General features: G+C 35.2%; 5 protein-coding genes across 17 annotated transcripts; 2 read left to right on the forward strand and 3 right to left on the reverse strand.

Moving 5' to 3' along the window:
* Window positions 1–31,662: 31,662 nt before the first annotated feature.
* On the reverse strand, window positions 31,663–104,176 carry fndc1 (fibronectin type III domain containing 1). 2 transcript variants are annotated; one of them, XM_056445656.1, is made up of 22 exons: window positions 104,046–104,176; window positions 95,891–96,085; window positions 95,710–95,796; window positions 90,603–90,662; window positions 79,103–79,312; window positions 78,837–78,935; window positions 78,625–78,745; window positions 78,062–78,249; window positions 76,349–76,456; window positions 75,072–75,260; window positions 72,771–74,738; window positions 72,550–72,665; window positions 71,892–72,003; window positions 71,438–71,812; window positions 66,098–66,247; window positions 52,102–52,338; window positions 46,097–46,205; window positions 39,998–40,077; window positions 39,873–39,902; window positions 35,625–35,786; window positions 35,286–35,408; window positions 31,663–32,417 (listed from the first exon to the last, which is right to left on the reverse strand). In XM_056445656.1, the coding sequence occupies exons 1-22, from the start codon at window positions 104,116–104,118 to the stop codon at window positions 32,302–32,304; spliced, it is 4,908 nt and encodes a 1,635-aa protein (XP_056301631.1). In that variant the 5' UTR covers window positions 104,119–104,176; the 3' UTR covers window positions 31,663–32,301. The 2 variants fall into 2 exon arrangements, with proteins under 2 accessions (XP_056301631.1, XP_056301632.1); XM_056445657.1 differs by lacking the exon at window positions 95,710–95,796.
* A 5,714-nt stretch (window positions 104,177–109,890) lies between these two features.
* On the reverse strand, window positions 109,891–112,496 carry cimip2c (ciliary microtubule inner protein 2C). Its single transcript, XM_056445577.1, has 3 exons — window positions 112,298–112,496; window positions 110,271–110,505; window positions 109,891–110,169 (listed from the first exon to the last, which is right to left on the reverse strand). Exons 1-3 carry the CDS (start codon window positions 112,387–112,389, stop codon window positions 110,056–110,058), a joined length of 441 nt encoding a protein of 146 aa, XP_056301552.1. The 5' UTR covers window positions 112,390–112,496; the 3' UTR covers window positions 109,891–110,055.
* A 252-nt stretch (window positions 112,497–112,748) lies between these two features.
* On the forward strand, window positions 112,749–243,010 carry otofa (otoferlin a). 12 transcript variants are annotated; one of them, XM_056481188.1, is made up of 48 exons: window positions 112,749–113,085; window positions 117,045–117,103; window positions 143,192–143,280; window positions 153,690–153,789; window positions 173,433–173,629; window positions 189,138–189,211; window positions 193,073–193,199; window positions 194,335–194,389; window positions 195,948–196,079; window positions 198,223–198,285; window positions 198,406–198,490; window positions 198,570–198,729; window positions 199,929–200,115; window positions 201,989–202,175; window positions 202,284–202,507; window positions 208,410–208,518; window positions 208,662–208,851; window positions 209,054–209,174; window positions 210,358–210,458; window positions 210,562–210,652; window positions 210,739–210,855; window positions 210,935–211,087; window positions 212,065–212,254; window positions 212,349–212,473; window positions 213,877–214,011; window positions 214,750–214,911; window positions 215,135–215,206; window positions 215,427–215,546; window positions 217,396–217,557; window positions 217,648–217,810; window positions 219,963–220,117; window positions 220,612–220,641; window positions 220,754–220,888; window positions 222,687–222,762; window positions 223,147–223,286; window positions 223,909–224,046; window positions 224,134–224,271; window positions 224,527–224,654; window positions 224,774–224,944; window positions 226,870–227,030; window positions 227,119–227,261; window positions 229,469–229,557; window positions 232,247–232,345; window positions 234,989–235,230; window positions 236,755–236,933; window positions 237,049–237,149; window positions 238,651–238,852; window positions 242,012–242,100. In XM_056481188.1, the coding sequence occupies exons 1-47, from the start codon at window positions 113,007–113,009 to the stop codon at window positions 238,829–238,831; spliced, it is 6,135 nt and encodes a 2,044-aa protein (XP_056337163.1). In that variant the 5' UTR covers window positions 112,749–113,006; the 3' UTR covers window positions 238,832–238,852; window positions 242,012–242,100. The 12 variants fall into 12 exon arrangements, with proteins under 12 accessions (XP_056337163.1, XP_056337164.1, XP_056337161.1 ...); XM_056481189.1 differs by lacking the exon at window positions 232,247–232,345 and adding an exon at window positions 232,502–232,600; XM_056481186.1 differs by lacking the exon at window positions 238,651–238,852 and having other exon boundaries at window positions 242,012–243,010.
* Window positions 243,011–245,176: 2,166 nt separating this feature from the next.
* pdia6 (protein disulfide isomerase family A, member 6) lies at window positions 245,177–256,690 on the forward strand. Its single transcript, XM_056481261.1, has 13 exons — window positions 245,177–245,284; window positions 245,816–245,960; window positions 246,886–246,943; window positions 247,059–247,185; window positions 247,304–247,410; window positions 248,459–248,589; window positions 248,783–248,897; window positions 249,093–249,233; window positions 251,056–251,140; window positions 253,090–253,162; window positions 253,508–253,666; window positions 253,807–253,903; window positions 256,486–256,690. Exons 1-13 carry the CDS (start codon window positions 245,269–245,271, stop codon window positions 256,552–256,554), a joined length of 1,323 nt encoding a protein of 440 aa, XP_056337236.1. The 5' UTR covers window positions 245,177–245,268; the 3' UTR covers window positions 256,555–256,690.
* A 2,988-nt stretch (window positions 256,691–259,678) lies between these two features.
* Window positions 259,679–275,755, reverse strand: hpcal1 (hippocalcin-like 1). The gene is made up of 4 exons (XM_056445299.1): window positions 275,423–275,755; window positions 263,849–264,269; window positions 263,256–263,361; window positions 259,679–260,530 (listed from the first exon to the last, which is right to left on the reverse strand). The coding sequence occupies exons 2-4, from the start codon at window positions 264,224–264,226 to the stop codon at window positions 260,433–260,435; spliced, it is 582 nt and encodes a 193-aa protein (XP_056301274.1). The 5' UTR covers window positions 264,227–264,269; window positions 275,423–275,755; the 3' UTR covers window positions 259,679–260,432.
* Window positions 275,756–284,567: the final 8,812 nt, after the last annotated feature.

Here is a 284,567-nt window from a genome sequence, read left to right on the forward strand (position 1 = left end):
AAGGTGATTTTATGTGTAACATCTGGCTCTTGTTGATTTGGTGATTTAACATGAAAATGCTTTGGCTCTTGAAAATGTTTATATAATTAAGGAAAACACCAGTATCTTCCGATTTTTCAGTTACTGACAACCATGAAACTGTTATCGTGTTTTAAATTGACCCAGGAGTTTAAAGAGCAACTGAGCGTTTGTTTCCTAGATGTTGTTATGGAACAGTTGGGTAAAACATGAAACCTGCTAGACTTTGTGATAACATGGCCTTCATCTATTTTGGCAGTAGTTTCCGACCGAGGGCCAGCTTTATAATGCAGTTTTTGAATATACACAGCTAACAAGAACAATGGTTGAGAAACCTCGTCAGAGTACCCAGTGCCAGCTGAAATCAACACAAACTGTAGTGCCAAGTCATGAGGTAACACATTTCAGACTGATAGATCAGTTGGCCCTTGCATAAAGGAACCAACAGGTACAAAGAACGATCATCATTATTCATAATTGCCATCCGAAAGGTCTTTGAGTTTGAGAAACATCATTTGAGGATATGCAAACTGCAAATGTAAGAAAGACTTCCAGTTTAAAACAGGTTTAGTTGAAATCAGCAGCACTAAGGGCACTTTTTGGATTGTACCAGTAAAAAATATTTAGACATTTGTCAAAAACTGAGCTGTGTTATTGTAGCTGCTTTTACATTTTTAGTTTCCTACTGAGGGCCAGCTTTATTATACAGTTTTTTAATATATAAAACGTTTCCATCCCATGCAAACAAATGTTTACCTGTGAATGCACCACAAATCATAGTACACAACCTGCTTTTTAACCTTAAAGGGTCACAAAACACCAAAACACATTTTCTTTGAGATGTTGACAGTCATATTAGTGTCCCACAAACACTATTAGGACACATATATTTCACAAAAAAGTAGAAGTTAATTGTTTTTGTATTATTTTGAGCAAATTCGTTCTTCCGGTCTGAAAAGAAATTTTGAAGCTATGTTACGGCCATGAGATCCTCGTGTGAATTCCAGCGTGGAGACTGGATGCCTGTACCGGCTCTGTACAACGTAACGTCTTTGAGTTTTCAGCATTTATTCATGAGAAAGACTTGGTTTGAACCAATCAGCGTGCTCTACTGTGAATGAGGTGCAACTTCATTAATATGCATGATAGCTTCAAAGTTTTTACCTGTTACAGTGTTCAGACGGCAGAGAGACGCCATGTTAGTCTGCGATCCGCCGTAAAACAAGAAGAAGAAGAGACGTTACATTGTGTTGCCAACCGTAATTAAAACAAGTGGAAGAAGAAGAATTGTTTTGAGACATGGGTCATCAGTGTTGCATTTATAAATGTGCCGCATGGAAGGTTTCGTTTTAATTTCCCCACTATGAGAGCACAGCTGGACTCACATGTGTAGATTACAGTGGTCTGCTAACACGCGACATAAATACACTTGTAAGGGACATTTTGGGACAGTTCATAAAACTATTTTAATTGCCTCATCATTTACTTTCCCTCATCATTTACTCTCACTTTATGAGTTTCTTTCTTCTGTTGAACAGAAAAGAAGAAATTTTAATAAATGCTTCCATAATAGCAAAAACAAATACTATATTCAGTGAGTCCCAGCAACAAGCAGTTTCCAAAATGTCTTCTTTCATGTCCAACAGAGAAAAAAACTCAAATAGCCTAGGTTTGAAGGGTGAGTAAATGATGACTTAGAATTTTTTAACTCCCTTTAAATATTTACTTCTTATAAAATTGTACATTATCATGTAAAGACTTGTATAGTCTGTCTTAAGTTAAGTTTATAGTCAATTATTTATAATATATGCTCAGTTAGATTTAACTTAACTTGATTATGAACTGAAATATCGTCACCTTGGAATTATAAAGTTCTATCTGACATTTTTGTCAAAATTGAGTTATTCACATTCTTATTAAATGACAACTTATTTGTATTATGTGATGTTTTTCCTATGTTGTTTACATTTTAACACTTTTTATTTAAAAAAAACAAAAAAGTTTTTATCTACAAAGTCGAACTCTAGCTTGGCTCTATAAGGTTCTTTCTGTGAGCCAATCAACATTTCGAATGCATGCACGAGGGCCAATCAGGGTAAGCTTTCTTTGTCATTCCACCAGACTGCTCTGTTGACAGTGGGAAAGACCAGAAAGACAGAAATAATGCCGACTAAATAATGCTGCAGCACATAAAATTGAGCAGAAACCTGAAACTGAAAAAGCGTGTAAATGTTATGATAGTTGAAAAAGAAACATTTACTAAAAAATGTAATATATTAAATGTAAAATACTTTTATTTGTTTATATATTATATAGTCAGTTAAACATTTTTTCACTGTTTACTAAATTCATTTGCTCATAGTCTGTTTTCTTTTAAAGTCTTTAAATTTGATCTTAAATCTTAAAGGACAAATACTTAATTTAATTCATGGTTCATATAATTCAATAAATATAATGCAATAATTCACATATTGTAATAATTCATAATTATAATAATTCAAGTATATAATTCATATTAATTACATAAAATTAACAGCTGCACTGGATAAAATATTTAGCACAGCCTTGTATGATTCATTTAAACAGAAAAAAAGTTCATTCTAAAACATAAATTAAATGTTCATTCATTCATTTATTTTCTTTTCGGCTCAGTCCCTTCATTAATCTGGGGTCGCCGCAGCAGAATGAACCGCTAACTGATTCAGCATATGTTTTACGCAGCAGATGTCCTTCCAGATGTCCTTTCCAAGTGATGCAACCCATCACTTGGAAACATCCATACACACTTAAATTAAATGTTGTAAAAAGCAAAAAAATAAATTTTCTCAAACATTAACATCTTGTTACAACTCCAATTTTTATTTTTAAATTAATTCAATAAGCAGACTGATTGTATTTCTTGAAAAGTAATGCTTTAATGAATGATCTGCCAGATAGAATCTTATCATTTTAAGCAGAAAATTCCTTTTTAAATTTAGAAGGTTCTATCTGCATTTGCCCTGTTTATTTAATTAAGATAATTTTGATAATTTACATTTAGAGTACATTTAGGGTCTCTGTCATGTTAATGTATGAAAGACAACTGTTACACACATATTGTTTGCTATATGGAATGCAAAAACTTTGAAGCTCAATATCTCAAAATCATTTATAACGCAGATAGTACCTTAGAATTCCAAGACGATGATATGCCTAAAGGAAACTCATTCACTTTGAAAAACTTCTATAGGGTTGCTTGCTTTTTGATAATGTTACCTTTTACTGTAACTGCTTATGAAGTCCACCTGTGCCTTGTTTGGTTGTTAGTTTGCCCATGTGTATGTTTTGTCATTTGTTTGTCAGTTGTGGTCGGTGTTTTGGTGGGCTTTCTACTGAATTGCAAGGCAGATACATTATTTTAAAAATATTAAACCCATTGCCTAGTTCTTATGTTTGTTATTAAAAGATAGCTGCAGATACTTAATCCAAGCCTCTACTCTCTCCATGCTTGCTGTAACACATACACAATAAATGATTATCTGTTTCTACACGTAGCTACATCTATCTGAAATGATTTAATTTTTCTTTAAGGTAAATGTGAAATCTGGCTCAGTTTTTCACAGATGCACTGATTCATTTTCTCTTTATGGAAAAAAAACGGTCACATCATGGAGTGCAAAGTCACTGGAGATTAAAAAAATGCCAATTGTCAGAAACACGAGGCTCTGGGATATATCTGAGGAGAGTCTGCTTGTCTGACAGAAAGCTCCACTCAGGACATGATGTACTGCACTCAAGAGAAGCACACTTGCTAATTCTTGTCATCGGATGGTTCTAAATATCCCTCTGTTTGCACAAGGAGCTTGAAAGAGCCAATGGAAAGACAACAGAGACAACAAATGGCAAGAATTCAGCATCTAGGTCAGAATGAACACATTGTCACTTAATCAAAGCTCGTCTTTTTTCCACAGAAAGGTCAGTATCAATCCATCACTCCACATGTGTTGGTAAAGATGTTTGGGTTCATCAGTGTTAAAAAACAACTCTCCTCCACCCTCCTATTTTCATCATTTGTTAATGGCCATAAGCGCATTACTTTATCTTTAGATAACAAAAGTACAAGTCTTCCATTAAAGTCGGATATGCCTTAAGATTGTAGCTTAAATGTAAACACAGTACTTCTGTGTCAGTCACACTCATAAAAATTATTTATTGAATCAACATGATTTAATCATAACACCCATTGTGCATCTAAACAAATTAAGTAAACTTGAACTGCTTTGAATGTGTTATATGAACGCAATATACACATGTAATTTTAACATGGTTTTAATAGGTTTGTGTAACTTCTTCGCAGCTAATTGAATTAAAAGGGTGGTCCACTACGATATTATATTTTAAACTTTAGTTGATGTATAATGTAGCTGTGTGAAAATAAACAACATCTCTGAATGTAATATGCTCAAAGTTTAATGCAAAGGGAGACATTGGCTTTTACAGAGTTAGCTTAGCAAAGCCTACAGCTTTGCTAAGCTAAGCTTTTGTAGTTGGGGACTACAAAAAAATACATCTTGGCTAGTGAGATCATAAGGGCTTCCAGTTACATGCATTCACCTTGCGCACACACCCTGTGCAGTGAAGGATCGTGGCCAGAGGCCCTGTAATGTTATAGCAGAGAAAGTTAAAATGCCATCCAAACGCTGCTCTTTCCACAGAGCTTGTACTGTTTCTGTATTTGGGCTTCCAAAGGACACGATACAAAGAGAGAAGAGCATACAATTTAATGTTAATTATATTCCAGAGAATTATAAAAAAAAAAGATTTAGCGCTATCATTTGACAAAGCAGAACTTCCAGAATCTCTCTCAGTTCAGTGCTGGATTCAGCTAAAAATTTCTCCAACCGACGAAGCTGTGGATTGTGAGCCACAACCTGTAAGTATTTTTATTTTTTGAAATTGATCTATGACATGCACAGTGTCTAGCGTTCACAGTATGTTGTAGCAAGGATGTAAACAATGGGAAATGCTGTTTGGCACCGCTAACAATTTAGCTACAAATTCATATTTATCAGTCAAATCGCTGTGAACAGCAACAATCTTCAGCAGCGCGTGCACTGTCTCTCTATGCGTGTCTCTCTATGTCGCTGCTTTCCGTGCGTTCTACATCTCAAATAACAAATTTGCAAAAGATATGAGAACGGTTCATATTAGTTAAATGTAAAAAAACCGAACATTTATACATTAACACAAATAAACAGAAATGTATAAAAAAAGCATTTGTAAATAACTTTTTAAAGCTGAAAAATAGTAACACAGAAGAAAACAATGCTATTTAAGAAAATACCAATTACAAAAAAAAAACACATCAGTCTTGTTTAAGCTCATGCACCAGTGTTAATGCCCCAGTAGCTTGTTTGAAGGGAACAGTGCTAAAATTAAACCATCAACACGCAAAAGGAACTGCAAGTGCATTATTGTTTTTGTCTGTAAGTTACTTGTGCCAAGAATAAGTTGTACATATGTATGTGGAACACCACAACTGCAGAAATCCAAAAGTTCAGTCTGTTAAACTAAGCATGCACATTGCGCAGTGACTTCTCATGCGGTTTTATTGTTGGGTATGTGAACCAGCTTCCGCCACGTACTGTGATGGAGGCGCACAGTAACTCACCAGCGAGAGTCGTTCATATGAAGTGCTTAAATCTCATTAAATCAACAAGTTCTCATCTATTTCACTTGATTATTTCTTCATTTAGTTTCAAACTACTAGAATGAATCATTTAACAGAACTAAACTTGTTCCATTATTTTCCATAAGAGATCTTTTTATTTTGCAATTCGAGAAAGTAGCTTATTGACTTTTTTGAGTGCACGACACTGTTAATAATGACACCATTTCTTTTTGTACAGCTGCTTAAACATGAAACTTGTTTCATAATTAACAAACTTTGCAACATTAACAGTTATTGGAATAAATTGAATCAAATAATGATACTGCTGTCCACCTTGCAGCTGACTTTTTTCAAAATTGATAAGCTTTTCAACAGCAACACATTAATATGTTGCAATTATGTTGCATAATTTAACCCTTTATTAATCAGGGTTCTCCACAGTGGAATGAACCACCAACTTATCCAGCATATGTTTTACCCAAACGGATGCCCTACCAGCTGCAACCCAGTACTGGGAAACATCCATACACTCTCATTCACACACATACAATTTAGTTTATTCAATTCACCCATACCACATGTCTTTTGGACTGTAGGGGAAACTGGAGCACCCGGAGGAAACCCACACGAACACGTGAGAACATGCACACTCCCCACAGAAATGGTAACTGACACAGCCTGGACTCGAACCAGTGACCTTTTTGCTGTGAGGCGACAGTGCTAACCACTGAGCAACCGTGTTGCCCTATGTTAGGTTGTGTCATCCCAAATTTGGGTAAAATATGGACAAACCCATCCATTGGGTGCATATGTTTAAAACTGTAATGAAAACAGGACCCGTGCTTGTCCATATTTTACTAAATTTTCCACACAGAATTTATTTTTATTATATGTTTCTGTATTTAATAAGTGCTATTTAAATAAAGGTGACCTATACTTGACAGTCAAGGCTCAATTTAGAGTACTAAAATATTTAATTGTGGACAAGGTGGAAATGAATGGGAACGAATATTAATTCTGCAAAGCCAATGCTGGGTTGTTTCAATCCAAATTTGAGTAAAATGTGGGCAAACCCAACCAATGGTTTAAGTTTTGGGTGTATAGACATCCAGAGGTTAAAGAGTAGGTTTGATTTATGAGCTCAAAGGGCAGACTACAATTGCCTTAACCTCTTAACACCACCTGGGTTCCCTTTAGGCAAGTTCTGACAAAAATCTACACAAGTATTATGCAAAGGGCTGCACAATTTGGATATCAAACTCTATTTCAGAGTTCAACATTAAAGCTTTTGTTTCTTTTCTATATTAACAGTGGGTGTTTGTGTACATTTGACAGAATATGTTTGCACATTCATTTTTGTGTTTGGTTGTTTGTAAAAGATTCTTCTTTCTTTCTGCCAGGGGTTTTTCCATCAGCGGATCTTTAGACAGAAACAGATGCTCCAAACCTCCACAGCCGGAGACTCCAGGAGAAAATACACAACTATAAGGTTTCAGAGAAATATTTATGTCTCTTTTTAGTTTCATTGTTTGTTTATTTGTTTCTCCTTTCACTCAGCCCACTCTTCATTGACCCAAAATGATGAACAATACACAGAGATGGCAAATAAATATACATTTTAATATTAAATAAAGTCCACAGATTAGCAATTTGTAGTATGCGGTTTGAAGGCTGTCAGACTGAAACAAAATGGGTCAAAGAGTTCTTTGGGCACCATATAAAAACAGCAAAATGATGAAAGAAGTCAAAGGGAACGTTTATAAGAATGCTGAATGAATGCCATGTATGAAAACCTCAAAAATGACTGAAGAACTGACTAAACCCTCTCACTCTTGACAAAAACTCCATCATGATCTTTGAAAAGCTAGAATTTATGGCAGGTCTGGAAAGTGCTTGAACTTATAATGTCAAGGGGGGAAAAAAGCCTTGAGCTATGGAAACAGAGCAGTAAGCAATGGAGCCGTGAGCAGTAATAGAAGTAATATGTTTTGAGGAGTCATCTTCACCCCATTTCCTGCTTCTGATGGCTCATGATTGGATAAGGCTAAATAAGCCTTAAACCTACAATTACCTGTTAACGATGGTATGCAACTGTGCTGCCATATAGTAACCATAAAGCTACGGTGTAAAGCCTGGCTCACACTATGCGATTTTAAATAATCCTAAACAACTGAAGCATGTCACACTGAAAGGTCTCACTTGTCATGATGTCAGACTGAATGATAATCAAAATGTGCAAAAAAAATGGATATACGCAGAAAACTTACCCTGGTGTTTGACATCTTCCATCTGTGACACATTCGGTAACCTGCATTCTGAAATGATACCTCACAGCAAACATAAACAATCAGTAGCATTACTTTTGCTCACAACATGCCTTAATAATAAAACCGGGAAAAGAGCTGTTTTAACATTTCCCCAAAGAGGTTTGAAGTTGTCATGCTGATCATATTAGCTGTTCATGTCTTGTTTTGAGTTTTTGAGTCATCTGCAGAAAAGTGTCAGAAATCTGACACTGCCAGAACTTCATTAAGGGGAAGATTTGTTTGCCACGGCCGTTAAGCAGGGGGGTATTCCAGAAAGCAGGTTATGTGACATACCCGGGTAAGTAAGTGGATAACCTCAGCTTTGGTTCCAAAATTGGAGGTAACTACTGGGGTATGTTAAGTAGCACAGCAAATTACTCTCTAAAGCAGGTTATCCTCAGAGAGTAAGTTGCTATGTTCCAGAGTTTGTCTGTTTCAGAGAGTTTACTAATCATTGTGAGCTCTTTTGATGAGCATTTTGATGGATATAGAAGCACAGATATACAAGTTTTATCATCGTGAGAGGGTAATAAGTGCATAGTTCTTTTCATAACCAAATGTAAATTTGAATGCACGTTGTCATTTTTCAAAAGAATCGTTAATGTTTTAAACAAACCTTTTGAAATCAAACGTGACAAACCGCGGGTCTGCGCTTACCATAGAAAACCTTCAGTGCAGCTCTTTGTTTTTGTGTCAGGGCGTTTTAGGCACCTGTACAATGTGGCAAAAGCATGTGACCATGTCTGTACAGTATACCTGGCACTGAACTGTTTTATACACTTTTGTACAGTTCCTTGGTCATAAACCACTGTTTATGACAGCGGAGCGAGTTCGAATCTCACATCAAGATCTCGTGTTTTTCTCTTTCTGTACCCCTCTCATTTTTCTATAGCTTGTAATATTATAAGAAGTAGCAGCTTTGTCTTTTGTAGGAAAATATATTTAAATAATATATTTGGTGTTTGACAAGGTGTGCGCGGCGTGTCTGAAGAGCGAGGAGGGATGCGGTGGGGAGAGGTGAGAAGGATACGCTACATATTTGAGGACCGGAAGGGAGATGCGTGATTTCCAGGAGATTATCACTCGTTCGCGGGCATCCAGGAGTATCTGTGCATTTACGGGAGACTCCCGGAACTTCCGGGAGACCTGGGTTGTCTGTTGGGATGACCTCCTGCCCTACTCCTAATTCTCTCTTCATATAGCCATACGCCTATTACATATCCATAAAACACTGTGATATAGCCGGGGTCTGATCGTATCGCTTTCTCACTACAATCGATCTGCTCCAGAGTTCGTTTCAATCGAGGCGAGACCACCTCATTCAGGCTGTCTCGGACCAATTGATTTGCTGGTTTCACATATGCCAAACGAACCGCGCTAACTGGGCAAACGAGACAGGTTCCGAAACAAAAGTCTAGGTGTGAAAGCACCCTAAACTAACTCTTATCAGCTGTTTTGGAACCGACACGCGGTAAGCCGGTTTTGGCTTAATCAACCGAGAGTTCAGGGTTTAGCAGATGGTAAGTTAACCCAGCTTTCTGGAATACCCCCAGCTGTGAACACGTTGCACGATCAAAGAATACAGATTCTAGCCTAGGAATCTTTTAAGATTTCCTCAATTATTCTATGATGACCAAATCATGGCTGAAATAATAAAATGTGTGCAGGAATTGCTAAAGTTTTTTTAAACATAAAGAGCATACTGAATCACAGACACTTTGCAAACTAAATCTAGACTTATTTTAGATTGGACAACAATATGATGATATGATATGACAGTTTCCCCCACATGTGGTATTTGTGAACTGGGTAAGCTAAATTTTCCGTAGTGTATGTGTGTGAATGAGAGTGTATGGGTGTTTTCCAGTGATGGGTTGCATCCAATGCATAAAATATATGCTGGATAAGTTGATGGTTCATTCCGCTGTGGTGACCCCTTATTAATAAAGGGACTAAGCCGAAAAGAAAATGAATGAATGAATAATACACAGACTTGTCGATAATCCAAGAAGCACTGAAGCTATTTGGAGGGTGGCCTCGCGAAGTGTCTTACTTATGCTGTCCAGTCCCTCTAAATACGTCAGTGCTGAGATGAGGCGATGCTTTGATCATAGCAAAATAGCCTTCTGTCGATCCCGCATCCAGTCATCTTCCATACTTTGTAGGGATTGTTGGAATCTGTCCCAGCATATCTCAGCCAGGGAAACACCCTGGACAGGTGGTCAATCCATCACAGGTCCAGCAGTGATCGGATGTTCTGATATATGAGGAACATCTTGCTTATTGTCCAGGGAGAACAGCCTGTTGTACAGATCCATTTGAGCTTACACAATAAACAAAGTTAGCAAATAACTTTCCTTTTGCAGCTGATTGGTCTTGGATGATGTCATTTTCACAACTCCCAGCTTTAAAAACTGTTTTATGAAGTTCTTTCCTACTGAACGTATTTCCAGGAAGGTGTTTCATCAGCTGAACAATTAGTAGCGTGTGTTGTTAAACAATACTGTACTTTCATCCCTCACAGCCTTGCAGAAGGCATTGTGTAACTTTTGACCTTAAAATAATGTCTCTAAAGTTTTATGAGAGGTTGAATAACTACATTTAACTAGATGCTGTGGCTACTAGATTTGCCTCAAAAATCAAAAAGTCACCTGAATACATGCTTGCAACGTTTGGTGAGCGACTTAGTGCACACAGCCCTGTTCATTTTTGCCAGCAGAACCATGGCCATAGACAACCCAATGAACCAAACAGTGTGATTTGCTTTAAGGCAGTGTTTCTCAACCACGTTCCTGGAGGACCACCAGCTCTGCACATTTTCCATGTCTCCATAAACAAACACACCTCATTAGCAGAGACTGAAAGACCTGTAATGAGTGTGACAGACAAAGGAGACTTCTAAAACATGCAGTGTTGGTGGTCCTCTAGGAACATGGTTGAGAAACACTGCTTTAAGGCACACATCACATGTTATTTTCATAGGAAACATTTAGTCGTAAGCCAACTGTGAGAAGAGACTATTGAATCAACACCAACATTCTTTTTCTCAAAAAGTGCACTTTTTTGCAGTTATACGCCTCAGTTTCTATTTAACTATGAGATTTAAATACTGCATTTTAGTGACATTTTTTTGCTGGTTTAGCTAGTCGGATTTCATCATAACCACACTTTTTGATGTAATAAAATATTTCCTAAAAATTTGCAATAAAGAAAAATTAAAACAAGACAAATTTTTAATATACAAATTTATTACATCATATATCATTAGGAAAAAATAGGAATCTGTTATTCAACTGTCCTCAGTCACAATTTGGCCATTTCAATAAAAAATAATAATTAAAACATAATAATAATAATAATAATAATAATAATAATAATAATAATAATAATAATAATAATAATAATAATAATAATAATAATAATAATAACAACAACAACAACAATAATAATCATAATAATAATAATAATAATAATAATAATAATAATAATAATAATTAATTATTCAGAATTTTTCTAGCCTTTTTGGTAAAAAAAGAGTACATTTGAACATTCCTGGATATCAACAATAGCCAAAACATATTAAAATTTATTTAATATGGTCTGCTTCTGGTCCTTGACACCTTTTTATTGCTAGTTTTTATTTCAGAAATATTATAGGATTCCGTTTGGTGTTAAAGCCTTTTTCGATGGATTATTTTTACTATTTATGATGGCATAGCAGTCAAAATAGGACAAATGAGCTCATGTGTGGGACAAATTCTGGACCTTTGTCAGTGAGGGGTGGGTCTTCTGAAGCCGACCCCCCCCCTCCCCCCAGCTACAGGCCTAACCACATGTTTTATGCTTAATAGAATTTTGGCTGTAAAAGCGCACCTACAGGTCTTTCAGGCGCAGGTCAGATTTTCTCCAGGTCATCATTTATTTTATTTATATTAATTTTGTCTAAAAAATTATTAGACCTTTCCAGTTTCATCTGGAATGCATCACAGACCACCTTCTGAAGTGGTTTGAGCGATCGGATTTATATCCGATCAGAATAAAAAGAATGAAGTGACCAAACAGCCTCAAAAACACAGATGTGACAGGATAAGTGCCTTTTGCTGTGAAGTGACATCTGACGGCTGAGGACACCGCTTGCCATTAAAGCCTTCGTTGGACAGTTATTTTTTAAAAAAATGGCAAAAATAGGGAACGGGAGGTCATGTACTGGGCAAGTCAATAAATATACAGGATGTCCCGGCTAATGCAGCCAGTTAGCCAGTTAGAACCTCATGGATAAGGGCAGATTTTGAACATATGTTCAATATTTTGCAATAATGACACTGCTGCCTGTCTTTTCTGCCTTCTTGGTCTTTTCGACCCATAGCTTTACTCAGTATGGATGTCGCATCAAAGATTCAAATGTTACCACTCGGTGGGTAGTTTATGTCACGTGACTCGCGTCACATTATTGTGGCTTTGAGGCTCCATGGGATTTCAATTACTGACCATAGTTATTTAAAGTTACACTTTATTACAATATATATTAAATATAAATTTATTATATTAATTATATAATAAATCTATCATATAATATTACATTACATAAAATAATTAAAAGGACAAATTCTGGACCTTTTGGCCGTGGGCGGTGGTTCATTTGAACCACCTGAACCCCCACCTGGCCTGGCTACAGATGTCTGAACGGTCTTTTCCAGAAAAAATCCAGAAATTTTCTGGATAACTACTTGTATCACTGTGTGAAAGGGTCTTTTGCGATCTATATGTTAAACATAACTATAACTAGTTCTTAAATTTGTCATATTTTGCAGAAATTATCAAATAATATCTTTAGAGTCCACTGTAAAAACTTTGTCATTGAATGTCACATCTGTTGCGTAAAACATATGCTGGAATAGTTGGTGGTTCATTCCGCTGTGGCGACTTCTGAAATATAGACTAAACCGAAGGAAAATGAATGAATGAATAAACATAGTGTTGTGAAATGATCTTCGTATTTTTCAGTTATCTGTGGAGAATTTGTCTCACACTGGGAGTAGCCCAAGGGGAATATATTTGCATTTAAACATTCTTGATGAAGTTACTGTAATGTGCATGAAATGATAAAGTGCTAAAACCCATGCTGCAATCATTATGTAATGAAAAGAAGGCGGCGGGGGGGATTATATTTCCAAAGACTTCTGGAACATGTTTAGTTTGTGCCACAATGGGCTTGAATTGTCAAACTTTAATTTCTAACAGCTGTTCAAATCTCCAGAGGTGACTGGGATGTTTACAATTACTGTGATTACTCTTTAATTAAAAGTAATTATTAGCGTGGATTAACACAATGACAAACAGCAATGAACAGTTATAAAGAGCAGCTAGTGGACTGAACAGGTGGAGAAGATCTGGTGAAAATCAAGAGAAGCAGACTGAACTCTTGTGGCCTTCTCTTCTTTTTTTGATTTATATTTCAGGAGGTGTTGGCATGTTCAAAGAGACCTGTTCAGTCACACTGCGTTCTGAAGATTCAGCTCAGGATATTATTTAATGCAGGGTTATTAATAAGCCATTATGCTGTATATTACTTTGGAAGTTCTGTTGCCGTGGGGCTAAGTGAATGAGAACTTTTATATTTTTCCATGTAGCTTATGACTTGACTGACACTTAATGAGCTTTCAAGATGTTATTTCTGTATGGAATTTTTGCAAATTTAATGACACTGCACCACAGCCAGGAGACAGGGAAAAAAACCAAACATATTCGTCCGTATATGCATTTGGTTATTGTATTGTACAATAAATTGTGCATGAGTTCTTTGCCATATGCTATTATCATTCATCCATATCTAGATGCATATGGCGGATGTTTTTTTCAAACCTTTTCTACAGATGTAAGGTAGTAGGCTAGCATTGTGCTAATCTCAGTTTTGTTTCAGTTCTTCTGTCTCTCCATCATTCCTCTCCTTCTCCCATCGCAGCTCTATCTTGTTGGCCACAATGTTTGTCTCCTTGTGTTGAAGCACACATGATGATAATTCTGGCACGGGGACGCATCCCAATGGAAAGCATTAAAATATAATTCAAGTCTGACGACCGTGCAAGGATGCGGATAAGATGAATGTCTCTGCTACGCAACTGTCTGTCTGTCCAGATGTTTTCTCTGCCTTTTTTCGCTGTGTCTGTTTTTCTCTGCTGTCCATCTGAGCAGTATTAGAGGTATTGCTGAACTGCAGGATCTCCAGAGGAGAGTGGTTTTATCATTAGGTGATGCAAGAGGGAGGGAGACAATGGACAATGCTATCTGGTTTGATTCTCTCTCAGTTCTTTTAGAATGATTCTTTTTAGAGTCGCTTCATTATGGATTCTTTATTATGTGAAGTTTCACAAACTAATTTCGAGAGGAGCACGTGATATAATTGATAGTGGCTGGTCTCTAATCTGTAATCATTAGTAAACCGATCGGATTAATCCAAACTCACTATAAATAGCCCGTCTAGTATTACTCCCTTATCTTAATTTTTTTAAAGAATCCCCCATCCACCCCATCTCCCCCTTTTCCTCCTTTACCAGGGGGAGCTCTCGAGAACTGATGATCCCGTACCCCCTTACATGCTCATCAACCAGGCCTGAACCCTGGGATAAATTATGTCTGAGCTCAGGGTTGAGACAGCATGCCAAACTAGCTAATATTATCAAGCAATATCTAAATGTGAACTCTTGAAACTTTTTTGTGTTCTACAAATCAAACTAAATCTGTTGATGTTACAAAAAGGTTGACTGATTGCCTTTTTAATCCTAAATGCATACATATTTGTTAAATAAAAAAGCTGAATCACAAAAAACTTTTGAAGATTGCTTTATTTACATTATATTACTTTATTATTACTATTATTATTGTTGTTGTCATTGTTGTTGTCAATGCATGTTACATTTTCATTACTACATTTTTAGTAGACCAAATTTTTTTCAATAAAAAACCAATAATAATTAAGCCTATCCATAAATGGTATGGTATAATAATAATAATAATAATAATAATAATAATAATAATAATAATAATAATAATAATAATAATAATAATAATAATAATAATAATAATAATAACAACAATAATAATGATAATAATAATAATAATAATAATAATAATAATAATAATAATAATAATATACTGCTCTTTCAACAGACATTTAACTGACTATAAGAAACTTTGCAGGTACATGTCAACTTACACTAACTTTAACCCTGACCCCAACCTAACAGTCTGCTTATAATCTAATGCAAATTAGTTGACATGTAGATGCAATGTAACTTAAATTCAATAAATGGACCATCAAAATAAACTGTGACACAAATTTGTTATTCTCTCTTCAACATTAAACAAAAATGTAGTCAGTTTTAAAAAGAGCATCTGCAATGCTTCACTGCTCAACAGAAGATAAAGAGAGAAGGTCAGACCTGATCAGTGTGAGTGTTATTAAAGTGCTTGCTCTGATGTCACAAACTCCAACAAACATGAAGACGGAAAGCTATTTGTCCTTCATCACAGCAAGATTCTTCTTTTATTCAGCAATCAGCAGCATGTGAATGAGCTCACAAGATCTGCAGTACAGATACTCCTGTTATTGTTACACTGTTCTTTGCACTCTAGGGATCACCACTGCAAACATCTATTCAGGAATGAAGAGCAACCTTGGAAAGCGGTGTGAATTCTTCCACAATAACACAGATATTCCACCTGTGGTGTGTTTGAGCCATGGCCAGGCCCACCGTCAGCCCCTCATGTGTTTCATTTCTCAGACAGAAGAGGAGGAGAGGACCTGTGGAGTTTTCCATAACGCCATCTGAGGAACCAGGAGGAGCTCTGTGTTCTACAACTGCTCTGTATGGTCATTTTACCATACAGAGACTTCATGCATTTTTAAACCACACTGAACTGAGCTAAACTGAACTAAACTTAAACACTAAAAACTGAACTGTTCCAATTTACTATGACCTTTTATGTGACGTTGCTTTGACACAGTCTACATTGTATAAGCACTATACATATAAAGGTGAATTGAATTGAAATGCATCAAAAGAGAAAAAGAGAAGAAAAGCTGACCTAGTAGATTAAAGCCAGAAGGGTGACCATCAACCAGTTCCAAACTATTAAGAGTTTCTTTTTTTTCTGTTGAACAAACAAGAAAATATTTTGTAGAATGTTACAAATCAGTAGCCAATACCTGTTCCATCCATCTATTTTTTATGAATCTTTGCACTGTTGCAAAAATTCGAAATGCTAACAAGAGCATAAAATACATGTGTGCATGACTGTTTAGTACACACTTTTATTCTGATAAGAAAAAATGTGCATATGATGGAAACACATTTATAGAATAATTTAATGAAAAAAGTGATGTGGTTTTGTTTTAACAGGCACACATAAAGCCAATTCATACTGAACAATGGCAATCTGATTTTCTGTCGGAACTGGGGTGTGATGGGACAGCATTAATGGACAAACCAGTGGGCCGACCACATTGCGCAACTGAAATGCAGAATCCATCATCAAAGTACTTTGGTCCTCCTAGAACTTTCTTTTTTGTCAAGTTATGACTGCGTTCATTGCGTTTTGTCTTCTGAGGCACAAGTTATTTATTATATTGGCCCACAGTGACTTTTCTTACCTCAACAAATTCCATTTTTGTTTTTTATATTTGGTGCCTGTTTATCAGGACATGGTGATCTTGTTCTCTTTGATTCAGTGGATGGAAACAGGGCTTAATTCGTTAATGTTTTATGTAATTTCCCAGCTTTGAAATTGTCTAATTCACATCTTTGGGTGGAAAAATAACTATTGAAGTGTATACAACAAAAATACAATGGAAGTCAATAGCTAACATTTTGTGTGGTTTATTTATAAACTAATTTCATGAGGAACACATGCTTATGGTTGACTACCGCTGGTCCCGCATTAGCTAACACATCATAATTCGCCAATCAGATGATTCCTAAGTCACTATAAAGAACCAGAGTTTTTTACCTCAGTTATCATCGTCTCGAAGAATCCCCACTTCCACCCCTACTTCTCTCTTTTCCTAGATAGGGCGGCATGGCGGCCCAGTGGTCAGCAAGCATATCACTGGTTCAACTCCTTACCGGGCCAGTCAATGTTTCTGTGCATAGTTTACATGTTCCCCCGTGCTCGTATGGGTTTCCCCTAGGTTCCCCGGTTTTCTCCCACCGTCCAAAGACATGCGACATAAGTGAATTGACCAAACCAAATTGGCACTATAGATAAGCTCTGCTTAGTCAGCAATATATCTCTCCATAGCAATCTCATCCTAACTCGTAATTAGCCATAAACAAGGGGGAGTTCTCAAGAACTAACTGAGCTCAAACTCCCCTCTTGCCCTTCAAACAGGGGGAGACCCAGGCTCGAGGATCTTCTGAGCTCAGGACTCTCTCCCAGGACAGCATTCCAAACTCTTGAACATACATTAAAAAAAAACTTTGTGGGCCAACACGGGGGCACAGTGGGTAGCACAATCGCCTCACAGCAAGAAGGTCGCTGGTTTGAGCCCCGGCTGGGTCAGGTGGCATGTCTGTGTGGAGTTTGCATGTTCTCCCCATGTTTGCATGGGTTTCCTCTGGGTGCTCCAGTTTCACCCACAGTCCAAAAACATGCGCAATAGGTGAATTGATTAAACTAAATTGGCCGTAGTGTATGTAAGTGTGGGTGTTTCCCAGTGTTGGGTTGCAGCTGGAAGGGCATCCGCTGCATAAAACGTGCTGATTAAGTTGGCGGTTCATTCCGCTGTGGCGTACTCTGATTGATAAAGGGACTAAGCTGAAAAGGAAATGAATCAATATCTTCTTTTGTGTTCAACAGAACAGAAAAACAGATTTTGATCATGTGAGGGTGAGTAACTGTAGACTGAATTTTCAATTTTTGGTTGACCTGTTCCTTTAAATCATCTGATTGATCGAGAAAGTTAAGTAAATATGTTTTCTTTTTATATAAACAGTTAAATGGTGTTAATCTGTTTTGGATTTCTAGTTCAAGAAAGAAAACAAGGAACAATAACACATTTCCTCAACTTGACTATAAAAAACAATCATTGGCGTGGGATTTTAAAATCTATCTCAGGTGTAAGCAATTTGCACAAAGACTGAATAGTTATTGTTATATGTCATGGTTAAGCAATGGGGATTTTGCCTGTCAATGGGAAATGCACTTTTAAACATCTCTATCTAGATCCATATGGCATCCAGTGGTTTCTAAGCCTGACATTAATTTTCCACACTGATCAGAATCAGAATAAAATACATATGGTAATGAAACACAATAGTACCTTATGATAGTCCAGGCTTGGGTCTAGTATCGTTCAATCTCTAATTTCATTTTTCTCCTAACTTTCCTGGATACATCAGAGGAGATTCTAGGATATTATTAACGGGCTGCAGCACAGGGGGCATCAAGAACCAATCAGGGTTGGGGGGATGGTGGGAGGGGGCACTGAAAAAGCTAAGTTTTTATATTTCATAGCCATATTGTCATTTAATAGCCATATTTTCAGTTGTTCATAGATATTACAATTAATAATAATAATTTAAAAAAAAATAATAATAATACCACACAAAAAGAGCAAAACTCATTCAGCACAAACAGGTCTTTATTTTTTTACATCTTAAAATTCCACCAGGACGCTAACATTATTGAATACTGCAGTAGACTTGTTTGGGAAAATGATTGTGCCTTCAGCATCAATCTTTGAAACAACAGAAAAAAAGAAACTATAATGATTATTTTAAGTGGTGCAGTTTATTCGCGACTGAATAGCTAAATGTTATTGTTAATGATGTTTTTAACATACATTAGAATTTTTGTATCTATATGACTATATAAACTATTTTTATATTTTGGGTAAGGCATAAAACTAAAAAATGTTCATCCAATTAAATATTGTCAGGTGGATAATTTCCATAATTCTGAGAAGTAGCCCAAACTGTCTGTCAGCAAATGTAGATTTGGACAACTGCGCACCCCTTCACACAGACCCGCCGATGCAAGTTCACGTGGGCCGTGGACACAAGTGACAGCGCTAAAAACATATGCTGAATCAAACCTTGTTAAAATCCTGAATCAATATTGGAGTTACCTTTGCACGCTGGAGGAAGGATGACACCATGGCTGAAGTATTTCTTTTAGACAGGTAATGTTATAATGTTATATAATGACAGGTAATGTTTTAGTCATGCAAAGCTTAAGTAGATTGTGCTGTTTTACGAATGGGCTATATGCACAGAAGTGTTGTTCAGCCACTAAAATCTTCCGGCGAAAGATTGAAGTGACTTTTTCAGTTTCATAAGGGACCTTTGACTGCATCGATGATGTAGATTTTTATTTATTTTAACAACAAAACATATTCGATATTCTGCCTATGGCCTGTTTTACTGAGGTGAAGTTGGTTTTATATTCACATTGGTTCATTTTTGAACAATGACAACCTGTGATGCGCTACCTATATTGTTTACCATGCTACTTTGCTTGCAAACTACATCACTGAAAACGTGCTAGATATAATACAGTTTTTCGTTTAGAATTGTAGTATTAAAGTACTATAAACTTTTCTAACTGGCGAATGACATAATCTAGTGGATCTCTGTTATCTTTAGTGCAGCGTTTGCGATTTCAGGAGGCGTGGCTTTTTAACGTCAGGGGAGGGATTGCGTTTGAAAGATACTATGCTAACCGGTTAGCATTTAGGCAGATCACCTACTACATCTTTAAGTTTTGCTTGTAATAAAGTTAATAATTGTAAGAAGACCATCATCTCCTCATTCTTGCCAGTAAAATAGCAAAGTTCAAAAACCTCCAGTAAATGTGTTTTTTAAGCCAGCAATATGTATCTATCCTGTATTTTTAAATAAATATTTAATACACTTCATTGAAAGAAATTTCCACATGCAAGTGTGAGAAAGTCACATTACTGTATTACTCACACTTCCTCTGAGACACAGAGGCCCAAATCAATTCATTATTTCAGCTGAATTGACAAGTTGTCGATTTCTGCTGCACAAAGACACTTTTGAGGATTTAAAAAAAATTTATTACTACATACATATCTTCCTTAATGAAGAACAGACACTGTGGGCATGTTTGTTATTATTTTCTTAAGCACTCTGAGTGTGTTCTGATGGTTCTTGAAATTAGAGGAGGCGTAGCCACTACACAGCTTTGACGTGGCTGTAAACCTGTGACTTCATCTTTGTCTAAGTGTTTACTCTTGATGATTCTACCATGGAAACGCCGCCATTTTGGTATGTGTATACAAAGGGAACTGAAGAATTAAAGACAGACTATGATCAAACTCACACTCTTGAGCAGACTTGTCAAGCAGACGTACATGTTAAAGCTTAATTTGTTACGGTCTGAGTGCAATATTAATATCAGTCTGTTGATTCGCTTTTTAGGGACCATCTGACTAATCACTTTTCATCCAAAAATAATAAACTTGACTTGATCTTAAAATGTCAGGCAGCTCACTAGACACGCAAACTCAGATGTAGAGGTAAGGACAACTGATTATTTTGGCAGAAGGTTGGGTTGATGTCATATGAAAGTGAACAATCCTGCATCAAAATCAAAAGATACTCAGACATTTTGTAATTGCTTGTGAGATCCTGTTATTTAATCCATCACTCCACTGCCTAATTCAAAGGGGAAAACATAAAAACACTTTCAAAATGTGGCATTTGGTGGAATAGAATATGAAAGAGCCAAAACAAAATAAAATAATGCTAACAGAATAGGCTACTTTAATTTAATTTACTTTAAATTATACTATGCATATCAATTTTATTTGGTCAAGCTCCTCTGCATTAGGAGACATTGAAACCATCAAATTCAATTCATCAAATTCAGTCGGTGACTTATTTTTTTGACGGGTAGCTGGAGTCTAGAGCACAGTCAAACTCAATGGGAAAGGAATGTGAAAGATTTCCTTTGTATGGCGGTGTCAGTCAACTGATTTATAACTGTAGTTAAGATGATGTAAAACTGAGCTTTAAGGTCTTGAGATCAAAGAAAAGAACAAGTGGAGCTGGAGGAGAAGGATCCCCCAGAGAGGACACACGAGCTGCCCGGAAAATAATTACGAGCCATTATAGTTTTGCTGGTGGTTGTTGCATTCATTTCTATAGATTGCTAGAAGATAAAATAATAATAATAAGAAAAAAATTATTGCCCTTAAATGTCAGCAATGAACATATAGCCTTGACCCTGCAAAGTACAATTTTTTTTTTTAATGTAAAATGTGCTGCCTTTAGCGCCAACCTGATTTCACCAAGTAGGACATTCCAACCAGCCAATCAGAATTAAGGGATACACATTACCGTTTCTGTTACCTTTAGGCTTATGATTAGGTTTATGCACTTTTATGATTGTTATCCAACTATTATTCCCCTCTGATTTTTGGAATATTTACAGTTATGGTTGGGTTTAGGGGTAGGGAATAGGTATGCATTACATTTTCTAACAAAAATTATGTTCCTGGATCAACATAGATGTTAATCCAGGATCACTTGGCAAAATCATGACATGCCTACCTTAGTTATGCAGCTCTCGATATTCCTGAAAAACCTGTTCATATAAAAAAAATAACTAAATGATAAAGATTTTTAAAAGTTAGGCAATTTAGGATAAATGTAGAGAAAGTCCATTTCAACTATTTTTTTTCAAAAAGTGAAACTTGTGTGTTATATTAGTTCACTGCACACAAAGTGAAATATTTCAAGCTTTCATTTGTTCCAATTTTAATGATTATGGATTAAAAATTAAAAGGCCCAAACCAAGTATTTAACAAAATTAGAATATTTCATGTGACCAATAAAAAAAGATCTTAAACAAATGTTGGCCTTCTGAAAAGTGTGTTAATGAACTGTATTATGTCCTCAGTGCTTTGTTGGGCCTCGTTTTGCACTAATTACAGCATCAAGGCGGCGTGGCATGGAGACGATCAGCCTTTGACACAGTTGAGGTGTTATGGTAGCCCAAGTTGCTTTGATATCAGCCTTCAGCTTTGACAATAGTCCATATATTTTCAATGGGGTCAGGGCCAGGTGAGTTTCCTGGCCAATTAAGAACAGGGACACCATGGTTCTTAAACCAGGTACTGGTAGCTTTGCTACTGTGTGCAGGTTCCAAGTCCTGCTGGAAAATAAAATCATAATCTCCAAAAAGCTTGTCTGCAGCAGGAAGCATGAAGTGCTCTAAAACGTCCGGGTATAGAGCTGCGTTGACTGTAGACTTGATAAAAGACAATAGACCCACACCAGCATATGACATGGCTCTCCAAACCATCACTGACTGTGGAAATTTCACACAGATTTTTTTAAAATCAATAGCAGACAATAAAATAATACAGATCAACACAATCAAACAGCAATTCGGAACTTTTTGATTTAGTGGCTAATTCGTATGAATTCGTACGATCTAATTTGTACAATTTAGTACGATTTGTTCATCCCCCAATGACGGTTTGGGGAATGAACATTGCCGTCACTGGGGGATGAGCAAATCGTACTAAAATCGTACTAACCGTTAAGTGAACTGAACTCGTACAAATTCGTATGAATTAGCCACTAAACTGACAAAACGTAAAAATACTTAAGTTTTCTCGTGAGATCAGGCTGGACAGATTCAATTCCACATGAGGTTATTAATTAGCAAATGATATAAATGTTACGGACTTAAACATTAGATGAGCAGCAGGGGCGTAGCAGACATTTTAAAAGTGTGTGTGTGTGTGTGTGGAGGGGGGGGGGGTGCTGCATGAGATCATACGTTCATATAATTATTAATCACCTGTTTCAAAATGGTCTGTCTCTAAAAGTGAGGGGGACGCATCCCCCCAAGTTTTCTGTTGTTCAGCTGTGAGAAATAGAAGTTGTTTCTAATATATCAGTTAGAGGTGTTGGTTGATTTAGAACTCGGTTTAAATCACTCGCTCCTGTCGTCAATCTGGCAACCCACGATTGCGTTTGTTTTGATCCAGGATTGCAATATCTAGTTAAACCACTGGGTGTCAAACTTACATACTTTACCTTTAACCATTTGTCCGGATGTCACTTCCACAACCTGAAGAGAAGAAGAAAAGGAGGAATCATATTATACGTGAGTGTAACCAAACACCCAGTATTTCTGAAAAAAAAAGTCGTTTTGCACAGACAGCAGTTTTGTCAGGTGGAGACGTCCGTGGTTACACTCAAACATAACAAACGCTGCTCTGTCAGACGGGTGGAGTCCTGCGTTTTATTTTATTTTGATTTTTTCGATGTCTAGCAGCCATAATATGTGCAGGCGGACAGATGATTATGTAACACTGCTTAATGTCTGTGTCCAGCTGCTGGAGTCATTTCTGAAACCTTCAGACACAGTTTGGTTATTGCACAAGACATGATCACGCAGAAGCACATATGAATATTATAGATGATATAAGTGTATATTGAAAAATTACTCTTTATGTGATTTCCAGAACGCAACACTAGCTGGCTGGGAGAAATTGGCTGGACGCAGGAGCTGTGGGGCCATGCTCTCTTTTGTTTACATCTGCTCTGGTGAGTTATGACAGGTTTTCCATGTGGAGGCTAGGTGAGTCTGCGTTTTGGCAGGTTTGTTCCTAGCTGGAATGAAAAAAATAACTGCAATGCAAGAGGGAGCAACCACTAAAAACTCCAGAAACGTATTACATCATGTCTCTGGTATTCTGGGTGATGAAAAACCGGTGAGTAATTTTCCTTTGATTGCTGGATTTTGTGATACAGGTAGCAAAAAATAAAGGTGTAAACAAAAGGAAACATTTAGTAAATCAGTGAAATGTTTGATAGTATCTGTTACAAGCTCTAATGAACAGATATTTCAACATTTGTAACCAGATATTGCGTTAATGCATTCCAGATCTACTGTATTTTTTTCCAGTTTAGTGACTATCCATTTTTCATCACAATAGGGCCTGTTCTAAGCTAATTTTTTTTTATGGCAAAAAATAAAATTTTTATAACTATAATTGCATTTGTAAAGTTTACTTTTGAATCAATGTTATTATTGTTAACTAAACCTGTAAATTTAATCTCAAACTTGGATTTAGAGATGCGCATGCTTGAATGTAGTATATTTAGTACCATGTAGTATATTTCTGTTTTTTAAAAACAAGAAAAAAAGCTATAATAATATAAAGGATTAAAAAAAGAAACATCATCAATGATTAAAACATATTTTAAATGGCAACTAACTGAAATATTTTATGCCAAAATTAAAATAAAAGCTAAAATAAAAAAGTAAACATTAGAAATATAATAAAAAAAAATAAAACAAAGATATAAAAATATTAATCGAAAAGCACATATGAATGGTTTATTCAAAATGATTGAAATTAATCATTTATTCCAAATAATATTACTAAACACAATAAAAACTATATAATTAAAAAGAAAATATCACTTTTGAACTGCTGAAAAAAATCTTACAGCTATCTAAAAAGACAATCATACAAAAGCCACATTGCAGAATCCTAACTGTCACGATCACCAACCTGTGCAGATCGCTGGTAAACACACAGATCACATAGAACTACAAGTTCGCCATTATATGGACTACAAGTTCCAGTCATGCACTGCACACACATCGGTTCCTAATCCTGGCTGATTGCTAACACACACAGCTGAAGCTGTTCAGAACTGATGAAATGGACTTTAAAAGCAGCACTGTCACACACACTAGTTGCTGAGTCTTGTTATACTGCTTTTGTGAACATTACGATGCCCTTGCCTTGCTTTGCTTTGTCCTGCCTCTGTCCCTCGTATTGTTTGTTTGTTTGTTTATGTTGTATGCTCCCTTCCTTTTGACCATTTGCCTGCTTATTGACCATGACTTTGGATTGCCCATATACATCTGTTTGTTCCTGTGTTGACTATTGCCTGCCTGACCATTCTCTGCATTACAAACCCTGCATTTGGATCCGCACCTCTGTTCTCAGTGTCCCGCCTAACATTACACTAACATTATGATACTGGGTTTTTCAACAATGAATCTCAGAAAATTACATATAATATAATAATGTAATAGAGTTCAAAGAGTAGTAATCAATACATAATGCATTGTGCACCATCTGCATGCATTTCAATATTAGATTTTGTATTAAATATATAAATGTGCCTCTGTCTGTGTTCTACATGTTGTAACACATCAGACATGTGATGTAATGGACTTTTCAAAGTTCATCTAGCCCATTCCAAACTATGTTGTCAACAATGCTTTATTTTACAATCTTACACTCTCTCAAGGGTGCACAAAACACACCAGCACAACCTTTGACTGTTTTTAAACGGTTTTACAGCAGTGGGCCTTTTGCCCTTAACCACAGAGAGGCCAATACCGCTCACAAAGCTCTGTGGTTTTACGCATGACTAACCTGGGTGCCAAACATGGCATTATAGAGATTCATTTTAAATGATCAATCACACATACAGGGACCGGTGGTAGTTTTAAAACATTAAACTCCGCCAGTTTGGCAGGCACTCCCAGTCTATGTAAATCTATGTTAAAAGTACACAGGGCACATATTAAACTTGCAGGCGCTAGATAAACAGCAGAGCTCAGATTTAAATAGATTATCTGTCCTAATGTGAGACTTACAGAAAGCCAGAATCCCTCTTTTAGTCAACGAGTTCATGATGAGGACACAATTCTAATAATGTGGTAGCAGTATTGATTGTCACTGTAAAGAAGTGCTAAAGTCATTCTGTCATGTTCTGGATGGTGTGGTGTGGATATAAAACTCAAACTGGCCCTCGGCACAGTCTGCTGTATTCTGGCTCTGGCTCTTGCACACATACTCTGAGAAAGACAGCAGAAATTTGGACACATGTATAGCATATCTGTATGTAAGGAAATTTCTAAAAGCAGAACTTTACCTCAACAAAATATATATTTTAAATGTATTTTCATGAAAACAACCTGATTTCAAAACAACATCACGTTAACATCAAGCGTGACTTCCAAAAACACGCCAAAAATATGTATTGATTTTTATGTTAAAATCTTGATGTCCATTTGACATCCACACGTTGATGCCTATTTGGCCACTAAAATAACAACAAAAGAAGTATTTTTAAATAAAAAAGTTTTATTTATCTGAACGCTTCAATTTCAAATTTACACTGGATTTTCATGTAAACTACCTGGATGTCAAATTGGCATAAAAAACATGTCATAACTTTTGGTGTGGTTTTTGATGCCAATGTTAGACGTCAAGGTAGTCAACTGATATGAAATCGATTTGCTTTTTTGATGTGTTTTTTGATGACGTTTTGACATTAAAGATTCCGGAAACGAGTACTTAAAAAATTATTGTTTTTACAGATTTGTGTTTGTTGAGCATCAGTTAAGATGACGTTAGCACCTGTCAGCTTAAATTGTGGAGAAAACTGGATAATTTTAAGCTTTTGTCAGCTAATTTCATCTTCCAGGTTTAAAATCATTTTTGGGGTGGGATCAAAATCGGTGACATTGCATGCAAATCTGCTAGTGGAGTGATGACACGTCTGTTTCTCATTATTATTCATTGCAGAGTTTTCTTATTCTATGAGAAGACCTTGCTTCTTAATTATTCATGAGAGCATGTGCTTTCCAAAGGCAAGCAGGCCTGTCAAGCTGTGAGACCCAATGATTGGGTGAGACAGCGTTTGTTCACAGTCGTATGTCGTTTGTTTCCATGATTCACAGGGTTTGTTGTATGTTTTCCCCACAATGATGTCAGGGCCAATACGGCAAAGCTGTTGGTTTGCAGCAAGGATTTTTGTTAAAAGAGCTGTACGAGAATTGGAGAATGGCGGCTTTGTCTTTTATCAGTTGAGTTTGTTACGATTCAGACACATCACTTATATCTGTGCTGCTGTGTTCCCCTATGTTTAAAATCTTCCAATTACCGGCAGGGTTAATGGTTGGAATAGACAGTTGTTCGCTCCCCTCTTTTTCCCCTGCTCTGCTGGCCATGCCCACTCCTCTTTCTGCCTGCAGAGCTCCACGGCCATATCAGAGCTTTTTTTGAAAAAATTGTGAGGTAGACTTGAAACGAAAGTGGGGAGTTTCATGGCCCTTTAAGGTCCCTGCTGAGTCGTGGCTTCATTTGATTTATTTTTTATAATCAGGTCTATTTTTAGTCCTTTTACAGTACATTAAGTAAAGAGAATTCATTAATAATGTAATGGTGTATCTCAGCTAAAATAGTGACTCAAACAAATCAATAAGTGATAAACATGGATGGATCATAAACATGATGGCATTTCTCCAGCAGGTTAATCTCTCTCTCTCTTTCATTGCTCTCTGTCCTGACTTTCTTTCGATGATTTAATCCTTTTAGTATGAGTGGTAACTTTTTCCAGCCCAAGTAGCTCATGACCTACTTTGTAAAGAGATGCACAAATAGCATGTGGAAAACAGTTTAGATCATGCTTTACTTTGAATAGTTACACTGCAGAATTTTAGGTAATTATGTACCATGTTCATATGAAAGTTGGGTTTGATTTTAGTGAATATATTATGGGCAAGAAATTACAATTATCTGCCAATCAAAAAGGGAAATAGAGGAAATCTGGATTAACAAACCTATTGTAAATCTTCAGGGTTGCTGAAATGTACCACATTACAAGGCAGCTGTAATTGCTTGGACAACTTTCTCTGTTTTGCCTACAGGCGTTAGGGTTTACAAAAGCATCTGGCCAAAACAAAAGAGAGAACACTGCATGTGTAGCCATTAATGAGATTGTTTAAAAGAGTTTGATGCCTCACATCTGTGGCTCTCCACAAAATTAAAGGCTAATTATTTTTTAATGCTTTAATTCCCAGTGAAGCTTAATTCAGCAGACCTTCATTACTGTCAAAGCTTTTTTAAGCGATACAAGATTAATGGCAAACTATTATGCAAAATTCATCTTTGATGAGCATGTGACCTTTTAGGAGTTTTACAGTACCACAGATACACAGGTCTAAATGAATACAAAAAGGCCAGGTCATTCAGTAAAACTGGCATTATGTTTTATTTTAGACTGTTGATGGCCTCTCTAAGTCCATTATTGGGTTTGAAAAAGTCTTTTTTTTAACTCGCACTCAAGTGAATTTCTTTATTCTGTTGAACACAAAACAAGATATTCTGATGAATGTTGAAAAAAGCAGCCACTGACTTCAAAAGTTGGAACAAAAAAACAAAACTATGGAAGTCAATGGCTGTTTTCCCCCCAACATTCTTCAGTATGTCTTGCTATACATAAACATATTTGGAGCAAGTGGAGGATGAGTAAATGATGGCAGAATTTTTCAAGATGTCCTAAACCTCCGTGAAGTTGGCACCCCATAAAAATAAATAATTCCCAAAACTATACCATTCCTTTGTGCTGATTTGAGCCGCAAAAACGAATGTTTGTGCTGGTTTGAGGTCTGAGATGTTAAGCATTATTTTTTGACCGTGTGACGTCACTTTCCACCCCAAGTTGCTCAAATTACTCCAAATCAGCACAGGTTGTTTGTGCTTGATTTGTGCCGTTAAAACAAACACTGTATCTGTATTTCTCCTTTAGATATAACTAAAATATTTTGGGAGCCGTGACTTCACTCTCCACCACATATCCTCTAAATCGCACAAAACTGGTGTCTTTTGTTTGTGCTCGATTTGTGCTGGTTTGTGCCGTTAAAACAAACACTTTATCTGTTTTTTTTTTGCTCGTTTGTGCAGCAAAAAAAAAAAGTTGTGCTGCTATTTTATTATTAGTAGACCTAATAAAATAATAGACTTGTTTGAGATGGGCAAAATCGGCGCAGAACCAATGCGTCCGCCTCGCTCTGATAGTCTGTAGCACGATGATGTATTGGATCAGGTCCAATACATAGTGGACACTGTAACGCCCATGCTACTGTTGGGGTAGGTGTAGACGTTAATAACTGTAAGGGTTGAGTTTAGGCTTGGGGTAGGTGTAGTTTTAATGTTGTAATTTAATCATTTATATAATTCTCATTTCTAGCAACAACCGCTCTCGCATGTATGTCCACTACGTATTGGACCTGATCTAGTATGTCATCGTGTTACAGGCTGGAACGAGGACACACTTGAATTTTCAGTTTTGGGTGAGCTAATCTTTATCTTTAGTGCTGTCCTTTCTGCTCATAGATAAAAGTTGTCACTGGAGGAAAGCACTAAAGTATGAAAAAATGAAAGCATGTGGCAATGTCGTGCGACAATCACATTGACGAGATCAGTGGCTTGGTCAAATTTCCCTCCTGTTCCCCAAACCCGCGACATCATCCGTGTTTGTAAATATGTTTGCCACAGGATATCGTTTCATTGCACGCCACTGCATGAAAGTTTAATAACTCTTTTGTAAAAACAATCTCTCTCTTTCTGCCGCTTCCTCTTTTAACATCTCTAGCAGATGTGTTTGTCTGCTCTCATTTTTGCTTTCTCTTTAGTAACCCACATCAAACTCATTATCTGTTGCTCATACAGAAGATGGATTGAAACATTCAGATTATCTTGTGAATAACTAAATTAATCCGTCCGATTCTTAATGTGTTTCTCATTGATATCATATATTTGCTGGTATTTGTTCACTGAAATACCAGATGGTCTCATATAGTTTTGTCTGCTCTAAAGAAATGACTGCTATAATACCAAATTTGGAAAAACACAGAAGAGATTAATTAGGTATGTGGATTGGGAACAGAAGCCAAATAAAACATCAATGGGTTTTAATTTACCGATAAGGAACTGCTGTACTTGCAGATAAGAAACTTGAGCTTTTTCTTTCTTGATTTGAATCCAGCTGATGCCAAAGTTAGACTGATTATAGTAGGCAAGCCAAATGGTGACAAACCTTTCTAAAAATGCCAGAATATGTGTCTAAATGCCAGTCCATGAGCAATTGTTTATTATTTTAATTTATGTGAGAGTATTCAGTCTTCATTTTGTACAAATGATGGGAATAATAAATAAGAATGTAAAAAAGGAAAAGAAATATAGAGTGCAATAAAGTTTATGAGGAAAATAGGAGGAAAAAGCTTTCTAGGTATTTGTAATTTTGGAAGTTATAGGCCTTTAAAAGTGTCAGAATAAAGGGTTATTGCTGAAACACCTCATCCGAAATAGATTTAGAAAAGGGGGATCGGTTATTAGCACCTATTATTATGTGGAAAGGCCACCACCGCTGCTTAACCACAAACATGAACATTTCAATCAGAAAGGATTCAACCAAACTTGATAAAATATTGGATACTTAAAACGTATATTAAATGGTGACTGTAATATTTCTCTACCTTTTAACTCATTTTTTTTACTTTGTTAATACATTGTGCACATAGTAAAATATTTTTTTACATTTTGTTTTTCAGAATTGTGGCAGTCTGAGGTCATGTTTAAACTTGTCAGGTCTCGATGCCCAATTCTGATTTGTTGCATATATCAGATTTTTTTTGTCTGTTTGTTTATACGTTCTTTTAATTGTGACCCATATCCGATTCATGTGTTTACACTTGCTATACAATTTACAACGTTGCACATGCGTAAAGGTGGGTTCTAGCATCTGCACCACACTAGCGACGATGGAAGGAATTGTCTTGCTTTTAGCTCTGCAAAATATGTGAAGTTCGCCCAACTTTAAAATCATTTTAAGGCAGAGGAGGAGGGAAAGGGCCGTCATCGCAGCTTGCGCCTAGGTTTATATATGGTGTCCTCCACCATTTAGAGGCATTTGTGGGTTTATATTGAACTGACTTATCTTCCCACAGGGTAAGAAGGCAGGTAACTTCTGCCGTCGACCACAGACCACTTTCCTTCTTCATGTTTCCTCTGTTGTTGTTTTCTGCGTCAGCGTCTTGACACATCCTTTTCTTCTACATCATTAAACCGCAGAGAAGTACCACATTGTCGCCAAGTTTAATGACGTACAAAATGGAATGCCTCAAAATCCAATCTGCCTGTTTACATGGTAGTCGCATCGTCACATATCCCATTTATATCTGATTTATTTCTACAAATAAAAGAGGCCTGAAACCGATCTCTGAATATCCGAATACATGCGTTTTTTTCGTGTTTATCTCTGTCATATATAAACAAAAAATCGGAATTGGGTCACATTAAACTGGCAGTGTAAACGGGGCCTAAGTCACCAAAGCATCTAATAGCATTATATTATATTACATTACATTACATTACATTACATTACATTATATTATATTATATTGTTCATCTTTCTTTGGTTTAGCCTCTATCTCAGAGGTTGCCACAGCAGAATGAACCGCCAACCATTCCAGCATATGTTTTTATGCAGCGCATGTCCTTCCTGCCGCAACCCAGTATTGGGAAAAACACCAGACAACTTAGTTTATTCAATCCACTTATACCGCATGTCTTTGGACTGTGGGAGAAACCAGAGCACCCGGAGGAAACCCATGCAAACATGGGGAGAACATGCAAACTCACCCAGCCGGGACTCGAATCAGCGATCTTCTTGCTGTGAGGTGAAAGTGCCAACCACTGATTCACTGTGTCACCTATATTATATTATATTATATTATATTATATTATATTATATTATATTATATTATATTATATTATATTATATTATATTATATTATATTATATTATTTCTCTTGTGTGTAATGTAAGATCAAAAGTTTGTTTTCTCCATAGCACCTTTATTAAAATTTTAACCGTTCCTGAGCAAATAAAAATATATATTTTTTTCAATCTGCCCTAATATGGGCAATACTTCCATGCCAACTTTTGTTCAAAAAGAGGGTAATACAAAAAATGTAAGAGTACAAAACCTCGGCAAGTTATATAAACAACAGCAAACATTACTCACAGGAAATTTGTTACATCATCTTTTTTTTGTTCCCAGAAAATTCTTATTCATTTGATTTTGTCCTTTTGATATTTAACTTGCTAACAAGGGCGTTTCTCTGAAGCTATTGTATGATAAATATTCCAGGCAGAATGGCAAATGTGAAATAATTACTATTACAGAACACATGAAAAAAAATAAGACACTGTTAATGAACTCAGATACTCATGCTGCAGTTTCCTCATATACAGACTGATATTTCTTTTTAAAAAGTGCTTGATACTGAATATGTAGAAATATTAGTGTTACTCAAAGTACTATATTCCTTCCATCAGAAGCAGTTGCTATATGATCTAAGTTTGTTCATCATGGTGACCAATAGTTCACCTCTGATTGGCTGATTGGTTTAGGGAGAGAACACATGGTTTGTGATGTCCTGTGGAAATGTCCTCTTGGAGTTTCCCCCTTGTTACCACTTTCCAGGGATTGGAACTCCACATTCATACCAGCCTACAAATGGATGAGGTGTGCGCCTGCCGATGGCCCCGAAATTCACTGGCTCTTGTCTGTATGACCGATAATATCCTGAAATCCAAATAGAAGATCATGTTAGGATAAACATTCAGAAACTTTAGTAAAAGCCAATAAAGTTTGGGATCAGTCATTTTTTAATGTTTTAAAACTATTCTACTCACCAAGGCTGCATTCATTTGATAAAAAATACAGTAAAATGTTAAAATATTATTCAAATGTAATGTAACAGTTTTCTTATTGAATATAGTTTAAAACTTAATTTATTAATGCAAGTTAAAGTTGAATTTTTCATAAAAAAATTAATTATTATTATTATCATCAGTTCCTTCATATTTTTCTGGAAACTGTGACAGTCAGTGTTGCACTGTAAAAAAAAAAATCCATAATTTTTTGCTGGGGTGCCAGAAAAAAACTTTAATAATGGGCGTTAAATTACAGAAATTTACCGTAAAATAACAGACGTTAAATTACAGGAATTTACTATGAAATAACGGACATTAAATTACAGGAATTTACCATAAAATAACAGACGTTAAATTACAGGAATTTACCATGAAATAGCGGACGTTAAATTGCAGGAATTTGCCATAAAATAACAGACGTTAAATTACAGGAATTTACTATGAAATAACGGACATTAAATTACAGGAATTTACCATAAAATAACAGACGTTAAATTACAGGAATTTACCATGAAATAGCGGACGTTAAATTGCAGGAATTTGCCATAAAATAACAGACATTAAATTACAGGAATTTACTATGAAATAACGGACATTAAATTACAGGAATTTACCATAAAATAACAGACGTTAAATTACAGGAATTTTCCTTGAAATAGCGGACGTTAAATTGCAGGAATTTGCCATAAAATAACAGACGTTAAATTACAGGAATTTACCATAAACTAACAGATGTTAAATTACAGGAATTTACCATGAAATAGCGGACGTTAAATTGCAGGAATTTACTGGAAATTTAAATGTAAGGAAATTTCTGTAATTTAACCTCAATTATTATATGGTAAATTTCTGTAATTTAACGGCCATTATTTTACAGTGTGGGTAAGATACTTCAAAATAAGTAATTAATTATGAATAATTATAGAGAAAATAGATTTTAATACTATAAATGTGACTTTTAGTTTTGTTAAAAAATGTTATACTTTAGAAAAGAAACTTCATATGTATCAAAACACACAACACGTTTCAAATTATCATAATTTTTTTGACTCAATTGACTGTTAATTATTCATGTGCAATCAACCACTGTTGAAAACTATAATTATTTTTCAAAATACATTTGTATCACAAAAGGTACAAATACTCTTCTTCTCTGAATTCATTTTTCCAGAACTGATCAATTTATTTAGTGTTTAAGTCTAGTATATATGTTATAAGTGACTAACGCCCGAATCACACGGGGCTTCAGCATCAAAGCTTTACGGAGGGCATGTCTAAAGTTAGGGCTGATGCGATTGTCATAGCAGCGTCAGCTAATAAAATTAGTCTGCAGTCGGCTACTGTCTGAGCTGGGGTATTTGCATAAAGCGATCTGATTGGCTGACGCTTCCGGTGGCGCTTGAAAAGTTGAGAAGTTCCCAACTTCTGCAGCTAGCAACTCCACTGAAGCAGCGCCAATGGATTCCACAATTTAGTTCGGCAATGCTTGACGTCACCCATACAAGGTGAATGGGAAGTGTTGATGCTGACACCCCATGTGAATGTGGTGTAATTGAATTACCTAAAAATGAAAATCCCTTTACTTGACTTTTTCAGTGGAAAAATAATTCATTACATTAACTATTTACTTTGTAACTAATTATACTCAACACTGGATACAGTCAAATTTTACAGTAACATAAAAATTTTCATATTTATTGATTTAGGCCACATTAAATAGTTCAAGAGTAAAAGACATTTATAAATGTAAAAAATACAAATTTTATTACAAATAAACATTTGAAATATTTCAGCATACAAGTAGGGGTTGCCAGATCAGATCACGTGATCGGAAATCGCGCCCGATCACACGGCTTCAGACTTGGAATCGGATGTTACCTCCCCATCAGGACTCTCATTATTTTTTAACACATCAATAGTTATACGGTGACACAGAGTTAGACCTCTTTCTTAACTTCACACAGAAACAGCAACACGCACGGCATGACATCACTTTGTTGCAGAGACTCTATTGGTTAAACACCAGTAAAGTAGAACACGGAAGCAGCTTGAAATGGAAAGCGCGAGTATGTCTCTGTATGCGTATGTATGCGCTCTGAAGGTATTATAAAGTTGATGAAGACAACATTGCTTTAGCAAACTGTGAGATATGTAAACTTGGGATTGCCTGCCTGGTATTTTAAGATGATGTGCTATTTGTTTTTATATTAGATTTTTTTTATATTTACAAGTCCAAAAGTGAAGAGTTTAGGTTATTTATTAGTTGATTGTTCAAGCTACCTCACAGAAGTGTGCTGTTTGTTAACAGAGTTGTTGAATGTTAAAATGAGGTGAATTAAATAAACAATAAGGAACATCCTGGATCTGTTTCTTCTCTCTTTTTTTTATTCTTTTTTTTATGTATTATAGAAGTATCAGATCAGGTTTATATGGTATAGGTATATACTCAAAATCAAATGATTTGCACTCGATGGCAAAAAAACCTGACCAGGATATCTCTAATTATAAGGATTTCTGAAGGATAATGTGAGACTGATGACTGGAGCAATGATGCTAAATAATCAGCTTTAAATCACAGGAATCAGCTACATTTAAAACTACATTTACAATAGGAACACAGTTATTTAAATAATAGTAATATTTTTTAATCTATGCAACAAAATGCAGCCTTGATAAACAGTCTTTTACAAACATTAGAAAATCTTACTGATTTCACACTTTTGACCAGTAGTCTTACCTTGAGCTGTAGGCAGGTTGAGAGAAAGATTGTGTGGTCCTGTTCTTCCATCTAGATGGGAGTCCACAAACTGGCAATGGTCCTCTCCATGGCCAAATGTATCAGCAAGACTGTAGAATGTTTCTGAAATGGAAAACAGTCGTTGCTTGAGTGTCCCTCAGGACCCAAACCTCAGACAGTGCGTTGTGTTTAGCTGAGGGGAAACTGTGGTTTGGAATAGATGCTTCCGAGGCTTTTAGGCCAAACACTCCAAAAAACAGACTGCTTCATATTTCAGGCACGCTAAGCATTAGATTCAAGTTTGAACGGCATCATGTTGTTTGAAAGGAAGGTCAGTACCTCTCAGTCCATCTGCCATGAAGATCTTGTAGCGCAGCGAGTTGCAGAGGACCACGCCAACAAACTTCCTGTACCAGGTGCGCTTGACAAACTGACTGCCTCTGCAAGAACTGTGGGCTTGGTTATACCTGAATGAGAATGGGATCCAGATGGGCTCCCCACCTAGAAAGGAAATGAATGTCAATTACCTTTGGAAAATATAAAAGATAAGGGGAACAGTGATTCAGTGATAATGCATGATCTGTTCTGGTGAGACTGGTTGATCAATTGCTAACTAAGGTACAATTAAAATAAGTCTTCAGCAGGAATACACAACAACAGTCATATATAGAACCATGTCATCCCGAAGGGCCCTTTTATGCTGAAATGTGTAACAACCAAGCAACTATGCAGACTTAGCATATAAATGATTTCCCAGCAAACGGTTTTGTGTTTAATAGACATCTAATAGACATCTAAACATAGTCGTCTTGGCTAAAACAAGGTCTTTATATGTGTAGTCATTCATTTCTGTTTATTTGATGACTAGTCTAGTTTTATTCTTAGATGTCTATTAGATTTTCACTGACAGCCCAAATTTAGCCTTATTTTAGCCAAGACGACTATGTTTAGAGGTCTATTAGACATCTTTTTAAAACAAAGAATGCTTGCTGGGTTCTTGAAATGTCTATAAATGACTGATAATCATTGATATTACAACTGGATTGCTAGCAGTATTGTGTTTTTACTCTTATTTTGTTTAAAAGAAAATGTTAGTGTGACAAGCTCTATTTATTTAAAAACACCTCAATGACACCTCTATTCATTTAAAAACAAGATTTTAATGAAATTAGTATAGGATTTTTAAAATTTACTTTATTAAAAACATAGCTAGTCACAAAATACACAAGTTCATTGTTTATATTAGTTTTCCCTTTTTAACACAATAATTTACCCAATAATTGTTCTTTTTTTAAGCTATTTACACGCACCCTAATTTGGTAACACTTTTTTTCTTAAAATCAGCGTGAAACATATTGATTATACTGTTTGTGTGTTTATTTACTTCCAACTTAAAATATACTTGCGGTGGTGGCCAGATCGAAACACACCTTTTACCCATATCACATAAGTTAACTATATGCGACAAACAAAACACAATTTGATTTTTAACTGTATTTTTGTTATTATCTGTTTTAAGTTAAAGTGAAAAGAAGCCTGTTCAAATAAAAAAACTAAATACATTCACCATTTCTCTTTTATGCTATTCAGGAGCCATGTGCACCCACTGACAGACCAAATCTGCTTCTCTCTATGTCTCATTGAAGTTCAGGTTGCTTTATTGGCATGACATTTTGTACAGTATTGCCAAAGCATTTTAGATGTATAAAATATGTAATATATTGACATCAACAAATTAATAAAATATACAGCAAATGAGAAATAAATGATAGACGAAAGGGATAAAAACAGTCAATATCTCAAAAAATTATAATAATTAAAAGAATAAAACGTGTAGATTATTTAAATAAGACAAATAAGCTGATTACCCATTTCTAATGGTAAACAAATATTCGAACAAATAATTTCATTCAGTATTTAGTAGTTTTTCTGAGTCATTTAAATTAAAGAATTAATTATTTAATGTCTCTCGCTCACACGGCTGTGCGTATAAAATTAACGACAGCTTAGAAAACGAAAGCAAAACCAACTCCCAGATATATTTGTACATTTAGAAACCCTGGCTAGACGCAAAAAAGGTGCAGGTCTCTGTGGGTCTGCAGAGCACATGAGTGTTGACAGATCTCGCACACACAGAGCGAGCAGTGTGAAACGGGTAAACAAGAGAAGATTTTCCACTAGTTAATCGTTCGCTGATATTTGTTTAAATTGGGCGGATACAAAAAAAAAGTGTAAAAGGATGATAATAATAGTAAAAAAAAAGTGTCACTAAACATACTTGGGGGGCCGTTAATATACCTAGGCGGTATGTGTGGGAAGCACTGATGATTCACTCTTAGCAAACTAATGTCAAGAATATTGTGGCTGAAGCCGTCAATATTGAAACTGCAAAGGTGAAAGCAAATGGTCAGACTTTGAAGATCACAAAAAAAACATTTTGTTTTAAGTAGATTAATTGTTCCCCTTAAAGAATAACAATGTGCGCTAGTAAAACAAACACTGTAAAATTTGATGTGATGGAGTTTAAAAGTTGACTTCAAAAATCTTTTTTGGGACACCAGCATTTAAATAAATCCTTTAATAAATAAAATAACCTTAAATGTAGTGCTTTTTCATTGCCCAAACAGCTTAAAACAAAATATAATAATCAAGACATTTGACTTTCCTGGTATTGTACTTAACCCTGTTGACTGATTTTTATTTGAAGGACATTTTTTGCCAGGAAAATGAAAAGAATGTGAAAATTATGTAGCTCCTTAGAACCTGTCTTCTGTTCTGCCTCATTCCATTCTTTGATACAGTTGTTGTTTTCATTCTGTTCATTTCATTACTCAGAGGAAAGCACACAGCACAATTTGACATAAATATCTACATCTCGCTCACAGCAGCATGGATCGACTTTTGTTGTTCATTATAAGGTATATCGTATATAAGTGTATATTGTGTCTGAATCATGTTCAGTGTTTGTTCGTTATGTGTGTGGGTGTAAGCAGTTAGTTGGTTGCAGTTTACTTAAAGAGCCCATATTATAGATGAAATAGGGTCATATTTAGGTTGTAAGGGTCTCCAACAACAGTCTAATATGCATGCAAGGTCAAACAACACTTTGATGGTCTTATAATATGCATTTATTTTTACCTAGTTATCCCAGCGACTCCCATATGAATCGTTCAGCGATTCATTTGTACCCAAACCCCTGCTCAGCGCGAAGCTAATCTGCGCTGATTGGACCAATGACAGGCTGCTGCGATTGGTCGACAACACTGACAGGCTTCAGGGCGAGACAGAGTGAAATGCCCAGCAGATTATCAACAATATAAAAGTAGTCACAGTGTACACACGCTTCATAGTGGATTTTGGCTGCCAGTGGGTGAATGTAAATATAGACGATGGACTAGAAAATACTGACGACTAACTATTTTATCAAGCAAAAAGTCCAAGAACTGGCGAGGATATGTCCTAGCGGTCTACTTGCTCTTTTTACACACACGCACACACAGGGCCGGCGCGTCCAGAATAGAGACGGCGCGGCGGCGACACCTCCCTCCCCCTCCGCGTCCTCAGTTACATCCGCGATTACAACCCTAAGATTTCAACCGCGACACCCCCTAAAGTCCTCACTTTACAAACGGGTCCCTTTGATCACCCTTTGCCTAGAGCTTTACCCTATTCAGAGACACGCACACACACACATCAACCTCCTAAGAGGAGACACTCACACAAACGACCGTCCTTAGAGGAGACACACACACACACACATTACACACACACACATAGCTGACTATCCATAAACAAAGCGGCACGCGTCGCGTTTTCAACGTAGCTTTACACGCGATATGAGAATATAAAGAGTTAACCTGATACAGTACACGCGGTTACAAGTAACAAAACACAACTAAATGCATAATTTGCAAGCTAGAGTAAACGAGGCAACAATTTTAATCGCACGTACTTACACTGGTGAAATGGGGGAAGAAACTGATTCATGATCCACTGATCCTTGTTCTGACAGTCTTTACTGATCCTTCCTTTAACAAACTGAAGAAGTCTTCTTTGTAAGCAGGTAGTTTCCAGAGGCTCTCGATCTGCTCAAGGCTAGGCTATATGCTAAGGTTTCATCTTTGGGTGAACTGTCAATAATCTCCATCTGCACAGCGTGACTTCATTCTACCGGTGTCTGTGTGTGTCTCTGTGTGTGTGTGTGAGTGACTTTTTTCTGTTAGTGGGCGGAGCCGCAGGTTTCAAATCTCCCGGGCTTGCGCGTGCAACTACTTGTGTTTCGTAGCTGCGTCATCGCGAAACACCTAATAACTCGTTATCAAGACGACTCGTTTGAAGCACTATGAGTCGACTCTTTTATAGATGAATCAATAGTTTTAAACACTGTACACTTACAGATTTAAGCCTTAGCTGGATATTTCACTTCACTTAGAGCTGTGTGACATACTACATGGAAGGGCATTTTCAAAAACCCATAATATGGGCTCTTTAATGGCCACCAGTGTCACTAAAAGTAAAGGTTTCTGATCTCCACATCGGGGACTTTTTGAATGACATAAATATTGTATGTAATGAGATATCGCTTACCTGGGGGTCTTGCTATGAGCAGAGGGTCATCTAGATGAATAAAAACAGAATATTAATTGTAATTTGATAAAGGGTTTTAAATACGACAACTGACTTTTTGTGCATTCAGATAAAGAAAGACTCACCTGACTCTGTGACGTATGTTAAAGTTTCACTGAATGGCCCCAGTCCAAAAATGTTCTTAGCTTGAACTCTGAAGTAATACCTAAAAACAAGAATGTTTCAAATTTGTTATTTAAAAGCGTGTTTTGGTGCAATGAAGGTTTTTTGTGACAGGAAATTGTCTACATATACACTCATCTAAACTTTAAAGGAGTAGTTCACTTAAAGATGAAAATGTACTCACCCTCAAGTTTATTTCTTCAACTAAACAAAAAAGATAATGTTTTGAAGAATATTTGCATTTGATTGTGTTTGCTGACTAGTATTTTTCTAAATGCAAATAACTATACCTGTTTCGTTTCTGAAATTCTTCAAAATATCTTCTTGCATGTTCAGTTGAAGACTGAAATGTGTGCACTTCGCAGGTTGGGAACAATTTAAGGGTGAGTAAAAGATGAGTTACTGTTCATTTTTTGGTGAACTACCCCCTTAATAATACAATGAGAGTGTGTAAAGAAAGAAAAAATAACACTTATAAAAGAAAAAAAAACATTAAAAAAGAAAATGAAAGTATTTTTTTTTATTGAAATTGTATAGGTAGAAAACAAAATAAAAATAACATGAAAATGGAAGGAAAATTGGTTACAAAAATGAAAATCAGGAAGAAAGGTGAAAGACAAAAATGAAAAAATTGGGGGGAAAGGCAAGGAAATAATAAAATGAAAGAAAAAATGAAGAAGGAAATCAAAAAAAGCGTAAAACAAATAATGAAAATGAAAAAGGACAGAAAGTAATGCAAAACGGGTAGAAAAATGAAAGGAAGCACAGTTAAATGTCCATTAATAAAACATGCATGAGGAAAAGTTTTAAGAGTGAGCCTCTGGCAAAAAGAAAAGGCTGACAAAATTTAATGACAAGAAGAGGCTGCATGTCAGGGAGAGTGAGCAAGAAAATAACACATCAACATGGAATTTCCAATCTGACAAAATCTCTTTGTGACAAATACCAGACCACAACCCCCCATTTTGCCCTCACTCTCTGGCACATCCTTTACCTCTGAGGATAAATTAGACAAGTAAAGAAATTAAAAGAGAGAACTGTGATAAAGTTGAAAGGGCAGAGCTAACACAAGGCACACAGCCTTCTGTTGTGCCAGCGAGAGACTGTTCGGTTAGCTCACGCTTCGCTTGCTTTAACTCAGGACCCGTTTAATGACATAAAATCAGCACTGCTGGATCAAATTAGCGCAGCCACGTGGAAACTCTGACCAAAATAAAGAAAAAAATGGACAATTACAGTCAAACCGCCAGAAGGAGAGTAAGGAGGGGGTCTGTTATATTTCAACCAGGATGTGTGGTTACTGTTTATGTGCCCATGTGCTGCTTTCTCCTTGTCCTTTTGACCAAATATTATTAAAAGTGTAGTACATCCAAAATAAAAATTCTGTCATTATTCAGTGTTCCAAAGCTATATAGCATTATTTCTTTTTTTTTGTGCTACAAAAGGAGACATTTTGAAAACTGTCTGGTTTAGAATGCAATGAAATAATAAAAAAAAAGTCACAGCATAGTCCCATGTTTCATATGCTGTTAGTGGCCAGGGGGTATAGGTTTGATGAAGAACAAAACATATTTTAGGTCTGCAGCTTAATCGTGGTCTTTTTCCCTTCAGATTTGTGAAATAGAAAGTTCTAAAATCTATTTTAGCCTATAGTCTACAAAGTCTATTTTAGAGTTGTAAAGACCATTTTCTTAGAACTGCAAGCTTTTTATCTCACAACTCCGAAGTCAGATTTGTGAGTGGAAATGTTAGAATTGAGGGTTTATATTTGATTTTCTATGATTTTCTCTTAATTCTGAACTATAGACTATCTGACAAAAGTCTTGTCATCAATCCCAGTTGTAAGAGCAACAAATAATAAATTGACTTCTAGTTGATCATTTGGAAAAGTGGCAGAAGGTAGATTTGTCAGATGAATCATCTGTTGAACTGCATCCCTATAATCACAAATACTGCAGAAAACCTATTGGAACACACATGGACCCAAGATTCTCACAGGAATCAGTCAAGTTTGGTGAAGGAAAAATCATGGTTTGGGGTTACATTTTTTTAGGGGCGTGTGAAAGATCTGCAGAGTGCATGGCAACATCAACAGCCTGAGGTATCAAGACATTTGTGCTGCCCATTACATTACATACCACAGGAGAGGGCAAAATCTTCAGCAGGATGGAGCTCCTTCTCATACTTCAGCCTCCACATCAAAGTTTTTGAAACCAATGAAGGTCATGATGCTCCAGGATTGGCCAGCCCAGTCATGAACATTATTGAGCATGTCTGGGGTAAGACGAAGGAGGAGGCATTGAAGATGAATCCAAAGAATCTTGATGAACTCTGGGAGTCCTGCAAGAACGCTTTCTTTGCCATTCCAGATGACTTTATTACTAAGTTATTTGAGTCATTGCAGTGAAGTATGGATGCAGTCCTCCAAGCTCATGGGAGTCATACACAATATTAATTCTTTTTTCACTGCACCATGGCTTCATATTCTATACTGTACATTATTTCTGTTAAGTGGCAAGACTTTTGTTTTAGCAAAGTCCTAATTAAATAATTAAAAATCAAGGCATGATCATATTTTATTTAGGTAAAATCAGCATAATCTAGAGTACTTTGCCCTTCATATAAGCCACTTCTGATACCAAATGATCAACTACAAGTCAAGTTGTTATTTGTTGTTCCTAAAACTTGGATAGACAACAAGACTTGTCAGGTAGTGTATTTAACTCTCAATAATAACCAGCAGTTGCGAGTTTGTATTATGCAATTACACGAAAAAGTCTTGTGAGATATGAATTTCCAGTTGCAAGAAAATGGCCTTTAAATTATTATTTTTTTAACTCAATGGTGTAAACGCAAACAAACATAAAGAGGCAAAACAATACCTGTCAGTAATATTGTAATATGCAAGATACTGAATGTTATTTATAAGCTTGTGCTCCAGACTGTCATAAACATGCTCAGGTTTGTTTGCAAACGCTGTGGATTCAAGGTAATGATCTAAATTAGGACTGGGCAGTATGACCAAAATTTTAATTTACGGTAAATGAGAACATTTATTTCATGCTAACGATATCTTTCACAATGTAGTTTTAGAAAAGTGGTTATTCCAGAGAATGTACAAAGGGGCTTTATATAATAAGTAAGCTTAAATATTTCAGAAAAGCAAAGGACTTGATCTTATTTGATTATTTAGGATTTTATTTTTAACCTTACAAGTATAGTAAACAAAAGATGAACAACAAATTTCACTGTATGTCATATTTCACAGTTATGTGGATAGACCTTATTATTATTATTATTATTATTATTATTATTATTATTATTATTATTATTATTAACATTTCTCAAGTAACATCATCTCACAGATATAAAATATATATCCCAAGTAATTAACAGGAAAAGAGCACTTAAATATGAAAATATATAAATCCACTTTGAGGAAATAAAAAACTATAAAATATTTTTTCTTTCAGAAATGCAAATATAAACAATTATTCTGTTTAAATATTGAAATTAAGTAATCACTTCTAGTTGAAAATATAAAGCAATTGGCAACACTGCCCGTCTCCTATGTTTCTCAGCTTTATTCACGCTTCATTCCACGGTAATGATAAATACCTGCGCTATTGTAAATAATGTTTAGTTTCTTACTTAGATCGATCACTTCATAAGGCATCAATGAATCATCAGGAGCCACAAGCATTCATTATGTTTTGCTTGTATATATTTTTGGATTCGCAAGTGCCGTAGCTGTTAATTGACATTTTATGAATCACTATATTTTCAGTTTAAAAATCCTGGAAGTCACCTACAGTACATCTTGGATGACCTGAGGGTGAGGAAAGTATCAACAAATTTTCATTTTTGGCTGAACTGTGCCTTTAATTTTCATTATTGGTTGAACTAACGTGCATTTGAACATGCGTATCTCATTTTTTCCTCTGCCCTTTTGACCACAATGTTTTGTGAAACCAATGAAAGCCTCGATATGGCATCCAAGTGGTTTGTCATCATTTCTTTGACTAATCTGTTATTGTCCAGTGTAGGCTATTTTCCTAGGTCTAAAAGCTATCGCAAATTATTCATAAAACTTATCAACACTTCATAGCTGAACTGTAAAGTTGTCAGTCAGTGAGCTCGGCTGAGAGGCTATAATAACAGAGGCTTCTAAATGAATCCCAGAGGACAATAAAAACAACTTTATCCTCACATTCCACGTTTATGAACCAAACATCTCTAATGAGTGCAAATGCACAGAACTTATTTTCTCAAGGTAATGATGGAGAGAGTGCATCTGCCTGTCTGGAAAAGTGTACAAAACAAATGTCAATCAAACCTGGGGCATTACACACAGCTGCGTGCGTTTATACATGCGTGAGGAAGCCATGTGCAGGTCCAGACGAAGTCTGTGAATGCTTTTTTGCACTAATTTTGAAGCAAAATCTGTTCTGAGAGTAGACCTAATAAGCCAAAAATATCTAAGAAATAAACATGCGTGAGGGATGCGCAGAACTGAATGAATGATTGTGTGGAAATCTGTGGGAAAGCTCATGGGTGCTGTAATGCCCCAATGAAGGCATGCTGCTTGGTGAAGAAAGCATTTAGATTGCTCTGGTAGGCAGAAATTGCTTCACATCTGTGGGAAATGTGCAGACAGGCCATAAACACCTCCCTTATCTACTGCTGCAAAAATGTGTTTGTAGAGTTTACAGTGTTACAGTGAGAGCAGAAATCCAGAAACGCGTGTAAACACAATACAGTTGTGAATGTTAATGTGGTCTTGGCTAAAGGCTGGTAGGTTCTGGTTATCTTATTTTAGTGCCTGGGAAGTTTTTTTTTACTTTATTTATTCATTGTGAATTTTCAAATTCCAAATTCATTGTGAATTTTCAGCAAACATTACCGCACTGTAAAACTATACTTCAGAAATCCTTCAAATATTCTAATGTTCAAGAAAAAAACCCCACTTTGTTATGATATTTTTTTTGCTCTTGATTTTATGCATCATTTTTGAAAAAAAATTAATAATAATAATTAGAAAAAAGTCATTTTAGGTCCTATAAAATGTCCTATAAATTTATATCCAATAAAGAAATAATTAGAAAAAAAAGTCATAAAACAGTCAAATTATTCTTCAGAAATAATTTAAATATACTTATATAAAAAAACACTTTGTAACAATAAATTTGCTCTTGATTTTATGCATCATTTTAGGAAAAGAAAATATAAAAAAGTGCTAAAAACATTCAAATTATACTTCAGAAATTATTCAATGTTCTGATGCTCAATAAAAGAAAAAAAAAAAACACATTGTAATAATACATTTGCTCTTGATTTTATGCATTATTAAAAAAAGGATTAGACAAAAAGTTCTTCAGATATAATTATGTTTCACCACTAAAACAATAATGAAAAAATGCAATACAATAAAATATGCAATAGAAAAAAAATCACTTTTGTAAAACATCCTTTATGGTTCTTATTTATCAGTTCCAATCTGCTCCAAAGATTGCAATCAGTTAGATATCACAGATAGAGCAGAATAAATCCCACATGAAGTCAAACTGATTACACGCATACATGAGCTAACTATGACAACCCTGCTAATTATAAAATAGTTCCCAGCTTTCATGACTTAATCTGTCACATATTTTAAACATGCAACCACATTTTAGATCGGTTATTATGTCAGAGGTAGTTTAAGGCGTCGCAAAACATGTTTGGGAAAAACTACAACTACTCCAGAACAAGAGGGAGATAAGTGTTGCAATTGTATAAATGTATGTCCAATTAAGAAAGTGGAAATGATTTGATAGCTTTTTATACCAGCAAGTCTCTCACATCTTCCCAGCATATTGTTGGAGTTCATAGATAAGGCATGATTTAGCAGCCCTCCCAAAAGATTTACACTGAGAACTATTCCCAATTGCCTTTTTGTATCTGAGCCTTTAGATCAGAACTGTTTTTCATTTCATTTCTCACTTGTAAGTTGCTTTGGATAAATATATATACTATATAGTAAATGGATTGATGTGGTGTGTTTGTGTCATGCTGAAGAGCACCTTGAGTTAGGTTTGAGGTTTTCAACAGGGAGGTGTGTTCCAGTTGAGGGTTGTTCTGACCATCTGTTATTCAGGACGTCGTCATAGGAGGCACTGTGTACCATGTAGCCTATGAAAGAGATTCAAACAGATTCAGATAAATGAGCTTGGATTATGTCATGTCTTTATAGGGATTCCTCAATATAATCCTAGTTGCTTATTACATCATGGAAGGGCTAAACGTCTGCCAAGGCTGCAGGATGTATATAAAGTAAGCATGTGCGTGTATTTTCCACCATTTAATATGAAAGAGAGAACAGTGAAGGAGTGAAGGTTTATGACAGAAGGGGAGAATGATAAAGTTTATATATATAAAAACATTTATATAGGCCGATACGGTGGTTCAGTGGTTAGCACTGTCGCCTCACAGCAAGAAGGTCGCTGGTTCAAGTCTCAAGTTGGCATTTCTGTGTGGAGTTTGCATGTTCTCCCCATGTTCACGTGGGTTTCCTCTGGGTGCTCCGGTTTCCCCCACAATCCAAAGACGTAGTATAAGTGAATTGAATAAAATAAATTGGCCGTAGTGTACTGTTGAAGTCAGAATGATTAGTCCCCCTGAATTATTAGCCCCCCTGTTTATTTTTTCCCCAATTTCTGTTTAACGGAGATTTTTAAATTTTAAAACACATTTCTAAACATAATAGTTTTAATAACTCATTTCTAATAATGAATTTTTTTTTATCTTTGCCATGATAACAGTGAATAATATTTTACTATATATTCTTCTATACAGCTTAAAGTGACATTTAAAGGCTTAACTAGGTTAATTAGGTTAACTAGGCAGGTTAGAGTAATTAGGCAAGTTATTGTACAATGATGGTTTGTTCTGTAGACCAGTGTTTCCCAACCCTGTTCCTGAAGGCACACCAACAGTCCACATTTTCAACCTCTCCCTAATCAAACACACCCGAATCAACTAATCAGAACATTAGAAGAGGCTCCAAAACCTGAAGTTAATGGGTCAGATAAGAGAAACACCGAAAATATGTACTGTTAGTGTGCCTCCAGGAACAGGGTTGGGAAACACTGCTGTAGACTATCGAAAAAAAAAATAGCTTAAAGGGGCTAATAATTTTGACCCTAAAAAGGCTTTTAAAAAATAAAAAAATTTATTCTAGCCGAAATAAAACAAATAAGACTTTCTGCAAAAGAAAAAATATTATCAGACATACTGTGAAAATTTCCTTGCTCTGTTAAACATCATTTGGGAAATATTTAAAAAAGGAAAAAAAAATTCAAAGGGGGGCTAATAATACTGACTTCAACTGTACTTATGTGTGTGAATGAGTGTTGAATGGATGTTTCCCAGTACTGGGTTGCAGCTGGAAGTGCATCTGCTGGGTAAAACATATGCTGGATAAGTTGGTGGTTCATTCCGCTGTGGCGACCTCTGATGTATAAAGGGACTAAGCTGAATGAAATTAAATGAATAAATTAACATTTAAATAAAAGTACAAAATCTTCCTAACAGGTCCTTAAAGTTACATATTAATACCTAAAACGTACAAAAGTGAACCTTAAAGGTACAAAACTGTGCCCTAAAGGTACTAATGTCCACCTGTACGGTACAAAAATGTTCATTTTGAATAGGTAACACCCCAGTGACAGATACTTTATTTCTGAGAATGTATAGATATATACAGCTATGGAAGAAAAAAATAAGAGACCTTGAAAATAGGTTTGGACAAAATATTGACTAATGTTTTATTTCATGAAAGTCTCATAACATATGTGACCCTGGACCACAAGACCATAAGTAAAATTATCAATAATCAGAGCAGAGTCAAGATGATCAATTTTCTTTTATGCCAAAAATCATTAAGGAAACAAATTAAGTAAAGATTGAATTTAATGAAGAATTATTTTTATGTCCTACAGTATAAATACATGAATAGTTATTATTTATTATTTATATTTATTATATTATTATTAGTTATTTTTTTGGCTAGGAATATGAATTTAATGCACTTAATTTGGACAACTTTAAAGGTGATTTTCTTGATACATTATTTTCTTTGAGTCCTCAGATTCCAGATTTTAAATATTTTTGTATGGCAAATAAAGCTTTAAGATTATGTATAACTCTCAAGTAAAAATATTGCCATTTATTCCAGAACAGGTAAATTGGTCAGAATAATAAATGTTTTCAATTGTTTTGAATGAATTAATTTAATTTCCATTGAAAATCAGGGTTATTCAACCGAATACTGATTTGTTAACCGTTTAAATATATTGCCTTGTCTAAACATTTCTAGAACTTCTGAAAGCATGACATGCTTTGTTATTTTATTACATTTTTTTGTTGGGAAGCCACAGTAGAATAAGTAGATTGTTCAAACTACTTATTTAAAATGAGCTGAAATAACACAATTCTTGAGATTTTTTTGAGAACAATTTAATTGTTTTATTTTCAATCTACTTAAATTTGTCAAACCAATTAACTTATCTTAATTGATTTGTGTAGGGACAACATGAATTAATTTTGTGGAACCCTGCATTTTTATAGAAATTATAGAATAATAGAATTTTCTAAATGTCTAAATGTTTTTTCTACATTGCTGTGTAAATATACAGCTAAGTAAAGTATATTAATTGGATCTGTAAAGTAATTATCATGTAATTTGTAATTTTGTAATGCAATTTGCAAATGTAATAATGTTAAAATGCTTTTAGGTTGAGTATTTAAAAAATCTTTTTAAAAATGGCAGCGATTTCTTAAAAACAAATCAGCTGTAACATGATATTGCCTTGTCAAATTTTATTCAAGAGCATGTGGACCTTATTTTTCATGTTTTGAAAAAGTTGCACCATTCATCTAAACTTTATCGGCGGTCTGTTGGCAGGGAATTCGCTGCATGTAAACCTCCTCACACATCACATCATGACACTAACAGTGGCTGTGGGAATTGCCTCCCTGTATGTGTGAATCAGAATGAAACTGTCAGGGTCAATATGTTACAGCAACGTTAAATATAGCTTCGTGCTTGAAAATGCACATTAAATGCAAACCGTGCAGGATGTAAGACAATTCAGCATACTGTGCTTTTACAGATGGGAGTATTTCAACATGTGGTATTTGAACAATCCTCCATCTTATTTACAAATCATACACATTTGATTTTTTAGTTCATTACCAAACAAGTTAAAACAGTGCACACTCTTTTCATGAAACTAGAATTTCTTTGCAAATGAGCTATATTTTTGTTTCCAATTCAAAAATATCAGCTGATTGCCTGCCACAAATAGACAGTCCAGCCAAAAAATAAACATTCTGTCTTCTTAACTCATCTTCGTGTTGTTTCAAATTATGCATTTCTTTATTTATTCATTCATTCATTCATTTTCTTTTCGGCTTAGTCCCTTTATTAATCAGGGGTCACCACAGCGGAATGAACCACCAACTTATCCAGCATATGTTTTACGCAGTCGCAACCCAACACTGGGAAACTCCCATACAGTCTTGCATACACACGGCCAATTTAGCTTATTCAATTTACCTGTAGCGCATGTCTTTGGACTGTGGATGAAACCGGAGCACCCGGAGGAAACCCACACAAACACGGGAAGAACATGCAAACTCCACACAGAAAAGCCAACTGACCCAGCCGGGGCTCAAACCAGCGACCTTCTTGCTGTGAGGCGATCATGCTGCCCATTGCGCCACCGTGTTGCCTCTTATTTACTTATTTATTTTTCTTTAATATTCCACAGAAGAAAATTTATACCGGCTTGGCACAACATGTGGATGATACAAAATATCCATTGCTAGACGAACTATCCTTGTAATGTTGCTCTGTTCCCATGCAGTTGTTTAGTTGATTGCATAGCTGTCATTCTTGGCTTTCCTGTCTGATGCATCTTTTTCCTCGTCAGTAAAAATAGGTTGTAAATCTTTTTCATTGTTGCTATCAAACAGGCCTATGCATGATTACCTTTATTTCTTTAGCTTTCTTTAATATTGCTTAAGCGTAGGAGCCCGAGGAATGGAATATTAGCAATAAATGCATAAACTGAATTGGGTGCATCTTCTTCTTGTTTTTTAACAAATATTTAATGCATTGTGAGCTTTTTGCAGTATTTTCAACATCAACAACAAGAAAAAAATGGGTTTTAAAACTGTTAACTTTTAAAAATCGATTTCATAGTGACACCACCCTGTTATATGATTGATTCCCATGTCAATGAAGGCAAAAGTTTAAAAATAGGGTTCAAAAGTATTGCACATTTTCAAAAATCATAAAATGTTTGACTTCATGTAAACAAAAATGCAATGCTTTGAAAACGCTTATGAGCAATTCCATGCAAATGTCAACTTTGCCATGAAAAAAAAAGTTTTTTGTGTAAGCAAGTATTTTACAGTACTTTAGAAATACTCAAAATGTATCTGTCAATGTTTTCAAACTTTTATATTTGATTTACCAAAGTCACACAAGTAGCAATTTCACATCCCTCACATCCATAACGGAAAGATGCAACATCCAATATGACACTTTTTCCTCGTAAATGCAAAAATATTAAATTAAATGAAATCAATCATTTTGTTCTATATAGAGCCAACTCTCATCCTTCTGATGATCATTGTTTCTTTTGGGTTGTGCAGTTTAATTCACAGAATTTCTACAATGTATGCTGTATACTGTAAACTTGCATACTTTTTTGGTCACATTTATTAACGTATGCTTATTTTCCTCATTTAAAGTACAAAACATGTTTACAGATTGATATTTTTCTGGTCCCTTAACTCTGTGTTCAGTTGTTCTGAAAAAAGTTTCAATATAACGTTAACGTATACTTTCTATATGAATTTATGTTTTGAGTTTTTACTTAGTTTTTACTATGTCCTGTGCATGCATATTACATGGTTATTCTATATGATCATGCAAGTACTTAACAAGCAATCAAAAAAATTATGCCAGACTATAGGGATGGTATATGCAAAACCATCTTTTTCATGGATTTCGGTCAATGGAGATAGTTTTGAAAATTGTTGTTTGTTGGGTAACACTTTATTTTGATGGTCCATTTGAGTATTAATAGACTGTCTGCCTTCAAAAGACATTTAACTGACTATAAGAAACTTTGCAAGTACATGTCAACTTACACTAACCCTAACCCCAACCTAACACTCTACTTATAATCTAATGAGAATTAGTTGGCATGTAGATGCAATGTTAAATTCAACAGACCATCAAAATAAAGTCTGACCATTTGTTGTAGTACATTGTGCTGACAAACTTTATTTGTACACAAAACATCCATAATGCAAAGGAAAAAGTTTCAATTTTTTGGCCAATTGTGTAAAGATACTTTATAAAATCACTATAGATATATGGTCTAATACAGTGTTTCCCAACCCTGTTCCTGGAGGCACACCAACAGTTCATGTTTTGGATGTCTCCCTCATCTGACCCATTAACTTCAGGTTTTGGAGTCTCTTCTAATGCAGAGTTTCCCAACCCTGTTCCTGAAGGCACGCCAACAGTACACATTTTCATCCTCTCCCTAATCAAACACACCTGAAACAACTCATTAGAACATTAGAACAGACTCCAAAACCTGAAGTTAATGGGTCAGATGAGGGAGACATCCAAAACATGAACTGTTAGTGTGCCTCTAGGAACAGGGTTGGGAAACACTGGTCTAATACATACCATCCATCGTCCATATCAAGTCAGGCCACAACTAACTTTAGTAAAATAATAAATAATAAAACAATTAAGTCACACATTTAACAAAGTGCTTTAATTGTGATTATAATTTCACTCCACTTTGTCATGAGCTAAACTCCAAACTTTAAATGATAAAATAAGCAGCAGAATGTTTACATTAGATATTTGTTGTTGTATATTATATTAAGCAAACTTTGTGTTGAAAAGAACAATATGATGTTTTCTCCACAGTTCTGCAACTGCAAGCATTTTCAGTTATTTAAAGGAGCTGCTTAATGTTATAAGATTTTCACTCACCAGACACCATGTCATCTTTTAGTGGACGTGCCCAGTCCAAAATCACAAAGGAGTGACAGCCCTCCATAGCAACAACAGTCACATTGTGGGGCTTGTTTTTGGGTGGCTGCTTCTGATTGGAAGACTGTTGGTCTTTCTCCATCAGGTCTGCTAAAACGTCCACTTGCAAATACTCCAGAGCCTCAGTCAGGGAGCAGGGAGCTCCAGGGTCTTTCTGAATGTAGTTTACATATGGAGCTGAGAACAGAAGGGAAAGATAAGAGGGAAAAAAGAGTTTCAGAATGTCTGAAAGGATCGTTTTGCCATTGATATTGCCACAGGCAATTGAACTTCAAGTTGTGTAAAACCTGATGATAATGTTTCCCAGCATGATTTAAGATGATTTAAAGTGCATCTTCAATGAAAAGAAAGAATTCCAGCAGAAAGAGTTACATGATGGATGGAAATAGTGCAGCATATAAGGCTAAAGTCCTTTAATGTAAAAACAATTGACAAAACATCAAAAAAAGGCTCACAGTTTTAACCATACTGTATGCATTATTCATTCATTCATTTTCTTTTCAGCTTAGTCCCTTTATTAATCTGGGGTCGCCACAGCGGAATGAACCGCCAAATTATCAAGCATATGTTTTACGCAGCGGATGCCCTTCCAGCTGCAACCCATCACTGGGAAACAACCATACACACTCATTCACACACATACGCTACACTACCTATTGCTCCCGTCACCCGTATATGCATATAACAAATTTAAGCTTAAGTGCAATTTATTTACTCCTGTTTTTAGTGTCATGTGGTCTATTTTTTTATTGTTAGTAATGTTTAACATTGATTGTGTGTAATGTTTTTTTGAAAATCTTTATACATTAATATTTAAATAATAAAACATAATAATATTTAAAATATTGCAATTCATTTCCCTGATAAAGAAGGAAACTAGCCCAATGAAAGTGAGTGAGAGTGAAAAAAATACTCCAAAATATGAACTTGCTGTACATAAATTGAATCTCGCTCTCAATCTGCAAATTTTATAAAGTACAACTGGCAACAAAAAACATTTTAAAATATTTGTGGTAACAAATAACTTAATGCAGGTAGTGGAATTCAATAAACATTACATTTCTGTTGTGTTTTCTTCATTATCTTGTTGTCCTAGTTCACAAATGTACCAAATTTGATACTTGGTTCTTGGTTGTGGACAATAAAAGCTACCATTATTGATATTTTGCGCTTTGACGTTTTCCTGTTGGCTCAATGAAATGTTGTTATTTCTGTTATCCCACACAGTGCCAGCTGGATCCACAGCTGTAAACACTTCCAGATCCCCCGTCTCATTGGGCCACAGGATTCACACCTGTAGCTAATCAAAAGCTCTATGTGATGGTGACCCCGATGCAGAACTAAAAACACACTTCTGTGCATGTGCCTTCACAGAGACTCGCACACACATACATGCAGCAATCGTTACAAGTGATAAACCAAAAGCCACAATACAGAGTGCTAGGGAATGAACCAAAAAACTGAACAATGCATGAAAATAAGAAAAAGTAGGACCCAAAATAGGCTTACTCTTAGGCGAGAAAATAAGTTTAAAATACACTTTTATCAGTAAACCTTTAGCAAGAATCTTGATGCCACCCACACTGCTGAGAATGCCATTTAGATGAATATGTAAACGTGTGCTGCACATTTTCCTCTCAATAACAGATATCAGACAAAAGAGAGCGGTGAGAAATCAGCAATTAAGAAAGATCGAATTAGTTTCTGTATCAAAGAAGTTAGAGCCATAAAGCCGCGCCCACCTCCATATCGCATAATTCATTTCTATGTAAAAGAAGGTGGAGCCCTAAACCACAGCTTTCTATTACATAATCAATTTTCACATCAAAGAAAGCAGCCCAAAAGCCACACCCATCTGCTACATTATCAATTTCCGGCTTAAGCTGCGGTCACACTTGACTTTTCCTCCCATAGACTTCCATTCATACGCACGCGAATGCGTCAGACCGGAAACGCAGGGTCATGCGTTAAGTTTCGCAATTTGCTGCGGTGCAAAGTTCAAGCTTGGTGAACTCAGACCTGCGAAATCGCATCACTTGACTGTGTGAGACCAATCGAGGATCAAAACAGGACCTCTCTGGGCAGAAATTTAAAACATGGAGCAATCGCTCGCTTTTATAATGTCTAATCATCTTGTTTAATCCCACCCCTTTTCGCAGCGCCGCACGACAGAATTTCACACACACAAAGCCCGGTGTGACCGTAGCTTTAAAGAAGGCAGAGTTTTAATCCACACCCACATTACATTAGAGATTTTCACATAATCAAAGAAGGTAGAGCCCCAAATTCACTTTACACTACATACTTGCAAACTCCAAAACTACCCTTACCGGCAACTTTATTAGGTACACCTGTCCAACTGCTTGTTAATGCAAATCAATCAGCCAACAGATTGACCTTGAGGCGGATGGGCTACAGCAGCAGAAGACCACACTGGGTGCCACTCCTGTCAGCTAAGAACAGGTAACTGAGGCTACAATTCGCACAGGCTCACCAAAATTGGGCAATAGAAGATTGAAAAAATGTTGCCTGGTCTGATGAGTCTCGATTTCTGCTGCACCATTCGGATGGTAGGGTCAGAAATTCTCAATCCAATAGAGCACCTTTGGGATGTGGTGGAACAGGAGATTCGCAAAATGCATGTGCAGCTGACAAATCTGCAGCAACATGCTATCATGTCAATATGAACCAAAATCTCTGAGGAATATTTCCAGTACTTTGTTAAATGTATGCCACGAAGGATTAAGGCAGTTCTGAAGGCAAAAATGGGTCCAACCCGATAATAGTAAGGTGTACCTAATAAAGTGGCCGGTTAGTATATACCCTCAAAGCCATTCCTCCATATTACATAATTCATTTTTGCATCAAAGAAGGTGGAGTCTCAAAACCATGCTCCTCTCTATTACATTTCATCAGTTGAAGAAGGATGAACTCCAAAGCCACACTTCAAGATTGTTATAATTGAGTACCACGTCAAGGAAGGCAGAGCCCAAAGTCTACACCTTCCTATTACATGATTGATTTCCAAGTTATACCTCCTCATCATAAAATCCAAATATAGAAGTAGCAAACTTTTTTAGAAAGTTCACTTTGTTTTTTTAAGCTTAGATTGGGCCTGATTATGTTGAAAATGATATCACATTAGTAAACAAAACACAACTCAGGTGTAAATACTGAGGAACACTACAACTACTGGATTCACACCTACTGGGAGTCATATGCCAAGGTAGGAGCAAACACAACAGAGACTGTGTGAAATATAGTGGATTTGCTGGTGTGTCTGGAGAGCAGAGAACAACCTAGCATATTAAACGCATAAATATTCAAGGAGACGTCTGAGATTTGGGCCAGAAGGAAGCCTCTCTCAGCTGATATCAGCACATTTAGCTCATGTCGTTTTATTTAAGGCTTCTTTCTTGACATGTTTCTCTGTTTAAATGGCTCGCATATGTGTATGTGCCTGTTGTGCAGCCCAAAGTCTGGAGTGTCAGGATTTATCTCTCCACGCATCGAGGATGAGACGTTTTACCAAAGAGTTGTGTTCTCGGTGTTCCTGGAACTGATTTTTATAGGTATGAAGCTTGTTTTGGTGAAACTGAAACCTGGTGATGTTGACTTCTTTTAAGGGCTTCTCCTCAATCTTAGCCGAGTATCACTGGCTCCATCATTTTAATGCACTACGGCTTCATAAAATCAATTTTACTATTACTTTTAAGGCTTGGTTTGCCCAAAAGGATCATTAAGTCATCATTTACTCACCGTGGTTTGTTTAAATGCTGTATACTCTTCTTTCTTTTTTATAATTCAAAAACAGAACAAAACATTAGGTTAGTGCTACATATAAACCTACACAAACAATTTAATTAAAAGCTTTAATTGAAGAGGGTGCTCATGGGACTGTAATAAGACCTTTATAATCATGACATGACACATCATGAATATAAGATTTTATACATGTGTCATTTGCTCAGTTATGTCATTTTAAATGCAAATGTGACATTGTTTGAAACAACCTTGTTATGACAACTTGACATAAACAAATACATTATAACCTGTCTTTGTCTTTGTCATGGCAGTTTTAAAATTACCAAGACTACATAAGTTCATAACAAATCTTTCGTAAGTGAAGTTTCACAAACTATTTTCGAGAGGAGCACGTGATATGATTGACAGCAGCTGGTCCCTATTGCTAATCATTAGCTAGCCAATAAGAGCATTCCAAATTTAACATAAATATCCAGCCTAACTTAATTCCCTATCTTCGTTTTGGAAGACCCCCCATCCATCCCTTCTCCCTCCTCCTCAATTATGGGATTGGGCGACACGGCGGCTCAGCGGCTAGCACTGCTGCCTTACAGCAAGATGGTCACTGGTTCAAGTCCTAGCTGAGCCAGTCGGCACGTTCTATGCGAACTTTATATCTTCTTCCCGTGTTCACGTGGGTTTTCCCCGGGTACTCCGGTTTCCTCCCAGAGTTTCAAGACATGTGGCACAAGTGGGGTCACATTTTGATTGTGCTAATCTACTGCATCTTTGCAAATGTAAACTTTATGGTGGCTTGAGAAAGCCTAGTCTGAAAGTTTGAAGTAGTTTTAAAGTTTAAATCATTGAAGTAGTTTAAAAAGATTAAAATAGTTGGGATAGATAAGTGCATACATGTTAGCATGTTTCTAGTATGGATTGGCATGTTTCTTCCTAAGGTGTTGCTAGGGTGTTCTGAGTGATTACTAATGCGTCGCTAGGCGGCTGCTAAGGTGTTCTGATTGGTTGCTAGACGGCTGCTAGAGTGTTCTAGGTGGTTACTAAGACGTTGCTAGGCGGTTGTTAGGGTGTTCTAGGTGGTTACTAAGGTGTTGTTAGGTTATTGCTAAGGTGTTCTGAATGGTTGCTAAGCGGTTGCTAAGGTGTTGCTAGGTGGTTGCTAGGGTATTACTAGGTGGTTGCTAGGCAGTTGCTAGGTGGTTGCTAAGATGTTGCTAGGTGTTTGCTGAGGCATTGCTAGGTGGTCGCTAAGGTGTTTCTAGTGTGTTCTAAGTGGTTGCTAAGTGGTTGTTAAGATGTTGCTAGGTGGTTGCTAAGGTGTTGCTAGGTAGTTTCTAGGGTGTTCTGAGTGGTTGCTAGGTGTTTGCCAAGGTGTTGCTTGGCCATTACTAGGGTTTTCTGAGTGGTTGCTAAGGCATTTCTAGGTGGTTGCTAATGTGTTGCTAGGCAGTTGCAACGGTGTTCTGAGTGGTTGCTTGGCAGTTGCTAACATATTTGCACATTTCTAGTTTGAATTATCATTATGCTCGCATGTTTTTAGCATAAATTAGCATGTTGCTAGCATATTTCTAGTGTAAACTAGCATGTTTTTAGCATGAATTTATTATGAATTAGCATGTTGCTAGTATGTTTATAGTATGAATTTGCATGTTCCTAGTATGTGAAGTAAATATAGTAACAGTCACAAGCACTAAATGCGTACACACTGGTTGGTTTGCAGTCTATTCCCATAGAGCCGTCTTATTAAACAATGTATAGGTTAAACGAATCGGGGGAGCTTTCAAGAACTACCTGATCTCATATCCCTCCTAATGCTGAAACATGATTGTCAAAAGGCCAATATAATTGTCATGAATTTTGTCATTTTTGACTTCAACAGTAGTGGTATTAAGATATCACAGTCATTAAAATGTCGTTAAATAATGACACTCTTAAATTATTTGATGTAGTAATGACAAATAGTTTGTTTCACTGAAAAAAGTGATTGGAAACATATGCATAATGCAATTATAACAGTCTCATAACAATCATGTTTATGACAGATTTATGACAGGTTTTGTTGTTTTGGTAATGTCAAGTTGTCATAACAAAGATATTTAAAATGACATAACTGAGCTAATGACATTCAGTGGGGGAAAAAAGCTTCTATAGAAGAGTCATTACTATCTGTCTAGATCAGAGATGCCCAAAGTAGGGCCCGCTGGCCAAAGTTGCACTTATATTAACCTTCGCCCCACTAGCCTCAATCAAGTTTGGTATTTTGGCCATTCATAAGAAAAAGTTTAGGCACCCCTGATCTAGATGGTGTGATGGCAGCCAAATCACAACAGTGCCAGTGTGCCCACCATACACCAGCTATAGGTGGAGATAAAAGACAGAGCCATGTGAAGGATAGGGATTGTTTGTAAGCCATGAGGAAAGATGTCAATAAAACATCATGTGAACACACTTTACATTTACCTCATGAAAGGCATTCAGTATCCAAAAAAAAAAAAAAACATTTGGGAAAGAGGAATTTAACTAGTTTCCTATTAAAACCTATTAAAATCTGGGGGTTAAATATTCTGGGGGTTTATGATAGTGTCAAATTAACTGTTGCACATCACCAAGGAGAGTAAATGATGACTGAATTTAGATTTTTGGGTGAAGTATCCCTATAAGCACCTCCTCTTGTACCCTTCAGTACAAACATCAATATTATGAGGCCAATGCTGTAGCCACAGCAGTATTTCTATACAGGCACAGCGTAACTCCTTCAACAGTCTTACTCAGTGGTGCTTCTGGCTCCAGTGGTCTAAATGGTGGTGATATCTGTATTTCTGTGCATAGTTCTATTAAGCATAATCATTTTCTAATACTCTGCAATATAAACGCGTTACATTCACCAGCCTAGAGACCAATGAGGGCCTCCCTCATAAAACAATGAAGAGTTGGCTTGTGCTATTTTTCTCATTCTTCTGCTGTTTTCCTATGTATCTAGCCAAAGCAGTTGATGTCACATCTCTGCCAAGACAAGCACATTAGAGGAGCCATGAAACAGTAGGAGCTCTTGGGCTGCTGGCTAATTATCAAAAAATAGAACCTAAGTAGCATGACCCCTATCTATCTGTTTATAACATATGCATTAAAGTTCTGTGTAATAATCAATGATATCAAACACTTGACACCTGTGTCCAAAGATTTTAAATGGCATTTAATTTACCTTTACATTGAATTACAGTTAATCATTTGGCAGATGCTTTTATTCAAAAGAAGTAATCAAAGCAATAGAACTGTTAGAAGGTCAGATTAAGTTTTTTTATTGTAAAAAAAAAACAAAGTAAAAAGTAAAAAAGGTTTTTATTTTTATTTTTTAGAATTAAAAAAATAATAATATAATTATGTATGGATTGATGTATGTATATGTTATAATTATTACCAGCGATCTAGCAGTTGCAGATCACTGGAGAACTACATATCTGCCACTACAAATCCTGAACTACAAATCCCATCATGCCCGGCACTCACACACCAGTTCTAGATCACCCCTTGATTTCACATACACAGCTGGAGATCATCCTCACTGATAACTATTTAAGCACCACAGAGACATCCATTCCTTGCTCAGTATTATTGTGTTCCATGTTTCTTGCTTCAATGTTTTGTTCTGTCTGGTTTTTGATTATTTGACTGTTTTTGAATTGTCATAGTTTTCTGCCAACCTCGATCTTTGCCTGTTTCTATGACTACTCTTGGATTGCCATTGCTATTCATGTTTTGTTCCTGTTTTGACCTTTGCCTGCCTGGCCATTCACTAAATGAAGTTGCATGTGGATCCCCATCTCTGTTGCCAAACCTGCATCGTTACACAATGATCTGCAGCTGTGTCTTTAAAATCAAAGGGTGATCTAGAACTGGTGTGTAAGTGCCAGGTGTGATGGGATTTGTAGTTTGGTAAAGTGGCAGATTTGTAGCTCTCCAGCGTTGTGCAATTGTTAGATCACTGGTGATCATAACAGTATGTGTGTTTGTACTGTATGTACAGGACTGCTAATTTTCTATACAGAGTTGGAAATAATAATAACTGTACATACTATATGACTAATAATTGCTCAGATGAATCATTTATATTTTAATTGGATAATTACATCTGGTTATCAATAAACATAAAGTGCTATAAAGTTTGATATGGAAATCAAAGTTAAAAAAAAAAGTCCCAAAATAAACTACTTTGTGTAAATAATGTAAATATGTTTATAAAAAAGTAACTTTGAAGACATCGCTGCAAAAATTATCATTTCCAATTTATTTTGTTCTGTGTACATAAACACAAATTTGTACATTGATTATTTCTTTAGTTACAAAAAATATTCATCATTAAATTATCAAGTTGAGAGCCACAAGACAGTATTGACAGCATATTGCTAGTGTCAAATCAGCCTGTCTGTAGATGTAGTTAAAGCTTATGTAACCAAACCTACTAAACGTAGAAAAGAAAAGTGGGAAAGAAAGACCAATGAAAGTAGAAAGGGTGGGTCTCCAAGTCCATTACAAATTTGTCACATGCCTCTATCTGACATCAGACCAGACTTGTGCTGAGTTGTGCAAGATGAGCTTAGCAGATACTTATAACAATAGCAAAGTGAACCTCTCTGCAGCAAGTTCAATACTGTAAAGAGTCAATGAGGGGAGAACTAAATTTGCCTGATCACAAGCCAAAGCTTCAGCTCAGCATAACCATTTCTGAGACTCATCTGGCTACTGGCACAGTCTCTGCATGCAAACTGGACCTAAAACAATGTTCCATAGCTAGGTGTATAGCTTGTGTGGATTTAAGTTTGGAAATATGGAGTCTGCTGAATGAGCTAATGAATGGCCGTATACAATCTCTGTAAATGATTTAACACTTTATTTTAAAGTCTGGTAGCATGGGGTCACATTTTGATTGTGCTAATCTACTGCATCTTTGCAAATGTAAACTTTATGGTGGCTTGAGAAAGCCTAGTCTGAAAGTTTGAAGTAGTTTTAAAGTTTAAATCATTGAAGTAGTTTAAAAAGATTAAAATAGTTGGGATGGATAAGTGCATACATGTTAGCATGTTTCTAGTATGGATTGGCATGTTTCTTGCTAAGGTGTTGCTAGGGTGTTCTGAGTGATTACTAATGCGTCGCTAGGCGGCTGCTAAGGTGTTCTGATTGGTTGCTAGACGGCTGCTAGAGTGTTCTAGGTGGTTACTAAGACGTTGCTAGGCGGTTGTTAGGGTGTTCTAGGTGGTTACTAAGGTGTTGTTAGGTTATTGCTAAGGTGTTCTGAATGGTTGCTAAGCGGTTGCTAAGGTGTTGCTAGGTGGTTGCTAGGGTATTACTAGGTGGTTGCTAAGGTGTTGCTAGGCAGTTGCTAGGTGGTTGCTAAGATGTTGCTAGGTGTTTGCTGAGGCATTGCTAGGTGGTCGCTAAGGTGTTGCTAGTGTGTTCTAAGTGGTTGCTAAGTGGTTGTTAAGATGTTGCTAGGTGGTTGCTAAGGTGTTGCTAGGTAGTTTCTAGGGTGTTCTGAGTGGTTGCTAGGTGTTTGCCAAGGTGTTGCTTGGCCATTACTAGGGTTTTCTGAGTGGTTGCTAAGGCATTTCTAGGTGGTTGCTAAAGTGTTGCTAGGCAGTTGCTACGGTGTTCTAAGTGGTTGCTTGGCAGTTGCTAACATATTTGCACATTTCTAGTTTGAATTATCATTATGCTCGCATGTTTTTAGCATAAATTAGCATGTTGCTAGCATATTTCTAGTGTAAACTAGCATGTTTTTAGCATGAATTTATTATGAATTAGCATGTTGCTAGTATGTTTATAGTATGAATTTGCATGTTCCTAGTATGATTAGTATGTTTGTTAGTATGTTTACTAATATTATTGTTAGTATGAATTGGTCTGTTGTTAGTATGTCCAATGTAAAGTCAATGGCAGTTTTTTACAATAGAAGTCTATGGGAAAGTTGCTAAGGTGCCGTAAGTGGGTGCTAGGGTGTAGCTAGTAAGTTGAACGGTCATCAGTGGTTGGCAGATTGGTAGTCTGAGATAAATGAACCCAAACTTAGGTCTGTATGACAGTCTGGCACAAAGTTATGAGGTCACAAAGTTTGTTCCAATGTTAAGTCACTAGGACTTCTCTAAATTTTCTCGGTCAGTTTTCGGAAAACCCTAAGTTGAATTAGTTGGAAAAGATATAGCTACCCGAGTCAGACCAGTTTGGAGGTTTGGTGGTTTTATTATAAACAGTCTTGGAGGAGATGCATAAAGTCTCAGAAGAAGAAGAAGAAGAATATAAAGTTTATGCAGTATAACAGTATGTTGGTTTTCTCAAGCCACCATAATTAGTTTGAACCTAATTACTGACCCAAATAAATCTTCGCTTCTTTCTCACTTTTTTTTTCTCTCCACCAGGCACACACCTTTATCTTAACACACGCACTGAGTCTTGGAGAATTTGGGAAGGAAGCCCAAAGCCACAGACATGCGAGCAAAATTTATAGAGCTGAGTCTAAATACTTTCACTCAGGCATTCTCAGATATTTCCTACAGAAGCTGCCCACATGAAAGAACCTGAGCCCTTAGAGGCCGTAAAGTCAATGGCCTCTACGGGAGCCTCCACCAACACATGGTAGATAGTATTGGTTGTGAACCTGAGAGTTGATAAGGTTAGTTAAAATCAGGCCATAGAAAAGTCAGAGGTGAACTAAGAGTAACATGATCCAAGTGGAATGGCTAATGGTAAAGCTTTATCGTTTTTATTGTTCCCTCTACCGTATTTTCTCCTTTGCTCTTTATTTACAAGTTTGGGGTCAGTGAGATTTTTAAAGTCCACCTAAAATTCAGGTAATACTTTTCAGCAAGACAAATGTGGCAGTAAAGAAATCTATATGTTATTATTAAAGAAAGTTATTAATAAGTTTAAAGATGTTATTATTAAAGAATATATATATAAAATATATATATATATATATATATATATATATATATATATATATATATATGTGTGTGTGTGTGTGTGTGTGTGTGTGTGTGTGTGTGTGTGTGCGTGTGTTTTTTTAAACATACACAGATTCAAAGAGAACCACAGGTCATCAAGGTGATTGCAAAAGACCAGCTTCTGCTTTAAACTGGACTGACTGTATATCTACTATTAAATATCTACTATTCAAAAATATACAGACAAATGTAAAATACAGTAAAACACCCTAAAACTGTTAAAACGCGTCAACCTGATGGCGGTTGAGTTTGCAGCTCGATATTATTAGGAGATCGCTGACACGAACAGTGAACAGCTCCGCCAGAGCGCGTCTAAAGACTTTCACCTCACGCAGTTTGTAAATGAACAGACTTAGCCTACGTGTAATAGTTGCAGACACGATCATGAGGCTGTATTTGCGCCGAGTATTCTATCTCTAATCAATCAGAGAACTTCAATCTGTAATCAATCAGAGAACAGGAGAAAGTGCATTACTTCAATGATTTTAATATAACATATTAATAATGAAATCCAAAGATTATAGTATACTATTGAGAGTTCATTTTAAGCTATCTCACGGCCCACCTGCAGGATCGCTGAGGTCCACTAGTGGGCCGTGGCCCACCGGTTGAGAATCCCTGCTTTGGGTGAATACATAATCCATGCAAAGTAATCCACAAAAGAGATTGTCTTCGTAATCTTCAAAGTCTTACCATTTGCTTAACGTTAGTTTGCTATGAGGGAACAATGTGCATAAAGCCCCGCCCCTTTCTCAATATTGCATTTCAGTTGGAAGTACATTAACATGCTAAAATAAAAGTCTCAGCAGCTTCCAGTTCACTCAGACTTTAAGATATTAACAGGGCTAGAGTGAAATCAACTTAATTGGTTGCATACAAATTGCATTAGTGCTTAGGGACTGTTGTCTTTAACACAAATTCTGTGAGAGTAGAATAATGAAAAGAGCTTGCAATACCAAGGTTTAATGACTGAATCTGTCAATGTGACGTTTATTTACAGCATAATCTCATTAATTACTCATGTAGCTGAATGCGAATAATTAAGGCATTTACATCTGTGGTAAAAACCTGTCCCAGGCACCTGAATGTATTTTCAGAGATTCAAAGATTATCCAATCACTCTGTGTTTTGGTTGTGTTTATATTTGACAATCCAAACCAGATCTGACTGAAAATGCATGTTGTTTACAAGCTGTTTTGACTTCTTTCCATGACTTGTTTCTTATTGACATTAACAAAACACAAAGATTTTTGCAGTTGTGTGCTGTATAAATGCCTAGTGACAATTAATTATTCTGTAATGCCACAGGACAATGGCGCCAGTGCGTTCACCACACACCAGCCAGTTTTGTTGGTGGAGATGATTGGATTTTTAATGAGCACAGAGAGTCAGGCCCTCGTTTTAACGTCTCATCCGAAAGACGGAGACGTATAGTGTCCCTATTCACTATACTGGGGCATTAGGACTCGCACAGACTGCATGTTCAGCGCCCCCTGCTGGCCTCACTTACACCATTTCTAACAGCAACCTAGTTTTCTCATGTGGTCTCCCAGCCAGGTACTAACTAGGCTCAGCCCCAACCAGTCTTGGGCTGCAGAGTGATTATGCATCAATTAAAACAGCATAGATAAAAAAAAATCAATGTTCGTATTAAAGAATTACTATTGATTCTTTAAAATGAAGATATGTAAAACTAGAAGTTTTCCACTGACATACATTAAATATTATAATAACACTAATTGTCTGGTATAGGGCTCGCAGACAAACATCTTAAATAATTATATGTCATCTCATATCCTGATAACAATATATTTCATAATATAGCATAATATTTTATCATAATATACCTAATTAAAATTCTAATAATTATATATATATATATTGATCACAGGGAAAGAATTATTTCTTTTATACATTTTAAGTTTTTGACCAAAAATGTAATCAATCATATGCGATTATTTTTCTCGCTGTATTTACAACCTCAGGGGAAAGGTTGGACTAAGAAATATTAAATATTAATCATTCATTCATTTTCTTTTTCGCTTAGTCCCTTTATAAATCTGGGGTCGCCACAGCGAAATGAACCGGCAAAATAAATATTAATTAAATATAAAGCACTTTTAAACGTATGATTACAGGTACAACATACAATATTGCTAAATAAAATACTAAATACGGCGTCACGGTGGCGCAGTGGGTAGCACGATCACCTCACAGCAAGAAGGTCGCTGATTCGAGCCTTGGCTGGGTCAGCTGGCATTTCTGCGTGGAGTTTGCATGTTCTCCACATGTTCGCATGGGTTTCCTCCGGTTTCCCCCACAGTCCAAAGACATGTGGTATAGGTGAATTGGGTAAGCTAAATTTTCTGTAATGTATGTGTGCGAATATGAGTGTATGGGTGTTTCCCAGTGATGGGTTGCCACTGGAAGGACATCCGCATTCCGCTGTGCCGACCCCAGATTAATAAAGGGACTAAGCAGAAAAGAAAATAAATGAATGAAGATACTAAATAAAAACAATGTATTTACATTATTGCCACATTTTCACTGTGCTGTTATTTACATTTCTACCTTTAGTGTAAGATTGATTTAATCCAAAATTTAAAAAAGTATTACAATAAACTCAGTTTTGCAACATTGTGAATTAAATAATAGAGCATAAACTGAAATTATAGATTTTTTAAATTTCATCCATATTATATATATCGTCAGCCCTAGTCGGCTATATACAGTTTTCATACTGAACCTAAAGGCAACACTGAAAAATCCCTTTAAAAACAGCTGTTTCTGAAAATTTTGGTGAACTCTGCTAATTGGGTGGAGTTTGGAAGATCATGGCACTACCAAGGGACACCAAGTATTTGCATATAAATCCTACTTAAGGTCAGCTGTATGCACTATTTTATTTGCTGCTTACAAGCAACACCAAGGGAATGAGCTACATTTGCAGGCCAGATAAATTTCCTTCACATTCACCATTCAACTCTCCAGTGCCTCACATCTACAGGAAATGCTGAGGTGATTGGAAAGAAATTAACTATGAACAGCCAGTTCAGTGTTTCCTGAGAGGTTCAATCTCAGCATGGTATTCGTGAGTTTGGAACCAAAAAGAATAAATAGTATAGCAATTTATACCAGAAATCTAACTATTGTAACTTGCATTAATGCAAATGTATTACCTGTGAACCGTTTTTTTCCAGTCACATCAAACTCAGAGGAAGGAGTGTTGTTAAACGGCCGTGTCTCAGGAGTGGGAGTCTGTGTTGTGGAAGCCAGTGTTGTGGTAGGAAGTGGGACTGGGATTGTGGTGCTCTCCTCAAAAAGCTCATCTGAAAGATATAGTAGCAATCAAAAACAGGAAGAATAAAAGTCTGCAGTGTGCTGTATTCAATCTTTCAGTGGTCCAAAATGATTTTGGACACTCATTCCATATGTACAAATATCGAGCCAAGTAGTGTTTATTTAAAAAAAAGGGGCTAAAAGTGTTACATTTAAGAGCCACTACATATTACAAAGTCTGAATAGTTAAAAAAAGCATTTGTTTTAAAATGTTAGCTAATGTTATTGCTCTGTTATAGTAGTGAGAATGTGACCACATTATTTCTTATGGTTTAAATAGACTTGCCCAGCGATTCTTGTCACAACTAGGAAATTACTTTCGGGACAAGCCAAGTAATTATTAAAACTGTAAGTAAACAGGCTTGTCCCCGATTGCAGTTTGGCTGTCTTGTGTTCAAACTAGCAGAATTACATAACAAATGATTATACAACATGTTCTAGTTGTGATTTTAGAAAGGTCATCCAAGTTTGTGCACAGATTTTCATTTTGCAACTTATGAAGCCACTTTAGCATGGAGAAAAGTGGGAAAGAATGTACCTCCTTAAACAATAGCAAACAAGTGGTATCTTTAAAATTGAAATTATCAGAGTAATGGGGTACAAATGGCCGTAGAAGAGGCAAAAGTAAAACAACCTGCTCGTAGCCTGGCAGCCACTAAACAAAACAATCAACCAAGATCATCTCCATCAGAAACGGCAACATCACATGCCAATACTGACCATAACCACAACTCATCTCTGAGCTGTTTTCTGAGGAAAGCCAGAGGAATACTCTTCTTGAGGTGTACAAATAAATCATCTCATCTGGCACGCTTTTAGTTACACTGGTAAACTCTGTAGCAATCAGCAAACTAAATGTCTAGCTCACATTCAGATGCATATTCATTCAAACACATATAGCATATAACAAAATGTAAATTTTAAATCAGCATACAGGAGATGGAAAATCACCCCAACTATATTAAGACTGCATAAAATAAATATATTTTATTTTGAATGATTTAACCCAACACAAACCAAAGTCATCTAAAAGAACTAAAAACATTACAGGATGCCACAATATACAGTGCATCCGGAAAGTATTCATAGTTCTTCACTTTTCCACATTTTTAATGTTAATGTCAATGTTAATGTTTTAATGTTAATGTTTTATTGCAAATGGATTAAATTCAGTTTTTCCTCAAAATTCTACACACAACACCACATAATGACAATGTGAAAAAAGTTTTTTTTTTATTTGTTGCAAATATATATATATATATATATATATATATATATATATATATATATATATATATATATATATATATATATATATATATATATATATATATATATATATATATATATAAAACCCCTGTAAAATCATATGTACATAAGTATTCACAGCCTTTGTCGTGAAGCTCTAAATTGAGCTCAGGTACATTCTGTTTCCACTGATCAATCTTGAGATGTTTCAGCAGCTTAATTGGAGTTCACCTGTGGTAAATTCAGTTGATTGGACATGATTTGAAAAGGCATACACCAGTCTATTGAAGGAACCAGGGTTGACAGTGCATGTCAAAGCAAAAAACAAGCATGAAGCCAAAAGAATTCTCTTTCGACCCCTGAGACAAGATTATCCACAAGGCTGGGGAAGGTTACAGAAAAATTTCTGCTGCTTTGAAAGTTCCAGTCAGCACAGTGGCCTCCATCATACTTAAGTGGAAAATGTTTAGAACCACCAGGACTCTTCCTAGAGCTGGCCGGACATCTTAGCTGAGTGATCGGGGGAGAAGGGCCTTAGTCAGGGAGGTGATCAATAACTCGATGGTCACTTTGTCTGAGCGCCAGCGTTCTTTTATGGAGAGAGGAGAACCTTACAGAAGGACAGCCATCAGTGCAGCAATCCACCAATCATGCCTGTATGGTAGAGTGGTCAGACAGAAGCCACTCCCCACCTGGAATTTACCAAAAGGCATCTGAAGGACTCTCAGACCATAAGAAACAAAATTTTCTGGTCTGATGAGACTAAAATTTAACTCTTTGGAGTAAATGCCAGGCGTTACGTTAGGAGAAAACCAGGCACCGCTCCTCAACACGTTAATACCATCCCTACAGTGAAGCATGGTGGTGGCAGCATCATGCTGTGGGGACGTTTTTCAGCAATGCAGCAATGTACAGAGACATCCTGAATGAAAACCTGCTTCAGAGTGCTCTTGACCTCAGACTGTGGTGACGATTCATCTTCCAGCAGACCAAAATATCAATGGAGTGGCTTTACAACAACTTGGTGAATGTCCTTGAGTAGCCCAGACCTAAATCCTATTGAACATCTCTAGAGAGATCTGAAAATGCCTGTATACCATTGGTTCCCATCCAACCTGTTTGAGAGGTACTGCAAAAAGGAATGGGCCAAACTTCCCAAACACAGGTGTGCCAAGCTTGTGGCATCATATTCAAAAAGACTTGAGGCTGTAATTGCTGCCGTATTGAGCAAAGGCTGTGAATACTTATGTACATGTGATTTTTTTTTTTTTTCAGGTTTTTTATATTTAAATAAATTTTCAACAATTTCAAAAAATCTGTTTTTACATTGTGATTATGGGGTATTGTGTGTAGAATTTTGAGGAAATCAAAGAATTTTATCCATTTTGTAATAAGGCTGTAACATAAAAAAATGTGGAAAATGTGAAGCGATATAAATTGAATACTTTCATGCATTGTAATTGTAAAGAGTGGCGGGTTTTCTTGAAGTAGAGATTTCTGTGCAGTACTTTCCAGATGCACTGTACTGTATGACCCTAAAAAAAGTTTTTTTTATGTCATAGTTGCTCATTTAAGTTAGTATTGATGTCAGCCACTTAGCGGTGAGTAAGTTTCTTGATGCTTTTACACATTTTAAGCTATTCCTGATTTCTCAATTGATAAAAATGCCATCACATGTATGCACATACAGTTAGCTTGTTTAACCCGGAATACTGCATTGTTTAGGACACACAATAAGTTATTTTGCAAGTTCTGTAAAAAAAAGAAGTTTATTTATCATTGTTTGGTCTTAAAAATAATAGTATGAATGCCTAATGACCAAATGACCTTAAACTACATGTGGGTACACATTCTTAGGGGGTCATTCACACAGAACACTTTTTTTACCCAATTCAATGCTTTTCTATTGTTTTTCTATGTAAACACATTCTTGATGAATCAAGTTAAATTTACAAAGTTACAAAGCAGTAGATCAATCAGAGACAAGCAACTGCTGCAAGCTTCTGTTTACTATAGCAAGTTATGACAATAACATGGTAGAGTAGGCCCTTTTTTACAATTTAGATGCAAAGATGCATTCAGTGTGAATGGCCTGTTTCCACTGAGTGTTATGGTACGGTACGGTACGCTTTTATGTCCATTTCCACTTTCAAAAAGGTGCAGAGAAACATCACTAGCGGCTGCACAAGCCAGGAGAATAAAAACACTGAAAACGCCATTTTTAAATACCAGCCGAGAAATTACATCATAATACTATATACATATAATAACAAACCATGGTCGACCTGAGCTTAAACAAACCTTGTCGACGTCTTAATGAATAGCCACAAATCCAAGTACAGAATCTACCATGTCCTGTTGTTTAGGAGGCTGTCTAAGCGCAAGTGGTTTCACTTTCTCCAGAGAGCTCACGTGCGCTCGTTGCGCATCTATATTTGTAATAACAAACTTCTTGAACTGATGATAATAACATGCGCGTGATTAATGAAGTGCTTCTGACATCTGATTCTTTCGGAAACGGACAAACGCAAGAGTGAAGTGCAAAAAAACAAAGGAGAAGCCTGAAAAACAAAAGAGCAAATGATTCTTTCAGCAGCCTAAAACATGAACTGCCGTTTAATTATTATCATCACCGTTTGGACTATTATGAACTCAGAATGAAGAAATTACTTTCTAACAAGAGGTTACATGTGCTGGTGAAGATTAAAGTTACAGATGAGAGGTTTGCACTGACTGGGCTATATGTTGTGTGTTGTTTTTGAAACCAAATATGGACTAAATGTATGCTCTATGTGGTTTTTCTGTAATTGGTAACATATCGGAGACTGTAAGGGGCTGTATGTGTTCATATATGTTACATTTATTTATTTATTTATTTATTTATTTATTTATTTATTTATTTATTTATTTATTTATTTATTTTGCATTGATCTACAGTCATAATAAAATCCTGTTCATAGAAAGGTTAGTAATGAACATTTATACACAAGTATTTATGTGTATAAAGCATCTGTTTTGTGAGAACTGTTTCTCGATATGTGAACGACCTGTATAGCTTTACTTTGACATTTTCTCGAGTGAGAATGACGTCAACTGCAACTTTCTGTCATACACCATGTCCTCCAAAAGGGTACTATTGGTACTCTTTGGCAGTGGAGACACAAACCTGAAAAAAAGTAACCCTGGACCGTACCATACCAGACCACTTGGTGGAAACAGGCCATTAGTCTGCTTAAACTCCTCTTCTGTAAGAGCTGCTACATCTTCAATTTTCTTAAGATATTAAAGGCTAATTTAATATACATTGACAGCTGTCAACTAAAAGCGGTAGACACTTTCAAGTGTCTTGTTGAATCCATGTGTCTACCCACTTTTAGAAAGAAACTAACCCATAAACTACAGTTTTCTCCACAAATTGAACTAGAATAGGAGAACATATTCTATAATATTGAAAGAGTGACACATATCACCTCTAGGCTGACCACTGAGGGCTTGTTTTGAATAATTAGTCTTTGATGTGGTTGCACATCTGTTATTTTGTGCTTTTGCTTGAAAAACCAGCTAGCAGTTGTTGTTGTTTTAGAGTGGGCAGCAGTAAGAGGGAAAAACTGTTTTCAAAAAAGTATGCTCATCACAAGCACAGTGAAAGCATAGCAGAGGTTATTCAGGCATAGCAGGAGGATATCCTTTGAGGTCTACTGTATACGTCCTAGCTGAAATTATCCTTGGAATACTTATTCTAAATTACAGAGGATCAAGTCTTGTGGGTACTAACTACATGCCTGTGACACAACTTGTTATACAAGAGCCAAATGTAGTTAGAAACTGAGCCAAATATTTTTCTGTCCGATCTTACCAAATCCCCATCATGCTACTTATTGCTCTTGTAAGAATAACACGAGGTTGGCATGGTTGCAAAGGGTTTATCTTACCTTCAGAGTAGCAGTTAAGTATTCCTTCTGCATCCAATATTGGTAAACCATTCTTATCCAATCGGGAATAAAGTCCAGGTGGGCATGTAGGATCAGCAGCTAATGTTGAAGGCTCCAGTGTTTCTGTTACTGTTTCTGTTGTTGTGGGTTCAGTTGTAGTTGTTGTTGTTGTAGTAGTTGTAGTTGTGGGTGTAGTGGTTGTAGAAGTTGTAGATGTAGTGGTTGTAGTCCTGAGTTTAGGGCGGTCCAAGCCCACAATGGGTTTTCCTCCCACAGTGAGGTACTTGTCACTTGGATTATTCACAGGCCGGCTGTCTCTTCCATGACCAAATAATGCTAATCCTTCCTGGTTTACAAGTGGGCTGCCTTGGTCATCTAACAAAACAAACAGAAATAAAATCAGTTAAAAAGTCAGTTCTATTGTTTAATTAAATTGAAAATGCAAGCTGCTCACCAAAAATTGTCTTGCCGTCCTCTCCAAGGATAACCTTTCTTGGTCTACCTTTTGAATCCTGAAGGACTCTTCCATTTTCATTCATTAGGACTCCCTTATCCAGGTCTAATATCTAAAAGAGTAAATGCAATTTTTAATAAAGGAGAATAATCTTTCTTTTAGAGCAAATTGAGACAGTCAAACAGTACTGCTTGAAAAAGTGTCCCTAGGGTCCCTGCCTGTGGAGTTTCCATGCCTAGCAAGACATGACTCCTCACTCTGCTTACTTTAAATATAATTTTGTTTGGACTGCAGTATTGTCTGACTTATTAGTGTATCTAGACAACAGACATAACAGAAGTCTTGGAAATGGGCAGTATGATCATTGTATTGAGCATATTAATGATTCCAAATTAAATTCTGTCCTTTTGTTTAATAAAATGAAATTAACTGATGAAACCAGAAGCTCACTGTTAGTGCTATAATATTGCTGTCGGTAAAAAGTTCACTTATTAGATTAATCTTTCCTAATTTATACATTGAATTTATTTAAATTAAGTGTCTAGATTAAGTTTGACTACTGTAAATAAATTATTATTATTTACTAAACAAAAGAGGTTAATGGATTTAGAGTCATACAGGGCTAATTCAGCAATAACAATGCTCCAAATAAACACACCCATTTCGTTCCATCAGGACCTGTGATATGTCGGACTCCATTTGGTTTAGGATTTTCATCAGATGTTGAAGATACTTTGCCGTTTGCAGCTGTCAGATTCGGTCGTCCATTTTTGCCTAAACATGGAAATTTGTTAAAATTAGTAAAATATTTTTTTATGCACACACCAAACATGTATTATAAGTACAGCATGCACATCCTAGCAGATAACAAAAATGTACCTTTCCCAAAACTAGGTTTGTAGCCGTTGCCTGGAGTGGAAGCTGACCGCAGCCTCGATCCCATTACTGGACTGCGAGACTCAGGTGATATATTCCCACTGGAGCTTTCACCAGCAGACAGGCCATGAGAAGGGCGAGAAACTGAACCTGAGGTGAGTCTAGCATTACTGCTGGCAGCTCTGTCTCGATCTGAGGAAAGTGGTAATTCTGCTGCTGGACTGTTTTGAGAGGAGGCAGACGACGTATCCTGTGTGGAAGCACCTAGTCTTTTGTGCTGTAGTGGATACAATCTACTAGGAAATCGTGAACCTTTTAAACGACTTACCACAGGTGAACGGACCCGACCATTAGAAGCTAAAGTAGGGACTTTATGGGGAACTGAAGGAACTGTCTTGGAACCTGTACCGATACTACTTTGCTCCCTATCTACACTTTCATTCTCAAAGTTCTGGACAGGTCTGTGAGGTTCGCTCACAGCTGTTGTCGTTGTTGTTTTTGGTGCTGCTGTTGAGACTGCATCTTTGGTTTGCCTATCCAAGGTCTCTTTGCTTCCCTCGTACAGATAATCACCTTCATGACCATTGCTACTTCTTACATTTAGTAGACTTGGTTTATTCGAGACAGGATCAACTTTATGCTTTGGGTATATTGTTGGTGAAACTTTGTTTTTATCACTAGTGTCTTGAGAGCTGACAGAAGTAGAACGTGAAGGAAATCCTTTGATAATTGGCCTTCCTGCACCTACAGATGAGGCAGACCTACTCCACGGTATCCTGCCATCTTGTCTGCGACTGCTTGTACTTATCCTAGAATTTCGGTTTGGTATTGAAAAGGATGAACTTCGTCCTGTTGTAGAAGGGCTAGTCCTTGAAGAAGAATGGGAAGTGGAATCTCCTGTCTCTTCTTCATTGTCATGATTTTCCTTTGGTACTGGGAGTTCCTCTGTCTCTAGCTTAGTGATTTTATGGTTTGTGTCATGCTCTTCTGTTATATCATGATTGTCTGTGCTGGTTCCTGTTGGCAATGTGGATTGTGAAGATGCAGATGATGATGAATCAGGTTTGTGCTTTCCTGTTTGAAGTCTTTGAGCTCTGGTTGAAATGCCAACTCTCCTTCCATTAGGATACTTGGCACCAGATGCTCCAGAGGAGAATCTTCTAGTGCCCGAAGATGATGGTAAGGATGATGAAGGGGAAGACACTGAAGAAGATGATGAGGATGCTGATGAGGAAGATGTTGGAGAAGAAGAAATAGATAAAGAAGATTCTGATTCTTTTACTGGTTCAGGCCTGTTTTCCTGAGGTGAAGCAACCGAAGGCATACTATCAGTGACTGTTATCTGGTTGTGTGAGTTCTGTCCCTCAGGATAGGAAAGCGCTGTTAAGTCCTTTCTTGTAGCTGCAGACTCTTGGTTTAGTGATGAACTTGAAGTATCTTCACTCCGCATTCTTGACCTAGAACCACTGCGAGAACTAGGCCTTCTTAATCTACTAATATCAACAATTGAGGATGTACGAGGGGTCCAAGGAGGACGTTTATCCTCGGATGTTTTAAGGACTAAGTCAGAATTGTTGGGTTTTGATTCCTTTGTGTCTGGTGAGTTGTTACTCCTCTCTGGATTTGTGTCCTCAGTAGCCTCATTTGCCCCAGTCTCCTCTTCTTTTGGACTGTCTGTTGTTAGCTTCTCCTCATCTTCTTTATCTTTAGTATGAGTGGAGGATGTATGTGAGTTTGATCTTGAGCCTCCGTTTCTGACAGAACCTCTTACAGAGGAGAAGATGCTGTGATAAGATCTGGTTTGTGAAAGAGGGCGACGTCTGTTTGTGTGTGGAGCTTGAGTTGTAGTCTGGTTATTGGGCTCTTCCATTTCATCTCTTTCCTGATTGTCTGATTCGTTGTTGGATGATGTTTTTGAGGTACTTTGACTCGTCCTTTGGCTGTCCATGTTTCTTGTGTGAGTACTGCCAGCTGAGGACAAAATTGAAGAGATAGTTCAACCAAAAATAAAAAATGTCATCATTTATTGGACTTGCTCCATATCTATTTGAGTTTCTTTGTTGTCTTGAACACCAGAGAAGATATTTTGAAGAATTTTGGTTACTGATAGCCATTGACTTCCATAGTAGTTTTCACCAGTAATCAAAATATCTTCTTTTGTGTTCCACAGAATATAATAAATTATGATTTTGAATGTCTTTAGGGTGAGTGCATGGTGAGTAATTCTTTTATGTGAACTATTCCTTTAACCCTATTTCTATAAAGACATTAGTATAGCAATTTTTATAATATGGGAATACTTACATGCTGGCATTGAAACAATTATGGCTTTAGTCTGAGGTCCTTGTCCTTTCCTATTGACTGCACGAATCTTGAATATATATCGGTCACCTGGTGTAAGTCCATCTATAGTAGCAGAAGTGGTGGTGCCTCGATATGTAACTGACTTTGCACCAAAAGGTTTCATAGCAGGAGCGTATGAAAGGATGTACTCTGGAAGTAGATGTCAAATCAATCAGTACGGTCAATTGCATTTGGAAACCATAGCTAAATATTTTCCAGTGAACACTGGGAATACGAAAGATTGGACCAATTAATTTAGGCCAAGGATAACACAGTAAAGAGTAAAGTTCCTTTGGTAGGAACAGGGAATAGTTTGTGTTTTCCACATGTACATTTGTATTGATTTAGCATTACATTGCACGCCTGCTGGAGAATTTGTAATGCTGAAGAGGCTTATCATTCCCATATATTTTGGCAATACCCAAAGTGGTTTTAGGGAAGACATATGGGCAACTATTAACAATGTTTCATTCTCCAAATGAAAGTCATTTTCTGTTCTTTATTTAGGGCATATTCCAAGTGTAATAGAAAGAGCTGACAGATATCTGTTTAAAATATTACCAATGTTAAAATACTTTATCCTGTCCTAGATAAATATGAAGAGACCACTATAAGTGTGAGTAAAGGTTGGTGTACTATATTAAACTAATACAAATGGTTATTATGGTCAATATACAGTTGAAGTCAGAATTATTAGCCCTCCTGAATTATTAGCCCCGTTTATTTTTTTTGCAATTTCTTTTTAATAAAGATAAGATTTTTTTCAACACATTTCTAAGCATAATAGTTTTAATAACTCATTTCTAATAACTGATTTATTTTATCCTTGTCGTGATGACAGTAAATAATATTTACTAGATATTTTTTAAAGACACTTCTATACAGCTTAAAGTGACACTTAAAGGCTTAACTAGGTTAATTAGGTTAACTAGGCAGGTTAGGGTAATTAGGCAAGTTATTGTATAATGATGGTTTGTTCTGTAGACTATCAAAAAACTAAATAAATAAAGGGGCTAATAACTTTGACCTTAAAATGGTTTTTAAAAAGTTAAAAACTGCTTTTATTATAGCCAAAATAAAAAAAATAAGACTTTCTCCAGAAGAAAAAAATATTATCAAATATACTGTGAAAATTTCCTTGCTCTGTTAAAAATAATTTGGGAAATATGTAAAAGATAAAAAATATTTGAAGGGGGGCTAATAATTCTGACGACAACTGTATATCTTAATGAATTTACCTCTTAGTCGGCCATTGGTTTGCTCGGGTGGATCCCAGGTTGCCGTGACAGCAGTACCTTTTCCTCTTAGTGGTTTGACTTCAAAATTTTCTGGAGGACCAGAGGGGGCTGCATAGAAAAAGGTGGAAGAACATGGCCAAAAAGTTTACAGTCACACTCTTAAAGTTCTAAAAGTTTCCAAAAAAAAATGTATATATACACACAAACAGTGCAGACTGTACTGAAGACATCCATTAGCCTACATACATAATGTTGTTTGTTAAGCCCAAAGATTTGTTTCAAAACTATTTCTAAATTCAGTTCTAATTTCCAGCAAATGAATGAATGAACAATAATAACGAAGTGTGGTAAAATAAAACACATATCCAAACACACGTATTATTCTTATGGCCCACATCGTGATGCATACGTCTCCAAAACCCAATAGGTGGACAAATCTGAGCTTGTTTTTAATAAAACAAATCTAAATATGCATATAATAAATAATACTGCTAATAATAATAACATTATACAATTGCAAATTGTCATGAATAAACTGAAAATAAGCCTCCTGACATGAAAAAGGCATGAAGGTAGTGTTTTTTATATTTATGTAGAAATTAATAATTTTTGTAACATTTTAATCCTTGAATTGTTTTCGTATGTAAAGATATTTGTTTATTGCTGTACATCCTGTGTGTATTAAACAATGTGTAAGCTTTTGGACTATTTCTTTTATTTCAGTTTCTCAAAATAGCAATGCACCAACAATGTGCCTTAACACATCTCCTTTCTATATCGGAACACCCATGAGTCCACAAAGTGGCTCCACAAATGGATTTGCTATTTAAACAACGTGGCCCAAAATGTGAAAATTAGGGTTGCACTGGTCTGAAAATAGCAGCAAATTGCGCCAAACACGTTTTGCGCCCTATTGCGCCGGGTGTATGATAGGGCCCATACTCTGCCTCCAAGATTGAAGTGTCCCAGCCCTGCCATAGAAGAGCCAGTTTGGGTTTCATAAAGAACCTTTCAGTGAGGGGTTCTTTAAAAATATTTTAGTAACCTAAAGGACATTTTTCCATCCTAAAGAACATTTTGTGGAATAGAAAGGTTCCAATGTTGTTAAAGGTTCTTTTATTGTTAAGAACTTTTATTTTTCAGGTGTAAGAGTGAAGGGTTTATATAATAAGCAGTGTGAATTCTGTTGAATTTTTTTTTTTCTGCCTGGAGATTATTCAGATGGAAACAAAAGACAGCTTTATGTTTTCCAGGGGAATGAGGTCATCCTGATCACTCCAAACAAAAATTCCGAACAGGGAGTAAACAATGACATTACACCGAACTAGGCGGTTACAACATGGCTTAAACTAAGACACAATTGTACTGATTGTATTTGTATGGTGCACTATATAATACATTGTATTGTACACATTGTTCATGCTTTGCTTTATGAGCTAGCATATTTTCAGATGTATAATATGAGACAATATTAAAATTTAGGTCATTCTAAATAATCAGTTTCTTGAATATTGCCACATCAAATAATATACATTAGTAGATTTACAGTTATTATATACTTTTTATACAGTACAGTTTTTTTCAGTCTGGACACTGGCCTTTTTAGTTTGCAGATTATTATGTCTATTATAATGAATGCTGTCAGAATTTTGCTGCTCAGCAATGCAAACTAAGCAAAACATCTGGGTTAAAGATTTGGGAGTGTAAACAAACCTGATTCAGGGGTTCTCTGGAACACAGATGCACTCCATTTCCCCATCTGATTTCCTTGTGAGATACAAATAGAGAACTCGTACATGCTGTCAGCAGAGAGTGTTTCAATCATAAGCCGTCTCTGAGTAGTGTCCTTGTATTCCCATCGAGCAGATTCTCCTTTCTCTCTGTATTTCACTCGGTAATACCTGCACACATTTGTAATTATCACGCTTTAAAAAGCCATCGTATTATATTTGTACTATATACAGTGTACAGATACACATTATTCAGATATTTAAGATCAGTTCTTGTCTTCTAATGGAATGGGTCAGTATTCACTCAGGATACATAAAATTGATCAAAAGTAGCAGTAAAAACAATGATAATTCTTTACAAACTATTTAGCATTATTGGTGTTCATTTGAAATCATAAATTGTATTTATATTTCACATTATTATTATTTTTTCATCAATACCTTTATTAAATACTACTACCGCACCTAAACATACAGTAAAATCTAGACTCTTCATATACAGCCCACAAGCAAACCACCATACTAAAAAAAAAAACAAAATTTTACCTTGATCCCCCTGGTATTTCCTTGTTCTTTTCAACAAGTGGGTCAACCCATGTGATCAGGACAGACTGAGGAGACAATACTCTGACTGTGATGTCCTCTACTTCATCCACAACCTCAGACTCTGACAAAAAACAGGATTAAAAAGACTGACGATTAGCTCTGTGTGAGACAAAACATTTAATATGGTGTCCCTCCGGTTAGCAGTGATATACCTGTGATTACTTTTTTACTCATGGTGGCCGTGTTGATGGATGCGCTCCTCCCCTGGGCTCTGGGTGCCTGCAGTGATACCACATAGACGGACTCAGATGCTAGGAACAGAGGGGGGATACCAGATACGGCCACGTATCATTACACATTACCTGCTGTGGGACATACTGAAGACATGCAACCTGAGCTGTTCACAAGTACAGATATTTAGAGGCATACAGCTTGCATATCTCAAACACCTTCAAACGCCACACTTCTATATTCTTACCTAGTTTTGGCTTGTTAGCATTGCGCTGGTCTGCTTGGTGTTGGCTGAGGTCCACTCTGTGTTTGTTTAGAGGTCTGATAGGAAGCCGTCCTATTTGATGAGGGGGTTCTGGTCCTGATGAAGACTGAGGAGCCCTCTGATGTCCTAGTGCCGTCCTTTGAGTTGGAGGCCTCGGGTTAATCTGTGATGACGTTATAGACACCATCCTGCCTAATGAAAATGAAAAATAATGTTGGCATTGGAGTTTGATGATCTTTGAGATTCTTTCTTTAAATAAATAAACCATAACATGGAAAATAATATGGATAATTAGATTTTTACATGCTTTGGGACAGCTTCTGTTGTTTTGACTATTGGACAAAATGTTTTTTTGACTGGTTTGTTTGTCCGGGTTTGTGTGGGTTTCCTCCGGGTGCTCTGGTTTTCCCCACAGTCCAAAGACATGCGATATAGGTGAATTGAATAAACTAAAATGACCTTAGTGTATGTGTGTGAATGAGTGTGTATGGATGTTTCCCAGTACTGGGTTGCATCTTAAAGAACATCCGCTGTGTAAAACATATGCTGGATAAGTTGGTAGTTCATTCCACTGTGGTGACCTGTAAGACTTGAGATACCACAAATACTTTGATGTCATTGACGATTCAAATATGAGCTGAAAACACAGAGACAATAGGCTCCACAACCCACCAGGTGGGAATGCGGGAAAACTAGCTCCCCTCCTTTCTTCCATCTACATTTGAAACATCTCCCGAAACACCCCTTGGTCACTCAGCCCCTTTTCACTCTACTCACACAGAATGGTCATTTTAAAGTATGAATGTTCTATATTAATCCAAGTGACTTTATCTGTCATGTTTGATATCATTTGAAATGTCTCAGTGCGACTGGTACAATGGTCTCATTTCCTCAGAAATAGACATAATTAAAACAATAGATATATAACTTCAGGTATCTTTTGAACCGCTGCGAAGGGTGTGCCTTTCCTATAGGCAGAAACTCTTCCACTAAATGCAAATGCCTATTGTTATTCTACACACCCCTTTCCTCGAGGAGATTCTTGGATTGACTACTTAAGGTAAAGTTTCTAAATGTTTGGGGCGATTCTGTTACCCAGATCAGCCCATAGTGTGGAACTTCATGTTCTTTGTTATGTATATTTTGAAGTCAGGTATGCATCTTTTAATCTTGGATCTATCTTTGATAATTTGGTCTTATATTGATCGTTTATGAATTGACTGAATGAATTGGCATAATACACATTTACCTGGCTAATAAATTATGTTTTAAATTATTCAAACAGAGTTCGTGTTATTATTTCTAGTAGATTATGTTAAGTCCATAGCATCACAAGCCACTGTACAGGTTAGTAGCGGACTAAAACACGTTAGACGAAGCAGCATGGTAGCTATACGATGTTCTTAGAGCTCAGACTAACAAATTGGCATTAATTCAAGTATACTTAGACTGTAAAAGGCCAATAATGGGTTTTCTATTTAGAACAACAAAGTAATGTTGAGATCAATCTAAATGTGGGTAGGCCTTCATCTCTAAACTTATAATACTGTTTAAATCATATGGTGAATACTAATAGTTTAAGTTATCATTATGGTATGATTAAATAGTTTTGCTTTGATGTAGTAGATAGCAGATCTATGGGGACCACACAACAAATATTCTAAACTGAGTAAGCAGAGTTCTGCCTTTTTAGAATTGTGGTTAATCGCCTCTGTTTAATGACCAAGACTGATATGCTTGTGTTTAAGAGATTGTATACTTGCCGGTACAAGACTCAGGATGTTAAAGGATCCAAATAAATGAGAATAATATAAAATAACGAATCGCAGAATATTCAATCATAATCTAAAGTAATATTAAAAGAAACAAAATAATCTTATCAATGTTTTATAAATGGAGTCAGATAAAACGAGGATAAATATATTAATATTCTAAACCACCTCATACTAAAATTGGAGTCAGATATGAGTTAAATTTAAAGTAAATCAACATTGTGCACTGGAAAGACCGAACATGCAGTGAACCTTCGTCCACCAGTAGACATCGTCATTGGACTAGCTGGCTGGACCTTACATGACCCCTGATGAATAAAGGGACTTAGCTGAAGAAAAAATGAATGAATGAATGAATGAATGAATGAATGTTTTGTTTGTGTTAATGCTAGGAGCATACTGTAACAATGGCCAAAAAGATTTTACTTTGACCTTCTTTTACTTCCAGAAATATATTTTCTATTTTATTGGCCCCATTATAGCTTCAATCTTTAAACATAGCGCCAGCAAATAAAATAAAATAACACATTTTTAATAGCCTTCAATATTTTGGCAAGGTTTGACCATGAAAACAAATAATCTTTTTTTTTTTTCAATTTACATATGGGAGTTTTATGATTTTTTTGACAGGTATTAAGGGCCTATGAGTGACTATAAAGTGTTATGGTATGACTATTATGCTTTTTTCAGATATTACCTTTCTTTCAGAGTGTAATATAGTTGAATGCAAAAGGTCTGCAAAATTCAAAAGTTCAAAGTTCATGACGAACAAAGTTAGGCCCAATCCCAATTCTAGCCCTTCCCCTTACCCCTGACCCTCGTTTTGCACATTCACATGAAGGTGTAGGGGTGTCCCAATTCTCTTTAGCTTGAAGGTGAAGGGCTAAGGGTAAGGGCTAGATAACCCTTGAAACTGAGATTTTTCAGGACCACACTCGAAATCAAGGGGTAAGAAATTTGTCTAGAAAACACCATTTACCATCATCATACCGTCAAAATAAAAACAGATAAATTTTGCTAACTATAATCCATAATAAGAACTCCTGTATAGTGGTTCCACAACATTCTGTCACCCTATAACACTCGAAAACCCTGTCAGTAAAGTCTAGTGGCTGGGAATGAGCTTTTTACAGTGCCTGATGTAATGTTAATGTTGTTGTTGTGTGTTTACATGGATAAATATGGTCAGGGTGTAAATGCACACAAACTTATTCCACATATTATTATATGATAACATGATATTGTTGCCTTCAGTGATTTCCTGAAGATAAATACCAAAATATAATGCAACTGGAATAACTTCAGCAGTCGCCATCATCAATCTCATATGAAGCTAGAGATCTTGATCTTGGGGTCCTTTCTTAAGCCCTTCCCCTTCACACTCTGTTTCAAGGGCCAAGGGGAAGGGGTGCAAAAATAGAATTGGGATTGGGCCTTACTGTCTCTTAAAAGAAGAAAGAAGTGCACTAAAGCACACAAGCTATAGGTGGAGGGGATATAGGGTGACAGAGCCAATTAAATGAATGGGATTATTAGGAGGCCTAAATAACAAAGCCATGAATCATAGGAGGCCATGATTGATGAGAACCAATAGAGGCAATTTGGCCAGTACACCAAAGTTACACCCTTGCTCTTTATTAGAAGGGCCAAGGTATTTTTAATGACCACAAAGAGTCAGTACCTTGATTAACATTTCACCAGAAGGACTTTTAGTTGTGTTTTTTGTGCAAAGACCTACACAGACTGCAGGGTAAGCACCCACTGCTGGCCTCACTAACACTTTTTCCACAGCATTTTCCCTGGAGGTCTCCTGTCCAGGTACTGACCAGACCCAAGCCTGCTTTGCTTCAGTGGCCAATCAGTCAGAGCAGTGTGTAATGGAAGGGTTTAGAGAGAGTGCGCTGGAAAAAAGATGCCGCTACAGTGTATGCTATGAGAAAAATTGTGTTTTTATAAACCTTGGATTCAAGTAAACATGATAGACTTTTTTAAATCAAAGAATAGAGCAGTTTAAATGTGTTTTAGAAAGAGATTTGTCTTGAACTTTTAATAGGAATGACCTCATTGTGATAACACTGTACTATGTTTATTTTACATAGTCAATCGTACTGGGGTCTTTAAAGTCCAAACATGGCATTCAAAATCTAATTTAAGCATGGAAATAAACAAAGGGCTTTGAACTAAATTAAACAAAGACATGTTATGATGTAAAATGAAGAAACTTGCAATTTGATGTTAATATCAATATGAAATTTCTGCCATGAAACTCTAGCTATGTTTCCAACCAAAAATGCGAATTAACTTTATGTGCAAAACAGTAATTTCGCATAAAAGACGTGTGAATAAAGCAGCGTTTCCATGTAACGAGTCAAAGAGAACAAAATCGTCACTTCCTGATTAAAAGGCGCAAAATATCAACAGTAAAAAGGGAATTTGCTGCAGTAGGAGAAGCTGCGTGAATCTTTTCTTTATTTAATAAAATGCCTCAGAAGACGATGCCGACACTCAATGAAGATGTGGAGGTGTTTGAAGACGTCAGATGCGCAGCACAGACGCTCTTGACAGTTCTGGAGGTAATTAATAATATAATAACACGAATACTGAAATGGTTAAGGTTTTTTTTTAGAATGACCAAAATAATATTTCAGATGTTTACAGTGTAATCAGCCTGCTGATTTGTCCATTCATACACATTTTTACAATCACATGACCTTTTTTAATGGGCATACTGGAATTTGTTCGGTAAAAGTGTTTCCATCACAGTTTATGCGCATCTTTTCCTATCGAATAAAAAGTTTATCCTACACAGTTATGCGCATATGTTTTAGCTACATTTCCATCCACCTATTTTTATGCGCATTTTAAAAATGCGCATAAAAATAGGTGGATGGAAACGTAGCTACTAACTACATGGCGCAGGAGATTGGTTGCTGTCACCTTAGCAGCCAATGAGCTTGCTCTTCGTCAGTTTAAACATCATTGTTTTCGAAGACCCTCCTCCACCCCAGCTCCACCTGTGTTTAGATCTGCTACAGGGGTTAGATATGTATTATGTTTGCAGTAGCAGCGCGTTATATTCTCAACGGCATGTCTGTGTAAATACTGGCAGTAGCAGGTCTCGGTACATGCTCTGCCATAATAATCAAAGCAGCAGCAGCAGTGTAGAAGATCTATACAGCCAAGACAAAACACATAAACATTGCCATATACAGTTGAAGTTAGAATTATTACCCCCCCCCCCCCCCCCCCCCAATTTTGGTTGATTTTTTTCAACACATTTCTAAACATAATAGTTTTAATAACTCATTTCTAATAACTGATTTATTTTATCTGTGCCATGATGACAGTAAATAATATTTGACTAGATATTTTTCAAGACACTTCTATACAGCTTAAAGTGACATTTAAAGACTTAACTAGGTTAATTAGGTTGACTAGGCAGGTTAGAGTAATTAGGCAGGTTATTGTATAATGATGGTTTGTTCTGTAGACTATCAAAAAATACAGCTTAAAAAATTTAAAACGATTTTATTCTTGCCAAAATAAAACAAATAAGACTTTCTCCAGAAGAAAAAATATTATCAGACATACTGTGAAAATTTCCTTGCTCTGTTAAACATCATTTGAGAAATATTTAAAAAAGAAAATTTTTTTTTTAAAGGGGGCTAATAAATCTGACTTTAACTGTACATATTCATTACCATACTAAATCCTGAGAATGTTTATGACAGAAATTTACTCACCATTTACTCTCCCTCAACCTTTTTGAGTTTCATTTTTCCATTGAACCCAAAAGAAGATATTTTGAAAAATGTTTAAATCCTTGAACCACTGACTTCCACAGGAACACATACTATGGATATCAATGGTTACAAGTTCCAACATTCTTCAACATACAATTAAAGTCAGAATTATTAAATCCCCTGAATTTTTAGCCCCTCTCTTTATTTTTTTCCCCATTTTCTGTTTAAAGGAGAGAAGATTTTTTCAACACATTTCTAAACATAATAGTTTCAATAACTCATTTCTAATAACTGATTTATTTTATCTTTGCCATGATGACAGTAAATAATATTTGACTGGATATTTTTCAAGCCACTTCTATTAAAGTGACATTTAAAGGGTTAACTAGGTTAATTAGGTCAACTAGGCAGGTTAGGGTAATTAGGCAAAGATATATTAAAGATATATATAGCTTATATAGCTAAAGGGGCTAATAATTTTGACCCTAAAATGTTTTTAAAAAAACTAAAAACACTTTTTATTCTATCTGAAATAAAACAAATAAGACTTTCTCCAGAAGAAAAAATATTATCAGACATACTGTGAAAATGTCCTTGCTCTGTTAAACAACCTTTGGGAAATATAAAAAAAATAAATAAATTATAAATAAAAGGGGGGCTAATAATTCTGACTTCAACTGTATCTTGTGTGTGTTCAACAGAAGAAAGAAACTCCTAAAAGTTTGAAACATGTGAAGGATGAGTAAATGATTTACTTTTGAATCCTGCTATACTACAGAGAGGACAAGTCATGTTCACGATCTCTTCTTTTCCAGACAACATTGGAGAATATTGTGTAAAATAACACAGACGTGAAGATTAACTGAAGTGAGTACAGTTTATAGTCATGTGCACTCTGACTTCCTTTCTCTTATTGCTTTACTGTAATCCCCCATCTGACAGGACTTGGCAGGCGAATGAGACAGTCAGACAGTCTTCCTCTTCTCTTTCCTTCAACACACTGCTTCACGCGCATCTCTCCCTCTGGTGTGCACTACATCCCTGAGAGCATAATGAAAAACACTGCCTCTCTTTTTCATTTCTTCAATCATTCACAGATGATCAGTTGTAGTCACACTTCCTCATTAGTGTCCGTGGGTAATTTAAAGGTTGGTTGTGACAGTTCAGCCAATGTGGCATTGAAAAGTATAGATATTTTTGGTCAATGAGAACCTATTTTACAGTGAGGTGATTACTTTTAGAATAACAGGAGTGTCGATATACAACAAAAATTAATAAAAAAAACGATATAATAATTGAACAATATAACAACAATATGATAAAACAGTTCAGTGTTATTCAGCTCCATTTAAACTGTTTAGTTCAGTTTCATTTTTGCATCTTGAACTTTATATTTTAGTTATTATTTCTTTTTCTGTTTAGAATATAATTGAGCTTTTAAATGTCATTTAAAAAGCATACTTTAGATCAGTGTTTCCCAACCCTGTTCCTGAAGGCACACCAACAGTACACATTTTCAACATCTCCCTAATCAAACACACCTAAATCATCTCTCCAAAACCTGAAGTTAATTGGTCAGATAAAGGGAGACCTACAAAACATGTACTGTTGGTGTGGGTATTTTTGTTAATAAAGCATTTATAAACATACAAAGTAACTATATGCCTGATAAATAAGTTGAATAAATTTTCATTAACAGTTTATTAATAATGTGTGTATTCATTCTGAGTGATCTTAAAAACCAACAACTACTCTTTTAAACCACCTTTTAAACTACTCTTTTAAAAACCACCAACTACAGGTTTGCAAATAATGCAACACTTAAATTAGTACAAAAACAAAAATGCAACCATTAAGCACATTATATAATGTATGTGCTCATACGTTTATAATACAGCATCTGTAGCTGTATTTATAAACTGTTTGCTAATGTATTATAATGTAGAGTTAAGGCTTAAATGATAAATTATTTATTTGGTAATGCTTAACAAATGATTCAAAATGTGCAGTTATTATAAAGTAGTGAATAGACAGAGCATTTAACTGTTATTTTAAGAGATAGATAAATCTAAATCAAGTGTTTTCATAGTGGCATGTAATATAAATATGCATTCATTGTACTAGTGAATATTCTTTAATATTTATTTTTGGTTCAGCCTACAGTATATACAAGTAATAGGCTTCCAAATGTAAACATTTGATTTATTATCATTTTTCTGTATCAGCCAGGATGTACACATCAGTGCATTATTTAAATTTATATCAACAAAGTCTGAATAGTTAGAAAAAAAGAAGAAAAGGAAAGAAGGTAAGGAAGAAGAGTACTCATAAAAAGAGCTTCATGTGTTTTGTACAGACTTATTATAATTGTGTTGGCAGAACGCAAGCTTTGCTTGAATGCTGAAAGACAAACTTATGATTGCTCTGGCATCACTTGCTCAAAGCATAGGCTTCACCACACTGTAAAACCTACCAGTCAACTTTATCAAATGAAGTGAGTGTAGTTAACTTAAGATTTACTGAAAGTTAATTCTACTCATTTGAAAAGAGTTTTGAACTCAGTGTTGAAGGTAATGAGTTAATTAAATACCCCGTTACTTCAACTTAAATGGAGTAAGTTCACAGTACTCATACAGATTAGTTCAACTCAAATGGTTTGTAGCAATCGGTTTCCTCAAACGGTTTGAGTTCTCTTCATTTATTGGGTTTTATTGTGCTCAAATTGCTCCATTTACTCAAATGGATTAAGTTCACAGTACTCATTAGGCTTAGTTTTTGAACTTAAATAGTTTGTTGCAATCGGTTTCCTCAAATATTTTGAGTTACCTTAACTTTTTGGGTTTTACAGTGCAGCATTATAAGCCCTTATGGTAATATGAAGTGTCTGAACTGAACTGAAATGATAGCTAAAGCAACTACTTTTCCTTTTTGCAACTATTCTCCCATTCATACACTGTGAAGCCCAACAGTCAACTTTATCAAATGAAATGAGTGTAGTTAACTCAAAAAGTACTGAAAGTTAATTCTACTCATTTGAACTCAGTGTTGAAGGTAATGAGTTAATAAAATACCTCATTTCTTCAACTTAAATAGAGTAAGTTCAGAGTACTCATATAGATTTTTTTTACTCAAATGGTTTGTAGCAATTGGTTTCCTTAAACGGTTTGAGTTGCCTTAACTTATTATGTTTTACTGTGCTCAAATTGCTTCGTTTACTCAAATGGATTAAGTTCACAGTACTCATTAGGATTATTTTTTGACCTTAAATAGTTTGTTGCAATCGGTTTCCTCAAACGGTTTGAGTGACCTTAACCTTTTGGGTTTTAGATAGAGTCCAACAAACACAGCAGATGCAGGCTCACATCTTCCTTGCCTTGAAACAGGTATGAAACATAGAAGCTCTAACCTCTCGTTTTTGTTTTCAAGGCGTCCCTGTCCTAGATCCAAGTTCCAAAATTGTCCTCTGTTCCCACCCCTTGTGTCAGATTTGTTCATCGATTTTACAAATTATCTTCATAATTCTCCCTGTGGGAGGTTCTGGGTGCTATAATAAACTCCAGGATGCACAGATTGGACCAGAGTTACCATGTCCATATGTGGACTCAGCTGGTCTACATGTGGATCCGCTCTCAAAGGTTTGTCCCGCTTACTTCTACTAGAGATGATAGCACAACAATGGTGCCTGTGAAACAAAATTGAGCTTTTCCGGCCACATTCTTACCACATCACACTTAAGAAACCAAGTGACATGAAGCATATGTATTTTGTTAATCTAACGGAAAGGCTAGAGAACAATTAGAGCAATGCTATGGTAACATCATGACAATAGCAATAGCAAAAAAACAAACATGGACTGGACAAAATTGTGGAGAAACTAGAGAAGAAAATAATAATCAAATGGGATTAGTTTATACAAGTTACGTGACTAACAAGGCCAGTTAGAACCCTAGGATAGAAAGGTTGGTATGCTTTGACCATAATTGGAAGAGTCTTGAATATTAATGATCTCTGCTTTGACATTCCTGCAGCTCATGTCTGTGCCATACACAAACACACACACATAACATGATGTACTCTGAAATGCACACAAAAAATCATACTTTTCTAATATATGTATGTATATATATATATATATATATATATATATATATATATATATAATAGATTTCTTCAACTGAAGAGAGTTTTTGTTAGCTTTAAGGAGTGAGTAAAGCTCTCTTTATGTAATCAAGTTTACTCCTGAGTTGTGTTATGAATAAAGTATAGGCTAAATGATAATTATACTCATTGGCAGATGTACAGTATTTAGAGTTGTATTTTATAAATCAGAGTAAAATGTCATCCAAGTAATATGATACAATGCATAAACATAAAGTAAATATATATTATATTCAGCAGTCTACATGTGTATGTAACCACATTGTTTGACAAATTTCGCAATATACATGTTGAACTAACAAAAGATACATTTAAACAGACGTTGCACCTCTTCAGAGAGATGCTGAATACATTTAAAATCCCCTTATCCTGCATTTTGTCCAGGATATTACACTTGAAAAGGATATTGCGCTCAAAAAGATTTACATCAAAATGAGGACATCACAGTATGCCATTTCCATGTACTGAACACTTGCCTACAGTAGGTGTATCCAGTTTTTCATTCTATGGCACCGCTAAACTTCAGTGTTCACTTATTCAGCATTATAGCTTGTAAAAAAAGCTTGTAAATATAATAAAGTGACAATGTCTGAATAATATACAGGGAGGTAATATGAGGTAACTAGTAGTCCTGACTTGTAAATGTGATAAAGTGACACTGTGTTAATAATACAGCGCGGTAGTATAAGCCGTATTCTGTAAATAAGGAAAAACTCCTATTTTTCAACAAAAAATCTGCGCCAAAACAATCGGTCTGAGATCGCCTGAATGAGTTGGTCTCGGCTCGATTGAAATGAACTCTGGAGCGGATCAATTGTAGTGAGAAAGCAAAACAATCCAAGCCCGGCTATATCACAGTTTATGCATATGTAATAGCCATATACAGTATATGGCTATATGAAGAGAGAATTATGAGTAGGGTGGTCATTCCTACTGGTAAATGTGCGTTTCATGTCAAATACGGAAGTGAAGCAGGACTCTGCAAAATAAACCGTGAAACATTGACCAATGTGAGGAGAATTTACTCGCACATGACTTGTTTTAGCTCTTTTGGTCTGTTTAGAAACTTTGCCGTATGAAAGCGAACCGCACCAAGTACAAAGTGCAACATTGTAACAATTTTAATCCCTGTTTCGGAACAAAACAGGTGTGAAAGCACCCTTAGTGTCAGGTAACTTTTATTTATTAAGTTAACTTCTAGCCTCACACATCCCCAAATAAAATCAATGTAACATGTAGCATATTTAGTGAGGTGTGCTGGAACACTGGTCACGTGTTTGTCTGTCAGTTGGATTCTTTAATTTACGAGTTTTCATCTGTGTTACTCCTGAGATCGCAGGAAACTAAACCTTTCTTCATTTGGTTTAAATCTGGGATTCCTTCTTCCCTTTGGAGGGCTCACAAGTACCGAGTCTGGCTTCAAGTGTACTCAGTGGAATCATAAAGAAGAGAAATAAAAGCTTTGATTTAACAAATTTACAACTGACAAACTGTCACTGTCTTTCCAGGAACGTGGGGTATCAGAGGTCTCTCTCTCTGGCATTCAAACACACGTCCAAGCTTTAAACTTCTCATGGGAAACACAACATAGATGTTTTCCATAAGCCTGCATGTCTGAAGTCTGTCATTTACCATGAATGTACAAAAACAACTATATTTCCAAAGAACTGGAAGTAGTGTTGTGCATTCCAAGAGGGTTGGCTTTGACTTCAAATTGTATATTCATCACTTTTTTGTGTTTATCTGTGATACCCCTCATTGAAAACTGAAGTGCGTCAATAGTATGCAGGGAAAGAATAGGTATATTACCTGGAGAGGATCTGTTGAACGGCTCGACCGCAAAGCCATCCAGTTTCACCCACTCTCCCCCTGCAGAAAGAAAGAGCAACATATTTGTTCTTTTTATTTGTTATGTTTAGGTTTAATTGCTGTCAGTATTGATTAATATTTAATTAACTACACATTTACTTGCTGTTTTTTTTTTCAAACTGTAATTTATTCCTGTGAGGGAAAAGCTGAGTTTTTGAAATTTGTTATTAGCAATATTGAAAACACTGACAAAAATCTAATTATTAAATGGAGTGAATTTTTTTTTATTAAAAATGTCTTAAAAGAAAAAAGGTTGTGACTTTTAAATAAGAAATACTGTATATAATTTAATATTGTTAAGTTTTTTTCAGAAAAAAGTTTGTAATAAACAAGGATGCTTTCAATTTATTGAAACAGTAAAGACATTTATAATTTTACAATAGATTTCTGTGTCAAATAAATATGTTTTAACTTTGTATCCAAAATTATACACTAATTATTATTAGTGTATAATAATGTTACAAATATTTAATGTTTCCTATTGAGCAGGAAATCTATGGAGCCAGATAAGTCTCAAAAATAATAAATTCACAGTTACAAAATTTAATTTGTAAATTTAAAAAACAATATATAAATGAGCAAATCTAATTCATAAATTCAAAACACAATTTATAAATGTGCAAATCCAATTCATAAATTAAAAAAAACAATATATAAATGTGCAAATCCAATTCATAAATTCAAAACACAATATATAAATGTGCAAATCCAATTCATAAATTCAAAACACAATATATAAATGTGCAAATCCAATTCATAAATTCAAAACACAATATATAAATGTGCAAATCCAATTCATAAATTCAAAAAACAATATATAAATGTGCAAATCCAATTCATAAATTCAAAAAACAATATATAAATGTGCAAATCTAATTCATAAATTCAAAACACAATATATAAATGTGCAAATCCAATTCATAAATAAAAAAAACAATATATAAATGTGCAAATCCAATTCATAAATTCAAAACACAATATATAAATGTGCAAATCCAATTCAAAAAACAATTTATAAATGTGCAAATCCAATTCATAAATTCAAAAAACAATATATAAATGTGCAAATCCAATTCATAAATTCAAAACACAATTCATAAATGTGCAAATGCAATTCGTAAATTCAAAACACAATTCGTAAATACACAAATCCAATTCGTTCAGGGAAATATTTTATAAATGTTACTTGTGAATTTACAAATTGTGTTAGGAATTTATGAATTGATTTTGTATTTTTTAAATTGTGTTTTGAATTTAAAAATTGGATTTTGTAAATGTGAATTGTGCGGTGCATGAATGAGTTTTATTTTTGCAAACATATTATTTTTGAGACTGATTTGGCTCCATAGAAATCATCATATAAGAGTGATTTCTGATAAAGCAGAAAAGTACATCTTTACTGTTTTTTGCTGCTGCGTTTTGTATGAAATCCCAACCTTTGTGAGAAGACACTTCTTTTAAAAACATTACCATTTTAAAACCTTTGAATGGTAGGTTATAACATAACACATAACATATAGGTGTAAAAAGCTTAGCACATAATCCAATACATAATGCATATGCATGCAGCTATCCTTAAAACAGGGAGCTGTAACACCAGATATGTTTACTACTGGTACAATCATCCTCAGCCAAGAAAATTTATGATCTGTTTGCAGAATTATTAATGTGCTTTTCTATTATGACAGATGGTTTGGGGAAAGTGCTGTGGGACGTGCAGAAATATGCCCAAATCCTGTTTGTTGGAGACGGACATAGACGTACTGAAAAAAAGTTTATGTGGCGTACGCTGGATGAGTGACTGGCTACCACAACACAAGGCTTAAGGCTCTTGACTCAAGCTCTGCGTTGGATACAAAAACAAGGACTGGCCACATAAATGCTCTATCTTTGGGGATTTCAGGCTCTCCAGATGCCAGCAGCGAATGGAGTTATTTGAAAAACAGAAACCACTATATATCCCTACATGCTCCAGTCTGTGAGCATGAGTTTGTGTTCAGTCTGGTTTCAGGTTGTGAAATGAAACTATAAGGAAAGAGAGTTTTACATTTATAAATACCTTCCTTGTTAAAGCCCTGTAATAACGTGTTTGAGTCTAACAAGTGTAAATTAAGGACGCTAATAAAAGTTTATATTTAGACATTTAATGACATTTACATACTGTACTGTGAGCACGAGGAACGAATGTTTTTTATGTTGTCTCTTTACATTAAAAAAAGGAGAAATCTATCATTTATTTAGGCCCAATCCCAATTCTATTTTTGCACCCCTACCCCTTCCCTTTGTCCCTTGAAACTGAGGGTGAAGGGGAAGGGCTTCAAAATGTACCCCTAAGAAACGGGACACCACTATAACACCTGCACACATCATCATATGTCATCGTGAGGTCTTGCTTCATATGAGATCAACAATAGCGACTACTGTAGTTATTCCAGTTGCGTTATTTTTTTGGTATTTATCTTCAGGAAATCACTGTAGGCATATATCATGATATCATAACAATATAATGTGGCAATAAGATCTTAACTGTACTGTGCATTTACACAGTAGCCACATTCATCAAATGTAAACACAAGAAATCAAGGACACTGCAAAAAGCTCATTCCCAGCCACTAGAAATTTCTGACAGGGTACTCGAGTGTCATATGTGAAAATATGCTGTGGGACTGCTAAACAGGAGTTAAACAGGAGTTAACATGTTTGTCATAAAAATTTGCAATAATGACAAAAAAAATACTAATTTGTGCATCTCCTGACTTCTGGGTGCAGCCATGCTGTCGCCGTAGATGGTGTATTCTTGGAAATTTTCTCATCCCTTGGTTTCGAGTGTGGTCCTGAAAAATCTTCGTTTCAAAGGCTATCCAGCTCTTCCCCTTAGCCCTACACCTTCAAGGTAAGAGGAAGGGCTAAGGGGTAGAATTGGCATTGGGCCTTACTGTTCTTACTGTTGGGGTCAGAATTTTTACTCAGAGTATCTGAATAAAATATCTGAATCTGTTAAGCATGAACTCTACATTACCAGATGTTATTAAGCGGTTTATAGCTCTATTCTTGACTCATAAGCACCTATATAATGTGCTTAATGATTGCATTTTCATTTCATTTCACTTTGTTAATTGTTTTTTTTATTAGTAAATTAAGTTTTGCATTTTACAAATATATGCCTGACTAATAAGATATAAAAATGCAAATTTGAATAGTTTATTAATCATTTACTTACACATTCTGAATAACCTTTTACAAACCAGTTATTTGGGAGAAGTTGCCGGTTTTTAAAGATTATTCAGAATGCGTAAGTATATGATTAATAAACTGTTCAAATTTACATTTATATATCTTATTATTCAGGCATATACTAATAGTTCATTTGTATGTTAATTCATGTTTTGTTAACTTCATCTTTTTTGTGACCTAATCTAAAGTGAGGACTATATATGCTTTATAAATCCCTTATAAATGACAATTAAAGGCTCAGTTACATTCTAAACAGGAATAAAACAAAAATAAACAACTTTATTCAGTTTTATTCATTTGAAGATACACAAACGAAACTGTATCAAATGATGAAAAATAAAGCCTTGCAAACTTAACCAAAATATAATGACTGTGCAGTTTAAACTTCGCTAAATAACAATGAAATGTTGCATCATAATTTATTGGTAAATTTTTATATTGCTGTTGTTTTATTAAATTTTATGTTTTATTTTGACACTCCTGTTATCCTGTTATTGTTTAAACTTTACAATAATTAAATTTTTTAGGTAAGCTTACAAAGATGTATTGTTAATTCACCTTTAATTGTCATTTAAAAAGGATTTATAAAGCATAGACAGTCCTCACTTTAGATTAGGTCACAAAACTGGTTGAAGTTGAGTTAATAAAGCATTTATTAACACACAAATGAACTATTAGTATATGCCTGAATAATAATATATAAATGTTAATTTGAATAGTTTATTAATCATTTACTAACTCATTCTGAATTATCTTAAAAACTTCCAACTCTTAAATACAAATGATTTGTAAATAATGGGATACTTAATTTAGTCATGAAAAATTAATCAGTAACAATGTATGAAAGAACAATTATTAAGCACATTTTAAATGTGCTTATAAGTCAAGAATAGAGCATTTGTATCTGCAATTATAAACTGCTTACTAACGTCTATTAATGTAGAGTTAATGCTTAACAAATATTAAATTCACTATTTGCTGATGCTTAATAGATCTTTCATAGTGTGCAGTTATTATAAAGTGTTACCGACGTGTCTAATTTTTAAATGGATATCTTTTTTTCAAATAAATGCTAATCCTGAATCTAAAATTATCCTGTAAATAAAAAAAACATGTTGATGTTGTGCATCAGTTTATCAATTTAATGTGTCTTTGCTAAATATATATATATTTTTTTAAAGTAGTACATAATAATGTTACAAAACTTTATATTTCTGGTAAACTTTTGAACTTTTTGTTAATCACAGAATTCTAAAAAAAAATTACAACACTGATAATAATAGTAATAAGTCAGTATATTAAAATTATTAACACTAGACAGTTTTCAGCTTAAACGGCAAGCCTTTTAATAAGCATTTTGGCCAATTCTTTAAACAACAAAGCTGTTTTGGGCTCTGACAATGCAAATCAATTTCAAAGTGAATGTTTTTGCAATTTAAAAATCAATTAAAACATCTCTGTGTAAACTACAAAGGCACCATTTTTTGAAAACGGGTGATGTCAGGCTCATGCAAATTACTTGTTATGTGCAAGTACATTAGAAACAAAATGACAAGGGCATACAGGACCATAAGTGCACCTGCTTATATATGTTTTAACTGGCCTGGCATGCATGATACAGCAATTATTTGTCATTTTTTTGCTGTAAGTGGGGAATGCTAATGTAAATGGGAAAACATTCATTGCTGTTATGTAAACAAATGTAAACAAAGCCTGCATACTGTGCTTTATAAGTATATCCATGCACCATTGTACAGCAGTGAAGAGAAGAGAGACAACAGAGAAGCATGCAGGTCTCTCTCTACACACAGACCTCCTGGAGTCTCTGCCCTGTAGACAGGTTTACTCATCCCGTCCTTATTCTCTGCACTCATCTTGAGAAAATGCAGGACTCCAGGCTCTAAAACAACACAACATGCACATGAGAGCCTGACATAGTGCTCATTGTGAGTCTCTAACGTTTCATTTGCAGAAAGAATGATGTGCACTCTCACCTACGTCCTCCAGTAACTCCGAGCGTCTGTCTTTGTCTACAGTGACGAAGCGCAGTGACTTCATGGACTTTCCATAGCCGATGCTGTAGCTGTCAACAGGCTGTCCGTCCAGCTCGCTAGGCGGATCCCAGGTGACCTTCAGCCCTTTATCCACTGAGGTCAGCTTCACATTACGTGGTGGTAGTGGCTTAGAACCTGATAGAGTGAGTAAAGTTGTCTGTCAGTCACATTGTATTGAGTTTGTTTTGCGTGATCGTAGTCGCTTAATTCATCAAATACACCAAAAATCCAACATCTCTTTACAGAAAAAGCGGTCACACTTTATTTTGATGATCCGTAAGTTGAATTTAAGTTACATTGCATCTAATTCTCATAAGATTATAAGTAGACTGTTAGGTTGGGGTTAGGGTTAGTGTAAGTTGACATGTACTTGCAAAGGTTTCTTATAGTCGGTTAAATGTCTGTTGAAGGAGCAGTGTCAGCAGATATTAAGCAGACAGTCTACTAATACTCAAATGGACCAAAATAAAGTGTTACCCTAAAAGCAAACATTTTAATTGAACTATTTCTTGCAGAATTATGTTTTTAAAATAATCTATGAAAGGTTGTCAGATTTTATAAAAGTCTTCTATCTTTTTAGGGAGAATCTGATTTTCTCCAGTTCCAAATGTTTCATTACATCCCTCAGAAGATGTATGTTGAAGCAGCTCTCTGTTTCCAGTTTATTTATATTAACCTAGACAGACTAATGGAACTGTGTTTTGTTCTGTACTGTTTTTAGTTATCTCGAAATTAGTAGAACTGCGATTATGGGGGTCTGGATCTATTAGCTTTAGACCTATTTTTCAGAATGTTAAAAAATATTTTCAAAATTAAGATGATAATTTTGGGCAGCTCCAAAACAAATGAGCCAGTGATGCTGGTTCTAGCCCACACCGATTACATGCAGGGTCCACTTCTAGAAAAAAACGTTTTTGTTCGGACCAATGTAAATGATATATTACTTTAAATTGTATGAGGCCATGCCTTGCATATACCGATGATCTGTGGGTCTGTTCAAGGGCTATCCCCCATTGCTCATCGATTTCAACACCTGAATCTTCCTCCCAGGAGGATTTTAGATATTCTAAAGTAAACTACGCCACAAAACCTAAAGAGTTACGGTAACTCAAACCATTTGAGGAAATCGATTGCAACAAACCATTTAAGTTCAAAAACTCATCCTAAAGAGTACTGCGAACTTAATCCATTTGAGTAAATGAAGAATTTGAGCACCGTAAAACCCAATAAAGAAGTGTTCGACTAGTGAAAGACAAATCAGAATCAAGTACTGCAGACATACAATGAATGTTATTTTAATGTGTTTATGATTCTATGGAATCTATGCAACACTTCCATTGCTCGTTCTTTAAAATATATAGATGCTCTTCACATTAAAACCTAATGACTGTTTTTAGAGCTGCTCACTGAAAAGTTCTTTGGGGAACCAAAAATTGTGCTTAAATGCATTTTTTGTAGTTAAAAAAAGCATGGTCTAATGAAGATATTTTAAAAGCTTTAACTAATTAGTTTGTTCACAAGTGCTCACTTTGTAGCCACTATGAGCCCTTGACGCACACTACTGTGGACATTGCACAAAGTAGAGCTTTTCAGTAAACTTTCATCATCATCATCATGTCACAAAGTAAAGAAAAGTCTAAAGTGTAGGGTGCCATTTGGGACTGACCCAACTTTGCAGTTTCCAGTCTGCAGAATTTGCATTTGGAGTATGAATGGACATCAGTGAAACCAAAAGTGTGACGGCCGCTTCACTATATGAACGAATGGGCGCTTAATATTATATTATATTATATTATATTATATTATATTATATTATATTATATTATATTATATTATATTATATTATATTATAACTGCCAACTTAACCAGCATATTTTTTTTGCAGCGGATGCCCTTCCAGCTGAAACCCATCACTGGGAAACATCCATACACTCTCATTCACACACATACACTACGGGCAATTTAGCTTACCCAATTCACTTATAGCGCATGTCTTGTGGGGGAAACCGGAGCACCCGGAGGTAACCCACACCAACACGGGGAGAACATGCAAACTCCACACAGAAATGCCAATTGACCCAGTCAAGGCTCGAACCAGCGACCTTCTTGCTGTGAGGCGACAGCACTACCCACTGCGCCACCACGCGCCGCCCCTATATTATAATATATTATTCATTCATTCATTTTTCTTTTCGGTTTAGTCCCATTATTAATCTGGGGTCGCCACAGCGGAATGAACCGCCATCTTATCCAGCATATGTTTTACGCAGTGGATTTCCCTTCACTGAGAAACATCCATACACACCCATTCACACATATAAACTATGGACAATTTAGCTTATTCAATTCCCCTATAGCGCAAGTTTTTGGACTGTGGGGGAAATCGGACTACCCGGAGGAAACTCACACGATCACGGGGAGAACATGCAAACTCCACACAGAAATGTCAACTGACCCATTATATTATATTATATTATATTATATTATATTATATTATATTATATTATATTATATTATATTATATTATATTATATTATATTATATTATATTATTAACAATTACTGAAAATATTTTAGGATACCATTACTTTATACATTATAGTGTAAAATCATTTAGTTTCGATTTTTTGTAAGGGGGTTTATACAAAATATTTTCCAAGGTTACAATGTTTCTTTGTGCAATTTCACACACCACCCAAAGATGAAAACATTGAATGGATAGATTTGGGGATTTTGTCAGATCACTGTTCTCCCTGTTGGTGTGTCTGCTTGAGCTTGTCTTTGCAGAATCTGTGCTCGTTGTTTTGTACAATTTATGAAAAGCGACATGCTGTAATCTGGTGGTTGTCTGTGTTTGTCCGCATCTGTCGCTGCAGTGTGAATTGGCCATTAGAACCGCACTTCAGATTTAGCTAACCTTTTTTAATGAATCTCCAGCTTAATGTCGAGCAATACAGACAACAGCCTGCAGTTAATCAAAGTGGAAACTCCATCTGAAGTTTAGTAGTGCACTCAGGCTGTTTTTCTAACCCTGCTTAGAGTCAGAGTGAACAAATCTCTCATCGCTGCGCCTGTTTACTGTACATCAGCATGAGTATGGCATCAATCCTGCAGAGAAAGATCAATCTCTATCATTTATTTAAGTGTACACAGGGACATATGCCTCTCGGTCACTGCTTTATATTGTAATATTGGCAGTGGAACGTCCTTCCACATAATCTGGAACCACATCACACACGCCAGTGCAATTACCCGACTCTCTCACACACACACACACGGGCCACAGAAACATCAAACCTCAGTCTGTGACTTGGCTCATATTAAAATTTATGGTGTAGGGTGGGTTCACATTTTGATTAAATCAAGACTTGTAAAACATAAGAATTAGATCTTTCTCCAAAAATAAACATTTTATACTGAAGGAAACTGACTGAGGCTTATGTTAGGGAGTGGACATCACTTAGATCCGTAGTTCTTACTTTTTTGTTTTTAACTCCAGGACCCCACACATTGAATGAAATCGGTACAAAATTAATCATTATAAAATTTGTTTTCAGCCAATCACATGGCAGCAACTCAATGCTTTTAGGCATGTGGACATGGTCAAGACGATCTGCTGCAGTTCAAACCGAGCTTGATGACCACACCGGGTGCAGATGACCACACCGGATGCTACTCCTGTTGGCTAAGAACAGGAAACTGAGGCTACAATTTGCTCACCAAAATTGGACAATAGAAGATTGGGAAAATGTTGCCTGGTCTGATGGTTTCTGCTGCGAAATTTGGATGGTAGGATCAGAATTTGGCATCATCAACATGAAAGCATGGATCAATTCTGAATTGTATCAAAGATTCAGGCTGGTGGTGCTGGTGTAATGATGTTGTGGATATTTTCTTGGCACACTTTGGGCCCTTTAGTACCAATTGAGCATCGTGTCAATGCCACAGCCTACCTGAGTATTGTTGCTGACCATGTTCATCCCTTTATGACAACAGTGTGCCCATCTTCTGATGGCTACTTCCAGCAGGATAACGTGCCATGCCATAAAGCGTGAATCATCTGAGACTGGTTTCTTGAACATGACAATTCTAGTTCACTGTATTCAAATGGCCTCCACAGTCACCAGAGCTAAATCCAATAAAGCACCTTTGGGATGTGGTGGAACGGGAGATTCGCATCATGCAAGTGCAGCTGACAAATCAGCAGCAACATGCTATCATGTCAATATGAATCAAAATCTCTGAGGAATATTTCCAGTACCTTGTTGAATCTATGTCATGAAGGATTAAGGCAGTTCTGAAGGCAATAGGGGGTCCAACACAGTACTAGTAAGTTATACCTAATAAAGTGGCCGGTGAGTGTTTATCACAGTACTGTATTTATTCAATTATAAACATTTTTTTAACTAATATATTTAAATCACATTTGTATATTTCATTTTAATCTGTGATCATTTGTTGCTTTGTAAAAAAAATATGTCAATGCTAAAAAATATTGGATTATTTATTTGAATCAAACATGCATTGGTTTATTTTTAATGTGTTTTTCATTTTCATTTACTTTGACTTTTTTACACTACATTATAATAATCATTGTTTAACCAGGGTAGGGGCGGCATGGTGGTACAGTGGGTAGCGCTGTCGCCTCACAGCACGAAGGTCGCTGGTTCGAGCCTCAGCTGGGTCAGTTGGCATTTCTGTGTGGAGTTTGCATGTTCTCCCTAGGTTTCCTCCGGGTGCTCCGGTTTTCCCCACAAGTCCAAAGACATGCGCTATAGGTGAATTGGGTAAGCTAAATTGTCCATAGTGTGTGTGTGAATGAGAGTGTGTAGGTGTTTCCCAGTACTAGGTTGCAGCTGGAAGGGCATCCGCTACGTAAAAATATGCTTGATAAGTTGGCAGTTTATTCCGCTGTGGCGACCCCAGATTAATATAGGGACTAAGCCGAAAAGAAAATGAATGATGAATGAACCAGGGCACTTCTAGTAAAACTTTGGTTATACAATTGGTAATCAATAGGCACCTACAACTTACTACAGTACTATACTAGAGTACTAGAATGAAATATATATATATATATATATATATATATATATATATATATATTTTATAAGGCCTTGCCCTGCTAACATTTGGACCACCCCAACAGATGTATCCCCACCCAGCCATACATACAACAATCTATTATTTCTATAAATTTTTTATATAATCATTATATAAATCTTCATGACAGCATTAAACTAAACTGTTTGTGATTTTTAATCCAGTATATCTGAAGCTTCCCAGACCTCTCCAAAGCAATTCTACCATTTCATTTCCAAAACCGAATAGGCTGTGAGAGTTTGATGACATTTTTCCATCAGCAAAATTCTCAAAACATTGCTCAACGAAAACCAGAAAACCAAATATTTAGATCAACATGGCTTAAAATTACACGTACATAATCAACAAATGTAAGATGTTTTGAAACGATTGAACTGCTGTCCTGAAACTTTATTCTCACTTGCTCCAGGCCATTTCTATTGTTCATCCCTTTATGAATGCCCTGTGGTTGAATGTCAGTTTTGTTGGACTGTTTTCATAATCACTCATGGAAAGGCCTGCAGGGCGAGCACCTGCTGTTCTGACATCATTTTCTCAATGAAAACTCACTAACATGCACTCTGCTCATGATTTTCATTCAGGTGCCTTGATCACATTCAAACAAATGCAAGAAGCTTTTATATTCTAAAGGCTACAATATACTTATTTTCTTTACTTTTCAGCCTTTTCTGATACAAAAAAACTCCCAGGTGTTTAATAAGAGGGCGCCTGATGAATGACAGGTCAGGTGTGGGCATCATGCCAACTATACACAGGATTTTTTCTTACCACAATGCACTTACTTCTTGACAGATTGAGTTTCAGATCCCTAAAGCCTTGCCCACGTCACTCAGAGACTTTCCACAAATACCTTGGTGAAATTTTGAGCTCGATTAAATTCCAGTAGCTGGTCAGGGCATGATTTTTCTCTTCCTCTTACCTGACAACATAAGCTCATTCTTACCGGAATAACAACAGACTTGATGTTAAAGTGAAGGCTTGTGGAATTCTCATTCTTTCCAATATATCTTTTATCTGTCAAGCAAATGTCAGGAATGGTTTTGAAGGGGCAGTTAAGCACCATTAAGAGATCTAGAAGGGTTCTTTTTTCCTCTTTAATTATTTGGCTCCAAATCAGCAACGCTTTACTGTCTGTGCCATATCTAAGCAGCTGGTGGCTTTTAGATTTAGTTGTGTTGGATGTAGTTTCGTTGGTAAAGATGGAGAAGAGAGGAAAAGAGAGGAAGACTGGATAATATGCAGCTGCTGATGGCAGTCCCAGGCTGCACTGAGTGACCTCATATAAAGAACATTTCCAAAACACTGAGAAAGAGCGAGTGAGAAAGAAAAAGGGCCGCTGTAACGTGGCAGCTCACACAGCTCAGTAGGACTTAGCTACCACTTCCCTCATCCAAGATTCCTCGGCTCCATTGCATTCTCCTCAGAATTAGGAGGCACGGAGAGAGCAAAAGGAAGTCAAGGAGAGAGAAAACGTGGCTAAAAAAGATTTGAAGAGCCGAAAGCGAAAGAATGTCTAAAACATCTGTGCTTTTATGCTCCCTGATGACCTTTCAAAGAGGTTAACTGTACTTCCTGTCCTGCCTCTAATTTGATAAAACCCTTGCTGAGAGATGCGCTTCTACACTCCAAATCTATCTATCTATCTATCTATCTATCTATCTATCTATCTATCTATCTATCTATCTATCTATCTATCTATCTATCTATCTATCTATCCAACTATCCATCTATCCATCTATCTATCTATCCATCTATCCATCTATCCATCTATCCATCTATCCATCTATCTATCTATCTATCCATCTATCCATCCATCCATCCATCCATCCATCCATCTGTCTATCTCTATTTGTGTGTCTGTCTGTTAAATTTGCATTCATTAATTTAGCAGATGCTTTTACCCAAAGCAACTTACAAATGAGGATAAAAGAAGCACTTCTAATCACCAGAGAGCAGCAATATATAAATGCCATGACAAGTCTATGTTAGTTTAGCAGTGTTTTTTTCTGTTTTCCCAGAAACATGGAGTGTTTATAAGAATATGTCTGGTGCATATGGAGATGAAAGTGTGCGTCTCCTACAGGTGGTTTGTCAAGCCCACTCACCTATCTATTGTCTGTCTGTGTCTCACTTTTTAAATAAAGAAATCTTAAATATGTCAATATTGATTATGTTATTATGAAAATAAAGACCAGTGAAGTTCAAAATGGTGTGAGAAAATGACCAGCTTAATCTGTTAGCTATAGAAATAAACTGCAAGTGACATCACCATCAAACCAATACAAATGTGAGCAAGGAATATTTAGGACACATTTTATACAAGTTTTCCATATGCATTTATATATTTTGCATTTATGATGACCTTTTCAAATAACTACAAACTATTTAAAACTTTGTTAAACAGAAGTATACTTTCTGAGGTTTGTGCACCTGCACACAACTCAGCTGTTCAAACACCCATGCTTCATGCATTAAGCTATTAGTGCTTGGGATGTTTATTAAAAGTTTGGCACAAGCTTTTTATGCACACTATCATAAAATAAACAGGACTCAGACCTCCAAAGTCAGAGAGCAACTGATTATATGAGTAGAGCATTAGCCTATACTATATATATAAAAAAATATATGTATATGTATTACAAGATTACAACAAACCCCTGGCAATTATGCCTGACAAAAACATACTTAACGAATTACAGTATAGATTGTTCTTAATTTTGTTCTACACTAAAAAAATATTCATTGGACTTACTAAAAGATTTTAGGGTAACTGGTTGCAAACCGTTTAAATGGGCTAAATTTAAACAAACAAATTAAGTTGAACATTACTGTTTTTATCTATTTTTTTGTTTAAATTTAGCCAATTTGAATTGTTTGCAACCAGTTACCTTACAAAATTGTAAATCCAATGAATATTTTTTTTTCAGTAAATACAAAAAAAACAACAACAGATTTTTGTTGTAAATAAATTAGACAGAAACAGTTTGACCTACCCGACAGCAATGGGCTCTGGGTGCAGAGTGTGACCAGGAGCCCGAGAAGAGCTCGAGCCCGCGCAGGAGACATTGCAGACAGTGCTCGAGTATTAGGGTGATCCGCTACTCTGAGGGCAGTTGGGCTGTGAGATGCGCGGATGCTTCGCTACTCGCTCTCACCGTCAGCCTGTGAGCTCATTCCCAGACGATGTCTCCCTCTTCCGGGGAGGAATGGGACTATGGGGCTACCTGTATATTTGCAGAAAATGCGACGGAATGTCTTTGGAAATACACTGTTTATGATGTAGGATACGCTTGTCGTTCTTTCTTTATTTGTTAAAGCGTGTTTACAAAAACTGCTAATTCTGTTCTTGTTGATAGCCTACTTATAATGAGCTTTAACATTTTTATAGCTCCTTTAATTAATATCGATTTTTTATGCTATTGGTTTACTATAAAATCTGTATGCTTGACAGATTTGTGTGCGCAATGGAAACACGATAACCTTTGCTCATGCGCGCTATATTGGCTCAAGTGGGCATTGAATTGCAGCTGCTCGAATACTATTTACCGATTCAGTCACGCTGTTTTTTTCTTCATTCACCAATAAGTGACGTGGCACTGGAAATAGTTCCATCACAAAATAAAACTCCAGTGATCTTGTCATCAAAGGTAATATTGGAGCCCGGACGTTTGTTTACACAGATTGTGTTTTTGAACATCTGTAACTCAGAGGATTTTGGCTTTTGTGTCTCAGAAATTAGCCTGTATACATAATTGTTTAGCTCTAGAGCACCTTGTTTAGAAATATTTACTTGTTCTTGAATTGTGTAACTTAATGTCAAAGTGTTTTTTTTTTAAAGAAAACATTTGTTTATGAATTTGCTATGTTATTCAAATGTATCCCTAACTACTGATTACTTATTTTAAACACACACACACACACACACACACACACACACACACACACACACACACACACACACACACACACACTGGGATGGAAGATGTCATATGTTCTACCCTACCTGTTTATTCATTCATTCATTTTCCTTCGGCTTAGTCCCTTTATTCATCAGGGGTCGCCACAGCGGAATGAACCGCCAACTTATCCAGCATATGTCTTACACAGCAGATGCACTTCCAGCTGCAACCCAGTATTGGGAATTATTGTCACCACCTGTTTATTTATTTATTTTTGAAGTTATACCCAGGTTTAATTTTCATCCCTATATTATACCCTTTAACTTATTTAATATGCCTTTTATGATTAGAAACAGATAACAGGATGAAATTAATTGACATTCTGCTGTACAGCACAATTGTTCTTTAAAAACAAAACAAAAAAAACAACAACAACAAGATCTTTAGGGATACAACAGGCACATTTTATTCTGTTTTTTATAGTTTCAGAAATAAAATAATGTCTTTCAAACCACAATATTGCAAATATAATTTCCATCAAAACATCATCATTTCATCATTGTGCAACACAACTAAGATATCAAATACCAACATACACTGCTTGACTTCTTCATAAAGAAGGATTGAAGACTTTTCCTCCCACTTTGAAGTCGTCTCTAATGTACTCTGTGGACATTGGATGTAATGTGGATGTGAGCTTGGGCATAATTGACTTGTGAAACCATTTATATTATATATTTATGTATAGAACCATATAGATTATATAATGTCATGTTTATTACAGTGTCTCTTTGAATTTGAAATCATTCCAAAAAACATCAATTTTCAATGAACTGCAGTTGATGAATTTACATAAAAAACAGTCTCCCAGCATATTCTACCCCGTGTACACAAAATCTTGTGTATATAGGCATATGTTACAGTCATTAGCAGATTATAAACATAAAAATATACAGTACACAGCATAAATGAGTACACCTTTTAATTAGTATTTTTATTCAGTTCTCTGAATATATGAGCAATATCACATGAGTAGCAGTGCGATGTGGCTGTATATCAGCACCGGTGGGAGGCGTGCGTTGGCACGAGACCGCAGGCCCACCAGTGACGATATACAGCCATATTGCACTGCTACTCATGTGATATTGCATTTATACAACAGTTCGACAGCATAATCGTGTATATAAAAAAGAAAATCAAACATGGAGAGTCTTAAAATCCTTTTGTAAGAGGAACTACTTTCTTCCACCATTGACATCTGCAGCTGACATAAAAACAGTAGAAGCCATTACTAATTCACCAACATCACTTTAGAGTTAGTATTTGAATAATTCTCTAGTGTACTGTCTAAAGTGAAGACAAAACAGGTGATTTTGCTGGCATTTTAGGCTGAACGGCATGAATCAATCTACAGAGATATCTCCACACAGTATTGCAGTCTATTACAGTCTACAGTATTTTTCTGTTGTAATCAGGATATCACAATAATTAATCTTGAAAAAAGCAGCACAATCACTACCAGATTGTTGTTGTGTTTGCGATAAGGAAAACACTAAACACATGCAGGCATTTCTTCTTTCTTTCTACCAATACAACACACATTCCTCATATGCGAGTCCCATCTCAGACTCAAGACACTACAAATATGGTATAAATACAACATACAAAAGAGAGAGATCGACTTAGAATATCACTTACCTGTTTAATAATAATTTAATAAGATGTAGTTAGAAATTACGCCGTTTTAGCTTCTAAAGGCTTATTATTATGCCGTCTGTGTCGCCATCTTGTGGATGGACAACGTCTTTGGTCTGCTCAATGACAGGTTAATGGCCTCCGACTTGCTGTCTCTTAGAAATTATAAATATATAAAAATAGTCACTATCCTTATGAATAAACTGCATAGTTGCAATCTAACCAACATTCTCGACTAAAAAAAGCCTCAAAATTACGTTATGTTGCCCAGCAGCAGCAATATTTGTCAAACTGTTAAGGATCCTCTGCTTGTTGATGTGGGTGGAGTAATACACAAGTGTGAAGAGGCGGTATGAGTGCTGTTACTGGCAGAATAAGCCAATCAGATTCAAGAACCAGACAGAACCGTTGTATAAATGTATATATAGACAATATATTTTGGTGCATTAAAAACCGTTTCATTCATTAAAATAAGAGCGCTTATTTATACTGGGCACTGACCATTCTTACCTTAACAGTACTGTAAAACTACATTTGTACACAGATAATCTCTGACCTCCTTGGTAATGTGAGAATAGTGATTTTAACCCCTTTTAACTCTTCTCAAATTGCTCACCCAGCAATTCACTGAAGTCATCAAGTTTTAAATGATGTTTTATTTGCACTGTGCTGTGAGTACATTTGAATCTAAATACAGTCTTTAATACTGCATCTGAATGACCCTGTAAAGTAGCCATTTATACTGTAGGTCATACCAACAGTGCATTTCACAATTTACATCTTGCCCTTTGCACTAAATCATGGTGAAATAAAATGAATGTCCTTAAAAATGATATGAAGACTTTTATGTACTATGAAAGAAGTACATATACAAACTATGTATTATATCCAAACAACAAAATTAGAGCATTCTAGTTTTTCCTCTTTTTAGTCATTTATTTCATTACATGTAATTTGTGGACTTGCTTGTGTTGTAACTTCATTACTCTGCTACTGTTACTCTCAAGTAATCCTTAATTACTTGACGACAGTGAAAAAGAAGAGAAAATATTTGTCAAAATACAATGACAGCTCTAGCTTCACTTGAACATGCATTTTTTATGACTCCAGAAAGCGCCTGTGGGCTGAATGTGAACATAAGTGGAGATAAAGCCCCCAGAGACAGCAGAGCTCCAAGCACAGTTAACCCCCAAGTAATGCATCAGCAAATAAGACTCCATCACAAATAATCACTGGACAGCCATTGTCTCGGCTGTCTCAGGGGACGGCAAGAGGGGCAATTAGATGTGTGTGAGACGGGGGATTAGGATGTAGAGAGAAGGAATGGAGAGCCCAAGAACCATTTTTAGAAATAAGACTAATTTAGTCATTAAATAAGCCTAAAGTCAGCATAAAATCAAAATTGGTCCTATTTGTTTCTTAAATGCGTGGTGCCTATAAATAGTCAATATTTTATATTAGAAAGCTCAAGTAATTTTTATTACATATATTTTTAAGCATCAATACAGTAACATGTACTGCAGATTTTATGTTATCTGCTGGGCCAAAAATTACATTGAAATGTATTTTAATATAAAATACCAAATACCACCATTTTACATGTATCAAAATAATTGACAAAATACAGCAGCCATGACAAGTATCAAAGTAAAATACTGTATTTTGTATTCTGAAAATACTGCAAAATACTTTTGCAAGGGAGCAAGAAATTTCTTCTCTTCACAAACCTTCTATCGACAGGCATATTCGATTAATCCTCTTACTATTAAACTGACTTAGTGAAGTAAACAGGAAGGTTTCCCGGAGAAAACCCACACCAACACTGAGAAACTATGCAAACTCCACACAGTAATGCAAACTGGCCCAGCTGGGACTTGAACCAGCGACCATCTTGCTGTGAGGTGACAGTATTAACCACTGAGCCACCATATCGCACATTTTTTAATAAATCTATTTTTTGTTATTTAAATCTTTCGTATTTAATGTAAAAACATGATTTCTGAAAAATCCAGTTTTAGTCATTTCCATAAATTTTATATTTTGCAATTGTACTCTTAATGCAAAACGTAAAACATGATTTCTCTAAAAAATTTTGTTATCTGTTTTTGCAAATAAACTCTTTATACAGTATACATCCTGCTGCTGCCGTGTAACGAGAGTCTGGAGTTTTTGACCAGACTGTATAGACTGGAGTATTATTAAATATTTGTGTCTCATATACTGTATAGTGCCACTTTAACATCTTTCCTCTTCATTAACTATAAAGAGCACCTGCAGATCAGCTACTGGCATCTGAAACAGCCAATGAAGTATTGTAGGAATTGCCCCTGTAGGACTTATTTGTTTGTTGTTTGTCTTTTATTCTTGGCATCTACATCAGCAATCCATACAAAACTACCAAGATGTTTTCAGTTCTTCTTTAACTGGAAAAGTCTCAGTTTGCCCCCTTAGTGAACACCAGTACAGCATCTTTAGGTGTTTTATATTTCTAAAGCTCCTCTGCATTTCCACCTAAAGCCCTGAGGCTGACACTGAGGATGTTCTGAAGCTCCTCATCCTGTTCTTAAAGACTGATATTTTATTTCATCTCATTTCTGAAGCAAAGATGCTGATGCCGAATTGTACACTATACTGTCGTTACATATTAGCATTGACCACTTGCTTAATCAATTTCCTGTTCTGATCTCACGCCCAGGCAAATAACTGAGAAAGCATCAATCTGAGTCATCATGTAGACTTCTTACAAAGTATTTCACAGCATTTTAAAAATACAAGACACTAAAGTATTTTGAGACAAAATATTAACCCATTTTCATCAATCCAATAAAATACAAATTACAAAATACCATTTTGTATTTAAAATACATGTATTATAAATACTGTCCATCCCTGTGTAAAACAATGTGTCTTTTTAGTTTTTCTGAGCAAAAAGTTATAATTTTTACACCCACTAAGCATTCAGTTTAACAAAAGTTTAATAAAATCCTATAATGATGATCATTGTTAGGTATGGGTTTAAGTAAAATATTAATATTTGTTTTATTCTATAAATAGATAGATTTATTTATTTATTTATTTATTTACAGAAAATGACAGTTGGTCAGAATAACGAATCAGGGTTATTTCACCAAAAACTGATTTCTTAATTCTTCTGACTTTCAAACATAAACATTTAAAATTGTGTTATAATAAAAACATAACTATGAAACTTAAATACAGAAAAAAATATTTATGGGCATCTCAATTACTTTTCCCTATACATTTCTTCCTCTACTTTTTTGTTAGATGAGCTGTCTCTATCGTAAATACATTATGAATACACATCATGCTCTTTTACATGTTTAATTGCACACATACTAAAGATTCATGTCACTTAAACTAGCTGCGATGGCCCAGTAAAGTTCACTTCTTACGTTGTCCCTTCAGGCTTCTTCTCAGTCACTTTTACTGGCACTGCAAAATAATTGACAGGCTGCACTGTGCCCGTCTTATCTTTGTAATTTTCCCTGTGCTTCAGGGACAGCTGGGGAAAAGAGAAATCCAACATGTCCATGACTAATCAGTGTGATAAAAGATGTCCGTTTAGAACATGATCCACACTCACTTCTTCTATCTCATTCTTACCATGCTGAAGTCCTTGATCTCCTTCTGTCTTCTGAAGTCAGTGTTATAGCGCAGCCAGTAGGGTAGGATGAGGACACTGTCTTGCGTTTGGGTGCTCAGAAATGCACCAGCCTTGTTGTAATGGCTTTTGCTTGAGGCCATCGTGGCAGAGCGGGTGTTTTGAAAATACTTTAGGCTTGAGTTGCCAAAGGTTTCTCCATACAGGAATTTTGTGGTAGGAATGTGTCCACAGTACCTATATAAATGATTCAACACAATTAACAGCTGATATAACTGTAAATGTTGTTTAATGATTAGCCTGCAGGGAAATTAACCATAGTTAAAATATAAAACGACAAACAAACATTTAATTAATCCATATATGAAGAGTTCAGATGCAAAAACCTCTTAATGACGTCTGAAATGTTCTCCTAAAATGAGCATTTTTCTCAGCCTCCTATGTTTATGCTCAGTTATTTCACTTGAAAGGCAATGAAAAGAACTTATCCATCACCATAAACGTAAAATTATTGAAACTACATGAGTCTGAGAAAAATGCAAATTTTAGAAGAAAATATCAAATGGCTTTTAGAGTTTTTTATATATGTATGTACATATATAAATACACACACACACAAACACACACACACACACACACACACACACACACACACACATATATATATTATTAGCCCCCCCTTTGAATTTTTATTCTTTTTTAAATATTTCCTGAATGATGTTTAACGGAGCAAGGAAATTCTCACAGTATATTTTTTTTCTTCTGGAGAAAGTCTTATATGATTTATTTTAACTTAAATAAAAGCAGTTTTACATTTTTTAAAAATTATTTTGAGGTTTTTTTTTTTTTTGACTGTCTACAGAACAAACCATCATTATACAATAACTTGCCTAATTACCCTAACCTGCCTAGTTAACCTAATTAACCTAGTTAAGCCTTTAAATGTCACTTTAAGCTGTATAGAAGTGTCTTGAAAAAATATTATTTATTGTCATCATGGCAAATATAAAATAAATCAGTTATTAGAAATGAGTTATTAAAACTATTATGTTTAGAAATGTGTTGAAAAAAATCTTCTCTCCAGTAAACAGAAAATGGGGGAAAAAATAAATAGGGGCTAACAATTCAGGGAGGCTAATAATTCAGAATTTTTTTTTGGGGTTTTTTACCCAGACATTTAAAAAGAATAAATTTTAGAGGTATACAATACTGTGATACCATGAAATCGTGATATTTTTATCCAAGGTTAACATATATAATAATAATAATAATATTTTATATATATATAGCAAGTAAAATTTCAAGCATCCAGCAAATAAAAGGGTAATCAGACTTTTTTTTTTATTTATTGTTTTGTGACCTAAAAAAATATAATGGTACTTTTTTTAAATACAGCCATTAAAATGTAATTTTGTGCAAATTATACAAAAAACTGTGATATTTAGAATAAGAATCATTAAATATTCATTTTGATTTAAATATTTTTACTTTGCAACTACCGCCTAAACACTATGTCACAGGTGTCAGAACCTGGGGGGGTCGTAGCTCTGCACAGTAGTTTCAACCCTAATTAAACACACCTGATCAAACTAATTGAGTCCTTTGAGCTTGTTTGAACCCTACAGGTACAGTGAGTGTGTTTGAGCAGGGCTGGAACTAAACTGTGCAGGGCAGCGGGCAGCGGCTCTCCAGCAACTGAATTTGACAGCCCTGCTACTATGTCAAGAAAACGTTTTAATGAAATACTTAAAGAATAAAACTTATTTTTTTAAATATATGTTTTAATAAGTACATTTTTTTATTTAATTTGATGGAGACACCAAAATGGGATGGATACAAACATAGGCTAAAGCTGATTGATTTATTTGACCTATTTCTATATTGTTTGAAACTAAAAATTGCATCACTAAGTTCCCTAACGTTAATTGTGAAAACATACCCCTGAAAATCAGTTTAATGGGTCGAACACATCTTTAAAAAATTATTTCAGACATTGTCCTGAACAAAACAAGAAATAAGCTGTTTTTACCCTGGCATCAGAGACGTTGGAATGTAGGCTGCGTTGTTATGCGTTATGAGAGTCCCATTTCCCCTGAAAGTCATGGCTGAATAGATAAGCATACACGAATATTATCCGATCATAAGCTGCTGAACTTCAGCACTGCGTCTGAAATAAACCTGACCAGCACCACACATACGACAACAAACGGTTGCCAGGCAACAAATCTTTCAGGATATACAAGCATGACATACATTTAATTAATAGCTAGACAGTCAGTTGTAATAATTGATACAGAATGTATGATATACACTTGTCAGCTCGAATAATAATCAATCTGCCAAGAGTGGGCTTCAGCAAGTATCCGCCCCTGAGTAATATAGATTTTCTGTGTGCGCGCGCTCCCTGTCGGCGGCATCCGCCATGACATCGCGCTCGTGCGGAGCGGCGGCGCATCCCAGTAGTGTCAAACACTCTCGGATCGGATCTGACGACTGTACTACATGTGCTGGAGAAAATGAAAGCTCTTTAATTTTTAATTACTCATTTTTTCATGATATTGCGCACAGAGGATGCAGCGTGTACAGTGAAGAGGATTCTTCCCGTTTATATATGCAGCAAATTAAAGCAGTTTGGATTTTATAACAAGTTAAGCCGCGGTGGTCATGAGAGGTCCGCGCTCTTTGTGATGAATCTTATTCTTTTATAGTATTTTGACTCTTTTTCATTGTGAGTTGAGATGGCTTTAGTGGTGCATCTGAAGACTGTCACGGAGCTCCGTGGGAAGGGGGACCGAATCGCTAAAGTCACTTTCAGAGGTAAAGAGCGATACTTTTTTCATTTACGGTGAACGGGTGTGTGTGCTCGACTCTATATTAGCCATCTCGGCATACTCATATATAGGTTTCATTTTGTTTTAGCATATTTTACGCATACGCAGCGATGGTTAACTTGAGATTCTGATGAAAAGTTGTAGAAATCTGTTTATGTAACTATTCTGCAGCGCCTTTGTTTTGGAAAAAAATCCCTTTAGATGATATATAGATCAAAATTCCTATGTTGATAAATGACAACAATATTCACAGACAGAACTTGAGCTGCTTTCTCATTTGGTTTCATTAGATTTTCTTTTCTAATGCATTTAATGTTCACTGCAGAAGCTACTATTTCATTAATCGTTGATTTATGCTGTACAGTTTGTAGGCCTGTATATTCATCCCAATATACTGTACTGGGATCCCCTTGCAGTATAAAAAATGCATTAAGTTGGAAGCATTGAAAAGTGAAGCAGATTTATTTGAAGTTTTATTGTTAAGTCTTGTATGCACCTTTCTTAACAGTACGTTAGCTCAATGTAATGCATGTTAGGCTTTACATTACTTTGTTTTAGTTATATTTGTATTTCAGCACCTTGGACAGTTGCGCAGTGTTCATCTCACAGTCATTTTCTTTTCCATAAAATGCTCTCTCTCTGTGTGTGAGCCAGATATATGAGAGTTTAATAAGTGTTTCTAGCGTATAAAAAGATTATTAGAGTTAAATGGTGCAGAAATGTTCTAGGACAAACAACATTACTTCTAATATAAAAAAAACGTGAAGCATGTATTAAAAGACTTAATATCTTCTAGTATTGCATTTATATATATATATATATATATTTAGAGAATGGTATTATATAATACTCTGAAAGATGCAAATTTAGCATGGGATTCTGTGTATGCTTTCATAAACTCCCCAGTCCAGTAAGTTGATTGAGACACTTCAGGTGATTTAAGTCATTTGCTTTTTCATGTTTTTCCCCTCTTTTCGATGAGGGCAATGACTATTAGCTTTCTTTCCACCCTTTCCTTCCCCCCTACTTTGGGCTTAATCTCCAGCACTTCAGTGTTTGGCGATCTCGGCTGTCTGGAGCGGAAGGGCTCCACTGAGCTGTGTCCTGTTTCTCTGTGGGTTGCATAACTTAGACTGAGTATCTCTGAGTGAATCTTAGCACAATAATAAAAAATAAAAAAAACTGTTATTTTCCACTGAAAGTTTCATCAGAGAAAATGATGGAATGTAAAAAAATAACTAAATAATGCAAATAAAAAACGTCCTTGTAAAAACTACAATTTATTTAAAATGCTGTTCAAGATTTTTATCTAAATGCTGCTCTAAAGGTTGCCCATCAATTTTTATCAAGTCTTCACCAAGTTTATGCATATTACATAACCAGCTTTCATCTTTCATTTCATGGTTACCAGTGAAAAGTGTTTTATGCTGTAAGCCTGGTGATACTTAGTGTTTGCTCTTAGTTGGCTCTTAATTAAAACGTCCAAGAGTATGCAGTTCACAAAATCTTTCTTTTTTTGTCAGTACTTGGTTTTCTGTTTTGACTGAAGTAAGAAAAAAAATCCTCTCCAGCTGTTTTGTTATCTATCACACTGCATGTAAATGTTACCTTGGGGAGAAGCTTTTGTGAGCAACAGCACTGAGCAATGAGTTTTCAATGAGCCAAAAACTGTGTTGACTGTATTTTGCGATCTTGATGCATAATGCAACTTGGCTATTTTTACTCTTCTAAAGCTGTTTGACATGACATTTAGCTGAATTGTTTAACACAAAGTGAAGGCAACATTAGACAATGGATTCCATTAAATGACATAAAAAAGAAGTATTTTCTCAGCTGTATGTTATGCATTTGCATATATTATAAAAATGGAATTTGCTTATACTGAAATAAGCTTATACTAAAAAAGCATTTATTTTAATCTAAAAGGCCACAGCTAATGATTATCTAGATATTTACTTTCCATAAAAACTGAGCAATGACTACCAGTAGCGTTTCCTTTGCTAAATTTAATCATTGAAGTGCAATATCTGTAAATGTGTTTATGTTTGCGTGCGTATGTGTGTGTGAGTTGGTAGTATGTAAACATATTTATATTGACCCCTCTTGTTAGCTTTTTCACAAGCACACACTGACAAAAATCAACCAGCACTTTTCAGTATTGTGCAGGCTTCCTTAGGATACAAAGGAAGAAAAAAGCATTTTCATGTTTTCACTGACATGTCTGAAAAACTGCAGCTCTTTTTTACATAATACAGTTCACATCTTTACCTATGTTTTACTGTATATTGCAGTTTTATGGTAATGGTAGCATATATATATATATATATATATATATATATATATATATATTACTAAGTGTCATAGCAGTTGCATAAGATGATATTCCTTGTATGTTTATAGCATACTAAAACAAATATGAAACTGGTATGAACATTTGAACTGAGCCACCACAATGAAGATCAACAAAACATAATTTATTGTTTGAATTTCTTGTGAAAATGCACTGAAAATGCACATTATTTGTAATTTTAAAACTTTGTTATTAAAAACAAACACATTCTAGCATATATTGGATGAGCGAAATGGCAAAAATGTCATATGATACTGTTTTTGTAAATTCAATTCAATGTACTTGTACATATTGTATGTGATCATATTTTTCAATTTATTCAGAACTTCTGGGCAAATGTTTCATTTTGAAATGTACAGATATAAAATAAATAACAATAAAAATATAAAACATTTTCCAACAACTAATGATCACAGCTCCAACATAAAAATATAATCACTAAATAAAATGTATACCTTTTACTTTCAAGATTGCAACTTTCTCGCAATGTTATTATTATACATCCATTCTTATCAATTCATATTATTATGTTATTATACATGTTTCTGTCTGCATCCCTGTAATGGCAAGTAATATTGCACTTATATATGTTTTGATGTACTACTATAAACAATGCATTTTATGACACCACTATATATTAATGATAGAGCATAATATGAAAAGATGGACTTGCACATACGACATATTGTCATATTGCACAATATGTTAGGTAGTGAAGCAATAATGTTTGGTAAACCATACAGTATGTCAAGTGAAGTTTTATTCACACATGAAATGAAACAGCATAGACTAAAAGATCTTGTAGGGTTGTCGCGATACCATTAATTAATGTTACGATACTATGCCAGCTGTAGTATCACGATAGCAAGTAGTAATGCGATACTGTAATTTATCATTTAAATTATAAAGAAACTTGGCAGAAATACCATATTTTATCGTTGTTTTAAAGAGATTGTTGTGGTTGTTGTAGCTACTAAATCATATTAATAGGAACAGAAATGAACCGATTCAGATGTGCGTTCGAACCGCTAGAAAACGTGCAATAGCTACCATAAAAGGCGCGAATTCTATACAGTTTTGCAAACAAATGGCTCCACACACTATTAAATAAAATGGTCTATTGTTGCACAAAAGTGTGAGGATTTTAGTGACTTTTCCACATGCAACATTATCTGTTGTAGATAAAACATTAATGACGATACTACTGTTTACAAACTACAGTGGCACCGCCGGTATTTTGGAGCTATGGCATTGTGATACTACCATAGTACCGGTAAACCGTGCGACCCTAGCATAGACTAAAAGCTCTTGAGACTAAAGTTATTGATATTAATTTGTTTAAATTACTATATATATATATACATGTTTTAAAAGAAGTTCCACACAGTCAGACAGTGATCAATGCACGATCAATGCACATGTGGACCAAACTGAAATATATATAGACTTAAACCCCCAAAACTACATTTTCTCTTTCTCTCTTTTTCTCTTTCCTCTATGTATACAGATTAGAAAGAAAGTAATTCCAGTGATAGTTGCTGCTGTGAGATTCAGCTCAACCATATTGACCTTCTAACCTTTTTTTCTCCCTGCAGGTCTCTCCTTCTTCTCTCGGGTGTTGGAAAACTGCGAGGATGAAGCTCGATTTGAGCAGGTCAGTATTTTTTTTCTCTTCACTATCTCTCCAGCTTCCCCTACTAACTCAAGCATGTTCAAGTGTGACAGCAACACTGTAAACCTATGGGTGCTCAAACGTATTATACTGTATATTCACTGCAAATTTGATTTCTCTCCTCAAGAGAGGAAGGGATGAAGGAATCATACAAAGAATCAAACCACTCGACCGTGGCCAGACGCATCACATTTAGCCCCTCTGATTCCTATTAATGCTATTTGCACAGACCCTCGGGCAAGCAATGCAGCGGTATATGTAATAAGCTTGTGGATAGCTTAAATTACCATTAGCATAATACAGTTATTTGAATGATTGCTCTCTCTACTTGAAAAGATCCCTACTGGTTCAGCTGTCATCATTGTATTTATGTAAATAGCAGAACATGTTTTGTTGCCTTCTTATTCTTAAAGGGATAGTGCACTAAAAAAATCTTTATTTGCTGTATATAAAATTGGGCCATCCAAGATGAAGGTGTTAGTGAAGAAAATTCATAGCTGAAAATGTGGTCCTTGGTGATTTCTAAAAGAAAAACCCTAAGTGAATACCTGTGGGAGTCATGCAGATAATTTAATATGACATTGGGTCACTTGTTTTAGGGTGCAAGGTACAGTTCTTGTTATTAATAAATCGCTAACTATGAATTTTAGCTCTATAAACTCCTTATTTGCTGCTTATTAACAGTTATTAAGGTAGTAGTTGGGTTTATGCATTGGACAGGATTAGAGATTAGAAAAAGATCATGCAGAATATCCCTTTTATAAGCAGTGTTGGGAAAGTAATGCATTACAATATTGAGTTATTTCCAAAAAAGTAACTAGTTATGTTACTTAGTTACTTAATATAGTAAGTAATGCGTTATGTTACTTTTAAGTTACTTTTGCGTTACTTTTTATTTCCTGGCTGAGGCTTGATCTCTTTCTGAACATGTTTTTATTCCTTTCTTTTTTAAATAGAGGAGCTCTGCGATTAACAATGCAGTGTAAAACCTACACCTACATTTACCTTTAAAAAACAAATAAAAAAAAATAATATTTTAGGATAATGTTATCTGAGAACTTCCTCACCCCCCAGCTATACATGCCATAAATACATAATGTTGAGAGTTTAAAGTAATGTATTTGCTACTTTTGTACTATTTGTCTTAAGTAAAATGACTGTCTATCCAACTTTCATTTTCTTCAGTGTGTTTAAAATAATAAACACATTCTCTCATTGACTGTGTGATTCATTGTGACGACTTTAATTTTAATTCAGCAATTTATTTTTCAAAAGCTAATTAATTAAACTAATAAGTAACTTACATTTTCAAAAAAGTAAGTCAAATATTATTCTTTATCTTTTAAATGTAATGTGTTACTTTATACATTTACACAATTATATGAATAGTAGTATTATTACTCACTTAACTTGTAGGCATTACCCCCAATACTGTTTATAAGTGTTAATAAGCAGACAATATCTTAATAGTAGGTAGGTAATAAACCACTAGATAATAGTCAGAATTGGTCCCTAAATGAAAGTGATAATGAATTAAAATGAACATGAGTGATTCTATGACTACATTGTGTGATTATGATTACAATATTTGCTAAATTTTCATTTTGCAACCTGAGAGTGAATTCAAACTGACCTCCAATAGAAACTGAAAACACATAGAGAAAGATTACCGTAGATGCTGTTAATAAAATTTCAAATAATTTGTATGACTGTACACGCAGCCATACATGTCTAAAAAGGTGAATATTTTAACAAGCTCTAAACTTATTTTGAGAAAGGTCATTCCAGTTTTAGACTTTGCCCTCTTACCTACTACTGAGAGTTATAAATTTTCTGGCCTTAAAAACGTGATGGACTGTTGTTTGAATTGTTTGAAACTTACCAGGCTTCAAAATCTGTGCTGAAAATTGGAACCAATCAGGATCCATGACTAGATTTTATCTCCAATTTTTTGGGAGGTGAAAGTCTGGTATAATTTAGGGTAAAACTTCTGTAGTCTGTGCCTAGTATTATGTGCAAAAGAGTTAAACATTTAGAGCGCTGTACTGTAGGTAAGTAGCACTTTTTTGTCAATTAAATGACAGAATTTAATAATTAACAAGTACATATAATAGTGATATAAATATTTTCTTGACCTGATGAGAACTTGTTTAATGAAAATGCAGGACAACCAGCTAAAAGAGCATTACAATCATCCAGTCTGCATTTCAGCATGAACTTTTCTGCATCAGAAACTGACAATGTGTGGTGATGTGTACAATTTGGAAAAAGGCAGTTTCTGTAAATTAAGAAATGCAGTTTTTAAAAGTCAATTTGTTGTCTAATACAGTATAACACCCAAGTATTTGACTCAACATGATGAAATAACTGTACATCAGTCTAAAATCAAATTGATTTGATTCTGTCTTATGCATGAGTTAGTATCTCTGTCTTGTTTGAATTACAAATAAGAAAGTTACTGGTAATCCAATTTTTAGTATTAAGCGGACTCTGTTAGCGATGATCATTTTGACATTTCAGCTGGTGTAGATGAAGGATGAATAGAATGTTTTCTAATAATATTGGCAAGGGGCAGCAAATACAGTACACTGAATACATGAGAATGCCTAGGACAGATCTTTATGGCACTTCATACTTTATTGATATTAACTAGATTTTTTCATATTTTATTTTTAATCCTTTATCAAAAGGTGTTCATTTTCTTTGTTTAGAACTTTTTGTTTAAATATACCTATGCATTCTCTTCACGTGTGCACATAGTGAGCAGAAATTTAATAATTTTTCGCTGTCAGCCATGATTGAGACTCCCACACTATTGTTAGCCTCTTCTCACTTTTGAAGGGTTGATCATTTTTAGTGTTGCAAACAAAAAGCATTATGAAATATCTATTTTGACTCTTCTTTCTTGCTGATTGGCCTTTAATGTTATGTTATTAGGGAGGGATGCGTTTCCACGGTATGTACAGTCAGATAAGGTGAATGAGCGACTTGTAGTAAGTAAGAGAATAAACAAAAAAAATGTACTTGGAAATTAGCATTCTCTAAATGTAGGAAAATACAATTGACACAGTTTTAATGCTAAGCAGTGGCAATTATTTTTAATCTTTCTGTCCTTGTTTGCCCTGTGACCTTTCCGGGTGACCTCCAGCCTCTTCAGTTGCTCTCAATCCTTCACTTATAGTTTTATGGCGATAGTTTAATCATTACTAGGTGGTTAGAGAAGGTCAGTGCACACTTCAAATATACTGAGCCCACTCGCCACTTGTGATTACATCACAGACGGTTCACATTCAGTCACATTCACATTCAGTGCTGTATTACTGTATATCTCATTCTCTCCCTACATATCCAATGTCAATATATCTTCATTTGGGGGTGAGTAAATGACTAAATAATGGCTGAATTTAATTAGTTTTTTTTATTTTAATTTAGTTTGTGTTTGGCACTGGCATTAGATTTTTTCATTAAGGTTTGCCAGGCAGGCAAGATCAGGTTTCATATTCACCAGAAGCAATGGGATATTTAGTGTACATAACACTGACGTTCATCGAAAGCAGGGCATAAACTGAAAGTAAACAGACATTTATTTAAAAGGAATGTTTGTTTAAAATTTCTATTGATTTTGACAGCTTTTATTTATCATTTGAAGATCAGTGATTATCAAAGAGTGCTATAGCTGTGCATATATTTTGAAATATCAAGTGGAAAATCACATTGAACTGCATTGCAAAACGATTAAATAAGCTCTGCATGTCAGATTAGGGTAGTTTTCTGTAACTACACTACATGGAGCTATACATTTGTGCTGCAAACATTGTGTTCAGTTTAGATTTTGCAAGTTAAAATTTTTACTGTCTGTGTTGTACATTTATCCTCATGCCACATATTGTTCTCAAGCTGCATCCAAATTCCAATACTGTATGTCTGTCCATAATATGACATTTTCATTTTATTTTTTTTGCATACTTTGAAACGAGGCATATTTTTATGCAGTTTCACACAATAATGAAAATTGTCATGCTTTAAACACCTTCATGTTGTTCCAAGAAGGTCTTCAAGAGTTCACACTTAGCTGATGATTGATAATAAAGCTTGTTTGGCATGCTGTCCCGGGAGAGAGCCCTGAGCTTATGAGATCCTCGAGCCCTGGGCTCCCTTTTGTTTGCAAAGGGGAGTTTGAGCTCAGGTAGATCTTGATGAACTCCCCCAACTTATTTCTGGCTAATGACAGATAGGATGGGTAAGGAGAGATGTACAGTACACTTGCTAAGAGCTTGAGTATGGTATCTATTTGGTATGTTCAATTTACTTAGGTTGCACGTTTTTGGACTGTGGGAGGAAACCGGAGAACCCGGAGAAAACTCACTCGAGCACAGGGAGAATGAGCAAACTCTGCACAGAAATGTCAACTGGTTTAGTAAGGACTTTAACCAGAGATATTCTTGCTGTGAGGCAACAGTGCTAATCACTGGGCCGCCGTGCCACCCATATGGAAAGGAGGGGTGGGTAGTGGATGGGGGGGACGGATTCCTCAAGACGAAGATACTGAGATAAGAAACTCTGGTTATTGATAATAAGTTAGGATTTTTCTCATTGGTGAATCAATCATCACTTAAAGAGAGATTAGTTTATGTAGTTCAGTTGTTACTGGTTGTTGGGGGGGGGGGGGGGTTGAGTTGTTGCTTGGTGCATTGGGTTTTTGCACTTTTTGATACGTTAAGTTTTGATTGCATGGAACTTCAGTGTAAGGACAAATATACACTGGTTTCTTTAATAATTTGTTCAGATTTTGTTCTTATTCTGTAAATTTTTACGTCAGCTGTTCTGGATTTTATTTTCATTGTTTGATTTAAGTGTAAACATCAATTGCACATCTAATAAGCTTGATTTAAAAAGGATTTAATTGAATATTATCATTTTGGCAGGGTAAATGATCAAGAAAATATATTTTTTTTCACTTTAAACACAGGCACTAGTTCATATCACAGTTTAAATCTGTTTATTATTATATATTCTTTTGATTTATTAATCAACAATTTACCATATTCTGCTTTATTGAGTAGATTATGCAATTCTATCCAATCTTTTTTAACGTTTCATAGCCCAACCTTGTTTTCTAATCCAGGGTGCGCAGCTGAATACACCTTTCAGGTCTCTCACCAGCTGTATTCATTGTACTCTGTCAAACAGACTATTCATTTGAATCAGAATGAACCCTGCTATTGTTTATGCATGAGCAGTTATTATTTTATCTTCAACAAGCTCACAGACGCTGGCTAAGACAAAGCACATACATAATTTAACCGGATGTGTCCTTCTCTTTACATACCTGATGTAGTGACTCATTTTTCCCCCACACAAATCTGTGCTTCCTCATTTTATGTAATATAAACAAACAACATTTAAACACTACTTAGCGCTGTGCATTGTCATGGTTTATTTTTGCAGAGCTCTTGCTCACTGTTTTAGGCTTGCCTGATGTTGACTGTGATGGACAGACGCGGTTCAAAGTAGACGCTAGCTGCAAAATTGCCCTCTTTTACATCAGCTCTGCAGGACTGCCTGTCTCTAAACCATTGATTTCATCTGCAGGAGTCCAGCTAGAAACTTGTTGTTAACGGCTGCTGATGTGAATGTTTTGCGGTCGCGTTGGTTAAAGCACTTTTTGTAGCGAATGAAAGTCTCAGTGGACTGACTGTCTTGTTCAGATGTGTACAGATTTCATTTCTATTGCTTGTATTTCACCATTATAATGGCAAATCTAAAAGAAAAAGAGACTGATTGATGGAGAAAGAGTTGCTGAATGCTTTGTGGCAGGCAATTTCATGGCAATCAAATAATGTCTCAAACAGTTATTTTCATTCAGGGATATGTGAACCCTATGCAGTTTTTTAAACAGTTTGTGTTGTTACTGTAGTGTAACTTAAATCTTCTTTACATGTAAGTCATAGCTTTGCACTATGATCTGTACAGATGCCAGTGTATTTCTTATTTGCTGAGCTTCTCTGGTATTTATATTCTACCACATAAGGGACTTATGTTTGACTTATTAAACTTTCCATCTGGAGTTTTAGTTATTAATAAATTTGGTGATACATAGGTCTTTCACAGAGAAAGTTTCTCTATGAAACTGATGTTTTCATGAAGGCGCAGGAGGCTGTAGGGTGAGTTGTTTTCTTGCACCCCAAATAGGAATGCTCATGATAACCAATCAACCGTTAACTGAAAGGGTGCATTTTTAACCGATTAATGGTATCAGTTAAATGATTAAAAAAAGTTATTATATATATTTTTAAAGTTTGGCTGCAACAGTGGCCGATCACAGTGAACACGCTTTTTGTGTTGAGAGAGGCATCTTTTGAATGGTTTAGTAACAGCCGTGAGCGTTTTGCAGCGCCCTGCGCGCCTCACATATTTGCCGATGTACACTGTGTGCTCGCAGTTGAAATAAAGTAAACTCTGAGCAGAAAAAGCGTACGTCAGTCACGTCTTTTCCATTCTTCAATCAAATGAAAGCAGAGACGGGGTTTCCGTTGATTAAATACAATTTTTCTGTGGAGTGATCGATTTGAGGTAGCCGGCTATTTTTATTTGATGGAAGAAAAAAAAAGATGCAGCATATGCCGATTCTTAAAAAGGATTCAGTCAGTGTTTTTGTTTTGTAATCTAAACTTGTCATTTAGGTGAAAAATATCTAGGGCAGGACTATTTATTTTATTTTTTTTTATTTAGTTTATTCTGTTTTTCTACGCTGTTGGAAATGCTGCAGGTGCATGAAGATGTGCTGTTGTTCTGATGTTCTGTATGCTGTTGTTCACATGTTAAAATAAATCAGTATTTTAAAATGCAATATTTTATGTGTCAGACACAAAGTAGACACGTCAGTTATTTATTTTATTAAATAATTTATATTCATTTAATCTTAATCTGAGTTAACTGTTAATATTCAGTTAACCGAGATGAGCATCCCTAATACCAAATTGAAACTTCCTCTAAAATTCTCACCTTTAGGTTTTTTCAAACACAAAGGATTTTTGTTAAACTCAGCAATGAAATTAAAGACATTTTATTAAAATCTTAGAGATGTTGGGTCCTTGGAAAGCAGATTTAGCCAAAACTATTCAGTAAAACCTGTAAATTGTGTTGTAACAAATTAATTTAACAATGCACATCCTTGTTTTTGTCCAACTAACATATACTGATGACTACTATAAAAACAGTGGTGGTAAAATGAAGAAAGATTTACACTTAAATATTGTGAGAATTATAACAGATAAAGCAAAATGTTTAACTGGCAATCAAACTGTCAAGAAACAATTATTTAAATAAAATACCATAAATTGTGAAGTATCGGACTGTGAATTATAGGAATGTTAATAATTTTCCCAGCAAATTCACTACTTTATTGTTTTTTAATTTAAATTCACTTTTTACTGAAACAGTACATTTAAGTTTTAATTTAAAATGACATGCAAACTAGATGATTTTTTTAATATAATTTTGGGTGAAAAGATTTTCAGTAGAAGGACAGAAATCAATTAAGATTTGAATAAAAAATATTATCATTTGTATTGTGAAGATAAATTAAATGCTAATGAGTTTGAGTTTTGCAGTAAGTAAAAAATGACATTTTTTAAAAAGTTTTGGGGTGAACTACCCTTTATGATAGCATTACTTGTATTCATTACTATTTGGCTCCTGTATGTTTACATGCAGTCAAACTGACTGAGCTTAATCTGAATGAAGTTTCAATTGAATTTGAAGAAGAGGTGTAGACCTGAAGTAATCCGATCAACAGGGATTCAAAAATGCTTTTGGCACATGCACATTGCCATTCAAGTGTATTGTTGTGCCTGTGCTATGAAGTGCAGAAGGTTTGTTCTGAAGATCTACAGTATATATTGCACACACACACACATATACTTGAATTAGATTGCAATGTTTAAGATATATATCACATCTGCAAAATAGATGCCCGTAAGCATAACCTTTTGTATAAAGGATCATATTTTTCTAGTTTTGATTTAAAGAAAAGCTACTAGATGTTTACTTATGGGGCTGTTGGGAAACGTGAGAAAATAAAGGTGAAGAAATTGTCTAAAATATGGGCTTGTTAAAATGCAAACATTGCCCAATACTCCTTTTCTGTGAAAGATAATGAGTGAAAAGATCACACACAACCTAACAAAGAGCAATAACAGTATGTTTCAGTAATGAATTCCTGTCCCCAAATAACTTTTTATTTAAAAAATATATCTTCAAGAGATCATAAAATAGCTGCTGTATAACCACTTCTGATGTTTGCATGAATGCAGTGCACTTACTGTATATGCAAAGACTATAAGATATAGTTTCCTATTACTCCTTCATGCATTTAACAGCATAATCATATTGGAGCATATCCCAGTATTTTCTGGGACATGCACACTTCTCCTATAAGCCCTCTTCATATCCATCACAAAACCTCAGCACTGTCTATTCACATTGCATCAGTGTCTCAGACACGATATAGGAGTTGCTTTCTCATTATACTGATGGGGGTTTGTCTCATCATGACCAGCAGATCTCATTTGATAAGATCATTCTCTTCAATGGCCCAGTGAAGCACCAAATTGCAGCAATCTCTGTCTATTGTCAGTCTAATCTTTTTTTGGTTATCTGTTCTGCTTTCCAACCATTTTAAAGCACATGCTTCATGCTGCCAGGAGTGAAATGTTGACATTTCACATTAGGTGCTGTTATGTTTCTAGAATGGATTGTGAACGAATATCACATGCAGATATAATGGAACACAGCCAAGAAACACACAAATGTAGTTAATTAACAGTTTAATGACAATGTTATAACAGAAATTATCAGTAGCTCATGATGTTTGAGTGGTTTTATTTATGTACACTTTTGAATTGCATTAAGTTCGATGTTGAACATTTAAATTTGCAAAAGTAAAATGATACATTTTACTTGTTTGAATAAATATAGAGTAATGTCTTGGTAGAGTACAAACAATTTAAAAAGTTGCCTGTGCTTTTTCTGTATAGCATACCATTTATAAATAAAGAGAGTTCAGTCCACCCCCTCATGTTTAAATGAATGGATTCATTCATTTGTTTTCCTTCGGCTTAGTTCTTTTATTCATCGCCACAGGTCGCCACAGAGGAATGAACCGCCAACCTATCCAGCATATGTTTTACACAGCGGATGCCCTTTCAGCTGCAACCCAGTACTAGGATACATCCATACACACTCATTTACAATCATACACTACGGCCAATTTATTTTATTCAATTCACCTACAGTATAGCGCATGTCTTTGGACTGTGGGGGAAACCGGAGCACCCGGAGGAAACCCACTGGAACACAGGTAGAACATGCAAACTCTACACAAAAATGCCAACCGACCCAGCTGAGACTCAAACCAGCGACCTTTTATGCTGTGAAGCAACAGTGCTAACCACTGTAACCATGTCACCCAAAGAATGGATTCTCAACCAAAAATTCCCATGCTGATAATGCCAGTTATAATGGGAAAAATAAGTATTTACAAGTATATACAGCTGCTGCTAGAAGGTGCTTTGTGGTCAAGTACAACAGAAGCAAAGTCTGTGGTAATAGGGCAGATCATCAGCATTCATTGGTGGGGCTTATGACGATTTTTCAGATATTATTTTTGATGTAGTGTGTAATGCAAAAAACTGCATACACACATTAGAGTTCAAAGACCATTTAAAAGTAACTTTTGCTAATAAGACCCCTTAAAATAATTTTCACTTGCTTACAGCAAGCATCTTGCTGACAAAGTGGTTTAAAATATGGTGTAATAAGTATAAAGATTGAATATGACAATTAATTTGACTTGAATGTAAAATGCCTGAAGAGTGAACAGATTGTAAATGACAATGAATTTGTGTTTCTTGATGTATAATCCCAGAGGTTTCTAAATAACTTTTAAAATGTAACAGTTTTATGTTCAGCCAGCCTGATCTCACGAGAAAACGTAAGTATTTTATGTTTTGTAAGTTTAGTGGCTAATTTGTACGAATTCGTACGAGTTCAGTCACACAAAATTGTACGATTTTAAAAAGGAGGCGTGGCACCTAACCCCACCCCTAAACCCAACCATCATTGGGGTATGAGCAAATCGTACTAAATTGTATGAATTAGATCGTACGAATTCATACGAATTAGCCACTAAATCAAAAAGTTACGAATTGCCGTGAGATTGTGTTGGTTCAGCAGACTCATTGTGGTTAGCACAGAAAAGTTTTTTGTTGTTGTGATGATGATTAAAGTTAAATGCACGATATCTATCCATGTCAAAATTTCTACCAGAACCGACCAGCATGAAGTTTTGTTTGTTTAGAGGCACTTTCAATTAAATACTGGGACAAAGGAAATGTGAACAATCTTCTTCTACAGTTTTAAAAGTTAATAAACCTATTGAGTTCTCTATGCTATCCATGCATAATTATGTTTTAGTTGAATTTTAATTGTTTATTTGCAATTATCATTGATCTTTCTGCTATATTTGTGACATCAATTGAGAACACATGGAATCAGTTTACAGACAATTAAATTAACACATTTGTTTACTTGTTTCAAAATACATTCCAAAACAGGCTAACATTTTACATTTAACCAACTTGTACAATCTAAATACTTGCAAACTGTTGTGCTTCACTACTGACCCCTGCCTTTAGCATTTGTAAAAGAGAATCTGGACATGTAAATTGATGTCACCCTTTCTTTTGACCATTTAGACTGAATGGCAAAGGAAGGGGAAGATTGTATAAGGTTGTGTTGTGACTTAGAAGTGAGCGAGGTCACCCAGAAAAGTGTGAGATGTTTGAGGTGTTGCAGGAGAAAGCACACACTGTGAGACCATATGGTCTAGAAAGAGAAGAGCACAGAAGTAATGGCCACATTAAATCACCCTAGATTGCTGCAGTAAATCAAAACGAGCTGTTTTAAATAAGCTTAATTAGCTGAAATGCTCCTGAAGATTGGCAGCACACTGGGATCCTTTAACTTTATGCTTTAACGTGTTGTATTAATGTCAGAAAGTGTCTTAATGTGCCACTACATGAGACATTGCTGAGGATGGAAGGTACTGTAGGTATGAAGCAAATTAAGAGCAAGGAGCTCAGAAATAACAAGAAAAAAGAGTAAAAGGTGCAGGATTTGGGAAAGAGACAGATAAACAAGTAGGAGAGGAAAAGAGAGAGGAAAATGGCAGAGCAAGCGAGCATGAGGGAAAAACACCAGGAGGCTTGACTGAACAGGCTGATTAGCGATGCGGTTTGATGTCAGGACCAGTGCACATTTTGTACCTAATAGCGAGCCATTGATTTTCATTTCAAGAGTTGAGCGTTCATGCATCTTTCCATTATCTGAATCATAGACGAAAAGAAGTGAGGGGGAGGGAGACGTTGTGTGTCAGAGCGTGTGATCCTTTACCATTGAATAATTCACTTTGCATGCATTTCAATAGTGGGGAGGCTTTTAGTTTCTTAGAGCTGAATTGCAAGCTCAAATCACCTCACGTTTTCATCAACACTGGTGGAGAGAGCTTGTCTATTCACAGCTTATGTAAAAGAGACTGAGCCATAGGTAAATTGAATTAAAAAGGTAAATTATAACTGAGGTTGATGATGAAACCAGGTGCAAATTTGTACGTGAAAGTAATTGTGTTTTTAGATGGGAGTTATTTCAGCCCAGGCTCATTGAAAATACGTGCCTCAGACTACATATTCTTTGCGAAATGTTAAATACATTGCTATGGGTACATTTTGTGGCACATTTTAGATGACAAATCCACTAGAGGGCACTGCTTCGAATTTTGCGGATGTAAAATATGTTACTTTTAGCGTTACATTTTTGTGTTGTATTTTTCAGATACAGTTAATTCAGGCAGGGCTTTTCATACAGATCATACAGATCTTTTGGCCCATTTCCACTGAGTGGTACAGTAAGGTACAGTACGGTTTCGTATGGGTCACCTTTATCCAGGCTGTCCGCGGGGTCTTAAAAAGTCTTAAAAGTTTTACATTTCAAAAACACAATTTTAGGCCTTTAGTCCTAAATTCACTGAAATATTGTTTTGTAGGTCTTAAATCATTTTAAACGGGCCTTAATTTTCCTTTGTTTATATAAAGCTACCCAATTGATTTACTGTAAAACACATCCGATCACCAACAACACATCTCAATAAAACCTTTAGCAAAACTACTCATAACTAATATTAAAACTGTAGAATGTTGTGCAATGATTTTTTTAAGTAATGTTGAACAAAAATGTACAGTTGAAGTCAGAATTATTAGTCGCCCTGAATTATTATCCCCCGGTATTTTTCCCCTTCAATTTCTGTTTAGTGAAGAGAAGATTTTTTTTCAACACATTTCTAAACATAATAGTTTTAATAACCCATTTCTAATAACTGATTTATTTTATCTGTGCCATGATGAAAGAAAATAATATTTTACTAGATATTTTTCATAGCACTAGTATTCACCTTAAAGGGCATTAACTAAAAGGCTTAACTAGGTTAATTAGGTTAACTAGGCAGGTTAGGGTAATTAGGCAAGTTATTGTATAACGATGGTTTGTTCTGTAGACTATAGAAAAAATATAGCTTAAACGGTCTAATAAGATTGACCTTAAAATGTTTTTAAAAAATTAAAAACTGCTTTTATTCTAGCCGAAATTAAACAAATAAGACTTTCTCCAGAAGCAAAAATGGTAACACTTTATAATAACTACACACTAGGAACCATTTATTAAGCATTAGCCAAATAGTGAATTCATTATTTGTTAAGCATTAGCTCTACATTAATAAACATTAGTAAGCAGTTTATAACTGAAGCTACAAATCGTTTATTATTGACTTATAACCACATTTATAATGTGCCTAATGATTGTACTTTCATACTTTGTTAATGATTTATTTTTCATTACTAAATTAAGTATTGCATAATTTACAACCCAGTTATTTAAACATAGTTGGTTGTTTTTAATACTATTCAGAATGAGTTAATAAATGATTAATAAACTATTCAAATCAACATTACTATTCAGGCATATACTAATAGTTCATTTGTATGTTAATAAATGCTTTATTAACTCAACTTCATCCAGTTTTGTGACCTAATCTAAAGTGACGACTGTCTATGCTTTATAAATCCCTTATAAATGACAATTAAAGGGTAAGTTAAATTCTAAACAGGAAAAAAGAACATAAACGACATTATTCACTCCTATTCATTTGAAGATACACAAATGAAACAGTATCAAATAAAATATAAATCTTTGCGAGCTTATCTAAAATAAAATGACTGTAGTTTAAACATATCTAAATAACATTGAAATGTTGCATCATATTATATTGTTAAATTGTTGTTTGATCCAATTTTATGTCGTATTTTGACACTCCTGTTATTCAGCAATGTTTAAACTTCACAGTAACTTAACTTTTTAGATAAGATTGCAAAGATTATTGTTTATTAGATACTGAGCCTTTAATTGTCATTTATAAGGGATTTATAAAGCATAAACAGTCCTCACTTTAGATTAGGTGACAAAATTGGATGAAGTTGAGTTAATAAAGCATTTATTAACATACAAATTAACTCAAATTATGAAAGTACAATTACTAAGCATATTACAAATGTGGTTATAAGTCAATAACCAGTTATAAACTGCTTACTAACGTTTATTAATGTAGAGTTAATGCTTAATAAATAAGGAATTCCCTATTTGCTAATGCTTCATAAATGATTCATAGTGTTATTATACTGTAATACTTTGAAAATTCCATTGCTCTGTTAAACATAATTTGGTAAATATTTAAAAAAGAAAAAACATTTTTAAGGGGGGCTAATAATTCTGACTTCAACTGTATGTATACAACTAAGGTCTGCTTGTTTTGACACATTATTTAAACTATATGTCTAGGAAATTACTAATTAGATTTTTTTTCTGCTGGCCCATTAAAAAATCCTTTGCATCTAGCCCTGTATTTGTCTGAAATTTCATTCTTTGTGGTGTTAAAAAGGTCTTAAAAAGTCTTAAATTTGAATTGGTGAAACCTACAGACACCCTGTTTATCAGGCTTGTCTCTCCACTGCCAAAGGGTACCAATGATACCCTTTTGGTCAGTGTGGTGTATAACAAAATGTGTCAGTTGACGTCATTCTTGTTTGAAGTTCACATATCATAAATGAGAAGCTCTTCTTACTAAACAAATGCTTTATATACATAAATACTTACAGTATGTATAAATAAATGTTTATTACTAACCTTTCTATGAACAGGATTTGATTATAGCTGCAGATCAATGATAATGTGAAAAAGCCTACTGTAACGTCTGTGATTATTTAAAATAAAAAATATATATAAACATTTATGATGTCAGAAGCGCTTCAATAATCACACACATGTTAGTATCATCAGCTCAAGAAGTTCATTATTTAAAATATAGATGCACAGCGAGTGATTGCGAGTCTCTGTCTAGAGAAAGTGAAATTACTTGCGCTTTAGACGGCCTCGTAAATATCAACAGGACAACAGGTTTATCTTCTTGGCTTTGTTGGCTGGCTTGTTCATCAAGACGAAGACAAGGTTTGTTTGAGCTCCTGTCGACCATGTCTTGTTATTATATGAATATATTATAATGGTGTAATGTCTCAGCTATGTATGGCGGTTAATTTGTTTTCATTCTCCTGGCTTTTACACACTCTAGTGACTTTTCTTTGTAAACCAATAGCGTTCAGCTGCGCGTCTAGCTCCGCCTTTTGATACCATTTTGTTGTGCTAGGCTACGGTATGGTTCACTTTTTGGTACCTTTTGCCAGTGAAAATGGCCATAAAAGCGTACCGACCCGAACCATACCACTCAGTAGAAGCGGGCCATTACTATAAACCCTCCAGTAAACTCAACCAATATTGTTTTTAAGTGCACATATAGATTTACCTTCATTTTACATAGCTTTTATCTATTTTGTGGCACCATGCTCTATAAAGGTGAGGCAAATATATTCAATCACAAATCTTAGACATTATTTAGTTTGTGGTATTTAGTTGGTGTTGTGCAAAGAACTGCACAAAAATAATCCTTTATTCATTGATAATATGTCCCTGTAAATATCATTAGTGTTAAAAAAACTAAGAATTATACTGCACCGTATAGCATTCATTTTACCTAGAAACTTCAGTCAAACGTACAATATGCTTAAGTATGTTTTTGTGATTTTGCTAAATTGGAGACTAAAGAATGAAGGTATTTGCAATGAGCCCGTGTTGCTTTGTTTAGAGCTCATAAGGTCTTTGCAATGTTGTGTTTTGCCAGTCATTTTAATTGAAGTGGTTTAATTTGAAGCTGTCTGCAATAAAAGCATCAAAGTGACCAAAGCAAATTGATTTCTCCTTCACGTCATAAGTAGTGTGAGGGTTTTGAGTACATCAGAAATAGAATGGTACATCAGTTTACTGTTAGGGAGTTGTTTTGTGGCATCACTTCACGTCACATTGCATCTGGTGTACAGAATCACTGAATATACTGGGCTCTGTGATCTCTGTAGCCTCTTACTGTTGCTCCACTTGCATCCAGTGTACAACATTACATTTGGAAGAGTCAATGAACTTTATTTAATGAAAATGTTTCAGCTCACTTTAGTAAGGCAGTCTTGAGATTGTTAGATGTGTTGTGAATAGACTCTTGATTGGTTGACATCACTAATTAATGGTGTGATATATCCAATATTATTTTTAATTCATTGCAACACTGTTACTATTATTTAGGTATTACAAAGACTTAATTTTTTTTGAAAACTCAATCTTTTTATTGATTTCAGTATTTTCTGTTGTAATGAAAAACCAGTTAAAAAAACACCCGATTTGAATGTTATCACTCGATTGACCGGGCGTCATCAGTGGTTATCAGCTGATAGATAAGGGCCAGTAGGTGCCTTCTGCACCTACCGGTAGGTTTAGAAGTCTGTTATCATCCATCCACATGGTTAATCAGCTAAAAGAGAAGACTCCAGATCCAGATCTGTTTTTACATTACTGTGACAGTTGGGTTTAGGGTTGGGGTAGGGGTAGACTTTAATAAAATACAATTAATGGATATTTAATAAATAATATAAATAATTACGCAGCCATACAGTATGTCATTTATAGCTGATTAACCATGTGGATGGATGATAAAAGCCTTCTGAGCCTATGAGTACACACAGAAAGCCCCTGCTGGCCCATATCAATCAGCTGATAATCACTGATAACGCCTATTCAATCGAGTGATAACATTCAAATCAGCTGAAAACACTCTGTTGAGAATTGTGAATCAATGTTACTGTTGAATTCAATGTACATTAAGTGGACTGTTTTTGTACATTTAATAGTCCTTTTGTACATTTTGTACATTCAGTGGACAATTATTAAAGAAGCATAATAATGCGCAAGTCAATTTCTAAAATAGTCTCCATTCAAATCCAAAATTTGTTTTTATTTAATAATTTAGTAACTAATTTAATAGTAATTTCATTGGTAGCTAACGGTACACAATTCTCTCCACAAAATAAAGAATTTTAGCTTTCTCTGCCCTGTTTCTATGCATTATGTCAGTTTGTGCTGTAGTGCATCCCAGAGGAAAGGAAATAGAGCAGGACAGAGGGAGGAATGAGAATGGACTCCATTCCCTTTCCTGTTATCTCCAGTGAAATAGAGTCCAGTCAAACAAGACACTGAGTGAATCTGTAATGCTGCAGTTTCTGAGCTCAAACCTCATGACACAAGGATTGAGAATCTTTTTAATAGACACAAACATATTCCACAACCTATCCTCAGAATCTAAATATGAATGTGTTAATGAGTCTGTTTGTAATGATATGGAATTATAATAATAGTATGCATTTAATTGTAATGATATAGAGCATGTACAATAGTGATGTAAGAAAAAAGTAATATCGGTAACACTTACAATAAGGTTCCTTAGTTAATGCCTTTACTAACATGAACTAATCATGAACAACACTTGTACAGGATTTATTAATCATAATTGAATATTTACTAATCCATTATTAACATCCAAGTCCATGCTTGATAACATTAGTTAATGCACAGTGAGTTAACATGAACTAACAATGAACAACTGTATTTTCATTAACTAATGTTAACTAACATGAACAAATACTGTAGTAAATGTATTGTTGATTGTTTATTCATGTTAGTAAATGCATTAATTAACATTAACTAATGAACCTTATTGTGACCGTAATATCTATCTAGCTCTTTTACAATATATAGATACAGATTTATTCTGCAACATGTCCTCAGAATCTAAATGTTTCTTTAAAATTGTATGCACTAACCTTTATTAAGACTTTAGGGAAATGAACATATAGCAAATTAAGTTTGGCTTCCTGTCTTAACCATGCGTCTAACAAACATGCGGTGAATCTTATGCTTACAAAATGTGTTATGCTATTTTTGTCCAATTAATTTGTGTTTCCTGGCTTAATTAGTCATGCTGAGGAACTGTGAGCCTAGCGCTTGTGATGAATGCAGCCTTCTTACAAAAATATCTTTTCAAAGATTTTTTTACTCTCAGTTTAATCAGGAACCGTATCATCTACAAGATAATCCAGAAGTATCCCTCATTCTAGTTGCATATGTGGGCAAATCCACTTTAATGTCTTTTATCTTAACAGCCAGCAATATTTGTAAGGGTCTTATTAATTATTGCAAAGCTTCACTGCAACTCGATACAGGTTTTTGTAACAATTTTCTCTGTAATTATTGGTGGCAATCTGTAGTTTTCATTTGCAGTAAATAGTTTGGCTGATCATTTGTAGGTAATTACAATATGTTATGATTATTGTTATGGATGAATATTGGCAGATTTTTATGATCTTATCTGTAAATAGAATAACGATAACACACACACACACACACACACGCACACACACACACACACACACGCACACACGCATACACACACACACACACTCACACACACACACACACACACACACACACGCACACACACACACACAAAAACAACAACAAAATAGATCAGTTCAAATGCTACAATGAATTTAGGCTTCATAGTGGATCATCATACTGGACAGCAGAAATATGAGATAAATATGATATTGAATGAAGAGTATTATTTGACAAAAGTATCACTTAACAAAACAGGATTAATTTATCGGAGGTCCCGTTCGTAGCTTTAGTCGGAAGCTTTTTTATCCGGCTGTGACTGCTGAGGACGAAGGCAGAGGCAGAGTGTATCTCCCTGGACAAGGCCAAGGTGGTGGTGGTGGGGGGGATGGTGGGTGAACGTCTACGTCAGTATCTGCAACCAAATAAATGGACAGCTTATATATTCCTTGTGTCTCGTAGCTATTGGTTGGAACTGATTGTGATGAGTGACGTGACATTAGGTCTTCTTGGTAGAACTAGCGCAAAAAGCTATGTATCTGTGGAAAATGTTAATTAACAAAGATGTTAAATTAGTAGATCTGCTAATAAGTGAAGTTTAATTATTAACTAATTTCGAGAGGATCACATGCTTATGATTGACCATGGCTGATCCTGCATTAGCTAACACATGATTTACCAGTCGGATGATTTCAAACTCACTATAAATAACCAGAGTTTCTTATCTTAGTTATCTTTGCCTTGAAGAATCCCCCCTTTCACCCCTACTCCTCCCCTCTTTTCTTTGACAGGGTGGCATGGTGGCCCAGTGGTTAGCACTGTTGCCTTACAGCAAGAACGTCACTGGTTCAAACCCTTACTCGGCCAGTAGATGTTTCTGTGCAGAGTTTACATGTTCTTCCCGTGCTCGCGTGGGTTTCCGCCTGGTGTTCTCCCACAGTCCAAATACATGTGACATAGGTGAATTGACTAAACCAAACTGGCATCATTGATGAGCTCCTAATCAGCAATATCTAATTGCCATTAGCCATAAATAAGCAGGGGAGTTCTCGAGACCTACCTGAGCTCAAATTCCCCTCTCGCCCTACAAACAGGAGGAAGCCCCGGGCTCGAGGATCTTATGAGCTCAGGGCTCTCTCCTGGGACAGCATGCCAAACACGCTTTATAATCAAATCATCAGTGTGAACTCTTGAATTGGATTAACAATGATGTTTAACTATCAATTATTTTAAAGATGATCTTTTGAAGTGAGTATTAGATCATCTACTGTAAGTCTGTTTGTAATATTATTGAATTATAATATCTAATGTTAATGATAGATGCATAATAGTGATACAAAATGTTCTGTGTGTCCTATTCATTTAAAGATCAAACACAAAAAAAAGAAGTTTCAATTGTAGATTAGAATGATTTTAATAAAAAAAATAACACTTTGCCAATGTCATTCAAACCAGGCTATACTTGTTTGTCAGTAAGATATATTTAATCATTTCTAAATATAATAAAATTGTGAATAATCACTTATTTTACATACTTGAATACATAATCAAGTGCAGGCCAGAATGAGTTTCATTTTTACATAAATCTCTGTTCTCAATGACAATAGAACACCTATATTTTGACAATTTATCTCTAAAATGTTATTTGAAACATGAAAGCAGATGCTGTAATATATTATACCACATATCTGAGCTATAACTCTAGATCCATAGATGAATTAATATGAATATCTATATCACAAATTGCTTTAGATTCCTAAATTTAAAGATGGTGTGATAATGATTGGTTAGAAAGCTGTACTTATGGAATTTTAATCCTAAGGGAGCATAAAGCAGGGAAAAAAGAAGATCTCTGCTCTTCATCTTCATAATTCTTGCTCTCTCAGAACTGCCTCTCACCTCAAGTTTCTAATAAATGTACTAAAGGCCAAAGGGTGGATTGTAGAGGCAAGTGAGTTTAAAAAAGCCCTTTAATGAGCAACTTCATCTCCTCCTGTTTGTTCTTCCTCATATTATGCTCCGTCTATTGAAGTGAATATGGTTTCAGCTATGGCGCTGAGGGATTTGAGGGGAAAAATCTTCACTGTGCTTGGCTGGACTTTACCCCATGGGTATTTGGCTGAGAACGTGAAGCAAAGCAAAGCAGACAATTCCTGCAGCTCTCCATCAGTGGCTCCTCTCTGTAGGTTTAGCCTATAGACCTGTTCTGCAGCTGCTCAAGTGTGATGGAGGTTTGAGACATCTTATACACATCCTTCCTTCAGTCTTTCATGTTTGACATGACTTCACAGTTTTCATGCAGGCCGAATGACTTCGAGACTCTGCTGTGTTTTCATTTCTTCCCTTCTGTGTTATAAAATGTTGAGTTGCAGTCCTGTGCATCTGGTAAATATCTCTCCCTCTCTATGCGGATCATGTCTCTCATCGCATTAACTGCTCATACTGTGATGAGAACCCATAACGTTCAGATAGACAAATGATCCTAATGTTTTCAGAATTAAAGACTGTGGGTGTCCCGTTGACAGACATTTGCTTGCATGTTGGTGTGTGGTTAATAACAGCATCCCATCACCAGTAAACCTCAACAAATATTTTTCTTTCATTAAGTTTGACTTAAGTTATTTCCCTGCGCAAGACTCACTTATGTTGTGCGCTGACAAAAGGCTGTTTTAAACTCTCTCTATATATTTTTAAAAATATGACGTGTATGTACATTGTGATTTTCATGTGTAGGTAGTCTATTAACAAGAGGAAAGTGATGTAAAAGGTGCTAGTTCATTCAAAAACTGCAAATATTCTGTAATTTGCTCACCCTCACATCATGCAAGATGTAGTGACTTGATTTCTTTAGATTAGGAGAACATTAGATGATTTTTATACGAAACCTTGCTGATGCATAAAATGCAAGGTCTTATGAAGCTAGGGAATCAGTCTGTGCGAGAAATTGTACATTACTCTACTTTTATTAATCTTTTAACTGAAATCTTTTACACATGCATAAGGTAGGGTGACCATATGTCCTCTTTCTCCAGTCATGTCCTCTTTTTGGTACTTAGAAATGTTCCCAGCTGGGATTTCTAAATGTCCTATAATCAGGATTTGGCTTTTTTTTTTGTTGCTTTCCATAGTTGTTGTCAATTGTACACTGTAAAAAACTGACCTTTAATTCACAGTAAATTACTTTCACAGTAAAATACTGGATGTAAATCCACAGTAAATTATTGTGAGGTAGTTCACAGTAATTTACTGTGATTTTGTTAGATACAATTATTGTGAAATTACAGTCTTCTAGTGTAACTTCAGAGTAGCTAGTAAAGTCCATTACTGTGACATTACTGTCACAGTATTATCTTGTAGAATGAACTATATTTTACTGTAAAGTTAAAATTAATGGCAATACGATTACTGTGATTTAGCAGTAGGTTGCAGTTGAAATACTTGATTTAACTTTAAAGTTACATTTAAATCCCGGATTACTGTGAGTTAACGAAAAATGAAAATTCTGTCATGATTTACTCACCCTCAGGTTGTTCCAATTCTGGTAAATATGTTTTTTTTTGTTAAACACATAGGATCAAAAATATCAAATATCTCCCTTTGTGTTCAACAAAACGAAAAATGTATACAGGATTGAAACAATCTGAGAATGTTTAAATGACGACTTCATTTTTGGGTGATCTGAGAAGACACTAAAATCAAAATACAAACAAACACATACATTTTACACATTTATTTAACAGTTTAATGACATCTGTGTAAACTTTCAGAAAATTCTCAAAAGGTGAAGCCTCTCTCCATTGAACCAAAAAATACTATAAGAACCTAGTATTAATAAAAAAATGCTCTCTCTCTCTCTCTCTCTCTCTCTCTCTCTCTCTCTCTCTCTCTCTCTCTCTCTCTCTCTCTCTCTCTCTCTGTATATATATATATATATATATATATATATATATGCACATACACATGTTGCCATGATAACAGTAAATAATATTTGACTAGATCTCTCTCTCTCTCTCGCTCTCTCTCTCTCTCTCTCTCTCTCTCTCTCTCTCTCTCTCTCTGTATATATATATATATATATATATATATATATATATATATATATATATATATATATATATATATATATAAATGCATAAAATGCAAGGTCTTATGAAGCTAGAGATTCAGTCTGTTCAAGAAATTGTACATTACTCTCCTTTTATTAATTTTGCAACTGAAATCTCCTACACATGCATACAATATAAGGTAGGGTAACCATATGTCCTCTTTTCCTCACATATTTCCTCTTTTTTTTTAACATCAGGAAATATAAAAAAGAGACTTATTGTCTTTATATCACTCCAATATTACTGTGGACACACTATACCTACACACAGTTCTGTCCAAACAGCCTACAAAAGATGATCATCATAGGTGCCCTTTAACTATATATAAAACTTATAGGTTGTGGATAAATTTGGAGGACATTCATGACAATATTTGCCATGCCTTGTTGTGCCGCCACCATTGGTTGGTCATGTACAGTATGTACACATTTCTGAAAGATATTCTATTATATTTCATGTCCGCATAATCCTTATTTATAGTTCTGGATATAATTTGACAAATTGCAATTATTTCTGCTTTTGACTTAATATAGTAAGTTCAATTACACTGTAAAAATATAATGACAAAAAGTTAAGACAACAAATGTGTTCATGTTGCTTTAACTTATTTTAATAAGCTGATCAGGTTTCAACTATTTGTTTTTTAAATTGTACAAAATTTAACTTAATATTTTTAATTAGTTTGATTATTTGGTATGTTAAGGTGACTAGAAAGTAATTTGATTCAACCCAAAATATTAAGGCAGCAAGATTTTTTTTACAGTGTAGATGAAAATCCTCAAATCTTCTTCAACTTTTTCAACTAAAACCAGTTCTGTAAGTGCAGATAAATTTCATGTTACCTAACAAACTTTTTTTTTTTTTTTTTTGCAGTACAGTGATAATTATAGCACTTTTTTGTCCTGTGGATTCACATTATACACACATTTTATAACCTGTTAGTCACTTTATACTGCTGCCAATCAAGCTAAGATGTTTTGCTTCTGCTCATTACATGTGTCAAAATGTGTGTCAAAACTTTTCCGTGTAATTTGTTTGCCCCTTACTTGGAGAAGAGAGACACACATCTCTGATACACTTTAAATAGTCTCATTACCAACTGTGTTCAGTTCAGTTTTCTTAGCACCTTTTTCGAAAATCTAATTTGTCAGTCGAATGTTGCTGTCACTCTTGCAAATAACCAAACTCTGTGTGTTGAAAACAAGATTAAGCAGAAGTGACAATCGTATCTTCCTACACGAGACCTCTGTGACTTACTTTAACCACATGACAACAAATCTCATTCCACTAGTCGGAGCACCCAAGCCGGTCTCTGATTGATTTGGCAAGAAAACACTGGGGTCCTGCAGTCTAGCGGTGGAGTGCTGCTGTTCTCCATAATCGCAGTGTAACAGAACGCCTCAGCAGGCCTCAGGGCAGCCCGTTTGTCTGTGTGGATCAGTGTGCCAGATGGGAGTCAATGTTCTGGGATCAGGAGAAGCTAATGCATCATCCCACTGTTAAGAGCCTGAAAGACTCCTACAGTGTCATAGATTACTGCTGTTAGTTTAAATGGGAATGCAAGTAGGCCATCCTTCTGTATGCCACATAATATTTATGTAGTCCATAACAAAGCTTGAGATGTTGATGGCAATTGAATGGGCAGATTAGTGCATTTAGATCGAGACCCTATCTCTGTTCCCAACAAACACGTTTACGTTGTAGCAATGTCTGTACAATGTTGTGTTTTTTCAAAGGCAACGTCACCACTTATGTGCTCGCTACATTGTTACAACATAGAAATGTAAGACTTGAGAAGGCTGTAGCAACGTTGTCATGTGACATTCAGCAACCATGAGACGACATTCTTACTACATGTATTATTGCTTTTTTCCTGGCAGTTTTTCAATACTGCCTAGAATACAGGATAAGCAGCAATAATTTTCCAGTATTGCTTAATATTAAATATTGTTTGTTCATTTTTTCTTTTTAATTTAACAACTGCATGTGTAAGCTTTAAAGTGTAAAAATGCCACACAAATGAGTATAATCAAACTTTTTTATTATATATTTCACAACACATCTAATTATAAGCAAACAATATAAATTAAAGTTTAGATTATATTAAATAATTAACTATATATAATTAAACTACAAGGGTAGGCTAAATTTAAATGTCAGTTGAGAGGATAAACAAACAAGAGAAGTAAACAAGAAAGCATTAAAATATAAATAAATAAATAAATAAATAAATAAATAAATAAATAAATAAATAAACAAATAAATAAATAAATAAATAAATAAATAAATAAATAAATAAATAAATCTGCTGTAATCTCCAGTCCAGAGCTTCAATGTAGTGTCTGCATTTTAATATATATATTAAAATGCAGACACTACATTGAAGCTCTGGACTGGAGATTACAGCAGACCGGGGAGCACAGCTGAAGACCAGGTGTAGTTTTTGGTACGGAGAAAGCAGTCAGAGAAAGAAACAAATCCAACAGAGAATCCAGCTCAGAGATGGATCCACAGCAGCCACAAGCCAAACTAGGCAGTGAAAAAGAGAAAACAGATAAGAGCTTGGGGTTAGGGTTAGGGTTAGTATAAGTTGACATGTACTTGCAAAGTTTCTTATAGTCAGTTAAATGTCTGTTGAAGGAGCAGTATCAGCAGATATTAAGCAGACAGTCTACTAATACTCCAATGGACCATCAAAAAAAACTGGAGATAGGGCCAAAGGTTTACCAGTTTACCAATAATCTTCTGAACTAATTTGTGGATTTCTTTCCAGCATGTCTTAGTCATGTCACAGTGCCAGAATACATGCATCACAGTGCCAACATTGGATTTGCACTTAAAACAACATTGAAAAACATTAGGAAATATCTTATTTAGACGAACTGGTGTTAAATAAGTTCTGTAAAAAAATGTACATTTTGCTCATGGTTTGATATTGTGGCACCTTTGAAAAATATGCCAGAGCAGACCGAAAGCCATTCTTCTTAACTAAAATTTATTCCACAATCTTTCTCCCATATAATTATTTTCAAGGAGGTAAACAACAATTTTATAAAAGTATCACTTAAACTAAAGTTTGACCATAGTTAACCTCTTTTAATAAGTAAAAATAAACAATAAACAGTCATATTGTTTTTGAAGAATGTTTGTAACTGTTGTATTGTAAAGCATTGTAAATATTTTACCATAGCCATTGATTTCATACTATTATTTTTCTAGTCAATAGCTACTGTTAACATACCAACATAGTAAAGATAAGTAAATGATGACGGAATGACAGAAAGTACAGTGCTAGTGGTTGTCATAGTAAAAAAACAACACCTTAATTAGGTTTAAAAATGGATATTGTTTTGGTTTAACATCAACTTTGCCAATTTCATGGTTCATGTGATACTGATGCTTTTATTGTATTCATTATTAACAATGACACTGTATGTTTAGTGTCTTAAAAGCATTCTGACGTTTATCACAAATGCACATTAAGAATAAAATAAATGGTTAAAAGTTGACGCTGCTGTATTTTTCAGCAACATTTTTAGAATAACTCATTAGGTGCATTTTGAACTGTGAAGGTCAAATATCTATATTCTTCTTGGTGGTAAACCACCATTGATAAAAATAAATAAATAAAGATTTGAGAATGATAAAATCTAATGAGTTTTATTTTATACTTTAAAATTAATTGCTTCTTTATATTTTTAGGTTTCACAGTTGCAGCTTTACATCTACCGACATTTGTGATCAGAATTTTAAAACTAACAATATGACCATTGTTATGCCACAATTTCTATTTATTTTGAAATTGATTTCCTGCTGTTAATAAATTACTTGATGAATTAGCATTCATGGGATTGCCGATACACAATTTAGTTCAAGATGTTGTTTTGGTTTGATATAAGAAGAATTCAAAGTCTTTTAATGAGAGGTTTTATCTGTAAATGGACCTAATAGTGTTTATAATTAGCTTTGAAAGTTCTGTTCGAACAGATTAAACGTATTGATTTTTGTCCTGGTTTGTTTTGTTCCCCAGGCGTTCCGATGGCCAATTGGGAGTCAAGTGGATGGTGACGAGATGCTGGAGATCCAAGTGTTTAATTACAGCAAAGTCTTCACTAATAGGTAGGACAACTCAGTACATTTGCTGTGACCTTAAAAAAAGATTTCAGCCAGTTAATAGACTATGGCCAGCTATAGACAATGCAATGCAATCAACATACAAGTATTACAGACCTAAAAATCATATTTAGTGAAACATGGCTATAAGCACAAGTACCACAATGCTCCACTAGCATATCATATTTTAAACTTTAGCTCATGTGTAATGTAGCTGTGTGAACATAAACAACATCTCTGAATGCAACACAGTAAGTACAAAGTTCAGTGCAAAGGGAGACATTGGCTTTTACAGAGTTAGCAAAGCCTACAGTACAGCGAACGTTTTGCGTTTGGCGACTACAATAAATTATGTCCGGGCTAGTGAGATCACAAATGCTTCAGGTTACGGGCACACAGCGCAAAATCGTGAAGCTTTTCCTTGTGACGTGGAGACGATTTGCAAATCAAAGCACATTATGTTAGCTGACCAGTCAGAGCCTCTTGAGGGCGAGCTTTTCAGAGGAACTGGGAAATATGACAGTCGTTTTCATGTTAGCTGAGTAGCTGTATATAATCAAAATAAGATATATGAAAAAATAATGCAATTTTCTACAAGTGGAGCATGAACACACATTGCTTTGCATCTTATAAACACAACCAAGCCTTAAAAATACACTCTTGACCTCCCCTGTCACTAACATTCAACCTGTTTTATCCCAAGCATCAGCAGTGGCTATTTAAAAATGCTTTAATGCAGAGTTCTCACTGCATGGTTTTAGCTCTGATTTTTACTTGCAGACAGTTTTTATGAAAAAGCAGACAAATGCCCAATATCTGAGGCAAATCAGTGCTTGTTTACACCAGTGATGCCCACACAGTGTAAATATTCTAAGATGTGATCTGAGAAAGTTGTCAATGTGTCAAAATCTTGCTGTGTGAAATAAATTCTGATTGAAAAACACATTGGCGATGACCTAGAGCCAATAAGAGAGCAAGATACAGGGCAGCAGGGGGTTTAGGCTGGAGTTATAGACCACAGTCTTATAAAAAGAATGAATTAGCTTCACAATAAGATTAAACAGAAACAAAGTAGAACCCTTTGCAGCAGCACATTACATAATTATTTGTTGACCTCCAAATCTGAGTTCTGATCTCACAGAGTTGTAGAGTCTGCAGCATGTATCCTCCTGTCACTGATCCATCATGCAGTGTGAACACAGCATCAACTGAATGCTACCCCAGAGAGTCATACAGTGTGAAAACAACTGTGATTCAACAACTTTGAAATTCATGCAGTGTGAACTCAGCATTTGACAAACTATGGTTTGTTTATTTTACAGTAAGTCTTTGTTATTTCCATCCAGGACCTCATGAATTATAATTTGCTGAATACTTTGTGATGCTGGTTTTCATTTATCTCTATTTCTATAGCACTTTTACAATGTAGATTGTGTCAAAGCAGCTTAACATAGAAGTTCTAGTAAATTGAAACAGTGTCAGTCCAGTTTTCAGAGTTGAAGTTCAGTTTAGTTCAGTTCAGTGTGGTTTAAATTTCACTGCTGAAAGTCCAAAAACTGAAGAGCGAATCCTTCAATGTGCAGCTCTACAAGTCCTTAACCAAGCAAGCCAGTGGTGACAGCGGCAAGGAAAAAACTTCACCAGTTGACGAAAGTGGAGGAAAAAAAACCTTGAGAGAAACCAGGCTCAGTTGAGTACGACCATTTCTCCGCTGATCAAACATCCTGTGCATAACTGCTGTCTAGCCACTGGATGCTGAAGAACCCTGGATGTCCAAAGTGGAGAAGCTGCAGGTGTGCGAAGGTCACCGGCTGGTGTACAGGCTGGCCCATGGGATCAGTGCGGAGACTCGTCTGTCACTTTGGTCTTACAGGAATCAGTCTCATGCTCTCCACTCCTCTATGACCACCACAGCATCTGCTCAGTATACGGCATGCTAGTATTGGCTCTGTTCCAGCCTCTTCACACTTCATTGTACAACAAAATGCATTTTTAAGACTTTTTCAGCCTAGAATGTAAGATTTCAAATATATCATTTATTTATAAGGATGGTACCTAGTTGAAATTGTGTTTTAATGATTTCAGAGATGGGACTTCCACTGCATCGGTGGCCATTCAGCTTCTGATTGTTTGTCAAGAGAAACTGTTGCTCCTGTGTAAAAATATCTATCTTTTTACAGTATAAAAAATCAATACAAAGATCAATAAATCCCTCAAATATAAATCATATATCTTCATCTTATTCTAGATATATTTCTAATTAACTTTATTAAATTACCAATGCATGAATGAGAGAGAAGGCAAAATAAGGAGGTCCACCTTATCGGTTCCTCTTACAGCATTTTCTAGATCTGTTTAGATATAGTTTATTTTATTTTATTTTTTCTGTACTTGTACCCGTCAGTATTTGAAATGTTTGTGAAATGTTCTCGTTTTCCTATGGTTTTCTGTGGCTCTGTGTGTTTTCCATCCGTTGTCTTCCTCCAGAGTCGCTGGTTTCACTGACAGTCATTACCAGCTGAGAATTCAGTCCTGCCAAGGTGTGACACTCCTGCTAGAGCAGACGTCAGTGTGAGTGTGTGCTACAAGTGTATATAAGGTTAACTTCTGGCTGTTTCACCAGAATGCAGTAGACTTTTGGATGAGAGATTGCAGTAGCGTAAACATATTCCCTGTTGCTCTCACGTCAGTGAATCTAAACTCTTCCTATTTAAGTTGATTTCTTTCTCAACCGTTCTGGCTATGTGAGCACAACTAAAGTAAACAAACAGCCGTCGAGTATCAAAATTTGACTATTAAGTTTTAATTGAATTGTGGTGTGCAATCTATGTTTCGTGTTATCATAGGCATTGTTTTGACTTCATCTTTTGTGGTCTCTGTGACACCTGTGAATAGATCACAATGTATGAGAAGAGCATCCGCTGAATAATTCAAACAGCACCATGACATGTGTCACCCGTGCAGCTCATTAGCTATTTGTTTGTTATTTACAGATGTAATTTCTATCCATCCTATGCATTACGCATTTGACCTTATTGATGGGCAGCATGTGATATCCAGGCCTTTGCAAACTCTGAACAGCAGGTGTGAGAGCAATGTGTCAGTGCAGATCGATGTATAGCTCAGAAACTCTATCTACCTCATGTCAGTCTTTAGGGTTATACATTAGAGATGGAGATTTCTAAGCCTTGGAGAGGATCAGACAGTAATTGAGAATTAATGGTGATTTATTGAACACTGTGGCTGTTGATTCTTGGCCAATTGGCCACCAGGTGGTGACGTTGCTGATGGATGTGGTGAAATTAATGGGATGTCATCATGCAGTTAAAGTCAATATTAGAAAAAAAGCATATGGAAAATATCGATAGTTTCTTTTGCTAATGAAAGAAATTCATATTTTTATTTAGAGAGAATGCATTAATTGACTAAATGTGACAGGAAATACATTGTATTTTAAGTGTATTATATTTTAAGTAAATTATGTTCTTTTGAAATTTCAATTTATTAAACTTTCTTGAAAATCAGAGAGCACCAAATCAGCATATTATATTGAGTTTTTGCCATCACAAGAATTTATTGCATTATACCAGGGGTGCCCAAACTTTTTCTTATGAAGGGCAAAAACCAAACTTGATTGAGGGCAGTGGGCCGAACATATGTATATCTAACTTTATTACAGAGTTGCCATGTATAATTTATTATTATTATTATTATTATTATTATTATTATTATTATTGTTATTATTGTTATTATTATTATTATTATTATTATTATTATTATTATTATTATTATTATTATTATTATTATTATTGTTATTATTATTATTATTATTATTATTATTATTATTGTTATTATTTCAAAATAAATATAAAACATTGCTTTAATCATAATAACTAAGGCATAATATATTATTTTACATTTTGTAATGGCCCTATTATAATGAAAACTGTAAGATTTGAGATACCACAAATACTTTGATGCTGGAAACAAAGACAATAGGCTCCACACTTCACCAGGTGGGAATGCGGGAAAGCCAACTCCTCTCCTATCCTTCATTTACATTTGAAGCATCCCATTATATTGATTGTCAGTCTTTTTTGTCAGTAAACTTCTTGTCACTCAATCTTGCAGGTGTTTTTTTGGGGGGGATTTTGATGCTTGAGAGTGTACTGAATTTTCTTCTGTCGTTTCATTCTTTTGTATTGACCTTGTTCTTCAATATGGAAGTGCGCTCGTTTTTTAGATTGTTTTAGAACTTTCAATTCAGTTGCCTATGGGAAAAATTACTAGGGATAATAAACGGCAAAAAAGATCAAACTACAACCTCTACAAACTCTACAAACAAGTTTGCTCTACAACAAATTTGCTCTACAAACAAGTGTGTTCATGACAATACAGATAGAGCAGAATAAAATAATAAGAAAATATTAGTTTGCAACATCAAGCAGCATAATGAGTTGTTTTTAATGTCAAAAAAATGAATGGAAGTGCAGCAGACCAGAAGTCTCAAGCCAAAAAGATTCAAATGGCTGCACCCGCTCGTATGTGAAGAATAAGGTGAATACAACACTTGAAATTGTTGTAATGTAACACAATAATACTGATGTTGCTGTATTATTAATCAAGTAAATGCAGCACTGGTGAGCATAAGAGATATTTAAAAGTCTTAAAAATATATAAAATGAAAAACAAATGCTAAAAACATTTCAACATTAGTATATGCAGTATGTGTTTTAAATAGTCACTGGGTTAAAAAAAGCATTGGGGAGTTAGTTTGGTTTAAAAGAAGCGCTGGTTTTGAATTGGGTGTAATGTGACGTTTATGTATATCAGGAGTCTTGCATTTAATTAGGTGGAATAACTGAAAGGGTGAGCTGTGCCGGAGTGAACAGTAGAATTTGATTCAGCACTCATGACAAATGCTGCAAATATGCAAAAAAACCTTCACATTCCAGCTTCAGCCCGGCTAGATATTATTTTACTCGCTAACGAAGTGAAATGTCTTGCTTGGCAGTTCCTCTGTATTAAATACATACCTGGAGTTAGTTATTTTTTCATGTTTTCAACAGAGGAACGGCTCAGTGTCCCCTTCAATATCGATGGTATACTGGATATCAAGTTTTGTTACTAGTAATTGTGAAGTTACTAGCCTTCACAATAGCAGTAAACATTAAATAAATAAATAAAAAAAGAAAGAAAGAAAGAAAGAAAGAAAGAAAGAAAGAATAGAAAGAAAATAAAGAAACACCTTGGCATCTGCATTTTTGAAAGTATTTTCCACTTGTTTACACACATATATGTTTCCACACATCATGCATACGTACAATGTTTTTTGTAAGGTTTGTCAAACATGGGTAAGCAAATAGTGTATAAACTAAATATTCACTTTAAATAATTTACTCAAGTATGTTGCCAAGTAATGTTTATTTTCAAAGTACATCCAACAAAAAGTGAAAGATATGTTTTCAGCCAGTTTGAGTTGCTTGAGAAAACATGAATGAAAATATGTAGTAACTGAAATTTCATTTGGTTCCAGTCAAATACAATGTAATTTTTACAAGATCAGCCGTTTTCCACTTACACAGGCAAAACAAAACTAATTCCTGTGGGAGTAGCCATCATTTCAAATAAATGGACATTCTGTACTGTATATTTCATGCTTTACATTCTTAGAAAAATATATGCAACAGAATTGTACTTTTAGGGGTACAATAATGTCACTGGGACAGTAACCTAAAACTCTTCATATTTACCACAAAAACTTTAGAGTAGTACTTTAAAGGCACGCTACATAATATTTATTTATTTTAAATATCCAATAACCACTAGAAGAGTGTTATATATTTTGCTTACGCATGTGCTTACATTGTTTCAAAGTATGTTCAAATTCAGAGAATTATACAATTTTAACTAGTAACATGGTCCGTGTCGTGTGTCGCCATGCTAATGACATCACACACCATCTATTTCCAATTTAGTTTTATAGAAAATCGGGAAACACCAAAGACGCTTTAATATGTTGTCCATTTTTATTAGAATAGTGGATGTAAACGACATGTACTGTATAGATTTTCTTGTCTCTTTGAATTTGAAATCATTCTGCATTTATAGACATAACAACAAGAAAACCTCAACATATTGTGATTGCAACTGTTGAAATTGCTCCTGATGATACATTGATGGAGTGAAAGAATCAGAGACATTAAACATTACTTAGAATGGCAGTCATTTATTTAGAGTGTCAGATCATCTGTGGGTTTGTGGCTGTGTAAACATCATCAGACAACAGAAAGCTCACATTCCAGACTATTTCTGTTTTGCCTGCTTTTTTTTACTCAAAATACTGGTAGACATTTAGTTAAGTTTCATTAATCACTAAGCCCATGGTTTCAGTTTAAAACATTTTTTGAAAAAGGAAATTAAAGAATAGTAATCTAGCCTACAAATAACTGCAAATTATCATTTTTTTTAATAAACTGCTTGATAGAACTGATTATGCAGGCCCGTAGCCAGTATGGTGAAAGGGGTGGTCCTTTTTTCCCAAAATGTGGATCTTTTAAAGTTATTCGCTTCATTTTCTATTTAATTTAGTGACATTTTAAGCAGGTCTATTTTAAGTTTTACCTGGACATTTTAAGTTTTACCTGGATTAGCTTGTCGGGTGGTCATCATAACCACACGTTTTAATGTACCAAAATATTTCCTTTAGAATAAGAAAATAAATACTGAATAATGACTAAATACCTATGTTTAAAATACAATTGTATTACCTTAGAAAAAAATAGAAATAGGAAATAGGAAACATGAAACAAACTGACCTGTGCATTCAACTTTCACCAGTCAGAATTTGGTCCTTTGAATAATAAAAAATTAAAACATTAAAATGGTAATTTTTAGTTTCAGGTATAAGGTCCTAGATTTAGAATAAAAGTTACTTGTAAAATGTTTTCTCCATTTAACAACAATAGCAAAAGATTGAATACTTCATTGTTTTATTGCACAGCTGGGTGTTGGACTCATGAAAAATAATAGTATGCATTGGCCAAAACTGACATTGCGATTTTATTTTTCAATGATACATATTGCGATTTGGATTGTACTTTCACTAAATGAGTGAATGCCAATATTTGGAAAGAATTCATGATTTTGATCTGTTTGGGATAGGGAAAGTGTATCTGTATAACATATAATAAACCAACTACAAACATTGATAAATAGGGTGTAGCAAAGACACACAGTATTTATAGTTTTCTTGGAATCTTCAACAGTCAAATGTGAAATATCACCATTGTCTTCATCGTATACAGAAATATAATCCTGACTTGACATTACAGATTCTAAAATGTGATTATTGCGGATGCGCACATTGTGACATCAATGCTGAAACAATATATCGGGTAACTCTTTACAATAAGGTTCCTTAGTTAATGCCTTTACTAACATGAACTAATCATGAACAACCCTTGAACAGCATTTATTAATCATAATTGAACATTTACTAATGCATTATTAACATCCAAGTCCATGCTTGTTAACATTAGTTAATGCACAGTGAGTTAACATGAACTAACAATGAACAACTGTATTTTCATTAACTAATGTTAACTAACATGAACAAATACTGAAGTAAATGTATTGTTGATTGTTTGTTCATGTTAGTAAATGCATTAATTAACATTAACTGATGAACCTTAATGTAAAGTGTGACCATATATCGTGCAGCCCTACAGCTGATATCATCTCTGCATGCATGATATGATCACTTGCGCACACACACACACGCACGCATGCACGCATGCACGCACGCACGCACGCACGCACACACACACACACACACACACACACACACACACAGTTAGCCAAAAGGACTGAATTCTCCAGTTCTGATCTCTCCAACAAAAGACTAGTGACTTGACAAGGCGGGACGCAGTAAATTATGGAGCAGATGAAAGTCAATTGTCTGTTGTTTGTTCAGAGGATCAATAATGTATGTGGGGCCTTTAGAAACGTTGATCGGGAGCCAGAACCTGATCCAGGATCAGTGAATTATTCACCCGTGGACGCATACAGTTCACAGACAGTCACAAAGTCATCATTTCTCCAGTGAACTGGGCACATATCAATCACAATTGTCTCTTATATCGAGTCCCTCTGGCTGAACAATGGTGCCATTTCACATTCCAGTAAAGCTGTAGCTGTAGCTGTAGCTCAGAGGCGGGTGCTAAAACTGTTTGGCGTTAAAATAGATTGATGTTTTTTAACTTCACTTGTCTACATGGATTGACTCTTCTAGACAGTGATGCAGTAATAGATGAGAGAGCATGGGTTACCTTACTACATGTGACATTTAAATGGTCATTCCAGAATTCCTGATTACTTTGGTTCAGTGCCTGACACAGTCTTAAGTTAACAATCAGAGCAAAGATGTGCATCTAAACTAAAGGGTAGACATTATGGTCACAAGCAAATTTAAATCATTTTTTAAAACTTTATATATGACATAAAATGATATACATTAAATTATATACTGTATGACCGATTTTAGAAGATTTAAAAAATCTTCATTTTCTTCTTCTTCTTTTTCATAATAATAATAATAAAGTTTCTTGAGCACCAAACCAGCATTTCTGAACGATTATGTGGCTGTGAAGTAATGATGCTAAAAAATTCAACTGTGCCTTTTTTAAACATGTGATGATAATAATAAATAAATATAATAATAATAATATGAAAAAGATTGTTTATATGTTATTATTGCTGTCATGCTGAATCATCTACTTTCATAGCTGCTTAATGTTGTTGTTAAAAGTGTGATTATTTTCTATATAAGAACTGTACATACAGTAAACTCTAACATGTCTCCTGATGTTCTTTAGGGGACTGTATGTCACAGTCTCTAGAAAGTAAATAATTCATATCAATGGTCTGTTTGTTTTGGTTTAGCAGTGTTTTATCAGCATGTTTGAGAGATGCAGTTTCACATATCTAATAAACTGATCCCCAACTGTTAACATTCAAAGAAAATAATAAAAAAATTCATATTGTGTTTTTTGTGTACTTTTGACATAACCTTATGTGCATTTGATGTGAAAGATGTTTTTACACTCGTTCACAGGAGTTTATAATGACAAGACTTTAATTATTTAACTGGCATCACAATTGCCTGATTAACCTTTTGCTTATAAGGTATCATTTAAACAAAAAATAAAAAATAAACACATTTTTTTAGAGTGGTATCAGAAACACAATTTAATCAAATAAATAGTCAAAAAACACTTCTTCGAGTGAAAGTTAGAGTTGAAATTAGTTTTTTTTTGCTTGTTTATTGTTGTCAGCTTATTTGATGCACAAGCTGGCACCTCCCTCTTCTGGAAAAGGGGTTGGGGAGGAGCAGCTCATTTGCATTTAAAGAGACACACATTGTGTAATAAGCGGTCTGTATTTTTAGCTGAAGGTTCTGGGCACATTCTAATGCCCCGTTTACACTAACACGTTTTAAATTTAAAACAGCGTTTGAGAATGAAAAGATCCACACTGGCATTTCACCTAGCGTTTCTGAACAGCTCTCAGTCCACGCTTCACCGCTAAAAACGCACATCACGTGACCACACACACACTCTGGCATGCGTTTGCCCCAGGCAGTCAGCGGGTGCTTTGAGCACACCTGCCCAGAAGAGAGCCACACTCGTCTGACGGTTCACCAAGGATCTTCTGCTGGATTTCATCTCACTATGGTTGTTAAACCTGATATTTAATTTATCTTGTCTATATGTAACGACTCTTTGGTCTTTTGAATCTATTACTTGTTCTAAGGTAATGCATTTTGGCTGAGTGCAAAGATAAGTGATATGATATGTAAAATGTGTAACTATACCTTAGCATCTCTGGTGTCTGTTAAGTTGCTAATATCAAAATGAAAATAGGCAGTTCCTTAAATCATGTTTTTTTTTTATTGTTAAGATTGTGAAACAGTGAAGCCAGGGCGATGAGAATGACGTCATAATATCCATTTGAAGATTTATCTGACGTGTCCTCGGGAGTTTGTTTTCCATATCAAACTTGCTAAGTCTGAACTTACAAGGAAAGGATGCAAGACTGAACTTTGTCCACAAGCCTAATATTGAGGAAAAAGCCCCAATCAGGGTAGTGTGGACAGACGCCGTAACAGTAGCAAAACTTATGCGTTTTAAAACTGAAATGTATTAGTGTAAACGGGGCCTAAGGCGCCATATTTTAGGAGAAAATAAATTTCACATAATTTCAGTGTTGCTGTTTTTCACTTCGTCTTTAAAGCTGTCACTTCCTCTTCACAAAAAACACACGACCCTTATAAGCTCAGTGCACACTGAGCCAAACCAACGTGAGAGAAGATTGTTATTTAACAACTGTCTGAATGATCTTTTTTGCGTTTACAGGTTAATCGGCACTTTCCGCATGGTTCTTCAGAAGGTGGTGGAGGAGGGTCACCTGGAGGTGTCTGACACTCTCATTGACGACAATAACACAGCAATACGGGTGAGACATGAGGAAGTTTTTGTGCTTGTTTTGTTCTGCTCTGACAGCCCAGAAATGCTGTTTTTCAGCCGTACAAAAACATCCATTCACATATTTCTCCGCAGCGTCTAGTTTTGCACAACTTGCACATTGAAAAGTTGTTGTCATGGTTACATGTCTACGCAGAGCCTATAGGGCATGATTCAGATTTTATTCTCTCTCTAGCATCCACTTTCATATGCAGGTTGATCTCTATAGGGCTTCTGCTCATCTTTTTGTGTTACTGTAAGTTGAGTAGACAAGAAGCACAACACATCTTTAAAAACCTGTTTTCTATAAGTGTTCGCACGTCAGTGGGACTGTTTAGTGTCTTTTCATAGTGCCCAGCTATGACTCAGGTAGGCATGGGTCGGTATAAGATTCTCATGGTATGATAAACTTGGATAAAAATATCACGGTTTCATGGTATCACGGTATTGTGATCACTGATCTAAAATATAATATCTGTAAATGTCTGGATAACAAAATAAAAACGTTTTCCCCTTTGAATACAATATAATTTATTTTTTGAAACTTTTCTAATATTTTGGAGCAGGAAACATGTCAGGCTAAATAATTAAAATGATTAATTGACTTCTGCTGTCTTCTTTAGTTTCAAAAACACAGATTTCTATACAAATTAAAACAGCCTCTTTGGATATTTTTTTCTGCTGAAAATACTGTTGTCCTAAAAAACTAACAAAAAATGTAAATAAAAAAAGCTTACACATACCTTAGGAACGGCATTACAGAAAATGTTGGCGGTTTTAAAACTTTGACTTTTCCAAACCACGGCATACCTTGAAAACGGTTATCGTCCCATGCCTAGACTCAGGACAGTGTTCAAATTCCTGTTGTGCCACAGAGCACCATCTGTAGTTTTTCACTCAATTTTTTAAATTCATACACATGTAGAGGTCTATTTTAAAAATCTTGAGGCTAGTCCAAATCCATTTTTGCTATTTTAAGGATTGGAAAAAGGGCTTTGTGTCCAGCGCAATCTCTAAATGTGTTGTCCCTATTCTCTTAATGAGTTAAAGCTTTGTTGTGAGTGTTACTGTGAGTGTGAGTCTTATTTGCCATTCCCTTTAAGAGTAAGTTGCAGTCATGGAACTGTTTACATGGTAGACTTTGTAGGCAGAAAAAACAAAATGCTTTACTGGCGAAGAAATGGATCTGCTTGTTCGCGAGGTTGAAGCACTAAACCCGCTCTCTAAATAATAATAAAAAACGTACACTATTGACTTTAGACCAACTCCAGATTTTTGTCTTAAAAATCATACTATTTGCTCTATTATACTTGCTTAGTCTCTAATTGACCAATTGTGCTCCTTAATACTGTTAATATACTATAAACCAGTGTGCTGTTGATATAAGACATTCATTAATTCATTAATTTTTCTTTGTCTTAGTACCTTATTTATCAACTATTCCAGCAGATGTTTTACGCAGCGGATGCCCTTCCAGCCGCAACCCATTACTGGGAAACACCCTTACACTCTCACATTCATACATTTAGTTCATCTAATTCGCCTATAGCGCATGTGTTTGGACTCTGGGGGAAACCTGGAAGAAATCCACATGAACATGGGAAGAACATGCAAACTCCACACAGAAATGCCAACTGGCCCAACCGAGGCTCAAACCAGCGACCTTCTTGCAGTGAAGCGACAGTGCTGACCACCGAGCCCCCGTCTAGCCCAGCTTCACATTTGTCTTTGTTAATTAAAGCGGGGGTCATATCTAAGTAAAGCCTCAGCAGGGCTCAGATTCTCCTTTTTGTAAGACATGTACCCTGAGAAGTGACCATCAGCCAGTTGACAGGATAGGCTGGACAGAGGTTAAATTGTTCCTTGTTCCTTCTAATGAGATTGTACATGTGAGAAGGAAAGGGTAACTGATGCGCTCAGACTGATACTGCCACATGGGTTAGCATCACCTTAGCCTTAACACTTACTGTAACTCACTTACACCTCACATATACACCTAACCCTAAACCTTATCCTTCTACCTATCTTCAGCTTTCTTTAGCTTGTGAAGCTTAAGTTAAAATTTATTCACAGTAACTTTTACAGCATTATCCTGTACATTGTTAGCATTAATGTCATGGGTCACAAAACAGGGCTAGGCTCTTGAGAGCACACGCAAACTTCAAATCCATTTTATTTTCTGTGCAAAGAAGTCTTGTTTTAAACTATTGTTTCAAGCTGTGTTCACATTTTGCCAACAAAGCAATTAAAACAAGTAAGCAATTAAAGCCAATTTGTACATATTGCCACTTTAATAAGATTTATGGTATTTCATATTTAATTTCTTATTAATTAAAGGGTGCCTGCCTTTAAATAATAGGACAATTATATGCATTGATCTGTATCTTATTAATAATAATCATACTTATAAAATTAACAAGTTCATAAAAGTATACATTTTGAAAACCAAGGGCTCATGCTATTGTGAATGCATGATAGCGACCAGCAGTGATGCAGGAAATATTTAGTTGGCAGTCTGAAACTAACAGCTTACTGTTAGACACTATAAGTGTTCAAAGGACACTTTTCTTGTAAAAACAGATGTTTGTATAGCCTTAAAGTCGAAAATTGGATTTATAGTATGTATTTTGACAGATCCTTATGCTTGCAAATGGAAGTTGTTGCATCCTGCAAATAAAAATAATAATAATACAAATAATAATAATTCCCTACATTTATATAGCGCTTTTCTGGACACTCGAAGCACTTTACACATTTTTTGTGGGGAATCTCCTCATCCATCACCAGTGTGCAGCATCCACCTGGATGACGTGACAGCAGCCATATTGCGCCAGACCGCACACCACACACCTGATTGGTGGAGAGGAGACAGAGTGATGAAGCTAATTATGATATGGGGATGGATAGGAGGCCAGTGGGCAAATTTGGCCAGGATGCCAGGGTTAAACCCCTATTTTTTTTAAGGACAGCCTGGGATTTTAATGACCACAAAGAATTAGGACCTCAGTTTAATGTCTCATCCGGAAGACGCTCACTGTGCAGTATTGAGTCCCCATCAATATACTGGGGCGTTAGGACCCACACAGACCGCAGGTTGAGCATCCCCTGCTGGTCTCACTAACACCACTTCTGGCAGCAACCTAGCTTTCCCATGTGGTCTCTCATCCAGGTACTGACCGGGCACAACCCTGCTTAGCTTCAGTGGGTGACCATGTGAGAGTTGCAGAGAGCTAGCTGCCGGCTAAATATGTCGCCATTTAGCAAAATTCACCATTTTATATCAGTAATAGGTCATCTTTGAGAAATGAATGTCTTTTGAAGTAGCACATCGGATATTACTGTTGGTCAGAATCCAATCGTTATCATATGCATACACAAACTACTGAAAAAAGCAGACCCCTCTATGGTCAGTATAATTTGCACACTGGACATAGCCAACATGAAGTCAAAATTGAACTTGTTTACCCTATAAACCATGTTGCCTTTAACCTGAGAATATATTTGGTAAGAAACAAACACCATTACATTTGGCAGGATTAAGAATCTGAGTTATTATCACTTAACAATCTCCCAGAGTTTTCTTTATAAACTCATTTCCAGCATATGGAATCACTGTATTTTTAAAGTGTAATATCTGTTGCTTACTGATATGCCATGGATCAAAAATATTTCATATAGGCAATTACTGAATGAGTCTGGAAGGGAAAAAAAGTTTTTTTTAATCTTTTTTTTTTTCTCTGTTAATAAATTCTCTCTAAGATTCATTTGCTCAATTTTCAAGTATTATAACCATGCTGACATACTGAAGAATTCTTTTCCAATCCTCTTTACAAAGCACAATTATACAAACACATTTACAGAAAATGCTTCTTTTCACTTATTGAATCACACTACATGAAGTTTATTTATAAACTAATTTCGAGAGGATCACGTGCTTATGATTGACACGGCTGGCCCCAAGCCAAGGTAATGTACCAACCACCAATCAGACGATTCCTAACTCAGTATAAATAACCAAAGCATCTTACCTTTAGTCATCTTCATCTTGAAGAATCCCCCCCCCCCCCCCCCCTCTTGGAACACTATATGTCTTGAGCATATAAACGAATTTGGGATCTATGAGACATTAGTGAATGTTTTTTTCACACACGATCGCACTGTACATATCATGTGTTGTGTTTCACTCTGGTTTCTCTTGAGTCTGGAGCAGCAGTGGGGCATCCTGATGATGTTCTCCAAGTCACTCCTCATAAAAACATACAACAAACAGTCAACCAGCGGGTTTAACAATTAAAAACAAATCAGTAAAATTTGCCAGACTGTTTACAGAATCATCCACATTACTTATATAAAAAAAACATAATATTAATAGGGATGGTTAGAAACATGTAACTCATCAGCACAAAGAACAGAGGAGCCAGAACCAACTGCTTGTTTATAGGAGTGAGAGATGGTGACTGAGAAAGAGACCTGCATGCACCCACAACACATACAATTATCACTGTGTATAAGATGAGTGTTATAAGGGGCATGGGATATGACACGGTCTCTGCAGTCCCAACTATAAAAAATTTACCTGGTAGAAGCCAACAGATAAGTGAAGTACACATTAGACATTTGATGGATCGATGAGACCTGTGCCAAATAGGATGAGCGATCATAACGTCTTTCTATTGCTATGCAGATCATGATATACAAACCTGCCCAGACTGCCCATATTATGATGCGCAAAAAAATGAGGAAGAGCCAATCTGAAGGAATGGTAAAGCTTAAGATCATAACAATTTCTATGAGATCTGAAATGAGCAGATTTATGACAAAAACTGGTATAGCATGCTTAGATTTGATAAGAGCGCAAACCTCAAAAATAGCCAAAAAGAGCAGTGGAATTTCAATGCTAGAGATAATGAAAATGAAGACATGCTCTCCAGTTAAAAATCTGTAATGATGTCATTGTTTTTTGAGTTTGAAGTGTTGGAAATTTTGCCCTCAGCTGTGATGTTTTGAAGATCACTTTTAGATGTCATTGTTGGAGGTCTTTGAGGTTTCTCCTTCACATTTGTCTGGTAGTCTTGTCTCCACCAATAGTCGCCAGACCTGCAGTTTGACATTATAAAAACAGATAGTTTTAATCTAATATACACTGATTTAATTATATGTACATGGGGCAGTTTTGGAATAATCTTTAGAGAGTTAACCTTGCAATCCAAAGAGACTGAAGGCGAGGGGAGTGAATGAATAGAGCCTTCCTCCACCTTCAATAGCCACAACCTGTGCTCTACGCAATGGCTACTCTGTGTGTGTGTGTGTGTGTGTGTGTGTGTGTGTGTGTGTGTGTGTTCTGTCAGATGCAGAAGTCCAATTTCTGATAAGCAAATCTGAACAATAAATACTTGACAAAAATAACTACTCTTCACAATAAGAATTTGATGATTTTTGCAGGAAAACTATGCTAAAAAGATTTTTAAGAACACTGAAGTGCTTCTTTTACAGAGGTGATTCCCAAACAATTTCCTGGAGACCCTGCACTGCACTTTTTGCTTGTCTCCTTCATCTAACATACCCGTATCGTTTTGGATGCAGTCATTAAGCTATGTCATTAAGCTATAACCTAACAAATAGTTAACCAAATGTAACTAATCTATTTTATTCCTATAAGTTCACAATTAATAATGAAAATGTGAACAAAAACAAAAGTTATTAAATACCTTATCACTTTAAAGTAATAAATAAAATAACAGATATCAGATAAGCCTAATAATACTAACAACTCTGTCCTGATATTACAAAATATACCACTTTAGACTAGGCTTAGAAGATCAAAAATCTAGACTTAAAGTGTATCAAGGAAAAAGTACAAACATAATTTTTTTTTTTAATAATGTGATGCTTTGTTAATTTCTAGCTCAAAGGTCAAGCTATGCCTCTGTCCTGTAGTCAGTAGTGCAGTTTCTTCCTGTTTTAACAACTTACCATAGAAATAATAATTACAAAAAACACATACAAACAAGTTAAAACGCTGTGTTGTGTTTAGCATATATTTTGATTAATTGTGCAACCTCATTTCTTCTATTTTAAACCCTTTTTTTTTTGGAAACTTTAAGAAAATTCATCATTCACATTTTTTTCCTCGTTGCATATGAAGCTCTGTTGGCTTTTCAGCTAATCTTTACACAATAAAACAAACAATACACATTATACAGTAAATAAAAATTCAAGCATAAACATTTGTCCACAAAGCTGTTCATTTCTTTTTATTACAGTAAGTTTTTTTTTAGCTGTACAAATAAACCTGGACCTACCTTCATTTGTCTTTGTCCTGATGATGTGCTGTAGTGCTGACCGAAAGCCTTGTTTTCTGATGATAACTAATCAACACGTGATGGTTTCTCTCTGACTCAAGACGTGTTTAGTAAAGCCTTTTTGTCCATTTTAACCACAAATTTGTGGCCGCAGTCATTGCCACTCCCTCATCCATTCAGTAGTTGGTATGAAATGAATATCAAAGTGCTTTATTGCCAATCCCTTTTTAAAACTGCTTCCTTTTCCCATAATTTATATAATGTTCTTCTTAATGAAAAAAGCTTGAGGTTGTGTACATATCCGTCATACATGGGGCGGTTGTGTGCTAATGGTTAGAGAGTCGAACTTGTAGGCTCTTGAGAGCACGCGTAAACATCAAATCCATTTAACTTTCTGTGTAAAAAGGTCTTGTTTTTTTAACTATTGTTTCAACCGGTGTTCACATTTTGCCAACTAAGCAATTAAAACAAGCAATTAAAGACAATGTCTTCAAGTTATGTTATCAATAAGATTTATATTATTTCATATTTAATTTTAGATTAATTAAAGTGTGTCTGCCCTTTAAATAATGAGAAAATTTTATATATTGATCTGTATCTTAAATAATAACAATGATAATTATAAAAATAATTTTATAAAAGTATATATTTAATCACCAAGGGTTCATACCATCGTGAATGCATAATAGCGACCAGCAGTGATGCAGGAAAATAGTCAGTTGGCAATCTGAAGATCTAGCTCAATTTTAGACACTGTAAGTGTTCAAAGGACACTTTTCATGTAAAGTATATATATATATATATACTGTATATATACCTGTATATATATATATATATATATATATATATATATATATATATATATATATATATATATATATATATATATATATATATATACTGTATATATATATATACTGTATATATATATATATATATATATATATATATATATATATATATATATATATATATATATATATATATATATATATATATATATTCATTCATTCATTTTCTTTTCGTCTTAGTCCCTTTGTTAATCCGGGGTCGCCACAGCGGAATGAACCGTGAAACTTTTGAAACTTACAGAGGATGCCCTTCTAGCCACAACCCATCAATGGGAAACACCCATGCACACTCATTCACACTCATACACTACGAACAATTTAGCCTAACCAATACACCTATACCACATGTTTTTGGACTGTGGGGGAAACCAGAGCACCCGGAGGAAACCCACGGAACTAAAACCACTGTAAAAAATGATTGCGCCAATTAGCTATTACAACTTAATATTTTGAGTTGAATGTGTGGGCATAACTAAAGTTTTACTTGGCTGAACTTATTAGAATAAAAAATATATATTTTTATTCTTTTTCATTCTTTTATAATCTGTTTTAGCACATTTTAATGTTTTTATCTGTTTTAATCATTTTTATTATTTTAATAATTACATTAACACCCGCCAACCCGCCAAATGCGGGTAGATTTTAGCTGTGGCGGGTTAGACAGACACCATCACTAGCCATTGGCTGGTTGAAAGTAATTTTTAATAAGGAGTTTTCTTAAAAGCAGGGTTTGACAATAAGGATGGCTCAATATGGGTGCAAATGCGATCTTAGAATCGAGAAGCAGCATGACTGACAAAAATAACGCACGAGCAAAAGAGAAAGCAGGTGAATACCAAATGAGAGGATGATCACCCGCGCCAACAGCTGATGTGATGCGCGCGACTGTTTAAAACACTTGCGTGCTCCTGTTTCCTAGCTTGAAGCAACTTTGCCTAGAAACGCAACTGATGTGATCGGTTCTCTTTCAAATAGACTAGACAAAAAGTTAAACTCATGCACCCACAGTCTTGCTGCTTTCAAGAGCTCCAGATTTGTCCTTTTGTAAGCAGCACTGGTTGCTATTGCTTTAACCATTATTTGAACAGATTAATAATTGGCCTAACGTTAATCATGTGCGTATGATCATCCTTTTATTATCACTCATGCTATGTTAGTCACCTGCCTTTTTTTTTGCTTACAGTTATTTTTTGTTAATATGGTTTAATTATAATTTTTTACATTGCTTTAATAGGATATTAACTTCCCATTTATGTGTAGTTAACTGGTGATCTGAGATCTTTAGCCAGGACAGATTACTGTGCATATTTTAAATACATGGCAATAAAAAATTTTTAAATGTCAATTTTTTTTTATTATAGTATACAGCTATATTTTGTTTGTTTTGACACATTTAAAATTTGTGCCTAAGAAATAATTATTTATTTATGTTTAGTGTGGTCAGAGATAAAATTGATAAATCCTTAATTCTGAGCTCTGAAAAGTCATGTGAAATAAAAACTAATTGTAATAGGACACTATGAAACCATGAACCATTTGCTCATGCTCATTAAGCAAGTTCACACAAAAGGTGAAATGAATGAGGAGGCATGTGGACATAACACAAATTCTAAATCAAGTCATTTTAGCATGTCAAAGTCATATTTATGCATATAAAATATATTTTCCTAACAACAAAATTGTGGCTAGTGAAAATGGCGAGTGGCTAGTAATGTTGTAAAAGCTACGAGCCACAGTGGCTGGTGATCAAAAAAGTTAATGTCAAGCCCTGCTTTTAATCATTTTTATTTTCTTGTTTCTTTTATTCTTTTTTATATAAAGCACTTTAAATTATCATTGTGTATGAAATGTGCTATATAAATAAACGTGCCTTGCCTTGTATCTGGCAACACTGACCGCCATTTTCTCATTGTAATATATAAAATAAAAAAATTACAACGTTACAGCCTCATAATGACAGTGATAATGAAATTTCTACAACCCTGTGCTGACAAAATATAGGTATTCATTACCACTCCAGACAAGGCTTAGAGGATCAAAACGTTTTTGTGTTGTTATTTCAGGTGCAAGTTAATTGGATCTAATTGGGTCTACACATTGCTTATTACACAAGCAGGGATGCACAGCAGCTCTGAAATATTGTTAAATAGGAAATATTAAAGAATTAAAATGTAAAAGATTGTTATTGTCTACATAAATATAAAAAAAACTACTTCCTCCCATGCACAGCTTCTTTCCCTCAGTGGATTTTGTTGGAATCTGGCTAGTTCTGTAGATGGTCTGCTTGCGCACTTTAAGTTCAGGCACGTGCAGATCCGTTTCCTCGCTACTAACGCATTCAGTTTTTTTTTGCTTTTAAAGTCCACCATGTAAATAGCAAATCTGCCATGGCACAACTACAACTCACTTAAAAAAGGGAATGGGATGAGATGAGACTCTGATAAGTTTAATGCATGTGTCACGGTTCACGTAGGTTTTGTGGTGTTTTGCTGTTTGTTTTCTGTTTTGCGTTCTCTTCTCTCTCTTCCGCTTTGTATCTTGTCCTGTTTTAGGTGTGCAACCATTGGTCGAAAAAGCTGTCAAACACCATCATGACGCAATCAGCGCACCAATCAGCAGCTGGTCCACAAAGTGTAAAAGTTGTGCGCTTTAGCTCGTCTCTAGGAGCGCTTGGTTAACAGCCAGACTCCTCAGTTGTGTCAGCCAGCCTGTTCATTTGTGTTTAGTTTAGTTTGGTTGCTGTTGCTGTATTGTCTAGTTTCTCTCGATTAAATGATCGACTTATTAGATAAGCTTGTGCAGCTCAATTTACTATCTATTGAGAAGTTGAATGATCTTTATAGGAGTTGGATTAATAGCTCTTGTTTTGCCAATGGCTAACAGTGTGTACTTTATGAGAACTCTAGTAATTTGAGCAGCATAGTATCTCTATTTGTTAGTTAGTTTATGGAGACGTTGCAACATGTGTAATTATGTTTTGGAGTAGTTATGAAGTTTAGTTAAGTGACATGCTGAAGATTATGGTTTTGTTTCTGCATTTTTCTTTGGTTAGTTAGTTTAGTGGGTTAGGGTTTATTTAGATCGTTTTGTTATAATTAATTCTTTGTTTTGGCAACACTCTTGTTTTTCGTTTAATTCGATTGTTTAAAATTGCATTTTAATTCATGGCATTCTTTGTTTAATAAATACTTACTTTTTGTTGCACTTAACTAGCAGTTGTGTCTTCTCATTTTCATCCAGCATCCTTAGAGACTCACTGATTGTTACATTTAATCGAATTAATATCTTAATAACTTAAATACGTAACACGTTACACCAAAAAAACACACCCATAACTAATTAAGAGTATAAGGACCACCCTTTTAGACCATGCACTGACAACCATTTTCCCTGACCTTAAAAAAGCAAAATTTGATTTGGACACCATTAAATAGATAAACTTTACACAAATTGCCATTATTACTTAATATTTATTGTTGTTAATATTATTTATTACTAGTTACTAGTAATTCTGAATGTTGTTATCATGGTTAGCTAAAACGTAATTGTTTTCTGAAATAACATAATAATAACATATGGCAGAAAAAAATCTAATTTAAAATAATTCTAACTGGAGGTACTAAAATAACAAACTACCAAAGAAATAATTATTGCTAAAAACACATAGGAACAGGTAAATCTTTAATTAAAAAAAGGAAAAATAAAAAAAAATGATATTGATTATAACATAGTAATAAAATAAAATAATAATAAACAAAAATACTCATACATGAATAAAAACTACAGAAGTATATAGATAATGTTAAAATCTGCTTCCATTAAAATGTCAAATTTATGCAAATATGGTGAATTTCATCGAAACATTTGTTTTCTGCAAATTACAGTCTTTTGATAATCACAAAACACTGTGTTGTGTTTAGTATATATTTTTATTAATTGTGCAACCTCATTTCATCTAATTTAAACCATTTTTTAGGAAACTCTTTAAGAAAATTTACCATTCACATTTTTTTCTTAGTTGCATGTGAAGCTCTGTTGGCTTTTCCGCTAATCTTTACACAATAAAACAAACAATACACATTATACAGTAAATAAAAATTCAAGCATAACATTTCTCCACAAAAACTGTTAATTTCTTTTATTATGTCTTTTTAGCTGTACAAAGAAACCTGGTCCTACTTTTACTTGTACTTGTCCTGATGATGTGCTGTAGTGCTGACCGAAAGCCTTGTTTTCTGATGATAACTAATCAACACGTGCATGTTTTTCACTGACTCAAGACGTGTTTAGTAAAGCCTTTTTGTCCATTTTAGCCACAATATTGTTCCCACAGTTATTGCCACTCCTTTATCCATTCATTAGTTGGTATGAAATGGAAATCAAAGTGCTTTATTGCCAATCCCTTTTAAAACTCCTTCCTTTTCCCATAATTTATATAATGTTCTTCTTAATAAAAAAATTAAAAAGCTTGTGGTTGTGTTCACATTTTGCCAACTAAGCATTTAAAACAAGTAAGCATTATATAATTAAAGGCAATGTGTACAAGTTACATTATTAATACGATTTATATTATTTCATATTTAATTTATATTTATTAAAGTCTGCCCTATAAAAAATGGGAAAATTAGATATATTGATCTGTATCTTAAATAATGATAGCGATAATTATAAAAATATCAAGTTTATAAAAGTATATATTTGAACACCAAGGGTTCATACTACCGTGTGATAGCGATGAAATCCATGATAGCGACCAGCAGTGATGCAGGAAAATAGTCAGTTGACAGTCTGAAACCAGCAGATCTAGCTCACTGTTAGACACTAAGTGTTCAAAAGACACTTTTCATAAAAACAGATGTTTGGATACCCTTAAAGTCTAAATTGTATTTATAGAATGTATTTTGGGCGTCACAGTGGCGCAGTAGATAGCACGATCGCCTCACAGTCGCTGGTTCGCACCTCAGCTGGGTCAGTTGGTATTTCTGTGTGGAGTTTGCATGTTCCCCCCGCGTTCGCATGGGTTTCCTCCGGGTGCTCAGGTTTCCCCCACAGTCCAAAGACATGTGGTAGGTGAATTAGGTAAGCTACTGTAAATTGTCTGTGTGTGAATGTGTGTGTATGCTCAGTTAAAATACTTGGGTTAAAAATACTCCAACATATAACCCAACTATAGGTTGTTATAGCACCTTCCCAACTATGGGTTATTTTAACCCAGTGCATTGTGTTATATAATATAAATGCATTGGGTTATTTTGATTAAATGTATTTTTTCCATTCTGCTATTATTATTGCTACTATTACTAGTACTATTAATTTTATAATTATGACTGTGTAAATAAATAGCATACAGTTTTCCAAAATATTGAAAATGGTTTATTTCCATTACATTTTAAGTTCCATTTAAGTGTTTTTATCCATGTAATATAGATCGGCTCTGTGAAAGATATGGACGTAGTATCCATGACGCCACCCATAGGTTTCTGAAGAACGCAAAAGAAGCTACAAGTAGGCGTGGCCAACCGTCGTCATTTTGTTCGCGCGTCATCGCACCGACTAGGGGATACCAAACAAGGGCAAAGAGGCGGAGCGTCAGCGGAGCTACAGACGCCTGCTTAGACAGGCTTTTCTGTTGGAGAAACGCTTAATACTTAATTACCTGCAACTCCTTTGTGTTCTGACCACATGTGCTTGGTTGTATACTACAATACAAACATCAAGCGTTTAGACTTTTAAAAACACTGTTGTAACACATTAAGGCTACTAAGCATTGGTCATCTAACGTTTTTCTACAGGAGGAAAACACAAATTACTTCCAAACACTTCAAATATAGTCTGTGTCAGTAAATGCAAGGCTATTTATGAAATCCAAGCACACTGTATGACAACGTTTCAGATGACCGTTTTAAGGGCCAACAGCTAATCCGTCTGTCAGATTCTGGAGTACATTATATGTCTAAAAAAATGATAAATTATAATTTATCTTAAACAAAACAAATACATGTATAGATATGATATACAAGTATTTCACTCACCTGGGAAATGGAGGCCACATTAATGATTTGTGAGCACAATTTAGTACACAGCATGCCATATTATCTGATAATTGTGGGAAATAATCCCAAAAGGCTATTGACTGTGTACAGCCACATAAAACAAAACAAAAATAGGATGTATATGCCGAGTTCAGCAGCTAATCAGCCGGAATCAGCTGAGGTGATGAGGCGGCGACCAGCGAGACCTAGCTGTCACTGAAGTGGCAACGCCCTTAATTATGCAGACTTAATATAACTTTATAAAAACAAAATTATGAGTTATAAAAAAAAAATTCACCCCCCCTCACGGTTGTCATGAAGGGTAATATTAGCTATATGAACTAAAATCGTTCTTTGTACCAGGCTGTAAACACTTGTTTTTCAGCTGTAAAGTTGGCCATTTTAACATTGGGCTCAATAGAAATCTGCTATTATGGAGCCAGGACTAGCGGAATTTTGATGAATTGCAGTTTCAGTTACTTCCATTTTAGCTTCAAGAGGGCGAGCGGGAGGTTGCTGCTTGCGTGAAACTGTAATAATAAAAATGACACGGAGAGGTAATTTGATAAAAAAATAACAACATTATTGGGTTTGAGCTTAAATAAACTTTATAACGCAAAAACAACATTAAGTATGCATAATAATACAGCTGTTCTGTGTCAGTTAAATCAGTTTACTGTTGAAATTCAAAATTTTTAACCTAACTGGTTGAGTTAAATTAATTAAATAAACCAGCTAAGGTTAAAAATAATCCAACAGAGCACCAAATATTTAACCAAACTACTCGAGTTATTAATTAAAAACCCAATTGTAACACGAGGAGTGACACAGACAACTGAGGTTTCAGGCAAGAGGTCGGAAGGCAGGCGGCAAACAGGGACAAAAGTTTAAACAAGACTAGGGTCAAAACACAGGAAAACAAGACTAGGAGAACGCATTGAAATGTCACTATACAGATAACAAGAATCGGCAAGAAAGTGAGTGTGTGTGCTGTTAAAGTAGTGTGTGTAATCAGTCCAGAAGCTGCATCAGCTGTGGGAGTCTAATCAGTGGAGACTTGGAGCAGGTGTGTGTGTGTGGCATGACTGAATATGTAGTCCATAATTTGTAGTCCAGGTGAATGTGTGTGGGATCCAGTGATCTTGGGAGTTTGATCGCTGGTGATCGTGACACCAATAAAGGTTAAAAATAACTCAACAAAGCACCAGTTATATTTTTAACTCAACCAATGTGTTGAATAGATAACTCAATGTTTTTTAGAGTGTGGATGTTTCCTAGTGATGGGTTGCAGTAGGAAAGGCATTTGCTGTATAAAAAATATGCTGGATCAGTTGGCGGTTCATTCCGCTGTGGTGACCCCAGATTAATAAAGGGACTAAGCCGAAAAGAAAATGAATGAATGAGTATGTATTTTGGCAGATCCCTGCTTGCAAATGGAACTTAAACAGTAAAACATTAAGCACAATCTTTTTTAGGCCATCTTTGTAACTTGAAAAATCTGAGTTATTATCACTTCACATTATCACTTCTCAGTCTCTTTCTGAAAACTCATTCCCAGCATATGGAATCACTGGTAAATCACTTTTGGCTGGATAATAATAATATATATAAACATTTTTAAGTGTAATATCTATTGCTAGCTGAATCATAAATATTTAATATTGGTAGTTAGTGAATGAGTCTGGGAGGAAAAAAAAGAAGATTTTTAAATCTTTTTTTATTTCTCTATTAATAAATTCTCTCTAAGATCCATTTGTTCAATTTTCAAGTATTATTACCATGCTGACATACTGATGCATATTTTTCAATTCCTTTTACAAAGCACAATAATACAAACACATTTACAGAACTTGCATCTTTTCACTTATCGAATCACGCTACACAATATATGTCTTGAGCATATGCTGTAATAAGCTATTTGAGATCAATGAAACATTAGTGAATGAAGCCCTGTACATTAATGAATATGTTCTTTCACGAGACTTTCACACACGATCGCTCTGTACATCAGTAGATATCGTGTGTTGTGTTTCATCCTGGTTTCTCTTGATTTTGGAGCAGCAGTGAGGCATCCTGATGATGTTATCCGTGTCACTCCTCATGAACACATACAACAAACAGTCAACAAGCGGGTTTAACAAATAAAGTACTATGGTGAAACTTGCCAGACTCTGTGCAGAATCATCCACATGATTTAGATAAAAAAACATAATATTCATAGGGATGGTTAGAAATGTGTAACTCATCAGCACAAAGAACAGAGGAGCCAGAACTAACTGCTTTTTTATAGGAGTGAGAGATGGTGACTGAAAAAGAGACCTGCATGCACCCACAAAACATGCAATGATCACTGCGTATAAGATGAGCGATAGGAGGGGTAAGACATACGTCCCGATCTTTGCAGCCCCAAATCCAAAATTTAAACCTGGTAGAAGCCAACAGATGAGTGAAGTACACATTAGACATTTGATGGATCGATGAGACCTGTGCCAAATAGGATGAGCGATCATAACGTATCTTTCTATTGCTATGCAGGTCATGAAATAAAAACTTGACCAAGCTACACATAACATGATGGCAGCAAAAATGAGGTGCAGGCTATCTGAACAAATGATTAAGAGTAAGGTCATAACAACCTGTATGAGATCTAAAATTAAAAGATTTATGACAAAAACTGGTGTAGCCTGCTTAGATTTAATGAGAGTGTAAACAGCAGAAATAGCCAAGCAGAGCAGTGGAATTTCAATGCTAGAGATAATGAAAACATAGACAACCTCTCCAGTTAAAAAATCTGTAATGACATCATTGTTTTTTGAGTTTGAAGTCTTGGAAATTTTGCCCTCAGCTGTGATGTTTTGAAGATCACTTTTAGATGTCATTGTTGGAGGTCTTTGAAGTTCCTGTTGTGAAACCAGTTTCTCCTTCACCTTTGTTTTGTAATCTTGTCTCCAATAGACGCCAGACCTGCAGTTTGACATTATAAAAACAGATCAGTTTTATCTTACATACAGTGATTTAATTATACATACATGGGGCAGTTGTGGGATAATGATTAGAGAGTTGAACTTGAAGTCCTAAGAGACTGAAGGTGAATGAACAGAACATTTTTCCACCTTCAATGGCCAAAACCTATGCTCTAAGCAATGGCTGCTCTGGGTGTGTGTGTTCAAACTCCTTACTAATGAACAATAATTCATGATTTTTTTCAGGAAACCTATTCTAAAAGGATTTTTAAGAACCCAGAAGTGGTTCTTCTACAGAAGTGTTTTCCAAACACATTCCTGGAGACCCCATCAAACATACCTGTATCTTTTTGGATGTAAGCATCAATACAGTGCTCTTTTGTTTAAATATCATGTAAACATGCTAAGTTATTAAGCTATAACAAATAGTTGTGTATATATATATATATATATATATATATATATATATATATATATATATATATATATATATATATATATATATATATATATATATATATATATATATATATATATATATATATATATATATATATATGTAACTAATCTATAATATCCTATAAGCTCATAATTAATAATAAAAATGTGAATGAAGTCAAAAGTTATAAATGCTTTATCATTTTAAACATACCTGCCAACACTCCTGTTTTTCCTGGGAGTCTCTCGTATTTCAGACCCATCTCCTGCCACCCTCCCATTTTGTTATTACTCCTGGAAACCTCCCGTAATTTCCCCCCTTCATCAACTCTTTCGTACAATCTATAAAACCCCCGGATCTCCGACTTTGGTATAGTATTCGATCGTAGCGGCTGCCCGTAACCCAGTGCATAGGACAGGTACTTAGCTGTGTTATTCAGACACCTCATCGCTGACACCTAGACATGACAACCCCCAATCCCCCACCCCACCCCCCCTCGATCTGCTGTATTTTCACAAACAAATGTTGGCCGGGATGGTTTAAAGTAATAAATTAAATTACACATAGCCTAATAATAATAACAACCCTGTCCAAAGATTGCAGTATATAGGTATTCATTACCGTTCTAGACTAGGCTTAGAAGATCAAAAATAAAAACTTAAAGTGTATAAATTAAGTACAAACAAAAAATAGGAAAAAAATGTGATGCTTTTTTTAAATTCCAGCTTAAATGTCAAGCTATGCCTAATATCAGTGGCACAGTTTTTTTGTTGTTATTTCAAGAGCAAGTTAGTCATAGTCATAGTCACACTTTGCATTTTACACACACAGTAGCACAGAAATATCTTCAAAAATGAAATATTAAAGGATTAAAATGTACAAAAGTATTATGTCTACGTTTAAATAAAAAAGGCACCTCTTCTCATGTACGCATTCTTCCCCTCGTTCTAAAGATTGTCTGCTTGCGCACTTTAACCTCATGCGGGAGCAGATCTGTTTTCTTGCTACTGACGCATTCAGTTGTTCTGCTTACAAAGTCCGCCAAGTAAATAGTAAATCTGCTATGGCACAACTGCTACTCAATCATAAAGGGAATGAGATGAGATGAGACACTGATTAGTTCAATGCGCGTTACGCCCAAAACACACCCATAACTCATTAAGAGTATAAGGACAGCCCTTTTAGACCATGCACGGACAACCATTTTCCCTTCCATAAAAAATGGTTAGTAACAACATTCAAAGCATTCACTACTTACTTGTAGTTTTTTAAAATATATTTATTATCTGTTTTTTGTCCTGTCTCTGTTATCCTGTTGCACTGTAGAAGCTCTGTCACGAAAACAAATTCCTCGTATGTGTGAACATACCTGGCAATAAAGCTCTATCTGATTCTGATTCTGATTCTATGGTTAGCTGAAACTTAATTGGTTTCTGAAATAAAATAATAATAACATATGCCAGAAACTAATTTAAAGTTATTTTAACTAGAAGTAATAAATAACAAACTGCCATAGAAATATTAATAAATAAAAAAACACATGCAAACAAGTAAATGTTTAATTTAAAAATGGAAAATAATAAATTAACCGATAATGATTATAACCTAGTAATAAAACTCATAAAAAGATCAATCAAATTTACAGAAGTATATAGATTATGTTAAAAATCTATTAAAATGATCAAATTCATGCAAATGTGGTGAATCTCATTGAAACATTCAGGACAACAGACTACAGTACATGCTTTCCACAAATTACAGTCTTTTGATAATCACAAAACGCTGTGTTGTGCCTAGCATTTATTTTGATTAATTGTGCATTCATTTGATCTATTTTAAACCATTTTTTAGGAAACTCTTTAAGAAAATTCACCATTCACATTTCTTTTCTTAGCTGCAAGTAACCAGTCTGTCAACTTTAACAATCAGCTAGTTGAAGTTAACATAAAAAATACACATTTCTTTTTATTATGTGTTTTTAGCTATACAAAGAAACCTGGTCCTACCTTCACTTGTCTTTGTCCTGATGATGTGCTGTAGTGCTGACCGAAAGCCTTGTTTTCTGATGATAACTAATCAACACGTGATGGTTTCTCTCTGACTCGAGACGTGTTTAGTAAAGCCTTTTTGTCCATTTTAACCACAATTTTGTTGCCACAGTTATTGCCACTCTTTACCCATTAAGTAGTTGGTATGAAATGGAAATCAAAGTGCTTTATTGCCAATCCCTTTTTAAAACTCCTTTCTTTTCCCATAATATATATATAATTTTCTTGTTAATAATTAAAAAAGAGCTTCTGTGCATAAACAATGTCATACATAGTACGGTTATGTGCTAATGGTTAGAGAGTTGAACTTGTAATCCAAAGAGACTGAAGGTGAGGGAAGTCAATGAACAGAGCTTTCATCTACCTTCAATAACCACAACTGAGGTCCTAGAAGCAATGGCTGGCCACTGCTGTGTGTGTGTGTGTGTGCGTGTGTGTGTGTGTGTGTGTGTGTGTGTGCGTGTGTGTGTGTGTGTGCGCGCATATGTGTTTGTATATAAGTATAGTATGTGGTTGTATAAAGTTGTATAATGGCATACTGTAGGTAGGGCTAAGTTGTACTTTATTAAGGTGGTTTACAGGGTCACGCCTCATGTTTCTCTAATTCAAAACGCTTAAAAAACATATTTGATGAAGTGTTTTGATATTTTTTTTAGAATTATTTTTTTATGGGTTTTTCACCTTTATTCGGAAAGGACAGTAGAGGTTGCAGACTGGAAAGCATTGGGAGCAGAGAGAGGGGAAGGGTCAACAAAGGACCCTGAACCAGCAATTGAACTCTGGTCGCCGTGAGCACCATAGTGCTATATGTCAGCGCACTTAACCACTAGGCTGTTGGCGCCAACTAGTGTTTTGATATTTACATTTGGCCACAGGTTTCCTGTGAATGTTGAGTTTAGGGGTATGGGTGGGGTAGGGCCATATCTTAAGCATTTTTTACTGTATAAAATACATTTTGCCTATTTGATGTAAATATGCATACTGTTCTTTTGTTTTCCAGACAACCATTTCCATAGAGATCAAATATCAGACCATGGACGGGAGTGTGAAGGTGTGGAGCGATGGTGAATTCCTTGATATTCCAGATGACCTTGATGGAACCTTCCAGTTCGAGACAGATAGTCTTCTCTCAGGACGCAGCCAGAGTTCTGGAACATCACCTGGACGATCCATTCATGGCATTCCTACATTCCGCAAGTGAGTCAGTCATCACTGTTAATATAATCACCCTCATCATCTTCATCCTCTACAGGCAGCGGATTGTAAAATAAATCTGTGATTAGAAGGCAGATGAAGAAGTTAATGAGGATTAGATAAAGGCTTTATTTTCATTCCATTTTATGGACCATTATATATGGACAACAGTGTTGCAGAAACATATATAGAAGTACACATATATAATCTTACTTACTTCATTTTATTTTTGTATTTTAGCACACTTTTTAAAACTGTAAACAAATTTTTTGCTGAACAACATGAAGACGTGGATTATTTGAATGTGTGGGATGTATTGATTTCCACTAAGCCACTTCTCACATGGCCCCTGATCCATAAATTATAGCCATATGCAGACACAACACTGTTTCTTCTTGATTTGTGTGTGGGCCTCATTAGTGTTTTTTGTGTATGTTTACATATTGATGCATATGAGTGATTACTAATGATATTAAGGGAGTTGTTTAAAGTTATTGGTAAATTAGAGCCAAATGAAACTTTGCCTTTTGGATTTTGAAAGCTGCACTGCATTTAGATTTTGTTTTTAATGTTGATAATTAGTTAGTACTTGTTCAATCAATAAATCAGATTGTTTTATTAAAAACAAATAGTGAAATTGTAATCTTTACGAAGAGATTGATGAATACTGTAGTTTTTTTTTTACATCTACAGTATGTGTTAAATCATGTGACATGTTTGTTAAAACATGATAGGAATGTATTGTGACAATAAGTTAAAATATGCATACAGCATTTTAAAACATCCTGCTGTAACCCTGGCATGCTAAAACACACTAGCAAACTAGGCTCTGCGATCTCTCAAATCTCTCAAAGATTCAATAAAGGTCTTTAAATTTGTGTTTTTATTAACATTCTAAATCATAAATCTTAGCTAATACAACCTGTATATAATGTTTATAGTACATTTATCTGTAAATATTACCATATTTTTTTATATAACTGCACTTTATAACTTATACCTGTATTCTGCACTTGCTGCTATTGCACTGCTGGTTTAGACCTAAACTGCAGTTCGTTGCCTTGTACTTGTACATGTGTTATGACAATAAAGTTGAATATAATCTAATCTAATCTAATAAATATCTTAAATGGGCAGTATGTAAGTTTGACACCCCCCAGTGGTTGAACTAGGCATTGCAATTGTGGATCAAAACAAACGCAGTCTCAGGTTGCCTGATTGACGTGAGTGTACCAGACTATCGAGCATAAAGGCTGATATAAGGCTGATTTGGTTTTCTAAATAAAGCAATGGCATGTTCTAGAAGATTTTTTTTTATACTAAAAGGAGTTTTTGTCCTAATCAATACCTTCAATTTACATTTAAGAAACAACTTCTATTTCTAACAGGTGAACAACAGAATGAACTATCTCCTCGGGTACACCTCATGTGCTTTATTCAGTGTTAAATGCTAATAATGTGAGTTTGAATGCCATTTTACATGACATTTATTACCATATACTGAAAGCAGCAGCAGATAGTTTACCTCAGATCTTGAAAATAAAATAAACCTTAGAAATTGAACTTTAAAACTGTGACTCGTTAACAAGCCAAGTTAACAAATATCAATCATTTAGCATCCACATATAATAATGTTTAATATGTATTAATTAGATGATAAACCTTGCAATTTCAAAAGTGAGTACATATTCTGTGCTTCTGAATGGTTATATTTAAATTTCTGTCATGTTTCATCTGGTGCAAGCAGCTAAATTCCTTATTACTGCAAATCTCGTCATGTAGCATGTTGCTAGGACATGGGGTTGTATGTAATGTAATAACAACATGGGGTTGTAGGACAATGTAGCCTGCTCACCCAATGTTTATGTTCATAATATTTAGAATAATTGCTAATTAATAACCTCCTCATGTGGAACTCTGATTCTGCGTCTCATTTCGGAGTCTGCTACTGTCCACCGGAGGTATTATAATTGGCTAAAGTTGCAGTGGGTGGGTTAAAAGAACCAAAACAAAGACACTGTTCTGTCACGTAACAGAAATTTTCAAAGCAAAATAACTAACTTTAGCATTGTTTTTTTTAGATAAACAAGAATGTTCACTTAGCATGTTTTATAATTTATGTGATTTACATGTGATATCAGCACATTTGTAACTTTTGGGATATCCTACCCTACGAATTTCTTGAAGTTTGAGACCGTTTGAGAGAACATTCCTGATCATTCGTTATTTGTAATTTTAATGTCTTCATTTATTTACTACTGTCATGAGTTTAAGTGCTGAGAAAAATCCTATTTATATGCTATTCTATTCTTTTCGCCCCTGGATATGTGATTAATCTTCATGCATTGAAAATTCTTCTTAGAGAGTTATTATTGAAACGCTTTAGCACATTTTTAAATTGAATTAATTAACTGATATGGTAAGAATGTATTAGAACAGACAGAGAGAGAGGAGACGAGAGAATGAATTCTTCAGGTATGATTAAATTGTATGTGTTTATTATGTACTGCATATATTAGTTGGCATAAATGTCAGCTGCTTAGTCAGACAAACACACCAAAAAATTAAAGTCAGTTTATTTTCTCCAAGCAATGGATTTGGGCTTTCTATAATACATCTTTCCCATTGCTGACCAGAAGTGAGCACGAAGCCAGTGTGTTTGATGCTTTATTGATGACTTCTGAGCTCACGCTGAGTTTTTGCTATACACCTTCAAAAACTTGGAGACATACTTGGAGTAGACCTATGCTTTGTATTCGTCCTAGTTTTGAACTGAATGCCATTTTAGCAGTTCAAGTAGTTTGGTAGGACTGCAATCAGCATCTTGAACCATTTGAAGATTAATATTAATTACAAAAATGTGTATTTATATCTCTATTTGGAAATGTTTGATGATCTGAACTATGAAAAAATGTAAAAAATTTGAGACAATTTTGGTTGTCTTCTTTTTGGATTAATAATAATCTCCTCAGTCCTCACTATTCTTACTTGACCTTCGTTCCTTTACTTCATTATTGTTTCATTATTTTACTGTGTGTGTGTGCGTGTGTGTGCGTGCGTGTGTGTTTGTTGTACAGCTGAGGTTGTTGTAGCCCAGTGGGACGCTGCAAATTTTCTGATCTAAAGTAACTGCAAGTCCTCTCTAATGACTAGACGGCTCTCTCATCTTCACCCCTCTCGCTCCTCCAGCCTTATCTCTAACATTTCTCTCTTTCACGCCAGCTTCTTTCCCTAAAGAGTCTGCAGCTACTTGAACTTGGGCTTTACATTCTCAAATATTCTGTAACAACCCAGTATCCATGTACAGTTTTGTGAAAAAAGGTTCAATGATATAAATTAATAAATAGATATTGATAAGAACTGCTCAATCAGTCGATTCATCTTATGAAAGATCCTCCGACCAACTTCTCATTTATTGAAATCTCAGTTTAGTTTTTCAGACTTTGTTTTGTTTTGTTTGAAATCTTCTGATTTCATGTATGGTGATTGTTGTCTGCTGTAAAAGGTCAGAGATCTTAGTAGGATGAATCCTGGTGAATCTTTACTGTTTCCAGCAACGGAAAATTACGTATTGGACTAATTATGTGACTTATAAGGCTAGATTGAAATGGCTGTGATGGGTTTGCATTTTGATTTTCTTACTGCAATCAGTCTATCTGAAGAGCTTTTGATACAGTACCTCAATGGGAGTGGTCAATTTCTACCTGCCTTATAAACTTCATGGTCATATAAAGAATTAGGTATCTTTACCATTGTAACTACATGAGGTGCTTTCATGTTTCATCGTGCCCTACTGAGTCTGGTTTCTCTCATGGTTTTTTTCTTCACTTCCGCCATTTAGTGAAGTTTTTTTTCCCTCTCCGCTGTCGCCACTGGCTTGCATGGTTCGAGATCTATAGAGCTGCGCATTGTTGGATTTGCTCTTCAGTGTTTGAACTCTCACTAGTGATTATTAAACCACACTGAACTGAGCTAAACTGAACTGAACTGAACACTACAAACTGAACGACACTGTTCCAATTTACTATGACCTTTTATGTGAAGCTGCTTTGACACAATCTACATTGTATAAGCGCTATACAAATAAAGGTGAATTGAATTGAATGTTTGAGTAAAATAGGGTTCATTTTATTCAGTTTTTTGATCTGGCCGAATTTGGCCTACTTGTCTGACCCATCTACATTTACATTTAGTTATTTAGCAGATGCTTTTTTGTCCAAAATGACTTACAGTTGAGGAGGGTATTCAGCGATTCACCAAGAAGAGGCAATACACACAAGTAGTGCTAATTAAACAAAGGAATGGTTTATGCTCAGAGAATTAAGCGCAAGAGTAGGTGGGGGGTGGGGGGTTATAGAGAGAGAAGAATGTTTTTATGAGTGGTTTGTAAAGCCCACTCACCTGTGTAAAGCACACTTCATAAATGCAGTTCTTTTTAGAGAGATGGAATGATTGCAAAAAAAAATGTTTAGTGCAAATTTGCCAAAACTGGTTCAAGTGTCGCTTAAAGTGTCAGAGAGATTGTTATTCCTCTTTGTTTTGGTTGTTTTAAAGCCTGTTTTTGGTTTATTTTTCACATTTTTAAGGGAAAAGTCTGAATTATGAGAAATAAATGTTCTCTAAATTGTTTGAATTAAACAGAAATTGAATTTCAAAATAAAATTATGTTGAATGGTGAGATTTTTAAGTCTTTTAAGTCTTTTAATTTTAAGTCTGTATCTCACAATTTGTATTTGTTTTACATCTGAACAATTCCTACTTTATTCTCAAAATCATGACTTTGCATATTACAATTCAGACTTTACATTCCTCAAAATTCTGTTTACATTCTCAAATTTCCACAGAATTATTAATATTATTTATAAAATTTCCAATTAATTGTATTTTATTAACGTCTACCCCAACCGCAACCTTAAACCCAACCAGAACAGTAAAGTAAAAACAGATCTGGATCTGGAGTCTTCTCTATTAGTATATCTGATTAACCATGTGAATGGATGATAACAGCCTTCTCAGCCTACCAGTAGGTGCAAAGACCCCTGCTGACCAATATCTATTAGCTGATAACCAACTAATTCTGAGTTTACATCTAAACAATGTATATTTTCTCCGAATTCCTGTTTTCTTCTTTTCTGTTTTCCCCTCATAATTCTGAATTTACATGTATACAGTAGTCAACATTTGAAGTGGATCGAAAATGTTTTTCAAAATTATCATAAGACATGAATGGATGTTGTTTAATAGTTTTAGGAGAACTTTGATGTAAGGTTTTAAACCACTTTAAATGGTGACTACTGTTTACTGAATTTAAAGGCTGTTTCACAATGCTGCCAAGATCTTATCTTGAAGACCAGCTAATCTGGTTCAAACCATCTATTCTCAGGCTGGTTTAAGCTGTCACAATTGCCACTTCTGATCAGTTTCATTATCATAACTTGTTATTTCTCAGGTAAGCCTAATCAGAAGTGTTGTTCTCCTGAGTTTCTCTCAATGACAGGCCTAAGCTTGCAGTCAAATGAACTTAAACAGAACAAAGGGATTTTCCCAGGGATGTTTGTCACATTAAAGTCACTGCATTACTCTCGTGGTTTAGTTTGCTGTCTTTGTTGCAGTCTAATGTTCAGCCTCCATCTCCATTCTTTTGTTCTTCTCTCCTCCTTCCTGCATAAAACTGTCACTTTGAACCCACACACACTTTAAAAACTAGGGCACAAAAGCTCAAAGGCACTCATTGTTCAATAATTCATGACTTTAATAGAGTCTCACATTAACGAAAGACAATTTTGCTCCTTTCTCATTTATGCAATAATGAAAAAGGATAAAAAAAAAATAGACCAAAAATAAAAACGAGACATTGAAAACAAGCACTTCAGTATATTAATGTCTCTGCTGAATAGGGTTTAAAGTGTCTAATTTATAAAAGATGATGGATATTTATCATTTTAAAGTGTCCCGTAGAGAGAAAGTAATTGTGTAAATAGTACGCTAATGTACTCATAACTGTGTTCTGATCAATGATTTGATGGAAATTTGATGACGGCTTTGCTTTAGCTCAGGTTTTTAGCCAAACTCACCTCAGACATCAAGGTCTCGCTGGCTCTTAAGCGATACATAATTTATTATGCTACGTTGGGCTTTTCAACACATTCATTTCTGCTTAAATGTATTGCTGTGTATATAACTCCTGTCATGTTGTAGAAATGGAGGTTGATAAACAGTATTTAAACTGACTTCACATTGACCTGAATGATCTTCAAAATTCAGTGAGGTGTATGTGTTTAGTTTTAACACATTATTTATGAGTGTCTTTGGCAGAACATTTAGAATAAATCACAGGATCAGACTACAATAGTTCAAGTGATGGTAAGTTGAGAAAGTGAGATAGAATTTAGATTTTAATAGAAGAAATGAATACTTTTATTTATTAAATGTGCCTTAATTTGATCAAAAGTGTGATAGTAAGGCAATTTATACTATTCAGAAATGCCAAAAATTTGTATTAAAAAATAATGTTTGGTGCCTTGCACAGACCTACTGTATAATTTGCTTGTATAAGAGCTCACATAATCTTCTAGAAGTCATGGGTATTCACTGTTTTGCCTTTATGGTTTATTTATTTTTTTAAATAAATTATTTTGTTGGTAGCCGCATTTTTTTGCAGTTTCAGCCTGAAAGCATCTTTACAATTTTACTTATTAATTAAACAATTATATTTAATACATAAAATGAAATAATATAAAATTTAATTTAATTTATATAAATTATCTTTATATAAATTACCTTTATATAAATTAAATTAAATTAAATTAAATTAAATTAAATTAAATTAAATTAAATTAAATTAAATTAAATTAAATTAAATTAAATTAAATTAAATTAAATTAAATTAAATAAAAAAATCTAATAAAATAAAATAAAATAAAATAAGTAAATAAATAAATAAACAAATAAAATATAAAATGCACCCACAGTACAGTAAATGGTCTTGCAGATGGATTGTTTTGGGTGTTTTTTTTTAAAATGTTTCTGAATCACCAGATCTTAAAATTAGTATGATTATTGGATCCTGTGGTACTGAAGAGTGTAGTAATGGTTGATAAACTTTCCATTTGTCATAACACGAATAAATTACTTTTTTCGTGAATAATTGAGTTTAATTGTGTGAAATTGTAATAATATTTTATTATGTAATAATATATTAATTATAATTGTTTGTATATTTCTTTTTTTTACTGTATTATGAATACTTTGGCACTTGGTAGGCAGAAGAGACTTGAACATAAAAAAACATTTACCAGTAGTGCATATTCAAACTTGTGTTGTTTTTGAGTTTTAATCAACATTCGATCATTCAAATACATTTATGTATGCTCATAATGCATCACATCTGAATTCCTGAAGCAAATGCAAAACGAATGGTCTTTCACATATCTCTCCCAGGTGTCATGTTCTCTCCTTTCATTTAGTGGTGATGGTTGTTGTGCTGTCTGTATTAAGTTACAGGTCCTAATTCTTAAACAGGGTTTAGAAATAACTGGTTTGTGATCAGTGACTTTATGTGCACCATGGATTATCTTCTCTACTCATAAAAAAATTAAATGTCACTAGATCTCACCCCCGCACATTAAATAACATGAAAAGGTCACTCTTCAGTAGACTAGGAGAAGAGGGATTACACGCTTTATTAAAGTGAGATTGTGGTTTCACGAAGGTTTCAAATTCCTAAGAAAACATCAGATGGATGTATACTGTATGTCTATCTATATACTCAAATACATTTTTTAGTAAACGAAAACGAAGACTAAAGCTATTGGTCAAAAAACATTATTGTTAACTGAGATAGAATTGCAAATGCACAATAAATGAAAAGCAAAACTGAAAACAGTCACAGAAGCATATTTTTTGTATAAATATAAAGGTGTTAGAACTTTTCTTCAGTTAAGAGGTAAACAAGGCATGTTTAATCACATGTATAATCTTAAATATGAAGACGCTCGTCTTAAATCTTCATTTTTTTTGTACTTTTATTCGTTTAGTTGCAAGGGCAACACAGTGGCACAGTTAGCACTGTTGCCTCACAGCAAGAAGGTCACTGGTTCGAGTCCCGGCTGGGTCAGTTGGCATTTCTGTGTGCAGTTTGCATGTTCTCCCCCTGGGTTTCCTCTGGGTGCTCTGGTTTCCCCCACAGTCCAAAGACATACGCTATAGGTGAATTAAATATACTAAATTGGCCGTAGTGTATGTGTGTGAATGAGTGTGTATGGATGTTTCCCAGTACTGGGTTGCAGCTGGAAGGGCATCCACTCTGTAAAACATATGCTGGATAAATTGGCGGTTCATTCCGCTGTGGCAACCCCTGATGAATATCAAGTCGAAGGAAAATGAATGTATGTTTAGTTGCAAATTATGTGGTTTTGGGTTCAGTGTCTGTTCAAACAATTATTTTATCTTTATTACTAATACGTTCGCACAAGAGCTAACATAAACTAAACATTTAACTTTGCTTTGGTTGACAGTGGACGTGTTTTGTTAACTCTGCTAAATTAGTGTTACCGAAACTAAATATATAAAAACTAAATAGAAGTGTTCACATAATAAAAACTAAACTAAAACTAAATAAACCGTCAATGACTCCAACTTGAACTTGAACAGAAATTTTTAAAACACACTCAAAAAAAATATATTTTTACTTGTTCAAACTACTTAGTTTAAATGAGCTGAAACAACACAATTTCTGAGATTTCATTGGGACAACTTAATTTTTTCATGTTCAATCCTCATAAATTTGTTAAAAGTGTTAAGTTAACTTAATCGATTTGTGTTGGGACAACATGAATGAATTGTGTGGAACCTTGAATTTTTTACAGTGCAGCATCAAAATAAAAACTAATTAAAAATCTAAAAGCTATCATAACCTTGACTCAAGTAGACCATTTGAAATTTAATGGTGAAATTAAATATTATTTCAATGAGTAAATAGTGTTTCAATGAGTATGTTTACATAGGCACCAATAATCCAATTTTAATGCGATTAAGACAATAATCTTAGAGTCTACCATGTAAACAGTGATTTTTAATCAATTTAATCTGATTAAGATCATAATCAGACTAAACAGAAATCAAATTAAGACATGTGGAGTATGCATCTAAAGTTTGTACAGTGCAGTGCACTAGAGACATGTAAACACCTTAATCAAACTATTACCATCATGTAGGATTTTCACCGCATTTTGTGACAGAATAGTCTGTACACACACGGCAGTTTAACACTATTCTCTGCACCTACCGAGTTTTTTTTTTTTTTTTGCCCATACGGCTTGCAGTATCAAATTCCATTAAAACAATCCTCATCCAGCAGTTCATACTCGCATCCAATATCTCGTTTGTGATGGGGGGGCATGCATGAAATGTTCCTGAATGAAAGTGAAAGTGCCAAACTGCAGTTAAAGTTGACAAATTAAAAATGAAACACCTGAAATTACATGAAATTCTAGAGGAAATGTGAATAGCGTGGTAACGCAATGACGTTAATGGAATTATGTGCTGCTACGTAAAATGGGATCATGAAAGGAACATTCAAAAAGCAACTCATGTAAACACTTTAATCATACTATTGTCTTATTCAGATTAAAGCAAATAATTTGATTACTGATGTCCATGTAAAAGTAGTCATTGACTGATATTGTGCCCAAATGTCTTTCTCGATGGCATTAAAAATAACTCATGCAATCTGAAACTCCTGCTTTCTTCTCTGTTCTGAAGAAATGTGTGGGTCAAACAGATCCTTTCTTATATTACAGTATATAGTGCTGAAAGTTTGCCCTACATGCTTGAAGTCAGACCTACTGTAAGACTATTTCATTTAGCACAGAATTAGTTCCAACCAAAGTCACAACTTTTCAGATATTTTCAGATTCGGGATTTTGTCTGTAAACACTTTCCAGGTTGCTATACCACCCAGTCAAAATGGAGCCATCTCTAAAATATATAACTCCTTGCACACATCCCATACTTCTACATCTGAAAATTTGCGTTTTATTTGGGCTAGGGATCTTAACATAGACATAGAAGAAGATATTTGGTCAACAATTTTACAAAAGGTCCATACACTATCTGTATATGCTCGTCATGGGATTCAACAGTGCAAAGTAGTTCACAGAGTTCACTGGTCTAAGTGTAAACTGGCTCGCATGTTCCCTGTTATTGATCCTAACTTTGACAAATGTCATGCTGAACCTGCAAATCTAGTTCACATGTTTTGGACCTGTCCAGCTTTGTTTCCTTTTTGGGAGTCTGTTTTTGAGTCATTTTCAGCAATTACATCTATTAATATTGACTCTTCTCCATTAATTGGCCTGTTTGGAGTTCTACCCCCAGACTGTGAGTTACCATTTTATTGTTCTGAATTTATAGCTTTTCTGTCATTATTAGTTAGGCGGTGCATTTTGTTGCAGTGGAAGTCTCCCCAACCCCCACCCCATACTCAGTGGATTAAAGACGCCTTATTTTTTGTTAAATTCGAAAAAGTCTTCGAGGTTCAGTGATCAAATTTTCTAACATTTGGTTGCCATTCTTGGAGCATGTCAAATCTTTGAGACTTGAGGCAGTTACTGTGGAGTGAATGGTTGCGAATTTTGCACTTTTGTTTTAATCAGTGCCTTCCAGATGAGTATTAGTGCTGATATAGCACAAGCATACAACTCTTTCTTGACATGAAACCACAAGTTTGAGAACGTGCCACCCCCCAGCCTATTTAGTTTAATATATTTTCCCTTTTCTCTCGCTTTCAATTTTTTCTTTTCTTTTATTTCTTTTATTATCATTGTTTATTTTACATAATACACCATGCTGTCAACCTCAACTTTCGGTACTGACCTGTTTATGTGCTTAATTTGAAAAATTAATGCACATCACATATTGTTTATGCACATCATATACTGTGTGTCGCACAATATGAGGGTTATAGTGTGGTTTATTTTTATTCTTTTAATCAATTTTGTACTGTTATATACTTTTTTCTATTAGTACTGTTATTGTCTTTTTTACTTTTGTTTGTTAACTGTTATAAAAGTCCAATAAATAAATCTTAAAAAAAAAAAGAATTAGTTCCAATAAATCCCATAGACCTGGCGAAGGACATTGTTTGCACTGTCAGGTGGTGCATGTGGGTCGCTTGTTTCTTCATGACCGCTGAAGTGGATCTTTTGATTAAACGGAGCTGCTCTCATCACGCTCTAAAAATCATCTAATTAGTGTTGGGTTACCTTGTCTAGATACAATCCTGTTTCTTTCTTGATTTTGTCCGAACTAATCTGTGATAGTGTTTGAAAGTCTGAACATAGGGTTTTCATGTAATTTTCAATTTTGGTCACATATGTTTGAACATACAGTACAGTTGAAGTCAGAATTATAACCGTTTAAGACCATTTAAAAGTGATAAAAGTCTTATAACAATTATTCTAAATTTCAGATGTTATTATGGAGGACATCTTTCTTTTTTTCCTGTTTTGCAGAAAATGGCAGGTAAAAATCTAATTAACAGGTTTTCATTTTGTTATGATCAAAAAGGGTTATTCTATCAAATATTGCTTTCTTAACAGTGCTGAAGTTTAAAGAGTAGTATTTTGTTGTCTACAAATAACTATATAATTTTTTTCTTTTTTAGAATTAATCAAATATAATAATAAATCATATAAAAAATTCAATAGATCATAAATCTAGAGAAGATGATATAATTTACATTAGTAAACACTGCAAATTTAGTTTTATCATAATATTTAACATTTATTTGATACATAATTTAATAGAATGTTTGGTAACACTTTTGAGTATTAGTAGACTGTCTGCTTAATATCTGCTGATACTGCTCCTTCAACAGACATTTAACTGACTATAATAAACTTTGAAAGTACTTGTCAGCTTACACTAACCCTAACCCCAACCCTAACCTAACAGTCTGCTTATAATCTAATGAGAATTAGTTGGCATGTAGATGCAATGTAGCTTAAATTCAACAAACAGACCATCAAAATAAAGTCTGACCGAATGTTTTTTTCTTTTAATTAATGCATCCCTGCTGAATAAGTATTTGTTTTGAATGTATATTTCAGTAATTTTATATGGGCCACGTCTGTGAGATAGTGAGAGTGAATGTAAGTGTGTGGGGGAGTGTGAGTGTGTATTGGGGTGTGTGTGTGTGAGGTCACATTCTCTCCTGTTACTTTTTCACCCATACCTGGTCATCATCTCAGGTTCTCCCTTATTGTGGATGTCCCGTTTAGTCTGAGAAGTGTCTCTTTAACTGTGTGGATTCTGTGTTTCAATCTGGACTAGCCACTGAAAATGGACATACAATACACACTCTAGCCAGGAATATCTATTTTTATACACATTTTCTGTTGGGCAATTTTTGGTTGCTTCTAAGTTTTGGTGAGTATCCTATGTTATTCGTGTATCTATGAATGCATATGTGTACATGACATGTATCAGGATTATTTTATTTGCAATGTGAGTGTAAATTTCTAATTTAATTGATCTATTTTGTCTTTTTTTGCATAGCAGAGTCAGATATTTGTTTTCTGCTGTGGATTTCATATCAGTCACTTGGTGCATGAACAAAACTAAATTAATTTCAACACACATGATGTGATTTGCATTGATAAACTACGGCACAGTAAATTTTAACAGACTAATTTACTTACAAGTAACAAAATTATTTATTTCTATTATTGGATAAAACCTTGTGAACTATGAAGAATTTCACTTCACTGTTAAGATTCTGAACAAGACTGAAGAAAGATTCAAAGAAACAAAATGCAACAGATTTGCCTCCATCATAAGAACGAGCTGCAAATAATAACTAAATTTCAGAATATCCAGGTAATTTAACCTGTAAATGTATGTAATTTATCCAAACACTGGTAAAGTCAGTATGATCCTGTTGCATTTTCCCTCCACTTAAAGTGCTGAAAGGAAAGAAAGGAACAAAACGATCTGGATTTCTTTCATCTAGTCCTGAGCAAGTATCCATATCCACAGATCACAGCTAATTGGCGAATTGTGCCCATCTTGTTGAATAATTAAGTGCCGTTATTTGTCTGGCCGGCCTGTGACATCATCAGGCCTTTGTGGGGGAACTGATATCTAATCACCATAATATCAGTGCAGAGTTATTGGACACCAGCGGGGCTATTGTGAGTGGGGTCCCGCTGTTGAAACGACTGTCTCGTCTGAGTGATAAATATCACAGAAATTTTCCATCATCATGCTCCAGTAGTGATGATCTGATTGCACTCAAACCACACAAATGATAAAATAAAATAAAACACTTGACAAATATACTGTGTATACAGTGCTCAGCATATATGAGTGCACCGCTCAGAAATCTCTCATTTAAATTCATATTTTCTATAGTATGCTTTACAATATTATATTTGTACAAACACATTAGTTTTGTCAGTACTAAAGCCAAATCTGGAGTTAATCTAACAAAATAACTTACAGTAATGGTTCAAAAATTAGTAACCCAAATTTATGCTATAGAAAAATATTAAATAAAAATGTCAAAAATAGCAAACATCAAGAGAAACAAAAAATATACACAATTTTGTTGAAATGTTGTAGTTTGTAATATTTTGCAGGAATTTAAATGTATTATCTTTCCATTTCTAAAGATGTTCTGTGACTAAAATATTATTTAAATAAATATATCTGCTTAATAATTCTGTTTTGTTTCAATGCAATAAAATGCATTGCCTTTATTCACTGAGAAATGGAATATATTTAAATATTCATTTTTAAAATGGGCTGTACTCATTTATGCTGATCACTGTATGTACTGTAGATGCAAACTGTTTGGATTCCTGAATATCTTTCCATTGCACTACCTATGTGACAAAAAAGAAGAAGTTGTAAATCTATTTCTCTTTGGTCATGCACCCACACATAAAAATACATCATGTGTATCAGGCTTTTTTATTGATTTATTGATTTGTGCAATATGTGTCATTATTTTTTCTGTTGAGTAATAGACATTTAGTGCATGACCTAAGTCCATTTATCTTTATTTTATGTTCTCTTGCAAATCGGAGCACCCGGAGGAAACCCATGCGAACACAGGGAGAACATGCAAACTCCACATAGAAATGCCAACTGCCCCAGCCGAGCTTCTTGCTGTGAGGCGAACGTGCTATCCACTGCGCCACCGTGTCGCCCCATTCGTATTTATGGTTGATTAAATGTTGCTATATGAAGTTTTGTTAAGGGTTCAAAAATCAACAGGCTCCAGATATATATAAATAAAAGCACCACGGTAAAATTAAGACATTACATTTCATCTCAGCAGTTATCCCAGTATGCAGAGATTTTATAGGCTTGTTGTCTCAAGGAAAGTATCAGTACTTCCATATCATACAACTCTTTTACAAAATCATGCCATTCACCTACAGATGGTGGATATTCCTTGAGCCATTTCTTTTTAATGGCCTTTTTTTGCTAGTTGTTAGTAGTGTATTAAGAAGATATGCATCATTTTTGGTATTTTCGAAGAGTAAATTCCCAGATACACAGTTTTAAAATTACATTCTAGATTCAATCCCATTAATGCATTTGTCTCTTTATTCAAATCTTGCCAATAGGTGTGTATAGTAGTACAATCCCAAAATATGTGGTAATGATCAGCCAATACATTTCCACATTTTCCCCAGCATTCACCTTTTATTTATCTCTATTGAAAGTATTTTGTTTTAGGTGTAATAAAGAACCTGATTACATGTTTCCAAATAAATTCCCTCCATGAATCTGATTTAATGGTGATCATCTGTGTTTCCCAAACAGTTAACCGCTCCTCTTTTGTTATAATTATATTGGCTTCCTTTTCCCATTTCTATTTTATTAACATTGTTGAGTGTTTCTTTGATAATGTCAGACAGGAATAAATTCTTGATATTAGTTTCTTTTTCACCTTCTTTTTTTCTGAGTATCTATAAATACCTGCACTACTGATTGTTTTTATGTATTGTGAGTATGTTTTAATGTGTTTTTTAACTGAATTGCTTTTCTTAAAAAAAAGAGAGAAGCTCATGATCTTGATTCATGTCTAAAAGCTCTGAAAACGTTCTCTTTATTGTCAGATGATCAGAAAAACTCAAAGAGAAAGATTGCAGAAGAGACAGTATGCTTGCATCATGAGGCCGAGGTGTAAATAATGACTAAATTACAACACAAAGTTTGAAAATTGGGGGAATGTATCTGCCTTTGGCACTACATACAAGTGAGCTGTATGTGTTAATAATTCATTTTATTAAATTGTGGAATGTATCCAAATGCATCACTGCTTTTAATACAATAAATATGAAACATAATCATGTTTCTTAGTTTAAACTGGCATAAATTATTCAGTGATAGGGAGGCTCGGAGGTAGAGGTGATTTTAAAAGGAATCGCAGAGCAAATATTGATTTCCCCCTCCATTCATTCACATTTTAATGCTTGTTTTGTGTGTTGTGTTGTAGGGCAGGAAAAGGAGTGTTTTCAGCCATGAAACTGGGCAAGACCCGCACCTCAAAAGATGACCACAAAAAAGGAGGTGAATATTGCTAATCATTAGAACACTTGTTAAACATGAAAGTTTAATGCACAGTATGTTTATTGATCAAAATTGCGAGAGTTCGAAGAGTTCGAAAGACCCACGGCTCAATGACAAAGGTCCAGAATTCGTCCTGTACATTAGCTCATTTGTCCTATTTTGACTGCTACACCATCATAAATTGTGAAAATAACCCATTGAAAAAGGCTTTAAGACCAAGCGGAATTCTCTGTCGACCATCGCATCAGTGTGACTTCAGCTAATCAGTTCTGGCCAATCCAAACTATTATTTTTCAAGAGTCCAACATCCAACTCTGTAATAAAACATACAATCGTATGTAAGTAAAGGCAACTTTCGCTACTGTATTGTTTTTAAAAAGAGAAAACATTTTACAAGTAACTTTTATTCTAAATCATTAACCTTATTCTTTAAACAAAAAAATTTCCAATAAAAAGGCGTGAAGCACCAAAAGTGGACCATATTAAATTAAATTGAATAGTAATTTGGCTATTGTTGTTGTTATCTATGATTTTTCAATCAAAAAAAATTTTTTTACAAGAGAGGCTTGAAAAATTAGGAAGCTGTTTTATTATTATTATTATTATTATTATTATTATTATTATTATTATTATTATTATTATTATTATTATTATTATTATTATTATTATTATTATTATTATATTAAAATTGATCATTATTCAAATGGTCAAATTCTGACTGAGGAAAGTTGAATGTGCTGCCCAGTTTGTTATTTACCTAATAAAAGACAATAGACTACAGTTTTTAATTTAAAACTTTAACAGATTCCTATTTTTTAAATGATATATGATGTAATAAATTTGAATATTAAAAATAAGTATTAATTCACATTCCTTTATTCTAAATCTTTAGGAAATATTTTGGTACATTAAAAAGTGTGGTTATGATGACCATCCAACAAGCTAATCCAGCTAAAAATAGTGCTAAAAATGTCAATAAATGCAGCATTTTAATTAAAAATTAATTACTCATAATTAAATAGAAACTGAGGCAAACAACTGCAAAAAAAAAAAAAAAACAACCCTTACACCAGGCTGGCTACGGGCCTGTGACTTCATCAAATTTTATTTTAAATGTTCAGCTTGGTAAAATTGGTTTTAAGTTGCTTCAAGGACCTTTGTGCAATTTGAACTAATCAGGAAGACCAGGTGGTTTGTGTGCTTTTGCAGTGTTGCCATCTCCACTCATGGTAAATGTCTACAGGCTTATTCTTAGTCTTGGCTCATAAATCAATCATGTATTATGAGTTTTTGATGTGGTCACATAGAGTTGAAATCAGAATTATTAAACCCCCTTTGAAATTAATATTTTTAAAAAATATTTCCCAAATGATGTTTAACAGAGCAAGGGAATTTTCACAGTATGTCTGATAATATTTTTTCTTCTGGAGAAAGTTTTATTGTGGCTAGAATAAAAGCAGTTTTTATTTTTTAAAAGCCATTTTAAAGTCAAAATTATTAGCCCATTTAAGCTATATTTTCTTCCAATAGTTCACAGAACAAACTATGGTTATACAATAACTTGCCTAATTACCCTAACCTGCCTAGTTAACCTAATTAACCTAGTTAAGCCTTTAAATGTCACTTTAAGCTGTATAGAAGTGTCTTGAAAAGTATCTAGTCAAATATTATTTACTGTCATCATGGCACAGATCAAATAAATCAGTTATTAGAAATGAGTTATTAAAACTATTATGTTTAGAAAAAAATCTTCTCTCTGTTCAACAGAAATTGGGGAAAAAATAAACAGGGGGGCTAATAATTCAAGGGGGCTAATAATTCTGATCTCAACTGTATACAGTGGTCACATATGGGTATTTAGTATTATTTTCTGTGTAAAGTTTTTGAAATTATGTAGGTTTATCATCAGTGTTGCCAAATGCCTTTCAGGAAAAGTAGCTAAACCCTGATTTAAAAGTTGCTAAGTGTTACAAAATCACGTCATGCTATAATTAGCTTATTCTTGATGTCATTACAACGCATCAGTGCTTTTCATTCGTGTACTATTTACACTTTTACAACAGAACAAATTCATGACAAAAAGCTCTCATTTATATGTTTTTAAGCTTTTGTTGTCAGACAGTGCTACCTATTAACCCCTTAAAGGTCCCATCAAGTGCTTTGAAATATGCATTTTTATTCTATGTTTGATGTAATCTTAACCAAAACACGAAGAGAGGGTGGGACATAATGTAGCCCCTCCCCTTTTTAAAAAACAACCAATAGCGTTTTGTTTTTATCACCGCTCTGTTAGTGAGAGGGGTTGAGCTCAAGTGCATCAAATGAAAAGCATATGAGAAGTCTCTTGAAGCGATACTGATATTAGCTCTCGGATACTAGAGAGTATTTGATGGGTTATAATTTGATGAGAAATTGTATGAGGTGATGTGAAATTACATCACTACAAGCCTTACATGTTTATATCAGTTTTATATCTTCTAAGCACAAATTTTGTCACTGTTTTGGAGCACACTAGCTTATAGATGTCTTAAAAACTAACAATATGCTAACATCTAAAAAACTTTAATCAAGTTTTATGAGTTTTTGAAGTGATCAGATATGGGTAACGATATTTGGTGTTATTGTCACCCCCACTTTAAATCACATCAAATCACGTTTATTGTTACATCATCAGCAGTACGTGTATATGATGAGTGAAAAGCTTAGGTGCTGGCTCCAGAGAGCGCAAAATACAGACAGTGCAAAATACTACAACATACAACAACATACTCACAACAGGACAATGTAAAATTGGCAGTGTTGATAGTGATATGTACAATGAACAGGTGTACACATAGTTGTAGGCAGTATTGTTTTAAGTATGAATTGGTTAAAGTGCAGTGCATGCTACTGTACATCTTGATGGTGTGCAGTGAGGGGGTATGGAAGATTTTGTGTGGGGAATTTTGAACACTTTTTGAACATATAAAATAACATGTTCTACTTACTGTAAATGAATGGCAGTCTTCAACGCTTTGGTGCATAAATTTAAGCTTTGTTTCATTTTAAAGAAGACAGACGTCAGATTGTAGCTCATGTGAAAAAAAGTCAATAAGTCAAATAAAATAAAAGTTATGTGCCTTTATGTTTATGAAAATATTGAAACAATAAATGTATATTTTATTATATTACAGAATGTTTTTTTTTCAAAACCTATTTTAGCCTTAAATTGACAGAAAATAAAGCTAAATGTCTGAACAAATTATATGACTAAAATTAATATATCAAGAAACGACCTTTCATTAGGGTTTTGTTTGGTTAATTAACTGTCCAAGATAACTTTAATTTTTGGGTAACTATCCATTTAAGACTTAATGCAGTCACTTCCAATCTGTTGCTCTGCATTTCTAAAATTCAGGTTTATAAACAAAATGTCATGATGGTGACAAAATCCCCCTCCGCATAAATTTAAGATAATGGCTGGCAACACTAATAAGCCAAGGTTTGTACTTTCTTCCCTTTTTGTTATTGTAATGTGCAGTTGGCTGTTGTGTGCATACAGAAGAGAGACATGAGTTCAACCAGATTAGTGCTTACACTATTAAAGCAAATCAATCAAATGCATCTTTACTTCCACTGGAAGTGGTCAAAAGTGGACAAAACATGTATTTACAGGAACATCATCCTCTTGTGATTGAATTGGCAAAAAAATCATTAGTGGCTATTAAGTATGAGTATTTGTGTCTCCATTTTTAATCTTAATATGATCTTAATTGTTATTCACTGGTTTTGGTTTATTAGTATTTTACTTAGGACATCAATAGTAAAGACTGAAGAATTATAAACTGTCATGAAGTTTCATCTCTGTGCTCTTGTGTGCAGATGATGCTGCCATTCTGGATGCAGAAGATCTGGATCGAAAAGCCATGCGTTTAGGCGGCATTTTTGACCCTGATACAATCTCACTGGCGTCGGTTACTGCAGTGACCACTAATGTCTCCAACAAAAGGTCACATGTCTAATGTGCACATGCTGCATTTTTAAACCCATACACATACACTATTCTATTTTGAAGTTTATATGTTTGGCTCTTGTGAAAAGGTCACAAGAAAAGAAAAGCCTCTCTATTTATTAATGTCTTTCTTTCTTTCTTTCTTTCTTTCTTTCTTTCTTTCTTTTTTCTTTCTTTCTTTCTTTCTTTCTTTCTTTCTTTCTTTCTTTCTTTCTTTCTTTCTTTCTTTCTTTCTTTTTCTTTCTTTCTTTCTTTCTTTCTTTCTTCTTTCTTTTCTTTCTTTCTTCTTTTTTTCTTTCTTTCTTTTTCTTCTTCTTTCTTTCATTTTATTTAATTTTTCTTTCTTTCTTTCTTTTTCTTTCTATTTTCTTTCTTTTTCTTTTTTCTTTCTTTCTTTCTTTTCTTTCTTTTTCTTTTCTTTTTTTCATTCTTTTCTTTTTTCTTCTTTATTTCATTTCTTTTCTTTCTTTCTTTCATTCTTTTCTTTTCTTTTCTTTCTTTCTTTCATTCTTTCTTATTCTTTCTTTCTTTCTTTCTTCTTATCATTTTTTCTTTCTTTCTTCTTCTTTCTTTATTTCTTTCTTTCTTTCTTTCTTTCATTTCTTTCTTTCTTTCTTTCTTTTCTTATTCTTTTCTTTTCTTTGCTTTCTTCTTTCTTTTTCTTTCTTCTTTCTTTCTTTCTTTCATTTCTTTTTTCTTCCTTTCTTTCTTCTTCATTTCTTCTTTCTTTTCTTCTTCTTGTCTTTCTTTCTTTCTTTCTTTCGTTCTTTCTTTTCTTTCTTTCTTTCTTTCTTTCTTTCTTTCTTTCTTTCTTTCTTTAATTTTTTCTTTCTTTATTTTTTCTTTTCTTTCTTTCTTTCTTTCTTTCTTTCTTTCTTTCTTTCTTTCTTTGACATTTTTTGACATAATGACATTTTTTTAGTTTGGTCAACATGCTTTGTTTTTGATTTTGTTTTATTAACTTTTGTTTGTCATGTAAGTAGTTTGATAAAAAATACCTAATCAAGTTCTAGTTGAAATGTTTGATTTTGCATTTTTTAATGTGTGCTCGACATAATACGTGCAAGATTAGATTTAAAACAACTAATGGTTTACATGTTTGTCCTTAAGGTTCATCCTCTTGTTTTTCCAGATCAAAGCCTGACATTAAAATGGAGCCGAGTTCAGGGCGTCCAGTTGATTATCAGGTAGGAACAGAGAAACGAGTGAACAGAGAGAAAAAGGAGCTCGATAACATTCCCTCAGACAAATGCTTCGCAGCTTCGAATTGCCAAGGAGACATGTTAAGCCATTGGCATTTATCCTTGAGTAGTGTATTCTGCTCAAAGCCTTGAAACACAGAGCCGTCCCAAATAAACAACATGAGCCTTGAGCTTCAATGTTTTAGAGAGGCTTTGATGTTTGCTAACTAATTGTCCTCTGCATGCCAGTTGAATTGCAAATTTGCTTCAGTCCTGGCACTGCATAATTCCTTTAAATGCTGGAAATCCATAGAGTACATCCCCCGTGTGCTGCGTAAGTGTTTTTTTAGGCCTTTTTTCATATTATTTTCTTATCTCTAACAGTTCATATTTGCCAGAGGTTGGGAACTCTGCTTTTCTGTCTTTCTCTTACATTAGCTTTTACGACTCATTTGCAGAAAGAATAATTGCAGACTGCAGCACAATAGTAAGCGTTATTATTATCTGCGTTTTTCTGAAGATTCTGTGAAGCGAAGTTTATTTGTTTGCATTTGTCTCATAGTACTGTAGCTTTGGAGTGTAATAAAGGTGGTACAATGTGCTGAACATATTAGAGACAATGAAATTTGTGCAACACAAGCTCATTGTGGATACGTACCCCTGTTTACATTTCTGGAAACCGCAAATTATGTACCCGGAGGTATGTCTGGCTCCATTTTGTCTGTAAAATGAATGCTGTGGGGTAGTATACGGCTGCCATCAGCTTCTGTTACTTTTTTGCTCTACCGCTGACCGCTTACCTCTTTGTGGACAGCTTTTCCGGTGTAATCAGTTTGCCCAGTAACTTGTCAAGTACACAGATTTCCTGAATACAGGTAAAAGAAAAGCAAAATATATAAACAACAGGCTGAAAACATAGTGAAATCAGTCGCGACTGCTTCGTTTTCTAGATTGCCTTTGAAAACACTATTGGTTGGGTTTAGGGAAGGGGGTGGGTAAGTCAGTCAGTCAGTTGACAGCAAGCTGGCCAGGTCTGCTGAAGTGTATATTGCGTTAGTCACATTACGTGAGAAGAGGACACGTGACAGAAATTTGAGATCACCAAAAGTGTACACAGCGGCTTCTGGTGGATTTGCATAAACAAAAACTGCAAGCAGATATACCTGCCATTACGTATTTCACTGTCCCCAGAAATGTAGACCTGGGCATGTATCCGCAATGAGCCTGGGTTACATTTGCTAGTTCATTTTAGCTGTGCAAATCTGAATTATCTTGGCGTGTTAGAGTGTTAGATTTTCTTTCTATTGTTTGGTTTGGTAATTTGTCCATATGCAGTCTTGGATGTTTATTTTATGAATCAGTGATACAGTAGGATATGCTGTAGCTCATTTGTCATTTAAATCCCCAAAGCAAACTTAACTAATTTGGCCTCTGTAGTAATAAATGCATAACAGATTTCACCCCCAAATGAACGCAGCCTAATCAGTCTTAGTCAAAGACGCCCACTGTAGTTCAGTGTAGGTTTTATCAGCAATATTATTTAATTGAATGTAATGTCTTGCAGATCAGTGTTACAGTAATCGAGGCCCGCCAGCTGGTTGGATTGAACATGGACCCTGTGGTTTGTGTGGAAATTGGAGAGGAGAAGAAGTACACGTCAATGAAGGAGTCCACAAACTGCCCTTACTACAATGAGGTGCTGACATATACAGTGATGAAACGTCTGAGCAGATAATAAAACAAAGAATGTAAAAAATTATTTTGATGTCATTTTATTTCGTTTTTTTAATCATATTTATAAAAATGGAATTAATTGTGATGAACTTAAAAAGCCACAATAGATTTCTGCTTCAACATTTATTTGATAAGTCACTAAGTTGATGTCAGTCTTAGTTTAATGGGGACTTATTATGCAAAAATCACTTTTAAACACAGTTGTGTGGCAATGTGAATATAGCCAGGCTTTAAAGGTAAAAACGAATTAACTAAACTTTGTATAATCCCACTCTATAAAAACAGCCTGCATAAACACTTTGATTTATTTGATTGTTTCATTTAATTTATATTGACTCTTTTTTTGTATGTGTCATCAGAGGTGGAATCCCACCCATTAGTGACAATCTCTCCATCAGTAGCATAGAAATCCCTTAGTGAGAAGCGCCATTTTAATTTTCACACTGTACCTGTCAAAGATAATGTCAGCGACAAAGAGGCATTATACAGTAAATGTGGGGTTTCAGGACACACAAATGAACAGTGTAGTCTCCATAGACTACCTTTATTGAGCTACTGCTTTTGACATTTTCAGTTTTTCACAAAGATAATGTCAGTCCTGTTTTGAATCCGTGCATAGGCATTCGTAGCCCACCCTCATTTGAATTTAAGCGACAGTCACCAAAATGGCACAATTTGGATCAAACCCTAAAAGAGGCCGTTTAAAATAGTTATAAAACATTTTTGTGGGATATTTTGAGCTGAAACTTCACTTACACAGGGACATCAGAGACTTATTTTAGACTTTACCACAATTGGTCCCCTTTAAACGTTTGGTTGGAAAAGGATCTGTCTGTTTACTAACAGGTTCAATGCATGTTGGATTAGAAATGCACATGGTAAGAATGTCTGTTAATTAACAGTTGTCCATAATTCATGGGTGTTCTCTGTTTATTTAGTATTTAATTGCATTATGTGACACTTTGCTCTGAGAGCTTTTAAAAGTATTTTTTATTGACACTTTTAGTAGTTTGAAAGAATATATTGTATAAGAAATATTGTACAGGTATGTAGAATTGAATCCATAAATAATTGAAATACTTGCAGGTAAATACTTGTTTTTGCATAGTAATTTACACTACCAAGTGAGACAGAATTTTAAACTACTGTTCTAAAAATATCAAAGCTTGTGAAAGTTTAAATAAATGGAAACACACTTTAATCAGAAACTACAACAACTGTTAATTAACAGACCTTTTAGAGTGCAGGAATAATTGAATTCTACTTGGCTGTTTAGTTTCGATGGAGCTGCTGTGTTGAAAACGAAATAGTATTTCAATTTAGTGTTGCGTGACTTTGACCTAGAATGACATTTTACATGGGTTTATTTGCTGCTTTTTTTGAGTGTGATTTTTATGCCAGTATCTACAGTATTTAGGCCTGAGAGATAAATAATCATGATGCTACAACCTCTAGTATGTGACAACAACCTCTGTCTTAACGAGTGATTCAATGTATCATTCATTCAATCGATTTCTTTAAAATGTCTGATTCATTTAGAAACATAGTAAGTGGCTGTCTTCATGAATGGATCATTGAATCATTGATAGAAAGCAAATGATTTGATTGAACACTGCAGCGTTGTTCTAAGAGAGACATATGTTTTGCTCATGCTTTGGATGGATCTGTTTTCGTTGATGAACCATTAAAAACAGACAATAAGTTGTCTAACATGTAACGAATTTTAAATGAGCTTGCGTAAAATCCATATTACATTTTTCAGTCATGTTCTAATGCCAATAATCATTAAAGTGACACTTGCTTGTGTAATATAATTGAATTATCTTATAAAAAACATTAATGGCTATTTTTCATTTCTAAATTTGAATTAAACAATTTGCATTATGACAACTTTTTAATAGGTTTTACCTTATAATGAACACTGTTTTACTCTTCTTGTTTTACTTATTTATTTTACAAAGCTATGTCATTTATGATAATGCCAGATCCCACATTAAATATGAAATTGTCGTAGAAGATAAACATTGCACACCCACGTACAGCAGATGATGAACAGCCTCATCAACTTCATGTCTGATTATTTTCATCTCTCTCTCTTCCAACAGTATTTTGTCTTCGACTTCCACGTGCCTCCAGATGTCATGTTTGACAAGATTATAAAGATTTCAGTGAGTAGATAAAGCCACTTATACTCTTTTACATCTTCCAGCATATTATTGCACTTATTCCATCAAACCTTCATTGGAAACAGCTGATTAAGTTGTACTTCTTTTCTTGTTAAAATAAAGGTAATACATTCTAAAAACCTTCTGCGAAGCGGCACCCTGGTGGGCACCTTCAAGCTAGATGTGGGGACTGTTTACACACAACCTGGTCGGTAACCATGAAAAGAAGTGAGAGATGTACTGATTAAACAGGAAGCGAGCTTTTAATTGTTGAATGTGTCTTACAGAACATCAGTTTCATCACAAATGGGCGATGCTGTCAGACCCCGATGACATCACGACTGGCTGCAAAGGTTATGTTAAATGTGACATTGCAGTTGTGGGAAAAGGAGACAACATCAAGACTCCACACAAGGCCAGCGAAGCAGATGAGGATGACATAGAGGGGTAAGTGTGTTTCAGAATGTGTGTTGTGTTCTAATAATGTCATAATAAATTGTGCCATTAACAGAAAGCAAGCAAAATGTGGCTAAAATTACTGTAGCATGAATTTTGGATTGGTGGCAGATTTGGATGGCTTGTGCATGTTTGTTAATTAATTCATTCATTTGTACATTTGAGTGTATTTGAGATTATTAGATGTTCACAAACAGTAATTTGCATGATTATTTAATTTATTTGTTTGTTTATTCGTTCATTCATCCATGCTTACATTAATTAATTAATCAATCAATCAATCAATCAATCTGTCACGATCACCAGCGATCATACTCCCAAGATCGCTGGATCTCACACACATTCACCTGGACTACAACTTATGGACTACATATTCAGTCATGCCGCACACACACACACACCTGCTCCAAGTCTCCACTGATTAGACTCCCACAGCTGATGCTGCTTCTGGACTGATTACACACACTACTTTTGCAGCACACGCAGTCATTCACGTTGCCGAGTCTTGTTATTTGTAAAGTGACATTTCAACGCGGTTTCCTAGTCTTGGTTTCCTGCGTTTTGACCTTAGCCTAGTTTATCTTTTTGTCCCTGTCTGCCACCTGCCTCTTGACCTCTCGTCTGTTATAGTGACTAGGATTCTGGATTGCCTTTATACAATTGTTTGCACCTGTGTTGACCTTTGCTTGCCTGACTACCCAATAAACCTGCACGTGGATCCAAACCTCAGATGTCTCTGTCACTCCCCGTGTTACACAATCATTCATTCATTCATTCATTCATTCATTCATTCATTCATTCATTCATTCATTCATTCATTCATTCACTTACTCTTACATTTACTCATACATTAATTAATTCTTATACATTGATTTATACATTTATTAATTTATTTATTCATTCTTACAATTTTTATTCATTTTTACATTTAATTGCTTTTTATTCTAAAATGTATTTGTTTATTAATTCTTAAATTTATGTATTTATTCATTCATTCTTACAAAATTCATTCTTAAAAAAAAGAAACGTAGACTTGTCATAGCATTTATATACTGCAACTCTCTGATGATTAATTCATATACTGTATGCAGTCACCTATTTTTCATACATTTATCCCTTAAGTCATTCATTTTATTTATTATATATTTGAGTGTCATGTCGGTCTATTCTCTATTTATGATTTATTGCAGGAATCTTCTCTTGCCGGAGGGTGTTCCATCAGAGAGACAGTGGGCTCGGTTTTATGTTAAGATTTATAGAGCTGAGGGTCTGCCTAAAATGAACACCAGTATCATGGCCAACGTGAAGAAAGCTTTTATCGGGGAGAACAGGGACCTTGTGGACCCTTACGTCCTGGTGCAATTTGCTGGGCAGAAGGTAAGAAACAACTAAAGACACTTAATAAAAGGTCATTATTTATATTCATACATTTTTTTAATTAGACAGTGAGCAAACATCAATGTTTGTGTATGTTTGGTTTAAGTGAGACAAAACAGCAACATTTTTTGGCCTGAAGTGTGTTTTCAAAATCCAAAATACACATTTATTTGTTTATTCTTTAATTTATTTATTTATAATTAAAATGTTTCTAAATATGTGTTCTCAAGATGAGTATTTTCTTTTTAAACATCAGTTTACCAGCACTTTTATACTGTACACCAAAATCAAATTTTATTCATAACAATATTCTGTAGATGTTTGCAGAGGGATATGTTCATGTATAATTTGTCTAATTATACATCAAAAATGTCAGAAAAAAAGTCACAAAAATGAAACAAGTATTTTGAACTTGTCTTCATTCAGTGTTCATATTTAATTCAATAGAAAGTTTGTTATAAATCAAACTAATAATCAATACTGTGATCAATACTTGCTGAAAGATTTATTAAAGGTGCAGTAGGTGATCTGCCTAAATGCTAACCGGTTAGCATAATATATTTGAAACACAATCCCTCCCCTGCCGTCCATAGCCACGTCTCCTGAAATCAAAAATGCGCAGAGACCCACTACTTCATGTCATTCACCAGTAAGAAAACATTATAGTACTTTATAATACTATAATTTTGAACGAAAAACTGCATTATATCTAGCATGTTTTCAGTTGTGTAGCAAGCAAAACTTGTCTTAATGTGCAATATTTCATGTATGCGAGGATCGCTGGTCTCACTCTCTCATGGCTTTGTCCTAAAGCGACTACTGTGTGCTTGGTAGTTGGCCGGCGGGCTGCAGGAATTACACTTATTACTAAGCCATACGTACTATGTGCTATTTCAGACAAAATATTCAGAGTAGCATGGTAAACAATATAGGTAGCGCGTCACAGGCTGTCATTGTTCAAAAATGAACCAATGTGGATTTTTTTTTTCAGCTCAGTAAAACAGGCTAGGCAGAATAGTGCTATTTACCGATGTTTTGTTGTTAAATTAAATCAAAATCTACATTATCGATGCTGTAAAAGGTACCTTGTGAAACTGAATATACTCAGATCAATCTTTCGCCGGAAGATTTCAGTGGCTGAACAACACTTCTGTGCATATAACCCATTTAAAACAGCACAATCTACATCAGCTCTGCGTGACTAAAATAGTTTTAAAACATAACATTACCTGTCTAAAGAAATACTTCAATCATGCTGTCATCCTTTCTCCAGCATACAAAAGTAACTCCAATATTCATTTAGGATTTTAAAGAGTTTTGATTGAACATTTGTTTTAACCACTGTGACCAGGGCCGTGCACAGGGGGGTGATCCATCATCCACTGATTCCACTGACCCAGAGATTTTCAACCAGCACAACAAAACATGTTTCTGAGGACAATCACCTACTGCACCTTTAAATATAAGGTTTTGGTCTCCTGACCTTCACCAGACTCCAATACAAAACACTTTATCCATCAATGAAAAAGAAGAAAATAGAAAATAAAATATATGTTATAAATAATTATAAATTATTTGTTTAGTATGTTTAACATAATTTTTTATCAACTCTAATAAAAAAAAAAAAAAAACTGAATTCTAAAAAAAAATTAAATAAACATCCTAAATAAAAATTGACATGGTGTTTTTCTCCTATGCACCTATTGTTTCTTCAGGTGTGCTGAGTTTGAATCGATTAAAAACTTGGTATGCAAATAAATTGCAGGTCCTAATTTAATCAACCAACCAGTGACGCTTGGTGATATCTGGCAGTTTAGCCTATTCACCTGCAGTTTCTTACCTTAATTCTAAATGTTTCTCATGTCGCTCACAGGGCAAAACATCTGTTCAGAAGAGCAGCTACGAGCCCATCTGGAACGAGCAGGTTATCTTCACGGAGATGTTCCCACCTTTGTGTAGGCGACTGAAAGTTCAGATCCGTGATTCAGACAAGGTGAACGATGTTGCCATAGGAACCCACTTCATTGATCTACGCAAGGTTTCCAATGATGGAGACAAAGGTGCCTACGACCTGTCCCAGTGAAACACTAACACTGTAATGAATGTGCAAGATGTACTTCCATAAACAGTGATTTATGTTTACAGCTCTACTCCATCTCTCTCTCCAGGGTTCTTGCCTACTATGGGTCCAGCTTGGGTGAATATGTACGGTTCCACCCGTAACTACACCCTGATGGATGAGCATCAGGACCTGAATGAGGGGTTGGGGGAAGGGGTGTCCTTCAGGGCTCGTCTGCTCGTCAGTGTTGCGGTGGAGATTCTGGACACCACCTCTGCTGAGATCATGAGCTCCACTGAGGTACACATGGAGCCGGTGTCCAACATCTCAGAGGTGAGAGTCTACTTATACAGTACATATTAACATATGCTGTACACATGCATGCTTATAGAATGAACAAATAATACAAATACAGTATGCATGATGCCACCATTTTCAAAATATGACATTGAAATAAAACATATGAAATTAAAATAAAACTTCATTTTGTGTAAAAACAGTTAAACACAAAACTGTTCTGTTTATATTTTACCAGTGGTGTAAATACTCAAATTACTGTAATTGAGTAGTTTTTCTCAGGAATTGAAATTTACTAAGTAGTTTTAAAAATGTGTACTTTTACTTTCAATTGTGTACATTTTTAGTGTAATATTGGTACTTTTACTCAACTACTTTCCTTCAACCTGCAACCTTTTTTTCTTGTCTATGAAGATTAAAAAAAATCAGTCCTGTGATTCCTGTCCAATCAAATCGCACATAGAAGGTAAAGCCATATATTGAACTACCTCAAGACATGGGCAATTTGTAATTACAATTGCAGCAAACTATTTGGAAGCATTAGAAGTGTCCAAGAAAATGTCCAAAATCTTTACATGCATTGACCCAGAGACTGTTTAGTTGCATGTCACTGATGAGAAGATGACAGATGTTTAGAGTATGATGACTGTAATGGCCTTAAACACCCAGCAGGCACAAGACGTCAACATGATGTCAGATTGACATTGTACCCCAAAGTCGTGAGGATGTTGCATTTTGTTTGGAAATAAAAATCGTGTTGACGTCAGAACTCATTGCCAGCCCGACGTCATTGTCCAACGTCCAACCTAAAATCAACCAAATATCAACGTCTAATGATGTTACAACTTGACGTTGTATGGACATTACCACTTTGATGTCTATTAGATGTTGGATTTTGTTTGCCATACTTGACGAATAAATGTCAGTATTTGACGTCAATATGACGTTGGTTTAAGATGTTGACTCGATGTTGGATTTTGGTCACTTTCTAACACAAATTAAAATCAAACATATATTAAAGTCATTTGACATCATAAAAAATGTCCTTAGATGCTGGCTGGACATAGAATTTTGGTCACCCAGTATCACACCCTAAATCTATCCTAATATTAACGTCTTATGATGTTGTGTGCCTGCTGGGCAATAACTAAATGCACTATAGAATGTTACGTTTACACACATCCACAAATTACATGTAAATGCATCAGCTTTTTACAGCGTAATACTCACTACTAATTACTCTTGAGTACCTTTGAAAGGGCTACTTTTTACTCATACTTTCAGTAATATTTACAACAGATAATTTTACTCTACTTGCACTACATTTTTAGGCAAGTAATGGTACTTTTACCAAAGTATGATTTTTCAGTACTCCCTCCACTACTGTATTTTACATACATACATTTCATACAAAATCTAAAGTTGCATGAGTATATTTTTGGCAGTTGTAAAAAATACACACGTTATTAAATATATTGTCTTTTTTGTGTCAAAGTCATTAGAATATTATTTAAAGATCATGTCATATGAAGATATTTTGTAAAATTCCTACGGTTTTTAGCCATAAGATTCCAGATTCTCAAAAGGTCTCAGTTAAATATTGTCATATCCTAACAAAAAATACATCAATGGAAAGCTTATTAAAAATGGACATTGAGGTTTTGAGGTCCAGTGTCACATATTTTCAGAAAAAATTATCATAAAATTGACTATAAGTTGCACCACAGTCAAATTTTTATTGTTGAGAGAAAAATTATGTGGTCATATTATCAATAATGCACTGTAATTATTCTAAAGCAGGCTTCAAATATCCTATTTACTCAATTTCTTATTAATTTTTTTTTGTTGGCTCACACTGTACTGCAGCTTTAAACTGTGTCAGGATGTATAAAGAAAAACTTGAAATGAGTGAAATCTGCATGGTGAGCATTTTCACTCATAGGAACACTTCATTGAAAATAATTATATTACTGCATTCCAGTTGGAATATTTTTATATTATGTTTAAAAACAGAATCCAATTTAGGTAATCTGTAATGTCCGGAACCCCTTTTACCATTTCCGAAGGCAAACAGATCAGTCCTGATTCTCTGAAAAAGCAACTTCCCACTGGGAAATTACAAGGCCAAGCTCTTTGTCCTCAGACAAGAAGTCATTGCATATGTGGGTGTCCAGCCGTCTGTGATTTTGTGCTGCCTCTGGGAGCAAATATTGATTGTCAAATGAATTTTACTGAAGGGCAAGATTAGTTATCACACTTGATGTGCAGGCAAACACATGATGCTCATAGTCCCAAATGGCTTTCATGGCATGCCTAACCTGCCACTTTAAAAGCGTTTGCATTGATCCAAGGTATGTGAGGAATAGAGATATAAAAAAGTGCAGGCCAAAGATATGTCAAAGGTGTGATCATTGATATGAAACAGAAGAGCTGGAGACTAGCACACAAAATCAGATGTTTTCTTAGTGATAAGAAGAGAAAGGGTTGAGCAGACTTCTTAAAGGGATAGTTCCCTATAAATAAATGTTTTGTCTTTTTTAATTACTTTTTCAAATCATCTTCTTTCCTCTGTAGAACATAAAAGGATACATTTTGAATACTGTACATTTTCTGTGCAATTACAACAAACAAGGATTAGAGCTTTTAGACTTCAAAAGGAAAGCAGCATAAAGCATCTTGAAATGATCATAAAAGTGGTTTGTGCCCATCTGTTGTATTATAACTTTTCTGAAGTCATGTAATAGCTTTGTGAGATTCATTTACATTTCCATCTTTTCCATGCAGTGCAACGAAGTGTGCATCAATCTTCAGATTTCCAAAACAGTTGCTTGAACTATTTGTTGTGACACTGGTCTTGCAAGCCAACTGATTATCATTTCCAAACAAAGTCCCACTTGACTGTATGTTGCACCATCAAAAAATTTCATTATTGAAAAAGAGAAAATAAATAAATACATTCATAAATGCTCCAATACATGTGGAGCACATTAACAATATTTCTGCAATATTTCAACTGTAAAAAAATGTCATTGTAAACTGGCTATTGAAATACTAACACAGAAGTAATTATTATTAGTTATTATTTTTAGTTTCAGTCTTTATTTACATTTATTATCATTTGTTTTAAATTCAACTTTGATATTGTATGAATATAGGAATGAGTTAACAGTGAGCACATTTGATATTTAAAATAGAAAAATGATAATCCAGAAATATGAACAAACAATTCATTCAAATGTTTAGTTGTTATAAAAATAGTATCCTATAAAACCCTATATCTACTCAAAAAAATTGAGTTAACAGATTACAAGCAATACTATTAATTAATTGAATTCAATTCAACAAATATGGATTGAGTAACAATTAATTAAATTGGTTTATTTAAAATAAGTGTCATTTAAAATGAGTAACTGCAAACAGAACTTAAAAAATGTGAAACTTTTAAACTAAATTATTGATTTAATTGAACAGAAAAATCAACACAATGGTAATGAAAACTATGCAGTGTTTTTATTTAGATTTAACACTAAATTTATGGAGCTCTGTTCATCTACTCAATAAAATTGAGGTAACAGATTACAAGCAGGGGCTGCATGGTGGCGCAGTGGGTAGCATGTTCGCCTCACAACAAGATTGTCCAAACACATGAGCTACAGGTGCATTGGGTAGGCTAAATTGTCGGTAGTGTTTGTGTGTGGGTGGGTGTGTATGGATGTTTTCTGGTGATGGGTTGCAGCTGGAAGGGCATCTGCTGCGTAAAACATAAGTTGGTGATAAGTTGGCGGTTCATTCAGCTGTGGCAACCCCGAATTGGTGGAGGGACTAGGCCAAAAAGAAAATGAATGAATGAATGAAATTACCAGCAATATTATTAATTAAATTCAGTATGGATTGAGTAAAAATTTATTAAATTAGTTCAGATTAGTTAAATTAGTGGAACCTTTTCAGCAGTGTGGAGCCACAAAACAGATTACCAACAATCTCATGATAGACAATACTTCATATAATACACAATAAATAGTGTGTAAGCAATTAAACTAAAACTAGTTTAAACTGAACTGCTGGTGTAAAAGTGAAGATTTCTTCTCTTCAATAATATTTTTGATATTAAAAATTGAACAAAATGGCAAAGTACAGTACAGTAACTATTAGAAAAAGTTACTTTTTTCTGAATTTCATTTCTCATTTTCTGCTAAGGACAGCAGAATAAAGGGAGAGTTTTATATGATCAAAGATCTTCGCTTCAGTTGAGTGAAAACCCCTGCTGGGCTAAAACATGAAGCTGAGTTTCCATCATCTCCAGTCAATTATAATTTCAGACTGAACTCATATGCCCACTGTTGGGAAAACCCAATTCATGTCTGAGAACAAATATGTGAGAGATCTCGATGTAGTGAAATAAAAAACAGTATCTGTTCCACTCCACAGCCAATTATTAAACTATTTTTGTAACTTTGAACAAATCAATGCATGGTTTGGATATCATTCTAACCTTAAAATATCTTATTTTAGACATTGCTGCCTGCCAGTGTTGCCAGTAGACACATGCATATCCTATAAAACCTTTTTTATGAAACATGGAAACACAACTAAACTACTATTAAAGGGCCATGAAACCCCCCTCTTTCGGTTGAAGTCTACCTCAGAATTTTTTCTTAAAATGCTTCATGATGGACGTGGAGCGCTGAGAGCAGAAGGATGAGTGGCCGTGGCCGGCAGAGCAGGGGAAAAAGAGAGGAGCGAACAACTGTCAGTTGGCTCACAAAATGAGACACAAAATGTGAGGAAACCCATGATTTTATAGTTTACAAAGTTAAAATGCAAAGAAATATAAAGTAAATTAATGCCCTGCTACATATACAATAGGTTATTCATAATTTCGTATACACATGAGGACAATTTGTTATATTATTATAAAGACAATCATGTAAACATTACAAATGAGGGGGACTTCTTTCTGAATCCCCAGGTCTGAATGCAGACACAGTGGATAGCAGTGCATCAGGTTTCGTTCCCTGTCTATTCCAACCATTAGCCCTGCCGGTAATCTGGGGGATTTTAAACATAGGTGAACACAGCAGCACGGATATAGGCGATGTGTCTGAATGATAACAAACTAAACTGATAAAAGACAAAGTTCGACATTATTCAATTCTCGTACAGCTCACCAGACAAAAATGCTAGCTGCAAACCAACAGCTTCGCTGTGTCGACCCTGACAGCATCAGGGGGAAAAACATGCAACAAATCTTTTGAATCATGGAAATAAACACATACGACCCTTCATGAACGGCTAAATACTGCTTGCTGTGCGCAGATGCTGTCTCACCCAGTCATCGGGTCTCACAGCTTCGCAGGTCTACCTTGCCTTCAGAAAGCGCATGTATTCATGAATAATTAAGAAGCAGAGTCTTCTCATAGGATAAAAAAAACTCTGCTACGCGCAATCACTCCACTAGCAGATTCGCAATACGTCACCGATTTTGATCCCCCCCAAAAATTATTTTAAACCCAGGAGATGAAATTAGCTGACAAAAGCTCAAAATTATCCAGTTTTCTCCACAATTAAAGCTGACAGGTGCTATTGTTGTCTTAATTGATGCTTAACACACACACACACGCACGCACGCACACACACACACACACACACACACACACACACACACACACACACACACACACAAAAGTACTCAAGGGTGTCTTGAACCTTTAAGAGGATTAACCTTACTTGTTTTGTTTTATTTGGGTTGGACATTTAAAGTATCACTTAATAACTATACTTACAATATTATTGTTATGACTATTTGTTCTTGGTATGTGTTTAGTTGTGGAGGCGATAGACAATTGGGATGGGATGAAAAAGCTGTATTTTGAACTTTGTATGTATCAGATCTTGTATCTGTAAATAGAAATAAAATCATATATTTTTTCTCTTTCAGAGTGCCACAGGAAAGATGGAAGAATTTTTCCTTTTCGGGTCATTCTTGGAGGCCACAATGATAGACAGAAAAATAGGAGATAAACCCATCAGCTTTGAAGTCACTATCGGTGAGCAGAAGTCATCTGAAGTCTCTTTTCAGTACTTTCACTTTTCAGTATGCTGACAAAAATAGTCAAGCAATACTGTAGTGATCTCAAAACATCAAAAATGAAACGTATGCTGCACCACATGTACACCATTTTCCACTTAGGTAACTATGGTAACCAGATTGATGGCGTGAGCAAGCCTGCATCAGCGAAGAAGAAGAAGGAGGGTGGAGGAGAGAGTGAAGAAGAGGAGTCTGAGCTTATCCACAACTCCAGCGATGAAGAGGCAGAGGATGATGGAGATCTGACCTCTGTACCGTCCACACCTCCTATGAAGCCCGTTATCACCGACAGGTCAGAGGGAAACGAGAATGTCTAAGAAACACTTCAAGGCATCTTCAAATTGTAACACATGGTTATAAAATGACTGTACGATGTTAGATGTACGAATCCAAAAATTACTGTACAGAAGTGTAACTGCTTATTTTATATTGGTACCAGCTGCTGCCAAGTTCTATGTCTAGTATCTAAACTACCTTATTTGCATCATTTGCAGAAATTACTTCCACTTGCCTTACTTTGAAAAGAAACCCTGCATTTACATCAAGAGCTGGTGGCAGGACCAGCGGAGACGCCTCTACAACTCCAATATAATGGACAAGATAGCTGATAAACTGGTCAGGCTCCTGCTAAAATTGCTATGTTCCTGTTAACCGGTCATTCTGCTCCTTCTAAGCAGTTTTTTTCCAAGTTATTTTTGCTCAATTGGACATTAGCTACATTAGCACAGACACCTTTCGTTTAGAATTATTCTGACATAATATTTAAACAGCAGCTATTTACATACAGCACAAATAGCAGTACATACTGTTTACACTAGGTGTAAACCTAGCAATTGCTGTTGCTTTTTACAGTATATGTATAACCAGGGGCGCCGCTAAGGGGGGGGTTAGGAAGATTCTAAGGGCCCATACATTTAGGGGGCCCTCAGAGACATTATCAAGGGACCATGCCAATTCCCATCCCCCCCCCCCCCCCCCCCCCCCCCCATTCAATTTCAGCCGCAAAATTGTTATAAAATTAAAAACTGCTGAAGTCAATATTATTAGCCCCTTAAGATTGTTTTTTTTTTGATTGGCTACAGAACAAACCACTGTTGTCCACTGGCTTGCCTAATTAACTTAACTTGCCTAATTAACCTAATTAAGTCTTTAAATTGCATATTTAATACTAATATCATGAAAATATGTAGTAAAATAGGAGGTACTATCATCATGGAAATGACAAAAGAAATTAGTTATTAGAAGTTAGTTATTAATACTATTATGTTGAACAATTGGTTTAAAAAGTCTCTCTGTAATATTTATAAATGTAAACATAAATGAATAAAAACCTAAATTATATTCATTCATTTTCTTTTTGGCTTAGTCCTTTTATTAATCAGGAGTTGCCACAGCAGAATGAACCGCCAACTTATCCAGCATATGTTTTACCCTTCCAGCTGCAACCCATCACTGGGAAACATCCATACACACTCATACACTACAGACAATTTAGCTTACCCAATTCACATGTAGCACATGTTTTTGGACTTGTGGGGGAAACCGGACCACCCGGAGGAAACCCATGCGAACACAGGGAGAACATGCAAACTCCACACAGAAATGCCAATTGACCCAGCCGAGGCTCGAACCAGTGACCTTCTTGCTGTGAGACGATCGTGCTACCCACTGTGCCACCGTGACAATTATTTTAGGGCAATGTGAATTTTTAAGCAGAGAGGACTAACAATCTAATTACAAACATAATTTTAGCGTTCATGTGAACACAGCTAATGTGTATGTCTGTCTTTGTAAACAGGAGGAAGGTCTGAATGATGTTCAAGAGATCATAAAAACAGAGAAGGCATATCCAGAACGAAGACTTAGAGGTGTATTAGAAGAACTTAGCACAAGTTGCAGGTGAAAAAAACACAAAGAGCTAATGTGCACATCAGTAATCAGTCAATCACAATTACAATCAGTAATGTCTTGACTTGTTTTTATTTATTCTCCACAATTAAAGCCGGTTTGTTACACTTGCAAACAAGGATCAGAATCTTTCTGGAAGAACCAAGCTGGACAGAGAAAGGCTGAAGTCCTGTATGAGAGAAATGGTACTCCCACACAACCTATTTAGTCTCTGCTTACACACTGAAAACTGCTGATGGGAATGTAATTTGCGTGGTTATATTGTTCACAGGAGAGTATGGGTCAGCAGGCTAAGACCATCCGCACACAAGTGAAGAGAAACACAGTTCGAGACAAACTCAAGCTGGTGTTGAATTTCCTTCAGAGGCTTCGATTCTTAGCAGATGAGGTAAAAGAAATCACCTTATCACTCCGTAGTGAACATGATCAGAATCTCAAACTCTGTTTCTTGTTGATTTTCCCCTTAGCCCCAGCACAGCATCCCTGATGTGTTCATATGGATGATTAGCAACAACAAACGCATCGCATACGCCCGCATACCCTCCAAAGACATCCTCTACTCAATTGTTGATGAAGAGATGGGCAAAGACTGTGGAAAAGTTAAAGCTGTTTTTCTGAGGGTAACTCCTGCTTTCTATTCCATCTTTATAAATAAATGTTGATTCGAAGTAATTAAAGGAACACTTCATTGTTTTTGGAATAATTTACAAGTCCTTTGGAGTTAAACATTTGAGTTTTACCATTTTTTAAACTATTCAGCTGATCTTCGGGTCTGGTGGGAGCACTTTTAGCTTAGCTTAGCATAGATCATTGAATCGGATTAGATCATTAGCATCTTGTTCAGAAATGTAAGAGTTTTGGTAATGGTGCTATTTACCTCTTAAGGCCCAAGGTGTTTTTTTTACATGCATTTTTTATTTCTCTTTGCTATTTGAGATTATTGGAACCTAATTAGATCAAAACCTAAGTGTCAATCTGTGACAATGTACTTTTAGAAAAAAATTACATCCTTATATGTAGACTTGTGGTCCGAATTGACATCAAATCACTTTTTCCTGAATGTTTTTAAATGCATATACAACATATAATTTTTTTGAACATGTTTTGACTATCAAAGAGTAAAAACAATTTTTTTCCCATTTTGGACAGTTAAAAATAGTGTTTGGGACATTTCATATGCTGCAAAACAGTTGCAGGATGACACTGTATGTCTGTAACAAAATATAAAACATTCAAAGTATTTTAAATAGCCACTTAAGAGCTAAAAATGTGCTGTCCACGTATGTGGCCACTAAGCCTTAGGAGGTTAAAGCCAAACTATTCTGTATTTATGATGTGCACTAAGTCAAAAAGTTGCTATAGGTCGATATAGCTAGGAACTATTCTCTTGTTATTGTGTAATAAGCTAAGCTAATAGTGCTCCTGCCAAACCCAGAGATCAGCTAAATGGATTCATGATTAAACTCAACTGTGAAAATGGATAAAGTCAACTGTTTAAACCTATGGGACATGTAAAATAAGCTAAAAAAGAGGAATGTTGCTTTAAATGAGACTGGATGTTTCTGATATTCTGCTTGTGTGTTTGTGTTTGTTATAGCTGCCTGGAAAGAAAGGTTTTGGGCCTGCTGGCTGGACAGTTCAGGCTAAATTAGAGATGTATTTGTGGCTGGGCCTGAATAAACAGAGGAAAGACTTCCTGATTGGCCTCCCTAGTGGCTTTGAAGAAAACAAGGCAGTAAAGGGAATTGGCATACAAGCTGTCCCTCCCATCAGCCTAGTTTATAACAGTAAGATTATATGCCTTGTATATACTCTAATGGTTTCTTTGCTGTTAATGGAGTTTGCATGCATGAAGCTGACTCTTTGTGTTTTGTTCTGCAGTGAAGCAGGTGTTTCAACTGAGAGCCCACATGTATCAGGCTCGTAGTCTGTTCGCTGCGGACACTAGTGGCCTGTCTGATCCATTTGCAAGAGTTTTCTTCTCCACCCACAGCCAGGTCACAGAGGTGAGTGTGTGTCAGAGTCTGAAGTTTGATTATGAGCTTGTATTTTATAATAAAGTGTTTTAAAATCGAAATCCTGTAATTCATTTTTCATCCCTCGTTCCGTTCCAACCAATAAGCCCTTCGTTTGTCTTTAGAACACAATTTTAGATATTTTAGATTAAATCTGAGAGCTTCCTCCCTCATTCTCAATAGACAACAATGCCCTTTTTAATATCTATGGAAGATCAGGGAGCTCTCTGAATTCATCCAAAATATCTTATGTTCCAAACATGAACGAAGGTCTCAGGGATTGAAACAACATGAGGATGAGTAATAATTGACAGAATTTTCATTTTTGGGTGAACTGTCCCTTTATTAAAGTCTGTATAGGTACTTTACAGATTGTTATTGGCTGTTGCAAGGCTTTACACCATGTAGTTATATAAACTTTGTTATAGGAACAAGCCAAACTAGAATTTTCCCATAGGCCATTAACTGGTTGGTTGCACTGTAACTAATAACTGTGAAGTTCATGTGTGTGGGCCAACATTAAATAAAAGTTATGTTTTTGTGTGTGTTTCATGATACTGGAGATGGAACAAAGAGGTATAAGTTTAAAAAGTGCAACAATTAGGATAAAATTACCCATGCCAATTTATAGTTCTGCATATAGGTGCTGAGAAAAGAATACAATGCCTCAGAAAGCAACAGCAAATAATGCTAACATTAGATTTCTGTATTTATATGTCTTGAAACACTTTAAAACAATGTGACAGTGTTTTGATTTATCTCTGTAAGTTCCTATTATGCCAAAAGTGGGTACTTCCGCCTGTAGTTCTAGGAACTATAAAAATGTTCCTCAGATGAGAGTTCTGTTTGTCTGGCTGACTGTTAATTTAAGTGCACTTTAACTTCTTAAAACCTTCAGTTTGAAAACAGTGCTAATATACATTTTGTATATTTAAGTCTCTGCATATTATGTTTTATATTAGTTCATTTTCTTTATATATTAATAGTATATACACGTAAATAATAATATAGAAAAATAGATGTCAATGATATGTAATGATATATTATTGTTAAATATTACTCAGCTGATTTATAATGTGGTAGCTAAGTAGTGTTACCTTTATTTGAGACTGCAATTGTTGTTAATTTTATTTCATTGTTTATTTATGCATTGTACACATATATATCTATTTAATTAAATTGCCATGATTAAACCATTCATATATAAAAAGCTATTACATGTATATGTACAGTAAATTTAGTAACATTTTAATAGTTTAAACTGAAAAAAATATATATATAATAAATATATATATATAGATACTTTTGTTGTTAAAAATTCCCCTCCTTTTATAAATCATCCACATTTCTGCTGAATATTTCTGCTGTAACAACATTTCTGCTGTATATTTCAGGTCCTCAGTGAGACTCTCTGTCCAACATGGGATCAGCTGCTCGTGTTTGATAATGTTGAACTTTACGGTGAGGCTGGTGAACTCCGTGATGACCCTCCAATCATTGTCATTGAGCTGTATGATCAAGACACTGTGGTAAGTTAGTTTCAAAAAGTCTACAGATAAAAACAGAATATCCAGAATTGAATGCTAGTTCAGGGCTTTGTTGACATAATTCTCCCCATGCGTCACGATAAGAGTGTGAAATTGTGCTCTATTGTCCTGACTTGATGTTTCTTCCTGTTTAAAATCTTCTGGTCCTGCCCTTTTGTTGGACGGCATTTTGGCTAAGTAGAGTGTGAACGCTTATTTCAACACTGCTGTCAATTTCTGTTTGCATAGATAGCTGAATTCAACAAGGCATGCAAAAACTGGGATAGCTTGAAACTATCAAAAAGATCCTTCTTCTCGCTATTTGATAAAAACACAATTTCCTGTTGCAATTAACCTCTTGCATTCCTTGTGTTGTGAAAGTCTAGAGGGCTAGCTAGTGGATGTTTTTTTTAATAGCTGTAGTTTTGTAGTATTTGTAGTCTGTAGTAATGATTGCTGTGGTTTATTTAACTGAGAACTGAGGGTCATGGTTCCCATGGTCAAATATAATATTAATGATCCTCTATTTATAATATTTAGAGAGTAATTGAGCAAAACTGTTTTGGTTTGACATTTAATCAAATCATTAAGAAATGACAACCAAAGATTGATTTTCAGATCTTAAAGCCGCAGCAATACAGTAGCCATGATGTGAAAGTGATTTTTCAAGGAATGTGGCCACACTGACCCCTGGTGTTTGATTATGATATCGCAACTGCTGTGTTTTCGTGTGGCATCCAGGGGAAAGCTGAGTTTATTGGGCGAACATTTGCAAAACCACTTACTAAGATGGTTGATGAACACTACGGCCCACCGCGGTTTCCTCCCCAGCTCGAGTATTATCAGATCTACAGAGGAAACTGTGCTGCGGGAGATCTGTTGGCTGCTTTTGAACTACTGCAGGTATACAGCGATTGATCAACATGTCCAAACTCCAATCTCCACTGATCTCTCTGTCAGTGCTTGGCCTAAATTTTCTTAAAATTTGCTTCAATAGCACAGTTGTGAATCACTCTTTCACTTTTCCTTCCATGTGTCCTTGATTCTTGGTCTTTTTTGTCATTTCCCATCTCTTTTATGTCCTGTCACATTTGTCTGCTGTACTCTTTCGTGGCACCTTTGACAGATTCCCTATGATGATGAGGAGATCAGAAGAGCTCTTATTGCTGTCCATGACTTTGCTGTGCCTCAGATCAAGGTGCAATAAATAAAATAGCATTTCCTTTCTTTAATTGTGATCTTTGTTTTTCATTCATCTGTCAGTGACTCCATCCTCTTTGCTATTGCTGTGCTTTGGCGATTTTTCATGTTTTACGAGGTTTAATCAAAATTGAGGAGTTAATCAGCATTACTAGTCTTTCATTACTTCAATCTTTATCAGCTACGAGTGTTCATATTTAATATCTGTTTATAAACAGATTGGTCCAGCAGGACGGTCAGCACTTCCTCCAATCGATGGACCGACCGATTCTGACCGTGGGCCCATTCTGCCTGTTCCACTGGGTATTCGACCAGTTCTCAGCAGATACCGCATAGAGGTGAAAACATGCCCCAGCCATAATAAGATTATTAAAGTGCTCCTGTGCTTTTATGTGTGAATGTAGCTGTTTGAATGTAAAAGGTCTGCAAAGTGCAAGTTAAATTGAGTTATTGGGCTATATTTTCACCATCTAGGACAGAACAAACACTGTGCGCCCTGGTGCATGGTCTAACAGGGTTGTGCTTATTCTCTTAATGAGTTATGGGTGTGTTTTGAGTATAACGTGCATTAAACCAATCAGAGTCTTTTCTCCCATTCCCTTTAAGAGTCAGTTGCGTTGCGCCATGGTGCGTTTGCTATTTACATGGCGACTTTGTAAGTGGAAAAAACTGAACGCTTCATTGGTGAGAAAACAGTTAAACAGAACATCTGCAGCGAGGATAAAGAATGAGCCTACTCCACTCAGCCTCTTTACTTTCTCTTTACTTTACATTTACTCTTTACTTTACTCCTTTACTTTCATGGATAAGGAAACAGTGTTGTATGCACTCCACTGAAGACATCCATTAGCCTACATATTTAATTTTGCTTCTTAAGTGCAAAGATTTGTTTCAAAACTATTACTATATTCATTCTAATTTACAGCAAACTAATAAATGAAGAATAATAATGAAATGTGGAGTTATATCCAAACACACGTCCTATTCTTATGCCCCATATGGAATGCATACGTCTCCAAAACCCGACAGGTGGACAAATCTAAACTTGTTTTTTATTAAAACAAATATAAATATTGATAGCACTGATAGCATTATACAAATCCAAGTTGTCATGATTAAACTGAAAATAAGCCCCCTGACATGAAGAAGACATGGAGGAAGTGGTTTTTATATTTATGTAGAAAATAATAATTTTTGTAATATTTTAATATTTTAATATTTAATATTTTTTGTAATTTTTTGTAATATTTTACATTTTTTTCAAATGTAAAGATATTTGTGAATTGTTGTATGTCCTGTGTGTATTAAGCAAAGTGTAAGCGTTTTGGACCTGCATAGTCACATAACTAATGTGCTTTGCACTGGAATTTAGACCAGCTTTCAGTTGTTCAATGCCGCGGTCTATGTCAGTTCCTTAAAATAGCAACGTGCCAACAATGTGCCTTAACACACCTCCTTTTAGACCAGCACACCCATGAGTCCACAAAGTGGCACAAATGGATTTGCTATTTAAACAACGTGGTGGAAAACGTGAAAACACAACAAATTGTGCCAAACACGTCTTGTATGTCAGAAAAAAGAAAAATAACCGACTCTGGACTGCCTGAATTATGTTGCCAGTAATTCAATTTTACTTCATGGACACATCACAGCAAGAAGGTCACTTGTTCGGGTCAGTTGGCATTTCTGAGTGGAGTTTGCATGTTCTCCCCGTGTTGGCGTGGGTTTCCTCTGGGTGCTCCGGTGTCCCCTACAAGTCCAAAAACATGTGGTCTAGGTCAATTGGGTAAGCTAAATTGTCCGTAGTTTACGTGTGTGAATGAGTGTGAATAGATGTTTCCCAGTGATGGGTTGCAGCTGGAAGGGCATCCACTGCGTAAAACAAATGCTGGATAAGTTGGCGGTTCATTCTGCTCTGGCGACCACAAATTAATAAAGGAACTGTGCCGAAAAGAAAATGAATGAATGAATTAATGAAAATACTATAGAAATAAATTATTTTTTTCTTAACATTTTTTTAAAATATCTTCTTTTATGATCACGCAAAGTAAGAAACTCAAACATATTTGGATGATGCCAGATTAGATTTTTTTGTTGTTCTTATAGTATTAAAGTTGTAGCTCATTTTATTTTTTGCTTCAGTATGATGAATATTATTTTTCATGTTTTTTTTTATTTCTCACCCAGGTCCTGTTCTGGGGTCTGAGGGACCTTAAAAGGGTCAACCTGGCTCAGGTAGACCGGCCGCGTGTGGACATTGAGTGTGCAGGAAAAGGAGTTCAGTCAGCTCTCATTCAAAACTACAAGAAGAATCCAAACTTCAGCACATTAGTGAAGTGGTTTGAAGTGGTGAGGGAAATTGTACAGTTGATGAAAATGTAAAAATATCACCATTACATTTTTAAAACAAATATTAACTCAAGTACTTTTGTCATGCAGGATCTGCCAGAAAATGAGCTCCTCCATCCACCGCTCAATATTCGGGTGGTGGACTGCAGGGCATTCGGACGCTACACGTTGGTCGGGTCTCATGCTGTGACCACCCTTCGCAAGTTCATCTACAGCTCCCCAGACAAGACTGCTAACAACTGGGCTCACACAGGTACATGTCTTATGCCTACCATAAATCTGTATATAAATAATTCATATTCTATTTCAAACTTTTCTAGTTTTCCATGGTGTTAGTAACATCCAATTTTCCAGTGATGATACTAAACCATTTTTTACACCATATATTAAATGAACATGAACATGAAAATGAACATAAACAAAATACAGGTGCACTGTCCACAGTTACTATCAGTTCTCTAGATTTTCCATTAATTAATATTTGTTTTGAAAACAATTTTTTTTATAAGTGTTAATTTGTGTTTTGTTCCATAAGCTACTGATTGAATGTCATATATAATAAATGATATATATATATATATATATATATATATATATATATATATATATATATATATATATATATATATATATATATATATATATATATATATATATATATATATATATAATTATATTTATATTTTATTGCATTGCTGTAATGCTGTTTAAAGTCCAGCTTTGTTTAGGTGGGAGTGTCGAGTGGCCAAAAAGGGAAGGGTTTGCTTGAAAAGGGGAGTTTCAGTACGTACACACGAGGATTTTCACATTGGCAACACAAACATAGATGCAGGGGAGATGGACAGTGACTACTTTTACATGGACATCAGTAATCAAATATTTTGCCTTAATCTGAATAAGAAAATAATATGATTAGGTGTTTCTATGAGTTGCTTTTTGAATGTTACTTTTATGATCCCGTTTTACATGTTATGGCACATAGATTGATTAACGTCATCGCGTCACCTCGCTATTCACTTTTCCTCCAGAGTTCCTTGTAATTTCCGGTGTTTCATTTTTAATTTGTAGACTTTAACTACAATTTGGCACTTTCATTTAGGGATGTGTTATGTATGCCTCCCATGACAAACGAGATATTGAATGCGAGGAACTGCTGGAAGAGTGTTGTTTTAATGGAATTTGATACCACACGCTGTATGGGAGAAAAAAAACCCTCTGTATTTCTCGGTAGATGCAGAGAAAAGCTTCAAACAGCCGTGTGTGTATAGACTATCCTGTCATAAAATGCGGCAAAAATCACGATGGTGACCGTTTGATTAAGGTGGTTACATGTTTATATTCTGAGCATACCTGCCAACATTTGTCTCTGAAAATCCTGAAGACCAGAGGAGGATGTGTCTCTGTGTCCAGTACCGTTCAGAAACTTTACCAGAAAGTGGGGGGGAGTGGCCTGGAGAAATGATGGGAGATGGGTCTAAAATACAGGAGACTCCCGGGAAAAAACAGGAGTGTTGGCAGGTATGATTCAGAGAGCAGCATTTACAGCGGATCTTTCAGTCCATATTATTGTAGTGACATTAACGTACTGTAAACTTAGTAACTAAATCATTTTTACTAAGGTATGTCTTTAAAAACTAAAAGAGTACTACTAACAATACTAACTAACTTTGCAATCTGAAAAACCTAAACAAAGAACATTGATCCAACACTTACCAAATCCGTACAGACAGAACAATCAACACGAACTGGAACTGCATCTTTTTTTTTAAAGGGGAGGAGCGGCAATTCTAAATTTGTTTTAATTAAGGTTGGCAACACAATGTGGCGTCTCTCTGCTGTCTGAACACAGTAATTGGTAAAAACAGTCTTCGAAGCTATATGCATATTAATAAAGCTGCATCTCATTTACAATAAAGCACGCTGATTGGTTCAAACCAAGTCTTTCTCATGAATTAATAAAGCTCAAATACGTCACGTTGTACTGGCCAGTACAGACAGCCAGTCTCCACGCTGGAATTTACACGAGGATCTAATCACTGTGACGTATTTGCTCAAAATAAAGCAAAAACAACCAATTTTCACTGTTTTGGTGAAATATATATGTCCTAATAGTGTTTGTGGGACACATATATGACTGTCAACATCTCAAAAAATGTGATTTGGTGTTTCGTGACCCTTTTAAGAGCATAAATGACTTTACAAAACTATAAAATCTTACCAACCCTAAACATTTAAATAATAGTGTATAAGACAACTTGCTATTTCTTTTTCCAGCTTTTTTGACTTTCCAACCCTTTTCTCTCTTCTTTCTTTCTTTCTTTGATCTCTTCATGGTTTTATCCTCTATGTCCTGGTGCTGGTCTCGGGTCATTGGTTGATGAATCTTATGACCCTGCCCACACCAGCTAGACTGGCCAATGGCTACCTGGCTCTCACCAATGGGACATCCTATTCCCGCCCCCAATCCCGTCCTGTTTCTCATCCCTCAGGTGATATTGTTGTCAATATGACCCCTGAACCTAACATTAAGAAGATGGACACGGTTGTCAAGATTGAAGCCGTGAGTAGTGGAACCATGCTGTCATGTGTTACAAAATGACTGTGTTTTATTCACGTTTTGTTTGTTTTACTGCTTTAATGGATAAACCACCCAAGAATGAAAATAGACTTACCATGTAGTCAAGTTGATCCAAAGCTGCGTGAGTTTCTTTCGTCTAACAAAAAAGAAGATATTTTAAAGAATGTTGGTTTCAATTGATTTCCAATGTTGGAAAGAACACTACAAAAATTAACATGCAGCTTTAAATGTCTAGTTTTCACACTTCTTTAATATAATCTTTCTTTGCATTATTATTATTATTTTTTAATCATATAGTTTTGGAACTTTAAATGAATAAATGGTAAGTAAATTAAAATTTTTGGGTGAAACATTCCTATAAGCTTAGTGTCCTATTTTAACAACAGCCATCATGCGATGTGTTTGCTAGTGAGCTATTATTGTGGATGTTGTTTGTACTGTATTTGATGTATGTTTTGTGTGACCTGTGCTTGTAGACCACCGATGCTGTTGTTAAAGTTGACTTGGTAAGTCTTTGTTTGGTTTAGACAGATTTAGACAGACAAATGTTTACATAAATCTGAATTACAAATTAGATTTAAAATAATATAAGCATCACAACTACCTTTGTGTTAACAGAATGAGGATGAGAAGGAGAAAGAGAAAAAGAAGAAGAAGAAAAAGAAGGGAGAAGAAGTGGAGGAAGAGGAGCCGGATGAGAGCATGCTGGACTGGTGGTCCAAATACTTTGCCTCAATAGAGACTATGATGGAGGTGGGAGAAACTGCCTTTCAGTTCAACTTCCTTCAAGATTATTTACATTTTTGCTTTATGTATATAAAAAAAAAAAAAAAAAAAAGCTGTGCGATATTCTGCCAGTAACAGCACTCGTCCAGTCTCTTAACCCTTCACCCTTGTGTATTACTCCGCCCACACACGGCAACATGCAGAGGACACTCTACAGTTTGACAAATATTCCTATTGTTGGGCAACATAATGTACTTTTGAGGCTTTTTTAAGTCGAGAATGTAGTTGTTTAAATTGCAACTATGCAGTTTATTTACAAGGTTAGTGCCTATTTTTAAATATTTATAATTTCTGAGTGACAGCGCATCGGCGGCCGTTAGCCTGTCTTTGACCAAAGATGGTTGACGATGTTCATTCACAAGATGGTGACAAAGACCGCATAATAAGCCCTAAGAGAAAAATAGTGTAATTTCAAACTACAGCTGATCAAATTATTAATAATCAGGTAAATGACTTTCTAAGTTGATCTCTCTCTTTTGTATGTTGTAGCGCTGTATTTATACCATAGTAATATTGTAATCTCCCGATTGCAACAGAGAAATACTGGGAGATATCTCTGTAGACTGATGGCATTTCATGCTGTTCAGCCTTATAATCTTAAAATGTCCTCAAAATCACCAGTTTTGTCTTCACTTTAGACAGTACGCTAGAGAATCATTCAAACACTAGCTCTAAAGTGACGTTGATGAAGTAGCAGCGGTCTCTGCAGTTCTGACGTCAGCTGCAGATGTGAAGGAATGGCGGAAGAAAGTAGTTCCTCTTACAAAAGGGTTTTGAGACTCTCCGTGTTTGATTTTCTTTTTTATACACATGATTATGCCGTTGAACTGTTGTATAAACGCAATATCACACAAGTAGCAGTGCGATGTGGCTGTATATCGTCACTGGTAGGACACAAATGGCCCGTTTCCACTGAGTGGTACGGTACGGTATGGTTCGATTCGGTTTCATACCATACCACTTTTTCGGTGTTCGCGCAGCTGAACGCTATTGGTTGACAGAGATACGTCAACCGCTTACGCAACAAGCCAGAATGAAAACAAAGGACCCGCCATGTTTAAAATACACAGCTGAGAGATTACAGCATAATTATATATACATATATTAATGAGCCATGGTCAACCCAGGCTCAAACAAACCTTGTCGTCGGCTTGATGAACAGCCACAAAGCCAAAAAGAAGAGCAGATTTACCCTGTGCCCCTTAGTTTTTTATGAGCCAGTCTGAAGCACGAGCGGTTTCGCTTTCTACACATATATATATATATATATATATATATATATATATATATATATATATATATATATATATATATATATATATATATATATATATATATATATATATATATATATATATAGTGGCTTTAAAATGAGTTTTAAAAATTCAATTATAATTTTAATTTATTAAAGGTTATAAAATCTACTTCAGCCAGTGCTGTAAACTATATCCACCTTTTTTACACTCCATGATGATTTGCACAAATTATGGAAGTAATTTCTGTAAAACTATAAATAATTAGTAAGTGTTTTAAAGAATGAGTCCAGTGAAGTAATATTCTTCTCACTTTTTAATGATGAAATATTAAAAGAAGACAGTAAATCTGTGATCCTACTCTTTTTGTCCCATCAAAATGTAATTTTAAATTTCCTGGAAAATGAAAAAATAGGATATAATTCTGCAGAATATGAGTACATGTACCATCCCATTCATAATGTATAATGTGTCATACTGTAAATTTACATCACAGTATACTATCTGTGCAGAATCTGAGAGCTCAGGAGGCGGCTCAGGCAGAGGCGGAGGAAAGAGAAGATTTGGAGATTGCCGCAGAGAGTGCAGGTAAACACAGAATTTAGCATGGACCGAAGCATAGATACATGTTAAGATGAGCATCATCCTATGAGCTCCTAGAGCTTATCCTGCACTGTTGTAGTCACTGTTGACATTAAACAATTAGTACATATCTCCTTTTCACGCCATGAGAAACATGTTTTGATATTATTTAATATTTCCCACTTGTACATTTGTGATTTAAGAGTGTTAATATAGTAAGTTATAGCCATTATTAATATAAGCCATCTGTTATTTTAGGTCTTTAACTCTCATGGCTTGAAACATCACTGTTCATTATAAACATCCATTCAGACTGTCATTGTGCTGTACGGTAGATGTGCTCACGTTTTTCATATCCATCCATACCTACCCATTCACTCCTAACCTCAGAGATCAAAGCTGATGACTTTCCTATGAAAGGCACCAAGCCTAAAGAGAAGAGCAAAGACAAGAAGAGCACCAAGGACAAAAAGAAGACCAACGATGGGACAGAAAAACGACCTCCAAAACCAAAAGTTGATGAACTCATGGTCAGAGCTTCTTCTTGAAAATATTAGTCTTTCATTCTTGCTTTTAAAAACACATTCATTTGAAATGTACTCACACTACTGTTTGTCATAAGAAAGATTTATGTGTTAATGTACAGGGTGGGCTATTTATATGGATACACCTTAATAAACTTTTTGGGAATTTCACAAGAAAAACAATGGTGTGCTTGATTTTAAACGTAACGTTATTCTTTCATGAGTTATTTACAAACCCCCTCACATATACTAATGTGCCACAAACAGGACGTTAATATCACCAACCATTCCCATTTTATTAAGGTGTATCCATATACAGTAAATGGCCCACCCTATATTTATTTACTAAGAAAGAAACAAGATTATTTGTTCTCTCTGAATAATCATGTTACATTAAGGACTTAAGTAATGGCTAAAAATATTTAGATTTAACATCACAGGAATAAATTAAAGCTTAAAATATATTAAAATAGGAAACATTTAATATTTTTTGAGTGTTTTCACGATCAATAAATGCAATATTGATGAGACTTTTTCAAATCTTCCACACTCCAAACTTTGTAACAGAAGTATACAAGAGAAAAGAACTATAATTTGTAGAAATCCAAGCTTAAGCTCTTTATCTCAGGTGTACAATAAAGAGCTGGAGAGTGAGTTCGGTAGCTTTGAGGACTGGCTTCACACCTTCAACCTGTACAGAGGAAAGGCTGGAGATGATGATGACCACAATGTGGTTGATGAGGACAGAATTGTGGGCAGATTCAAGGTATGAATGAGTAAAACACAATACGCTGTATACATTCAAAATGTAAAATGTCATTTTGATATTTTTATCTGTCATCTTATGAACCAGGGCTCCCTCTGTATGTATAAACTACCACTGTCTGAGGAGATCACCAGAGAGGCAGGATTTGACCCGAACATGGGCATGTTCCAGAGTATTCCTCACAATGACCCTATCAACGTTCTTGTCAGGATTTATATAATTCGAGTGAGTGCATTCTACTCCAAAGATTTAAGTTAACTTCATTTGTATGCATACATTAACATATGTACACAGTCAATATGTATATGTGATGATAGCAGGTACTAAAACAGTACAATATACATGCTTACCGTATAAGTGATGTTCAGAGCACTATATGCATATCCTAGTGTATGTATAATTCCAGTGTATACTTTGGGGTTAAATTGTATGTTATATGCACTGTACATTATCAGCTAAAGAAACATAATCTCTACTCAGGCCACAGACCTGCATCCTGCAGATATAAATGGAAAAGCTGATCCTTATATAGTCATTAAATTGGGAAAGTCAGACATTCGAGACAAGGAGAACTACATATCCAAGCAGCTGAATCCTGTCTTTGGAAAGTGAGTAGTAATCCACTCAAACTAGTGAAGTGGATTGAGTTCAAGCTAAAAAAAATTGTTTAGGTACCAATTTTTATTATTTCTTAAAAACACAATCTCCTTTCTCCACTCTCCATAAGGTCATTTGATATAGAGGCCACATTTCCAATGGAGTCTATGCTGACTGTGGCAGTGTATGACTGGGATTTAGTTGGAACTGATGACCTGATTGGTGAGACTAAGATTGATTTGGAGAACAGATACTACAGCAAACACAGAGCCACATGTGGCATTGCTTCCAACTACTCTGTGTAAGTGTCTTTCACTGTTTACCTTCTACTGGAAAGTAGCACTTAATGTGTGTCATAGTGTTTTCATTTTGGGGTTGTCAATTGATAATAGTTTTTTAAGAGATGTGACATTTCATGAAATTAATTCCATGTATCAACCCACATAAAAATCTGATATATGACAATATATGCAAATTACATGTACAGTGCATCCGAAAAGTATTCATAACGCTTTACTTGCATTTTTTATGTTACAGCCTAATTCCAAAATGGGTTAAATTAATTTATTTCCTCAAAATTCTACACACAATAACCCATAATGACAATGTGAAAAAATATTTTTTGAAATTGTTGCAAATTTATTCAAAATTATAAACCTGGAAAATCACATGTACATAAGTATTCTTAGCCTTTGCTCAATACTTTGTTGATGCACCTTTGGAAGCTATTACAGCCTCAAGTCTTTTTAAATATGATGCCACAAGCTTGGCACAACTGTCTTTGCGAATTTTTGCCAATTCCTCTTTGCAGTGCCTCTAAAGCTCTATTAGGTTGGATGGGAAGCAACAGTGTAATGCCATTTTCAGATCTTTCCAGAGATGTTCAATAGAATTTAGATCTGGGCTCTGGCAGGGCCACTCAAGGACATTCACCGAGTTGTTGTGAAGCCACTCCATTGATATTTTGGCGGTGTGCTTTGGGTCGTTGTACTGCTGGAAGATGAACCGTCGCCCCAGTCTGAAGAGCACTCTGAAGCAGGTTTTTATTCAGGATGTCTCTGTACATTGTTGCATTCATCTTTCCCTCTATCCTGACTAGTCTTCCAGTTCCTGCTGCTGAAAAACGTCCCCACAGCATGATGCAGCCACCACTATGCTTCACTGTAGGGATGGTATTAGCCTGGTGATGAGCGGTGCCTGGCTTTCTCCAAATGTAACACCTCACTCAGTTCAATTTTACTCTCATCAGACCAGAGGACTTTGTTTCTTATGGTCTGAGAGTCCTTCAGATGCCTTTTGGAAAATTCCAGGTGGGGAGTGGCTTCCATCTGGCCACTCTACCATACTTATACACCAATAATTGGTGGATTGCTGCACTGATGGCTATCCTTCTGTAAGGTTCTCGTCTCTCCACAGAAGAACACTGTCGCTCAGACAGAGTGACCATCGAGTTATTGATCACCTCCCTGAGACCCTTCTCCCCCGATCACTCAGCTTAGATGGCCGGCCAGCTCTGGGAAGAGTCCTGGTGGTTCCAATCATCTTCCACTTACGGATGATGGAGGCCACTGTGCTCATTGGAACTTTCAGAGCAGCAGAAATTTTTCTGTAACCTTCCCCAGTCTTGTGCCTCGAGACAATCCTGTCTCGGAGGTCTACAGACAATTCCTTTGTCTTCATGCTTGGTTTTTGCTTTAACATGCACTGTCAACCCTGGGACCTTACATAGGCAGATGTATGCCTTTTCAAATAAACTGAATTTACCACAGGTGAACTTCAGTTAAGCTGCTGAAACATCTCAAGATTGATCTGTGGAAACAGAATGTACCTGAGCTCCATTTAGAGCTTCACAGCAAAGGTTGTGAATACTTATGTACATGTGATATAATGTGAAAATAAATTTGCAACAATTTCAAAAAATCTTTTTTTCACATTGTCATTATGTGGTAATGTGTGTAGAATTTTGAGGAAATAAATTAATTTAATCCATTTCGGAATAAGGCTGTAACATAAAAAAATGTGGAAAAAGTGAAGCGCTATGAATTCTTTTCGGATGCATTGTATATGACATAGAAGCTCTTATTTGGATTTCCCATGTATAAAATGTCATATATTCAACTTATATTTCAAAATATTGCAACTAAAATATACTAAAAACATGACAAATTAAAAGTCTTTGGTGACAGTAGGTGCATGTCAAATCTAACTCTCTTCAAATCCATCCAGCCATGGTTATAATGTATGGCGAGACCCTCAGAAACCAGCTCAGATCCTTGCTAAGTTGTGCAAAGAAGGCAAACTGGATGGACCTCACTATGGACCTGGCGGAAGAGTCAAAGTGGCAAACCGGATCTTTCTTGGGCCGACAGAAATTGAGGATGAAAGTGGTGAGACATTTGCAAAGCTAATACAGAGCTTGTAATGATGTTCTCCAGTTATATACGTAAAAACATACCAATTTTATTTGGCTTACAGGTCTGAAAAAGCAAACAGAAGAACACTTGGCACTTACAGTCCTTAGACATTGGGAGGAGATCCCACGTGTTGGTTGCAAACTCATCCCTGAGCATGTGGAGACCAGGCCTCTCCTCAACCCGGACAAGCCAGGCATAGAGCAGGTGGGAAAGAGTAGACAAGAAAACAGTGCTGTGATCATGTTCTTGCTGAATTTTTCATCCTTGGAAAAAAAATTCAGAGAACATGATGGATTATTTTGAACAAATGTATATTAATAATGTCTGTGTCAATATGTAGTTGCTGAGACTTTTATTTCAGTATGTGGATGTACTTCCAACTGAAACTGAATATTGAGTAGGGAGCAGAGCTGGAGCTTTTTTTTCCTTATCATTCACTTAATTCACTTATAGCGAACTAAGGGTAAGAGGGGCATGGTTAAGAATATTGTGGCTGAAGCCGTTAAACTGACGTTAACAGAGACGAATCGACACTCCAAATGTGGAAGCAAATGGTCAGAATTTGATTGAAGATTACCAAAACCTTTTTTTTATTCAGTACATTAATGGATTAATTGATCACTTAAAAGAATGGCAATGTGCACCAGAAAAATAAACATGGTGAATCTAGATTTTACACAGACTTTAAGATGTTTTCAAGAAATTTCTCTAAAACAGTCAGTTGAGGCACATTACCTTTGTAATTTTACTTTTGCTTTACTACTCCACTCAATTTCCTAAATGAAGCTGAGTAAGAAGTAATTGGGAAGAGGTGAAATCATCACCTGCTCAGAGACAGTGTAGTTATTGGTGAATGAACAGAGACACTGTAGTGATTGGTTAATAAGCAAAATTTTGTCAGTTAACTTGTTAAATCTGTTCACAAATTGCATTGAACAGTTAATTTGTCAATTGGACTTACAACAAATTGACAACAACTGTTCTTAAGTTAACAACTCACTGATTCAAATGATCCATTCAGTGTCAATCTCCAGTAAATAATTCTGTGAATTTACAAACTAATCTTAATGGAATAAATTTGATAAAAAAAACTAAACACCATATTGAAGTAAATGAATGATCATGCATATTTGCTGCTGTAACACATAATATTTTTTAGATGATTACTGTCACAGTCACCAGCGATCCAGCCTGTGCAGATCACTGAAGAACTACAAATCTGTCACTTTAATGAACTACAAATGCCATCATGCATTTCACTTACACATCTGGTCCAGATCCCCCATGATTGCAAACACACACACACAGCTGAAGCTGTTCAGGACTAATTACACAGACTATTTGTAAACCTCTCAAACACACACATGTTGTTTGGTTCTCTGGTAATATTACAAAGAGTTAATCCTGTCTAGTCTTTCCATGTCTCGATCCTTGCTTTGTTTTTCCCGTTATTGATTCTTTGCCACCTGACCATTTGCCTGTTTTTAGACTATGAGTTTGGATTACCTTTGTGCTTCTTTTTTGCTCCTGTTTTGACCATTGCCTGCCTGACTATTCTTGGTTAATAAATCTGCATGTGGATCCCCAACTCTGTTGTCCAGCATCCTAATGTTACAGTTACATAGATATTTTTAAAACACATATACATTTTCAAATTGATGTTTATATTTGTCAGAACACATTTATAAACATTTCTATTTATTATTGTCATATACTAGCATATTCATTCATTAATTTTCCTTCGGCTTAGTCCCTTTATTCATCAGGGGTCACCACAGCGGAATGAACCGCCATCTTATCCAGCATATGTTTTACACAGCAGATGCCCTTCCATACACACTCATTCTCTCATACACTACAGCCAGTTTAGTTCATGCAATTCACCTATACCGCATGTCTTTGGACTGTGGGGGAGCACCCGAGGAAAAACACTGGAACATGGAGAGAACATGCAAACTCCACACAGAAATGCCAACTGGTCCAACAGCGACTCAAACCAGTGACCTTCTTGCTGTGAGGTGACAGTGCTAATCACTGAGCTACCGTGTCGCCGTACTAGTGTACAGTATATGATATGTTATGTTTTGTTTCCACTATTGAATCATCATGCATGCATCATGATATTCCATCTTTTACTACTATATTTTTCTTGCAAAATAAACATTCATCAATAATATTTTAATACTTAAGTACATTAAACATCAGGTACTTTTGCATTGAATGCATGTAAAATTTAAAAGAAGGGCTTTATACTTTACCTGAATATCATTTTATTGGGGCATTCAGACTTTCACTGAAGTGCCTGATGAGGTGTACTTTGTCCACCAATTCTGAAAAAAGGAAAGTGGTGCATTTTAAAATTGTTGCAGTGCAACTATCAACTCCTCAATTGTTTTCTCTCAATCTCACAGGGAAGGATTGAAATGTGGGTGGACATGTTTCCTATGGATGTACCAGCACCAGGACCAGCCATTGACATATCGCCACGCAAACCAAAGAGGTAAATGATTTTATTTTTAGTTTAGATTTTTGTCATTTCAGTTATTCAGTTATAAGGAATTAATAATTGACTTGTGCATTGTGTTGCGGTCATTTTACATGCTTTACCTCTAGGTGTATGCAACAAAATGCCATTTTAATACAGTATGTGCATCAGTGAGTTGATAATGAGACTAAAATAGGAAGCTTTAATAATCAGTCCTGCTGAGATCACATGCTCACTATTAGTTCATTGCACCCTCAAGCGAGGAACAGATTGCTTTGTTATTTGGACTGTGTGTGCAATTAATATTCTTTGGATGATTTAATCGCCTTGGATGAAGCCATGGCTTTGAATGGTGTATTGCCAAACTACAGAATGTCTTTTTTTTCTTCTTCTGTTGTCTCTTATAATTGTTTACTATCGTTTTTAATTGTGCTGGACAGCAGTGATTCAGCTAGAGTTTAGAGACAAAGAAACCACTCAGGGTTTGTAGATAAAACACATCCTTATTTTCCTCCTATATTTACTCTGCCAGCTTCACACCTCCATCTGCATTCATTTCTTCTTGTTAATCATCTAAAATAAGTGCCAGTTTTTAGCAAGGAATGTACTGTGAGATTGTCCTACTTTGTCAGAGACACTTATGTGCAATAAATAAACGTCAACATTTGTTATCTTATTGGTATAAATGTAAATTGCAGACCATTTCTGAGTGATAGCATAATCAAGTAGAATGATAGTGGAAATTAAGTTAGGATTTAGGATTAAATGAGGATTACAAAACAGTCAGACCAGTAAATTTGCATATTTAATACTATTATTCAATAGAATGGGCTGACTAAATTAAAGATTAAAGTTTAAAAGAACAATTATGGTTTCTTGCTATAACCTTCACAACAAAATGAACTACAAGACCAGGGATGTGCATTAAGAAATTAATAAAAAGTTATGGTGACTAATCTGACAAAATTGTATTCAAGATTACCACATTATGCATATTTAAGGGTTAAAAAAGTTTTTTGCCAGATAGCACTGACAAATGTTTTAGTTATAATTAAAACTGTTATACGCAGAATATTGACATTTTGACTTTCATTAGCTTTTATTATATTTTAGTTTACCATTTTTATTTGTTTTTGTTTTTCATTTCATATATTTTAACGTAGTTCAGTTTTAGAGTGTGTTTAGTTTGTGTAGATGGAGTGAAATTTGCAGCTCTCCACAATCATTCTGACTGGTCTTCTGGATTATTCCCTGATTCGTCAGGATGGTCTCATATGACCATTAAGCAACCGGTACATGCAAGTACAGATGCCGCCAATATGAACATGCGCAGTGAAGGTGAAGGGTCACTTATCATGCATTTTAGGCTGTATAGCGTGGAAGAATACTGTTTTTCTCAAACCCAGTTATACATATATCTAGACGAGGAGCATTTTCATTCTAAAATGACATTATTAATAAAACATGCACTAATTTGAATGCAGCCTAAGGATGTTTTCACACCTGCATTATTAAGTTTGGTTGAATCGCACTTGGGTTCGTTTTCCGTCTTGGTACGGTTCGTTTGGGCAGGTGTGAATGTAGCGCTTGAGTGTGCACCAAAAGCAGACCAAAAATGTGTATTTGAAGTGGTGGTCTCGGTACACTTTCAGACGAACACTGGAGCGGTTCATTTGTGGTGAGAACTTGATGCAAATAAAATGGAGTGGGGAGGAAAAATATTTGTTGACAGCGCTTTACCAACAATTTTGAGAGAGAAAAACATTACCTGATGGATCGTTGGTAATATTTCTGAAAGATGACCATGTCACAGTTTAGCTAAATTAATTCACACCTCCTCCTGAAGTGACTTGCGATGCACCTTCACCGTTTGCAATGCATTAAACATTGTTTTCCAGCCGCAGCCGCATTTCATTCTTGAAATGTATAGTTTGTCTAAATCGAAGACCAATCGAAGTGACGTTTCACGTTAGCCAATTTGGATTTTTCCAAATTTAACATAAATATCTAGCCTAACTTCATTCCTCATCTTCATTTTGGAAGACCCCCTCCCATCCATCCTTTCTCCCTCCTCCTCAATTCTAGGATCAGGCGACATAACAACTCAGTGGCTAGCACTAATGCTCATTGACCAGGTGGGAGCCTTGGGCTCATCTATCTTCGAGCTCAGGGTTCTCTTCCGGGACAGCATGCCAAACCTGCTAATATAGTCAAGCATTAACTAAGTGTGAACACTTGCAGTTTAGAAAAAAAATAGTTTAGGAAATAAGTTCAATAACATCTGGCCAGTGAGTGATGTGGATTTTGTCACATGACTGCATTTTGGTTCTTTTCAACTAGTTCTGACCAAAGCAATCAGTGTGGTGTGAAAACGGCAGAAAAATGCTACAATATATCACTTGTTGCCCTTGGTCCAGACTAAAGGAACCGAACCACAGAAGTGAAAGCACCCTTAGAGAACCAGGACTGACTGGAAAGAGAACACAAGTGTGAACACACCTTTGGTTTAATTCATTTTAATTTATCAACTTTTTTGTATTTTTTTCTATTAAGTTTTTACACTTTATTTGAGATTCATCTCAGTTTTTAAAAATGCTCCTATAGATAAAACTTTATCCTTTTATTTTTTACAGTAGTTAGCGATAATAACCCAGGTTTGAGATGATGCTCTCATTGTTTTCCTTCCCCTCCACTCGTCTCCCAGATATGAGCTCAGGGTGATAATATGGAATACTGACGAGGTAATTCTGGAAGACGATGATTACTTCACAGGGGAAAAGTCCAGTGACATTTTTGTGAGGGGGTAGGTATGGGCAGCTGTGTGACAAGTGTGTGGTTAATCGGTTGCCTTTGTTTGTTTGTTTCTGTTTCCTTTTGTTTGTCTGTCTTGTTGCGTTTGGTGTTTTTTTTTTGTCTATCCCCCTCCTTGCCCCCGCGTCATTGCTGTGCTGTTATCTAGCTTTGAGCTTCGTGTTATTATTTGGAACACTGATGACGTAATTCTAGAGGACGATGCTTTCATGACAGGGGAGAAGATGTCAGACATCTATGTCAGGGGGTAAAGATGACACGATCGCATGGCTTGACTGCTCTGCCCATCAGAAACCTGCACTTGCCCCTTCCATTCACAACAAATGAATGAATACCACCTTCCATATACAGTAAATCCAAGTTAAATGGTTAGTTCACCCCAAAAAAGTAAATTATGTTATTAATTACATCTCTTCATGTCAATCCAATACCGTGAGACCTTTGTTCATCTTTGAAGAACAAATTAAAAATATTTTAGATAGACAGCAATGGTCACAAGTCATTCAAAGTCCAGAATGACCAAAAATGGCCGGAGAAATTTAAAAAGTCAATATTTTGACAACTTTGAATGTCTCAGGACCATTGTTATCTATTAGAGAGCTCCTGGATTTCATCTAAAATAGCTCAAAAGGTTCCAAGGTATTGGAATGACATGATGGTGAGCAATTAATAACAGAATTCTCATTTTTGGGTCAAATAACCCTTTAAACAGGACCATATCATTCCAAAAGAGGCTGTTGTACCTCTGAAATAATTCGATTATATGATCTAAAATTGATTGAAATGTAAATAATTGGTGTACATTAAATATAATTGTTTTTACATTCAACATTTAATAATTAATGTAATATTTCATAACTGGTATGGTCTTGGTTTGTTGGACCATTTTGTTTCAAATGTCTTGGGGTCTGAGATGTCATTCTAATCAATTACTGCATGAAAGCATAAGATCTGTCTGCTTGCATGCCAAAACTAGCATTTGCATACAAACGTTTTGATTCTGGATCTGTCTTGGGGATTGAATTGATCTGTTTTATGCATGCATTTGCTCCATATAGTTGTCTACTTATAATGGTTGCATTAAATATGATATATTGCTGTTGGGACAGACTACTTGTTCAAACTGTTAAGCTTTACAACTTAAGTGCACATAATGGACTAGATATCAGGTCAAGCATCTCTTTTTCTTTTCTATTTGCAGAGAGTGCAGGAGTAATTGCATGCACTCTTTTTCCATATTATATTATTAAAGAGTAACATGCACATAACTCTTACAAGTCAGGAACTGATTATCTACAGTACACTTTATTTGCAATTTAATAAGGTTCTTTGATAATATAAAAATATTTCTGTAGGACTTTACTTTGATGGTCCCTATTGCACATTTTGTTGACTAAAAGTTGCATTGCAAGTCTACTTATAATCAGTGGTGGAAAGAGTACTGAAAAATCATACTTAAGTAAAAGTACCATTACTTGCCTAAAAATTCAGTGCGAGTAAAAGTATCTGTTTTAAATATTACTCAAAGTATGAGTAAAAGTAGCCCTTTCAAAAGTACTCAAGAGTAGTTAGTAGTGAGTATTACGCTGATGCATTTACATGTAATTTGTGGATGTGTGTAAACGTAACATTCTGTAGTGCATTTAGCTATTGCCCAGCAGGCACACAATGTCATAAGACGTTAATATTAGGTTAGATTTATGTTGTGAAGTCAGATGACCAAAATTCAATGTCTAGTCAGCGTCTAAAGACAACATTATTTTGACGTCCAATAACGACGTCAAATGACGTTGATTTTAGGTTGTGTTAGAAAGTGACCAAAATCCAATATCAAGCCAACATCTTAAACCAACCTCATATTGACGTCAAATACTGACATTTATTTGTCAGGTATGGCAACCAAAATCCAACGTCTGATAGATGCCATAGTGGTAATGTCCACACAACATCAAGCTGTAACATCATTAGACGTTGATATTTGGTTGATTTTAGGTTGGACGTTGAACATTGACGTCAGCCTGACAATGGGTTCTGGCGTCCACCCGATTTTCATTTCCAAACAAAATGCAACGTCCCCACGACATTGGGGTACAACGTCAATCTGGTGTCATGTTGGCATCCTGTGCCTGTTGGGTGTTTAAAGCTATTTTGGTCATCATATACTAAACATTCGTCATCTTTTAATCAGTGACATGCATCTAAACGGCCTCTGGGTCATTGCGTGTAAAGATTTTGGACACCTTCTTGGACACTTTCAATGCTTCCTTCTAAAATGCGTTTAAGGGACCATCAAAATAAAGTGATACTAATATTTCATATTTTTTATATATTAAGTGTTTAATAACACAAAGTGCAATAACCAATTTGTTTTGTCCAGTTTCCTGATACGGAGTGTCAATATGATGTGTATAAATGATATTATATGCATGTTTTCTCTGGTATTTTTGTCTATACATTTCACATTTTTACAAGTATTTAAATGCACTGTTAAATGACACCTCTTTGTTTAGAACATTTGTGCATGTTTTGTTATGCAAGATATAAGAGGAGTCATTGATGATCATGTTGCTTGTAAATTGTTTGTATAAATATTAAAATTGCATCTAACAATTGAAAAAATTGTCCCCCTGCTCAGCTGGCTTAAGGGACAGCAGGAGGACAAACAGGACACCGATGTACATTATCACTCTCTAACTGGAGAGGGAAACTTCAACTGGCGCTTTGTCTTCCCCTTTGACTATCTCATGGCCGAGGAGAAGATTGTCATCTCCAAGAAGGAATCCATGTTTTCCTGGGATGAGACTGAGTATAAGATCCCTGCTCGTCTCACCCTTCAAGTATGGGACGCTGATCACTTTTCTGCAGATGATTTTCTGGGTAAGCTCATAATTAAAAAATTTCAAGACTGTACAGTGTGATCGTGTCTTTTTTCTTATTTATGGAAGCTCTAAATGTTGTTGTTGGCTTTGGGCAAGAAATTCAACCTTTAAATGAAAAAAAAAGGATGTTGTTTATTAAAATGTTTCAATGGCTACGTTTACATGGACATCAGTAATCAAATTATTTGCCTTAATCTGAATAAGACGGTAATATAATTAAGGTGTTTATATGAGTTGCTTTTTGAATGTTCCTTTCATGATCGCATTTTACATGTCATGCAACATAATTCGATTAACGTCATTGCATCACCATGCTATCCACATATTGGATGTGAGTATGAACTGCTGGAAGAGTGGGGTTTTGATGGAATTTGATACCGCACGCCGAATGGGAGAAAAACATTTCCGCATTTCGCGATGCAGGTGTCTGTGGTCCTTCACTGACTTGGTATGTGCAGAGAATAGTGTCGAATAACCTTGTGTGTATAGACTATCCTGTCACAAAACGCGGTGAAAAGTCCTACATGATAGTAATAGTTTGATTAAGGTGTTTACATATCTCTACTGCACTTCAATAATGCGTCTAAAATCGGCATACTCCACATGTCTTAGTCCGATTTCTGTTTAGTTCTATTATGACACTAATCAGATTAAATTAATCAAAACTCTCTGTTTACATGGTAGACTCTTAATCAGAGTATTGTCTTAATCGGATTATCAGTATCCATGTAAACGTACTCATATGACCAGATCAGTTTACAGTACATACTTCATGTACAGTACTGCACATGCTACATGCTTGCACATGTAAAAGAAATGAAAGGTGGAAATCTGTTAATGGTCCTAATTGTAGCCGTCAATATTAAGAAATCAATTAAAAAGTGAAAGTGAAGCATTTGCAAGTATACAGTATCTGTACTCTGCATGGAACTCAACCAATTGCACACACACACACACACACAATTGCAACTCTGACTATGGTGTTTCCCAGCAGTCACTATGTGACCAGACATAATTCCTAATATAACCAACAAATAAAAGGAATAAAATATATATTCTCAAACTGGAAGACAGATTCTGATTAAATTAGTTATTTGTGAAACGTGAAGCCAAATATTTCAGGGCTGCATTTACACAAAAACCCAGAGATAACTAAAGAGCTTCTGTGGGGTCTTAAATGTTCTCAAATTTAAAAATCTAAATTTTAGGCATTTAAAAGTATTAAATGTGTGTTCTAGGCCAAACTAACTTTAAACAGATTCTAATTTTAGTATGTCTATGTAATGCTAACTCCAAGTCCCTCACAGTGGACTTAGATGGTCTTTCATATTACAGTCTTCAGTGTGTTTAATTTTAACAAAGTCATTTTACAACTCTGCATTTCTTTTATGTTTTTTAATGTCATGAAATTACATTTCAATCATAATGATCTTAAAAAGGTATTTAAAAGTCTTCTTTTTGACTTGGTAAAACCTACAAAAACACTGTAACTGTGTGTAAATCCTTCTGATTATTTCCACAGGTGCGATTGAGTTGGACTTGAATAAGTTTCCACGTGGGGCAAAAACAGCCAAGCAGTGTTCTCTAGACATGGTTCTCAAAGAGCATGAGCTGCCAACCATCTCCATCTTCAAACAAAAGAGAGTGAAGGGCTGGTGGCCATTTGTGGCCCAAAATGAGAATGATGAATTTGAGCTGACGGTGAGTTTATACAATGTTGTTATTATCAACTGATGCTTGATCTTTTTTTTTCCAGCATGCGGTGTGCTGAAATGATTGCATACATTTTCCTAATTGACATTTTACTTGTTTACAGGGAAAAGTGGAGGCAGAGCTCCATCTGTTGACAGCAGAGGAGGCAGAGAAGAGTCCAGTCGGCCTGGGGAGGAATGATCCGGAGCCACTTGAGAAACCAAAGTAAGACATAAAGATGTTTGCTCTAGTTCACATGGTGCCCATATGAGAAATAATGCAGTTTCAGTTAATAAATAATATCTTATCTGATATACTGTAGATGATGAAAGTCTGTGTCTTAAAACTTAAACAAAAATGTAACTGAAAGATAAGTTCAAAAGATGAGGTAATATTGCATGCATTATGAGGTATAAAGTTGCCTTGGGAAATAAAAGTAGTACAGGGTGTCTGCAGGGTCTTAATAACATAATTACATTTGAAAAACAAAAATTTAGGCCTTAAAAAGTCACTAAAATTCACTGAAATATTTGGTTGTATGTTTTAAATACTTTTAAACAGGTCTTAATTTTCCTGTGTTCATGTAAAGCTACCTAATCGGTACAACCAACAAAAAAAAAAACATTTAACAAAAGTAAAATTGATTAACTCTACTTACCAATATGGTTTAATTATCTTCCTTACATCCTTAAAATACCAGTTGTTTAAAATGTACTTATGCATAATTGTCAGTTGTAAATGAATTTAGTTTATTGTAGTTTTTAAAACTTGTCTTTTTAAAAGAAAAGTTATGGTAATATACAGTATAACAATGTTTTGACACATTATTTAATATATACTGTATATATATATACAAAAAATCCTTAGCGTTTCGTTTTGTAAAAGTCAGAAATTCAATTCATAATTATCTTAAAAATGTCTTTAAAAGTCTTAAATATGACTTGGGAAAACCTGCAGATACCCTGTAGTAGTTGTTAGTTATTAAATAAGTAGAGTAGCAGAAAAAAAAGGTGCAATTGTGATACTACTGTACAGTTCATACTGTAGTTAGGGCTCTGTATGAATCATCACAGTTGCATTTACTTGATCAAAAAGCATTTAAACAGTAGTCTACTGAAATATTATATTTACTTTGAAAAATATTCAGCACGTTTAAGTCATGTGATCTTTCAGAAATCATTCTAATATGCTGATTTGGTGCTATTGATTAAACCAGAATGTATATCATCATTCATATGTTCAAAAGAACAGATTTTATTTGAATTTAATATACATGATTGTACTGCCATTAATCCATTAACTATTACATTATTGCTAAAACTAATTCCTTAAAAAATTGGAATGACATTTGAATCTGATACATTAAAATTTTGGAATATAAACTTGCAATGTAGCTAAATAAATTCATAAAAACCTTAATTTTACACTGAAGCAGAAACAGACATGTATTTTACACTCCATACATGGAGTATTTTGGGTCTACAGTCTAATTATACAGCCAAAGAAAGAAGACATAAAGAGTCTCATATAAATACTGTAGATAATTATAAGTATGGCACAAACACTGCCAGATGAAATGGGCTTAAGTCAGAAGCATTCTCTTCCCTTTCTAATTTTCCCACTCTCCTGTTTCACATCCTTCCTTCCTCCTGTGCCTGCCCTTTCCTCCGCCTACCCTTCCCGTTCGTTTCCTTCATTCCAACCTCCATTCCTGTTTTGGAAAAAGTCGTCCAGACACCAGTCTAATGTGGTTCATGAACCCTCTGAAGTCCATACGATACTTCATTTGGCACAACTACCGCTGGCTGATCCTGAAGGCTCTGGCTCTGCTGCTGCTCCTGCTCCTCGTTGGGCTCTTCCTCTACTCTATTCCTGGATACCTGGTCAAGAAACTCCTAGGGGCTTGAGGAGAGATGGGAAGACCACTGGTAGCCCACTCTCTGTGCCTCTGTTTTCTCTGCTTTCTGTCCTTTCAGCTCTTCACTCACAGAGTATATCTGTCTTTTTGTTACTCATACCATTTTTAAAGGCCCACGATATGGACCTGAGGGATTGTGGTTGATTCATTGTTTTCCATTTAGTCACTCCTCTTTCATCCCATCTGTTTTTTTAATGCATATCTGTGTGTCGTTTTTGTATCTCAGGTCTTTGTGCTTGTCATTTGCCTATGGTTTTCTGTTTGGGCAAAGACTTGCATTATTTATTATGGACTTTATGATATTTGTCATTGACTGTCTGCTAGTGTGCTTTCTGAACTTACATTTGTTGCCTGATCTGTCCTTTTACTGCTAAACCCACTGCAAATTTACAGTGTCATGCAAATATGTGGTAGTCCTAGGTGAATGTTTTAACTCACCCTCATGTCGTTCCTAACCTGCATGACATTTTGTTCTTCTGTGAATCACAGTAAGTCAGAAGAGAATGTCAAAGAGAATTTTTTTGGATTGATCAAAAGTGAACAAGCTCAAAATATTTCCAACCCTGTTTTACCTGATTCAAGTGTTGTACAGTTCAGTCTGGCGACAATGCAACTGGACAGCAAACACAAACTGGACAACCCTAAATACAGGTCTGGAATGGTTTGAGCTTGCCAACTTTCAATGACTTTCAGAGGTTAGGTTGGCCACAAAAGACCACCTACTTTCTGCCAACTGACATATTCCCTTGTGTCGTGTTGATTGATTGATTGATTGGCTGATTTTATTTGACAATTTTAACAAAAATACACAAACAAGTCCAGTTAGACTATTTCACACTGTACATATTTTAAAAACTGTCGAGGATGAAATACACAAAAAACCCACAGGCTTATTTTCATTGTGGTCTTCGATATTCTTACAAAATCAACAAGCAAATCAGAAATGAAGTGCAAACATCATCAGCTCAGAAACTCACCACAACAAAATCCTCAACTTCAACTATAAAACAAACATTTTTAAATTTCCAAAAAACACTCTCAATTTGAATCTCTTCAAATTCCTAGGTAATTCATTCCAAGCAACAGAGCTGGTACACAAAAAAGAATATCTACCTGTTTCACTGCTAAATCTACAAGGATCCCTGCTACTCACTCTTGTAGAATGAGAGTGTACCTCACTAACTAAAACATAATAATAATATTTAGGTACCACTTTCTTTAAAATCTTAAACACCATCACTAATTTCAGTAAAGTTACCCTTTTTTCAACTTTTAAAAAATTACTTTTACTACAATGTTCATTATTTAAATGGGAATTTGTGTTGAAAACACAATGACATCTTTGGTGTTCCCAGTCAAAAATGACTGGCCTTTAAATATTTGCTTAGAAAATGTATGTAATGTTATGTTATATCATCACCACCTACTGGATTCACCTGATTGGTCTGATAGATTTATACTTGAATTCGAGTTTTTAAGTGAATAATCCATTGTTAGTGAATAATGAGAGTTTTTTTATTCATTTTCAAATATTTTCTAAGTGATCTTTAACAGAGCAATAAAATTTTTTAGTTTTTTTTCCACAGTATTTACTTTTATTTTTTATTCCAGAGAAAGTCTTTATTTCTTCTAGCTTTGCTGGAATAAAAATCAATCACATTTAAAAAAATGCCATGGTCAATATAAATAGTCCCCTTAAGATTTTTTTTAACAAACCACTGTTGACAAAGGTGTTGAATTGCAATTTAAGCTGAATACTAGTACCTTGCAAAATAACCAGTAAAATATTATGCACTGACATCATGACAAAGTTCTTTCTGTTAAGCAGTACTTGGTAAATATTTGAAAAAGAAATATAGTTTCATAAAAGGGCTAATAATTTGGTGTTCAACTGTACAAAGTGTATTTGAACTCTCCTTTTCACTTTAGTGGACTTTTGTTAAGGTCATACCAATGAGTCCTGTGATCAGTTGGTTCCAGAAATAATAAGAACTATTCAAACTGAAAGACAATGAGTTGAGAAAAAGTTTAAATTCTAATTTTGCTATATTTGGTTAGCAAGTTTTTTTTTCCACCACAAGTGTAACAAACTGGAAAAAAATCCTATATAAAGTACAGAAATTATCCAAAACACTTTAGGACATTGATATATAATGGGCTAGCCACAAAGGATTCAAACTTTGTAATCTTTAATTATTTAGTTAAATAGCAAAATATGTCAAAAAAGCTTCCTCTTACAGTCCTGATTCTAACACAGGCCCACAGCAGAAATTAAAGTATTGTTTATACATGTTGTCTCGATTCACATTCATTTGTAAATTTCAGAATCTCATTATTACTCCAAAGTGGACCAAAGTACCTTAATTTGTGTTCAGCAGAAGAAAATAAGTCATAAAGGTTATAAAAAATGGTACTATCAAATTTTCGAAACTATCAAATTTTATGTGTTCATACAATGTGTTGTTCATATAATGAATGTCAATGGGAATGTTGTTTGGATCCCATTTAATCTTCCTGTATGAACATAAAACATTGTTCAATATCTTATGCATTCAACAGTTGAAACTAGGTCATAATGGTTTGGAACGACATTTTTTTGGGGGCGCACTATGCCTTTAAGACAGAGATGCCCAAACTAGGGCCCGCGGGCCAAAATTGGCCCATGGTAACCTTTGATATGGCCCCCCAACCAATCAGAGAAAAGATGGACAAATGATGGGTTTGGTTGGGCGAATCCCTCAATCAGAGATCATCATTTCTAATTTTACATAATCTTTTGTTTATTTGTTTAATTGCTGAGCTACAAAAAATGAAATCAATAAATGAGATAAATGTTATACATTAGATCATTATAATCTTCTAATCATTATTGATATGATTAAAGTATTTTTTATATATTTTTAAATATTATTAAATGATTAAGTTACCATGGCAACTTTAATGTAATACAGTTTGGTATATTTAGCTTCGACCCACCACCCTCGATCAAGTTTGGTTTTTGGCCCTTCATAAGAAAAGGTTTGGGCACCCCTGCTTTAAGAGATCAGGATACCATCATCCTACTAACCACTAACATATATATTACCTCTCTTCCTCCATCTTCCATGTTTCACCTTCCAACTCACCACCTCCTACCCACCTTCATCACCTCCACCGCATCCAATCACAGCCGGCCTGACACCACCTTCCTATGGTTTCTGAGCCCACTGAAGGCCATCCGCTACCTGATATGCAACCGCTACAAGTGGCTCATCATCAAGATTGTGTTGGCTCTGCTGCTGCTGATCATGGTGGGCCTGTTTCTCTACAGCATGCCAGGCTATCTGGTCAAGAAGCTGCTCGGGGCCTAAAGAGAGATCAGAAATGTTGGTTTGAGAGATTCTGATTTCTAAAGCAACCCATTTCTTATTATTTGGTTACAATTTAAAGCACTTCTTTAACTTTTAGAATTTAGCGTACCTCATAATAAGCGTAACGTATCAAATATCTGAACTTTTTTGGTATCGGTTTGCATGTGTTACCCAGAAAGATCAATTATCTTGTTTGTCTTTGTATATTTAAAGAATAACAACTCATAGGGAGAAAAGGAAAGCAGCAAAGTGTCTATTTTTGGTACGAAATTGAATAAGCTGGATGAGCGTTTTCACTATTTAATCATATGAATGCATTCAGATTCAATATTTTGTCGTTTTGGTCTAGATGTGTTTGTGTCGCTGCTAAAAGCACAATAAGCATGCAAATTTGTCTTAAGAAAGATGACTTGATCATCAATAGCTGCAGTCCAAAAAAAATATCATGATAGGCTTGCAGGCCTCATATAGAGTATGTAATTTGATTACATTTTGCCTTGATGTTTGCTCTTTCAGTCCCTGACACAAATCTTCTGTACTCCATAATGTTTATCCTTTATAGAAACACACAGACACAAGTAGAGGAATGATGTTTCATTTGACATTTTCAATTTAAACAACACAAGAGAATGCTCTTATACTCCATGCTGTCGATTGTGCTTGCGGTGTACACTAGTTTGCTTGCCGTTTACTATTGCTCTATTTAATGAATGGTAAAACTAACCACGGATATGTTTGCACTGACTTTGGCTTGTTTATATAAAAGAGTGTATTTTTAATTCTTGTTTACAAGTGTGCAATATGGATTGATTTATTTATTTTTGTCAGTATGATGACTTAATAAAATGAACTCATTGAAGTAAAAGGACTGAACGTGTTTCTTGTTTCTATAGTTTGAGTATGCATGTGTGAGAGTTTATAACCTTGTTCTTTTTCACACAGTCGTCCTACTACCAGCCTGTCGTGGCTGTTGAGTCCGATTCGGGTGACCAGCATAATGTGTTGGCGGCAGTATAAGTTGGTCACAGTGGTGATTCTGCTCATCATAACCGGGCTGATCTTTTTGGGCCTCCTGTTCTTTTCTCTGCCTTCAGCTTTCGTCCAGAAGCTCTTCAACATCTCTGGATAGCCATCTGAAGCCATCTGGGCGCCAAGTGCCCAGTCCATATTTATCATGAATGATTTAATGGATTTAAATAAAAGGTTACATATAGTACAAATGCATAGTATACGTTTTTGTTTTTAAAATGATCACTAGTTTGATTAGATTTTATAAAAATTCTGCTGTTTGGCACATGGCAACAACTTATTTTGCACTGTCTGGATTAATTAATTTGTTTCTTCAGTTATTTGCTTTTTAAAATCATTTCCACCACACAGTGGTTAAAAACAATGTACCCATCTAGTTTGTGTTGTACTGTATGTATCATCAGAGTAATTTAAGGCTATAGATTTAAAGCTACTTTTAATTAAAATTTTATATAATGTTATGGCTGAAAAAATCTTTCTATAAGTATGTGTCTTTTTTATACATAACATTCTAATTCATATAAAGTAGTAGAGCATTATAAATACTGCACATGTAGGCATCTTGTTTTTATCTTACATAAGGTGGCTGTGGGAGAGTATAAAATAAAATTTTGATGTTATTTCACCTCAGATATGTAAACTTGGATGACAAAATATATGCCATAGGCAAACATATATGCACTGTAAAAGCCAATAAGTTAAGGTAACTCAATCCGTTTGAGGAAACCGATTGCAACAAACAATTTAAGTTAAAAATAATCCTAATGAGTACTGTGAACTTAATTTATTTGGGTAAACGAAGCAATTTGAGCACAGCAAAACCCAATAAATGAAGACAACTCAAACCAACCGAGTACTGTAAAACCCAACAAGTTAAGGCAACTCAAACCATTTGAGGAAACAGATTGCTACAAACTATTTGAGTAAATAAACGAATCTATACGAGTACTGTGAACGTCATTTAAGTTGAAGTAATGAGTGATTAAGTAAGAGTTGATTGAGCATTAATGATGAACACTTGCTGTTAAGAAGCAGAATTACTTAGCAGTGGTGATGTTCATGAAAATTATTATTTTCAGTGTATTTCAGACATCTGACAAAGATAAACTCAAGCAAGTTAATAATAAGTGAAGCTGTTGACATGGTTTGTGAGGTTGTTTAATGATACTCTGCTAAGATTTTATAATATTTAATGTATTTCTTTTAAGGTTGTGACTGAAGTCAGCTGTAGTTTTGTGTTTCTCTTCAGTATTTCTGCTTGCTAATAGCAGGTCTACATTATTAATGCTCAATCAACACATACTTAATCATTAATTAACTCATTACCTTCAACACTGAGTTCAAAACTCTTTTCAAATGTGTAGAATTAACTTTCAGTAAAATTTAAGTTAACTACAGTTGACTGTTGGGCTTTACAGTGTGAGTAAATTTTTTTGATGTTTTTAAATGCCAAAAATTATTACAATATTACGTTACATGAAGACATTTAGTTCATTTCCTACAGTAAAGTATATAAAAACAGAATTTTTGATTAGTAATATGCATTGATAAGCACTTAATTTGTTCAACTTCAAAGGCATTTTTCTTCATAAAACCTTTTTAACTATCATTTTCCAGATTTTCAACAGTTGTATCTCGTCCAAATATTGTCCTATCCTGACAAACCATACTCTAATAAAAAAAAAAACGTATTTTTACAAATTTCAGGTGACATATAAAACTCCATTTTCAAAAATGTACTCTTATGATCAATGATAGTTTTTAGGTCCAGGGTCACAAATTACTTTTATTAGAGTCACATTCCCTTTTTGCATCCTCCTGCTCACCGTACTCCGCCGAGGCGCAGAACTACACGTCGAGCTCCCATTGGCTGAGCTCGTCTCCGGGTTCAGACGGGCCAATGAGCGCGGGCCACGGTACGACAGCGTTGAGATGTTTCGCTTCTGGTTGGAGACCGGCTGGTTGAGGTGGAGAGTTCACGCGGCGCACACAGATCTGCTCAGTCTGAACATCTGAACCAGACATTGAATAAGCACAAAGAACAACCATGCGAACGCTCCTGGGTGAGTTATAATGTCAAAAATACGCGAATTCAGCTGTAGAGACGCGTTTTAGTGACTCAAATCCGGTAGCAAACAGACTGTAAGATGTAAGTTAACGTTCACAACCTAACTTTAGCTTGTAGTCTGGTGGATATAGGTTTATATGATTGGGAAATGGGATAAATGCTCTATAAACCCCCTGAATAGTGATTTAGTAAGCTTTTGTTTACATTAACTTGTATGCATATTTGTAAATCTAACACTGTAGTGTAGTTGGTTCAGTGTGTTTATGGTAGGTTGGCCTTGTTCAGTACAGCATATTTATCTCATGTTGCACTATTCCTATATACAGTATTGACTGTTTGGAGAGTGGATAATAATTCTGCAGTCTGTTATATGTGAGTCTAGTAAAGTTAATAGAAAGTCCTGTTTGTTTTGAACCATATGCAATGTTTCACGCTGTTCTTGTTCAAAACAGGGCAGTGTTTTTTTTTTGTTTGTTTTTTTTTTCTCCATATATAGCTTCTTGAATCACCTTCTTTATCTTCTCAGGTGTGTTGGCGTGTTCTCTGACTGTACTCTCTGCTTACGGTCTCTACACCTCCAGTGATGATGTGGTTGAACTCAACCCATCCAACTTCAACAGAGAAGTTATGCAGAGTGACAGTCTCTGGCTGGTCGAGTTTTATGCTCCCTGGTAAGTTGGAAGAGTGAATCTGGGTTTTTAGAAGTCACTATTAGTTAGATGTGTAGTTAGACATTACCATCTGAAATCCTAATGGTATTAAATTGAAATAATTGTAATTTTATCACTATCATAATCACTGAGCAGTTCCATGCAAATATCAATCTTGCCATGAAAAAATGATTTCACCAAAGTATGGAAACCTTTTCTACATTTTAAATTTTTTTTGCAAGCAATTATTTTAAAGTACTTTCGAAATACTCACAAAAAGTCTCTGTCAGTGTTTTTAAACTATTATGTTTGATTTACTAAAGTCACACAAGTGGCAATTTCACATCTGTCACATCCATAACAGAGATTTTTTCCTCATAAATGCAAAAATATACAATAGAATCAATCATGTTTGTTCTATAGAGAGCCCACTCTTATCCTTTTGATTAGCATTGTTTCTTTTAGATTGTGTAGTTTATTTGACAGAATTTCTACAAAGCATGTTGTAGACTGCAAACTCGAATACTTTATTTGGTCACGTCCATAACTCATAAATGTTTATTTCCCTCATTTAAAGTACAAAATGTGTTTACAGTTTGATATTTTTCTGGTCCCTTAACTCTGTGGTCAGTTGTTCTGGAAAATATGAACGCGTTTCAATATGTTTACATAGACTTTCTCTTTGAATTCATGTTTTGAGTTTTTACTGCAAATGTCACATCCATAACGCTGGAATTGCTTGAATGTATTTTCTTAAAGGATGTATATATATATATATATAGTTGACCCTGCTGTCACTGGCACATTATTTGCATCATGATTTGCATCTCATTAGTCATATTTTCCCAATGTTGCATCATTAGTTCATCTCTGTAGCTGTATGTTTTGTAGTGGTGTTTAAATGATTATGTGGCATGTCTGACATATTATTTTCTTTTTTTAAAAGGTGTGGTCACTGCAAGAGCTTGGCTCCTGAATGGAAGAAAGCAGCCACAGCTTTAAAGGTAAATTCTGAGTTAATGACAACGTTATAAAAAGTTAGTTTGGCTTTGCTTTTGCATTCTTTCTGGATATACAGTATGTTGTCAGTCACTAATATCATTTTTGCTTTTGGTTCAGGGCATTGTGAAGGTGGGCGCAGTGGATGCAGATCAACACAACTCTCTGGGAGGCCAGTATGGAGTCCGAGGCTTCCCGACTATCAAGATCTTTGGAGGCAACAAACACAAGCCAGAGGATTACCAAGGTGGAATACTGTATTTTTAAAAAACCTAATGGTCTGCGAACAAAGAATATGTTTTGATGACTATTTGAAAGTCTTTTGCTACTTTTTAAGTAGTGTTTGTTTTCTCTCTTTGTCCCAGGTGGCCGTACAAATCAAGCCATTGTAGACGCAGCTTTGAATGCTCTTCGTTCTCTGGTTAAAGACAGACTTGGTGGAAAGACAGGAGGCTCAGACTACAGCAGACAGGTATTGAAGCTCAGCATGATGGAAAAAAAAAAGTCTGAAAATATTAAATTAATACAATTTCATTTTTATGCGGTTATTAGTAAATGATACATTAAAATATTAACATACAGTCTTATATTATTTAAATACAACTTTAAAAGAAATGCAACTTATTATTAGATTTTAAGTAAGCATTGCATTAACGCTCAGTAGATTAAAAAAAAAAGTTTTTTTTTTTTTTTAAATTCAATTGGCGGTAAAACAAAAAAAGGGTTAAAATACTTAATAATAAAAATAAAAAACCAGCAAGAGACACTGTTAGTGAACATCCTGATGCTGCTTACACTGCAAACAATGCCTTTTATAGGAGTATCAATCTGCTGTGCACTTACCTATTGCAAAATAAACATGCAAGCAGGGGCAGACTTAGTGATTTGGGGGCCCTAGGCAATTCCAGGTATGGGGTCCTAGCATTAAAACACAAAACACTCTCTTTCTCTATAGATATTTCTATAGATATAGATAGTTTTGACAGCCTTAATGGGCTCTATGCACAGCTAGAGTTTTATAGTCAATGATAAGTTTCCAGTGAAAGCTTAATGTGACTATTTTCAATTTCACAAGGTTGTTTTTACAGCATTGATGTTGTAATGTAATTAAAATACATTGTTTAATAGACTTAAGCATTCATTTAGTTGTTCAAGAGTAAAACGAGATGAAAGACCATTGTAACCACTAGCACCGTCAGTAGCAACAGGCTAGCGCAGAAACTCATTGAACATTGAAAATACTGGGGTAAAATAAACGTATCATATTTTAAAGACATGGCATCAAGAAATGGAGTTTAATGAAGCGCTTCTAGATCGTATATCTATCAGGCAGTGAAGATCACTGATATTTATGGCAATCAACCATAAAACCATATGGAAATCACAACTTAAACGTGACAGTTTCGTAATGGAAAGAAGGAAGCCCTGGGGCTGCCTGGCTGAAAATAAAAGTCCATGTGCATATAGCCCATTGTTATGCTTTCTGCCATTGGTTTACTTTTGGATTATGTTGTGATCAGAGCGGAGGTGGAGCGGGCAATAAGAAGGATGTGGTGGAGCTGACGGATGATAACTTTGACCGAACAGTGCTGGAGAGTGATGATGTCTGGCTGGTCGAGTTCTTCGCCCCCTGGTGTGGACACTGCAAAAAGTATGCGCAATCTCAATGTCTCTTACACATCATGAGATCTGTCTGTCATTGCCCTGAAACACTATCTGACATGCTGTGCCATGCATTATTGACACGCTGAATCCATGTTCAATTATTAATATGCATTCAAAGACGCAGTGAAATTCCTCTGCCGGCTGGGCTTTCCCATGTTGACTCTCTTTACCGCTTTCAGTCTTGAGCCAGAATGGACAGCAGCTGCCACAGAAGTCAAAGAGCAGACGAAGGGGAAAGTGAAACTGGCTGCTGTGGATGCCACTGTTCATCAGGGCTTGGCAAGCCGCTTTGGGGTAGGTCTGAAATCACACTTATTTTATGTCTTTTCATATAAATGATAGATGTTTCTAATTTCATTTCACATCTCTGTGATAGCCCGCCTGCATTTTGAATGAAGAGCACATTTATTAGATCTGTTCATCATTTTAATGTTTGAATCATTTCTGTTCGGTGTGTCTGAACTCATCGTCTGCTGTGTTTATTGGTAGATTCGAGGATTCCCAACTATCAAAGTCTTTCGTAAAGGAGAGGAGCCCGAGGACTATCAGGGTGGACGAACCCGATCTGACATTGTTGCTCGTGCATTGGAGCTGTACTCTGATAACATCCCTGCTCCTGAGCTGCAAGAGGTGACCTTTCTCTACTTTGTGGTTTTTTTATTACATTATTTTTATTGAGAACATTTTACATTCAAAAATATATAAAATTGTACAATATTCAACATCAAATAATAAAAAAAATAAAAATAATAAAATCTTCGTAAATAAAAAAAAAAACCACATGGTTTACATTGTTCCAGATTCTCTACTCTTTGATTAATCACCCAGTCCTACTTTAAAAGCAAAGTAATCGTAAACGACATTCAGAACCTATAATCGACCAAATTTTTCAGGATCCTTTTTTCCAATTATTTTCCCTACTGCATGTGGAGTCACGTGACCCTGCTCTGTTAAAGGCTGAGCTGGATTTATATTTTTATATTTTGTATTTTATGTTTATATACATCTGATCTCTGGTCAAGTAGGACGATAGACCAATTCATTCTTGAGCCTTACTTTGCACTACATTGACGATGAATGATCGTGCTCAACTGAGCCTGGTTTCTCACAAGGTTTTTTTTCCTTCACTTTCGCCAATTGGTGAAGTTTTTTTTTTTTTTTTTTTTTTTTTCTCGCCGCTGTCGCCACCGGCTTGCATAATTCGGCACTTGTAGAGCTGCGCATCGACGGATTACTCTTTACTGTTTAGACTCTCAGCAGTGAATATTAAAACACACTGAACTGAGCTAAACAGAACTGAACTCAAACTGAAAACTGGACTGACACTGTTTCAGTTCACTATAATCTTCTATGTGAAGCTGCTTTGACACAATCTATGTTGTAAAAGCGCTATCCAAATAAAGATGAATTGAGTTGAATGATTGGAATTTGCGGTTAAATGCCTTGATGGCATTGTTTTTTTGTTGCATTAAAATTGTGATTTGCATAAAGTTATTATTTTCTACTTTTAATATGAAAAAAACACTGATAATAATAATTTATTTTGTTTCCAAAAGTGCAAGTTATTTTCGCTGTTTTATAAGAAAAGTTGGTTTTAGGCAAAGTGTTTTTTTTTTATTTATTTATTTTTTATTTCAGTTGTTCAACGTTGATGTTCAATTAAAATAATGCAAATAATCAGTGCATTTATCCTTCGATTATTTTAAAATCAAGTAATGCACCCTTCAATCAGAAATCTCTCACTGGTAATGTGTGACCATATTTTTACTGAACAAAACCTGTCAGTGAACTATGAGAACAAATAAATCATTAAAATAATCGTTCATTAATCGTAAAAGTTAAAATGTTCAAGTAATCAAGATTTAGATTTTAGGCCAAATCGCCCAGGTGTCATGAAGTGAAAATAATGTATTTTAGATATCAGTTTTGTTTCTATAAGCTAGTGTGCTCCAAAACAGTGACCAGATTTGCGTTTAGAAGATACAAAACTGATAGAAACATGCAAGTCGCTTAAATGGATCAACAGTTTTATGGCTTTATTCACGTCACCTCATGCTTTAGTTTCTCATCAAACCGTGACCAATCAAATGCTCTCTAGTATCTGACATGCCCCGCCCCCTTCAAGACGCTTCACATTTGATGCACTTGAGCTTAACCACTCTCACTGGCAGAGTGGTGATAAAGCAAAATGCTATTGGCTGTTTTATAAAAAGGGGAGGAGCTGTGTTCTACCCTCTTTTCGTGTTTGAGATTGTCAAACATCGAATAAAAATAAATACACATTTCAAAGCACTTCAGAAGACCTTTTAATTAGAGGATGGTCTAACTATTGTACATTATTTTCATTTGTGCTATCACAGAAAATGCTTTGTAGTTGGTTTAACAATTCTAGCTAGATTGATTCATATTAATGTTCCTTTTTCTTTATTTTGATGCATATATTTTTGTTTAGGTCTTGAATGAAGGGGTTTTGAAGAAGACTTGTGAGGATTATCAGCTGTGTATCATAGCTGTGCTGCCACACATTCTAGATACAGGTACGATATGGTGGAAACTTTAACACTAGATCTTTCTAATCATGTTTTAAAGCATTAATGTATGGGTGTAGTATATGATAATGGATATTTAATTGTGCTGCTTAGTTTCTGTGTTCTGTCATTTTACTTTTGGGAAATAATTTGCACTTAGTATTTAGCAACTGTCAAATTTAGCAATTTAAAAGTAGTTTTTAGTATTCTGTATTAGGGATGCACGATTATAGATTTTGGTTGTACGATTATAGTCTGAGGAATAATCAAGGTTTTCACGATTACCATGCATTCATTGATTTCAAAACACTACTTGTTTAGAAAGTCCAATGCAATGCCTTATATTTGAAAGTGTTGTTTATTGCTGCACAGTAACCAAATAATACAGCACAAAATACAAATAAAAAAAACAAACAATAGTCCATTTCTCTTGGACTCTTTGGCATTTAAACACAAGTAATAATTTTACACAAATAAATGACAGAACAATGAATAATTAAAAATAAGAATTAAAACAATAGTGTTTGTCTGATGTAAATCTAAGCATCATATTAGCTAAGTATCTCCCTTTTAAAGAGAGCAAATGTAGTCCCCCTTGCAGCGTTCGCCTTTATTGAAAATAGCGAGCTTGCGCATGCTAAAGACGCAACATGTGAACGGCCCTTAGTTGATAGCCTCAGCCGTAGTTAATTCAGTGTGTGTGCGTATTAGTCTCGGTGTACAAGCTCAGCTTTAAACTAGCACACAGTTGGCGTATCTTTTAGTTGCAGCAGTTTTGTTCCATGTAGAAGTGCGGTGTTAAGAAGCCTTTACCATTAATTAATCATGATGAATTAAGTCATGGTTAATCGTGAAATCGGTTAATTGTTGCATCCCTATTCTGTGTATACTCTTCGTCTTTTCATGTTTGATTTGTAATATTGTAAACATTTTTATTTAGCTCCAATTTATTTTAGTGTTCGTTTGTTTACTTTGTTCAGTTGATTTTGTTGTGTGTATTATGGATTTTATTGAATAGATATAGATTGTGTGTGTGTGTGTGTTCCTTCCTTCCTTCCCCAAGGCCCATTTATTTAATACAGTATGTCAGAGTAACTCCTGTGAGGTTTACAGCCTTGGCTAGTTTTAGAAGTTTTAGTACTTCAGCTTGTTTCAGTTAGTTTCCAAGGCAACAATTGGTGCATAATCTAATAATAATTTATTTTTATTTCCGCTGTATTTAGCAATTAAAGGAACAATTCACCGAAAATGAATATTGTCATTATTTACTCACCCGTTACTTCAAACCTTTGTTTTTTTTCTTTCTTCTTCTGTTAAAAACAAAGAAGACATATTGGAAACAAAAGCTGGTAACCTGTAACCATTGACTTACAAAGCATGTTTTTCCTACTATGAATGTCAGTGTTTACAAGTTTCACATGGTTCATACGGTCATGAAAAACCTGGAAAAGTCATGGAATTTTGACATGGCATTTTCCAGGCCTGGAAAAGTCATGGAAAACTGATATCTGTATATTTGAATATAGGTCATTTACTTCTATTCTGTCCTTGGCCAATCATATACTCTCACATTATTAGTGTGGTGTAAGAATTATCTAAATCAATTTTACATAGATATAAATGGAAGCAAAATGTATTTGTGTGTGTTACGATATGCTGTAATAAATTTGAACATGCATTGTTGTTTTACCACGCACATGTAGACATTGCTCATGAAAATTCACTTGAAAGTTCTGGAACAGTCATGTCATTTTAGTAGTAAAAATGTGCATGAACCCTGTTTTCAGCTTTCATTAAAATAGCATACTTCTGCTTAACAGAATAAAGAATCTTCTAAAGGTGTGCAACCACTTGAGGGAGACTAAATGAGTACATATTTAATTGTGTGTGAACTATCCATTTAACAGTTCAGTTGAGGACGATTCGGCATCATCAGCCTGTTTTCTCTGTTCTCACAGGTGCATCTGGAAGAAACTCTTACCTGGAGGTGATGAAGACAATGGCAGAGAAATACAAGAAGAAGATGTGGGGGTCAGTGTTTTCAGCATCATTCATTAAGTACAAGTTAAGATCAGCCTGTCCATAAATAACAGTACATGTCACTGCTTGTGTGCCAGAAAGAAGACTTTAGGGAATAAAGAGCAGGAATCAATCACACACCTCTCTCTCTCTCTCTCTCTCTCTCTCTCTCTCTCTCTCTCTCTCTCTCTTTCTGTCTCGCTCTCTTTAAGGGCCTTAGTGTGAGATTATTGATGATGAATTATTTTTTTCTAATTTAAAGTCATTGTGTTTTTCCACCATGTTCTGCAGTTAGTAATTGTGTATAACTGAGGTTTATTGTATAAGTGTTAAATCTCTGTCTCTCTCTGTCTTCAGTTGGTTGTGGACTGAAGCAGGGGCGCAGATGGAGCTGGAAGCCTCTCTGGGGATTGGTGGATTTGGCTATCCTGCCATGGCAGCCATTAACTCTCGTAAAATGAAGTTCGCTCTGCTCAAAGGCTCATTCAGTGAAACGGGCATCCATGAATTCCTCAGGTAACAGAAGGCTGGCGTTTATGTTACGGTGAAACAAGTTACGTCACAGATGCTGTAAATTGAAGGTGTTGTTTAGAACGGCCCTCCTGACTGTCAGTCTGTTTTATGTTGTGAAACTATTAATGTCTTTATTTATGCAGGGAACTTTCTGTTGGCCGTGGCTCCACTGCTACGGTTGGAGGCGGAGCTTTGCCAAAGATCAACAGCGTTGAGGCTTGGGATGGAAAAGATGGAGAGGTGAGTGTTTAGAGCCTCAAGAAATGCAATCCTTTTTTTACTTTAATGTTTTCATTTGTCTGAATTATATCATTTCCCCTGGCTAAGTGGTTCAGCTAAACCTTTAACTTCTAATGTCGCTAGTTAACACACCCAATGCATTTTTTTCAACATCACATATTTTCTAAAACATCAACTTCTACCAAATGGTAGATAGTTGATGCCAGAATTATTTTTTTTAACACAATACTAAACATAATAGTTTTAATAACTCATTTCTAATAACTGATTTATTTTATATTTGCCATGATGACATTAAATAATATTTGACTAGATATTTTTCAAGACACTTCTATACAGCTTAAAGTGGCAATTAATAGGTTAACTAGGCAGGTTAGGGTAATTAGGCAAGTTATTGTATAATGATGGTTTGTTCTGTAGACTATTGAAATATATAGCTTAAAGAGGCTAATAATTTTGACCTTTAAAATAAAAAAAAAAAAATTTAAAACTGCTTTTATTCTAGCTGAAATAAAACAAATATGAATTTCTGCAGAAGAAAAAATATTATCAGACATACTGTGAAAATTTCCTTGCTCTGTTTAACATCATTTGGGAAAGAAAACAAAATTCAAAGGGGGGTAATAATTCAGACTTCAACTGTATGTCGGTTTATGGTAAAAGTACTGGAATGAATACATAAGAAAAATCAGAAAATATGAAGTTTTTATTTAAAACCATTGAAAATAAAACATTATTAAATACTAAATCATCTTTATATTTTGAAGTGTGCCATAAAATATTTCAGATTCACATTTAACATGTTTTCTTTATTATTTTTTTTTACAATAAAACCAAAATTAAGTGTAGTACTGCAACAGGATTCTGTTTGTTAGTTTTTTTTAACCCCCAATGCTGTGTGTGTAAACCATTATTTAAAACGGTCATTCTTTAAATGACATTATCCAAATCAGTCAAAATCTGGTCAACCATTTGCTAGAGCAGGCAGATAAAGGACTAACATGTGATGAATAAAGGTATCAAATCTAATTGACTAATGAACTTAAATCATGAAACATTTCACTTGAACATTTGTAGAGTTTGTTAAATCTACACTGCTTTGCATTGCAGTTTTTAGCAACTCCTCTTACATTCTGTTTGATTTCTTTTAATTTAAACATAGAAGGAAAATTGTGATTGCTTAACATTTGTGTTTATTGATTGCTGAGTCTGCTGTTGAATCTAGTGCTGTCCATACAGTTATGAAATTGGGCACATAGAGGACAGTCTGTACATTTACCACAGTAAATTTGCAGTTTCTAATTCAAACTCTCAATTTTGACCAAATTTGCATTTATGTTTGTGAAATTCTCTTTAAAAGGCAAAATAACAATTCTAAGACTTGATTTTTCCATCATATCAGACACTGTATTTATGGAAATGTACGTTTTAGGTTCCTCTCAAAAGGAATGTTTGATGAATGTCGGCAAAGTCTACTATCGTCAAATTAGGGTGACACAAATTGATCAAAATCAAGTTGATTAGTTCTGGCGTAGCATCAACAGTTCTGGTGAAAAGCTCACCAATGCACATGACTCTGTATCTCCACACTGCTTTACCATCTTCAATATTTGGTGTGTGTTATGACAACAATAACCTGAGGTTGCCTGCTCTGTTTCCATCTAAGCTCAGCGCCATCTAATGGTCAGAAAGTACAATGTTTTTATTTGTTTAGTTTTTTTTTTTTTTACTAATTTAATAATTGGTTTAACCACAAAACTGGTCTCTTTACATAAAAATACTCAGTTTAGCAATATCATTTCAGCACGAACCATTCTAAATTGACAATGCTATATTTTATAAAAACATTAGCATGTCGTTCTGAAACTCAAGACACTAGCTATGTTTCCATCCACCTATTATTTTGTGAAATCTGGATATGCGCATAAAAAACGCCATGATGCGCATACATTTTGAAAATGCACATAAACATATGCACATAACTGAATAGGATAAACTTTTTATTCGATAGGAAAAGATGCGCATAAACTACGATGGAAACACTTTTACCAAACAAATTCCAGTATGCGCGTTAAAGGTCATGTGATTATAAAAATGTGTGTGAATGGACAAACCAGCAGGCCTTAACCATTTCAGTATTAGTGTTATTATATTATTAATTACCTCCTGAAGTGTCAAGAGCGTCTGTGCGCCGCGTCTCATGGCTTCAAACGCCACTACACATGTCAGCATGTCTTCTAAGGCGCAAATCATTTATTAAATAAACAAAAGATTCCGCAACAAATTCAGTTTTTACTGTTGATATTTGGCGCCAGTTAATTAGGAATTGACGATTTTGTTCTCTTTGACTGGTTGGATGGAAACTGAGCTTTATTCGCACGTCTTTTATACGATATTCCTGATTTGCGCATAAATTTAATTAGCATCTTTGGATGAAAACATAGCTACTGACTTGACGCATGACTTAAACTTTGAATTGACTAATCCAAATTCCCATTTAAAGCTTGGATTTATACGTTTTTTTTTTTCTTTTCCATTATCACTTTTTTTTATCCTCAATTCTTTCTTTGGTCTTTCATCAGTTGCCGATGGAGGATGACATTGACCTGAGTGATGTGGATCTGGATGATCTGGGAAAGGACGAGTTATGAGTCTGGTCTAAACTACTCTAGACCCAAACACTGCCCATGTCTTCTCTCCTGTGGATGAGGAGATGAATGGGACACGAGTTTCCTTAAGACTTCTGAAAAAATACAAATAAAGCAAACGGTTGTGCAGCTTTTAAAACAGAAAACCCCTGTTAGTTTAAACATGAGCCCCTTTCAGTGTGTTCAATCATGATCCCTCTAGTCCTTAACGTTCTGATTTAGTGACTGATCAGATCTTTCAATCGGCTTGATGAAGCAGAATCTCTTTTGCAGTAAGCAGATGTCTCTCTCTCACACACACACACACACACACACACACACACACAGGCTCTTTCTAATATCGGTTTCACTGACCAGATTAAATCTTTTATTAATGAGATCATCCAGTGGTTATTTATCAGTTTCTTTTTTTCCGTCATTTCCGCAGCTCCTTTCACTGGAGTTGCGAGAGGCCTAAAGTTGTTTCCAGTTTCACCTTTCCTCCCTCTGATGTGACTTTTTTTGGTTCTTTGTTTTTTTAAATTGTGTTACTGAAATGAATGTCAGCCAACTTGTATGCCAGTTTGCTCATTTCTTCAATGTGTTAGATTTGGGTGTAATGTGGGCGTCGTGTACATCTTTCTTACAGTTTGTTTTGAAAGACAAAATGTTTTGTTATGGAAATAAAACTAAAGTGAAAAGTGTCCAAGATTTTCTTCCAGTTATTCAGATGGACAGCGGTGGCCTATGAATCAGTGGTTTATTCAGAATTCATGCAGACAAATACACCGGTCAGTTGCAACATGTAGACTCGCGCTGATGCTTTGGCTTCACAAAAAAATATGGCTGGACATCCCAATACCAGCTGCAGTAGAGACACTTATCGTCAACCGCCATTCCTTACAGCACAATTAACACCATACAAAATTAGAAATGACTCCTAAATCTAATATATAGAGATATCCAGTACAAATATTAGTTTTGGCATTTCACTTCAACAGTCATTTTACATTAAAAAAACGGCAAGGGAGCACTGAAATCCCACGCATGCACAAGAGCATTAATCAAGTCAAAGAATGTTTCTGTTAACAGAAGGCTACAGCCGCTTATCCACACACATCTGTACATACATGATGTTGACACTGGACTGGTGAAAGGACAACTCGAAACTAAGCACCTGTCTGTCATTCTATCTGCTCTATATGTCCACATGCTCAAATATTCATGAGGAGCCTAACAGCCGAGCTTTACCTTCAGGGCAGACGTGATGGACAAAGATCTGACTTAGATCTGGTCTGCTTAGGTTAACTGTAATATCAAAATGAAAACAAAGCAGATATATAGCTGATGCGTGATCATATTGCACTTATAAAAAACAGTTCATGCTTATTAGAATCGGGATCATTTTTAGACCTCCTGAGAACAAAGCGCTAATGATCACTATAGCATATGGACACAATTTAAGTGCTAAATTGTGCTCAACATGGATAATAAACACTCAACAGTAGGTATTCATTACTTTAGACTTTTTTTGTTTCTGAACAAAAAAAAAAAAGTCTCAGGCTACGTTTTGTTTGATCAACTGGAGATTTTCTTTTTTTTATTACTGTTTTAAGAGTTCTTTGTCTTTGTTTGACTTTCAAGACTTTGTATCTGTCGTGGCAAAGCTGAATGTTCAACAGTCCTCATTTTAACGTTATTATGCTGATATAAAGATTAAGATAAATATTGCTTGCCAAAAACATATTTTTATGAATGTTGTAAACTGCTGCTGCTTAAAGGTGCAGTAGGTGATCTGCCTAAATGCTAACCGGTTAGCATAATATCTTTCAAATGCAATCCCTCCCCTGTTGTCCAAAGCCACGACCCCTGAAATCGCACTTTAAAGATGACCGAGAGCTACTAGTTCATGACATTCGCCAGTTAGAAAACACTATTAACCTTGTTCACAACCAAAGTGCACTCGCTTTTGCGATTGTTTTGGAACTTCCGAATTAGTTGCCTATGAGAGAAATGAATAGGCATAATAAATGGCAGAAATATGGCCAAACTACTTGCTCTACAAACAAGTGTTTGCTTGACTATACAGACCAAGTAGAATATCAGTTTGCAACATTTTTTCTAACATCTAAAAATGAATGGAAGTGAATAAGGCTGGATTTCTCGAGCCAAAAAGATTGAAATGGCTGCACCCACTAGTACGTGAAGAATAAGGTGAATAGTACTTTATAATACAACAATTCCCAACGAAAAACCATTATATCTAGCACATTTTCAGTTATGTAGTTAGCAAGCAAAACTTGTCATCACTCTCTCTCGCTTTGTTCTAAAGCAACTACTGTATGCTTAGTGGTTGGCCGGTGGCATGCAGGAATTACACATTACTAAGCCATACTTGCATGCTATTTCAGACCGAATATTCAGAGTAGCGGTAAACAACATAGGGAGCGCGTCACAGGTTGTCAATTGTTCAAAAATGAACCAATGAGAATATAAAACCAACTTCACCTCAGTAAAACAGGAATAGCGCTGTTTACTTATGTTTTGATGTTAAACTAAATAAAAATCTACATTATCGATGCTGTAAAAGTTCCCTTATGAAACTGAAAATAGGCACATCAATTGTTCGCCGGATGATTTCAGTGGCTGGACATTTCTGTGCACATAACCGATTTGTAAAACAGCACAATCTTAAGCTTTGAGTGACTAAAATAGTTTTAAAACATAACATTACCTGTCTAAAAATACTTCAGCCATGGTGGCGTCCTTCCTCAAGCGTACAAAAGTAACTCCAAAATTGATTAACGTGACCGCAGCGCGCGTGAACGTGCATCAGCGGATCTGTGTGAATGGGTGCGCAGTTGTTCAAATCTACATTTGTTGGCAGAACGTTTTGGGCTACTTATCAGAATTATGGGAATTATCGGCCTGACAATTTTTAGTTGGATGAACTTTTTTGTTTTGTCTAATGTCTTGCCCAGAATATAAAAATACATATGAACACATTTAGATCATTACTATTGGAATGTGAAGAGACTTTCAACCAGCACAACAAAAATATTTCTGAAGACAATCACCTACTGCACCTTTAACATTTATGTTGAAGCCATTTTTACCGCTAGATTCCTCATTCAATACAAACAAAACAAAAAAAAAAACAGGATTCATTAGAAATCTGAGATAAAAAGTATGTATCTTAAAAAAAAACAAATAAAATAAATCTAATAGACTGATCCCAAACTGTTGGCATGTTCTCTCACATCTGTAAAAACAATACTTTTGAAAATAAAATTTCACAGATTTTCCAAGTCGATCATAATTGGCAGGACTGCAAACGGCTCTGAATGCAGCTAAACCACCTGATGCATCAAAAAAAACATCTAACGCAAATACTGTGATCATCATATTTACGAACTGTCAAGGGAATGTAAATAGTGCTCTCGTGTTATTTTTCCACTGAATGAATGCAAAGCATGAAACATTTACAAGCAGAACTTCATGTTCTGGCCTAATGGTCATGCTGGGAATGTGCTCGTGGTACTCATCAAGTCATTTACCATATTGAGTGGAATGCAAACAGTTTAAAATATACATATTTTCAGTCAGCACTTCAAGATAGCAAACAGTTTCCTCCTGAATGGATGCAATCAGAAAAGTACTTTTTATAACATGAAAGTCTGATAAAAGTCAGTTTCATCAAATGGATTAAAACGACCAGCCCAGCCCAGATTAGGACAACTCAACAATGTCAATCCAAACAGCACTACGTCAAAATAAACCAGCTCACCACCAATGATCAAAGGAAACTTGAAGCAAAAAAGTATCATTGATAACGGCAGTAACTACCTTTCTAAAATGATTTCGTTTTTTCAGTGTGCATGTTAGTGGTCTTTCAGCGGCGTTTATAACTGTCGAGAGCTGCTCTGGTCAGACTGCAACAGCCTGACAATAGACGGGTCACTTTTGGCACCTTTGATGAATTCCTCCAGAGACAGTCTACCTATAGACGTATAAGAGAAAAACAACAGTAAAAGATTTCCAGTAATATTTCAGTGAAGCAAATATTTGATAGTTTAATCCTAAATAAAGCACAGTGGTTCATCTGTGTGTGAGCGGTTGTCATGGACACAGAGCAAAATAATTGTCTTAACTGGTACTTCTAGCATCTTTTTCAGATCTAATCATAATTACAACAAAACAAATTTACTTTGAGAGCGACGTTACATAAGACATTAAAAAAACAAGCACATATGGTTTATAAAAAGAGAAAGAAAAATAAAGAAAACTACACTCTTTGAAAGAGAAAGTGAGAAAGAAAGAAAGAAAGAACTGACTTTTTACTGTCCATGGTGATTCACAAAATCTACCATCTACCTCTAGCTGAATGTTGAGAGTCAAAAAGTGTTTATGGATAGGCTGTTATAATTCCCGCATCTGTGCAGTTCTTTATCAGTACATGCAGTTTACAAAATGTCATAGAGGAGCAGTCGGTTTTCCATCTAACGTTTTATTCTGTTCACCTCTTATCACACCACAGCCTCCATTTTCATTTCACTTTCATTTCCTCCAATGTAAATTTAGGCCTTACACAAATGAATGTCCACTTTATAAAACGATCATGTCAATATTTTCATTGAAAATTTAATTTTGAATATAAAACATTACTACGGTGGCCGAGAGAGCTTAACACGCTGCAATTTAAAAAAACACACAATAAAAAAAACCTGCTGCAAATCATCAAAACGCAAACACATTTAAAAAATAAAGCGCTGCATTTTCTCACAACACAAACACTTTATGCAAACAAATTAATAAAACGTGCTGCATTTTCTCACAACACAAACAATTCGTAAAAACGTGCTGCATTTTCTCACAACGCAAACAAAATATGAAAATGTGCTGCATTTTCTCACAACGCAAACAAAATATGAAAATGTGCTGCATTTTCTCACAACGCAAACAAAATATGAAAATGTGCTGCATTTTCTCACAACGCAAACAAAATATGAAAATGTGCTGCATTTTCTCACAACGCAAACAAAATATGAAAATGTGCTGCATTTTCTCACAACGCAAACAATTTATGCAAACAAATTAATAAAACGTGCTGCATTTTCTCACAACACAAACAATTCGTAAAAACGTGCTGCATTTTCTCACAACGCAAACAAATTAATGAAACGTGCTGCATTTTCTCACAATGCAAACAAAATATGAAAATGTGCTGCATTTTCTCACAACGCAAACAAAATATGAAAACGTGCTGTATTTTCCCATAACGCAAACAATTTATGCAAACAAATTAATAAAACGTGCTGCATTTTCTCACAACACAAACAATTTGTAAAAACGTGCTGTATTTTCTCACAACGCAAACAAATTAATGAAACGTGCTGCATTTTCTCAAAACGCAAACAAAATATGAAAACGTGCTGTATTTTCCCATAACACAAACAATTTATGCAAACAAATTAACAAAACGCACTGTATTTTCTCACAACACAAACAATTTATGAAAACGCGCTGCATTTTCCCACATTGCAAACAAATGAATGAAAAACACATAATTTTTTCACAACACAAACAATTTATGAAAACGCACTGCATTTTTCCACAACACAAACAAATGAATGAAAAGCGCAGCATTTTCTCACAATACAATTTATGAAAATGCACTGCATTTTCCCACAATGCAAACAAATTAATAAGACACGCTGCATTGTCTCACAATGCAAACAATTTACATTTATGCGCTGCATTTTCTCACAGCACAAAAAGAACGGAACACAACAGAAATGTTTCAAGGGGCCTAAAAATGTGAAGTGAAGTTGTAGATGATCTTTGAAAGGTGTTTTTTTGTTTATTTTAACATCCTGATTCTCTTGTCTTTTGTATTTAATTAGCCTACATAATCATAACCTAAATAGCCGGGTCCGTCACACTTTCGGGTCTCCTTGAAACATTTTCGTTGTGTTGTGAGAAAAATGCAGTGTGTTTTCATAAAAATTTTTGCGTTGTGCATTTTATTAATTGTTTGAGTTTTGTGAGAATGCAGTGCGTTTTTTAAAAATGTGTTTGCGTTGTGACGATCTGCTGTCAAACTGATGAATATCTTTTCTCAATTTGCTGGTGTTTTAGTAATTACACGTGTTTTCTATAATTACAGCATGTTAAGCTCTCTCGGCACCGTACTGATTACAGTATACCTACAGTACTGTCCTGTCATTAAAGCCAGTGAGAGGCAACACTGATTGGCAGCGATAGAATTCATTTTTGTAGAGTTACGTTTAAATAAAACAAGCAAAAATGTACTTGAACATAAAAAAAGATTTGTACTTGAGCACAGAAATGCAAACAGTAATTTTTAGTTTGTACAGTAAACAGTGAGTGTGATCTCAGATGTGACCCGTCTATGAAATACTATGAAGAAAATAGTTTAGTTTTACCCTATATTAGACATTTTATCATTATACCCTCATTGGGGTATATTTTGGGGAGTAATTAATTTTTTTTTAGTGAACTATCCTTTTAAACAGAAGATCTACTTTAAGAATATGTAAACTTTTTAAGCTATGTGGCTATATATAGTTTCTGTATCTTAATGGAAAACAAGATGTATTTATTATTATGTTACTTTTTCAGTGCAGTTTCAGTTTCAACGCTTCAACTTTACAATTCTATCTGGATCTTAAGCATGAGTGGGAGACAGCTCTCAGGAGGCGTACCGTCGTTGTCTGTGTCCATCTGTCGGAATATTTTATCTGTGCGTTTCTCAGGCGTTGACTCATCCTCCGGCATCTTCATCACAGATGACACCATTTTATAAATCGCCTGTGAAGATGAACGGAACTGTGCGTCAAAGCATATGGTTTCAGTTTTTAGTAGCAACATATTTGATTAGTCTGTCAGTAAAACACTACAACTGACAGTCAGAAGTTCCATAACCCAGCTGTCACTGCTTCAATCGACACTTCATATCATGCAGATGATCATGACCCTGTATATCAGATACATTTAATGTATCTCTCAGATATGGTTTTATAGCATGTCTTCTGCTGCAGGTGTAAAAGAGCCATCTATGTTATTAACATGGAGAGTCAACAGAGCCTTTGAAGTAGTGAACAAAGCCTTTGTGTTTGGCCACCATTTGTGGGAAGACCATATGGCCTGTGGAACACTTGATTGAGGAGATCTGTTTATTCAGGAGGACTGGATCTCCAAACAGTAGACTGAGCCAATATTGATATGGAACAAGCTGCTCTGAAAACAATGACTCGGCAGGGCAAAATGCAGAAACGCAAAGTGTGAAAAGCCTCACCTGTACAATCTCCAGCATTTCGGCTCGGCTGATGTACCCGTTGCCGTCCAGATCGTACATGCTGAAGGCCCAGCGCAGCTTCTGCTCCAGGCCTCCGCGAGACGTCACGCTTAGGGCGATGATGAACTCCCGAAAGTCGATGGTGGCATCGCTGTTGGTGTCGAAGGTGCGAAAGACGTGCTCTGCAAACTTGGAAGCATCACCGTAGGGGAAGAAATTGGCGTAGATCTTCTTGAACTCCTCCACCGTCAGATGGCCGGACGGACAGTCCTTTAGGAAGCCGCGGTACCACTCCTGCAGCTCGTGGTCTGTGAACTCTGTGTTCTCCCGCAGGTCATTCAGCACCTCGGGTCGCAACTTACTGTTCTGTTTACCCATGATGAAAGGTTCTAGCGGACACTTCCCTGATCCTTGATGCTTCCTGTTAGCACACACACAAAAAAAAGAGTAGGTACTCAGGTATTTAAGACTAAAGTGAGTTCACATGGAAGGGGGTTCCACACAATCAATTTGTGTTTGGGAACATGAAGGAATTAATTTAACTTATTATGTTTTAACAAATTTAAGTGGATTGAGCATAAAAACAGTTAAGTTGTCCCCCCCCCAAAAACTCAACCCAGCAGGCTCATACTGTCGTAAGACGTTAATATTAAGTTAGATTTAGGTCGTGACATCAGGTGACCAAAATGTAATGTCTAGTTTAAGGACAATGTTATTTTGACGACCAAGAACGACGTTGATATTTGGTTGATTTTATGTTGTGTTGGAAAGTGACCAAAATCCAACCTCAAGCTAACATCTTAAACCAAAGTCATATTGACGTCAAATACTGACATTTATTCGTCAGGTATGGCAACCAAACTCTAACATCTGATAGACATCATAGAGGTAACATCCACACAACGTCAAGCTGTAACATCTTTAGACGCTGATATTCAGTTGATTTTATGTTGGACGTTGGACATTGACAATTCTGGGAAGAATTGTGTTGTTTCAGCTGAATTTAAATAAGTAGTTTCAACAAACATTTCCCAGTGATGGATTACAGCTGGAAGGGCATCTGCCGCATAAAACATATGCTTGACAAGTTGGCGGTTCAATCCACTGTGATGACCCCCAGATTAATAAAGGAACTAAGCTGAAAATAAAATGAATGAATGAATGAATAAATGGCAAACATAATTTTTTTGAGTGAACTAAACATGGCAGTGCAGAAATGATAAAGAGTCGTAGAATCTATTTGTAAAGTATGTATCTATGTATCTAGTCAAACTACTTGCACTACAAACAAGTGTGTGTATGACAACATATTCAAATTAAAATATTATGATAATAAAAAAAATACCAATTTACAACATCAATCAGCATAACAAGCTGTTTTGTACAGCTAAAAATCAGTGAAAGTGCACGTGGCTGGAAGACAAGAAACGTTTAAGTTCAAATGGTTGTGCCCAGACCTACATAAAAAAGGTAGACATTTTTAAGTAAAATAAAATTAAAGGGAGATATATTATTTTACATAATTCACTTTTAAGGTCTTGAACGAACTGCTGGCAAAGACTACAACGAGCTTCACAAACCCTAAAATGTACACAAGCCCTGCCATAGGTGTGACATTACACTCAATGTGCAATAGGCGGTTAGCCAATCAAAACACATTGGGCCAGATGACCAATCAGAGCACTTTGCATATTTCTGTAGGAGAGGCTTTGTACCAATCAGGAAGTCAACAGACCACTTTTAGGAGAATCTACCCAACAGTACCTATTGTTACTATTATTATTAAACAGTAAAATATACAGTACATAGGGTGTCACGGTGGTGCAGTGGGTAGCACTATCGCCTCATAGCAAGAAGGTCGCTGGTTCGAGCCCCGGCTTGGTCAGTTGGCATTTCTGTGTGGAGTTTGCATGTTCCTGTCTTGGCGTGGGATTCTTCCAGGGTGCTCCAGTTTCCCCCCACAGTCCAAAGACATGCGCTACAGGTGAATTGGGTAAGCTAAATTAGCCATAGTGTATGTGTGAATATGAGAGTGTATGGGTGTTTCCCAATGTTGGGTTGTGGGTGGAAGGGCATCTGCTGTCTAAAACGTGCTGGAAAGTTGGCAGTCCATTCTGCTGTGGCGACCCCTGTGGCTGAAGAAAAATTAATGAATGAATGAAAATATACATCTTAACGTATGTGATCCATGTGAAGAATGTACTCGAATAATAATATACATGTACCTTGGTATAAAAATACATATTTAACAAAATCATTTAACTGCTGTTTGATATAAAAAGTAACAGATATGTAAAGCTGAAATCCACAGTCAAGCAGTGTTTTTAAGCCAAAATAAAATGGATACTTTCAACAACAGCCACAATAAAGTGACTGATATTTCTCTGCCTGATGCAAGATTGGGAATAATGGAAAACGTGTTTCCCTTCATGACAGAACGAGTTGATCCTGGTATCCATGGAAACCCTTTAATGCCTTATTAAGGCAAGAAGCTGCAGGTGCACTGGGTAAAAATAACTAACAGTTACCACCATACTTCCCCAGTTTATTTGATATAATAATAGTTGGATTTTTAGGTATTACAACTTTTCTGAAACGGTATGTTTACATATAAAAATAATTCACTATTACTAACACACATTTTCAAAATTCAAGTTTCAAACGTCAGTTTCAAATTTCTAGCTTAATTTTTTTGAAGTTAGATATAAAGTTATAAATGGGATCTGGGGAAAGTTTTTATTGAGCCACAATTCAGAAAATATTGTGAACTTATTTTGTACAAAAAATGTTGTATACAAGGCAAATTATGTATGAACATACATCTGGAAAAATCAGAATATAAAAATGCATGTATGGCCCATTGCGTCTTTAAAAATATGTATTATAAATAAAATCTGCAGACAAAAATTGATAAAGTCTGACAACACTTTAAAGTGCCATTTTGATGTTTTCTTTACAGTAGACTAAAAAAACTATGAAATTTTGATGTTTTCTTAGATTAAAAAACACCGATAGGCCAAAATCTATAAACTGATAGATGCATGTAAAAGCGTATTTGCCTGCAGTGTCTCATTTTCTGAAATGGTATGTTTACATTAAAAAATAATTCACTATTTCTAACAAACGTTTTCAAAATTCTAGTTTCAAAATTCAAGCTTCATCTTTTTACAAGGTAGGTTTAGATACTTAGGTTTTTATAAATGGGATCTGGAGAAACTCTTTTTATTCATTCATTCATTCATTGTCCTTAAGCTTAGTCCCTTTATTAATATGGGGCCGCCACAGCGGAAATAACCACCAATGTTTAAAGCATATGTTTTAAGGAGGTCTCTACACTACGGCTAATTTAGTTTATTCAATTCACCTGTAGTGCATGTTTTTGGACTGTGGGTGAAACTGGAGCACCTGGAGAAAACCCACATGAACACTGAGAGAACATGCAAACTCCAGATAGAAATGCCAACTGACCCAGCCAGAACTTGAACCAGCGACCTTCTTGCAGCGACAGTGCTACCCACTGAGCCACAGTGTCGCGTAAGACTCTTCAGTCTAAATTCAGAAAATACTGTGAACTTTTTTTGTAAAAAAAAACAAAAAAAAAAACAGTATATAATAAGGCAAATATGTATGAACATGTACATCTGGAAAATCTGGAGATGGAGATTTATGGCTCATTGCAGGAGAAAAAATCAGTGCCAGTGGTGTAGTGGTAAGTGTGTTGACACGTGCACTCTGGTGCTCATGGTGACCTGACTTCAAATCCCGCCTCATGGTCCTATGCCGATCCTTCCCCTCTTTCTGCTTTTCTGTCTAATAAGGGTGAAAACCCAGAAAAAAAATTATATATATAATATATAATTTATATATATATACATACAAAATGGCCAAAATCTCTATATTGACAGACGTATGTAAAATCAGCAGTTTTGGCTGCAGTGTCTCGTCTTCTGGTGTGAATGTATTGAGTGGTTGGCAGTGGGGGAGGATGGGGTACAGGAGGAGGGCAGAACTGTCACCACACCACCTTAGCAACAGTCAGGCTGGTGTGGGTTACCAGGGAGATGATGAAGAGATGTGTGTGTGTGTCTTACTGTACATGAGGCTGTGCTCAAGGCATTAAGTGGGGGCAGAGTGTGAGGCACTGCTTCTTCTATTTAAACAAATCATATAAAGAGCATATAAACGCTGAGGTGGCAGCCATGTGAAACTTAACGACAGCTTATATAAGCTATATGGCCATATGCCCCTTCCTTCATGCTTTGCTTCAGATTTTCCATTCATATTCTTCTCTGAATATAACTTGTTTACAGTGTACACCCATTTTTTCTGGAGTAGGGTCATTAGCGCTAAGGGACTAAGCAAAGGATTATCTGAGAAATATACTAACTTAATTAATGAATAAAAATATTACTTTGTTTTATTGCCAAGGATATGCACTTACCGGCCACTTTATTAGGTACACCTGTCCAACTGCTCGTTAACGCAAATTTATAATCAGCCAATCACATGACAGCTTCTTAATGCATTTAGACATGGTAAAGACAATCTGCTTCAGTTCAAAACAAGCAATAGAAATGGGAGTATTTCACAAAAAAATCCTCTATGAAAGACTTTAATAATGCAAATAAAATGCTTTTTGAGTATTTTTTATATTATTCGATAAGCAGTTTAACTGAAGCAATTCACTTCAGAAGAATTTCAATAATGCAACAAAGTGATCAGATTCATTCGACGTCAACCAGAAAATAGTGCACAGGGAAACAGGAAATACAGTAAAAGCACTTTGCAGACCCTATTGACTGTGTTATAGCTGATCATGTCAAACATCTGAGAGATTGATATTTTCACAAGAAAAGTGAAATCAGTGAAAAAAAAACCTTGTTCAACCCTAAAATGTATATTGACTGATCAATAATTAGTAAATATAATTATTTTAATATATTTAAATTGATTTTAAAAATAGAACACAATTACCTATTCGATGGTTACAATACATAAAATTTTCTAACACGTTTTTCAAAACCATATGAAACCCACATGCATTCAACAGTATGAAACAAATAAGATTAAAGTTACCGAGCCAATATTAGAGCAGTGTAATTGTCTACTGCAGAAGGCCATTAAGAAGAAGTGCATAATTCTCTTTGCAAAAACACATCTTCAAGCAGGCATATTTATTCCTAGTGTAGTCGGATGCCCTACTTTAGCCCACAAGCTCCTGGTTTTCAAGACTGCAGGGTGGTAAGTGAGATCATAGCTCATTATAGATATAAATTGGTGTTCCTGTGACTGAAATATCTTCTGCCACCTCTCGCGTGCTGCATCCACTGAGCAACACTCTCTGATGAACACTTGTATTGAGTATAAAAAAATAAAACTCCTGGGTTAGACTGACCTAAGAACATTTCATTTCCAGAAAAACACAATGGGCTGGAGGAGCTGCAGTGGATCATCTTTCAAGTGACATGTATATTAAACCAAACCCAACTTAAGCGGTGACATTTGTATTAAATTTAACTAAAACTACACCAAGGGCAGTGTATTTACGCTCAGATTAGATCTTACAGTGTGTGTACTATTCATCAATGTTCATATTTATAAAAAAGCTTTTCAAATAGCCTTTAGCATGGAAAAATACTTACTGCCACATCATGGTCTGAGCAGGGGTACACATAATTCTTGTGGCAAAAGCGAAGTACTATTTGAACATCTAATAAAAGCCGTGTATGTGCACCAAATTCATCATAAACAACAAAGATGCAGTATGAGAGATTGATTGTGCAGTGTAGTTAGGAGATTTTGCGAGACTTTTAATACCTATAAATAACTTTAAGAGCTTTAAGACCTTTTAATGTTGACAGTGCTTTACTTGCACTTTGTAGGCTACACAATTTATTCCATGTTGTTGTTTTTTGTGTTATTTTACAAGAGAATTTGTGACATCTTGATCTAATGCTGTGAAATCCACTATGAATAAATAATACAAATAAATCCAAAATAAATAAACATTTGCTGCTTCTGTGAAAATGAATAGAGACATCAGACTCTTTGTTTTTGTCATTTACAGCAGATATATTCGTGCGAAATAAAGTTCTGTGTAGGCATGGGCCGGTATAAGATTCTGACGGTATGATAACCTTGGATAAAAATATCACGGTATAATAATTGCGCATTTGAGCAGCATTTGTAAACTGTAAACATAAAGAAAAGGCAAATCACATGCATGTTTTTGTTATACTGGTGACCAAAATAGTTGAATATTTAATTTATTAATAATATGAAACACCCAATTTTTCTTTCTGTTTTCTTAATGTAAACATTGTATTAGTTATCATAGCAAGTGATTTTAAAAGCAGGATGCTCACTAATAAGTTCTGTTTTCTTGGCCCTTGTCATTCTAAAGCACAGATATGTGGATATTGGCGTGTGCTCTTTTATGTGGTAATGAAATTATAATGAAATTCATTATGGGGCGTTTACAAGGCAGAGATCTAACAGCTGTCAGCTTCGCACAACTTCAAGATCATTTGCTATTTATAAATGTCACATCTGGAATAGAAGTGTACAGGTTTGTGTGAGCATGTTCATTTCCTTTGAATCGCAATTTTGTGAATGAACCTAGAAAAGATTCAGAATTGCTTCTGTGCAAAATATTTTATAAATAAAGCCCCAGCATTCTACACAACTCTGCCTCCTGCCTGACATGGTGTAATGTATTGTCATGACATATGAATTTTATTGTTATAAAATATTATGACTTTTTTTCATCTATGTTAAAGAGATAAATCACCCAAATCTGAAAATTCTGTTACTCCCCCTTTACATGTTCCAAACCTGTTTGACATTCTTTCTTCTGTTGAACATAAAAGAAGATATATTTAATGTTACAGGTTTCCAGCTTTCCTTAAAGTGTTCTTCAAACATTTCTTTAGTGTTCAACAGAGTAAATAAACTTATAAAGCTATGGAATCATTTGAGGGTGAGCAAATAGTAAGTAAATGTTCATTTTTTGGTGACCTATCCTTTTAAGCTGCTTTGACCAAATCTGCATTGTAACAGCATTTAAAAAATAAAGATGACTTGACCATAAATGTCTATTTATATATTTAAGCTAAAACTAAATTTACTTTCTCAACAAAGTACTAGTTTCTTATTTCATCAAACAGAAGTAGCCTACATTCTGACTTGATTGCACCTCATCAGGAAATGTTTCTCCTCAGATTTCTCAGTTGGTCAGGGTCATCATCAGACTGGCTCCTCCTTTGGCTGTAATCACATGGATGAAGCTATTGGCCTGGCAGCACGCAGGCATACAGACATAAACATGGGCGTAACGATCTGTTCCCTCCCTTTTTCCCTCCGACACTCACCAAGCCACAAGAAACCCAGAACTTTCCATTCTAAAGGAAAAAAATAAGCGTGTGCTGCTGTCAAATGGAAAAAAATAATACGAAAAAAAACAGGGTCCCCACAGGCCCTGATCCAGCAGAAATAACAACATCACAGGGGGCACAGACTCCAGACTCAAGCCCACATATTCATTCTGTGTGAAGAGGAACCAAATGAAAGACTTGATGAGGGGAGTGAGAAGTCGAGAGCAGCCCTAATTTTCACAAATGCTCGAAAAAAAGCTCTTTGCAAAAGATTGAATCAGAACAGAGAAGTGTGAGACACGCATGTCCTCGGATGGAGAGCAGATGGTGTATTACTGTATGCTCCAGTAGCTCATGATTCACAAGCATCTTCTGCCACTCAAGCCACAAAGCATAATGCTTTACAGGTGTGACTTTCAGTAAGCCATACCACTGACACTCACACACTCTGAAGGAAACTGGGAAAACCATATAGACTCTTATGTCAACAGTGCAAAGAAGAACCTCGAGTTTCTTAAAGCGACAATTCATGCAAATATATTAGTCCCCATGTCATTTAAACACTTTTTCTGACCTTGTGGAAAAATCTAAGAATTTACAGTCTTTTCATACAATTACAAAGAACAGGAACTGGAGCCTTCAAGAATCATAAAGTTAGTTTATATGTTTTATATGGAAAATCCATGAAACGTCTATTAAACGTCATTTGATGAACAGACTGAAATGTAATTTCCCTTATTCACTGAACTGAATCAGGGCAAATAAACCAAATAATGTGTTATTCACACACAACAGTCAACTTTACCAAATGAAATGACTGTAGTTAGCTTAAAATTTACTGAAAGGTAATTCTACTCATTTGAGAAGAGTTTTGAACTCCGTGTTTAAGGTAATGAGTTAATTAAATACCTTGTTACTTCAACTCAAATGGATTAAGTTCACAGTACTCATTAGGATTAGTTTTTGAACTTAAATGGTTTGTTGCAATCGGTTTCCTCAAATGGATTGAGTTACCTAAACTTAATGGGTTTTACAGTGTGCAGAAAAGGTTCTTGGTAGGGCTGCACAATATATTGCTTCAGCATTGATATCGCAAGTCCACAATAGTCACTTCGCAGGACTCTGCAATGTAGTAGGGATTATTGAGCAGACTTTACAATTAACAACATAGTGGAGTCATTTCAAATTTTAACCTTAAGTGAAGCTTTATTATTTGCATGTGTTTTTCAGGGCCTGTGACAAATTTAAGCCATTTGGGTACAATAAATTAAACATTTGTAGCTTAAAGTGTACATAAAATTATTTACTCAATGAAAATGATACGTTGTTGTGTTATTATTATACAGTGATTATTTAATTTACGTTTATGAATACTGTTTAACTCCCCTGAAAATCATAAATCATTGTTTATTTAAATCTTTGAATTAAACTTTGCGTGTTGTTTTTAACATCTGACTACATTTTATGGAGATACACTGCCCTACAGCAATCAATCCCAGATTGATGTTAAATTATTAATTATTTACAAGCTATTCAAGTCATCTGGTCAAACTGCATTTATATTGCAATATACAGTATATCAAAGTAAATTAAAATATTGCAATGTCAGTTTTTTTCCAATCTTGTGCAGCCCTAGTTCTTAGGGAATCAAAAACTGCTCTGAGGCATCTTTGGTAAGATTTCTCTTATAACTTACGCTTGAGAAATAAATCAGATTTGTTCTGACTGCTTTTGTAAACTGAATAAACTTGTTTACTCAAATATCCAACACCAAATAGCTATTTGATTACATACAAAACATGTAATTCCAAATAGTCTTAACACATTGGACCAGCCAGTATAGCTGAACTTGAGAACTGGATCAAACTAATGTACGGTGGCCGAGAGAGCTTAACGCGCTGCAATTTAAGAAAACACATGCAATTACAAAAACACCAGCAAATAAAGTTTTTGAAACTGCATGTGTTTTCTTAAACTGCAGCGTGTTAAGCTCTCTCTGCCACCGTACTAATTAGTTCTTATTGGTTTTATTATTCAAGTAAACTGATTCACTGAAAAGATCCAATTCAACATTTTTATTTTTTGTGTTTTAAACATTGTCATTTTGCTCATGAACTATCAAGCATAAGGAAAGTATGATGTCATCACTTAGGGGGAATTTGATCTTTTTCTCACTAAAAGTTACTGCAAGACTTCAGGAAATGCATTAGTCATATGGCCCAGTTTTATAGTGCATCTGTGCCCTTTTTAAAGAAATCTCCGGTCACCTTTTTTTGTGAGTGCATGGAAAGACATCACTGGAACCTTCTTAAGTTTTCCATGGAGGAAGTACAGATACACAGGTTTAAAAGAGTGAAAATTAAAAGATAAAAGCAGTTTTATTTTTGGGTGAACTATGCCTTTAAGTGTGAAAATATGCAGGGTTGGAAATGTCAATCAGTGCACGGGCAACCTTGTGGGTGTTTCAATGTTATTTCATTTACTAAATCTGCCCGGTCAGATGAGTAAATTTGCATTTGTTAGTTTAACATATCATCTATATGTTAAACTAACAAATGCTGTTAATCCTAAATGCCAGTTTCTATTACACTGATTCACTACACTTTGTTCTCCCTGAATGTTTAACCCTTGCCCATTTTGTCCCTGCCATGCATGTGTCTAAAGGGAATATCCTGTCACAATAAGACACAGCCCTAGCGTTGCATCTAATGACTAAACATTCCTCTATGATTTCCACACAAGCCCAGTTTCCAGTTTCACCAGTAGCCTTGGTTGCACAAACTTCTCTTTGTTTCCCTCCATCCTCTCATTATCGTATCCCCATTACTGCCACTCTGGCAAATAGGAATGTTACGACTCTCCACCAGATTTTACACACTCGTTCAAAATGTATTTTTCACAGGCCAGAGTGAAAAGATGCACTATTGCCCTTAATTCATTTCCAAAAATGTCATTTCATTATAGCCAATTCAAATCAAACACTTATATGTACCCTGATCAAATATCTAAAAAAAAAAACATTACCTGAAAAGTGTGGGACATTACACATTAATGCAATTCTGCATGCAGTTCTACAGTATTCATCTATGACCCACCATGCATAAAACATTAGCTCAATTAATTGTGTGTGTGTAGGTGTGAGGCTCATTAAACCTTGTATTCCCCAATGTGACCTAACTAAAATGCACCCTGACAGGTGTCAAAAGATCAGTAGAACAGAAAAACCTAGTTTCTCTGCTGCTCCGGCGGACCGTAAAATTACAGGAAAACAAACAATCCGCTTGTACCCTCGTCTGAGAATCCAGGGTATTTTTCCCTGAAATAGCTTGTCGCTAAATGTAATGATGTCTAGAGGTCATCCAAAGCACTTCACATTGTCATGAGCTAGACATCAATTTCCCAGAAACTGTTTTACACATTCTTTTGGTATTTACCAGAAATAGGGATGGAAATGCAGTGTTACTTTTTCATTTTTTTCTGATGCTGATGGCAGGCTGGGACTGAGATGATTGCAAGGCATCATGGAGAGACTTGATTGGAAAAGTGAGGAATCGACCTCGTACTCCAGCAGTGAAGATCATGCTGTGACCCACAAGGTGATCTTAACGCAGGGGAAATTAGGAATACCAATGGCAAGTGAATTGCAAGAATAACCTATTGTTATTATACCATTTACTGATTGGTACCGGTATTAAAAAATGATCACAAACAATATAACTATCATTTTAAACCAAGTACATTGAGTAACTTGCTAAAAAAAATGTTTTAATGTTTTGCTATTAATAATGTTAAAATATTGTATTTACATAAAACATAATTTTAAGTCTGGATATATAAGGATTTAAGTGATATATGGAATATTAATAGTGCCACGAAGTATCAAAATGTCATTTTCTGGGAATTAAAAACAGCTTGTGACAACATGGATGGATTTTAATAATGACCTGTGCATTAACTTAAAATAAAATACAAATTTTCTAACACTAATTTTCCAAAATCATAATATTCAGAGGTATACCTTTGTAAAAACCATCGCATATAGGTAAAATGAGGCATTAAACAAGCATGAAGACTTATCGTTAGTGTTTTGGTGCTGTGTTTTAATTTTTATGGACTATCATGCTAAGGATGGGTCACAAAAAGCGGCATATGTTTTACCAGTCGACAGATAATTAGAGGCTGAATAAAAACTTAAACTTACCCCTAAGATAAATAGACAGCTGCTTTATACTTCAATTTGTCGACTGTAGCCCTGCTTCGTCGTGTCTTGAAGAAGGAGTGTCCTCACAAAACTTTCAGCATTTTCGTTGTCTGAAAAAACTAACAGAAGCTTCTATAAACAAACAAAAAAGCTAATATATGGTATGCGTACACGTACAGGTCGATCTTGTAGTCTAAAAGTTGGAATGTAGTTTTAATAAAAGGCAGTCGAAAAGTTGTAAATTGAAGAATATTCCACGGACTCCATAACATCTCAAAGGCGCACTTGAAACCTCATCATCATTGAGCGAGAGACCTGACACCACACACAGCACTGCTCCGCTGTCAATGGACGAGTCCAACAACAGACTGTAGGGGGACTCTTGTATAGGAGAACGCTATGTCAGTTTTTAGGTTTGAGAACATTCAGATTATGCGGTTAGCTTTGGTGTTATAGCTCTGATTGCGATAGAATTAAATACAGCAGATGGGAAAATTAAATATTTCCGAATACTCACAATGATTTAGTGAGAGGAAAACACCTAGGATACTATTTGGAAGAGTCCTTACACTCCGAAGTAGAGCAGATTGCAATAAACTGTATGAAGAACCGTTCTTGGTCACAAGTGGAAAATAAAGTGTATTATGGTCTGCAGCTGGATAATATCGCATTATTCATCACTTTTTATTTCTTGTAAAACGTACTTTGTCTCTATAAAAAGTGTATGTATACTGTAAGTTCACGATGAACACACGCACACGCAAACATAGTCAACATTTGAAGTGGATCAAAACATTTAATCAATGTTGTCAACACCCTTGTCTTAGGACGATTTAAAATGTTACCATTTAGGTACATATTATACAAATGTATCTAAATAGTTTCGACTTTAAGGCTCCACCATTGTCCATAACTTACAATTAACTTGATAAACTGTTTTAGATGTATATTTGTTATAAAATAAGCAATTAAATAGAAAGATCTTTTTAGCTAACTGTAACGCTTGCTTGTCTTATTTTATTTTAAGCTATCCTGAGGCCCCCTAGTGGGCCATGGCCCACAGAAAACCATATGATGTAGTCAGTATTAAGAACTGCTCCATTATACATAGCCAATCCTTTTTTCCCATGGTCACATGGGCTTCAAACGCTAATTTAAGATTTGAGGAAAAGTAACATACTAATCAAATTAGTTTATGCATTTAAAGTACTATGACTATTTAAAATAATTATAATATTAATAACAAACAAGTAAATAAATAAATAAATAAATAAATAAATAAATAAATAAACGAAAAAATAAATCATGGCTTTCCCAGTGTTGGGTTGGAAGATAAGAAAGGGAATCCGTTGCGTAAAAAACATACGTTGGATAAGTTGGTGGTTCATTCCGCTGTGTGATTAATAAAGGGACTTAGCTGAAAAGAAAATGAATGAATGAATGAATGAATGAATGAATGAATAACGACTACCTGGCACCATACCGTGGTGCTAATGACTCAATTTCCCTGACATTACATCATCTTTTGTTAAATATGGATATGCATTTTAATAATGATGATGCCTTAAAACTGCACTGAAAGGGACTAAATTTTTGCATCGCAACTCAATCACGATTACGTTTAAAATGGAAAACTCTGGGAAACTGACAGAAATAAGAGATAATGTCCAACAGGGGGCAGCAAATTTCTCATGTAGCCCAAACTGTAAACAGCTTGACTTGTGTCAAAATTAAGCTACTGTGTATGTATGTCATATATAAATATAAATCAGATCATTATTCACTACAGTGAGTTACTTTTTTAAAATAGATTTTTTTAAGTTATTAAAAAGTAGATTTAGGACTAAAGTGTAGGCCTACGTGATGTATATCCTCTCCAAAATATCACATTGTGTTTTTGAAATGCTAGTCTTCATCTCACCAAAGACTTGATCTACAAATATCTTTCATCTCATTAATTGAAAAACAAATAGGTGATCCATTGAACCGAAACAGAAAAAACACTAATGATCTCTGATCTAGGGTTGTATAAATGACCTTTACCCCTGTTATGGAATAACATGATATTGTCACTGCATGAATCAGCCATGACATCATGCAATTAAAACATAATTTATGCTTTTATAATATTTGTATTTTTGCATTTAAATTTCTCACCTGAACAAACCCAAGACGTATAATCTACATCAACAATTTACAAATTATTACTGACAGATTCTTGAGGCTGAGCAACATTGACATTGAATAAAAAAAAAAAAAAAACACCAAATATTGACAAATACAAAAATACATCAGAATAGTCAGGGCAATAGTCCTTATTTTCAGAATATATAAATAATCTATGAAGCTAATCTAAATGAGGTCAATAAGTTGAATTTGTCATAACGCATTCCAATTAATTATTATTACATGCTGTACATTTTTAGGTAGTAAAATAGTGTAAATTTTTACTGTAGTTTAGTAACTTTTTAGAAACTAGTAGTGTGCACTGCAAATAATTCTGGTTATAATTCTGGAAATAATTCCTAATTTTTGTTGTTGTTGTTGAATCAACTTAAATTTTCTAGTGTTCTTAATTTACATCAGTTAAACTGACTGAAAAAATATGTATAACTAAAAAAAGTTCAGTTGAAGCCTGAATAAGTGATTCAATTTTAAGTTTAAGTAACAGGTAAACATTTGTTGTCATGACTTTGTCATAAATTTTTTACTGTGTGGGTGGTTGGTCTTTCTGCGTTTCCGCTGCCAAGTTCTGGAATGAACTACCGCAAGGTCTTTAGCCTATTTCCTAATGTCAGACCTTCAAAACTGCTCTTAAAACTCACTCATTTACAACATATTTCTTACCAGAGTGATTGCCTTAATTTTTTACTATTGACTTGCCTTATAATTAATTCATGTTGATTTCTGATGAAATCAGAATTATTAAACCTCCTTTGATTTTTTTCTTTCTAAATATTTCCCAAATTATGTTTAACAAAGAACGAAAATATTCACAGTATGTCTGATAATATTTTTTCTTCTGGAGAAAGTCTTATTTGTTTTATTTCAGCTACAATAAAAGCAGTTTAAAATTTTTTTAAAACCATTTTAAGGTCAAAATTATTAGCCCATTTAAGCTAATTTTTTTGATAGTCTACAGAACAAACCATCGTAACCCAATAACTTGCCTAATTACCCTAACCTGCCTAGTTAACATAATTAACCTAGTTAAGCCTTTAAACGTCACTTTAAGCTGTATAGAAGTGTCTTGAAAAATATCTAATAAAATATTATTTACTGTCATCATGGCAAAGATAAAATAAAGTAGTTATTAGAAATGAGTTATTAAAACTATTATGTTTAGAAATGTGTTGAAATAATCTTCATCAATGTGATGAAATTGGGGAAAAAAAATAAACAGTTGGGCTAATAATTCTGACTTCAACTGTATGTGTGTGTGTGCGCATATATATAAAATGAATAAATGTAAAACGAATGAATGTTATATATATATATATATGTATATGTATGTATATGTATGTATATATATATATATATATATATATATATATATATATATATATATATATATATATATATATATATATATATATATATATATATATATATATATATATACACATTCATTCATTTTCCTTTGGCTTAGTTGCTTTCTTCATCAGGGGTCGCCACAGCAGAATGAACCGCCAACCTATCTAGCATATATTTTACACAACAGATGCCCTTCCAGCTGCAACTTAATACTGGAAAACATCTATACACACTCATTCACACACATACACTATGGCCAATTTAGTTTATCCAATTCACCTATAGCACATGTCTTTGGACTGTGGAGGAAACCGGAGCACCCAGAGGAAACCCACGCGAACATTGGGAGAACACAGAACTCCACACAGAAATGCCAACTGGTCCATCAGGGACTTGAACCTGCGAACTTCTTGCTGTGAGGCAACAGTGCTAACCACTGAGCCACCGTGTCACCTATGTAAAATATTATTATTAGTTATTTATCAACCAACTTAAAGTTAAAATTCATCTTGAAGTCCAGCTTTTATATTTTGTTTTTATTTATTTATTTTTATTTTTATTTTAGGATCTGATTTAAAATTTAACTTCAAAACAAATGGCACATGCTAGATTGGGTTTGAGCTTATTGATTTCTGACTGTTTATTTAGCAAAAAAATGAACCAGCCATTAGTTCACAGCCACCAGTGTCCACCAATCAGATTCTCAGAAAATATCTCCACACTTGAAAACAACCCAATTTATCAGGACACCAGATCTGCACATATTTTAACAGACTCTGGTTACAATTCATTTGCACAAATACACAATGTTTGTCAAGATCTTTTTACTTCAGTGGCCTTTTGTTATGTACTTGTATTCTGTAACTGCAAAAAATGTGAATGTTGAGTACACAAAAATATAAAGCAATAAATTGTAAGTTTCTTAAAACCCCAGGTTTGCCATTAACTATATATGCGTGATGGTTCAAGGTCAAATTGAGTTTTAAACAGCTGTGTTCTTTAAATAATAATAATAATAATAATAATAATAATAATAATAATAATAATAATAATAATAGAATTGTGGGGAAACAAACTCTCCTAGCCTCTGTTGTCTCTATAGGATATCTTGCACTGAATAAATGCATATCATAGTGTGAATGCAGTGTTTGTTGTGTCACCAGTGTTAAGAGTGTGTTACTGAAACATATCTGTATGTTTCATGCCGTGGCACACGTATTAATCAGTTTTTACTCCTATTAAATGAGGTATTACAAAAGACCTTGGACTTAGTTTTGAACTTGCTAATGCTACAGTGATAGTACATGTTTTCAGGCACACAAATCAAAACTGATTAATCAGTCCCTGTTAATTCCAACCGCAAATAAAAGAGCACTATGACTACAGTTTCTATGACTAAAAGATGACTGGCCACAAATATCACAGAGAACAACTATCTCTTGCTCAGTTAGAAGATCCATTGCATTATCTACTTGAAAAAGCAACTCGCCTCCCAAGACAAAAGATAAGCTCGTCAATGCAGGAACGAAGGTTGGATCCAACTCAAATGTCCTGATCAAAGTCCGTGTAGCATGTAAATGAGCGTATGCGTCTGCTTAAAAATGTATGCAAGTCTTCAAATAACAGAACTAAGGAGTGTATATGAAAGCATATGTAGCATTTACTACATACAGTACACTTGCTTGTTAGTTAATGGACAAGAATGAAAAACACTTGTTTTAATCGAGGAAGGATCCAGTTAAAGCTCATACAGATTTACTTACATGGTGATTTACATTAATGTCAGGCTTTTAGATTAGTTTAGTCATATTAACATTCAAATGACGGTTGGTTATATTTGTATGTGAAACTGCTTGCATTATTACACAATACACAACATCCCAGAAGTACCAGGCTTATCTGAAACCTACATGTTATCAGAGCAAGTATTGATAAAGGTGTGCGTTACAAACCTAAATTTATCTGAGGCAATACACTGTACATTCTGTACAGCTGAGTTGTTTTCGTCTTTAGTGTTTTCCTTCTTTTAGAAATTCAAGCTTAGTATAATTAATTTACATTCAATAGACCAATATGACAGCCCAAAATAGTTCAAATTCTAAACAGGATAATATAAATATGCTATTATGTAACAGAAATACATAGACATACGTTATTATGTAATTTACTATGATGCAACTTAAACTGTATCTTTTGAGATATTTTTAAAAATCATATGCTCTCCTGGTTTCCAAACCAATGCTGGTCAGACTTTTACAGTTTTTCTCAATTGCTTTGGCTCAATTCTCGATTGAAAGTTTTTTATTTTTTAAACAATAAGTTTAGATCTCTGAACAATTAGCTCATTGTTCACTTCAGAGTGGCATTTCTTATTGATTTAAGCAAATGCTTTGGCACATGTGTGCAAAGAGTAAGTACAAATATCTGTAATTTGGACAAAATTGCATATGGCTTGTTGATCAAAACTGATGAGTCAATTCTCATTTAAATGGTCAATCGCTTCACAACTTAATCATTTTTTATCATGTGAGCCATCACACTCAAAACTGTTTATTCAATTATTAAGCATTTGTATATACGCACGTTTACACCATAAATATCTGATATTGACATTGTTTGTAACGTCTGCTAAATTGGTAAATTACCTCTAATTGCAATACAAATTGCCTCACCTTAACCAATCAAGTTTGAGAACATGTATACAGTGCATTCAGAAAGTATTCATAGCGCTTCACTTTTTCCACATTTTTATGTTACAGCCTTATTCCAAAATGGATTAAATTAATTTATTTCCTCAAAATTCTACACACAATACCCCATAATGACAATGTGAAAGAATTATTTTTTTTAATTGTTGCAAATTTATTAAAAATAAAAACCTTAAAAAATAATATCACATGTACATAAGTATTCACAGCCTTTGCCGTGAAGCTCTAAATTGAGCTCTAGTACATTCTGTTTCCACTGATCATTCTTGAGATGTTTGAGCAGCTTGATTGGAGTTCACCTGTGGTAAATTCAGTTGATTCGACATGGTTTGAAAAGGCATACCTGTCTATTTATGTCAAAGCAAAAACCAAGCATGAAGACAAAGGAATTGTCTGTAGACCTCCAAGACAGGATTGTCTCGAGGCACAAGGCTGGGGAAGGTTACAGAAAAACTTCTGCTGCTCTGAAAATTCCAATGAGCACAGTGGCTTCCATCATCTGTAAGTGGAAGTGGATGTTTGGAACCACCAGGACACTTCCTAGAGCTGGCCGGCCATCTAAGCTGATTGATGGCGGGAGAAGGGCCTTAGTCAGGGAGGTAATCAATAACCTGATGGTCACTCTGTCTGAGCTCCAGCGTTCCTCTGTGGAGAGAAGAAAACCTTACAGAAGGACAGCCATCTGTGCAGCAATCCATCAGTCTGGCCTGTATGATAGAGTGGCCAGACGGAAGTCACTCCCCACCTGGAATTTGCCAAAAGGCATCTGAAGGACTCTCAGACCGTAAGAAACAAAATTCTCTGGTCTGATAAGACTAAAATCAAGAAAACCAGGCACCGCTCATTACCAGGCTAATACCATCCCTACAGTGAAGCATGGTGGTGGCAGCATCATGCTGTGGGAATGTTTTTCAGCCGCAGGAACTGGAAGAAGGATAGAGGGAAAGATGAATGCAGCAATGTACAGAGACATCCTGAATGAAAACCTGCTTCAGAGTGCTCTTGACCTCAGACTGATGCAACGTTTTCATCTTCCAGCAGGAAAATGACCCAAAGCACACCGCCAAATTATCAAAGGAGTGGCTTCACAACAACTCAATGAATGTCCTTGAGTGGCCCAGCCAGAGCCCAAACCTAAATCACATTAAACATCTCAGGAGAGATGTGAAAATGGCTGTACACCTTCGCTTCCCATCCAACCTGATAGAGCTTGAGAGGGACTGCAAAGAGGAATGGGCAAAAATTCCCAAACACAGGTGTGACAAGCTTGTGGCATCATACTCAAAAAGACTTGAAGCTGTAATTGCTGTCAAAGATGCATCAAAACAGTATTGAGCAAAGGCTGTGAATACTTATGTACATGTGATTTTTTCAGGTTTTTTATTTTTAATAAATTTGCAACAACTTCAAAAAAATTTTTTTCACATTGTCATTATGGGGTGTTGTGTGTAGAATTTAGAGGACTATGAATACTTTCTGGATGCAGTGTATATATGTAGATTGTCCACAGCACAATTACTACCTTTTTCTTGAGAATGGGGAACTTCCACAATACTGAAATAGTTTAATATACTTGTGGAAGAGCAATTGGAGGAAGTGTAATCTCTGGCAAAGCCAACAAAAGCGACAGGATGTCCACCAAGAATAAAACATTTTCATAGAAGCTATTTTTTAGTATTTTTTATTTATTAATTTTATTGTATTAATAAGAAACAATACAGTAATTGGACAAGCAAGATTGCACTTTACATGTAATACATTCATACAAAAATACATGTGTACATACATAAATACAAATGTTCATATATATTTTTTACTATATACTATTCACTCTTCTCAACAAATATCAGTTTTTTTCAAAACAATTAAGAAAAACTATAATTACCATGGCTGACTGTCATGGTCAAACACGATTTATTTACAGTTTATATTTTGGTGGCCTTGGCAAAATTACTGACACAAATAACTAGGTTATGAAGCATGAATGAAATGTTTTGTTTGAGAATTTTGCAAACATGCTATAAAGTTCCAGCAAACAGTTTTGAGATTTGCACTCACAGTTTAGAGAATGTTAGACCGTTTCAAAACATGTGCAAAAGCAATTGAGAAAAACGGTAATATGTTCTGAGTCAGAATGTTAGATCCTTTTTTATGTTATTAGACAAGGGATTTCATAAAACAGATGATCAAAAGTAAAAATAAAAAAAATCCCATAGACTTATTGAGAGGGGTCAAAAATTTCAAACATCCAAGACATCATCTCTTGAGCATTTATCCTACATCAGTCCATATTTAGACAACCTTCATGTCTAGCTATCGATCAATACCAAAACCTAACAACAAATCTAGGACATTCTAGTAGTTCATGTTTGTTCATGAAGACAGTGTGCTAATTCATGACAGTTAATATGCTGATTCATGCTAACAACATATTTATAACATTACTGCTAGAAAGAAAGAAAGAAAAGGTGCGTCCCAAATCGTATACTTATGCACTATTCCACGCCATTTTGTAGTATAAATAGTGTAAGTAGTGCGTTCACACTGAAAACTCAAAAAATTATAAGTGAACTTTAATTATCCGGATGATGCACTTATCATTCTTAAGTGTGGAATGATGGACACTTCACACACTCAATGACCGCAGCTTTGCTCATGCAGCAGAAGGGGGTGGAGTTTTCGGGCACTGATGTTGGATTATTTATTTTGGATTGTGAAAGCAAAATTCTCCTACTAGAGTGATTATGACGCATCCTGATGATGAATGCGGTTACACTCATGGCAGGTATTATTTGGTAGTTTGGTCATTTATTTCACTAATTTGGCAACCTTCAAACATCATCAGAGAAACGGTTTGAATTTCCTCTTAGTAAAAAAACCATTTGGGATGACACTACATACAT

This window comes from Danio aesculapii, chromosome 20 (assembly GCF_903798145.1).
Source record: "Danio aesculapii chromosome 20, fDanAes4.1, whole genome shotgun sequence".
NCBI lineage: Eukaryota > Metazoa > Chordata > Actinopteri > Cypriniformes > Danionidae > Danio > Danio aesculapii.

What these genes read in the sequence shown, in the direction of transcription:
- fndc1 (XM_056445656.1), bottom strand. Translation starts at nt 104,118, where the DNA reads ATGTCTCCTGCGCGGGCTCGAGCTCTTCTCGGGCTCCTGGTCACACTC. An exon ending in CAGGGCAGAGACTCCAGGAG is followed by an intron (nt 90,663 to 95,709) that starts GTCTGTGTGTAG and finishes TTCTTTCTGCAG; the next exon opens with GGGGAGAGTGGGTGAAACTG. An exon ending in GCTCATAGCAAGACCCCCAG is followed by an intron (nt 35,787 to 39,872) that starts GTAAGCGATATC and finishes TTTCCTTTCTAG; the next exon opens with GTGGGGAGCCCATCTGGATC.
- cimip2c (XM_056445577.1), bottom strand. Translation starts at nt 112,389, where the DNA reads ATGCTTATCTATTCAGCCATGACTTTCAGGGGAAATGGGACTCTCATA. An exon ending in CCAACGTCTCTGATGCCAGG is followed by an intron (nt 110,506 to 112,297) that starts GTAAAAACAGCT and finishes TCATTTATATAG; the next exon opens with GTACTGTGGACACATTCCTA. An exon ending in AGATCAAGGACTTCAGCATG is followed by an intron (nt 110,170 to 110,270) that starts GTAAGAATGAGA and finishes TCTTTTCCCCAG; the next exon opens with CTGTCCCTGAAGCACAGGGA.
- otofa (XM_056481186.1), top strand. Translation starts at nt 113,007, where the DNA reads ATGGCTTTAGTGGTGCATCTGAAGACTGTCACGGAGCTCCGTGGGAAG. An exon ending in TAGTGAAGTGGTTTGAAGTG is followed by an intron (nt 217,558 to 217,647) that starts GTGAGGGAAATT and finishes TTTGTCATGCAG; the next exon opens with GATCTGCCAGAAAATGAGCT. An exon ending in TCGCCACGCAAACCAAAGAG is followed by an intron (nt 229,558 to 232,246) that starts GTAAATGATTTT and finishes CTCGTCTCCCAG; the next exon opens with ATATGAGCTCAGGGTGATAA.
- pdia6 (XM_056481261.1), top strand. An exon ending in CAAGCCAGAGGATTACCAAG is followed by an intron (nt 247,186 to 247,303) that starts GTGGAATACTGT and finishes TCTTTGTCCCAG; the next exon opens with GTGGCCGTACAAATCAAGCC. An exon ending in GCTCAGACTACAGCAGACAG is followed by an intron (nt 247,411 to 248,458) that starts GTATTGAAGCTC and finishes TGTTGTGATCAG; the next exon opens with AGCGGAGGTGGAGCGGGCAA.
- hpcal1 (XM_056445299.1), bottom strand. Translation starts at nt 264,226, where the DNA reads ATGGGTAAACAGAACAGTAAGTTGCGACCCGAGGTGCTGAATGACCTG. An exon ending in AAATGCTGGAGATTGTACAG is followed by an intron (nt 263,362 to 263,848) that starts GTGAGGCTTTTC and finishes TCATCTTCACAG; the next exon opens with GCGATTTATAAAATGGTGTC. An exon ending in GATGGACACAGACAACGACG is followed by an intron (nt 260,531 to 263,255) that starts GTACGCCTCCTG and finishes ATACGTCTATAG; the next exon opens with GTAGACTGTCTCTGGAGGAA.